General features: G+C 38.2%; 1 protein-coding gene, 2 long non-coding RNA genes and 1 pseudogene across 5 annotated transcripts; 1 reads left to right on the forward strand and 3 right to left on the reverse strand.

Moving 5' to 3' along the window:
* Positions 1–26,785: 26,785 nt before the first annotated feature.
* Positions 26,786–31,274, reverse strand: LOC108706987 (annotated as a pseudogene).
* Positions 31,275–105,023: 73,749 nt separating this feature from the next.
* ntrk2.S (neurotrophic receptor tyrosine kinase 2 S homeolog) lies at positions 105,024–239,820 on the forward strand. 3 transcript variants are annotated; one of them, XM_018239972.2, is made up of 18 exons: positions 105,024–105,419; positions 105,978–106,474; positions 116,662–116,736; positions 117,685–117,756; positions 118,889–118,957; positions 122,927–123,084; positions 138,394–138,530; positions 138,939–139,071; positions 141,027–141,332; positions 146,563–146,592; positions 150,036–150,139; positions 158,344–158,443; positions 206,569–206,754; positions 214,343–214,473; positions 216,623–216,795; positions 220,879–221,113; positions 238,300–238,458; positions 238,787–239,820. In XM_018239972.2, exons 2-18 carry the CDS (start codon positions 106,275–106,277, stop codon positions 238,970–238,972), a joined length of 2,454 nt encoding a protein of 817 aa, XP_018095461.1. In that variant the 5' UTR covers positions 105,024–105,419; positions 105,978–106,274; the 3' UTR covers positions 238,973–239,820.
* On the reverse strand, positions 125,117–126,734 carry LOC121399442. Its single transcript, XR_005965036.1, has 2 exons — positions 125,935–126,734; positions 125,117–125,818 (listed from the first exon to the last, which is right to left on the reverse strand). It is a non-coding gene; the product is annotated as an uncharacterized LOC121399442 (long non-coding RNA).
* Positions 130,719–132,223, reverse strand: LOC121399441. The gene is made up of 2 exons (XR_005965035.1): positions 131,537–132,223; positions 130,719–131,420 (listed from the first exon to the last, which is right to left on the reverse strand). It is a non-coding gene; the product is annotated as an uncharacterized LOC121399441 (long non-coding RNA).
* Positions 239,821–258,019: the final 18,199 nt, after the last annotated feature.

Consider the following 258,019-nt stretch of genomic DNA (forward strand, 5'->3'; position numbering starts at 1 on the left):
TCGAGGTAAAATCCTTCGGCTTTCGAATATCAAAGTCGAAGGCTTTACCACAAATCCTACGATCGAACGATCGAAGGAAAAATCGAACGATTCGAAGACTTTTAATCCATTGATCAAAGGATTTTCCTTCGATCAAAAAAACCTTAGCAAAGTAATGGGGAAAGTCCCCATAGGCTCACATTGTACCTCGGTAGGTTTAAACTACAGAAGTAGGTAGTCAAAGTTTTTTTTAAAGAGATAGTACTTCGACTATCGAATAGTCGAATGATTTTTAGTTTGAATCGTTCGAGTCGAAGGTCGTAGTAGCCTATTCGATGGTCAAAGTACATACCTCCCAACATTTTGGAAGTAAAAAGAGGGACAAAAAATTTTTTTCCGCACGTAGCGCAGCAATTTTTTGACCACACCCCTTTCTGTGGCCACACCCCCTAATTACCATGTTTGTTTTACAAAATTTGACAGGTTATGAAAGTTTGAAAATATTTCTCCTTATCTAAACTGTGTTTTTGTGTCTCAAAATTGTTACAAAGTATCTTATTTGCACCTGTTAGCTGTTCTGGGCTCTCTGCTAAAAGCCAATTAAGTGAGAAACTTTGTTTCTTTTTCTGGCTGTTCAGTGCAGAGAAAAGAGGGGCTTTCCAGTACAAATGAGGGACTGCGGGTTGAGCTGTCAAAAAGGGACTGTCCCTCCGAAAAAGGGACAGTTGGGAGGTATGAAAGTACCCAAAAAAAAACTTTGAAATTCGAAGGTTTTTTACTTCGAATCCTTCACTCGAGCTTAGTAAATGTGCCCCTTACTGTTTTCCAGTGCTCATTTGCAACTCACCACACTATGCTCTGCACCTTGCACCACATGCAAGGTGCACAAAATACAAAGGTGCAATTGTGCAGGGTGCACAGCACTGTTTTACTTCATTATGGGGGTATGCATGTATATACCTGTAGCAGGCTTATTGGAGAAATGTTGCATATGGTATTAGTAAATGAACCCTTTGATGTCTAAAATCCAGTGAATCATTTAAGTTTTATGTTATGCTAGTGTTTAATGTGTTTATAAACAGGACTACGTTTTGGAGATGTATTTTAAAGGCATTAAATTAACTTGGTTTCTGTTGAACAACATTCATTTCTCCTCTGTTCCTAAGAGGTAACATTATTGCTGTTTTCCAAGAAATAGTTCTTAATTGAATACCATTTAGCTTACAGCTGAGCCTTCCTAGAACTGTTATTATGGTGCTGTTAGAAGACTCCAAATTGAACTTCACATATGGATGCTCTTACATGGCAGCAAATGAAATCAAGGCACAATGGAGCTAAAAAGATGGATTTTGTTTAACATAATTTCTATATGTAATTTGTTGGCTTTCAATTTCAAGTGTACAGTTACTCAATATTGTTTTCAGTAGCCATACAGAAAAAGATGCCATCCAAATATTCATTCGTATTTCCGGCTGTATTTCCTTAACGTCATATGATCAAGATGTAAATGCTTTTTTCAAGCAGTGGTCAGATTTTACTTATCAACGGCTAAATCATTGGGATTATAAAACATTGCAATATTACAACTTGTGTTTTAAAATGGCTATAAACTTTGATGGGCATTTTCTAAATGACAGGTCCTAGGTCAAGAATTATTTTAAAATGAATAGATATTCAATAAAGAGGTTGATAACCCAAATAGTGCATGCCAGGCAGCACAGCAGGGAGGTATGGACACTTCCAGATTGCCTTGTCTTTCCATATTGATATCTTTTCAAACACAACCACATTTAAGATATTTTCAATCCTCAGTCGCTAAGCAACAGCCCAAATAAGGGCTTTTTGCCTCCTGTAGGAGCTGCCAAAAAGTAGTCAGGCCTTGAGAATACCTGTTCTATGAACACACTATTATAAAGTAATCATTTTTTTCTGGCTATGTAAACCCTCTGTAGCATCAAGTAATGATTGTATTGTAAATGACTGCAACTTGCTTTCAAAATTGCCCTTGTGTCTAAAGCATCTACTAAAGCTGGCGATAGACACAAAGATTCAATCATACGAATCCTCAATTCATACGTTTTTCGGACTGTGCGTCGAGAGTCCCGACATTTTTCGTCCCATGGAGATCGGTTGTTTGGTCGATTGGACAGGTTAAAAGATTTCTGTCGGCTGCCGATAAGATCTCTGCATGTATTGCCAATCGGATGATTTTCAGGGGCAGAACATCGGCTGATCTGTTCTTTTTCTACTTTATTTGATCTGAAAGGTTAGTGGCAGGTCTGGAGATGGGTAGGTAAGTCCGATCATTCGAGGATTGCACCTATGGCCAGCTTTAGACGTTTCTGAGTATCTTAAACAATATCTGAACACAGAAGATTTTCAGCAGGATTGCATTCGTTTTGTGAGTGTCAACGTACAAGTGCAGTTGTGCCCATGCATGCTATCATGTGCATCACCTTCTCTTGATCGCTACTATTCTGGAAATGTCAGGTGGTGGTTGTGCTACACACAATACAAATACTATTGCTAGGTACTCAGATTCCCATGTGCACATTAAGCACATTGTGACATTACCTGGTAGGGCTCCTTTTTGTAGATGGGTTTACAGTTCCTCTGGTTGAATAGAGCATATTTATTGCACGTCATATTCTTATTATTTAATGCGTTTGAATCGTACCAACACTGTTGCCAGTATGAAGAACTGTAAATGGGCTGTTAGCCCAAAATTATTTTTTGCATAATGGGAGAAAATATAATTCAAAACAACTTTCAAGAAATACATGAATTAAAATATGCAGTGACTCACAAAATATAATTTTATAGATATTTGTTCATAACATTATTATAGCTCTTATATTATAATTCTGCTAAGGCTATGTGTATGGATAAAAAAATGCTAATTATTTTTAAAAGCATGACACAATCACACAGCGTGGATGGCATCATGTGTTTTTTAGATATAAAGATAATTTTCTAATAATAATAAAGATAATTTTCTAAAAGAGAATCATTCCTTGAAACAGTAACAACAAGAAATTTTATTTTATAGCTCACCTTTCACCATGATTTGTATAGGTTGGTTTCTGCACCAGTGCTGTTTTGCATCCATGGTAGTAAATGAGACTCCTTTACAATTAGCTACCTTAGAATACAAGGGTGACCGGCAGGCAATTGGCAGACAGAGGTGGACACCTGCGTTCTGCACTTGTATGTGCCTCATTAACAATTAAGTCACTTTAAAAAAAGGGGCTGTATTTCAAGAAGCACATGAGAACATGGACAGCAACAACCACTGAGAGATTAAATCAGCTGTTTTGGGGGGTTTTATTAAAGGGGTTGTTCACCTTTAGCTTGATGTAGAGAATGATATTCTGAGACAGTTTGCAATTTTAGCAGTATGGTTGCTAGGATCCAAATTACCCTAGCAATTGTGCGTTGATTTTAATAAGGGACTGTAATATGAATAGAAGAGGGTCTGCATAGTAAGGTAAGTAATACAAAGTACCAATAACAATATATTTGCAGCCTCACAGAGCATTTGTTTTTTAGATGGGGTCAGTGACCCCCATTTGAAAGCTGGCAAGAGTCAGAACAAAAAGCAAATAATTCAAAAACTATAAAAAATAAAGGCCAATTGAAAAGTTGCTTAGAATTAGCTATGCTATAACATGCTAAAAGTTAATTTAAAGATGAACCATCTCTTTATGTCCATTTGATTAATTTCAGTGTGATTAATTTAATTTAAGTATTTTAGTATGTTATAGAATAGCCCAGTGCTGACCGACTTCTGTGGTACAGAAGGACTGAATTTTTATGGCCTATGTGGTGGAGGGCCAATAATGGAAGCCAGTGTTAACCACGCCCTATATTAACAACACTCACTTAAACCGCACCCATGTTATCTCAAGAACTTTTAAGACATTGTCCACGTTAATGGTGGCAATCACCAAAAAACCAAATGGTTGTTGCTCACTGCATAGATATCACTCATCACTCATATGTGAAAAATGTAAGTCATACCCTTAAATATACCATAAACATACCCTTAAATCCATATGCCGCCTCCTCCCCTGTGGATAACACAGCCACCCTCCCCCCAGCATATGATTGAACACATTAGGGGCCTCTAACAACAATTTAGAAATGCTAACATACCACCAGAACAAACCCTAACAGGCTCCCGTCCCACATGGTACAGAGTAGGGCAGGCAGAGTATGGCACACGGCATAGGGCAGGCAAGGTATGGCACTCACAGAGAGTATAGGGAAGTATGGCACACAAAGAGAGAATAGGTCAGGCAGATTATAGCACATGCAAGGAACGTAGGACAGGCAGAGTATGGCACACACAGGGAGCATAGGGAAGGCAGAGTATGGCACACACACACACAAGAGCATAGGGCAGGCACAGTATGGCACACACAGTGATTTTAGGGAAGGCAGAATAGAACAGGAGACCTATCTAAGGTGGAGAGTTCATACTATGCTACATACAGTTCAGTGTGAACAATGAGGGCGGTTTTAGTCTGGGTCTAAAAGGTGAACAGTACAGGGCTTTAGGGGTGTGAACAATAGAGGTGTTACAGGTGTGAACAATGCAGGAGGGATTACATTTGTGAACAATGCAGGAGTTTAATGTCTGAATTTGAGGTGTAAACAATGCAGGGGCCACTTAATCTCAGTATTGATACCTTTTAGAGTTTACACAAGGGAAGAAATCACAGCAGGCTGACTTTCATGTGGGGGGGGGGGCACAAAGGGAGGGGTCACATCCAGCCCTGGAATATCCTATTCTTAGGCAGGCAACAAACTACTTCTCTGTGAGGTTTGTTGTCATTTTTTAATTGTTATTTTCTTTCTATTTATCTTCCAGTCATCTTCCACTGCCTGGTTGCAAGGGTAAACTGGATCCTAGCAACCAGATAGATTCAGAAATCCCACACTGGAGCTGCTGTACAAAAATTTAATACTTAAAAATCCACAAAAAACCTATTGCAAATAGTCTTAGAAGATGAATGTCTATATAATACTAAAAGTTAATTCAAAGGTGCCCCCCTCCCTTTAAAGCACAAGTAGTAGATGCATTAGCAAAGTGTTTATACAAAAAGATAGAACGGGTTTAAAGAGTAAGCAGCAAAATCTGGTGAAAATGTGTTATACCCTAAATAAGATCTGTTCAACTGGAGGCCCATAGATTACATGTGGTCCACTAAAGGATATTTATGGCCCAAATTCTGCTCAAGGCTCTCAGACATGTGGTAATGAAATCATTATTTTTATCCCAGGATAAAAATCATTACACCAAATATTTATACCAAAAAAAAACCCTGAATACCACACATGAACTTTTTTTAATGCAACTCTTATATTAGATAACAGTTCTGATATTTCATAACTATTTTATGAATACAGCAGAATGTAATTAAAAGGCGTTGATTGATTTCTCTGTATAACCCAGTGGCATTCCTCTTAATTGCCTCTATATTGTAGGATACAGTATTTCTGATCCAGCAGGGGGTTGTTCCCAAAAGTGTATGTGATTTGGGGCATTTTGAGACATATCTAGTTGGAATAAGTTTTTACTGGGGGAATCAGGGGTGTGGCTTAAAACAGTGGTGAATAGTGATGGGCGAATTTATTCACCAGGTACGAATTTGCGGCGAATTTGCCTGTTTCGCCGCTGGCGAAAAAATTTGCTGGTGAAAATTCGCAGGCGTCTCGATTTCAGTGCCAACGCCGATTTAGACACTGGCGACAATAAACGGACGCCCATTGACTTTAATGGTTGCCGGCGTCAACTTTGACACCGGCAAATTGTTGCCGACGTCAACATCGATGTTTCGCAAATTTTTCGCCAGTTTCGTGAATTTCGCGGGAAATTTGCGAAATTCGTGGCGACTCGAAACGGGACAAATTTGCCCATCACTAATGGTGAATGTTGAGAGGTATGGTGTGGGGGCACAGTGCCATCAATCTAGGACTTCATCTCTCATCATAAAATCATGATAGGACTCAGAAGCCATAGCTAAGCTGAGTATGTAGCTAGGATACCTACACTTAGGGGCATATTAATCAATGGTTGAAATTGAAAAAACTTTGAAATTCAATACAAAAAGACCAACTGAAATTAAGATGAAGTTTTTTTTTGGTCGAATAGGGCAGTTTTTGATCGAATAGGTCCGTATTCAGCCAAATTCGAATCATACGAATCGAAGGAATAGCGCATTCGATCAAATTCAATTCAAAGTTTTTCCCCAAAAAAAAACAAGTCCACCAATTGACTCCAAATGTGTTCTAGGAGGTCCCCGATAGGCTAAAACAGCAATTCGACAGGTTTTAGATGGCGAATGGTCGAAGTCAAATTTTTGGAATGGGACAGTACATGATAAATTTCGATATTCTAATTTTCAAATTTTTTTCAAATTCGTATGAAATTTGGACTATTACCTAGTCGAAGTACACAAAAATAGCTCGAAATAGGTTGTTTTTTTTTTCAATCGAAAATTTACCTCGACCTTTGATAAATCGGTGGGGTTCTTTCATTTGTAGAGGGATAAGCAAGAAGGAATAACTCTTTTGGGAGTTGGTTGCTTTTATGAAAAGGAAGTAAGTTGAAAGTTCTCAGGTTGTTTTTATGTTAATTGAGTTACGAAGACCTGATGAATATGGTCTGCAACCTTTTGGCAGGCCTCATCCAAAGTACAAATTCTGCTGATATCTACTCAGCAGGGCAGAAGAACAGAAATGTTGACATATCTCTTTGTGCCACTTTAAGAGTATGCGGAAAACATTTACCACTGAAAAGACTCGAGGGCAGGCCCCAGAACCTATGATACAGAGGACTGTGACTATAAAGCTAATATACTGTATAACATACTGTATATATGTATATAGACCAGTTCAGGATTTTAAAACATTTTAGGACACCCTCCCTACCAATGCTCTATATATCATAATTATTTTACCAGTCCCACAAATCACAGTATTATATTACTTCTCATGTATAATTGGCCTATTAAGATAATTTTCCTAATGCTATACATTTTACGAGACACGGTTTACAATGCTTTATTCTTATTAAAATTAACATATTAAGAAAGGCACTTACACCCTTAATTTGTATTTAATATAGTTGTAGTAGACCCAATAACATCCACACTTGGAAGCATCACACATAATTACTCTTTTTATGAGCTCAATTTTCTGTTGAGTTTATCCCTGCCCCCTATGGTAAATATTCATTAAAATCCTAAATGATTGTTCTAAAGTAGCCTTTGTAATGTAGAGGCCATGTTTTCATCTGTCTGCTGCTAAATATTTATCTTAAATGTATTAAACAGACTTGAAAATATTCACGGCACGGAAACCTTTTTATCTTTGAATGGATTAGGTTTACAAGGCCAAATTAATGCCGTTTGCATAATTCTTTTTATTCCTGCAAACAAGAGTTTGTCTTGCTTGTGGAGCTGTTCTTAATATATGCATTTAAGAAAATAACACATCAGTGTATATTCTCAGAGGGAATCGTTGGTAAAACTTAATCTAGGAAAATAATATAAGTGAACACTATTCATACAAATTGACTTTTTAAATTATGTTAGTGCCTCATCTGATATTAAGTAAGAATTAGCGAATATGAAAACAGTTATGCATCAACACAACATTATCTCTATTTGGCTAGAGAGACTGTTAAAAGCAACTGAGAATCAAAGAAAGCAACTTGTTTGGAACGAAGGTGCATAAATATAGGGACAGCTGACCTGGTGATATTTAGGGGACTCAGTAGTTTAGGGGGTCACTATTAACTAAGTCATTGTTCCCAAGTTTTGGCAAGCCTTACACATATTAAGCTGATGCACCCAATAATTTTAATGGTGCGGATTTATCAAAAAATTGATTGACCTATACCAGTTTTGTTATTTATCATCTCAAATAACCAATCAGAATCGCATTAGCTCAGTCTACGAAGAAATGGTAAATTCAATAAATATCAGTCAACAGAGATTTATCTAATTAACAATGACAATTGAGCATTGCACTTAGCTTTCTAATGAATTTGACCTCCCAGACCAGTCTATTTTGACTGGTCTGAAATAATGGATTCTGAAGGCGTGGACAATGATAACTATCAATACATACTGAAATTTGATAAATCAGTCTCCATACGTTTAATGTATAATAATTTATACATTCTCTGGATCTCTCTCCAGTTTTTGCTGACTTCATGCTGACCACAACTATTCTTTCCAGTCTTGTTTTTATTTTATTTATTTTTACCCTGCTCTATTATTTTTATTTTGTATTTTAATTGAATTGCAAAATCTAGATTTTTCACAACACATTGATCATAAAAAGACATAATTTTTCATTTATTTTCATGGACCACACCATTGTAAATGCCTGGCAGCCCCTTGATTCCCTACATGATTCCCTACATGAGGATTTAGATACATTTACTTATTTCCTCTAACAGAGATAATTTGCTGTATTACTAAATATAGTTGCTTGGTGCACAGTATTTGCCTTTGAATGGTTAGTAGCACTTTAGACAAACTGCTTCTGCTGTTTTGTGTAAGATCACTTCATGAATAAATCATCAGCTTTATATTCCCCATTTTGCAGAATAAACAGAGCTCATTATCCTTGCCAATGTTGCCACCTGAGGCTTCTGAGGCCTATACATGCTTAAGCAGTCAACGTTCTTGGATAAAACAATCAGCTGGTGTTTAATGACTTGATGTTTCATAAAAATGTAGAAAAGTTGATCAAAGCAGAAATCTGTCAGATTTTGTTCCTTATAAATAAGGGATTTTTTAACATCTAGCTACACTTGCATTTACCAAGGCTTACAAGCCAGAAAGCTCGTTATTTTTGATAGATTATTGGTTGGGTATATTGCACAATTGTAACAATCTTGCATGTATATATTACTTTATGGACTACACTTGATTTTATTCTATTAAGTTCATTGTTATTTTATTTTTTTTAATATAGAGATATTCCTATCAAGTATGTCTAGAAAGCCTCTCATTAAATCTATCAAGACACCGCAGACTGTAAAAAATAATGATGTATTTGACCTTTTATTTTGTTTATTTTAATTTTCATTCTGAAAATGTGACATCTGGGGTTAGTTTATAAACTATCCAGTTGTCTACAGGTCAAACAGCCAATCAGGAGCTAGCAGTCACTGGTCACCTGTTTGAAACAAACGTGTTATTTTTTGCAATAGGAAACTGCACCTACATATCAGTCAAGGTTATATTTATCAAAGAGTGAAGTTAGAGATCACCACAATGCTCTAGAGTGAAACTCCTCCACTCTCCATTCATTTCTATGGGAGTATTTATCAATGGATGAAAGTGGAAGTTCATCCTTTGATAAAAACTCCTTTCAAAATCCCATAGAAATGAATGGAGAGTGGCGGAATTTCACTCTAGAGGACTGTGGCGATCTCTAACTTCACTCTTTGATAAATATTCTCCATTGTATCCTACAGTTCTGTCCCCCGCCAGCCTCTGGACCCTGTGCCTCCCCACTGTTACACCCCTGTGAACCACGCTGAATAAATATGCACTGAAGTCCAGTGTCTTCAGAAACACAATGAGTTGCATCTTACTGTAACAATTTTTTTTTGCTTATATCATATTGAAGGCAAAAATGTTAGGGACTGTAATGAGTAAAATAGCTGTTCAACTAAATAATAATAATATAATAATAATAATATAATTGGATAGAATCTGCACTCCACTTCTGACATCTGCTGTAACTTATGGAAAAACAGACAAGAATCAGACATTTCTGATGACTGAAATATTACGTGAGCCAGATTAAATCACAACCCACTGTATTTATGTTGCTTTCCATAAAAATGTGTAATTTCATACTTGCTTCACAAAATACCATGGCAACCTCTACTGCCTTATTCCACTTGACTGACTGCAGACTCATTTTTTTTTTTTTAAATTACAGAACAGTAACAAAGTAGTAGGTAGACTATGGTTAAATTAAATGTTGCAGCCATGTAAGGAGAATTGTCTTATTCAAGAATATGTATTTCCAAATCTTCGTGCCTCCATTCAGTATATTGTACAGTTTTTATATGATTCCTTTAGTAATTTTTGCGCTGCTTTTTAATAATCCCCTACAAAATATTGCAATATGAATTTGCTTCAGCGAAATACAAAGATAGATCAATGGCAGTGATATATGGGGTTGCTTGAGTAACATGTTTGATATCAGTGAGGCAGAAGGGTAACTTGTTAAAGATCAATAGAGAGTAAATTGAATGAGACATAGACCAAAATGGTGAGATACATGCAATTTGGCAAATATTCATCCATGTCTTGTACATCAAGCTGAAGAGAAGGTAAATGGAACAAGCAAGAAGAACCTTAGTAGAAGCAGAAAAATCAAGAGAAGGGACTCTTGATATTATATCAAATAGTATCAGATTTCATTTACACACATATATATAATAATAATAATAATTAATAATTACTCTCATGTGAGTCACATATTAATATGCTGTTAATTATACCTTTAACAATCCCTTGGCTAAATAAAGGCACTCATTGCTGCACCAATGTGGTCAAGCAATTTCAACCTTACTGCCAGTGGTGTATATATGGCCACCCCATGAGCAGTCAGGTTAGGCTATATTCGCTTTTATTATATCCCAGATATTATATTCAGGCAGGAAATCTGATCTGTTAATGACCATTGGCATATATATAAGCGATTAAGCAGCTTTTTTCTCATGGACTCCAACTGGGCCTGTTGAACCCCTACTGTCCCCTTTCTGCATGTCGTGGGGGGTCTGCTTCCATGGTAGGCATGTCACTATCTATGTTCATTATCCTCAAACATCCCTAGGTCCTTCTTCAACAAGGGTTTCCCTAACTTAGTGACATTAATGGTCAAAGTGGCATGCATATTTTTAAATCCTAAATAGACAATCTTACATTTATCAACTTTGAATCTCAGCTGTCACTTATATTCCCAGATTGCCAAATTGCCACAATCCCCCTAAAAGAATGAAACACGATGGATGGACCTTATTTGCTGGCTAACTGAACAGAAGTGGACCCAATACAGAACCCTACAACACCCTTCTAAGAACATTACTCCAAGTAGAGAATGTAACAGTAAAACCACCCTATCCCTTAACCAGTTTCCTGTACATGTTAAAAAGCATTTATAAAACTAACCCCACTGTCCAAGTTCCTACTTACATCATAAAAAACTAATTTGTCTGACATGATGTGTCCTTCATAAAGCCATGCTGATTCCTGCTTATAATGCCATTCTCTTGAACTTGTGCATGCAAAACTTACAAGGTTGTAATTCACAGATTGAGTTTGTAGCAATTTGTTACATATGTGTATAACTTAAATATAGGCAGAGCATTCAATGCATGTAATGCATGACAAAATACCTGTTTTAATATACACCTTTACTGGCTCAAAAATATATTTGTTTTTCAATAGGGAACAATCCAGATGCTGCACTTTCTGCCATCTATTTAGAACTGAAAAACAAAGCTTTCAGGGTCTTATCTGAAGGACTAGAAGATGTACAAATGCTTTCATGGCAGATAAAAACGCAGCCAATTTGTTCAATTTACAAAAATTGATACTTCCATCTGAGTCAAGAGTGCAATTATTGTTCTGCTATGGCTTTATTATAAGGAAGCTTATAATGTAGTAGATGATTTTTTTTTAAGACTCTCCAAGTTGCTTCTAGATAACAATTTTATCCACGTTCGAATTTATATATAGACTGATCTGAAAAGCCCGGATTTAGCTATAGTAATATATATATATATATATATAGACAAAAACAAGATTCCTCTGCACTCAACCCATTATCAATATATTTAAGACAGAGACATTTTGTGCATACTGCTACTGAAAAATGCCTTACCCTTTAAACAAAACAGGGATTGTTTGTCCATATATTGCAATATATTTAAGCTGGCCAACTACGTCAAAGTTATCCCATATCTGGCCAGTCCTATGCTCAATTTTCATTTGATTCATTAAGAATTCTATGGTTTCATTATACATTTTATAAAAGGGACAAATACGTTTTACCTGCAACTTACTAGCTGCTTTCAAAGTAAAACTCCCAAACTTGGCTGCCCTTTTATTAGACACCAGTGGGATCACCTGACTATAGTTGGAGGGGGTGGGAGCTACAACATGGAGCTGGTCACTGCTCCTGTAGAACTATAACACGTATTTGTAAAACGTATTTGTCCCTTTTATAAAATGTATAATGAAGCAATAGAATTCTTAATGAATCAGATGAAAATTGAGCATAGGACTGGCCAGATATGGGATGACTTTGACGTAGTTGGCCAGCTTAAATATATTGCAATATATGGACAAACAATCCCTGTTTTGTTTAAAGGGTAAGGCGTTTTTCAGTAGCAGTATGCACAAAATGTCTCTGTCTTAAATATATTGATAATGGGTTGAGTGCAGAGGAATCTTGTTTTTGTCTATATGTATTTTGTGGTCACACCCTCATTGCACCTCCGCCTAATGGTTTTAAAAACTAGTGGTGAGCACAACTTTCCCTTGTTTTATATATATATATATATATATATATATATATATATATATATATATATATATATATATATATATATATATATCTGTTATTAGACAGCTTGACCTGGCTTTCATAGTTTCTTTTATCTACCTTTTTTCTATCTTTTTTTTTAAGTTTTATTCCACTTCTGAAAAAAAATGTTTTTATTTAGACAAGGCATTGGTGGAATTTAAAATATATCAATAACAAAATTAAGAAAGCAAAACTAAAAAAGAAAGTAAATATCACCCATAAGACGGTTATTATTCTGCACATTTTAAATGAGCATGGTGTTTTTTCAAAGCTGGCTAGAAACTCTCTTTCACATTTTTACATTTGTGGGGGGTTGCAATATTGTGACTTTCCCAGTACAGAAGTTCTGACTGATGCCAGGAGACTTCAATTGGAGTAGACCCTCGCACACCCGTTGTGCAGCTATATAGATTAGCTCGGTGCTCAATGGATGGAGGATACGGTAACCTCCCGGTAACTGGAACAAAAGAACACACCGGCACACGAGACTTGTATCTGCAGGGCAAGCCCTTGCAAAAGTTTTTACTGCGGTGGTGCAACGTTTCGGGGCTCAAGCATGCTTGACAAAGGGGCGGAGCCCCGAAACGTTGCACCACCACAGTAAAAGCTTGCCCTGCAGATACAAGTCTCGTGTGCCGGTGTGTTCTTTTGATGCCAGGAGACACTTTTCCTGAAGGTTTCAAATGTACAAAAACTTCTAGCTTAGACAGTGTCTTGTCTACTCTACAGTGGCTCCTGTCCTTGGATTTTACTAGACTTCTGCTTTTTTTATACAAGGTCCTTCATTTTCAAGTAACTAAAGCCTGGTACTTGACAGCACCTGGTTAATGGCAGCAATTTGTTTTTGCTTTGAATGGGAAGAGAGGTATTTTCTACTGTTTTGTTCCTCTCCCACAGAGAATGCATACCACCCAGTACACATACTACAGACCATGACGACTGTACAGATGAGTGTTTGGAAAAGAGTCTGCTGCAATGAAACTGAAAATTACCATATGTATGAGCTCTAAAGTAAGTTAAAAGCAAAATGTAGCTATGTATATTTGGTTCAAGTAGAAAAGTGCAGATAGAAAGAGGTGAAGTCTATAATAGTATAAAAAAGGGTTCCCATGGCAACAGAAACACATGCTGTTCAGCAAAACTCTCAGGTTTGCGGTTCATTTCTTTTTCTTTTATAGACAGGTAAATTACCTTGGTATAACACTCTGTTAGAGTGCGCATTTCATATCTATGCTAAAGCACATCAGACATGAGGAATACAAGAATAATACATTTACATCATCCATCGCCATATTTACTCAGTGTTTTAAGTATGAAAATTAAAAAAAACAAACCAGATTGTTCCAGGAGATACAGGCACACCTGGTACTGGCAGACAATGCACTGCAATGCTGTAGGTGTATCAATGACCACCTTACACTGCAGCTGTTTATTTATAAATACTACAGAGCATTACTTGCATTACTACAAACACTAATACATGTCATATGCACAAATGCAGCTTGTTTGTAGCTATCAAACAGTAATATCCCAGAGTTGACAAGACATCAACATATCACATATGACTTCTCAGTAGAGGAATTGCACCCCTCTACCAATGCTGCCTGTCTGCAAAAGCTTGCATGGCTTCTATACATCTGATGAATACAAGCAAGACTGCCACAAATCTTATATCTTTGGTGCTATTGTACAGATCATGGCATGGCATGATCATGACAGCTTACACATACCTTAGCTTGTGTGCTTATGACTAATGAGTCGAAGTGGGATAGATAGATGATAGATAGATAGTGAAAACTTGTTTTGGGAGAAATAAAAAGGTAACTGTGGATGTAACAGAACATTTTAAGTATGTCCTTGGTAAACAAGCATATGGTCATTAAGGGCCTCATCTTAGGCTTTATAGTATCCTGCTGAGATATAATTCCATTGCACACACCAAACACTCCAGAATAGCCTGGCAAGTGTTGGTCTGCTCAACCAGGAGGATTGGGTCAAGGCCCTCAAGTCTCCTAGACATGCCTCCCCATATGCAAGGGAGCATTATCAAATTTTATATTTTGTATAGAGCTTACCTGACCCTTTTGACACTTGCCATTGATACTGCCTGTACCAGATGCCACACTATTTGCCCCACTCCTATATTTTTATCTGGACCTGCCCAGTCCTCATTAACCATTGGGAACAAACAACCAAATTCATACATAATTGGTTCCCCTGGACCCAAAAGTGTGCCTGCTTGCTATTATGGAGGATCTCTACCCAGACAAGTATGTGCAAACTGCAATGGCAGAGTTACTCTGTTGGATTTGAGATGTCTCTTTACACAGGGATCAGACTCTGGCATACAGATAAACTACTTAATATAAAAATAGAGGTTGCCCAGGCAACTATGATAAATTACAGAATATCTGACTTGCAAGTCCCTGAACTGCACTACACTAACAGAAGCCTTACCTTTAGCGCTTACTCAGGACAAGCCTTGCCCTTCTGAACAGCCATGGTGTTCTGCATTACCATAATACCATAATTACCATAATAGGAAATTATACTTTTGTACTATATTTTAATGCTTTATATGTTTCTTTACAGTGAAGTTTACCCTGATGTGCCTGCCAATTAATTCCATGCACTTTGTAGACCTATATAATTTAACAATCACTTTATTAAGTCATGTACTCAGCTCTCTATCTTTTTAACTAAATAAAGTGCTGAATTAAAGAACAATGACACCCGAGGGAGGATCAGTTAGATCCGAAACATGTAGTGCAATTGAATAAATGATCACTTGTTTGATGGCTATGGTTCTCTAGAGTGATGTATCCTCCTTTTTCTTTAAAAGTCCCTCAATTATCGCTTTCTGTAATTAAGGAGCTTCTTCAAGCTAAAGAAATCCTAATCATTAAAGGTATATCAACATGTGCTCTTTGCACTTTCTTTATGCTGTCCCATTGCTTTCCTCTTTCCAAATTTCAAGCAGTTGGACTTACAGGATTCCCACAGTGGCCTTCATCAATTGTCATGGGACAGTTGCGTCAAAAATATTGGGTGCACACATTACTCTCAAACCTTACGCTTGCAATTGTGCTGCATCTATAATGATGCACTGGCTGAAATTGTATCAGGCTCATCCACCCACCAGCAATCACAATCAGACTGAAAACCACTGCATTGGGATAAAAAAATATGTTGAATGTGCTTGAAATTTTCACTGAAATTTTGCTTGTGAATGACCCCTGTGATCTAGCAATTGTTAACAAAGCAATTGGCACTGTACACAATATGCCTTGGGTTAAAGAAGCAGTTAATTATCAGCACCCAAGGGGAATTTAAAGATGTGAGTAAAACATATTTAATGAGAACAATGGTTCATTATTCATTCTTTACATAGAATGCCCTCTAAAGCACTAGTTCAGAATATATAGAACACACTGGGAATTGAGATATAAATGTTAGGATGCCAAACAAAAGAAAAATGGAAAGTGCATTTTTTTTCTCCTCATTTTCCTCTCCTTTGGAATTAAATGCAAGAGTATTGAGTTCTTGCTTTAGTGATATTATAAAAAGTGATACACTGATGGTAAAAAGGTACACCTTTAGGGTACTGCCACACCAGGCTGAATCAACCTAAGCCTGTGAATGCACCTGGGTGCAGGCACACCGAGCAGATTTCATCACCAAAATGAAAACTTATCCTGATTCAAGCTTAGAGACTGCTTCTCGAATGAGTGTGGCATTAGCCTGTGACTGAATGATGGCTTTAGTTACTTTTTTAAATCCCACTGGTGCCTTCGGTTTTTCACTTCTATAGGAGCGTCAGTGCAGTTTACAGTCATGCAAAAATCTATGCTAAAGCCACTTCTACGAATAATTGTGCTGGTTGCCACTTTATCCATCTCACCTTTTGCTGTAAATTGTGCACAAGTATGCCTTTTGACACTGGGGAACCCTGGAGCTTACTATTATTTCATTAATACAGATGAGCATCTTTAAGGGGATTATTTATCAAAATCCGAAAAGTTCAATTTTTTTCTGAAAATTTCTTGTGTCGGAAAAAACTCAATAAATTTGTGAAAAAATCTGAATCGTACACATTTTTTGAATTTGTTACAGAAAACTTCGACTTTTTTCAGATTAGATGCCTGAAAACCACGAAATCTTCGGATTATTGAACGAAACCCAGAACAGATCAGGATATCAATGGGACATCTGCCATTGACTTCTACATGAACTCAGCAGGTCTGAGTTGGAGTACTTTTTTTTTGGACTTTTAACACCATCGTGGTGGTTTACCCTTTTAAAAATTCAACCAGAAAAAAATGGACTTTTATAAATAACCCCCTAATTGTTGGGTTAAACTCCCAACAATCATGAGTTGTATACAATAAATAATGTAATAAACTGCTCTTGATTAATGTAGTCGGTCCTGGTTCCAGAGCAATTTATAGCATTTGGTGGTTACCTAGACTGGTATTATACTGAATCAGAAATGCAAATAGGAACCCTCTCTCCAAAGGCTCTTCTTTTTGCTAATGATTCTACAATTCTACACTAAGGGGCCCATTTACTTAGCTCGAGTGAACGAATAGAATAAAAAAAACTTCGAATTTCGAATGATTTTTTTGGCTGCTTCGACCATCGAATTGGCTACTTCGAACTTCGACTACGACTTCGAATCGAACGATTCTAAATCGTTAGAATATTCGACCATTCGATAATTGAAGTACTGTCTCTTTAAAAAAAACTTTGACCCCCTACTATGCCACCTAAAACCTACCGAACTATTTGCGGTAAATCCTTCGACTTCGATATTCGAAGTCGAAGGATTTACATTCGGCAGTCGAATATCGAGGGTTAATTAACCCTCGATATTCGACCCTATGTAAATCTGCCCCTAAGTTGCCAGCTATCTCCAGCCATGGTACTGAGCCTTCTTCTGTTGGATTTGGGGACTGCTTGCTATTTGCTGGTTGCTGCGGAGCAGATCATTATTTGTTTCATAACATAAGCTGGCCATGACTGGTTAGAATATTCAAAGAACAATCTCCTGGAGTTTTTCATTTATTTTTATTGATTGTAGCCCAGTGAGCATCGGGAAGTAGTTCCCTAAGTGCCCCAAGAGTAGTCAATGTCTCTTGACCTGCTTTATCAAGCATACAAAGACATGTCCTACCCTCAGAGCGAGAGGACTGTCTATGTGTGTGTTTTAAAACAGGGTAGGATGTCGGGTAGCTAGAGAACAGCATGAGTGCCTGCAAGAGGTAGTCAATTTCTCTTGACTTGCTTTATCAAGTGTACAAAGACACTGTCCTACCTTCAGAGCGAGGGGACTGTCTGGTGTGTGTTTTAAAACAGGGTAGGATGTCGGGTAGCTGGAGAACAGCACTGGCAGCAGTAAGGGCCATATTGAATCCATAAACGCATCTGGAATTAACCAGAATCTACAGATTGCCAGTCTGGGCCTGCATAAGTTTTTTGCCTCCTGCCCCCAAACTATCGCATAAATTGCACACCCACTGCCCTCTGCACCTTGCACCGTAGAGTAGGACACTGGCCCTGCTGCAAGCCAAGTATGTATAAGTGCTGATGAACTTGTCTTGTTTATGAATAATAAAGACAAATGTAATTATAACATGAATTATTAATATATCGGGACAAATTGGATTTTATGAGAAAAGTTTATTTCCTTATTAAATTCTAGATTTTCCCAAATTTTCCCAAACTGTCAGACTGGTCCTCCTAGGCAGGCCCAAGGTAGTGGAAGGGAAGACAAGCTTAAGTTTGAATGTGTTTTTGCTTCAATAGATATTCTTCGAAAACCAAGTATACTGAGATTGTGGGTGTATATTTATTTGCTGTTCTAGACTTGAAATTACAGAAATGAGGAATTCTGTAAGCAAGAGAGAAGAAAACTTCATATGTAATGGAATGGAATATACATAATACCTAATAAAACAAAAAACTGGAGACTGGGATTGTTAAAACATTGCTCAGCCAACAAAGAACAATTCTAAAATATACTTGCTTTATAACATACAGCAGCTACTTTGCTTGCCTGTATAATTAACTGGGATGTTTACCACTTGTATGTTCCAATAGAAGATTTAAGAGCATGAGATTAACAACTGCCAAGCACTATATTGAACATATATTTCTGAAAGCATAGTATGTTTTCTACTTGACTCAATTATATAAATGCACTTACTCTTGAGGACACTGGGCAATTTTATACTAATGGCTGTATTATCTGATGGTAACAAATCCTACAATGCTGGCAGTAAAATTGCAACAGGCCTTAGAGATTTAAAGAGCTTAAATGTTGGCCTGTTATCACAAAGGGTCGAATCTAGTCTACTTCACTTCTCAAGTTGTGTAATAACATAAAGTGATCCTGTAATGTTACCCACCTACAGTGTACCACCGTTTGTCATTTTCATCCAGTTAATGGTGGTTAAATGCTGCATATTTTCGTTTCCTGTGCAGCCACAGTTCACCCCTACTAAATGGATACGCTGTTCTTGTGCAGGGCATTGACATTTGGCTCATAATTATATTCTGCATAGTAGCCAGAGAGAATAAGGGAGTGAAATTCTGCCATCTACTGACATATAAAGAAAGTTGGCCTAAAAATGTTGTTCAATGCTTTACAGCAGTGCTCACCAACAACGAAAGATTATATGTTTTTTTTTAATTTTAGTGAGAGCTGGGTTTGATTTTGATTTTGAACATCGGTCTGCATTCTTAAAATTAAAAATGATTACTGATTGTTTTTTACAAGACACAAAGTAAAAGTGAAATGTTCAAAAAATAAGAAAAGAGAAATGAAATAGGTTTTAGAATAAAAAGGGAACGTGAGTGTTTTGGGGCCAAAAAACAAGTGGTGGTTTGTATAAATGAAAGGAAACAAGCAAATGATGAAACGGCACACAGAGATGAATGCAAAAGGGGATAGACCCCTATGAGTTTATTGTGTCAAACAAGCACAACATTTCGGGGGCTGGCCCCTTTTGCATTCATCTCTGTGTGCCGGTTCCTCATTTGCTTGTTTCCTGTGGATCCAGGGGAGTGCCGTCTCCCTAGAGGACTGAGCACCAGATAATTGCATCACGGAAAGGCCAGGGAGTGCATACGAATTTCACTTTGACCTATAAATGAAAGGAGGCATGTAGAGCATCAGACACCATTTGCTGAAAATGATCCCTGTGTTGTAAGTCTACATTTGTATTATGATTATTATTTTATTTATATTTATATAAGACCAACATATACAGCGCATTATTGAGATTATATACATTGTTAGTGTCAGTCCCTGTACCAGTGGATCATACTCTCCAAGGTTCTTATCATATTAGCAAACAATATAGTCAGTTTCATCAGGAGCTGTTTAACCTTCCTGTATTTCTTTTTGGAGTGTTTGAGTAAACTAGAGTAAATGGAGGAAACCCATGCAAGCCTGGAAAAAACATTGCCCTGGCTGGAACATAGAATCTCAGCATTGTGAGGTAGCAGTGCTAACTACTGCGGCACTGTTATATACTAATATAAGTAGCATTTTATTGTTGTCACAATGCAGAAAACCTGGACGATGAAAAACATTGTGCTTGGATTGTCTGGTAATTAATAGCTCTGTTCTTAGGTCTTTACTAAGGTCTACAAACACTTGCTATATAAAATGCTTATTAAAAGGCCTGGTGTTGGCATATAAACAGAAATACTTGCATACAAACTGTGATGTTGTGCAAGTGCACACATGTACACAACAAATTATGCATAGCACAAAAGAAAAAATAATTCAATAATTGCTCAGCATACCCTTGAAGTATTTCAAGGGAATTATGCTCACAGAATCCAGAGAGTTTTTGTGTGTATGTGCCCAGCAGCAAAAAATATGTGAGTCTTGCCACAGAAAAGGTTCTCATGGAAAACAGAGGCAGAACAGCCTAATATATTACAGGGTAATTCATTGCCTTTGTTAATATTATTAGATGACAGCAAAGCAAGAAAAGGGGACCACAATTGCTGCTTTTCTTTGCATGTCTTCAGAATAAAGAATTTAGCATGTGACTATCAAACCCAAGACATTGCCATATGTCCATTGCATCCTAAAGGTTCATTTTGGAGAAAATGTGAAATATGGTATCCATTTATTTCTTCTGAAAAAAAAAGGAACTTTGTTATAATATATATTGTCTATATTCCCTTTCAGGAATTATTTCTGAATAATGACATTTGTAACTTACAGCCTGGGATATTTTACTCGGTGTGGAAAAAATTGTTTTGGGCTTTTTTTATGCCTTCATTGGAAAATGAATCTGATCTGTACACGTTGTTATGGGAAATCATCACATTCATTTTAATGACTGTTTTGTAAAGGTCAGCAGTGTTTATGGCAGTTGTTTTTCCACTACAATTACAAAAAAAAATACAAAAATGTACCAGCGTATCCTTCCAAAAACATTTTGAGATAGTTCCAGAAATGTAGACAGATTATTTTGTATTCACCTGGCAAAACTGTATGCATATTTATTATGCATATTTTAAGAGTTAATCAACTTGACTTAAGGTAGTCTTCTAATTTATGAAGGGCATGAGAATAAGGAGGGTATGGGTGACCCCTTGTGAAAACTCACATCTGTGGGAGGTTCCTGCAGACTGTGCAATGAACAGATCATATAATTGAGAAACAACAAAGAAATGCAACAATCGTGGTCCCCTTTTCTTGCTTTATATAAATAAAATACAATCAAGGTTAGTTCTACCTCTCACACAAAGAATGCACAGAAAGAACAATTAAGAAATGACTATAGGTGCGTTGGACAAAATTGAGATTGGACCCAAACTCTTTTATTACAGGTATGGGACCTGTTATTAAGAATGCTATTCGGAGGCCAGGGTTTTCTGCATAAGGGGTAATCCCATAATTGTGATCTACATACCAAACATCAATTAAACCCAAAGGATTATTTTGCCTTCAGTAAGGATTAGTTATATCTCAGGTGGGATCAAGCACAATATACGGTTTTATTACTACAGAGAAAAAGTTTTTTAAAAATAAATTTGAATTATTTGAATAATATAGACTCTATGGGGCAAATTCACTAAAGGGTGAACTTTCACCAGCAACTGAACGCTGGCAAATTTTCGCTAGCGTTACTTTGGCTGGGCGAGCATTTCACAAATTTTTGCTAGTGTTCATTTCTTCTTTTTTAAAACTTTTGCTAGCACTTTTATGCTTAGGTTAATTTGAATAGGGCTGGTACCTAAAAGTCATATAGACATCTTCATTAGTAATGATGGTGCAAATGCTTGAAATGGCCACTTTTTTTAAACACATGTCCAATGAGCCATAATAAAGACAGAAGAGATCCTCTAATGTCCTAGACATGAGCCCACCCTTATACAAATGTGGCATGCCCCTCAAATTAGTTTAAAAAAATTATTGTTCACACATAAATCTTTAATAATTCGGACCTTTGAAGGCAATCCCGCTTAAAAAAAGAAAAGTCGCCAGTGTTTCTTACAACTTTAATGCATTTCCGGCATATAGAATATGATGTCACTGACATAAGATTGAGGAAGATGTAGCTTTGTTTTAACAGTTTGCCTGGTCGGAGTTGGCGAAGTAAACTCTGGCAAACGAAATAACATTCAGTAAAATTCACATCTTAGTGAATTTGAAGAGTAACAACCGTTCGACACAGCGAAGTCACATGGCGATAGGGACGCAAGCAACGGTTTCAATCGCTAGCGAATTATCCTCTACGCCTGTTAGTGAATTGGCGATGTCCCTGCGGATTGGATTTCTGGCTAATTGTCGATATCATTGGCCACTTCACACTTTAGTGAATCTGCCCCAGTGAGAGATGGCTTTCTCCTAATTCAGAGATTTCTGGATAATGGGCTTTCAGTTAATGGATCCCAGACTGGACCCCACACCTGTACTATTATTATTCATTATAATAAAGATAACTTTGTCATTTTTAATCATTTTTAATGTCCAGGCAGCTAAAATAATGGTAAAGTGACAACCATATTGACTACCAAATAACATAACAATAAACATAAATGCCTTTAAAACATTTTTTTATGTTTTCTGATTTGTTCCATTGTAAATATTTTACACTGTTTTAATTTCTCTATATGCTTTAGTTATTACTGTAATTTGTTATGATATGTTTCTGATAAAATACCGAACTACAAGGAAATATGCAGAAAATGCAGTAGGTTTAAATCTGTGAACAGGGAGCAGATGGTAAAGTAGGTGTGTTTCCATCTGCTTCTCTTTGACATTCAGTCGTAGTGCATTCAGCCACAATACAAGAAATGAATGAGAACACACGACTTACAATGGATAGACAGACACATTGCAGTGAGCACTGATTGGTCTACGGCCACACAGAAGCTTCAGCAGGGCTCCTCTTTAGTCTGTGGAGCTTTCAGGATCTATATAGGTTTGATTTCAATGAGGGATTGAACTTCACAGAATCTTTTTTCAATAACCCCAATTATTATCTGTTACATATTTGAATATTCCAACATTTTTAAACATTTAACATTAACACATTTGCATGATTAGACAGACGTTTTAATATATAACTTAAGGGGTCATTTATCACTCTTAGGGCATCATGCAAAGTACAATTAAGTAGTTTTTTTTGCATCCTGCCTGAGTGTATGGTGATATAATAAAGTTTCATTAGCAGACATGAAGACGTGTCTGGTTTTCTGGTGGGTGAAGTTTAAAGGAGTAGAATAAAATAATTTATTTTATAATACAGTGATTATAATGTAGAGGGCTAGCGAGCATGGACAGCTTGTTGTCCCAACAAGGAGTAGTAGTTTGGGCTAGGGCCCTGAGGTGACTGTACACCAGAGAGGGAAGTAAGTGTTCAGGAATAGGTTAGAGGAGAGCCTATGTGAGAAGCTTGGGCATTGCATGTGAGGACACCGCAGAAATCAGGGTAATAGTCCCTTAGGTGAGGGAGACAAGGACAAGGCCCCTATAGGACAAGGCCCCTAGAGGCTTCAGAGTGGAGAACACTGTGGTATATGTGAGTAACTGATATTATATGAAGAATACCCTTGTAGGAAACCAGAGCCTCGTCTGCATTGTAAATTATGCCCTGCAGAATTCTGCAACATCAATAAAATAGTTTGAGTTCATCACAATTACAGTGGAGTGTCTCCTTCTGCAGCAAAGGCCTTATACTGATAAACATGTACATGTCGGGAGCCTACCAGCTACGATGGGCCCTGTTACATGTGGTTAAGTGCCTCCGGTCGTAGATCCTTACACTCTTGAGTAAAATGAAAACACCGTCACTTTCTGCGTGAATACAGTGCTGTCAGCCTTCAGCCACACACAGAGGCCTATTTCTAACATTCAAATTTAAATTTTTCTAATGAATTTTCTCTAAAGATTTATTTTTCTAAATCTCTAAAGATTTGACATTTATAGTGTTTAATAACCATGGCAAACTTTAACACAAAACTTCGGCAATTAAGCAATGTAGGTCATATAAAAGTCAACAGGAGCTGATGAACTGATCCTATTGGACATTTTTGTAGCCATTCAGACTTTTAGAGGTTTTAAGGTCTTTGTTTCATTAGTAATTGTCTGAAAAACTCAAAATTCTCTTTCACATTTTTCAGTGGTTTTTTTTGTTTGTACTTTTTATCGTACTAAAAACTGGGAATATAATTAAAAATCCCTAGCGTTATTTAAAATGGTGTTTTTGCGGATGTTTATTGCTGCTCACAATATAAAATTGTTTACTGGCAAATATTACTTTTCTCTTTATGGCTAAGCAAAGGTAAGCGTTAATGATTTTGTCTAATTTTTTTTTGATATTATGAAATGTTATTACATTGTCACGACCGGCACCCAATACCAGAACAAGTGCCAAGTACCCTGGTCTCGGCTTCACCAGTAGTGTGACCACCTTTGGGCTTCGGGAGGAGCCCTCAGCTTACTTGGGTGCCACCTGGACTTAACGAGGGGTGCAAGGCGAGATGTTCTGGCTGGCAAAGGGGCACAGCTGTTAGCAGAGTCTTTTGGGCTGAAGGTCACAGTACAAAAGGATTAGGCAAAAGGATGCTCAGACAGGCTGGGTCGAGGCAGGCGGATATCAGAATCGTCAGGCAGGCAAGGGTCAAAACCAGGTAGTCAATCAAGGGGTTAAGCTAGAAGAGTTGTCGTAGGCAGGCAAGTGTCAGGATACAGATTGTCGGATTGTCAGAAAGTAGGCTGGGTCAAACACGGATAATCAGATCAGAGTATAAGACAGACGCTCAAGGCTCAGGAAACCACAAGAACTAAGTTCTATCACGGGCAAAGGGCTGTACAATGAATGGCTCTTTAAGAGGCGCGCCATGCGCGCCCTAGAACGACATGGCGCCGGAGCTTTAAGGACCATGCAGCAGGCGACCCCACCGCACAGGTACTTTTATTACTTACATACATACATTGCACATGTTCACAAAAAGCTATTTATTCTCAAGAATCAAAGGATCTAAACATGGTTGCTAAAGTTTGCAAAGCTGTTTGTAAAAGTTTTTAGCACTACAAAACATATTACATTCCCACAATAGAGTTTAATCGTAGTTTTAAAACTCTAAAACCACTAAAATTTGAATGGTGATAAGTGGGCCTTAAATCTTACCCCCCCATATGCGATTCCTAACTTGTGTGTCATCAGAATTCTGTGCCAAGAATATCTGCCTTTCAATGTTTCCTTGACTTTGCTTGGTATGTTTTTTGGTGAACCTGGTTCCAAGTCCTTGCACACCAAGCCTCTACCATCCACAGATAAGCCAGTGCTTGACAAAGGGGCATGTTGTTGATCTCATGTTTCCAATTTACCTTCAGAATAAAATAATCCATTCTATTGGAGTGGAACAAACCAACTACAGGATGGAGAGTGCACCGATTGGCAACAACCAGTTAGTGAGCTCATGCTGTTATTTCCACCAATTGAAACATTTGAGGGTCCATCGGTGACCACCCTAGAAAAGAAGTTCAGAAGATCAAGACATTTCTCTGTGTAATAGCATTATACCTCAAGAATTAGGACTGAAATTATTGACAAAGCACCAACCAACTGATACATTAGGTAACAAGAGTCTACTTTTTTGTCCCATCTACATCAATCCAATATAGTTTTACAAATGTTCTCTGAGGTGTTAGTTGTCAAAGTTGAAATGTTATGGATATATTTGGATTCTGGCTTTATGATACAAGTTTGCAGTGCAACATTTGCATTATCTGCACACAAAAGTTCAAATGGAACACTAGTAAAACATTTTTTATCATGATACTCACTGACATATACTGCTTAATTCCTTTGATATATATGGGTCACTTTCCATTTATTTATCAATCCAGTATGGTATTCATAAGCCACAAACTTATTGAAAAATGTCTTGTATCCAATAAGCTTTCTAATTCTAAAGCTGTCTTCCCAGTCCACACCAACATGAAAGAAAATGGCATGAAGACATAGGAACATATTACCTGTGCAATTAATAAACCAGGTTAAGTGAACATGAAATCTTAATGCATCCTGATGTTAATCAAGCAGTTGTGTTATGTAGTGGCCAATGAAACTACAAATTGCATAATTTTGTTAAATGTAGACAGTCAATATTCACTAATATTACATAGACATAATTGCATTTGTTTTGTAGATAAATGTAGTAACACGTCTCATAATTAACATAAATCATTCAAAGAAAATAAAAGCATAATTTATATTCACATTTTAGAACATTATATTTGTTCTGCATTCATGGAACAACCTAATATGTTCTGCTTTATCTGCACTTAATGCATATGAAATTATTAGAGGCTATACACTATATCATTCACATCATATTTTTGGAGAGTGGCTGTAAACCAAAGAACCCAGAGGAAATCCACCAAGACATGGGGGTATATTTATCAAAAAGTGAAGTTAGAGATCTCAATAGTCCACTAGAGTGTAATTGCGCCACTCTCCATTCATTTCTACGGGATTTTTAGAAGAGTATTTATTAATGGATGAAATTGAAAGTTCATCCTTTGATTAATACGCCTTTCAACGTCTTATACAAATGAATGGAGAGTGGCGGAATTTCACTCTAAAGGACTGTGGCGATCTCTGATTTCACTTTTTGATAAATATACCCCCTGGAAAAAACATACAAGCTCTTTGTATGAAGTGCCCTGGCTGGACTTGAAACTGGGATCCCAGCACTGCAAGGCACCAGCACTAATGAGAATTTTCTCATTAACTGGTTTTACACATAAACTATTAACTATTGCAAAGCACATAAAACAGCAATGTATTCTGGTCAGTTATGAAACAGAAAAACAGGATACTTCACTTGTATCTGCCCCATAGATTAATAAGTACAAATAATAAATTGACTAGTTTAATTTCACTTAACCTTTCTCTAGTTTCATCCAATGTTTCATATTGACCTTTATAGGTTCTGTTTCTGGCTAAAAACGTTTGGCTACAGCCAGTGCAGCTGGGGCAGACATCACAGTAGTAGTTAGTAAATGTGAAGAAGAAACCTACAATTAGCCAGAAAATATAAATATAATATAACTATATTAATAGCTGATGTAAATCTATATTTAGAATGTATCCGTTTATGATTCTTGACCCATAAACACCTGCCATCATTCACAAATTTGGACAACTGAAAAGAACCATTATGATTATAAAATCTAAGCACATAATTCACTCAATGCTACACCTAGGGGGGGTTTTACTTAAACTCAACTTTTCTCATATTATATATATATATATTTTTTTTTTTTTTGTCCAAATGCCCAAAACCCAAATGCCCTAAATTTACCTGTAAATCCAAACAAAAAAAGCCTCAACAAAATCGTGCGTCAAAACAAATTGACATTTTTCATTTTGGATTTCGAAAACCAACCCCGAAACCCTTGAGGATCACAAAGGCAAGAAACATCTTCAAATTGAAGAGACTTGAAGAGATTGAATTGAGAGACTATCTGCCATTGACTTTAAATGAGTTTGACAGGTTTTAGCTAGAGTATGTTCTGATTCAGGATTTTTAGCAGCTTCTGAGCATAATAAATCTTGAAAAAAATCTAGTGTTTTTTTTTTCTTTTAAAAAACTCGACCAGAGAAAATAGAGTTTTCATAAATAGTCCACGTAATGTGTGGTTTACTTACTCCAAATGAGATATAGGCACCTAATTCACTTCCTGCAATTGTAGCAAAGCCTGCAGTCATAACTGCGTGGATTTCAGATCTTGTTAGATGTTCTAGTTATGGTCTGATCAAAAGAGGAGAATCTGTCTACAATAAAGAAAAAAAGAGACTTAATTTAATAATAATTAACATTTACATATTTTTTATTTTAAAGGTCCACTAAACTTATTCACTATCAATGGAAATATTAAGCGATAAAGGTATAATTATTGTTTCCTTCTTCAGGTAGTGCCCTTAGTTATGTTTTCCAAAGGCCATCCACTGGTATACTGTAAGATGATGATTATAATCCAGGTTGGCCTGCCTCCAGGAAGACAAAGTGCTGTTGTTTGAGAGGCCCTGGAAATATTCTGTGCTGAGGGCTTTGGTGATTAATTTGAGATGGGTCAAAAGTGACTGTGACTCAAGCTAGAGACTCATAGGGGGTTATTTATCAAAGTCCGAATTTATCTCAATATTTTCTGCTAAAAACTCTGATCAAATCAGCTCTGGTTTTTTACGCTTAGTTATTATTACATTTTCCTGAAAATTTGATTTGCTGTAAAAAAAATCAAATTTTCACGATTTTTTTCATCCGATCTTCACGATTCTCGCAATTTTTTTCTGAATTTTCACCTGAAAACTCTGAAAAGTTATGGATATTGCATAAAACCCAGCGCACATCAAAATATCATTGGGACTTCTCCCACTGACTTATATGCAACCTCGACAGGTCTGAGATGCTCAGATATTTCCATCTTCGGGGTTAAATAAAAAGTCTGATTTTATAAAAAAAAACACAAATTTTTTGTGATTTTTGCATTCAGAGTTTAGTAAATAGAGTATCTTCATCAAACTCTAAAAATATGAATATAAATGACTGTTCATACCTGTCCAACAAATACTGTATGTTTCCAGCTGCAACAAGAGAGTTGGAGTTGTCCTCATTGTTTTCTGCATCAACCATCCAACCTTGGAGAAAAAAGATCCACTCAAATAGCATTTAAAGAACATTTGAAATCATTTTGAAATCATTTTGCAGACTGCTTAAATCTGACTCAAGGTAGTCTACAAATTGTTGATGGTTGTCATGGATGTATATATGTATATCAATATATAACTATATGTATGTGTTCTTGTGAGGGAAAATGGGTGAATCTCCATGCAAAAAGATTCTATGGCAGCATCTGTCTATATGTCTGTCTGTCTTAGTAACTGCTACAAGTTGTTTTATATGTGCCCCTAGGAAACAGTAAAATGTTTTTCTTTCAGGATGTAACTGTATTACAGTGTCTTTGTAAGTAGAGCACTGCTACTAAGAATTAACTATTAGACCCAAATTCACTACGCGCCGAAGCGCCTAACGCTAGCGTCAATTCGCTAGCGTTGGGTATTTTCGTTACTTCGCAAATTCTCTAACGAACGCTGGAGTAAATTCGCTAGTGTTACTTCGCACCCTTACGCCTGGCGAATTTTCGCTACGGACGTAACTATGCAAATTCACTAACGCGCGCAGTGTACTGAACACTACCTTTTACGCTAGACTTCTTTCGCCACCTCAGACCAGGCGAAGCGCAATAGAGTAGATAGGGATTGTTTCAAAAAAAGTCAAAATTTTTCTAAGTCCCAAAAAACGCTGGCGTTTTTTCTTTATTATGGGTGATATGTTGAAAAAGATCAAAAAAAATTTTGGGGCTCCCCTCCTTCCCCCCTACATTTCCTAACTCATGGCAACTTAACTATACAGTGGGCACATGTGTAGGGCAAAAAAAAACATTTTATTTGATGTTTTGAAGGTTTCCCAGGCATTTGTAGTGATTCTACGTATTCCTCCATTGAAATTTGAATTTGGAGGCGTATGCAAATTAACCATCGCTAGCGTAACTTCGCTTCGCTTAGCGAATCAACGCTAGCGCAACTTCGCAATCTTACGCTACCCCTGTGCGCAACTTCGGATTTTAGTGAATTTGCGAAGCGCTAGCGAAACTACGGCTGGCGAAGTGCGGCGAAGTTGCGCCTGGCGCAACTACGTATCTTAGTGAATTTGCCCCATGGAGTCAGCAAAAAGTAAGTATGCACCATGTAAAGTTTTTAAATGTATCAATATTCATTTGATTGTGGTGGCAGGTCTTGACTTCAGCTGCACATGCACCTGAGCAGAGATCATTTTGGAAAAGGATATCCAGGGGCCCAAGATGAACTGCCCTGTGTTTCTTACAAGTACAGCAAGTGACCTTGCACTGAAATATTTAAGCCATACTGTACAAGGGACTTACAAAGAAACATAAACAGATAAATAACACACTATTTTTTTTTTTACAATAAAACTTATAATGTCTATTTAAACACAAACTGGATGTACAGTAAATACCTACCTTTTTAATGAGCCATTGCAGGAAGCCCATGTAATAAAGCATGGACTTGGCTGTGCTGAAGAAGATGACAACTGGTAATACCTAGATAATGTAAGGGGAAAAAAGTGTTATTTCAACAAACAAGGATTCCATTGATTTTTCACTGGTACAGTTTTATTAGATGTGTATTAACTATTAACAGACAGAAAGATGGCAAAATATGCATCTGTTTGTATTTTAAAACTCTTATGCCAGTGGAGAAGAGCGGATCTGCTCTTAAGTGCAAACCCCTGTAGCTCCATTGACATCAGCCTTTGAGGAGCTATACAGAGTGGAAATTCACCCAAAAATGAGAAATTTAGCATTTTCGTGTCAGTCTCCATGTCCACAGGCAGACACTGGGACTATCAATGGAGCTATAATGGTGTGCATTTAAAGGGATACTGTCATGGGAAAAAATATTTTTTTCAAAATGAATCAGTTAGCAGTGCTGCTCCAGCAGAATTCTGCACTGAAATCCATTCTCAAACAGATTTTTTTATATTCAATTTTGAAATCTGACATGGGGCTAGACATATTGTCAATTTCCCAGCTGCCCCAAGTCATGTGACTTGTGCTCTGATAAACTTCAATCACTCTTTACTGCTGTACTGCAAGTTGGAGTGATATCACCCCCTCCCTTTTCCCCCCCAGCAGCCAAACAAAAGAACAATGGGAAGGTAACCAGATAGCAGCTCCCTAACACAAGATAACAGCTGCCTGGTAGATCTAAGAACAACACTCAATAGTAAAAACCCATGTCCCACTGAGACACATTCAGTTACATTGAGAATGAAAAACAGCAGCCTGCCAAAAAGCATTTCTCTCCTAAAGTGCAGGCACAAGTCACATGACCAGGGGCAGCTGGGAAATTGACAAAATGTCTAGCCCCATGTCAGATTTCAAAATTGAATATAAAAAAATCTGTTTGCTCTTTTGACAAATGGATTTCAGTGCAGAATTCTGCTGGAGTAGCACTATTAACTGATGCGTTTTGAAAAAAATGTTTTCCGATGACAGGATCCCTTTAAGGTAAAACCATTACCGTTTCGTCCAAAACCATTGTTTCTTTGTATACATTCCAATAGGGGAGAACAATTCAACAATCTTGCCATCTTATCTGTCCACGAATAAATCCCATAATACAAAAAAATGCCCAGCAAAGTAAATACAAATAGTGCCAGAGCCCTTCTGAAGTTCAGAATACAAGCTGCAATCACCATTGCTAGGACATGTGTTGGAAATACAACAGGAACAGAAGCATTGATTGTGTTCTTCACATAGATAAGTAACAGAGCACAGAAGATAGGATGTTTTATTTTGCTGTCATAATACTGAAATTTCAGTGTCACAAGGGGGTGATGCACTTGGTGCAACCGAGCTGGGCCTATCGCATTTGCAGGGCTGGATTTACATAGTGTGCACCCCTAAGCCTGCTGACGTTCCTTTCCCTGTTCCCTCCCTTTTATTTGCTCAAATTTTCATAGTCTGGACTGGAGCAATGGGGACTGGCACACAGGAAATTTAAAAAACTTTTTTATCTTCCGATCATCCCCAGTGTTTCTGAATCAATGTGGGTGTGGTTGGGCAGCATTTTGGTGATGATATGTTTGCCATGCTTGACTGCTTGTTTTTAAATAAAGATTAAATCCACTTCTTTTGCTCAGGTTCGGTGGCATGAGCATCTGAGCCCTTTGTATGCTGATTTATAAGTGTATTTCTTTAAGATGCTGTTACATTTTAGTATAACGTATAAATTGTCTGAAATGCCTTACCAAATCTGGATATCTATAGACATTTGGAAACTTTAACAGTCCCTCCCTCCTAGCTGGTAGGAATGGTTTAGCCCTGCCCCTTCTAGGGCATTAGTCTAGGGCAGTGGTAAATGACCCCCCCGTCCCTGTAAGAAGATAACTAAAAACATCACAATTAAGATCCTAATTTCCATTATATTTCCTGGGTTAAAGTACCTTTAGCTTAGTTATTCACTAATCATTGACCTGTGAAATCAGTGATTTTATTCCCTGGAATGTGAAAACAGAAACAAGCAAAACAAACCACAAGTTCCCCCCAATTGAAAATCAAACTGCAAGCATTGTCTTGCATTTTGCACTCAGACCTGAAAGTTACATTTTTAAAGGAACCATAATGATTATAGTAATTGTGACTTGTGGACTGTGCCAGTATTTAAAAGGGGTGGTTCGCTTTTAAGTTAACTTTTAGTATGTTATAGAATGGCTAATTCTTAATGACTTTTCTTCTGGCTTCCATTTTTTTTTTTATAGTTTCTGAATTATTTGCCATCTTCTTCTTCTTCTTGCAGCTTTCAAATGAGGGGGGGGGGTCACTGACCCAATTTAAAAACAAATTCTCTGTAGGTTATAACTGCATTGTGATTGCTACTTTTTATTATTCATTGTTCTATTTAGGGCCTGTCCTATTTATATTACAGTCTCTTATTTAAATCAGTGCATGGTTGCTAGAGTAATTTGGACCCTAGAAACAGGATTGCTGAAATAGCAAACTGGAAAGCTGCTGAATAAAAAACTAAATACTGTACCTCAAAACCCACTAATAATAAAAAATAAAAATCGACTGCAAATTGTCTCAGAATATCACTCTGTACATCAGGGATCCCCAACCTTTTGAATCCATGAGCAACATTCAGAAGTAAACGGAGTTGGGGAGCAACACTAGCATGAAAAATGTTCTTGGGGTGCCAAATAAGTGCTGTGATTGGCCACTTGGTAGCCCCTATTTGGATTGTAAACCTACATTGAGGCACTGTTTGGCAGTAAACCTGGTTTTTATGCAACAAAAACTTGCCTCCAAGCCTGGAATTCAAAAATAAGCACCTGCTTTGAGGCCACTGGGAGCAACATCCAAGGGGTTGGAGAGCAACATGTTGCTCATGAGCTACTGGTTGGGGATCACTGCTGTACATCATACTAAAAGTTAAATTAAAGGTGAACAACATTAAAGATGTTTAGTTAATTAGCATCCAATGAAATTGAATATAAGGATAAGAAAAGTTATATTATAAATATGTATAAAAACAAAGGTTATCCCCGTACAGTACTACAGAAAGCAGAAAGGGAAGTGGAGAGATTACCAAGAGAAACATTGCTAACTACTAAAGATGAAAGAAAAAAGATTGAAAGAATACCGTTTGTGACAACATATGATATACATTCTAAGAAAGTGAGGAAGGTGATAAAGAAATACTGGCCAATAGTTATGAATGATCCCTCTACATGTAAAATTTTTAAAGAATATCCATTGTTTGCATATAAGAGAGGAAAGAATGTGGGAGATATTCTAGTGAGGTCAGATATTAAATCCCCAAAAGTTGAGAAACAACGGTTTCTAGGGAAGACTGTAATAGAGAATTACCCTTGTTTATCCTGCCAAAATTGCAATAGTATCATTAAAGGAGAAACAGTGTTACATCCCACACAAGGAAACCAAATTAAATTACAAGGTTACCACACATGTATGTCTAAAAATGTGGTGTAATATCTGAAATGCCCATGTGGCAAAGGGTATGTTGGAAAAACCAATAGGATGGTGCGGATAAGATTGAATGAGCACCGGAGTGCGATCCGCAACCCCCAATCAAAAGTGACATCTGTTAACCAGCATTCGGTAGATTGTAAGCATAGTGTATCCCAATTACAATGGCAGGTGCTTGAAGAGGTTAAATTGGGGTATGCTGATATTGATAGAAAACTCCTCCAGAGGGAAGCATATTGGATTTGGAAATTAGGTACATTATCCCCAAAGGGCCTAAATGAAAATTGGGGATTACACTGTTTTCTATAAGTGAGAGATGTGTCCTTAATATATTTATTCTACCTCCATAGCTGCAGAGAAGGATGAAGTCCTGCATTGCACAAGTGAGATAGAGATGTCCTTATCTGTATCATAGTCAGTGAGTAATTAATGGCTAAAAACATATGTATGTCTGTTGCAGTATTTGTGACAAATGTATTTTTGCATATGGGTTTTAGGTACAAAATCTTTTGATAAACCTTGTTACGAGTTTTCTACTTTTCTATTTTTCTAATATTGTATAAATTTATATAAATTATAATGCACAAAATGGAAGAACTCACTATGAACTTTTTATATGGATATTTATTGCAAACAAATGGACTTTTTATTGCTAGTTGATGTTGTTAGATACTTCTGGATCATTATAACTGTTCACCAATAGAGGTCACTGTTTTATTTCCTATAAAAGCTGCATAGCAGCGTAATTGCACTATCACTGAGGAAGGGACAGGTGTTCCCGAAACGTTTGATTGTAACTGCAGTGTCTGGTAGCACTATGGAATAAATTGGGATCACCCCTGTTGCAGCATACTAAGGTATTAGCATTTTTTTGCATATGGATTAATTGCTGGCTTTTGGCTAGGCCAGTGCCATAGCCTTTCACCCCTTAAACTGAACTTTTCAAGAAATCATCCAAGCCATTCTTGAAGGCATTAACTGAATCAGCCATCACAACATCACCCGGCAGTGCATTCCACAACCTCACTTTCTTCACTCTAAACAACCCCCTACGTTGCTTCAAATGAAAGTTCTTTTCTTCTAGTCTAAAGGGGTGGCCTCTGGTGCGGTGATCCACTTTATTATGTAAAAAGGTCCCCTGCTATTTGTCTATAATGTCCTCTAATGTATTTGTAAAGTGTAATCATGTCCCCTCGCAAGCGCCTTTTTTCCAGAGAAAACAACCCCAACCTTGACAGTCTACCCTCATAATTTAAGTCTTCTATCCCTCTAACCAATTTAGTTGCACGTCTCTGCACTCTCTCCAGCTCATTTATATCCCTCTTAAGGACTGGAGTCCAAAACTGCACTGCATACTCCAGATGAGGCCTTACCAGGGACCTATAAAGAGGCATAATTATGTTTTCATCCCTTGGGGCAAATTCACTAAAATCCGAAGTTGCTCTCAGGGGTAGCGTAAGGATGCGAAGTTGCGGTAGCGTTGATTCGCTAAGCGATGCGAAGTTACGCTAGCGATGGTTAATTTGCATACGGCGTCAAATTCAAATGTAGCAGCACTACAAATGCCTGGGAAACCTTCAAAACATCAAATAAAATGTTTATTTTGCCCTACACATGTGCCCACTGTATAGTTAAGTTGCCATGAGTTAGGAAATGTAGGGGGGAAGGAGGGGAGCCCCAAAAATTTTTTCGATCTTTTTCAGCCTATCACCCATAATATAGAAAAAACTCCAGCGTTTTTTTGGGACTTAGAAAAAATTTGAACTTTTTTTGAAGCAATCCCTATCTACTCTATTGCACTTTGCCTGGTCTGAGGTGGCGAAGGAAGTCTAGCATAAAAGGTAGCGTTCAGTACACTGCGCCAGGTGTAAGGGTGCGAAGTAACACTAGCGAATGTACGCCAGCGTTCGTTAGTGAATTTGCGAAGTAACGAAAATGACCAACGCTAGCGTTAGGCGCTTCGGCGCTTAGTGAATTTGCCCTCTTTTTATGCAAGACAGAACTATTTTTGCTTTAGTGGCCACAGAATGACATTGTCAGGGAACCGGGAGTTCCCTCTGGGGAGTAGTCCGGATTTAGGAGGAAGCCCCTCAGGAGGGATCAGGATCGTGGTATCCAGGGATTTAGCAGAAGGGGTAATAGAGTTCAGGCAACAGGTCAAAAGGCAGGCAGAATATAAGCAGAGTCCAAAGTCCAGGCAGGGGGTCAACAACAAGAGATCAATCAAGAATATACTCAGGGATAACAGGAACAGCAACAGGGAACCCAGGAATCTATTCAGGAACAAGATCCTATTTTCGGGCGCCATCTTGGCGCCTCAGGCGTCCTTTTAAAGGGGATTTTTGGCGCCCTTGCGTCGGCGTCAGCACGTCTGCGACCGACGCGCTGCGCCTGCGTCCGTCGCGTCGTTGTGATGTCTTCGCGCCTGCGCACTTGCGCGCAGGCGTCTCTGCGCCGGCGCCGCTACCCACGTGGCGGCCATGGGCGCCGCCATTTTGGGAGCGGCGTCGGAAGTGATAGCTGCGCCGCCCGGAGCTCCTGGTCCTGCTCCGGGCGGCGATCGTGACAGTACCCCCCCCCTCACGGGGGGCCTCAGGACCACCGGGACAAGGTTTCTGGGGAAACTTGGCGTGAAAATCCCTCACCAGACGGGGAGCGTGAACATCACGGTGTCCTTCCCAGGAGCATTCTTCAGGACCAAAGCCCCTCCACTGAATGAGGTACTGAAGGGACCCTCTGGAGATCCTGGAGTCTAGGATTTTCTCCACCTCGTACTCGAGTTGACCCTCCACAGAGATGGCAGGAGGAGGAGATTGACCACCAGAAAACCGGTTGGTGATGGCGGGTTTCACCAGAGACACGTGGAACACGTTGGGGATTCTCATCTCTGGTGGAAGCTGAAGTCTGACAGCCACAGGGTTGATTATCTCCAAGATGGGAAATGGACCCACGAATTTTGGACCCAACTTGGGAGATGGTATCTTCAACCGGATATTCCTGGAAGAGAGCCAGACATTATCACCCACCTTGTAGGGAGGAGAAGATCTTCGACGACGATCCGCGAAAGTCTTATGAACCAGAGCGCTCTTCTCTAGGTTCAACTTGGTAGCAGCCCAAATAGCAGACATATGGGCTGCGGAATCGTCAGCAGCCGGGACGTCAGAAAGTACAAAGTCTTGGGGAAAAGCTTGAGGATGCTGCCCATACACCGACATGAACGGAGACCTTCCTGTAGAGGAATGACAAGCATTATTATGAGCGAATTCCGCCCATGGGAGGAGATCAGACCAGTCATCCTGGCAGAGGGATACGTGGTTCCTCAGGAACTGTTCCAGGGCTTGGTTGACACGTTCAGCTGCCCCATTCGTCTGTGGATGGTATGCAGAAGAAAACTGAAGAACAATTCCCAGGTTTTTGCATAGGGAACGCCAGAATTTAGCAGTAAACTGGGTGCCTCTATCAGAGACGATCTCCACCGGGAAACCATGCAGGCGGAAGATGTACTGGATAAATAGCTGGGACAACTCCACCGCAGAGGGCAACTTCTTCAAAGGGATGAAATGGGCCATTTTGGAGAATCGATCAATGACAACCCAGATCACAGTGTTCCCACAAGAGGGAGGAAGTTCGACAATGAAGTCCATGGACAGGTGGGTCCAGGGACGGGAAGGAACCGGCAAAGGCTGTAGTAACCCACTGGGGCGGGAATGGCTTGACTTAGATGTGGCACAAACATTACAGGCAGCAACAAAGTCCTTCACATCTTTGCGGATATCAGGCCACCAGACCAGGCGTCGTAAGAGTTCAAGAGTCTTAGCTGGACCAGGGTGTCCGGCTTGCCGGGAGCAATGGGTCTGTTGCAGAATAGGCAGACGCAGCTCAGGAGGAACAAATGCCATTCCAATGGGAGTATCTGAAGGAGCAGAAGATTGACCAGCCAGGATTTGATCAGCAAACTGTGGATACAGGGAGGCAATAATCTTGACTGGAGGGATGATTGGCTCTTGTCTCTCAGGAGAGCGGTCCACCGGAGTGAAGCTACGAGACAAGGCGTCGGCCTTCTGATTCTTGGAACCTGGGCGAAAAGTCAAGATAAAATTAAACCGAGAGAAGAAGAGAGCCCACCTTGCTTGCCTGGGGTTTAGCCTCTTGAGGGACTGGATGAACTCGAGATTCTTATGATCGGTGTAAATCTGAACAGGAATCAGAGAACCCTCCAGGAGGTGACGCCACTCTTCAAGAGCAAGTTTAACAGCCAAGAGTTCTCGGTTCCCGACATCGTAGTTCTGCTCTGCGGACGAGAACTTCTTGGAGAAATAAGCACAGGGATGCAACTTCCCATCAGCGGGGTGTCTCTGAGACAGGATGGCTCCGGCTCCGACTTCAGAAGCATCTACTTCGATGCAAAAGGGTAGTTCAGGATTGGGGTGTCGGAGAACAGAAGCGGACATGAAGGCCTCTTTCAAAGACTGAAAAGCTTCAATGGCAGATGGGGGCCACAAGCTGGGTTTACCCCCTTTCCGGATGAGAGCTAGGATAGGTGCAATGCGGGAAGAGAACCCCCGGATGAACTGCCGATAGTAGTTAGCAAATCCGATAAATCTCTGGATTGCCTTGGTACTCAGCGGAATAGGCCACTCCTGGATGGCAGACACTTTCACGGGATCCATCTCAAATCCCTCAGGGGAGATAATGTATCCTAGGAAGGGGATCTTGGACACCTCGAAGACGCACTTCTCCAACTTGGCGAAGAGAGAGTTCTTCCTCAAACGAGAGAGTACCTCCTTCACCTGGGAGCGATGGCTTTCTAGGTCTTTAGAAAAGATCAGGATGTCGTCCAGGTATACGACTACGAACCTTCCTAGGAGATCCCGGAACACATCGTTAACAAACTCCTGGAAGACGGCAGGGGCGTTGCAAAGGCCGAAGGGCATAACGAGATATTCATAGTGCCCATCACGAGTGTTGAAAGCCGTCTTCCATTCATCACCCTCACGGATGCGAATGAGATTGTACGCCCCTCGGAGATCCAACTTAGAGAATATCTTCGCCCCCTTCAGCTGGTCGAAGAGCTCTACGATCAAGGGCAGAGGGTACCTGTTTTTTACAGTGATTTTATTCAGGCCCCGGTAGTCTATGCATGGCCGAAGGCCTCCGTCCTTCTTCTCCACGAAGAAGAAGCCAGCCCCTGCAGGAGAGGTAGAAGGGCGGATAAACCCCCGCTGGAGATTTTCTTGGATGTATTCCTTCATTGCAGTAGTCTCAGCAGGAGAGAGAGGGTAAGTGCGGCCTCTGGGGGGCATGGCTCCAGGCAGGAGTTCGACAGGACAGTCATAAGAGCGATGTGGAGGAAGGAATTCCGCAGACTTCTTACAGAACACATCGGAGAATTCCTTATAACAGGAGGGAAGAGACTTTAACTCGGTTGAGGAAATAGTTGAAATAGTTACCTTCTTGAGGGGTTTAGCAGGAAGGCAATGCTGTAGGCAGAATGGGCTCCAACGAGAGACCTGCCCTGTGGACCAGTCTATGGTGGGATTGTGCAGGCGCAGCCAGGGGAGACCCAAAACAACAGGAACATCGGGACAAGAGATGATAAGAAACGAAAGTCTCTCTTTATGCAGGGTCCCAACCTGCACAAATAGTTCACCAGTGGTCATCGTGAGTACAGACTCCAGGGGTTTATCATCTATGGCGACAATCCTCATGGGAGAAGGCAAAGGAAATAGGGGGATTCCCATGTTCTTAGCAAAGAGAGCGTCCATGAAGTTACCCCCGGCTCCGGAATCGAGGAAAGCATTCCCGAAGATGGTCTTATCGGTCAGACGAATCTGGAAGGGAAGGAGAAACCTGTGTGAGTTTTCTTGAGTCTTCCCCAGAGACCTATCTCGAGACTTTTGAGTAGTGCCCCCTACATGAGTTACCATAGACATACCTCGGGGTACAAAACTCTTAGCCTTTGCAGGACAGGCATTAGCGAAGTGGGAATGTCCGCCACAATACAGACACAGGCCTGACATCCGTCTGCGGAGTCTTTCTTGTTCAGTGAGGCGAGTTCTTCCCACTTGCATGGGTTCTTCCTGAAGAGAAATGGATGCTTGGGCAGGAGAGGTGACAGAAGCCTGCAGGAGAGGCCTCTCGAAGCGAGGTGCCAACATGGGTTGAAATTTCCTGACACGAACTCTCAGGGTTTGATGCTCTCTCAGAAGAGTGTCCACCTTGACAGCCAAGGCGATGAGGTCTTCAACTTGCGTGGGTAATTCACGAGAGACCAGGTCATCTTTGATGCGAAGGGAGAGACCATTATAAAATGCAGTATGGTATGCGTCGTTGTTCCAACGAGTCTCAGCAGCAAGTGTACGGAATTCAATAGCATACTCCGCTACACTGCGACTCCCTTGGCGGATTTGGAACAGACGGGAAGCAGCGGAAGTCACCCGGCCGGGAGCATCGAAGACGATCTTAAATTCTTTGAGAAATGCTTCTGCGTCATCCATCAGTGGGGACTGCTTCTCCCAGTGTGGAGATGCCCACTCGAGAGCTTTCCCTGCCAGACGAGTAATCACGAACCCCACCTTAGCACGTTCAGAGTCAAATTCAGTGGGGTGTAGGGCAAATCGAATCTGGCACTGATTCACGAATCCTCGACAGGCTTGAGGATCGCCATCGTAGAGAGGCGGAGCAGGAATATGAGGACCAGAAGTGGAGGGCTGGGTAGCCATGGCAGCAGCCGCTTGCGGAGGAGGTGCCGCCCGGGGGGTCGCTGGTGTCAACAAGGAGAGCTTTTCCAAGATCGCCTCCAGCGTGAGTCCCACGTAATTCTGCCGGGCTTCATACGCCTCCATGCGGGAATGCAGGCCCCGAAAGGCCCTGCCGAAATCTGGCTGAGCTTCTGGCTGAGCTTCCTCAGTGGAATCCATGGCCCGAAAATAATGTCAGGGAACCGGGAGTTCCCTCTGGGGAGTAGTCCGGATTTAGGAGGAAGCCCCTCAGGAGGGATCAGGATCGTGGTATCCAGGGATTTAGCAGAAGGGGTAATAGAGTTCAGGCAACAGGTCAAAAGGCAGGCAGAATATAAGCAGAGTCCAAAGTCCAGGCAGGGGGTCAACAACAAGAGATCAATCAAGAATATACTCAGGGATAACAGGAACAGCAACAGGGAACCCCAGGAATCTATTCAGGAACAAGATCCTATTTTCGGGGCGCCATCTTGGCGCCTCAGGCGTCCTTTTAAAGGGGATTTTTGGCGCCCTTGCGTCGGCGTCAGCACGTCTGCGACCGACGCGCTGCGCCTGCGTCCGTCGCGTCGTTGTGATGTCTTCGCGCCTGCGCACTTGCGCGCAGGCGTCTCTGCGCCGGCGCCGCTACCCACGTGGCGGCCATGGGCGCCGCCATTTTGGGAGCGGCGTCGGAAGTGATAGCTGCGCCGCCCGGAGCTCCTGGTCCTGCTCCGGGCGGCGATCGTGACAGACATTGCCCAGAATTAGACAATTTGTAATCTGCAAAAACTCCTAGGGGCAGTAAAGGGTGAAATTATTAACGCTAGTGAAAATTCGACAGCGGGACATCATTCAGGCACTTTGCCAATTTACTAACGGGTGCAGCCGTTACTTCGCTAGTGAAAGAGACAGACAATAGAGATTATTTGCACTCTATCGGCAGGCGAATTTTCTCTCTGGCGAATGGACGTAACTCCACAAATTCACTAAGATGCGTATTTTACTGAACGTTACCTCTTTCACCAGACTTGCCTTCGCTAACTCAGACCAGGCAAAGTGCAATGGAGTGCATAAGACTTCCTAAATTTTCTAAGTCCCAAAAAAACGCTGGCTTCTTTTCCTTTTTTCAGAGTGATAGCCTGCAAAGGACTATACATTTTTTTTGGGGGTAACCAGGTTCCCCTCTACATTTTCTAACATATGGAACATAAACTATACAGTGGGCTCATGTGTAGGACATTATAACAACTCTTTTTTCTTTATTAAAGTTCCCTGGACTTGTGTAATGTAATGTATTTGCTGCAACATATATGCCTATGTAACTTTATCATTTCCCAGCGTAAAATTCGCCAGTGTTTGGCGCCCTGGACGCAACTTTGCATTTCAGTGAATTAGCGTTGTCCCAGTGAATTTACACCTGGCTGCAGTGGCTGCGAAGCCATCGCTGGCGAATCTTTGCCGGTTAGGGAATTTGCCCCCTAGATCTGTACAGAGTTTATTATTCACATCAGTCCCCTATCCAAATCTTTAGTAATTGCTTAACAAGCAGAGGAGATAAGAACATTTAAAAGGTGCAGTGCAATGATTCTATGACTTTATGTTCCTAACACTCTGCTTCATATAAACAAATACACCACAGTTGCACTTGCCCACATAATCACTGTAGGCGCATGCATTAACACAAGCTTCTGTTGCACTAGGTGCCACTGCCTTTTTCCTGTTTTGAAGTGGGCACAGTTGCACCTATTGATGCAGGCCCTGTGGTAACTCGGGAATAACTGCCAATTCCGAAACAAGCATTAGGGCTTCCACAATGGCTGATTCAGTCACTGCAGGGCAGTTGCACCAAGAGGATCGGCACATCACAGGCAATTCAACCTGGCGACCACAATGAAACTGGATTTATTGTGTTGTGTTAATCTAAAATTCATTAAATTGATTTGTCTCTTAGAAGTGTTCACTATTCTCTTTACTAATGCACATTGTGTTCAGGCATAAAAAATGTATTAATTTCATTGCAGTGTCCCTTTAAAAAAAGATCATGCTAAATAGTTGTCCTTACCAGCCAACAACATGCCATAGATTATACGCTTGATTAACCTTCTGTGTTTCTGACAGAAAGAGCACACATTATCATATTTCCTTTCCATCCAGCTGTATGAAAACATACATAAAAGGTCATGGAACATTATGTATGGTTATTAACTTTGATAGTCCCTGTTAAGTGAAATAATTGGACTTTTAAAGCAGTAGTATACAGGAATTGCATCACATTTGCACAGATTGTATACAATCTCCAGCATTAAATAGACACATAAATAGAAATGGCTTTTAGGTCCTGTTTTGTAAATGTACAGTCCCTATATTTGGGTGTTACAAGAGGGCTTTATTGCATTGTGTGCTTACTTTTAAGTGATCTGAAATGCTGTACCTTTTCTTTTCCAGGTTTTCATCACCAGAGCTCCATTTAGGTAAGCTATTTTCGTATATATATCAAGCTGTTAAAGGGATTACAAACGTTAAAAAAAATTATATACATAATAGTTACTGTAATCAAAGTCTTTAAAAGTTAAGATAAGAGCAATATGTCCTCTATGCTGGAGACATTGCAAGTGATACTGTTACCAAGGTAATGCAGAGATTTGATGGACATGAATAGTCATTGAATAAAAAAACCACATTTTAGGCATTTCTACCAGTTACTTTCTCACCTTCTATTCCTGTCTTGTGGGAGACAGTTCTTGGCATTTTGTTACCTTAGCTAACTTTTTGGACAAACACAGTGACATCTTCATGTTACTGCCTAAAGGATACTTCTTATTAAAAATAGTAAAATAGGTTGTATACCTTAAAGGAGAACTAAACCCTAAAAATACATATAGTTAAAAATTACATACAGAACTTGTTGTGCCAGCCTTTTCAGCATCTCAATAGCAGCAATGACCCAGGACCAAATTTGTCACAGAGGGTCACCATCTTGGAAAGTGTCTGCGGCACTCACATCCTCAGTGGGCTCAGAGCAGCTGTTGAGAAGCTCAGCTTAGGGGTTGTCACATATTTTCAAGCAGAAAATAAAATTGGTCTGTAGTATAAGCTGATGCTAGAAGGCTGACTATTAAATTCTGATGCTAATTATACTGTACTCAACTGCCACCTTTCTATGTGGCTAAAGAGCCAACATTGCCCTTCACCCTTCAAAACAAATGCCATGACACCTTGCTCAGAAATTGTTAGCAACTCCCAATAAAGCTGGCCAGATGCAAAGATACAGTCATAGAAAAGCAAGATTTGTCCTTTTTTTGAATTGTCTATGGAGTGTCCCGATATTTTTTGTACCATAGCAATCGGTCGTTTAGTTGATTGGACAGGTTAAAATATTTATATTGGCTACCGATAAGATCTCTGCACTTGTCTGATGATCTGAATGGGCGACTGTCACTACTATTTGTCGGACATAATGTCTATACAATTGCTGTGTCAATTAATGGCGAAAACATTGTCTGATTTTAGTTTTTTTTTCACTTATTTTAATCTGAATGGTTAATTGTAGATTGTTAGACTGAAACGAACAAGTGTTTATTGCACAAAGTATAAAATCATGCTCTTTTAGTATAAGGGACATGAAGAAAGGCTGAATGGAACTTGTACCAATCCTGAAGACAATAAACTCTAGCTTCCATTTAAGTAGCCTTTAAGACAGGGATCCCCAACCTTTTGAACCCGTGAGCAACATTCAGAAGTAAAAGGAGTTGGGGAGCAACATTAACATTAAAAATGTTATTGGGGTCCCAAATAAGTGCTGTGATTGGCCATTTTGCAGCCCCTATGTGGATTGTCAACCTACATTGAGGCTCTTTTTGGCATTACACCTGGATTTTATGCAACCAGAACTTGCCTCCAAGTCAGCAATTTAAAAATAAGCACCTGCTCTGAGGCCACCGAGAGCAACATCCAAGGGGGTGGAGAGCAACATGTTGCTCACGAGCTACTGGTTGGGGATCACTGCTTTAAGAGATAATGACAGCATGACCTATAGGTAACTTTTAATGTAAATTCATATTTTAAAAAGTAGTTTTTTAGTGTCAATATCACTTTAATACAGCATTTATTATTAAATGACCAGAATACTCTGATCTTCATACTGCGTTAAAGGCTATGGGCACACAGGCTGTGGACTCTGGCTGATCAGATTCAAACCAGTGGAGCAGGGGCACTGAGCAGATCTACTTCTCTCAGCCTGAAAAATACACAACAGCCAGAACCAACTGCCTGTGTGCCCATAGCCGAATACCTATGAAGAGGAGCAGTAGTATTGTATTATGACCCCTACTAGATATATTTTTTTGTGGTTGGCTGTGGGACTATTGTGTTTGCCTCTGTTGAAACAAACAAGAAGGCAGCACTATGCCTCAATAAATAATTGTTTGGACAAAGGAAAACTAGTTTTAATTGCACATTTTTTCTCTAAACTTCCTCTTATCTTTTCATCTTTTCATATTTTTACCCTGTTTGAAGTAAATTTGTGAAGGGCTGTGGCACTGTCATTATATAGATTGTATTCTTTAATTAGCCTTGGAGTGCTCTCACAACATGAAACAATGTAATTTTATTGTACCTGATGAATAATAACAGCATCTCCAGTTTTATTACCTCCGTTCCTTAAGACCGTGCTGTTGGCAAATTCAGTATGAGCTGGTCCATCAATCTGCATAAAAAGAAAAATTTTACAGTAAGTTTCCATTTTTTTTTCTCGTAATAAATGAGCAATGGATCATAAAATCTCTACTGCACTTTGAAAAGCCATTGTGTGAAAAGAGAATTATGCTTCCATCCCTGCCTTCTTCTAAAATCAAAGGGCATTATGAATTCTTCCTTTAGCCCTGCTGAAGAGTCTTTTTAAAAATGCCCCCCCCCCCGTTTAAGTGCAAGATTCAATCACTCACCACTTGCGTTTAGAACATAGCTGCACTTACAGCAGGACTAAAAACCCAACTCAATGTACAGAGTGCATAGGCAGATTTTAAGGGGCCGATTCACTAACTTCGAGTGAAGGATTCGAAGTAAAAAAACTTCGAATTTCCTAGTGTTTTTTGGGCTACTTCGACCATCGAATGGGCTACTTCGACTACGACTTCGAATCGAAGGATTCAAGCTAAAAATCGTTCTAATATTCGACTATTCGATAGTCAAAGTACTGTCTCTTTAAGAAAAAACTTCGACCCCCTAGTTCGCCATCTAAAACCTACCGAACTCAATGTTAGCCTATGGCGAAGGTCCCCATAGGCTTGCCTAAGTTTTTTTGGTCGAAGGATTTAATCGTTCGATCGAAGGATTATTCCTTCGATCGAACTATTTGCGCTAAAATCCTTCGACTTTGATATTCGATGTTGAAGGATTTTAATTCCCAGTCGAATACCGAGGGTTAATTAACCCTCGATATTCGACCCTTGGTGAATCGGCCCCTAAGGATAGGGCTTCTTTGCATCCTGCACCCCCAACACTCCCTACTTTGCATGTCTTAATGTTTTCAAGTTAAGGGGCAGGGTGGGAAGTTATACACCCCCTCCAAGATGGCCCCTCTTAAATACAATGCTTTCAGGTGTGGATTTTCTGTGTTGTGTTGCTTTACACACATGTTCAAAAAACAGGTATTTTCAAGTTGCACAAAAAGTCACTAAAGGTTGCCATAGAGGCACCAATAATATCGTACAGAACATCATGTCTGTATGATATGTATGTCTTTGTGAACATTTTGCGAACCAGTTGCCCCTCATGAGACAGTAGGATAGCGATTGCTAATTTTATAGTTTGTGATAAGGTGCAGTGTATGTAATAAAACTTCTTAATGGAAAAGTTGTTACATTTGCTCCAAAAGTTTAAGTGTGTCTTAAAAGTTTGCAATGCACAATTAAGATTTACAATGCAATAAAAGTCCAATGAAGAATAGTACATTGTGGCATGCAAATTTGTATTCTTATTTGTGCGCATATTTATTCTTTGCAAATTGTATTACATTTCCCCCATAATTTATCAAAATGACAGTGTTATATTTTTTACCTTTTCTTTTTATAGTCATAAAAAATATGTACTGTATGTACAATATTCCTGATACCCTTTTATTATTTCTGTTTTCCAGTATTTGTTCAGTTTGCCCAATCTTTGTTTTCAGGTTTTTCCTGTTCTTTCAGGCTAAATATGGGAACATGGAACATAGGGACACAGATGGCATTTATTTTATGTAAATCACTGATTTTAATCTCCCTCTGGATTGCATCTTTACATCAGTGGTTGATTTAAAGCCTTTGTATTTATATGCTCTTCTGTGTGTACATAAAAAATTGTTACTGTAATATAAATTAAATGAACAGATATGAATAATTACATTACAGAGTCATGGGAAAGTCAACTTCTTTCAAGAGCTGTTGCTTAGCTATAGTTTCCAATATTCCCCAGTATTAACCTGCTTTCTGTAGTTTTTTTGGCTATGGTTTTTGTTAATATCCAAAGCATCATGTAAACATCCACACTGAAATCTCACCCTAACCGGTCTATAGACTGCACTTTCTCATTTGTGCTTTGGACCATTATGGGGGGGGGGGGTTGAGTTCAGTCCCTCAGTTTGGACTAGCTTTGAATGCTGTCCTAACCACAGAATGGCTCTTCCAATATAGAAAAAAAAAATGCTGGCTAGTATTTTCCCAAATTTTACTGGTAAGGTTTTTTTTTCCAATTTTTTTTTCAATTCAACACAATACTTGTATTGCTAATACAATTATTGATCGAACACAGGTAAGGTCTTGTGTTTTCTGGTGAAGAAGATTTCTTTAATCTTACATCATTATTTTTCATATTTTTCACACTAGATTTGAAATGGATAGGAATATGTAAAGTTAGGCCCCAGCTTGAATCAGGTCTTTATCATCTGCTGTTGGAAGACATTGATGTGTCCTTAATGAATGGGTTGCACTGGAGTTTGAACTACATGACTGGAAAAAGCAGTTCCCTCTGGAACCTAGTTAATTAGATTGTGGATTAAGAAGACCATTAAGAGTAGCACTACAGCTTTATACCCCTGGAAAAATATTTTATTCTTCCTTCAGTAATGGAGGGGGCGGGGGTCATGCACCCAAGAATGCATGACTTTATCTGCAACAGAACAAGAGGATCTCTTTCCAGTTTCCCAGTAGTTTACATTAAACTTGAAAAAGCCTTTGCCTACTGATTTCTAAGGCTGCAGGCACACGGAGCTAGGCTCTGGTGTTCTCAACCTTTTTTTTGCAGGCTGAGAGAAGTGGAAGTGATTCAGTTGTATGGACCTGGAGCGGATTTGCTTTTTGCAGGCTGAGAGCCGCAGAGCCAACACTCTGCGTGCTTCATGTACTTTATTCCTTGCTTTCACTTTTTCACTCTTTTTGTTGGTTTAAATTAAAAACAATGGTCCTTTCTCATATTTGAATGAGACCTGTGGAATTGACTTGTTTGTTTCCTTTGTTAGGATATTTATTTATTATGCTGTTGATTATACCAGGTTAATGCATCAATGAATCATTACTTAGTACAATGGCAGTTCTTACAATATTTAACGTTTACTGAAACCATTCTAAGTGCGATTAATTGTTTATGCTTTATAGCTCAAATTTTCTAATTATTATAAGAAAACATGTATATTCAAAGGAAATGTTGTATTTATGCATATAATTAAATTTTTAAAAAAGCAACTTGCTGAATATTTTGTTTTTTTTACCTGCTAAAAAACATTCCAACAAAGTAGCTAACTCATTTACTAAAACTTGTATATCTAATATGTTTTGAGGCACATATTATTTTTGGATTTTACATTGTTGTTGAAGTCTTATAGGACACAAGATAATTGCTTAAAATATGTTGTGTGTTTACATTTGTGTTTATTGTAATATTGACAAAAAGGTATAGCATTGGCCGGATGCCCTAGGCAACCCAGGTTACTCCACCACGTGCAAAACAGAAATATATATGATATAAAAAACTGTTCTGATTGTTTTATCTGAATTTGCTTTCTTTTTGCCTGAATCACTAACCATATCAAGTCAGTTTTAAATTCCAGGTTAGAGTAAGGCATTAAAGAGATAATTGAAAAGGCATGGAAAATATAAAATAAAGCATACGACATTTTAGTATTTAGTAAGTTGCACATCCATGGGGTTTTAAAGGCAGTATGGTTCATTTCTTCAGTTCAGTTTGTGTTCATATGGATACAGTATATGGGGAGAATGCAGGATTAAGAATAGGGCAACATTGCTGCAAGGAAACACATGCTCTGTATACAGGTAATTGTATTACCTATCCTGGAGCAGTCTACAGTGATTTTAACCAAGTCCCAGAATCGGGTGCTGGTAATGGTGATTCTCTTTGATCTCCTATATGAAAGTGAAATGTTCTGCTGCAATGATCAATATTAGTGATGGGCGAATTTATTCGGCAGGCGCGAATTCGCGGCGAATTTGCGCAATTCGCCGTCAGCGAATAAATTCACAAAACGCTAGTGAAAATTCGCCCGAAAAAAAATCGCCGGCGTCAAAGACGGGCGCCGGCGTAAAAAATGTGACGCCGGCGCCGTTTCGCGAATTTTACGCAAATTCGCCCATCACTAATCAATATAATGAAAAAAGGTAAATCATTCATTCTAAATTAACTCTTTGGGTCACAGAAAGAAGTCCCCTCAGAAATCATCTATAACAGGTGTCCCCAACATTTTTTTTTTTTTACCTGTGAGCCACATTCAGATGTAAAAAGAGTTGGGGACCAATGCAAGCAGAAATAATGTTACAGAATGGTGCAAAATAAATCCTGTGATTGCCTATTGGTAGCCCCTATGTGGACTGGCAGCCTACAGGAAGCTCTTTTTAGCAGTACACCTGTTTTTTATACAACCAAAACTTGCCACCAAAGCAGGGGTTAAAAAATAAGCACCTGTTTGAGGTCACTGGAAGCAACATACAAGGGCTGGTGAGCAACATGGTTTGGGATCACTGATCATTGGTCTTTTACAATGTGGCCTACTGAGTGCAACAGCTAGACACTTCCATCTGCTGAATAAAGATGGATTTCACCACATATTCTTTCTCCTATTTTAGCGGCTGCTGGATTTTCCTACATGGGGGAAAATCTTGCTCTCTTGCTCTTTTCAGAAACAGAAAAGATGGTACTGGCAATTTATTCAAACATCTTCTTACACATACCTGATTTATACCCATTTGGAGGTTACAGCTTAAAATATTCACATGAACTGATGTAATACATGGTATTACAAATTTGCACAGTGGGAAATGTTTTCTAATTTTCGATAGTATATGCAATGTGAGACTATATTTGTACCAAGTAAATGCACAAACTTCCACTTGGTTTTAAAAGCTTTGTGCTATTGAATGATATTTTACTGAGAAGTGCAAACTTTTGTGCTTCTTTATCTGATTTTCTTTTTTATTTATGCCTTTTTATGTCATTCCCCCTATATAGTGTTTTTTAATTTAGCAAATGAAGGGACACAGTAAATCAGCTGCAGCAGGGTGTGTTATGAATAAATACATGACAAAAGGAGTGTGTGAAGTAATTATGAACATCACATTATTATAATCATTATAGGGCAGCTTTCTGTTAGACCCAGATAGAGCCATAGAATGCAAATGAATATACAATAGCTAGTGTTGCCACCTTTTCTGGAAAGATTTCTGGCTTTCCTATATTTTTGTTTTCCTTCCCTGTTGATAACATTGGCACAAGCATCATTATTATCAGCCAGACCAGCAAAATACCAGGCAGGTGCCAAACCTAACAGTAACTGCATTTCCACAGACGTTTTTTCTGAATACATATTAGATGGGTTTCATTTTCACCTCCTGTATAAAAACCTATTGGAATTAATGTAAAACCATAAGCATTGTGCTCCCCACATCACTCCAACCTCTCTGTGTATAAATCTGCTTTTCTACAGATCTAGTTGCTGGGAAAACAAGAAAAGCTTTGGCACTGTATGAGCAACCTTTGTTTTAGCTTTTATTTGTCTTTGTGTTGCTGGCTTAGAGCAAAATGTCACGCCTGTACTAACCGTGCTGAAAAGTACCTTTAGGTTTGTAAAATACAACATTTATTTAAGCTTAAAGGTTATCCAAATTAACCATTTCTATCATTTATCTCTGTGCTTCCAAATGACTTCATCTACCTGATTTGGTAACAGTTTGGTTTGAAGTTCACTGTTTGCACATCACTGATTTATGTAAAAAAACATTCCATTGTTGTTGTAATATCTTTCTCAATAACTGTCTCTAGTAAAAACTCATGAACTTTGCAGGTATAAGGTGTAATGGCAGGAGTCCTACCTGAAAGGCAGCATTGGTGAATCCATCAGTTCCTCTTTGATTGTTCTCTTTTACCTCCATGTCACAAGGCCGATCTTCAGCATGAGTTTAATGTTCAAACTGTATGAGTGTCTGTCACCACTCCCAGTCTAGATTTTGTTTCCTTGCTCCACCCTTTTAAGCAACAAAGTTTCACTGCTCATTCTTACAGTGATTGCTAAATATAGTAGTCCTTACATTTACATATAAAGATGGTAAAGGAAATGGTGAAATTTATTGATGTTTGTTCTATTGCTTAAAGGGGATGTAAAGGTAAAAAAATAAAATCCCATGTTTACTTTCTTTAAAGGAGAAGGAAAGTCATTTCATGCTTGGGGATTTCAAATGTTAGGCATCCCCAAGTAAATGTATTTACTTACCTGAAACCCCGGGCCGGTGCTCCTATCAGCAGAAAACTGCACCGGTTTAATTCAGCGAGCACCACGGAGTGATCCTCTTCCGGCTTCTTCTTTCTTCAAATTTCCCGGGGCAGATGCATGTGCAATAGAATGAAAAAGCCAACTTTTTAGTTAAAGTTCAGCTTTTCACTCTAATGTGCATGCGCAGCCACGAGAAGAAAGGAGAAGCCAGAAGAGAAGCGCCCGTGGTGCTCACTGGAATAACCAGTTAAATATATTGTTAAATATAGCATTATACATTTTCCCATAAATCAGTATTTAAGTCATATTTTCCATGGAAAAGAATGCTAACAATGCTTTTATAGATGTAGATCATAATGGGACAACATCACTAAAAGTAGACCTCGCATTAGTAAAGTATGGGAACTCCTGATGTAGAAGGATTGCACAGTTTCATACAATCAACACACTGATTCCTAAAATTACATTAAGGTGTATGTAATTTGTTATTTAGAATAGTTGTACTAGTTGGACCAAGTAATGTATGATAAAGTGGTCCTGTGCACACCACGTATGTGACTCACCTAAAGGGATTTCATGATGGTTCTATTGGTGGCCCAAGCCTGTCCAAATATCTGTAAGAGAGAATACAGTTTTTGAGCAATACACAGCTATAAACTGCAGGTACTACAAGCCAATGTTGGCCCACTGTACACTTCTTAGGGTTGCAGCATGATGTATGAAAGAATCTATGGGGGGACAATTGCGAGAGAATTAGCTGCTGCATTTATAGGCTACAACATGGGTAAGTTCAACAGGTGGTTTATACCGTTCAAAAAGCACAACTTAAAGGGGCAGTATAACACTTTTTAACATGAGTTCAATGAATAGAAGGCTTGTGCACAAATAGGGTATACTGTCCCCTAGGCTCCTAATTTGGAAGAACTACTATTATCAGCCATTTCCACTCCAACCTAGCAGGGATGAGTATGATGGTTGCAATAATCTTAATAAACAGTTTGCCAGAAGTTGTCTGTTCTGTATGACTTCTACATTTTGTGGTTTTTTTTTTAAACAGTACACAAAGTCTTTACATACAGTACACTGTATATAGCACTTGAGTTAAAGGAAACACATCATTAGCTGCTTTTAATGCAAAACTTTAAAACAAAGGCATCTGTTCCCAGCCTGATTATGCATGATGGTGCATTGTAGTAGTTAAGGTGTTAAGTACACTTCATTTGAGAGTTCAATTACTGCTTGCCACTTACAGTGTGTGTGATCTTGAGAAAACCCATTCTTTCCCTATTTCACAGCTTGCCCAATTTGCCAATAGCTGCAAATAGATAATAATTACATAATTGCTGCTTTTCCCTTTGTATCCCGTTTTTCTAAACTGCAAATCTGAGGATCTGAAAGGGACTAGCTGGCTGGAAATAATGGCTGCATAGCTCAATGTCTTAGAAAATGCTGCATGGAAATGCTATTTTATTTAATAATATAATATGTATAATATAGTTTCATTACCTTTAAATACTGCTAGCCATTCACCCCATGGGCAGTAACATATGGCAACCAATCAAGTTGCTGCATTCATTGTTCTACTTGCAGCTGGCTTCAAACAGCTAATCACTGATTGGTTGCCATAGGTAACTGGCCATGGGCAAATTTTCCCAATGTTGATAAATGAGCCCCAGTATCTGTACACGAGCACACACATACTGTATGTGCAATGTAAAAATATAATATGCAAGAACCATGGAAAAGGTTTAAAATCTATTTTTATAAATTGTGTTTAGCAATTTCACTTGTGTCATATTACTCAGTGAAACTTGTTATAGGAACTGGACCTTGGAGGTAAGTTATAAATTATTTCCCATGTTTATAGAACTGCAAATGTCCAGTGTGACTATTTGCGGGATATTTTTTTTCAGGCAGAATAGTAATCTGTGCTTATTTTCCGTAAATGGTCTTATTATAGTAAAACTACAACAAGCTACAATTTTTCTTTCCTGATTATTTACAAATCTGTTTCAATGTCAACTGATGCTATTATAAGAGTTGTTTGACTTTTAACCTAACTTGTCCCTTAAAGTTGCTATCTGTATGCTCATTTCTGTAGTGCGGCCAGTAATATAAATTGGTGTAATAACATTTCATATTATAATTTTGTAGGTTTTAGAATACTGGGTACTAGCAAAAAATGCTTTGCATAGGGGTATAAGCTTGGGAACCCAGGCCCTTCCGCAAAAGAAAATTTTGGGGGCCCACTTAGCAGGAAATCATGGTTTAACGCATGCAAAATAATGGGTCACTCTTATGGGTCCTCTGTTGTGGGGTCTCCCCCCTCTGTACTTAATGCAACTGGTTTTACAGGAAGAAATTGACATTTTGTGCATCAAGCTGTTTTTTTTTAAACTTAGTGGAGAATGATTAAATGTGTGCTGAGACTGCCATCTTGTGATGATTTTAGTATTGAGCAAGCTAAGCCAGTCAAATCCTGTTTCTCAAAGTGCTACAAACATTTTAGAGTGGCATTCTTATTTGGTTTAAACTCAAATGTGAGGTTGAATGTACCATTGTATTTTGTATATTTTTACTGTTACAGTGATATGATCTGCCTAGAAATCCTAAATAAGTTGTTCAGAGTATTGTCAAAATGGGTGGTTCACCTTTCAGTTAATTGTTCACCTTTGCATTGACTTTTAGTATGATGATATTCTGAGACATTTTGCAATTGGTTTTAATTTTTTACTATTTGTGGTTTTTGAGTTATTTAGCTTTTTACTCAGCAGCTCTCCAGTTTGCAGTTTCAGCAGTCTGGTTGCTAGGGTCCCAACTTCCCTAGCAACCATGCACTGATATGAATATAAGGCTGGAATATGAATAGGAAAGGCCCTGAATAGAAAGATGAGTAATAAAAAGTAGCAATAACAACTAGAGAGGTACATTTCCTGAAGAAAATGTGAGTGGTGCTTGCCATGGCAAAACTCAGGCCCCCCATATATGTTGGGTGTCTTGCCCAGTCGCCCCTGGTGCCTAGAGAGTACACAAAGTCGGTAGAATCCGGATTAAACCGGTGAAATTTAAAGCCAACCAAATTTTACCATTGAAATCAATCCAAACAAACTGGCTATTTTTGGCTCCGCCCACTTTTAAAAATTTGCAACCCAGTCACCAAATGGACCAAGTTTGAGCACTCTTACATTAACAGTGTAAGAATGACAGGAATTTAAATATTCCCATTGATTAGCGTTAGGTAAAATTTGATTGGCTGTCTTAAGCTCCGCCCATTTTTCTGAATTTTAACCCCAGTTACCTAGTCATGGTCAGTGCCAAGTTTGGGGCCTCCGGTTTTAAAACTGTGAGAACGGCGGTAATCAAAAATTTTACATTGAAGTCAATAGGTGAAAACGGATTGGCTGTTTATGGCTCCACCCACTTTTCCTAAATTTTGACCGCAGTCACCCAGTGAGTAATTGAGCCAAGTTTGGTACACCTAGCATTTAAACCGTGATAATAGCAGCAGTTTATCATTTTTCATTAAGGTCAAAGGCTGAAATCTGATTGGCTGTTGTTGCCCCGCCCCTTTTTTTTCCTAATTGTGAACAACAGTCACTCAGTGACTAACATTCCAAAGTTTGGGAATGCTGTCATTTATTGTGTAAAAATGGCAGCATTTTTATTTTTTTCTATTGAAAATCAATGAATGAAATTTGATTGGTTGTTGGTGGCTCCGCCCACTTTCTAAACTTGAAGTGGAAACCCCCAGCGACCACATTTGTGATATTCAAGGTCCCTGACATCAATACTGAGAGAATGGCAGCCTTCTTAATTTTTCCCATTAAAACCAATCAAAGAAATCTGATTGGTTGGTTTTGGCTCCACCCACTTTTCTTAATTTTAATCCCAGTGACCAACTGTGCCAACTTTGAGGAGGCTGCCATTAACCGTCTAAGAGCGGCAGCAGTTTAAAATTTTCCTATTTAATTGAATGGCTGAAATTTGATTGGCTGTTGTAGACTCCGCCCACTTTTTGTAAATTTTGGCCGCAGTCACCCAGTGACCCACGGTGCCAAGTTTGGGAGCTCTGGCTTTATTACTGTGAGAATTACAGCTGTTTACATTTTCTCATTGAAGTCAATAGGGAAAATCTGATTGGTTGTTTGCGGCTCCGCTCACTTTTTTGGGTCCCCAAAATAGGACAGAAAAGTCACAACACCCCATTCCCGAATAAGCTGAACGGTTTGACACCTCATTCATGGGTCTGCGACAAACTAATTATTCGATAAATTCCCCATGATAAGTCAATGGGGCAAATTTGGGGACCTCTCCTGCCCCGGGGGTAAAACTTATACCCTCGTGTGGGGTATCATCTGACACAGGTCGCAAACCTCTTCAAATGTGGTAAATTTAACGTTTCTACAAGATTCCCTCTCTGCGCTAGAATCCGTCAAAAGTTGGCCTCAATGTTAATCTATGGGACTTTTCGGGGTGGTTAATTGCCCCCGCAAGGGGCAATTAACCACCCACCCCTTAGAAAAGTCATACCACCCCATTCCCGATTAAGCCGCACGATTTGACACCTCATTCATGGGTCTAGGACAAACGGTGCGGGACTAGTTACGCGCCAAACTTTCATACGGAAGAAGAATAAAAATAAGTTTGCAAGATAACAGTAGTGATGCTTTGCTTCGCAAGCACCACTAATAAAAATAAGTTTGCAAGATAACAGTAGTGATGCTTTGCTTCGCAAGCACCACTAATAAATGTGTAACCTTAGTTTAGAACTACACAATCAATTTTACCTGCGATAGCATCCGTTCCGACGCACCGAGATGAATCACAGGCGTCACGTTGGATGAGCCAAATCTAAGGTAAGTTAATAGGAATGTCGGACGTTGTTGCTACGTGCATCTGACACGACTGTCGGATGAAGACTCAACATGCAACGTTCGCATCCAACAGTCATATCGTGTCTTACTGCTAGGAAGCTGCTGTTTGTGTATCTTTTGCTTTTTATTCTCAATCCAGGTTTCCCAACCTCAATGTCATTGTGGCCATATTAGATGTGTCACAAGTTAGAGAAACTGTAGGAGGGGGGAAATGTGAGGGAAGCAGACGAGATGGGAGAGTTTGGGAGGGAGCAAGCATGAAGAAAGAAGAAGTAAAGAAGCCCAGGTAAGGACATGTTGGAGGAAGAGGTGCTGGAAAAGAGCAACAGCTGTAGAAACAATTGCTATCTATTTCAGTCAAAATTCACCATTTTTAATGATATAACTAATAGCTTGGACTTTTAAAAAATGACTGTATTGTATATTTTACACGTATATTATAAGCCACTGAGGAGCTCCATGACCATATAAAGGCATAATGGCCGACTGAGTCATGTGACACAAATTACATAACTGAGCACCAATTATAACTGATGAAAAACCTAAGCAATGTCTATAAGGATATAATTTACAGGGTATTCAAGGCTCTTGTGTATTATATAGTGAATAAAATACCCCCTATTGTAAAATATAAGGATATTATAAGTCATATTATATTATAAGTTAACTTCTAATATCCTTATATTTTCCAACAAGGGCTACTTTATTTATTATAATACACAAGTTTTAGTGAGTCATGTGACAGAAATTACATCACTACTCACCGTTAATAGCAGATTGCATCACTAGTCATTGTTTATAAGGATATAATTTACAGGATATTCATGGCTCTTGTGTATTATATTCATATCATATAGTAAATAAAGTACCTCCTATTGTAAAATACAAGTATATTATACAGTAAGTCTATGCGTTCCATGAAACGCTAAGGTTACTTCTAATATCCTCGTATTTTCCAACAAGGGGGTACTTTATTTATTATAATAAACAAGTTTTAGCGAGTCATGTGACAAAAATGACATCACTAATCTCTGTTTATGGATGACATCCATTTATGGATCCATTTAGGGCTCTGTTAACAGATGACACCACTAAGAGTCATTTATAAGGATATAATTTACAGGATAATCATGGCTTTTGTGTTGCAACAGAAACCATGCACATAACCTTCTCCACAGTAATCCAGTGAACCAATACAATTGCATTTTTGCACAATGTACACATGGTGGAGCTGTGTACCTTTTCATTTTTAAAGGCTAGCTCACTCATTTTTTTTTTTTATACAAACCTTGCTGTTTTATTCTGGATGCATGCAACGTTTGTGGCAGTTGAGAAGGCATAGGATCTACTGGGCATGTAGAAATGGTGGGTCTGATCATATGATGGCCTATGGTAGAGTCTGCTAGAAGTTAGTGATAAAGCCATGATCTGACTGAACAATGCCATGTGAAATACTATTTCCTTATAGAGTATATGTGTGAATGAGTGTCAAAACCTGCATATATTGTAATTGTGAACCAAGATCCAGCTTGTTAAAAAATGCTAATCCTTATAATAATCCTATGTCTAATATTACTTTAAGCAACTCCTATACCCACCACTGTGTTTGATCATTTCTCGTTATGTAAAAAATCCATGTGCCTCTGAACATGTTGCTTGGAATGACAAAACCCATTAGGCTGCTGGCAATGGCAAGAAGTCCCAAGTCCCTTTAGAGGGATCCCAATGCTGTATCTATTAACTGTGATCAATCACCACTGAGACATAGAGATACAGAACAGTCAGACAAGCCAAACATTGCTATAACAGCTACATACAATTTTATCCTTTCAGCAATGTTGGAGCATTTTCTTAATATTAAGTTATTCATTTGTAAAATGCTCTTTTTTTGTTTTGTTTTCACCTTGTGGACACCATACGTATGGCATTAACCTTAGTTCTAAACATAGTTAAAGATATCACACTAGTTATGTTTAGGCTTAAAGGATAACTATACCCCCAGAATGAATGCTTGAAGTGGTTGTTCAACTATGAGTTAACTTTAGTATGATGTAGAAAATGATATTCTGAGACAATTTATGATTGGGTTTCATTGTTTATTATTTGGTTTGGTTTTTACGTTATTTAACGTTTTATTCAGCATATCTCTAGTTTGCAATTTCAGCATTCTGCATGCTAGGGCCCTAATTACCCTAGCAACCAAACATTAATTTTACTAAGAGACTGGAATATAATTATGGGAGGGTCTGAATAGCAATGTGAGAAATAAAAAGTCACAATAACAATACATTTGCAGCCTTATAAAGCATTTCATGTTAGATGGGGGTCAGTGACCACCATATGCAAGCTGGAAAGAGTTAGAAGGAAAAAGTTTAAAAAAAAAACTATAAAAAATAATAAAGACCAACTGAAAAGTTACTTTGAATTGGCCATTCTATAAAATGCCAAAAGTTAACTTAAGGATGATCCACCCTTTAATTAACAGTTTATTTTGTTTACCACCATTTTATTATATTCTCTATGCTGCCTCAAAGATCACCTGACCAGAAAAACTGCAGCTCTAACTGAAAAAGGATTAAAGGGGACCTGTCACCCAAAGAAATAATTCCAAATTATTTTCTATTATGTTAGTTGTGCAAAATAAACTTTTCCTTCACTATATTTATTATTTAAATTTTGTTTCCTTCAGTCTTGGTATTACATAATCACAGCAAGCTGGCAGGAGCTATTTTGTAGACACTGTTATTAAGACAAATTGTGTAGCACCCCAAAATCTTGTGTTTGCACAAGAATGGGGGTCTAATGTCCATGCACAGTGCCCTACATAATTATAGAGCCTGAGGAGGGAAGGGGAAATGTTAGGAGGGCAGTGACATGTAGGGATTGCCTAATGGAAATTGAAAGTAATTGACTGCCCACCTCTATGCCTCAGGCATAGGGGTGGGGCAGATAATATTTGATTGACAGCTCAGATATTTAAACACCTTTATAACAGGTATGGATATTTTAATGAAAAAAACTATTTGTGTTCCATGTTTAATTTGCAAAGGACTTTCATTATGCAGATTTTTATGTGTATGTGCTTTAAGGGGCAGATTTACTAAGCTCGAGTGAATGGTTCGAATGTCAAAAAGTTCGAATTTCAAAGTAAATTTTTGGGTACTTCGACCATCGAATAGGCTATATTTGACCATGTGACTTCAATTCGAACGATTCAAAGTAAAAATCGTTCAACTATTCCACCATTTGATAATCGAAGTACTGTCTCTTTAAAAAAAACTTTGACTTCATACTTCGCCAAATTAAAGCTATCGAGTGCAATGTTAGCCTATGGGGACCTTCCACAGAACTTTTATAGTTTTTTTTTGGTCAAATAGAAATTTGACAATTTGAATTTTTATTCAACCGCAAATTTGTTGAAAAAGTTTTTTAATTCGATGGTCGAATTTCAAAGCTTTTTTTAAATCTGTAGATCAGCTCATGTGACCTAACATATATGGTTTGTTTCTGTGCACCATGAATCTTAGGATCCCAGGGGCTGCCCCTTAGTTCTTTAAATGGCAATTTTCTATTTAGGATTACCCAATGGCACATACTGCTAAAATAGTATTTTTTTTTAAAAAAATGTTTATTTACACAAAGCAGGGTTTTACATATGAGCTGTTTTATGCTACACATTTTTATAGAGACCTACATTATTCAAAGTATAGTTTTCCATTAGTCAAAATGTGTTTGATCTTGCACAGGGAAAGGATTATTTCTGCAAACGGTCTTTCATATCTTTTAATAATTGGGTTTACATGTGGGATTATTATGGATTTTTAAAGTGCACACTGCATTGTGCTTAGTGGCCAGTTCCCAAAGTGCAGGTCTTTCTGCTACACAATGGGGGCTGGGGTGACAGATAGGAGTTCTCTATTCTACTCTCTAATATGAAGGAACAAAGGTGAGTACAAGGTGAATATAGCAATATGGGCAAGGATATCTTGTTCCTGTCAGTGCTAAACTCTGCACTTTGGTCTTGATTATATTTTTATTTTTTTGCAATTTATAGAATGCAATAATGCTCTGGACAAAATTGTTGTGTAAATGAGAACTAAGGGTATGATTTTGCACCCTTAAAGAGACCCTATCACTAACTATAGGTCACTGGTATAACTAATGTTCACCACTTAAAGTACAGAAAACAGGTGCTAAAGGCCAAGTGCACTGCATTATTAATCTGTAGAGTAAAGCAATGCCCAGAGGGAAGTGCTGTGTCAATGAGCCCTAAGAGGTGTATTTGCTTTCCTTAGTTCTCATGCACTTATGTCCAGGCCATACGTATATGAACCTTACAAGGTAGATTGTGTTAGGTAGGACTCATTCTGTTTTGTGATCTTTCTTTCTCCTTCTCTTACCTGCTCTGGATTAGAAATCTTTTTGGGTTCTATAGCATTTTATCTTTAGCTATAGTGGGAAACTGTACAGAAAACTAAAGCCTATGAAGTCTGTTGCTAATGTCCCATAGTTGCTGAGACAGTTGAAACAACTCCACTGTGGAATTGCTCTATATTTGTTCTGTCCCCTGTTATAATGTGGAGAAACTGTTCAACAATACATAATGGCAATCAGTGTTCATGGCCTGACTTCACTGTTGTTACGCCACAGTTATGCTAATACTAAATTGTGTAAAACTTAATTATGTTATATAATAATGTAACTGATACCCTTTTTTATTTGGTTTACAATTGTGCACTGTTATACTCTATGGGGCAGATTAACTAAAGAGCGAAGTGGCTAATGCTAGCGACTTTTCGCCAGTGTTGCCACCCGCAGGGACATTGCCAATTTATTAACTGGCACAGGCACCAATTCGCTAGTGAAACAGACAGTCGTTAGTGGTCATTCGCACTCGCCCAGGACGAAACTCCACATATTAGTGAATTGGCGTAGTCTGAGCACATTTGCGTCTGGCAAAGTGTTGCGATGGGTGCGAAGCTGACGCTGGTGAAAATCTGCTGCTTAGTAAATCTTCCCCTATGTCTTGGGGAACTGTCACATAGGGGTATATTTATCAAAGAGTGAAGTTAGAGATCACCACATTCTGCTAGAGTGAAATACCGCCTCTCTGCATTAATTTCTATGGGATTTTTAAAGGCGTATTTATCAAAGTGTGAAAGTGAAAGTTCCCCCTTTGATAAATACACCTTTAAATATCCCATAGAAAAGAATGGAGTTAGGCGGTATTTCACGCTAGCGGACTGTGGTGATCTCTAACTTCAATCTTTGATAAATATACCCGTTTATGTGAACATAAACACAAATTATAGCAGATGTATTTTTTAATAGGCTTGTTTTCTTTTTTAATATATATAAAGTATATAGCAGTCTGAAACCTTGAAAAAGGTCCTAATGAGGACCGAAACATTGGATCATGTATATAATATGATGCACTAAAATAAAGAGGTGAAGATTTTACATGGGTGTGCCGGTTTTGAATTCTCGGATATATACATATATGCACAAGCACAGTTACATTTTTAGCTGTAGTTGTATGGCAGTTGGGTGAAATCTGTAAGCAGATAGTATGCACTGTAAAGCCAGAAAAAATATTGCTGCAAAATGGCATACCCATTAGCTTGTAAATGATTTACATACAGGTGCAAATTATAATGCATTATTAAATTGGGGTTTGGATGGCCATGCCCTGAACCTATGATAGTGAGTTTACTTATACAAATTAAAGATTTTGACCAGATTATAAAATGCAGCTTACCATATGTTAAATTATTAAATAGATTCTAATATTAACCAGAAGTGCTTTAAGTGGTTTAAGTATCTTTGTAATCTTTCTGCAGCCTGGGTTCCATTCTCAGCATCTGCATCTTTGCTTAAGTCTTTAGTGAACAGTTTCACAGCATTACCACTAATTCTGATCCACCACTTTGGTTACAATGCAGCCATTGCAAAGCCCAAGAGGCTGAAAGTGGAGAATCATCACTTTAATTATCTGGGTTTTTTTCCTGACATATTTATCCCACACTTGGCAAGAGAAAGTGTTAAGTGTTGGGAAATATGAGAAGAAGGAAGTAGCCAAGGAAGGAAGAAATTTTCAAAATGCAGAGATTTGTTTATAATATGGAATTAAGCTTTGTACTATCTGATTCCTCAAATGTACAGATCTTTTTTACATTAGTGTTGAAAAGTAATTTTTCATCAAAAATATTATGTGAAGGGGATGCTCACCTTTTGCAAAGTACAGATATGTTGCTAATGTCCCATAGTTGCTGAGATTGAGGAGGGCAGTTGAAATAACTCCACTGTGGAATTGCTCTATATTTGTTCTGCCCCCTGTTATACTGTGGAGAAGCTGTAATATATTGTATGATGTATAGAGGCCATATTTATAAATAGTTTCAATTAAATTATGTTAATTAAATATTAATTTTCAAAACGAATGCAAAAAAGCATTGATTGAGAAACCAGTTAGTTCATATGGGCTCCCATATACAGGATCCTGTCATCCAAAAAGCTCAGAATTAAAGAACTAAACAATTAAAATAAATATGGCTAGAAATGCCATATTTTATAAACTGAACTTATTGAACCAGCCTAAAGGTTGAGCCCCTCTATAGAAAAGATGAACCAGGCCTTCAAAATTGGAGTTTCCCATCAAGGGTTCTGTTAGAACTGTCTGTGGCATGCACATGCTCAGTGGGCTACGGGCAGCTAATCATCAAGCAGAAAAGGAGGTTTGTCTGTCATACTGTATAAACTGATGCTACAGGACTGATTATTAAATTCTGGTGCAAAGTGTGCTGGTTTCTGAGCTGCCGTGTACCAATAATTTGAATTATTTACCTTGTATTGTGACATTTTTGTTATGTATATTCAGTATCTTGTGCGTCTGTCCCTCAGCTCAGTCAGTGACAGCAGCACAGAGCATGTGCAGTGAATCAGCAGAAAAGAAGTTGGGGAGCTACTGGAGCATCTTTGATGCTAAAGGGCTGTGGTTGCCTTGGGCTAATATTGAAGCCAAAACATAGGGGGTTATTTACTAAGCTCCGAATACCCAAAATTCCCCAAAATCCAAAGAATTCTGGATTTTTTGTGTTATAATAGGCTTTAAAAAAAAATCACAAATTTTTCGGAATTTATTAAACCCCGAGGACTAAAAAACCCCGAATATAAAAACACGGCATCTCAAACCTGTCGAGGTTGCATAAAAGTCAATGGGAACAGTCCCGTTGATTTTTGGTTGTATCGGGGGTTTCGGGCAATTTCACTATGTTTTCGGAGCTTTTGGGTGAAAATTCACGGAAAAATCGTGAAAAATCGGAGCTTTTCCTGCAAAGGTAATTTTCGGGAAAATGTAATAATAAATAAGCGTTAAAAACCCGAGTAGGTTAGAACTGAGTTTGCAGCAGCCGATATTGAGATAAATTCGGACTTGATAAATAACCCCCATAATGTTCAATATTTCTGCCCTACTTCTATATTTAATCTTTCGTTTTCCTTTAAGGGAAGGCCGTCTCTAATAGAGTCCATTTAAAAACAAAACAACATCCAAGATAGGAAACTCCTGTGACAACTTTAAAGGCCTAGATCATTATTATTATAGAGATGATGAACATTAGGCCGGGTCTAAATTTCTAACACTATTGGTTAGGATTTGTTTCTCCTTTAAGGAATAAATCTAATTTTTTAAAAATGATTTTCCTTTTTCTCTGTACTAATAAAACAGTACCTTGTACTTGTTCCAAACTATGGTGCATGTATACATGATGTTGGCAAAACAGGTCTTTGTCTAGGGTCAGGAACGCGTGGGGCAACCGCATTCCCTTACTTCACCCAGTTTGTGTAGCTTGGTGCATGATGATAGAGGTTTCGGCAACCTCCAATGTAGCCAAGAATAAGAAATTCACCGGCACACAAGACTTATGTTTGCAGGGAAAGTCCTTGCCGCTTAATAATGCAGATGTCAATTAACTTTCCATTTTTTATTTTAATTACTAGACATTAAGCCCGTTAAATTAACGGGCGCTAGAATTCGCCAGAGACGGTCCGTGTGCCTTTGCTTCCTCCTCCTACTTCCAGTGTGCGGGAGCTGAGAAGTTACTGTCCTATCTCGCGACGCAAAGTAAGAGTTCGCTGTGCAAACGTCACGCTCCCTTGGTTTATTGTCGGTTTCCTTTACAGAAAATGGCACGGGAGCCATGCTTTAGCACTAAGCCCACTGCAGGGGCCACGGACCATTAAAAGAAGGCCCCGTCCTTAGTTAGACTGCGGCCGCCTCTGGTGAAAGATGGAATCGGCGGTGATCCGGTCGAGAGCGGATATCCTCCGCAAGAACCCGCAGCAGGACTTCGAGCTCGTCCAACGGGTTGGCAGCGGCACCTACGGGGATGTGTATCCTACAGATCCTGTCTCTGCGTCCAGTCCCTGTGTCGGTCCGTGGGGCACATGCGCAGTAGCGCAATTCCACGGACACAGGGACTGGACGCAGAGACACTTGAAGATTATTATATAGGATATATATAGTATATTTTTCAATTAAAAAAATGTCTTGAATGACTTGTTAATTAAGATACAGTAGGAGAAGCATCCCTATAAGCAGGTTTAGAAAGTGCAGCACATCAGATGTGGGTATGTTATGTATAATGAGTCATCACCATGACATGTTTAATCATACAAAGCCTTTAGTAAGTAAATATATGTATGATACACTGCGTCACCAACAACGCGTTTTGTGACATGTATGATGGGATGATGAATCAGCAGCAGCAGGGGCTGCCATACAGCAGAGCTTCTCTGCGACACCCTTTAATGGATCAGCCCCATGACTGCCCCGAGTGATCACTCTTTCTAAAAATAACAGTGACCAGATCTGCCCTTACCTGCCAAAGCCAGCCCCAGCCGGGAAGTCAGGAGGGTGAAAGTAACATTCAGGTCGGGCCACTGCCTGCACGGGAATGGTTTGTTCCCCTACTGCTCTTTGGAGTTCGGCGGTCCCAGGAAGATTAGTCGTTGAGCCTGTGAATGCAGATTACTCGAGCACGTGATTCCGCGGCTCCGCCAATGGGAAGAGAAGAGGAGGCAAAATCAGCTGTACTCTGGATACAGAACAGGGAGGGACACCGGTGGGAGGATTTGTTGTGTCTGTACAAACTGGGCAGCGCGTGTGTATAGAAAGTTACACAGCACATGATGCCTTATTGAGGTTCAGCAGATATGGCAACCGTATGTCTCTACAGGATGTTCCTGCCTCTCCTTATTCCTCAATATTCCTTGTCCACAATTGAAGTTTTTGTTTTAGCAGAATGACACAGAGCTGTGCTCTGATAGGCTGCTGTGCTCTGATAGGCTGCTGCCCATCCAGTCCCTGTGTCGGTCCGTGGGGCACATGCGCAGTAGCGCAATTCCACGGACACAGAGACACTTGAAGATTATTATATAGGATTAAATGGAAAGGGCTTGCCCTGCAAACAGAAATCTTATGTGCCAGTGATTTTTTTCTTCTTTGTCTAGGGTGACATGGACCCAAAATACAGCCCTGAAAAGCATACAATACTCACTGCATGCATATAGGGGTGTATTCATCACACTGTGTAAAATCATTTTTTCAGAAAAACAGTGGGGAAAAAAACCTGCGTTTAACTAAAATGGTGTGTATATTAAGGTGTTTCTTTTACTTTACACTGCTCGAACATTGGATTTGATGCTGTTATTTTACACCACTTCAGACCTTGCATAATCCATTAAGTCAATCAGAAAAATTCAAGCACAAAGTATGGTCTGGCGGAAAAAGAGTGCTAAAATAGCGATGGATAAATGCCATATTTTCCCATTGTATTGTCAAATGGTTGCTTCTGTTTACACAGAGATGTATTTTTACATAGCATGATAAATAGGCCCCATAATGAAACAGTCCATCTGATGCTATAAGTTGTACAGTAGTTGTAATGCAACTATTATCATCATTATCATCATTTATTTATGCAGTGGCAACAATTTATGCAGCACTTTCTAATAATATTACCAGCAAGAAATGTACTTCAATTAGTAAAGAGTTGCAGAAGAAGGCAAGGGATTGGCTAATCTGCTCACAGATTTAAACTCCAAATGCTACATCCATACATAATACAATAAATAACCACACCTTGTCAAATGTGTTCTATAAAGCATTTTTGCTAACCCGTATACCTAAGACTTCTTCTATAATGAAAATAAGTGAGAACCTAGCCTAAGACATCACTTTACCACTTTAACAAAAAGCCACATCTGTTAAACTTACTAGCCAAATTTCCATTTTTTTGTATAAAGAAAAGAAAGAAATTAAGAAAGAAAGAGGAGGGATGGAATGCAGGTTACTCTCTGCACTAGTGATCCTGCCTCCATTTGCCCTACAATATACTACAGGTGTGAGAACATTATTCTTATGACTTTTTGTATGCATGAAATGTATAAAAATGTAGAAATTATATTTCATTACATTATTACATTACTATATTACATTATTAGTGCTCTGCGGCACTTAGAATTGGGGCAGAGGATTATATTAGTATTGAGGCAGGTATTTCTGTGTAACAATTTAATCAGGTGCAGATGAATTTGTTCTGATTTGTGATGAAAGGTTTATGAGGAATTAACATTTGATACAAAAAGTGACTTCACTAACTTGATTTATTCTTCTGAAAATCACTCTTTGCCAATGGTCTGCCATTCACCAGATAAGCCCTGGATAAAATAACGTACACAACTGTGCTAAAAAATCAAAAGGCTTATATACCAGCAAAATAACATGTTCTATTGCTTTTGGTAGAGCTGCGTTCAACTGCTTGCTGTCTATTGAAACAGCAAGGATATGCCATTCTCATATGAACAGGCAGCATACATGAGCTGAAATGATATATGATTTTTAAGTGAAACTATAAACTACGGATTGATCTTCAGACATAAACTGCTTTAAGTGCAAATTTAGCAGCACCCCCTGTATGACTTGAAGCCATTTGAGGCAAGGTTTCAGCAGACCAAGGTTATCTCTTCTCAGCTGCTTTTAGGATCCTGGGAGATCCATTTCCAAATGGTTTGCATCTTTTAGCAAACTGAGTTATTCCTACTTTAGGGCTCCTTGTAATAAATTAATAATTTATGCCAAACAAAATAATTCTCCAAGGAGCAGAGAGGAGTGGTGATTGGATACAGCCTGCTGTGTTTGCTGAATTTATTGCACAGCATTCGACCCTGGTTGCTTTTAGTAGATGCTCTGCACATGGGGGACAGGAGAGAATGCTTTATCTTAACAGTAACTGCATATTTCTTGTTCCATTGTAAGCATGAGTGAAGGCCACACATGTCTCTATAGCATACAATTTGTATAGACCATTTTGCTGCCTTCCAGTTTCCTATGCCTCTGAGTGTTGAACATTGATCTGTAATGTCTTTTGGAAGCAGACTATTTAGCAAGCAGAAATCATTAAAATTTAAACTTCTACACAAAGGGAACAGAACCAAATTCTGTGTGCAAACAAATGGAACACATTTCAGCATTCTATCTGTGTAACCCTGCTTGACAAAACTTTTGAAAACTGATATAGGCATATTATAGCCCCATAATATACTTTGTCCAGCACAAACTAGATAAATAGATTGATAGTGAGAAACCTTCATTAAGTGAAAGTGCTGAAATAGAGAATAGGCAGGCAGGCATAGTATCTATCTATCTATCTATCTATCTATCTATCTATCTATCTATCTATCTATCTATCATCTATCTATCTATCTATCTATCTATCTCTCTCTCTCTCTCTCTCTCTCTCTCTCTCTCTCTCTCTCTCTCTCTCTGTCTATCTCTTATTCCTAGCTGCTGGAGGAATGGAGGGAACTTTTATAACATCAAGGGCTCTAAATGTTGTTTACCCTTTCTTACATCCCACTCCACTTACCTCACTTAAGTTTACAGTTTAGACACTGGTTCCCAAACTGTGAGACTGGGAGTATCTGTCCTGAATACAGTACCAGGTAGGGTGTGAAATTGGGGAGAATAGTAATTTTCTCTCCTAGTTAAACATAAAATCCCATCTATAGATCAGTTAGGGTGAGATGTGGGGTGCATATGTCTTCTCTTTGCTAGATATTCTTATTATCTATCTTTAGTATATTTGTATGACTGATAATGATATTTTTCTATATTTGTACCCATTTCATGACCTAAGGAGGGCCCTGAGCAAAGGCTGGACATGCAAAGTGGGAACGCAAACTAAAAAAGTTTGACAACCACTGAGTTAAGGGGTAGAAGCCCAATGCTCCAGATAAGGAATGAGCAATCAATTACTACATTCTGTAATGTATTATTGTAAATGCATGCAGTAACTATTTATCTGGCAATGTAATAATTTGTTTGATTTTATCTCATGAGTCTTTCAAAAATCTTCCTAACTAAAGGTATGAAGCTTAGTTATTTCACTTTCAACATAAGACAGTATGAAAAGTACATTTGAAAAGTACATCTGCTCTCCTCCAATCTATCTTCTATATGCCAAAGAAGAGTGTGTGAAGTGATTACAAGAAAATTAATGGTTTGAAACTGTAGACATGTGCTGTTTAGTAGGACAGAAAACAAAGCAAATTCTTCTCTTTGTACTCCTATCCATTTCTGTGTAGCACTACACGAGGTCTCTTCTGATCTCCTAAACAAGGAAATTGTAAAATAAAACAGGAAATTAATTGGGCATATAATAAACATTCCAGCCCGGTGTTCTCACACAAACAAAACAGCATGTGAAATATTATCATTCGATATGATTATCTTTCTATAGAGAGGCACAACACTTTAAATAACAATGAAGGAGGCTAAAATGCTTCCATACTTTAGGCCACTTTTTACAAGGCAACCAGAGCCCTTTAGCACCTTCTTTCCTCCATTTGTACAAAGTCTGTCTGACTGTTGATTGGTGGAGTCCATCCAAAGTCATTAGAGATAGTATTGTAAAATTTTGCTAATTTAAATTACTATTTTCGCACACAATGACCTCCCGCAGTAGAAGGACTCACGCAAACACCCATCTCGTTTGCGAATATTTGTGTGCAATGTGAATTTGCAAAAGCAGGAAATACGGCACAGCGGTGCAATATTTTGTTGTTCAGGAAAAAACGTGGCCAATACAACCATTTGCGAATAAATATGCACTGCAAGAACTTTATAAATGACCCCCCCATTGAGTATATTCATTTCCCTAAATTTACATTTTAATTACTTTTTTAGGGCTGATAGGCCTCTCTGCTGGTACAGTAAGTTCAGTATATAAAATCTACAGTTTCTAGCCATAGTCATTTTTAAGTATATCTGTCTCCTGGAAGTATTGGCAAGTAGGAGGCTACATAAAATTACCTTTGATGGGAATCATTGACAGCACGTTGTAAAGAGATGATTTTAACAAACTTCAGGTAATGTCACAATATGTGAGTAAATGTGCTGATAATTTGAAAATATTAGGGAATGATTTCTACAACTCCGTGATTTGTACAACTTAAAGGGATTCTGCCATGATTTTTATGGAGTAGTTTTTATTTCTAAATTACACTGTTTACACTGCAAATAATTCACTGTACCATGTCAAATTTTATTCCTAACCCAACAAATTTTTTTTTTAGTTGTTATGTTGTTTTGTAGGCAGCCATCTCAGGTCATTTTGCCTGGTCATGTGCTTTCAGAAAGAACCAGTGCTGCACTATGGAACTACTTTCTGACAGGCTGTTGTTTCAATGTAACTGAAGGAGTGGCAGTGGGAACTGGATTTTTACTTTTGAGTGCTGTGCTTCTATCTACCAGGGAGCTGTTATCGGGTTACCAACTTGCAGTGCAGCAGTAAAGAATAACTGAATTTTATCAGAGCAGAAGTGACATGACTGTAGGCACCTAGGAAACTGACAATATGTCTAGGCCCATGTCAGATTTCAGAATTAAATAAAGCTTTAAAAAAGTTTTCTCTTTCAAAAAATGGATTTCAGTGTAAAAGGAGCAGCACTACTAACTGCTGATTTTTTCCCAATGACAGTATCCCTTTAAAAACGAACAATTTGTTGTGAAATCTTAGCACTCACTCTGCCAGGAGCAAAATGTTCTATAAAAATTCCATTGTGCTTTCCAGTTCAAATTATTTTCTGCTATAATCTGATATTCAGATTCTCAAGCATTGTGCTACATTTTTATTCTACTTTCCAGTTTTAATCAGCTTTCAGATTTCCAAACAACAGATTTCCCTCTGGGTTTTGCTATACTTCCAGATGTTTTTCTTATTCCCCTTTCCCGTGTGTAGATAGCAATTCACACTTCCTTAACTCCACCACATGCTAGTGATTGATGGGTACTCACAATGTGTATAATTAATTCTGCACGTATCAATTATATCAATGCTGTCTTTTTCTGCATTGTTTTCTCACTGTTTAAACGATAGGGAGCACAGAGATGGTGTAGATCTTTTTATTAAGTAAAAAATTATTTAAAAATACACTCACAATAGTAAGTTTAAAATAAGCGTATCTAGTCCCCCTTTGTATTTGCCAGCATGAAGCTGTTCCAGGTTTGGTTATTTCTGATTACGTACAGCGTTGTCTTTGAACTGCATATACCCTGCTCGGCTCTTGGGGATGACGTTGGATGCCCTGCCTTACGCGTTTCGTCGGCTTCGACTTCCTCAGAGGCTTCAATGTCTTCAATTACCACCATTCCCTTATAGCTATTTCTATTAATATTGTTCAGGTTAGTAACAGAGATGATACAACGTCAATTCCCAGCATTTACGAAAGGCATTGTGGGAATTGAGGTCTAGACTGGAGGGCAGCTTACTATTACAACATTGTTTCAATGGTGTATGTAGTCAGAACCAGCAGTGCAGAAAATTATGAAACACAGAAACTGCTTACAAGAACAGATGTTTTGTAGGGTTTGCTTTGAGCTGTTTTTGTGTGGCCCTGATCTACCCATACCCCACTCCCCCCTGTTGTTTAGATTTGGTTGAAATACATTTTTTTTAATTTTATTGCCTGTTGCACAGTGCAAGTTTGGATTCTTGTATAGTACATTAGTTAGGTTGAAAAAAGACACACGTCCATCAAGTTCAACCTTTTTACTTTTTTTTAACCTGCCTATCTGCCAGTTGATATAGTATATTTAGAGAGCAAGCGCTCAGAGATACACAGTTTTGTTTTACCTAAAAATTTGATATTTTCATACCTTGCACTTAAAAATGGCTGATGGGGGACAGCAACCAGAACATTTTGTTTGTGACGAAAAATTAACTATGTACATTTTTTGCCAAAAAAATATCTTCCTTAAAAGTGAAAAATTTAATTCTACTGGCAAATGCTGACAGCATGTAATAAACAGTGTTAAAAATTATGATGGCATCATTTGCTTTTATTTCCAAACAGGATCTCAGTCTCTGGTTTATAATGTGTAGTTGGTTTCATCCAGATTTAATAACCTTTCATGGAGCAGTTTAGTATGTTCCATTTAGACAGATAATAACATTTGGCTGAATACATATACTGCATGTTAATGTACTGTCTAGCTTGAAGCCTCTCAGTACACACCAGTTCCATGCCCTCTCTCTGCTGACAGATAAAGACTGACATGAAGTGAACACTGAAATCAGAGCTTTAAAGACATGCAAAAAAGAATTGACACATTAAAGATTCACTGGTGGTGATGGTGAGTGTAGGTGTGCTGCCCCAAGCCAACATAGTTTAGGGATCAGATAATGAATGGAATGGCCTGGGAGTTGGGAAGACAAAATTGACAGTTTCTGAATAATCATTTTAGATGATAATTAATAAAAGGCACAAGATTTGCTCAGCAATAACCCATAGCAACCAATCAACAGGTACAATTAATTTACTGGTCACCTGTTAAAAAGCAAACACCTCATTATGGGTTAGTGCTTCTTATTACATACGGGGCGTACTGTGAAAGAATGTAACTGTAACATACTGTACATTCTGCCAAGACTAAGCCTATCAGAGCCACCGTAAACCATGAGAGATGTGCTCCCCCAAAGTACATAGTGATGGCATCTGTTACTATTGTATTTATAAGGAGCAGGAGAGGAGGCACATAGGTCCCCTAACTTGCACATCATTCAGATGGAGGCAGAGGATGCAGACTACAATGGAACCCTGTCCTTACCTCCTTCACTATTACACAGGTGATCCCCAAAGTTTACAGTTAAAGCTACATTTAAGTTCTATATAAAGTAAAAGATATTAGCAGTCAAATATGACAGCACCTACAAGTGAGGAATCTATAAATGGATGGCTTGCAAAGCACATATTCATGCAAAGTTACTTTCAACCAAATACTTTCACACGCTTCCACATGGTTGCCAATGTGTTCTTCCTGTCTCTTCCAATGAATGGAATGCAACTAGATCTATTCATCTTGTTACCCCTAGATTATATAGATGACTCCAGGTATTCAACAACAGGTTGCAAAAGGAGCACCAGACTTGCTCCCAGTGAATTGTGTGCAAATATTGATTTGAATGCAAGCTTCCCAAGAGATGAAACCCTTAAATATGCAGCTTGCACCTGATTTTTGGCAAAACGTAAGTACAATTGCACCCATTATGACATCAGGAATTATGGAGAAAATACTGCATTTTGGGGGAAAAAATCATGTTTTGCCTCCAAAATTGCTCCCTGCACATGTGTACTTTGCACGTTTCTAAATTACCCCCTTTGAATTTCCTTTCTACTATATTGAGATTTTTCAAATAGATATAGATACAAAATAAACAGTGGATTTTAACATCTTGATGATTTAAGACTGACCTTTTTAAGTTTTTAAGTTCAAATAAAGATAGAGGCATTTGTACATTTAAGTGAAACCCAGTTAATGACGTGTCTCGTATCTTACTGAATTAGTATATGAATAATGCCTTAATAAACATTAATTATTTAGGTATATACATCTTAATGATTTCATAGGCTTAGTAAGTTTAATAACAAACCTTTATTTGGGCAGTTTTATTCTTTTACATTCTGATATTAATTAATGCTATTTGGGTAAAAATTCTTTTGATATGTGGCCCATAGTCTCCTGGTCCTATGCCATTTAATCACAGATTGCTGAATATATGTATCTGCTTCAAAGGAATGTAAATTTGCACCTGACAACTGATATTTCTGCTTTATTGCAATCAAAATCAATAGAGTCTTTCCTCTAGATCCTAATTCAGTGTAAGTGCTGAACTAGGAAGATGCATTATCCAGATGAGAGATGAGAATGTGCTAGAAGGTTTAGATAACTTATTATTGGCACATTGGTAAAATGAGATTTACATTCACATATTTAAGCTTAAACAAGTCAAAGACAGGGGACTGTGCGTGTAAATTGATTTGCATGGGAATCTCTTAATGAAAGGAAGTTGTTAATGTTAATTCCAACCTTTAAATCATTCAGTCACATAAAACAACTACATTGATATCCTAAGAGAGATCTAGATAGTAATATAAATTATCAACATACAATTAACATTTATTAAGTTTGATTTAATGAGACCAAATGTAAATGAATGCATGTAGGGGCATTATTTCCAACAGACATGTTTTAATGCAAAGAACTGACATGCTAGAGACACTGTTTACATTGATATTGATACACTAGTATATCAGGTATTTGCACTGTGCCCATGTCTACCATCAATGCTGTGCACCAGCCAAGGGGGTGTGGTAGGCAATGAATGAACAGGTTATATGTTAAATAGTATATTGTAAACAACAGCATAGTGGAGTAGATTAACCTAGAAATTGAAATGCAGGCACTAGAAAATACTGGAGGTTTTTTATGCTTATATATTATATATTTTTTGTTTAGTTTTCACCTTTTACAGTAACATTTTTAGACTACAGTATAATATATATATATATATATATATATATATATATATATATATATATATCTATATATATATATATATATATATATATATATATATATATATATATATATATATATACATACACAGATATATATTACTCAGAACAGGTGCACTCAGGAAAAAGCTGCATGGAATATGATCACATAGAAGGCTGTAGAGCCAAAACATTGAATAAACAACATTTTGTCTGTTCTACAAAATACCTAAGAGTGCTGTACTCTGTTCATCAGAGTAGATGAACCCAGAAGAGGAGATAAAAACCCAGGAAATAGAAAATGACTGAAACTGATAAAGTTCATTTAAAGCTGTAAAAATTGTGGTTTTATGGTGAAAATGTACTAGAAGGCAAATAACTATTTGCTATGTCATAGACATCAGTGACATATCCTGTACTCCAAAAAAAGCATAAAAAAACAGACAAAACACTTGCATTTTTTCTAATATTACTGTGGGATTATGTTTACAAATAGTATCTGTTAAATATATGTTATTTACACTTGTTTTAGTGTAGGCTCATGCTTCCAACAATTTCACCAACATCACTAATAAATACATACACATGGCCTTTATGTAGCTTTCATATTTAAAGTGACGTAATCGTAAGTATGTTACTGAAGTTTCGCTAGGAAGAATGTTATGCTATAGAAAATACACTAAAAAGACGTTCGAGCTGACGAATTTGCTTGAACTATGTGAAAAAGAGATGCTTTATGGGTAAAATGGCAATTTGTGTTGCAAACTAATTCTACTTGGCATACTGTATTTGCATTTGTGAATGGCCAATTTGTTCTTTCCTACCTCTGGCTTTTAGGTCTTTCTCCATTTTATTGTTTATTAAGATAGTTACTACTTCAGGTTTACTACTGGTTTGTAAGGTAGATATAGCAGTTCTGCTGAGATGCCATACAACACATCACTGCAAAATCCAGTTTTGAATTATTAGCAAGAAGCTATATTAGAAGCTACACTTTTAACGTAAAAAAAAAAATAATTTTCCTCAAAAATGTTTGCATGTTAGGGTAGGTCCAGAGAATCTTATCTGGAGATTTTTCCTTTGGAAATGGCTGGAATTGAGACAACTTATGATTGTATTTCTGGATTCTTGCAGAAACAGGTGCACATTTAGCATGATAGAATTTTACTGAAATGAATCCTGAGCCAATAAGGAACATATACTCTATCTTCTTTCCTCCCTAATTATAAAATGATCTAAACAATCCAATTTTTTTAAAAATTATTTCCGTTTTCATTGTAATACTAAAACAGTACCTTGTACTTAATCCAAACTAAGATATAATTAATCCTTATTTGAAGAAAAAACAGCCTATTGGGTTTATTTATTTATGTTTATATGATTTTCTATCAGACTTAAGATACGAAGATCCAAATTATGGAAAGATCCATTCTGAATACAGGTTCCATACCCGTACTGAGCGTACTCTTTATAAATCTGTAAATAGTATACTACAGTGCATGCCTTTATATTTACCTATGATCAAGTATGAATTTTAATTCTTTATGGTTTTATATGTACTCTCTGAAAGGCAAAAAAATGCAGAAACCCATACATGGCTCAAAAAAGGGTTTAGTTTTCTATGGTGTTAATTGCATTTTGAATGATGTCTTTCTGTAAAACAGGATAACAGACATAATACCCCCATATGCAATAAAAGGCACTAAGTTTGCCCAGGAGCAATAACCCATAGCAACCAATCAGCTCTTTGCTTTTAAACAGGTGAGCAGTAAATTCTACCTGCTCATTGGTTGCTATGGGTTACTGCTCCTGGGCAAACTTAGTGCCTTTTATTACATAACCCCTATAGCTTTGTAATGTATTAATGTAATTTTTACATAGTTACCAACATCTGGGATTTTAAAAGGTTTCAACTTGACCCCTTTTCAAGACTACAACTGTAATCATTGTGGTAATTGTAACTGTTTTCTAATTATTTTGTTTGGACAGATACAACATGCATAGTCATTTATAAAGAATGACATGTTCGTAGTAATGGTGCAGGATTTCCCACAGAAATGTAGATGGGCGAAAAAAACACACTTATTCTCCAGTGAGCCAACAAGTCTTTGGCTGTTTGGTAGACCCTATGTGTACTGGCAGCCTACAGGAAGCTCTACTTGATAGTACACCTAGTTTTTATGCAAACAAAACTTGCCTCTAACCTGGAATAGGGATGTCGCGGACTGTTCTGCGGCGAACTTGTTCGCGCGAACATCGGCTGTTCGCGTCCGCCGCAAGTTCGCGAACGTCGCGCGACGTTCGCCAATAGGCGTTCGCGTCAAAATCGTTCGACCATTCGACCATTCGGTCGCTAAAATCGAACGATTTTCGTTCGATTCGAACGAAAATCGTTCGATCGAACGATTAAAATCCTTCGATCGTTCGAATCGAACGATTTTCGGATGTTCGAAGTTCGCGAACTGTTCGTGAACTGTTCGCATTTTTTGCCGGTGTTCGCGAACAGCGTTCGCGAACACATTATCGGCGGTTCGCTACATCCCTAACCTGGAATTCAAAAATAAGCATCTGCTCACGAGCCAATGGTTGGGTACCACTGGCTTAGAGAACGGGCCCGTTAAAGAGTTGAATTTCCACTGATTATCCAATAGGCAGTATTGCTGCCATCTAACAGCTTAGAGAATGAAGACTTTACTTCGTTTTTTGATTGCTGTTCATTTAATACCACTCCCTTGTAGTGATGGGCGAATTTATTCGCCAGGCGCGAATTCGCGGCGAATTTGCGCGATTCGCGGCAGGCGAATAAATTCGCAAAACGCCCGCGAAAATTCGTCGTCGTCAAAAAATTTTTTTCGGAAAAACGGACGCCGGTGTCAAAAACGGGCGCCGGGAAAACGGGCGCCGGCGTCAAAAACGAGACGCCGGTGCCGTTTCGCAAATTTTTCGCCGTTTCGCGAATTTCGCGCGAAATTCGCGAAATTCGCGAATTTTTCGGCGAAGCGAAACGCTGCAAATTCGCCCATCACTACTCCCTTGCCCAACTAATCAAGTTAAATGGTTTCCATTATTACCTCTATGCTGAAGATACTAAAATCTCTCTCTCTTCTGCTTGGGGCAGAGCAATTTGTGTTTTTTTGGTGAAAATTTGCCAAACTAACAATTCGCAGTGTCCTCTGCAATTTACTAAAAGACAAACAAGATACTTTGCTAGTGAAATACCTCAGAACTAGAGAACTTGCGTGCCATTTCGCCAGAATTTTTCTCAGACGAAGAAGCAAATCTGCTGATTTATCAACATACAAACAATTCTATTTATTATCCTTTTTGCCTACTTAGTCCATTTAACCAGTAGTGATAGTCGAATCTGTGCCGTTCGCGAAATGGTGAAAAATCTGCGAAACGCATTGAAGTCAATGGGAGTCAAAATATTTTTGATGTGTATCAATTTTGAAGCGAGCGACAATTTTTATACGCGCGACTATTAGGCCCAAATGCATTAGTCAATGGGCGTCTGAGTCATTTTGATGCGCAACAATCTTAATGTGCAAAAAAAAATTTGACAAACCAGATTTTTCGCCAGCAAATTGTCACTGCAGTTTCGCGAGTTATTGGCGAAAATTCACCTCAAACTCAACCCAGATCTCTCTCTCTCTTTCTCTCTTACTACTACCCTAGGTAGCCCCCCTCCCTGCTTCCCCCCATATATTTTGACCACACCCCTGTTTGTGTCCACACCCTAATTACCATGTTCATTTTACAAAATTTGGCAGGTTATGAAAGTTTGAAACAGTTGTAAATTCACAGATCCGCACACACACACACACACACTGTTCTCTGCAGTTGGGGCGTGGCCTCTCTTTTTATTATTATACCACCAGCAAGATCAACGTTTCAGGGGGGTTTAATCTCCCTTCATCATAACATATTACTATGAAAGTTTGAACACACTCCATTCCCCTCCGTTCTTGCTGCTCTTAGCTCTCCCTGTTCTCAGCCCTCCCTTCCGTATTGGTGCATGCAGCCTGTCCTCACTTCCCCTCTGTGCCTGCAGCCCGCCCGCCCACCCTCTCTCCCTTCCTTCATGCTGCTTTTGTCTCCCGGCCTTCCCTCCATGCTGTGCCTCCCTACCTTTCCGCTGTGCCTCCTTGCCTTCCCTCCGTGCTGCTTGTCTCCCTGCCTTCCCTCGATGCTACTTGTCTCCCTGCCTTCCCTCCGTGCTGTGCTGCTTGTCTCCCTGCCTTCCTACTGTGCTGCTTGTCTCCCTGCCTTCCCTCCATGCTGCTTGTCTCCCTGCATATCCCAGCATTCTCGTGCAGCTGTTTTAGCACATTATAGGGATGGACAAGATGGGTCTGAAACCCGGGGGTATTATGGAAAGGAACAATCATTGGTGAGCAGAAACACCATGGTGCGCAGAGGGGAGTTGGGGGGGGGGGTCAGGCAGCACTGGCAGCCTCTTCCACCTACCCCCGCCCACATACAACTCCTTCTGCCTTACAGACAGTGGCTTCAGGCTGCTTCTCGGTAGGAAGCATAAAGCAAGGTACAGCAGGCTCCTTCTGCACACTCCTTCCCCGTCTGTATCGTTCTTCCTCCTTCTTCCTTGAAATGCAACCACACAACAGAACACCCTTTCTTGCTGCTTCCACAGCATACTGCCAAACCCGATGAAAGGAATCTCTGATTGGCCAAAAGGAAGGGGCGGAACCTCAGCCATCTGTTCGTCACCCCTCAGGCAAGTCCCTCTTCTTCCTCTCCTTTACTCTACTGAATATATATCTTCGTGTCGGAAGTCTCTTGTGAGACTTTTGATGTAAAGACAGGAAGTGCAGTTTTTACTCCGGGCAGGTTGCGGTCTACCAGAAACAATCCCGCGATCTACTGGTAGACCACGATCTTCCTGGGCACCCCTGGTATAAAAGCTGGAGTGACTGGATGTGTAACATAATAGCCAGAACATTACTTCCTGTTTTGCAGTTCTCTTGGTTTCCATGCATTGGTTACCAGGTAGTAACTAGTAATAGTGATTAGTGACTTGAGGGGAGGGCACATGGGTCATATTTGTTTGCTTTTGAATCTGACCTGCATGCTAAGGATGAATTGCAAATGTCCTGTGTGCCCCCCTTTAAAGTAGCTGACTAGCTCAGAGTTTAATGAATGATGCTGCCAGGCTCATACACCTCAGCAACTGCATGTGCTAAGTATCGCTACCCTGCTAGTGTCTGCACTGGAATCTGTTACATGTCACAAATCCAGTAAATGAAACTACTTAAAAACTCATTCCAAGATAACTATAGGCAGAAATATAAAATTATAGGGCAGAGTTAAACGAAAGAACAGGGACAACATGTTTCCCCAGGACCTGAATAATCATGCACTCTGTGCTATGTGTCAGGACCGGTGGTGGTGGTGGGGTTGTACCAATAGGCTTGTATGCTGTAGTGAAGAGAAACACATCAATTACTAAACACAGTTTTATTGAGTCCAGAAAAATTTCAGGCAGGCCTGAATTGTAAATTGTAATAAAAATTACCAGGCTATAAAGCCAGATATGACAATTTTTGCCATTATACTGCCGTTCATAAAAATGTGCAAATAAAATAACGTTGCTATTTGCTTGCACTAAAATGTAAACAGTTCTTTAAAACTTAGCTCATATTTAGCCATCAGTTGCCTTGGCTTATAAATGTGTCTATGCAATTTGTTGGGTATATCTGTCCCCTGTGATTTTCCTTGGTTACCTACCCACTGCAGGATTCTGCTTTGGACTGTAAAATTACAAGAGCAAAGCCTTATTCCCACGTACTTCATTATTACTGTTTCAACAGTAATTCAGAAGCTACTTAAGCAAATAAAATTCTCTCTTGTATAAAAAGAGCATTGAAACATAATTTTGCCTCTTTATAGGCCCCTCCTGGAGTATACAGTGCAGTTTGGGCTCCAGTTCTTAAGAGGGATATAAATGAGCTGTTGAGAGTGCTGATATATGCAACTAAACTGGTTAGAGGGATGGAAGACTTTGTGGGCACACAAGGTTGAGGTTGTTTTCTTTCAAGAAAAGGGGGACAAGATTACTCAAGTACATACAGTATGTGTGTGCTTTGAAGGGGTTGAAATAGATGGACTGTTTTTCAACTCAACCTATCTATGTAAGAATATCACCTTGAGAGTACATAGGGGCTTTAACTTTATAGGCTGCTGCCTGTGGGAAGAGACACAGCAGCCCTATTTACAAATAACATTGAAATGAGACCTTCTATACTGGAGCTTCGGTTGTCCTTTAAAATAAAATAAGTTTCAGCTTCCAGTCATATGCGGCTCTCCCTATAAAAGAAGTAAATATATTAATTGTCAGGCTCTGCTGGGATGGCTTAACCACTGGGCCAAGTGAGCAGCTGTCAGGGTTGCTCAATATCTGTTACCTGGCCCTTTCAGCCCCTCCCCAGCAGTGGCCTGATTGGTGGGTTGGGGCCAGCCAGTCAGGGCTGACCCTGCCCTACATAAAGCTAGCCCTCCTCACCCTCAATGCCGGATCATTGGCCTACTCACCCTCAATGACTGGCTTGACTCTAGCTTGGGTTTTCCTGCTCCAGCCTTTAACCTGCCTTGTCTTGCCTTTTAGCTCTCCTTACCCTGCCTGAATATTGCTATCCAGTCCTCCTGCTATCCAGTCCTCCATTCTGCTATCCAGTCCTCCAAAGATCTTCAGATCTTTGCCCGCTCTGTCCTTTTCCGCTCTGCACCTGTTCCACCCTGGCCCTGCCTTTTCCCTGTCAGTCCCGTGGTCACAGCCAGTTCTTGCCTGAAAGACTCACCTTCCTCCTCTGCCTCCACAGTGCCCCCTACCTCACCTTTAAAATTAACATGGTGCATCTATTATTTAACAGCACAGTACTATTGATTTCTGGAGCCCTATATCTGCAATAATTGTATATAATCAGGATATAGTTTCATTACATTTGGCTTATATTATATGACTTTATAGAAGCAATAGTCTAGACACATTTTTTCTCTTCCTCCTTTCATGCTGGAAAGTGGTTCTTGGAACCTCAGTGTTTTATTTAGATCTTGTGGTTCAAACTGAAAGACTAGATTTGACCGATGAATGTATAAAAATGTAATTCAGGACCATGTAATTGTAGATGCTTTATACATTTCCTGTGGTTGAATTTTGTGGATATAAAAATAAACCGGGCGATACCATGTCCTTAATATACTTGGTATCAAGAGCACTTTTATCTGTGTTTACAACTACAGTTTAAGAATTAGCAGTCATTGGTCTCCCCTAAGTCTTTAGTCTTCAGACCTTGAGAAGAGTTAACTGCCTGCTCATTTCTGTCACCAATGAAGAGCCCAAGCAAATAAATCTACAGTTACTGGATTTATGGTTTAAGGGTTGGTCATTACAAGGTCAGCCTCAAAAGTGTTAGAAGGAAAATATTTTCAGCCAAAAGTACTTTTAAGTATCATGAGAAAATATGAAGTGTAGAGTGGGAAAGAACAGCAGACACAAAAATAGCAGTGGAAAAGTACCTGGGGAATGTGAAATACTGATGGAGGTTTGAGTTGAAAAATGCAAAACTCTTATTTACCAGTTGAAACCTTTTAACATTTAAATATTCCGTATTTCCTCATATGTTTCCTTTGTACTATTTATAAGAGTTTTATTTAAATTATTCCATCTTTTAATTTTGGTATATTTTTCTACTGCCCTTTTTTGTCTTCACCACTAACAAGCTCTATTACTCTTTCATACAATCCATCTTTATTCATCTGCCTGCATTGGATTGTACCTTTTTTCTTTGATTGTCTACAGTGAAGTGGTTATATATTTGCATTTAGCTTGGGATCAGAAAACAAAAGTTTGTGCTAAGCATTAATACTGCTGATATCTGACCTGCCAAAATCAATGTGTCTCTCCATAATGTATTCTGCTCACGTAATAATAATGTTCACTTGCTTAAAGGAAAACTAATGCACTTCTCAGAATTAGTCTAGGGTCATTTTCTTTCCTCAGATGCAGTGTGCAAAATGCACTTTTGGATACAAAGCATCATTTATCCCAGAGTTCTAGTGTTGTCATCTGACGCAGTCACGTCTGATGGAATTGTTCTTTAGTGCTCAAGGAAATATGTAAAATGGTGTGTTTAGCCTTTAATGTCTCACCAATAGAAGAGGAAAGCATCAAGGAAGATGTTACTAAACAGATAATGGTTTCTCTGTTTAAAGGATTTTGCTGTCTGGCCCTGGAAGTTATAGTATTCTGGATACTTTTTGTATTTATTTGTTTTTTTATTTGTTATTTTTTCTACTGGCTAACACGGTGTTCTGGTGTTGGAACAGATGAACCAGATAATACATTCCCGTGGACCAATTCACATGGTGGAGCTCACTTTCCACAGAAAGCTGTCCCGTGGAAAGGTATATTATGGTAGTGAGAGTGTGGGGAAGGTCAGGGCACATAACAGGAAGGTTACCTGTCTGTGTTAGGAACTCCAAGAGGGGCTGGGGTGCTGCCTACCACTGCAAGGAGCAGAGGGAGACGAGACGAGGTGACTGAGAGTCTAAAGAGATTGAGGAAAGCCAGTAGTGAGCCAGTCTAGAGGCTGGTGAATTTGTATCCCTAGAGGGGAAAGTAAGCAGGGCTTAGTTAGAAGCCCAGAATATTCCAGCGTGTGGAAGCCAACCTGTATGGTGAGAACCCCAGAGAGGGGATAAGTCGTGAATACGTGCTGTTGAAATGCTAATAACCTGTGCTCCTGTTACTTTTATGTTGGGAAGAGTTTGCCAAAATAAACATGTGTTCTTGCCTGAAGACCCAATGTCCCTGTCTTTATTCACCTTATCCTACACTTACTTGCCCACCATTGCTTATTTCTTCCAAAAAGTGCGTGTACATCAAAATAAAATTGCACTCACACTTCAACATGATTTGGATGCAATTGTACTGAATGTTTGTATCCGATAGATGTCATTTTAGCATGGAAGTGTGTGCCCGATTCTTTTGGTGTGTCTGTACTGCGCCTATTGAAGCAGGGTGCTGTGGAAATGCTGGAGCTACCACCTCCTAGGGTTCCACTGCATCAGTTGCTGCAGCAGTGCTCCTATTTCAAGTCAAGTCAAGTGAAGTGGATTTTATTGTCATTTCAGCCATATACAGTAAATACAGTACATAGTAGAAACAAAATGGCGTTCCTCCAGAACCCCCCGGTGCTATACAAGCAGTATTTACATGTGCTTAAAGGGGACATATTAATCAAAAAGCAAGAATGTGAAGCAAAGTGATTAGAAAAGTTTAATTTTTTACAGCTTTATTTAAAACTCCCCCCAAAATCCTACTAATCCTGTCCATCTGTTTGCCGTCCTACTGGGTGCTTTCCCAGTCTGTGCAGCGTAGCTGTTGACTTTTAGAACTTAGAAGCCCAACTTAATCAGCAACTAGACAGACCTAAATAGGAACTGTAGCCTATCTTTGCTGAGATGTGATTGGCTTTCAACTTTCTCCTATGCTCCTTGCAGAGACCATTAGGATACACTCATTTCACGGAACAGATGGAGAGCTCCAATAAAGGGACCATTTTTAAAGATAATAATATTTTTTGCCAAGATTGAAACTGCCACCAACTTGCATTCATTATCGCCAACAAAAATAGGAGGATTTTGATTATGCAAGGACAGACTTGCAATATACAATATATGTACAATATATATTATTCATGCTACAAGGCTATTTATTGACATCACAAAGAATGTAATAAGCAGCCCTCTAGCATTAGCTTCAGTTAAAGAAGAACCTCATTTTCTACAGGTATGTGACCTGTTTAATCAGAATGCCCGGGACCTGGGGCTTTCCAGATAACGGATCTTTCCGTAATTTGGATATTCTACGAGACAATCGTGTAAATATTAAATAAACCCAATTGGCTGATTTTGCTCCCAATAGGAATTCATTTTATCTTAGTTTGGATACAAGATTCTGTTTTATTATTACAAAGAAAAAGGAAATCATTTTAAAAATTTTGAAGTATTTGGATAAAATGGAGTCTAACGGAGACCGCCTTTCTATTATTTGAAGCTTTCTGGATAATGGGTTTCTGGATAATGGATCCCATACTTGATTATTTTTGTTAAAAGCTTTTCAATGGCCACCCAAAGGAGTGAAGGAATAGAATAAAAAAAACGTAGAATTTCGAATGTTTTTTTGGCTACTTCGGCCATCAAGTTGGCTACTTCGACCTTCGACTACGACTTTGAATCAAACGATTCGAACTAAAAATCGTTCGACTATTCGATAGTCGAAGTACTGTCTCTTTAAAAAAAAATTCGACCCCCTAGTTTGCCACCTAAAACCTACCAAAGTCAATGTTAGCCTATGGGGAAGGTCGCCATAGGATTTCTAAGTATTTTTTTGGTGGAAGAAAAATCGTTCGCTCGATGGATTAAAATCCATTCGATCGAACTATTTGCGGTAAATCCTTCGACTCCGATATTCGAAGGATTTCCATTCGGCAGTCGAATATCGAGGGTGTCACTGAAACTCAAAATATGGTGAGTCTCAGTGAGTTTGAAATCTTGTATCTCGAACCTCTCTGCTTACAGTAATTTCAGTATTTAAAATACAGTATTTGCACACATAAATATTTAGGCTTTAGTTATCTTTAAGTAGAGACAGTATATCTGCCCCCTTTCCCGCTAACATTAGCTTCTATTAACTGTGAATGTTAATTTTGATAACAGCTCTGTCTCTGTTTCCACTTTTTCTTCCTCTGACGAAGCTCAGTCGTTCCATGACAGTGTACTTAAAGGAACAGTTCAGTGTAAAAATAAAAGATGGGTAAATAGATGGGCTGTGCAAAATAAAAACATGTTTCTAATATAGTTAGGCAAAAATGTAATGTATAAAGGCTGGAGTGACTGGATGTCTAACATAATAGCCAGAACACTACTTCCTGCTTTTCCACTCGCTAACTCTGAGTTAGTCAGCGATTTTAAGGGGGGCCACATGGGATATAACTGTTCAGTGAGTTTGCAATTGATCCTTAGCATGCAGCTCAGATTCAAAAGCAAACAGTTATGAACCATGTGGCCCCCTCAAGTCACTAATTGGTAACTGCTTGGTAACCAATCAGTGGAGACCAAGAGAGCTGCAAAGCAGGAAGTAGTGTTCTGGCTATTATGTTACACATCCAGTCACTCCAGCCTTTATACATTACACTTTTGCCTAACTAACTATATTAGAAACATTTTTTATTTTGCACAGCCTATCTATTTACCCAGTTTTAATTTTTATACTGAACAATTCCTTTAAACTCCATGCAATATAAATCTATTTGCCTGCTGAATGCAGCAATGTCATTATCTTGTTCCTTTTGGCTTGAAAATCACAAGCAGACAGCAGCCTTTTTGTGAAATCTTGTTTCTAATCCAAAATGGGATATCCGATTCAGATGTCCATGTACTGGCTACAAAATTAGATGTTAAAGAAGGAGAGGGAATGTAGGGAGAGCAGTGACATCTATGAAGTGCAGAATAGAAAGTGAAAGTATTTGCATAGAGGATGGGCAAGTAATATATGATTGACAGCTTAGAATTTTAAACACGTTTATAACGGTATAGATGTTTTGATTAACAAAAGAATTCATGTTTAATTTTGAAAGGACTTATGTCTGAGTGCCAAGTCCCCTTTAATGATGAGAGTTGGCATCCCTTGCATATGCCTACATTCTGTCCCAGCTCCTCGTCACTAAATCTTACTAACAGTTACTTCTCTAAGAAGCAGCTGCTCCTTTACTCACAAATGTATATTAAGTAATATGTAGAGCTTTGGCACCCTATGAGTAGTATTTCTGAAGCAAGCGGGTCAGTTTTACCACCAGTGCAGTGCAACAATACATGATGCTTCAATTAATTTAAAAAACATTTATTTTTTTGGAGTTACTGTTCCTGTAATTGACTGAATGCATTTAATATGCTCGGTTTAACCATCAGTCAAATGATTAGAAAAATATTTTTTTCTTTTAAAAATGTTTGAAATGTTTGATATGTGAAATTTCATCACAGCTATGAAATAAAGACAAATGGTAGATTGATGTTACCCTTCAAAAGAGATGATGATTTTCTTGTAATATCATATACTAGGTCATATTCTTACCAGCATTACAATGACTCATATTTCATTACCTATAACATGGGATAGTCTCTTAACAAGAAACAAAACATAAAAGCTGGTTCAATGGAAATTTTGGTTTCAGTGTAATGCACATAAGGCTAAGCCTGTCATCAATGTACATGAAGTAAAATCACATCTCAAGGTTTCTATTTTGTGATTCTTATTCTTTGGTTTTTTTTTTGTTTTGCTTCATTGCTGAATCTGGACCTTGGCTTGTCAGAGTTGCTGAATATAGGTTTATTAATTAATTAATTATTAATTATTCTTTAATAATTTCATTTTGTTAACTATCACTAAGCTTAGTAAGTTTGCAAAATTCTTATTATAACTCTGTATTTGGAGCAACAACTGATTATGCCACTTCAGCATCATGGCCCCCTTTCCAAAAAAATAACTAAAATAACAAAAAAGGTCCTATTCCTTAATAAGCCAATATTTGGCCCAGACAGAAAGCCAAAAAAACAGAGGGATTCTTCTATACAAGATATGCTTTGCCAACTGACAATCTGTATATTTTTCAGAGGTCCGACTAGATGGATGGTACATGTTGTAATGTCACTAACCATATAATTATTTGTTTTACTTACAGCAGTTGAAAAATTGCACATGAAAGTAGAATTCATAACATTGCTTTCTCCTAAGACCAAAATGAATATGGCATTTTTCCCATGCTCTGTACTTTGACAAATGACTGGTAGAGATAAATATATCAATAAAAAATATCTTAATTTATTTCTGTCCCAAACAGTACTTTAAAGTTGTCAGCTCAATGAAGTAGTCTTTAGCTTAGCATAAAAATGTCTCTACTTATCTAAATGAATAAAAAGTTCTTCCATGTAACTACAATACTTTTGAATAGAGAGATTTCATACAATGTCAAGTTTTTTTACTCTGTAAGTTGCTTGTGTCTGATGATGCTTAGTGAGGGAACTACAAAACATTAAAGTAAAGAACTGAAAATACTATACTGAACTTATTGCATCAACCTAAAGTTTCATCTTCTTAGTGGCAGCAATGATCCAGGACTTCAAACTTCTCACAGGGGGTTGCCATCTGTCTGTGACACTCATATGCTCAGTGGGCTCTGAGCTGCTGTTGAGAAGCTAAGCTTAGGGGTCGTTGTATAATATCAAACAGAAAATGATGTTAGCCTGTAATATAAACTGATGCTACAAGGCTGTTTATTAAATTCTGATACCAATTGCACTGGTTTATGTGCTGCCATGTACTAATTATCTGTATTAACTACTAATCAACCTTATACAGGTATAGGATCCCTTATCTGGAAACCCAATATTCAGAAATCTCCCAAATAATCCATATTTTTAAAAATTATTTCCTTTTTCTCTGTAATAATAAAACAGTACCTTATACTTGATCCCAACTAAGATATAATTAATCCTTATTAGAAGCAAAACCAGCGTATTGGGTTTATTTAATGTTTAAATGAATTTCTAATAGACATAAGGCATGAAGACCCAAATTACGGAAAGATCCGTTATGCGGAAAACCCCAGGTCCCGAGCATTCTGGAGCATTCTGGATAACAGGTCCCATACCTGTATTGTGATATTTATATTCTATGTGTACTGTATATTTTGAGTCTGTCCCTAAGTTAAGTAAGTGACAGTAGCACAGAGCATGTGCAGTTAATCAGCAGAAAAGAAGATGGGGAGCTACTGGGGCATATTCAGAGACACATTTCTTCCCTGCTAAAGGGCTGTGGTTGCCTTGGGTAGGTGCAGAAGCCCAAAACATAATACACAACATTTCTAGCCTATTTTTTTTAGTTAAGCTTTAGTTCTCCTTTAATTGTTGTCAAGAAAATCCTATATTTTCTATTAGATGAAAATGCCTGTAAATAAAGATGAAGTACTTGACTTTGTTTTAAATTTGGTTTGCATGGAAAAGCCACTTCTAAACTGGAGTAGGAGTAGATATTTACTTTCCTCTCTATAATGAGCTCTTCCTGACCTATAAGACTGTGTCATTATCTCTGTTTAAATGATCTATGTTAAATCCATGGATAATAATGGTGCATAGTGATGGGTGAATTTATTCGCCAGATGCAAATTCACGGCGAATTTGCGCGATTCGCCGCCAGCGAATAAGTCCAGGAAATGCCTGCGAAAATTCGCCACCAAAAATTTTGACGGCGTCGGAAAAAAACAGACGCCGGCGTCAAAAAAAACGGGCGCAAATTCGCCCATCACTAATGGTGAAAAAGAAAAAAAGAGACCAGCAATATGGTTTTGATTAGGTTGTAAAGCAAAAGGCAAACCCCATTATTAGCATAAAAGTAGTGGATACTGCTTTTACATTTATAGCCTAATGGGATCAGTAGATAAAGTATATTAGATCTGGAGCAGAGGAAATCTAAAAGACTCCACATAACCAAACCACCATATTCTTGAGTTTAAGCAACATTATACATTTATGCTTCTGGCTCCATAACTGTAGTCAACAGATGGAAAATCATCAAGTCAGAGTTAAAAAAATGTTGCTGTATTCCCACAACTGGGTAGCAAGTTTAGCTTCATTGAGAGAATAACATGTTTTGCATTGAAGACTACTCACATCAAAGTACAGACAATTCACCTAACACGAGACCAGAAAAAGCAAAATTAATTGTGAAGTGAATAACATATGGCTTTCATGTATTTGAAAGAGTTGTAATTATTCATCCATCAACTGGTACATACAAAACGAATAACTCCCAGCCTTATTCAGAAGTATTCATTTCATTCAGTAACTCAAAAGGAATTGAACTTACCTAAGAGTGTATTGACATGACCAACTATTATGTGCTCAGTAACAGAACAGATAGCAGATGTCCATATTAACCCTTGTTTAAACGATTGTAACGATTTGATTGTAACGATTGTTTAAACGATTGCTAACATTTGTGAGAGTTTACTTGGATTTGTTGCACAGCCTATTGACATAATGTGAAGCTTAACAATGATAGTGTGCCTGTGAGTTTACCACCCTCTTACAGTATCTGAAGGATGTTTAATTTTATAAAATGGATGTGTCATTTTAAATGCAATTCTAGCCTTATGATTATGTGGGTAGGTATGGAAGTTATGAAGTCACACCATATCTATATTTAAGGTTGAGAATCAAAAAGACCTTATGACATTGTATGTGAAAAAATAAAGTTTTTTTTTGCCAAACTACTAATTACAGTGTATGTTACAGCTGCCCTATCAGCACCTCATACAGAACAGAGCTTAGCTAAAAGTTATTCGCACTGTTGTATATTTGATTGAAACCATGGTAGTCGCTATGTTGGGTTTGAATGCACTCAACATGGTCCTTATTGGTATTTCCTTTTAGTCGTAAGGCCACAAGTATGTAAATGTGGACAGAATCTTGGATTGTAGTATACTGAGGCAGGGACAAATCTGAATGATGGATGATCATTTTAAAGCTCTGTTTTATATGCCAGTCCTATATATAAGTAAAAAAATACCAACATAATTATAGAGGATGGGACAAAGTATTGGATGGGGGACATTGCTAATCCATATTTAAATAAACCCAGTTATTTTTATTTTATATCTCCATTATTATGTTTCTTAGATTCTTGCACTTTGATTTTACAATCTGTCTTTCTCTTCTTCATGTTGGTTCTCATTTCCTTTTTATGTCTTTTCCCCCCCTCTTTAACAGCTCTCCTTTTTTTGTCCTCCTTTTACACAATTTTTGCATATGTCTGAAATATCTATATATTTTATTTCTACTTTGCCCAGTGCTATCTATACTCCTCTACTTTCTTTCCTAAATGTGTTCTGTCATAACTTTATTTTGTCCTCACTCCTTTTCTTCTTTTTCCCATTTGTTTTTTGAGCCACCTAATTCCCACTCATGCGTCACACTTCTTTGCCCCATCTCTGCTTCTCTCTATATTTACTTTTTCTCTTTTGCCCTCCCTTATTCCCCCTGCTATCTTTTATCCCTTTCTCTAATGCTCTCGGCTTCTTCGCAACCTTCCTCCTCCCTTGAGTACTGTTTCTTACCATCCTTTTGTGTTCACTTTCTGAAAAATTTTTCTCTATTTCGTTGTTGCTTTTATTTTGTCCACTCTTTGCAAATTAACAGTTTAGATCTATATTCAAAAATCGATCAATTCAAAAACACATTAATTTCATATTTAAACAGTTTGCTGGGTTTTTAGGGAAAATGAAAGGCAAACAGACAGTATACTTGTCACAATAATTAATTTAATCTAATCCCGTCAATCCAAGCTATTCATTGTATACAAAATAAATGTATTGAGTGCAGAAACCCTTTGCAAGCAAACAGTATAATATGCGGTATGAACCCAGCCAAACAGGATGTGGAACTGAGGTATATTAAAATGCACATTAAAGCTGCAGTTGAACTTTATATGTCTGCAAATGGGTCAAACCCTGACACCAGATCAGGTATTTTACCAACTATACACTTGACACCATGCTGGAGTGAATATGGCCAAAGTTTTATTAAATTATAATATTATAACCATAAAGTTACACATTATTCCAACTGCTGAACAAGTTAGAAGAAAGTGGAAACACGAAAACACAGGAGTCTCCTGACGCAACTCGGGGCATGCAGTAGGCTACAGCCCACAGCAGATTAAGTTTCCTAACGTTCAATCAAATGAATACCACTGGTAAAAAGACCATCCATCAAAATATGCAGTAAACTAGTTAGCTGGACTTGAGCCCCAGCTCTACCAAACTATGCTGTTTTGTAATCATATATTGAGAACATACAAACCAAGCCTATATTGAGAACATCCAAACCAATGAGCATAATTGGGTTTTTCTCCCTCTAGTTCACTATGGCGTAAGGCCACTCTGCCAATCCTACATATAAAAGCAGAGACGGAGAAACTAAGCTTTTTGCAACACTAATTAACTACCTTTCTATCCCTGGCTCTACTATATACCTTGCAGGAAACTATCTCTGAAGCAACTACTACCAAGCCAGGTGAGAGGAAATTAAACTTTGCCAAATCCTGCTTTATGTCAAAAATCAAGTTTACAAATTTGATATGTCCAAGGTTATTTCCACCTGTATGTAAAATTATGACCCCAGGTCTGGAGACCATCGCTTGCAGTTGGCAAAATTTGGGCAGGATCTGCCTGTATTGAGTGCAGAACCCTTTTGATAGCACATGCAGGTATGATATGTGCTAGCCAAGCAGGTTGTGGAACTGAGGTATATTGAAATGTACAGTGAAGCAGCGGTTGAACTATACATTATCACTGTGCAGAAAAAAACGTTGCAACTTCAGAAGAGGCAGAGGTTTATAGCAGAACACTGGATACTCTGTTCTAAATCTGTCAAAAGATGTCATGAAGTATCCTCCACTTGTGCTGCCACTTAAAGGCCACACGATTTCATAATCCCTTCAAAGATTGACAAAACCCATATGTGCTTACTAACACTTCTAAACTCCAGGGCATAACTTATTTTATTAGGTCAGATTCCTGTTTATTAAGCGATAGTTCTAATCCACTTGCACTTCAAAAATTGAAAATGTATTTACAGGATTATCTTGCCAAACCTAAGGAAGCCAATGAGTTTACATTGCTGAAGCCATAGTGTCTGTATGCAAAAAAGAAAATTAAAACGGGGGAAAAGCTGCTCTGTGAATTATTGAAGCTTTGATCAAACACAGCCTTATTATAATACTTGTGCAAGATAATTTATAATGCAATTTAGACTAAAGAATATTATGCCAGTAACTGGAACTTCTGAGCTAGATTTGATCTGGTTCCCACATTATATCATATTCAGATGTATTCACTACTTGCCAGCACTTTCTTTTTTGCTAGAATGTTTCCTGAAACACAACTCATACAAACAAGATGGGAGAATATGACACCGTTTTCAACCTCATTTGTTTGTGTTTCTTATGTCTAATTTCTGTCATCATGCTGAGAACAAAAATGAAAATAAAAAAAAAAATAACAACTGTTAAAATATGCAGCAGGTGTCTGTTTGCATCTAATGTGTGCTATATCTTTTATTCAAATACGTGCCCTAACAGCCTTGATAGTGATGAGTGAATTTGTCCCATTGTATTAATCATATAATATCCTATAGTTCTTGTACAAATGTATGCAGAATTCTTGTTTCGTTGACAGAAAAAAAATCAAGATATGCTCCGACAAAGATTTTAAACAAGTTTAACTGCATAAAAGGATTAAGCAATTGCTACACATAGAGGCACGACCTTTAGATAAACTGGCATATGAATCTGATTAAAGGAATGTTAAATAGCCAAAATATAATTGCATCAGGTGATAAAATCACAAAGCAAAACTATCTTTTATACAGCTTTTTGCATTTTGCCAAAATGCATCAAAATATATTTTGAACCTGTTTAAACATTCCTTCACGAATACTGAATTAGCTTCTCAGGCAAACAAGGCACAACATGTTGTTTAATAATCTAGACAACACTCCAAGATAGTCTAGAATGATAGCATGTGTCTGCACAAACAGAAACTGAAGTTTAGTGTGAGCTGCTCAATTTGAAGACCATCTTGATCTGAATATTGTTATTTGCATCGATGCATAAATAAATATATGCAACTTGTTTTAAGTTATGGGAGTAGGATTGAGATTGGTGGTCTATAAAAAAAAGAATATAGACATCACACTAATGTTATATATCTCTTCTTAGCTGGGTCTGTGAAAATTGTCAGGTCTGAATGCAAATCTCAGGGGGAAAATTCCTTTCATAAATAATGACTAAAAGCATGGGACTTCCCTGATGCATATTCTAATGAAGAAAATCAATGTTCTCCAGAGAATATCAAAGTCCTTGTTGTAATCGATGAGTAAATATGTGGATAGTTTTTAATATTGTTGTCCATCAATAATACCCACTCAGCTGACAGACCTTGAGACACATTTACAAATGAGCAAAAGATGACCAGCCGTAGACTCACTGCTGTACCAGCTGCCACACAGACTGGGCTCTTTCTTTTGGTCTCTAGATCAGGGAAACCAACATTTTCATTACAGATTTTAGACTCTGGGCAAGGCACTTTATTTCCCTGTGGATGGGTATTTATATAAAAATGTGTTCTCATGTCCTTCTGTAGAACATGAATTTTGATTATTCAAGTTTTTTTTAAAAATTTCAACATATACATTCCCTGAAATATAATGTATGATTATAATGTTCAATTTGGAGCTTTTTGTCATACCCAGCAATTTAAAGCTCAGTGGGTGGGAAAATTGCTTGAACTCTCCTTCCATTTGCTTTAAATTGAAATTCTGACTGCTGCTTTTCCAAGAGATAATTGCCTGCACCTGGCTCTTTCAATTTGTTGATCAAGTGGCACTTGCTAGCATTTTGTGCCCCATACACAGAGCTATAAAATGCAGGGGCAACAAATTCTCCAAATGACCCTTTGTACAATCCTACTAATTCATCTTAAAATAATTACTTTATGAATATTGCCTTGGGTAATTAAATAATCTGATATATTCATATTATGTGCATATGGATGTTTTTGGGGAAAAATACTGTATGTGATTAATTTTATTATCTGACCTTTACATTTGGTGATTTGGGCAATGTGTTACATTATTTCCCTGTTTTGTGCCCACACTATGGGGCAGATTTATCAAGGGTCAAATTTCGAAGTTAAATCGAATTGAAATACTTTGACTTCGAATATCGAAATCAGAGTTTTTTTCATCGAATTTGGGTATCCTGCGGTCGAAGTAAAATCGTTCAGCGATCGAACAAACGATTTTACTTCGACTTCTAAAAACTAACATAGCACTTCGGCAGGTTTAATTTGGCGAAGTATTGAAGTCGAAGTTTTTTTAAAGAGACAGTACTTCGATTATCGAATGGTCGAATATTCCAACAATTTTACTTCGAATCGAATTCGAAGTCGAAGTCGTAGTATCCTATTCGATGGTCAAAGTATCCAAAAAAATTCCTTCGAATTCACTTCGACCCTTGATAAATCTGCCCCTATATATCTAGAAACAATTACTTCATATTAAGCATTATTCAGTCTTCTTAAGCTTCAACTATGTGTAAAATCCGAATTGAATTTGCGGAGTTACGTCCGCTTGCCAGAGCGAAAATTCGCCTGCCGTTACAGTGCGAATCAATGCTATCGTCTGTCTCCTTCGGTAGCGAAGTAATGCCTGTGCCCGTTAGGGAATTGGCGAAGTTCCGAAATAACGTCACTCTGGCGAATTTTCACTAGCGTTAGTCACTTCGCCCTTTAGGGTATCTGCCCTTTTATGTTTTAGAAATTTCAGGTACATACATCTAATACCAACCAATTTTTGCAGATTCCAGATATCTATAGAATCAAAAATTACACATCAAAATGCAAAGATCATGAAACATTTTAAGTATTACTGTGGAATATCCTTTTCTTTCCTTTCCTTTAAACTGAAACATTTCCATAGACCTACAGTATACTTTATATAGTTCAGTGCCAATTTTAATCTGGTACAGAGGATGCTACTTTCCTGATGGATATTATTGTGTTTTATTACATCAATATTCTGGCAACAAACCATGCTTTAAAAGGACCATTTCCTGTAATAGAATAATCATTACACTGAAGAGTAAGCTCATTTTAATATAGTTTTATGAGAGCCAAATGCTGTGCATCCACGTGGTCAGAAACTTTGCGTGCAGTCAAATTCTATTTTCCTTTGTCCAGCTTTGCATAGATCTAGTTTAAGATTTATTTGCAAGGGGTTTAAACAAGTGATTGTGATCAGCTTAAAAAAGGAACTAAAATGTTCTGTAAGCTTGCTAGGATTATCTTAGTCAGTAAAGGTATCACCTTTATACCACTTTGTTATTTTTATTTTAAAAGGGTTGCCCTGTAAAAGTGATACACAAACTCCTTTCAGACCTCTAGATTGTCCTAAGGAACCCCATTTAACAGGATGTGATTAGGTCTATTTTTGTTGCCATTCTGCTTAAAGGGATACTGTCATGGGAAAAAAAAATGTTTTTCAAAATGAATCAGTTAATAGTGTTGCTCCAGCAGAATTCTGCAGTGAAATCCATTTCTCAAAAGAGCAAACAGATTTTTTTATATTCAATTTTGAAATCTGACATGGGGCTAGACATATTGTCAATTTCCTAGCTGCCCAAAGTCATGTGACTTGTGCTCTGATAAACTTCAATCACTCTTTACTGCTGTACTGCAAGTAGGAGTGATATCACCCCCTCCCTCCCCCCCCCCAGTAGCCAAACAAAAGAACAATGGGAAGGTAACCAGATAACAGCTCCCTAACACAAGATAACAACTGCCTGGTAGATCTAAGAACAGCACTCAATAGTAAAAATCCATGTCCCACTGAGACACATTCAGTTACATTGAGAAGGAAAAACAGCAGCCTGCCAGAAAGCATTTCTCTCCTAAAGTGCAGGCACAAGTCACATGACCAGGGGCAGCTGGGAAATTGACAAAATGTCTAGCCCTATGTCAGATTTCAAAATTGAATATAAAAAAATCTGTTTGCTCTTTTGAGAAATGGATTTCAGTGCAAAATTCTGCTGGAGCAGCACTATTAACTAATTCATTTTGAAAAAAAATTTTTTCCCATGACAGTATCCCTTAAGAGAAGGGATAACCGGTATCTCAATCTCACGTGAGCCTGCAGCTTTCTTTAGACAGAAGAGAAACTGCACACAGACACCATGCTTCTTTTGCTTCAAGAAGACACAACTTTATTAACACTTCTGCATTTGCAGACAAAGATCATGTTACATGACACTGTGTCAGTATCAGATTACTATGGGATCTGTATGAGAGCACACACATTAATACATAGCTTAACAATTTTATTATATATTTTTTGTTATAACATGATGTGAAGTCATCTAGTCATTCACCGATGATAAATCATATGTACCGCTTGACCTTGCCGTGCGAGACAACTTTGGACAACTATGTGAAGCAGAAGTAATGCATATGTTTTATGCAGTTCCGGGCCAAGTCAGCCGGGTGCCCAAGGCAACTCGACTGACTACATTGCCCCCTTCTGAGCGCACGCGTTCAGGAAGTGGGGATTGTTTTCACGGGTGGGGAAAGAAGCGTCTGAACTAGAGGTAAGGTGCCAAAAGAGGTATGGTGCCTCTTCTGCCTACCCCTAGTTTCAGCCGTGGTTTTATGGATGACTGAACCCTTCTACTCGGACTGGAGCATACTGAGCATGTGTACGCTTAAAAGATGGCCTAACAAAATGAGAAAATAAAAACTTATGTGGACTTTAAAAGCATATCAAACTTCAAGCAACTCTGGATTCCCGAATAGACCTTATTTATGAAGAAAAAAGCCCAAAAAAAACTTCTGAGTTTTCTGAGTTTTTTGCGCAGAAACCACATAATCATTGGATTTGCACACACTGGAACCTTCCCCTTTGACTTATACAGGACCTAAACAGCTTTTCAGATTCGGGATTTTAAGACCATCGGAATCTTGGTTTTTTTTTTTTGCTCCAAAAACTGCGAATTATTCAAGGTTCGGATATTTGGAAGCTTGATAAATAACCCTCTTAAAGAATAAGTGAATAACTGTAAAGTTGATGAGAGAACTATTCTCAGCACTTTTGCAATCTGCATTCATTATTTTTTACTTTTTAATGCCAAGATATTGAAGGACTGCACTGTTAGCATGAATGAATTTTGTTACAACAGCGCCACCTGCTGGTCATTTTCTAACCTGTCCTTGTTCTTGTTTTCATTTCTTTGCTCAAACCCTTTCTTTGTCTCTGTTTCTCACTATAACTACAAATCATTTTGACCCTTGAGCTGCTTTCCTTATAACTTGCTTTATAAATAAAGCTCAAAACATGGCAGGTTGCAAGATTTTTTGTAGTTTGCACAATGCCCTGCACTTTGTAAATAACCAATCTGGTCGGGCAAAATACAGTGGGTTACTTCATGCTACTTAATGTATTGTGCTTTCCTTTGAATTGAATGTAAAGTGACCCAAGACAATAAACATATTTTTGATCTCCGCTATTCAGCAGTAATCAAAATGCTATGTCTTTCTGAACCTTGTTTTTGACATCTTCAGAGCACTTTACTGAAGACTTTAAACATTTTTCAGTCCACTGTTTGTTTTTGTTTAAAACCATGAAAACTGAAGCAATCTGCCACATTATTTTGCTCAACTTTCTAACTTTATTTCTACCTTTCTGTTTTGCTTTTAAGGGTCTCTTTACCAAATCTGTGTTTTCTATTCAGTGCAACCACACCCGCTTAATTTTAATTTGAAAAAATGTGGACATATCCGATTTAGAGAGATGATCCAATTTACAGTATGATTTTGTAATTTAAATAGATATTTTTGCCAACCGGGGGGGGGGGCACATTTACTAAGCTCGAGTGAAGGATTAGAAGGAAAATTTTTTCGAATTTCGAAGTATTTTTTTGGCTACTTCGACCATCGAATTGGCAACTTCGACCTTCGACTTCGAATCGTTTCGAACTAAAAATCTTTCGACTATTTGACCATTCGATTTGGCTTGCCAATTTAGCTGTCATAAGGTGCAAAAGGGGTCAGCTTTTACCTTATCTGCACCTGCAATATTATTTAAAATTTCCCCCAGACATGCGAAAATGCAAGTAAAATTTAGCTGATCTGTTTGTTGGAGTCTCAAGCAATGGCTTGGCACAAGCAGAAGGGGTGTCCAAACTGTTTGCAACAAAGGCCAGATTTGGTGAGGTGAAAATGTGTAGGGGCCATTCATTCAGCCTGACATTCTTTGCGTAGTGATGCACTGCTGAAGGTGTTAGCAATAGGTGTTATCGGCGTGGCACATAGTGACAAGCCGCTCTTGCATACTTCTTTAGGGCTGAAGGTGCTAAAGACGTGCTGACGTGTAGGGATGTAGCGAACCGCCAATTTGATGTTCGCGAACGCCGTTCGCGAACACCGGCAAAAAATGCGAACAGTTCGCGAACTTCGAACATCCGAAAATCGTTCGATTCGAACGATCGAAGGATTTTAATCGTTCGATCGAAGGATTTTCGTTCGAATCGAACGATCGAAGCCATTCGATCGAATGATTTCATTCAATCCAATGGCTTCGATCGTTCGATTCGAACGAAAATCCTTCGATTTTAGCGATCGAAGGAATAGAATGGTCGAATGGTCGAACGATTTTTGACGCGAACGCCTATTGGCGAACGTCGCGCGACGTTCGCGAACATTCGGCGGACGCGAACAGTCGAAGTTCGCGCGAACTAGTTCGCCGGCGAACAGTTCGCTACATCCCTACTGACGTGCCAGTACAGTAAATTAAAGAAGTATGCAAGAGCGCTGCATCACTATGTACCAGTATGTGTCTATTGCTAACAAATTCAGCACACAGGCAGCAGTATAGACCAAGTGGCAGATCATTTAATGTGTGCAAATATTACTGCTATGGCTACACGATTCCTGATCGCACAGTACTGGCGGCCCACATTATTATTAATTTCATGCCGGAGGCTGCAGGCCAGTGTTAATTTGAAAATGGCCCGCAATTGGCCTGCGGACCAGACTTTGGACATGCCTGCTTTACTGCATAAATGTACACTTAACCCTCACTAGAACTATGGGTTATACATGGGCATGCATGGACATTCAACAGCAGGACAATGATGTACTAGAAGGGTAAGTGAAGTAGGGGAGGTACAGGCAAGGACATAGAATCAACAGTGGACATTTAAAACTGCATCAGGATACAAGGAAGCATTCTAGAGCATTGTGCAGGGCAGGATTGTAGGCAATTCTGTCCCTTTCAATAGTAACAAATTGCATCATGGTGATACAGAACAGCAGTCTGCTATGTCAGTACATTATCAAAAACCCTGTTGGTGTGCTTGTGATGAAAATATTCAACTCGGTTCTGGTACAAGGTACTGCATCTGTTGCTTGAAGATTACAAGATTGAAGATAACATTATATTATTATATTAATATTGTATTATTATATACAATAGTGTAGAGTAAGCCTGTACTCCTTTCTCCAAACCTTTAGCAGGTGCAAATCAGACAAGGAATCACAGCTTTGCCTCCAGCAGTAACAATCCAAAAACAAAACTCTACTGCACTCTGGATTTCCAAAAAAATATTTCTTTATTGTGCCATGTCAACATTTCAATGCCACAGAGGGATGTCTCCCTCGGGACAATTACTCGGAACAAATAAATATTGGTTAAAATATTTGTTCTGTGTAATTGTCCTGAGGAAGACACCCACCCGTCTATGGTGTCGAGACATTGACATGACCCCATAAATAAATATTTTTTGTATTTTTGGAAATCCAGAGTTCAGTGGAGTTTTGTTTTTGTATTATTATATTAATACCCATCATCCTGAGAGATCTGTATAGAATCCAAATGATTAAACACTATGCTGCTGAATCTATTCTGTAAGATTCTGTGTCTTGTATGTAGGAGTTCTATATCATACTCTTTTACTGGCATTTCGACATATCAAAAGGAGCATTTATAAATTAGCAGCTTAATGAATATTTCTGCTGAATCATCAAATAAATAATGGTACTGTTAAAAAAAGCTAATTACTATCCTCTTTAAACTGCGACACATAACGAAACGTCATTTCTGTAATCACAAAGAGGCTGCTCTTGGGTTGTCATGGAAACAGCAGGAGAACCACACTTTGATAGTGGGATGTACTATGTTCCTTCTCACTGCAGCAAATGATGATTCTATACACTGAACTCCATAATGGTGTATACATAAAAAAAAATACATTTGCATAAATAATGTACAGCATCCGATGTATATAATTGAACTCCATATTTAGAAGCGAGTTAAAGGAGAGGCTTAAGATCCACAGGAGATTCTCAAGAATCAGTCACCAGTAAACTCCATTTATTACATGCACTCGGATGATGTTTCCTTTAGCTGTCAGCAATTCTGAAATCATTGCATGATGCTCCTTCTATGATAGATCCAATGAGTCAGTAAATACCCACAGACCATCTTATCTTAAGCTTATCACTTCCAGTCTCTCACTGCTTGCTCTGCTGAATCACTCAACTGCCTACTGGCCTCTTGCCTTCCATTCCACACCTTTCTGCCAATAGTTCTATGCTCGCTTCTGTCTATCAAATCAGCTTTCCAGCATCTTTATTATAGCCCCTTGTTGAGCCTGAATGTCTTACTGGGCCTTGCAGGTGGTGGAATGAGATATCAACTCATCTGCCTTAATATTGCTTGTGTAGAAAGACTAAAGATTTACAACCATAAAGGTGGCCATACACAGGGAGATCACCAAACGAGTGGATCTCTCCCTAATGTGCCCACATTGAGGTGAGCGATATCAGGCTGATCTGATCTTGGACCCTTGGGCCCAACGTTTGGATCAGAATGGACCCGATACGGGTGGTCGGATCACGGGACCGCTTCAAAGAACAGATCATCATCATCATTTATTTAAATAGCGCCGACGAGATACGCAGATGCGGGCGCTATCCAACAGGATTTTTTACCCTGCCTGGTCGGCATCTGGCTGACTTTCAGCCAGATATCGATCTAGGACGCCTGTTGGATAGCCCCACACATGGGTCAATAAGCTGCTGACTCGGTCTGTCTGCATGGGGTCCTTTAGTTCTAAACTGTACAAGTGCAGTTGCCAGTAGCAACCAATACATATTCTGTTTGGAATAGTCTACTACAAGCATGCAGATGAAGAAGGCTTGAGGTGTACTTTCCCACATCCCATCTAAGGCACCTCTGTTCTAGGCAGAAAAATCTCAGCTTTAATGTAAGTTGAAACATCCATTCCTTTAACTAATGATATGATACATTCAATTAAAACGATTAGTAAACATCCAGTGTGCGGAGTCTTCCCTAGGGGCAACAATTAACAATTTTCAATACATTATTTATTTTAATGATGAGAATGATGTTTATGTTCAATTTTGTGACTGCTCCGTGTAGAGCAATGTAGCAGGTTCAGCTTGTAGTTATAGCTGCCAAAAGAGGTCAGGTTCATTGCATTTGAAATGAATGGGGACAGTAGTCTGCGCACTTATCCCCCTTTTTCTTAACAGATATAGGTTGCCACGTTCACTACATGGATTACATTGCCAATGGAGTAGGTTTTAGGTGGTAGTTGGATCCAATACCCAGTTTAGTGGCTGATTTCTATGTACTTAAACAGGTGGTTCACCTTTAGTTAGCTTTTAGTATGTTATAGAATGGCCAGTACTATGCAACTTTTCAATTGGTCTTCTTTTTTTTAATATACTTTCTTAATTATTTTCCTTTTTCTTCTGACTCTTTCCAGCTTTCAAATGGGGTTCACTGACCCTATCTAAAAACTAGTTTTCTGTAAAACCACGTAGCGATCCTCTTCCATCTTCCTCTTTCCTTCACATGGCTGCGCATGCGCAGTAGAACGAAGAGCCAAACTTTAACTAAAAAGTCAGCACATGCATTTGCCCCGAGAAATTTTAAGAAAGAAGAAGCTGGAAGAGGATCGCTCGGTGGTGCTCACTGGTATAACCCCGGCCGGTGCAGTTTTCTGCTGATAGGAGCACAAGCCCAGGGTTTCAGGTAAGTCAATACAATCACTAGGGGGTGCCTAACATTTGGCACCTCCAAGTGCACAAAGCCTTTCCTTCTCCTTTAATTGTTTGCCCTTTTCTTCTGACTCTTTCCAGCTTCCAAATGTGGGTCACAAACCCCATCTAAAAAGCAAATGTGCTGTAAAGCTACACATTTATTGTTCTTGCTTTTGTAACTCGTATTTCTTTTCAGGTCTCTCCTATTCAAATTCCAGTCCCTTATTCAAAGCAATGGATGGTTTTTAGGGTAATTTGGACCCTAGCAACCACATTGCTGAAATTGCAAACTCGGGAGCTGCAGAATAAAAAGCTAAATAACTAAAAAATCACCAATAATAAAAATGGAAACCAATGGCAAATTGTTTATGATTTCTTTCTCTACATCATACTAAAAGTTAACTCAAAGGTGAACAATCTCATTAAAAACAGGTTGCAGGGTGGCTTGGCAGCACCAAACCTCCGATCTGCCACCCTCCAGCTGTTGGGGAGTTGCAAATCCCAGGAATCTCTGACACTCTGTCTGCTGGCAGAAGTCTATATGTCCTTATTCTTGAGATAAATAAGTACTTACTTTACAAGTGTTTCAATTTAAATGGTACGAGTACATTTACAAATAAAAATCCCAGCTCCAACTAACTAACAGTCATTAGCATAAACAAATTGGTAGATCTGTGAATCAGTGCATATGGGACATACAGCAGATACAGCCATAAGTGATGCACAGGAAGTCTACCTGTTGCAACAGTCATTGTCACAGAAACCTCAAGGGGGCGTGCAAAATCATTTTTACTGACATTTTAATGAACAAATGTAACTACAGGTATAGGACCTGTTATCCAGAATGCTCTGGACCTGTGGCTTTTGGTTAAGGGATCTTTCTGAAATTTAGATCTTCATACCTTAAGTACTAGAAAATCATGTAAACATTAAATAAATCCAACAGGATCATGTACAAGGTACTGTTTTATTATTAAAGAGAAAAATGGACATCATTTTGGATTATTTGGATAAAATGGAGTGTATGGGAGATGTCCTTTCCATGATTCCAGGGTCGGACTGGACATGGGGGGGCCCAACGGGTTACTATACTCTGCCCCCCCCATGTGCATCTTGGTGCATGCCAGCGCGCATGCAGAAACGCTTGGGCGCACACCAGCATCTGTTAATTTTTAAATGGGGGCCGGAGATCAGGGGGGGGCTGTACCGGCGGGGGCCCATGAGGGCCGGGGCCCATCGGGTTTTTTCCCGGCCCAGTCCGACGCTGCATGATTCTGAGCTTTCTGTGAAATGGTTTCTGGATAACAGATCCCATACCTGTACTGCTTAACCAATTGATCTTGGTATGCTGCAAATCAGGTCCGGACTGAGAATTAAAATAGATCCTGGCAGTCAGAGGCCCAAACAGACCCCACCAGCCCACTAAATACTGACTTTCTATGGCACCTTATAGCAGCCCCTCTGGCATTTGCCAGAACCCACAGATTGCCAGTCCGGGCCTGCTGCCAATTATCCAATGACGGTGGAGAACATATTGTTGACCAAGGATCTCTGTGCATGTGAAGTATTCAGCGGACCTGACACTGGGTGCTGGAAGTTAATAGGGAGGAAAAAGATGAATTCCTATCCACGTGTTTGGCCATACTGAATAAAGATTGACAAGCAAATGAATAGCACTATAACTGGCCCTTATGTACAGGCATTGTGAAATACTTTATATAGTATCTGTTCCACTTTTATTTCAGTTGTCGGAATCTGGACAATAACCCACGGGTCCTATTTTCACTTAAGTGACAGTGTGACTTTTTCATCACATACTGTCGTGTATTTCTTCCATCGCTTCCTTCTTTCTTATTGCATTGCCATATGTAGTTATTATTTTAGTTTAACTATGAAAAGTACCCCAGAGAATATTGGAAACAACCATATGACCACATAATGTGGCAAGCAGAGGCAAACATGCAAAAAAAAAAGTACAAAAATGAATGAACATTTAAAGGGATATTATACCAATTATGGAATATGACACTATAAAGATGGAATTTCATGCTGAGTTAAAGAAGAAAATACACTGTAGGGGTATGGACTGTCATAATTAGTTGGATTATAACAATTTAAACTTTTTATTTTACCTTAAATCCTTATTAGACTAGGTAATCTTTATGAAAGAAAATAGGGGGTATTATTACACAGTGTGGGGTGGAAGCAGTTACTTTGGGTTTAGGCTTCTCTGGGCTGGTGGCAACGTGATGGAAATAAAAGAAAGGAATAAGGGTCTTGGGAAAGGACCCACTCTCATTGTTTAAGTTCTAATGAAATTACCAATATATCGATACCACTTTTCATAGCGCTCTCTCTCTCTCTACAGAAATGGTAGGCTATCAATGCAGTAAATTTTCTAAACTCCTTTTAAATTACTGCGGAAAAAAACCTCAGAAACCACAAATGAAAAGCCATTTCCCCATTCATACATGACTTAGTATGCAAGGATGCTACAGCTAATATGCTGCTGCTGCTCCACTGGGTGTCAGCCAGGCACTAGCAGAACTAGGAGGGGGCTCGATAGCTGCTGTGTGTGGGCAAATCTGGAAGGAGGAGGAGTGAGTAAATAGTAGGGTAGCCGAGCTAAAGTACCTGATTTCTTTTTACTGAGCTTGTGGCTGCATTATAACGCCTCTTCCTCACCAGCCACCTGCCCATAATCAGTGTTGGACTGGCACACCGGGATACCAGGAAAACTCTGGGTGGGCCCAGGTGTCAGTTGGTCCTTATGATTCTAACCATTTAGCTTATTTCATGGTCATTCCCTATTTCTTTATGGGGAAAAATGCTATATAATGGAAGAATATAGTAAGTAGACATAAAAGACTAGGAGAATAAAGAGATTGAGTGAGGAGAAGAGGAATAATAGTTTGGAAAGTGGGCTCACAGTCTAGGGTTTTCTGGTGGGCCCCTGACATCCCAGTGCAACACTCCCCATAAAAATGTACATTTTAAATTGAACTACAACACCCTGTTAACCTTAGGCTCCCATCGGCTGTGTAACTCAAAAAAATGATTGATGTTTCCCTGCTGCACCCCCCAACTCCCGACCCATTTGGAAATCAGAAAACGCGAATAAACCAGCGTGCGCCTGCGATTCCATTGCTAGAAGCAGTCAGAATGAAGGCTCTGTATTCTGCTCCATTGCTGGCCATTATAATAGTCGATACTAGTGTGAGGGAATAATAAACAGGAGGCGGGTTGGCATTCCAGTCACGTCTCCGTTGGCTGTCCAGTGTCGGTGTCGCGTTCAGCAAGCCCTACTGCAGCAGATCGCAGCTGAAGGGGATGCTCAGTGTGTGTGTGTGTATATATATATGTGTGTGTCTGCAGTAGGACAGCAGCTTCTACACCGGCACTAACAACCACCCACCCAGCCAGCACTGACCCCCTCCTGTGTGTCCTGCTCCTTTGGGCTCTAGGAGAATTGACTTGGAGTTTCTGCCCCTGTCCTGCGTCATTGCTCGCGTCACCGCTCCTTGGCCAGCTATTGGCATGGCGATGGGAGGGAGAAGCCTGCACTTATTATTAGCACAGGAGACAGTGTGTAAAAAAGCCAATAACGAAGACTGAATCCCTCCGGCGGCCAGTGCACAGCCATCTCTCCATCTCTTGTTTGTGTCTGTCGGGCAGCAGCTGAAAGCCCTGAATCCCTCCCAGGTAGGAGCAGCCATAGTGATGTGCTTGGATCACTGGGGCCACCAACTCACCTGGCGTAGCTGAGATCACTGCCCATTTACCCGCATTTTCACTCTCATCATATATGATGCCCAAGAGAATCGCTAAGACTAAGAGGGAGCGATTTTGTCTGCCAGCTGGTACATCTGATCGTTACTGGAGCTGCATTATATATTCCAGGTTTATCAGGGGCAGCTCTATAGGAAAATGATTAGATCAGATCCCTATGAATAACAGAGGCTTCCAGTAACCCCCAATCCCCCCTCCCTCCAGCCCTAGTGTTGTGTCATTTAGCGAGTGATGCCGCTAAGTTGTTGGGAAATGTGGGGAGTGCAGGAATATTGCAGCAGAGCTCTGATGTGAATAATAATGCTGCACGTGAGTCAGTGGGATATTTTCTACCTGATGAATATGGATATTAGCGGCGGTGCATTGGGTTCGCTCCTATCGGCAGCTTCTGGGTCTGCCCCGGGGACCAGCTGATTGGGCTGTAAATGCCACCGATTTTTATTAGCGTGTGTTTTGTTTCTCCCCTAACAGAAGCTGCAGCTGGGACTGGGAAGCAGCACCCTTGTATGAGCCGGACCTCCTGGGGTCCCGTCATCAATAAACCTGAGACGCTACCAGTGAATGAGCCCTGTTGTCTATCTTGTGCTTACTCGCCGGAGCTGAGCTATGGTGTGTATCACTTAGCGCATTTGGATTATGACTCTACCGACGCTTCGTCGTTGACTTCCACCGATTCCCCCGGACCTATTGCTTTTCTGGATCAAACGCCTGGTGTTTAGGAGGATCCCCTCTCCATTCTAGGGGGGTCCACTGGATCTGACAACCACCATGCGCCTCTGGAAAGGACCTGATTTAGCTCAGGTGTGCGGCGCTCTATGGATCCTAATGGCCTTGGTTTGGAGGGGCCTGGCTTGCCCCCAGTACTGCAGCTGTAACTCCACCAGGATTTGGTGCAATTTAGTGGACAAGGGGATAGTTGCTTTCCCGGTGCTGGAGGACAGCTCACTGGCGGAGAACATCACTGATATGTAAGTAGCAGCTGCACCAGATTTGCACCGCTTTTTTTCTAACTGCCACCTCTGCTGGGTGCTGATCACTAGTGTGGTGCGCTGTGCCCAGGAGGGAAATCAATCTAGCAACTGCCACATAGGCTTAAATATATCTCTACATAGATTTGCAATGGCTCTGATCCTTCCCAAGCAAGTATGCTATTATAGCCAATTCTAACTGCAGCTCTCCAAATGATCAGAGAGTAGCCAGCAGCTTAGATACACTGGGAGAGAGAGAGAGAGAAAGTGGAGGTGTGAGCTGGAAGACTAAAAGCCTTGCTTTGATTTAATTTGCCTTGACTTTTCACTGATATGGGTTTAAGAGCATTTAGATAATAAATCTTAATTGGCTGATAGTACAATTCTCCAGGCAGGGATCAGATTGCACTACAGTGAGACAGAAAGCAGTGGTATGTGTTAGTGCCTGTACAGTAAATGCGTCCTTGTAGCAGAAGGTATTCACTTGCCTTATGCTATACAAATATTGAATATCACTCAAGGAATCATGGGAGAAAGAATGCAAACGACTCCTATTATGTCCCTGTTGTCAACTGTGCACCCAGAACCAGTTGGTTTAATAGCAAAGATATAGCTGTATCGTTTAGAACTATAAACCTGAACGTGCAGACAGTCTGTATCTCTCTTGTTAGATCCCATTGGTGCAAAATATTGGAACATGTCTATTGAGGGGTAGGACTTGGAATGGAATAACTATAGAGGTAAGGATGAGGAGCCAGAAAGAATGGTGCATAGTGATGCATAAACCCTTAATCAGCAACCCTTCCATAAGCCATCAACATTATAGATCAATGAGTATTAGGGTTTGCTTATACCTCTGATTATTAATCCACAAAAGTATAATCTGTTTCCCCAAGATAAACCAGATCCACAGTACCATACCACTCATCCCATTCCTGGGGTCTACATATCCTGGCGCTGACAGAACCATGAGTAGGTGGTAAGGCTCTTATCTCCCAGACACATCCATCTGCAGTTATCTTATTAGAGCCAGCAAACATCCCATTGATAGACCAATTATTGCTGATTCTTCTCTATCCCGACTTCCAATCTGTAAGGGCAATGACACACAGGAAGATTTGTTGCCTGCGTTAACAAAATCAAAACTGCGGACGACAAATCTCCCTGAAAATTCCTGGGCCTTTGCTAATATTGTAATTGCCGCAAGTAAATAACATTACTCCTGGCGATACGGCTTAATTGCAGGAAATGGCGAGAGCAGCTTAGTGAGTGGCAAAGCATTTTCAAGGAGAATCGTCACTCGCAGTAATGATTTTTTTAACACAGACAAAAAATTTCCCTGTACATCAATGTCCTAAATAATGGCAATAGTATTATCATGTTGGATTTTCTGAATTCTTCTGGACTAGGGTCAGGGCCGAATTAAAATAGCAGGCGCCCCTAGTCCCACTGCTGTTCATCGCTCCTGTCCCCTTCCCTTTATTCGTGCAAATTTTCATCATTGGGACCGGATTTGGCACACAGGAAATATAAAAAACTATAGTATCTCCTGCGTATCCCCAGTGTTTCAGAACCAATGTGGGTGTGGTTGGGCAGAATGCCGCCCCTTCAAATCCTGTGCCCTAGGCCCGGGCCTTGGTGGCTTTTTGGAAATCAGGGCCTGACTAGGGTGACAGTGAGAAGCTGAAAAAGAAAAAGTTCCTACACATATACATACATTTGTTTGTGAGTGTGTATTTATAAAGTAGCAGTTTCACTATAGTGGCCAGTTTGAACCTGCTGGAAGAGGAATATCCAATCCCTTAGTAATAAAAGCTTAGAAAGGAAGGTAAAATCTTACACTGCACTAGATTCAGTTAATGGTGACCCTGCTGGAGTTTACACGAGTGCTGTTCAACATCTAGTAGGCCGATTATTTTCATATAGCCTGTTGGAGGGCCATATTAATCACAATGTTTATGTCATACATGGAAGTCTATGGAGCATAATATTCCTTTCGAAGGGCCACCTCCGGCCCACATGCCTCCAGTTGGACAGCATTGGTTTATACAATTCATGGCAGTGGCCCTCCACATCTTGTTGAACAACAACTCCAAGTTCCTGGCTGGGGTTGTTGCAGTTGCCATTCACTAATAACACCACCGGTTGGAGCCTAATGCAATTGACTAAAATGATTATTGCTTGTCAGTGATTATGTTGGTTGGATTTCAGCCCACAAAGCCCTCATGTGCATTTTCCAACCAAAATGCATCCTGTGTGACAAGCGCCAAGGATATAGGCCATTTAGGTGAAGCTGGTTAGGGTGCAATATGGAGCAACTCATGAGTACACACATATAACAATATGTATAACAATACATAGTACAGGTATGGGATCTGTTATCTGGAAACCTGTTATCCAGAAAGCTCCGAATCAAGGAAAGGCCGTCTCCCATAGACTCCATTATAATCAAATAATCCAAATTTTTTTTAGATTATTTCCTTTTTCTCTGTACTAATAAAACAGTAGCTTGTACTTGATCCAAACTAAGATATCATTAGTCCTTATTGGAAGCAAAACCAGCCTGTTGGGTTTATTTCATGTTTACACGATTTTCTAGTAGACTTAAACTATGATGATCCAAATTATGGAAAGATCCCTTATCCGGAAAACCCCAGGAGCATTCTAGATAATAGGTCCCATACCTGTACTGACGATATTACATCAGCAGGTTGGGGCTCTCAACAAATTTTTCAAGACAACAGGGGGCTCCGTATCCTAGAAAACATGGGGTACACTAAAATTGCTTTCTGTTTATATTATTGGGATAAAATTGTCATGAGAAAGTAAAAGTATTATTGACAAAATAGGTTGCTCTGTATTTATCAATGAGAAATATGTATATTACAGGGCTATGCTACTTATTTCATTTGTCACAAAAGGCCAATTTGCAGTTCTGCGCGCCCTTTGCAATGGTTCCTTGAGCTGATCTTGAGGTAGAAGATTATTTTCCCCACAGAGCACCACTGATTGGATCTTTCCATGATTTGGATCCTTATACCTTAAGTCTACTAGAAAATCATGTAAACATTAAATAAACCCAATAGGCTGGTTTTGCTTCCAATGATCCATTGTACTTTCCATAATTCAGAGCTCTCCAGATAATGGATCCCATTTGCAAAGTAGTTCAATTCTGACATTCATATGCAGGCTTTGTATATTAGAAATAAATTACAATTAAAACATTCTTTTCACTTCCTCTTTTGGCGATGCTCTATCAGTAGGGTTACTGCCTGCCTGGTATTTTTCCAGCCTGTCTAGTACAAATAATGCTTGATGCCAATGTTATTAATAGGGAAGAAAAATAAAATAATGATATAATATTTTCCAGAAATTTGTAAACCCTGTGTGACATCCATAATCTGTCTGACATGCTGCATTAGCAGGTTTCATTTTTAAACCATTAATATCAAAAGATATCTGTCACCTATGTCATATATGTCACCTAGGAGACACCTAAGTGCCGGAGGTACGAAACGCGTAGGGTGGGCCATGCGGGGTCAGTATGTATCCAATTTTTAATGTGAATTTAAATAAATAATTTATTTTTACTATTGAAAATCCTTGGCATATATCTTTTGATATTAATGGTTTTGCATATAGACTGCCAATGAACTGGGGCAAGTCCCTTTGGCTTGGTTATTGATTTACAGAAATCAGAAGTGGACTCCCGATTGAATAAGAAAGATTACATTTTTAAACCCACCGGATTTTCGAACCAATAGACGGCTGATCATACATATACCTATAATCATACAAAATTGAATTTCAAATGATATTATAGTTATGTGTATGGCCAACGTTAGACTATCACACCCATTCAGTAACATGGGGAGAATGGATTTACTGCTGTTGGCTAAAGACAGATATAAAAAAAAATAAAAACATGTGCATCTGTACACACACTTAGGGGCCGATTCACTAAGCTCGAGTGAAGGATTCGAATGAAAAATACTTCGAATTTCGAAGTATTTTTTGGGTACTTCGACCATCGAATGGGCTACTTCGACCTTCGACTACGACCTTCGACTTCGATTCGAACGATTCGAACGAAAAATCGTTCGACTATTCGACCATTCGATAGTCGAAGTACTTTCCCTTTAAAAAAAACTTCGACCCCCTACTTCGGCAGATAAAACCTACCGAAGTCAATGTTAGCCTATGGGGAAGGTCCCCATAGGCTTGCTAAACTTTTTTTGATCGAAGGATTTTCCTTCGATCGTTGGATTAAAATCCTTCGAATCGTTTGAAAAATCCTTCGATCGATCGAATGAACGTTTAGCACTAAATCCTTCGACTTCGATATTCGAAGTCGAAGGATTTCAATTCGAGGGTCGAATTTCGAAGTATTTTTTACTTCGAAATTCGACCCTTAGTGAATCTGCCCCTTACGTATGACTTATCTCAACATTTCTACATGTCACTTATCCAAACAGTGCTCCACCAGGCTCCACTAGAACAGCAAAAGACAGATAAAAAGATGGGGAAGTGGATAAGGATTTTGTTGGTTATGTGTTTATGTTTGTGTGTGAGGGTTAAGAGTGAGAGAGGCAGAAATTAAAGAGTTACATGTGGGAACTCATAGCATAAATATGATATCACACTATTTACATATTTTACTTGGGGAAATTTGTATTACACCATAAACCATGTTTATATTTCTTCCTGAGACAGGTGCTTTATTTTGGGGCATATGGATTTATGGTTGAAAATGTTTTCATCTTTAAAGTAAAGGTCAAGGAAAAATAAAACTAGACATGCTACAACTTATGATTCAAGGCAACCACAGCCCTTAGTAGCTCTTCAAATTCTTTTCTGCTGATCCACAACGAATTGCTCTGTGCTGCTACCAGTTACCTGAGTTTAGTGTGTATATATATATATATATATATATATATATATATATACACACAATATAACATTTAGGGGGTTATTTATCAAAGTCTGTTTTTTTCTGGTCGGACTAATAAAGGGGGAAAACCATTTTTTCGTAGAAAAAAAACCCTCAAATTTTTTGCGATTTATTAAAAGTACTCCATCTCAGACCTGCTCAGTTCATGTAGAAGTCAATGCCAAATGTCCCGTTGAAATCCTGATCTGCTCTGGGTTTTGTTCAATAATCCGAAGTTTTTGTGGTTTTCGGGTGTCAGATCCGAAAAAGTCATAGGTTTGGGTCATCAAATCAGAAAAAAATCTCAGTTTTCATTGACAAATCCGAAGAATTTGTACGATTCAGTTTTTTTCAAGCACAAGAAGTTTTCAGAAAATGTATTGATAAATAGCGGGGGAAAGTCAGTGCGAATTTGGTTGGAGTGGTTTTCAGAAAATAGTGAGAACCTCCCTGAAAGTACAGTACTTACAGTTATAGGACCTGTTATGCAGAATGCTCAAGACTTTTGGTTTTCTGGAAAAGCGATCTTTTTTATAATTTGGATCTCCAAGTTTGCTAAAAAAAATATTTCAAACATTAATTAAACCCAATAGGATTGTTTTGCCCCCAATAAGGATTCATTATATCTTAGCAGGGATCAAGTTCAAAGTACAGGTATGGGATCCAATATCAGGAAACCCTTTATCTGGATCCAAATTACAGAAAAGCTATCACCCATAGACTCCATTGTATCCAAATTATCAACATTTTAAAAACGATTCCCCTTTTTCTCTGTCATAATAAAACAGTAGCTTGTGCTTGATCCCAACTAAGATATAATTAATCCTTATTGGAAGCAGAACCAGCCTATTGGGTTTATTTAATATTTACATGATTTTCTAGTAGACTTAAGGTATGAAGATCTAAATTAAGAAAGTCACAGGTCCCAAACATTCTGGATAACAGGTCCCATACTGTACTGTTTTATTATTACACAGAAAAAGGGAAAACTTTTTAAATAGTTAAATTATTTAATTAAATGGAGTCTATGGTAATGGCCTTCCTGTAATATATAATTCTGCATCCAAATAGATTAATCAGCCCTGTAGCATCAGATTCTAGGTCAGATGTAACTTCTCAGCAAATGTTTTAAATATTTCTGACATCCCTTAAGTTTAACTTAAAACTTTAAAGGCATAGATCTTTTCTTACTGATTATTGGGCTGTCGAACCTCTTGGCTGCTGCAACAAATTCAGCATATAAAATACCGCCACTGTATTGTTCATGTAAAGGTGATTTAAGAAATTTGTTTTGCTATTACTGGTGTTATTTACCCACTCATTTCAGCTAAGTTTAGCTTTGTTTATTTCAGGGAGCGTGTTCTTTTGCAACATGTAGGTCAACTACTTAATCTGCCTTAAATCTTGTGGATAATTTTGGCACCACCGCAAATGAACAACAGTATTGTTTATATAAATAGTAATTAATTGACAATTTATAAGCGTATTATTAAGGGGCATATTTTCAAGAGTCGGATTTCGAACTGAATTTTTGAATTTCATAGTTGAATACGTCCGTTTTCGATCGAATAGGTCCGAATTCGAATCGTATGAATCAAAGGAATAGTGCATTCGATCTAATTTGATTTGAAGTTTTCCCCCAAAAAAACAGATTTTTTCAAAGTCCACCAATTGACTCCAAATGGGTTCTAGGAGGTCCCTTATAGGCTTAAACAGCAATTCGGCAGGTTTTAGATGGCAAATGGTTGAAGTTGAATTTTTTTTCAAATTCGAATCGAATTTTGACTATTCCCTAGTCGAAGTACACAAAAAATAGCTCGAAATTCGAATTTTATTCATTCGAAAATCCACCTCGACCTTTGATAAATCTGCCCCTAAATGTATTAATTGCCAGTGAATTCACATCAGTAATCAATTATTTTCACATCATATTCATTTACAGTGCAGATATTTGTGTGGTTAAGGTATCATTTTGATAAAGTTATTCCCATTCTTCTACAAGTAAAGCAACCTACTTGCTGCCCATCTGCAACTGTCTCTTCTTGGAATATTTAAAACAGTATCCCATAGGTTATATTCCAATTCAATACTTTTTCTATTGGTGTGGCCTGGAAGAACATGATATTTACATTCCCTTTTCAGTGTTAAGTTTCTAAATGATCACTTTTTACAAGAGCAGTAACAGTAATTTATTCCTAACAGTAATTTATTCCAAAGTGCATTCAAATCAGAATAAGCCAATGGATAGATGCCTTCCCAATAAATGTATGAATGTTCAGTCGAGACCTTGTAACGATAATCTGTTTATACATTAGGAGTAAGCACTGACCACCATTACTAAGGTGTCTGCATGTTTTAGTACATTGATTGATGTTCTCTCATGTTTTTTCTCACCTAGTTTGGAAGGCAGAGGGTGTTATAAGAACAAAGGAGATTTCCAGCTGAGGTATATACTTTGCAGGAGAGCTAAGGTCAAATGATAGAGGCACAGTGGAGGAAGCAAGCTGCTTGCATTGGCTTGAGACTGAAAAGCAGAATTAAAAGGCAGACCCTGTGCTCTACTGTATAAAACACAGCACACTAATATACTGCTAATAATACTTTTCTGTACTTATCCAGCATGCCTTGCTTCTAACATTTAGAACAACACCGGGGAAAAAAACAGAAGGTTTTTCTCCTTGGCCTAATTGGTGGACACTATATCACTTTACAAAGGATTGCTGCCTAGCTTGACATACAAAGACTCATAAAACTGAGATATCCATTGGGAGGCCCTTTTGTTATTACAGCTGATAAATGTTCTCTATAATGCATGAAGTATGTTTTTACACTTACTTTACTACTCTTTAAAGAGGACTTTTTTATTTGAGATCTCATATAAAATGCTCTCATTTCAGGAGGTACACTTGAACCAATACACAAGGGACTGTAAATATTTTGGTTTCATTTCCCTAGATGAGGTTTGAAGCGACTGTAAATCTTGTGATGTTTGTACAAACCCACATTAGCCGCTTGACTGAAAGACCATCAGAGCTTTTCTGTCCATGTTCCATCAGATTAGATCATGAGCACAGGAAAATGCACTTAACATAGTAACATAGATGACAGTGGATAAAGGGCAATCGATCTTTTGATTTTCTGGAGAATTTAAAAAATATGGTTACTTTTACTATTATGTTCTGTTTCCTTTCTGATGCTTACAATTCTGCACTTGAGTAGTGATGGACGAATGAATTCGGCATACCATACTTCTCCGCCTGCAAATAAATACGCAAAATTCACAGACGTCAAACGAGCGGCGGAAAAGTCGATCGTGTCAAACCAGCGCACGTAAACATTATTCGGACTCCCATTGACTTTAACGAGTTTAGAAATTTTTCCGCCATTTTGCGAATTTCACTGGAAATTCTTGAATTTGTCGTTGAAGCAAAACGGAAGAAATTCGCCCATCACTATCATGAGTTGTTACTTCTAATTAGGTTTTATGCTAGACATACATCTATTAGTTTGGACCCCCCATTGTTTGGCAACCTCTGTTCCCTTAGCCTCATATTCTTTTCTTATCTCTACTTTTTCTTTTACTTTAAACTGTATATATGCTCTTTATTGCTTTTTTTTATGTAACTACCATTTCACCAACAGATCAGTCATAAACCTATAGATGGTGGTCATTGGCTAATCTAGTTTTGTACCTAGTTGCAGTCAACTGTGATCATTTAAAACCATGAGCCATTTGATGGCCTCGCATGGTCAGTGTCAAGACAAAACATACTTTGTCATGTTTTGGTGGACATGTTTTGTACAGAGGTGAAGGATTGTAATTATTTGTGTACAGTATTACTTTTTGTGAGAAACTGGCAGCTTGCACACATAACTTTTGGGGGATTAGTCAATGGTGGGCAGGCGGCATAGGGCAAAGAGGAGCAATTAGACAGTGACACACAGCTCTTCAAGGAAAACACCGGTTTCTTTTCTCACTTCTAAACAAAGTCAATTTTGCACAGGGGTGAACATTGTAGCAAACAAACATAAATCATAAAATAAAAACCTTGCCCATTGGGCACTAACTTCACACTTTGAAGCAGTCCCTGATTAGACTGGGCCCCTTGTAGCCAGACTCACCAGCTTGACCCACTCACGGTTCTGGTCACTTTCTGCTTCAGGCAGTCACAGGCAGCACTCCCAGCTCCTCTGGGAGTTCTTTACACAGCCAGGTCTCCTACCTGCTGGGCCCTGCTGAGAGACACACTCTCCCATTCCAATTAACTTTAAATAGCCTTTCTACAGGACAGCTTTCCTGTGTCAGATGAACTCCAATGTCTGGACTGGATCTGCGGAATGGAGTCCCTGGCTACTAAAGTCTTTAAACAGAGAACTGATACTCTGTTTAATAACTCCCTTCCTGGAGCCTATCTCAGTCCCTGGGGAGTACCTGGGGAGAAGCTAAAGTCTAGAGTGACCTTTTTCCTCCTTTTCCTTGTCACTCTACCACACTTTGCTATGTTCATTTGTCCCTGTCTAGAAAATTGCTGTAGTGGGAAGCCTTAAAACTTAGGGGTATTATTATCAAAGACTGAAGTTAGAGATAACCACAGTCAGCTAGAGTGAAATACCACCTCTCTCCATTTTTAAAGGGATTTTTAAAGGCATGTTTATCAAAAGGTGAACGTGAAAGTCCACCCTTTCATAAAAAACACCTTTAAAAATCCCATAGAAATGAATGGAGAGAGGTGGTATTTCACTCTAGTGGACTGTGGTGATCTCTAACTTCACTTTTTGATAAATATACCCCTAATCTCTACCCTTTTGGTTGATCCAATTTAATTTCCACTCTAATACAATCCAGTCAGTGGTTGATATCTTGTATTGATCATGTAGGTACAACCCCCATACAGTTTAGTTGTATAAGAGCTGATTAGCCAACCATATCATCAAGAATAATATACTGATTGTCTAGAGTCTATATTAATGTAATTATATTTATTTGATACTGAGGGCTGCAAAGACAAAACATATATTTGGTGCCAATGATAAATATATTATTTAGTATTTTACTTATTAAGAGATCTTTTAGGTCCTGTGCTTCTATAGCTGAAAAAATAGCAAATCAGCAAACAGTTAGCGCCATTTCTTTAACAGCCTAGAAATGCATTTGTTCCTTTGGCTGATATAATATAAAATATTTAAACAGAGTGTCATTTAGCCACTATAAGCCTAGCATTTTTTATTGACAATGTGTTTTTGGGTTTCCTTTTAGTTATATTGCAAACCAGCGATCATTGGCAAGTATTAATGATGATGACATAAAGATTTACACTGGACTGAGAAATCTGTAAGTACAACGTTGGTGAACATTTTATAATATGTTTTTAAGAGTTGTTGTTATCACTGAACTTTTGTCTCCTATGCTCTCCTTTTTTGTGAAGTTACAGCCTTAACTGTAGGGTTCTACCACCTATTGTAGCAATCGTTTTTATACATGTAGTCCCACTCCACTGCATTACTGTCTTTAACCTTGTCTCTATCCCTTTTGTATTCATCCTTTCCTCTACTTTTTGCTGCTCTCTAATTCTCCTACAGCTCCTCCATGTATATGACATATGCAATATGTTTTAATGATATGCAGTAGTCACAAATAACCTATTAAATATAAACAAATCATGTCTGGTGATTTCATCAGCATAGTAATGTCCCTTGTGGCATAACTCCATGAGTTCCATGACCTGTATAAAAATACTAGGCTTATGACTTCATGCCTTTATAGAGCCATGAAACTCATCAATTGCTTCCAGCATCTTTTAATATCACTGTGTGCATTATTCCCTATATATATATTTTTTAGACCAATCTGCACATCGCAAAAGTATACGTTTAGCAAAGGAAAGAAATTGAAGGTAGTAATTTGTGCCTTAAAATTAAATGTATATATTGCAGAACATTTGTAATAAATGTTATAATGATTACACTGTGAACAGTTTAAAGAAGAATATATAAAAAACTGTAATTCATTGGTACCTACGAAAAAAGGGTCAATGACTGTATACATCTGCTCCAGTATATTCCACCTATAATCCATTTGATTGTGCCCACACACTTTTACCATTGTTTATAACATGTTAAGAATTGATTTTTTATTTTATTTTCATGCTATCCCAAGTGCAGTTTTCTCCTGATTTTTAAATACAAATTTTATGATCCAGAGTTTCACATGGCAAAAAAAAAAAAAAAGATAACGCAAAGACATTTGTGAACACTGGTAAACAGAATGTTTCCTTTGCAGAACTGTTGTGGACTCAGGTTTACAGATTGTATCACGGCAAGCATTCCGAAAGAACCTTAAACTTACATACATGTGAGTAACCTTTGGGGGAGGGGGGTTATTTTTAATATATACCCTACTAGCAGTTGTCTATAGCAACACTACACTATGACATTTAAAAAGTAGAATCTGCTAAATGCTGAATGTCTTTTTAAATTGCTTACTCTAAATTAACTACACATTGCAGAATGTCACAATGTAATCAATGTGGAAAATCAAATAGTAATTCCACATATAGGGGTATATTTATCAAAGAGTGAAGTTAATAGTGAAATTCCGCCACTCTCCATTCATTTCTATGGGATTTTTATAGGCGTATTTATCAAAGGGTGAACTTTCACTTTCACCCATTGATAAATACGCCTTTCAAAATCCCATAGAAATGAATTGAGAGCTGCGGAATTTCACTCTAGTGGCGGAACTTCACTCTTTGATAAATTTACCCCTCTGTCTTTCCAACTTTTCACTAATAAAGTATAATGTAATCTCTCAATCTTATTCCCTAAAGATGGCCACACCACGATTATTCTCATGTGATCAGGTTGGCCCATGGATTACATAAACCTGTTGTTATGGAAACAGTAAACCATGCTCGCCATTTAGTTCATGCACAACTGCTCTGCTATCTGAATATATTTAGTAGCCATGCAGATATGTTATACAGAAGTACATATTTTTTAGGACAATTGAAATGCTTCTGCCCATGTGTCTGTGTTGCTTAAGCTTAAAATTTACAAAACTGTTTCTGGAAATTAGGCATTTGCCTACCAAATCCATCACCTGGAATGCCCACACAAAATCTTTTCTTTCTCCCGTGAAACGGGCAAAAAATTCCAACGCCAGCGACTTTTGACGCACAATGGGCGTCTGTTTAATTGTCGCCAGCGTCCAAATTGACGAATTTTCATGGCAAATTCGCGGATTTATTCACCGGCATCGAAAAGCGTAAATACGCGCCTGGTGAATAAATTCGCCCGTCACTAGAGTCAAACGCTGCAGAACACATTCAAATACAATTTCCCAGCAAACTCAGGTAAACAGTAAGTGGTAGTATTTCCTGTTTATATTTAAAAACAATCTATTGAATTTGGAATGTAGTTATTTGGTTGCAGCACTGAAAATATCTTAAACTATAATAACATATATATTTTTTGTGACATTGCAGAAACTTCTCTAGAAATAAGTTAACATCTTTGACCAAGAAGATTTTTCGCAATCTGACCTTATCTCAGCTGTAAGTTATGATTATTACCTCCTTTTAATGTAATCCCATTTATTGCACACCATCATCCTTACTTATGATATATTCATCTGCACTTGTTGTTATATAAAGTGTTTTCTCTAGCTAAACAATTTCTCGTCTTTCAAGATTAAAAGATTTTTTTTGTGAAGATAAAGATAGATATTTGGATTAAACAACGCTCCACAGGAGGTTGAGATCTATAAAGAAACTCAGCTGCAAAGTTAAATTCCATCTGCGTTAAGTTTTATAGTCTAATTCTTTTGGAGAGATTTCTCAGGCTGATGAGATTTCTCTAGTTGCACCATCTTGGTTTTATTCAATATTGTTTGTGCTTAACTTTAAGGGAATAGAAATCATTTTGGGACTTTAAATAGATGCTATGATAGCTGGTTGAACATTAACATTTGAGTTCCCCATGGCTCTCTTTTGGGTTGCTTACTTTTTGAATAGCCTGGAATTGTATATAGTAAATATATAAATATTTATGTTTACCAGCTGATGCTATATGATGGTAATCATAATAGACCTCCTGACTCTTTTCACGGTGACTGAGACAAAACAAATGAATACACTAGAAATTTTACACAGTCCGTCAATCAGACACTTATTTATTATTGCCATCTAAAGTTAACTTAAGCTGGCCACATATGGGTTGAATAGTAGGGTGGCCACCTGAATATCTACTCATTTTGGTGAGGTCACAAAATGAAAGGAACTTTCCCTGATGTGGCCACCTTGAGCTAGGCAACTAGCCAACTATTAGATGAGTGCAGGTCCCTATGCAGCCCCCTTAAAGCAGTAACGTAACTAGAGGGGGGCATAAGGCGGGCCCCCCACCCGGGGGTCCACCCCCTAACCCACCACCCTCCTCCGTACATAATTTTCGGCCCGGAATAAGCGATACGCAAGCTGCCAGGGGGCCCTGAGGGGGTGCGGGCCCTGGCCCAATCGCACCCCCTGCTCCCCCGGTAGTTCCGCCACTGGCATAAATGTAGTCTAGGGTTAGCTCTATAGGATCACGGAGCTTCAGATTCTCTTTGGATAAGTGCACTAGACTTGGATAACAAAAATTATGTAGAACTTGCCCTTCATACAGTTTATTATTGCTCCATATCTTTTCTTTTCTGTTCTGTCAGTTAAGAGGAAGTTTTATATAAAAACACGCAACAGAGAATTTTACGGGACCATGGTGATTGTATTTCGATATTCGAAGTCGATGGATTTTCATTCCCCAGTCGAATATCGAGGGTTAATTCATTAACCCTCGATATTCGACCCTTGATGAATTTGCCCCTAGAATATGTTTGTGTCCTGAAGGAGTAATGTTACAAATTGCTTAGGAAAAAGCCAAATAGACAGTGCCTACAATGTAAAACAGGTGAAAGACATTTATGATCCCTGAGATGTTTTTTTTCAGGAATAGAATAAATATACACAACAACCATCAGTTTTTTTTAAACTTTGTCTTAAGAAAACATTGAAACTCAGGAAGAAACATCTGCATGCTGGTCTTCTGTTTTTAGCCATCCTCCTCACTGCTTGATATTCTTAAGCAATAATGTAGTGCTTTAACTCAGCGCAATGGGTATTGGATGTCCTAAAGAAAAATAAACCATAAGATATGCCAATTTCCATTTAGTATTATATTTCTTTTCTGTGGCTGAACTTGCTGAACTGATTACAGTGTTTGGGACACATTAAGCGATATATTTCCTGAATTCCCATTCCGTCATGACATAATCTGTGTATTGTACATGATGCTAGAACTGGATTGAGTATGTTAGCAGAAATACCTTATTAATAAAACTAAATATGCATGTCACAAATAACAAATCATTCCAAAAGATGAGATAATCCTTAATGACTTAATGCATAGTACTTCAGTTCCATAGTTCTGTGTTGTACAATAGTAATATTCATCATTGCAGCGGTTAAAGAACATCTAGAGAAAGCCTTTTGATATTTAAAATTCATTATGTTGAGATTCATTATGCTGCGAAGTACAAGTATTTTATTAACAAAATGTGATATTGCCCTTTACAAAGACAATGAAACATGTAGTAATATTTTGCACAAATTTTTCCATTTTTGCCAGTGGCCATGACACAGCAATATTAAGCATTAAGCATTATTTCTTTTAGGGATGCACCGAATCCAGGATTCGGCCAGGATTCTGCCTTTTTCAGCAGGATTCGGATTTGGCCGAATCCTTCTGCCCGGCCGAACCGAATTTGCATATGCAAATTAAGGGTGGGGAGGGAAATCACATGCCTTTTTGTCACAAAACAAGGAAGTAAAAAAAAATTTCTCTTTATTATTCGGCCGAATATTTTGCAAAGGATTCGGGGGTTCAGCCAAATCCAAAATAGTGGATTCGGTGCATCCCTAAAAAAGCACAATTCTTTCCTCCACTTTTTTCTTTACTGTTCTCACTAATGTCTCTTATACAGTGGAGAAGTATATTTGGAAGTTAGAACAGCATAACCTTTGTGATATATACTTGGCTGGTAAGCATCATAAGCATGGTCAGGGAAAAAAATCTTATAGCACACCCACCCTCTCCATCTCCACTATCCTCTTGGTTATGGCTAATCTGACTCTTTCCATGCATCAGCAAAGAAGATTAGCCAAACAACACAGGCTGGTGTAGCGGGGATCTCCCCTGCACGTTTATTTCGTCAAGTGATGTAACGTTTCGGGGGCGTGCCCCTTCATCAGACATGTCTGATGAAGGGGCACGCCCCCGAAACGTTACATCACTTGACGAAATAAACGTGCAGGGGAGATCCCCGCTACACCAGCCTGTGTTGTTTGGCTAATCTTCTTTGCTGATATTTCTGGGAGAGGCGCCGACCCCTCCAGCCAGCACCGGGCAACTATCACCAGGAGAGACCTAGGGGAAATTAGGTAAATTGTTTTTCTTTCCATGCATCACACAGGTTTCATCGATATAAGTTGTTTATGTTAACATTGATGGTGAGGTCATCATTGTATTAAAGTCATGGAATCCAGAATTCAAACAAATGCAATTTCTTGATTTTGTTTTTTTTATGTGACTAAGCAGGGCACCTAAAGATAACTATAGGTGCTCTTAGATAAACTTGAATTATTTAGAACTATCTTGATGACTTCATTTAACTTTGAATTACAAACTGGGTTTTGGATCAACTGTTTGGCTGATGGTAGAGGATGTGCTGGTATTCAGCGCAGCCACCAAATTTAACATTCTACATTGCCTAATATTTTAGATGTACCTCTATTCAAAAAGGAACATATGTATATCAAGCTAACTGATTTCAAAACCAATTTAAAAATCAATAGACATGACACAAACAGTTGGGATGTCACCTGTTTAGGAACTAGTTTAGAATCTTGTGCTGAATACAATGTTCAAGTTTATTTCCTGATGTTTTCTAAGACATTGTCAAAGTGTTTTGTTTTGTAATATTAGGATTTTTAAAATTAGGAAAAGGCAATTTATTATTTTAATGCCAGCGGATATTTCAGCATTCTGCATGCACACAAATAAACAGTGCTATAAACATCTGTTTAATTATCAAAGAACAACACCACAGCACTGGAATAATAGTTTTCCTTAATATTTCATTTTCAATGATGCTGCCCTTCTATCGCAAACAAGAGAGTTAGTTGGAACAGATTCATGAAGCACACTTCTCTTACTGACCAGAATCTGGAATTTTTTCAAGCTATTTTGTTTAAGGACAGAGATTGTTTTAGGGGAATTAAAGCAACTATCAATTATTCAAAATGAATTACTGGTGTGCTGAGGGACTCAAAAATGTGTAATTCCCCATCTGGCAATTTGGCAAAAATAATGTTATTTTCTGAATTCATGAAGCAAGCGTCTAAACAATAGGGGGCAGATTTGCACAATTTACAGTTAAATGTAAAATATGTACCTCAAATATGTTCAACTTAAGTTTTCATGTCTTCTTATAGACTTCTTGGTGGCAATCCATTCCAGTGCTCGTGTGATTTAATGTGGGTTAAAGTATTACTGGAGACTAATTCCCTGAACATGGAGAACCAAAACATATACTGCTTCAATGACAACAAAAAGAAGATTCCTCTCTTCAATATGCACATCCCCAACTGTGGTAAGCATTTTCTTGTGTTATATACTATATACTATATACTGTGTTATATTTTTTAGTTTGGGGATTTGGCTGAATTATATTTTTTTCAATGAATTCTTTTAGTTTGGTTAATATATACTTAAGAAAAATGTCAGTATCGTTTCACTGCAAGTCTTTTAGAAGATGGCATTATTATGATATTTTATATACTTTGTATTGTTTTATTTTATTTTTTATATTGCGACATGCTGGGAAGGGTGTGAAACACTGGCCAATGACTATTCTCTGTGGACTTTCTCTTGTTGGTAAATGTTGGTATAGAATCAGTGCAGTCTACTATATGGAGACCTAAGATATTCTAGAAATAGAGGTCACAATGTATTTCTTTGTTGTTGGAGTTGGCAAATTATACCTTTCAATATCATGTAATTATTACGTCTGGGATATGTAAAATGTTTGTGGTTTGTATAGGCATGATCACAAAGTAGGCCTGGTAAATCTTTTTTTTGTAACTTATAGTTTTATTAAGTTTTAAAGACAAAATCAAGAAAAAAACATATTAAATATACAAATACCTGGTAAATCTTTTTGTTCTTCTTTCTCTTTTCTCAAATGTTGGAAGGTACAGTATGGTAAATAAACACTACAAAAAGAATTTTGTATAACAGTTTGACTTGTACATTAAACATACAAATCCCCTCCACCACACAAAAAGGTTTTACCTTTTTACCTTCTCACTTTAAAAATTGTGTGTAAGTGTGCATGTGTGAAAATGGCTGCCTTATTCTCAGAACCCTGCTAAATGATTCCTTCAGCCAAAAGCTCATAGTCCCAATTGTTTAGGGCTAGTCCACACGGGGAGATAGCCACGCATTTGCGGTCGCGGCGACAAAGCGCCGCGCCAGTCGCCGCGACCGGCGCAGGCGACAGTTTTGTATGGGCGCCTATGTAAAAACGCCTGTGCTAACCACACGAGGCGATGCGCTTTTCAACAGTCGCCTGAAAAAGCCTGGCGAGGCATTTTCAGGCGACTGTTGAAAAGCGCATCGCCTCGTGTGGTTAGCACAGGCGTTTTTACATAGGCGCCCATACAAAACTGTCGCCTGCGCCGGTCGCGGCGACTGGCGCGGCGCTTTGACGCCGCGACCGCAAACGCGTGGCTATCTCCCCGTGTGGAATAGCCCTTAAAGTAGAAGTCTGGCTGATGTCCAATTCCTGGAAAAGGACACAGTGATAGATTTTGATCTTGCAGGTGAACAAATAAAAAAGACACTTTCCAATAGGGCCTAATGGGAAATTTATGGTTATCTCCTGTTGAAACACCATACAAGTTATCATTCACTAAATGACTATACTGCTCATCTTCTCCTGTCCGCATTGTTCCTTAATAATGACTTCTAAAATTAATATTAGACCTGTTTGGCACTACAGATTAGAGACTGTTTGTATGCTAAATATAAGGATTTGAAAACAGGGTCATACTTGAATAGAGAGATGCATCATTATGTTTTTCTTTTATTTCATTATTTAGGTTTGTTATTCACACTATTACAAACAGAAATGGGTTAAATTGACTATGTACTAAAAAAGTAAAAACAATATGCAACAAATAGGTATTTTAGAAATGGCACCTATCTTAGGATAATAAAGTAATATTTTTTTATAGAGATAATGCATGTGTTCAGTTGAATACCAGTGGCGGAACAACCGGGGCAGCAGGGGGTGCGAGCGGACCAGGGCCCGCACCCCCTCAGGGCCCCCCGGCAGTTCGCACGCCGCTTATTCCCGGCCAGTTCCGGGTGTACGGAGGGGGGCGGGGGGCCCGGCTGCGTGTCCTGTGCCAGGGCACTCCCCCCTCTAGTTACGTTTCTGCTTGTAAGGACTATGTCACCACCAAATATGCTTTACTTCTTTGTCAAATGTATTAGCCTTATATTGTCTTTTATATGTTGCTTCTCCTTATAGCAAATATGGAGTTGGAAGAATCCCTGTTAGGTTCACAGTTGCTGATTTACCAAATGATTGGTGATACCAAAAATAAAGAACAACACTGGAAGCTTAACTGCAGTTTACTGGTTTTACAAAAAAAATAATTACCATTTTACTTATGTAGCCAACAGACATAACCTCCACTGTTAACATTCACAGCAGTGTCTGAACAGTGTGCATATAATATTACTTGATATAGCCATATACTATATAGACACAATACATAACATGCTTAATAACTCACGGAATAGCAGTTAGCTTCTATTTCTTATTTCACTTAGGAAGAATTATAGATAACCCCTTTTCTTTCATTAACATATAACAATGTTCAACATTTTAATAATACAAAGTAATCCTAAAATATCTTAACAGAACCTGTGCCTACAACTTTAATATAAGAGGACAAACTGCATTAAATACTGGATTATATATTTGCATCATCACCCAGGAGCCCACTTAGTACAGTCACTTGGGTTGCGGGACCTGAATCGAATGGTTGTAAGAGGTTCCGGTTATGAGATGAGAACAGCAGGGGTTTGTGGCAGTCTTTGTGACAGAAGGAGGCACTTAATAAGTGTGGTGTCCACAATGAGTTCTTAAACCTAGTGCCTAGCAAACTTTAGTGTCCATTGAAGACTTTGGCAAAAGAATTGCTAAACTTGTCTCTGGGTAATTGGCACATTAACTGGTTCCAAGATGGGGCCATCTGAGAAGAAAAGGAAAGGATGCTGCTGGGAGGACAGTTCAAAGTTCTGGCCAGAACTGACTAAAATGCATGCATGCAAAAGAGATTAGAAGAAACCTTTACCTCATTGGACAACAAGGGTTAATGATTCCTTGATAATGTGAAGACTTGGGGTACAAGCTGGTACAGTTGCTCACCTATTATCTGGACCCATCAGGATTAGTATTCCACAGCTGCCTGAAATAATCCTCTGTCCATTGCCTGCTTCTGGTGCTGGAGGCCTCTCAGCTCTTTTACCAATGCAGTTCAATTCTGCTGCTCAGCTATTCCGGCTCTGCTCCTTTCCCTGCACAGAAACTTGTTTGCTTGTCTTTGCACTGCTGCAGTCCTGCTACCTGGTCCAGACAGTCCCTCTCTCAGGTACCTGTAACTCCTTTTATACCCTCTCAGGTCTCCAGTCACTGCTGTATCACTTCCTTTGCATGTGCTGGTCCTCAGTCTGTCCATGTGCCTCTCATCTGCTGATCACATGCAGCCTCCACAGCACTAATACTGCTCTTCCCAATGTTCAGTTTGCATTTTATAGGATGGCATGTTATACAGTACATTATTCAGTACATTTCCTGGATTAAGGCTCTGAAATATATCTGCCATTACCCACTGCTGTTCTTTACTAGGCATTAGAAAATGAAAATATGTCACAAATAACTTATAATGTCTGCTTAACATTGCATGTTAAAATATACACCATTTCTGACTACAATACTGACATTTTCCTTATGTACAGTAGCTTTATCAAACAGATTTAAAAGGTAAATATACAATGGTTACATACAGATACATACTATTTGCTTTATGTTTGGCATGAGTAACACAACCTACCCCTTACATTCCTCCCTTGTTTTCCTTTGTAGTCCTCTACAAGGAACAAACAGCTCAATCCTGGTATCTGAGAGGCAATTGACCTCTGGTGCTTCTTTCAGGGTATCGGTTTTCATTTTCATTCTACACAGCGACCCAGATTGGGATAGTAATAGTATCTGGCTGCCTGCTCTGTAATCTTTTCAGTTCCTAGATGCCCATGTATATTATGCAGAAGAGTCAATATACTGGTTACCTCTTGCTTAGGTAGAACAAGTTGCCAAACTTCTTGCTGATTCCTGATGTCATAGTACTTCCTATACAAGATACCATGATGTTCATAGAGTCTATCCCATTGTCTAAGTAAGGCCTGACCTTCATGCGAAAGCTTAATTCTCTCTCTTCTGGAAGGTTTTTTTCTATTTTGAAGGAATGCTCTTATCTTGCATATATTTTCATCCTGAAATTGTAGTTTCCTCCATTCTGCTTGGGTATGCATCTCAGACGTAGAATGGGTATTTTGTATAAAACATGTGGTACCAAGGTAATATGCGGGAGCATTGACTGGGGGTAACTCAATACATTCTCTTTCAACATCAAGTTCTCCAACAGGTGTATCACACGGGTGTCGAGACAAAGCATCTGCATTGGTATTGCTCTTTCCTGGACGATATTTTATTACAAAATTGAATCTAGCTAAACGAGCTACCCAGCGTTGTTCTAAAGCCCCTAGCTTGGCAGTTTGCAAATAAGCTAATGGGTTATTGTCTGTCAAAACCTCAAATGTGCTGTTAATTAAGTATTCAGAAAATTTCTCCGTTACAGCCCATACTACCGCTAATAGTTCAAGCTTAAAAGAACTGTAGTTTTCAGCATTGCGCTCTGATGGCCTTAAACTGCGACTGGCATAGGCAATAACCCTTTCTTGTCCATCCTGTTTTTGAGATAGTACTGCACCCAATCCCTGAAGACTTCCATCTGTATACACCAAGAATGGTAAGTGATAGTTGGCATATGCTAGAACTGGAGCTGAAACTAATTCTTGTTTCAGAGCAAGGAAGGATTTTTGTTGTGTCTCCTTCCATTCAGCAGAAATATCTACTACCTTTTGGTTCTTCTTATTAGTTCCAGGATATCCACATAATAATTGGTGCAAAGGGGCAGCAATCTGGGCAAAATGCTTTATAAAACGTCGATAATATCCCACCAATCCTAGAAATGACCTCAATTCAGTCACAGTCTTGGGTATCATCCACTCTTGAACTGCTCGTACTTTTTCTGGATCTGGGGTAACCCCTTGAGCACTGACTACATGACCCAGATAGGCTATCTTGGTTTGAAACAGGTGACATTTCCGTGGTTTTAATTTTAGACCATATTGGTGAAGCCTATGGAAAACCTTTTTTAGGTGCTCCAAATGTTCATCAAAGCTTTTTGAAAAGATGATAATATCATCCAAATAGATTAAAACAGATTCAAAATTCTGATCCCCAAGGCATCGTTCCATGAGCCTCTGGAATGTGCCTGGAGCATTTGTTAATCCAAAAGGCATTCTATTGAATTCATAAAGCCCCATGGGGGTCACAAAGGCTGTCTTTTCTTTATCATCCTCTTTTACTGCTACCTGCCAGTAACCACTGGCCAAATCAAGTGTGGAAAAGCACTGAGCTTGAGAGAGGGCCATCAGAGATTCGTCCACTCTAGGAAGGGGGTATGCATCCCTATGAGTACATGAATTTAATTTCCGATAGTCGACACAGAAGCGCAAACTCCCATCTTTCTTTCTCACTAAAACAATTGGTGCCGCCCATGGACTTTTACTTTCTCGGATTACATGGGTGTCCAACATTTTCTTAATAAGAACTTTTACTTCTTGATATAGAGGAGGGGGAATGTGTCGATATCGCTCCCGAATAGGGGCAGCCTCAGAAGTATGAATAGGATGAGTTATGGCTGTTGTAAATCCGTAATCATCATCATGTCTGGAGAAAATAGAGATATTCTGCCGCAGTAGTTCATTTACTGCCTGTAGCTTATTAGGTTCCAAGATGTTCTCTTGAATTTTAACATCCTTAATTATGTGCTCTATTTCTTGTTCAGTCAGATTACTGCTGGAATCAAAACCAACATTATCAGCAGTTGCTAATAGTTGCTGAAGAGTCCATGCTTCCAAGGTTGGTCCTTCCTCTATCACAATTTGGTGGGGTATAATTGGATGTACTTCAGCAATTATGATGTTACGTGGTAAACGAACAGTTCCTTCACCCAAATTTGTCAAACGGACAAACACCTTTCCATCTTTTACTGTATTAAGCGAACGAGCTACTACCACTTCCCCTTTTATTGCTGATAGATTTGATGGTTCCACCATAACCACTGCCTGGCGCAATACTCTATAACTTCCTACCTGCAGTGGAATAACCAATTCATGTCTTGAAGGAATTTCTATGATTTTTCTGAAGGGGGTTCGCACTACTCCAATTTTACCTGTAGAGTTCTGTAGGCACTGCTGCTGGCTGCAAGATTTTTTAAGTCGATGTAATAACTGTTGTTCTGGAACATGTTTGGTCACCAGCTGCCAGTACTGATGGCCATGATTTTTGAAGAGGATACTATCTATATCTTGCAGAATATTCATACCCAAGACAACTGGCACATCAGATGGAGTTGCATCCTGCACTAGAATAATACCTTTGTTCTGCAATTGTTGCCCAAAAATTGTTACATCGCACCAGATAAGCCCTGCCACTGGAATTGGTAGATTATTAGCAGCTCTTAGTTTAATATTTGGCAAAAGGCTGGTAGCTGTCCCTGGTAAGTGTTCAGAGAAATAGTCTAGTGTCATTGTAGAAACTTGTGAGCCAGTATCAATTAAACAGTTAACTTTTTGTCCTCCTATTATTGCCATAACATAGGGGCATTCCCCAGCTACTTTCCCAAATCTGTTCATGGGACCTTTTTCAATAACCCCCACTGTTTGGCCCTCAACAGCAGGATCAGTCAGTTTAAAGATGAGTTCCCTGATTCAGGTAATGCCTTGGGGCATGTTCGGGCCAGATGCCCTAAATCTCCACACTCCCAACAATGTCGGGGGTTGTTCCCAGATTGGAATTTGTATCTATTTGCAGGCTTTGCCCCATATCGGACTGGGACATTCACTTCCCTTCTTAGGTCAGCAACTTCTCTCTTCAGTGCCAAAACACTTTCTTGTAATCCTTTCACAAGTCCTTCTAAAGCATTACTGGGAGGTGCTGTAATAGATGCCTGAGATGGCTGCATTGTCATTTGTTGCATAACTGTATAGGCCCCAATATCATCTTCCTGCACCCTCTCTATGGCCTCTTTTTGCATTTTAAGGAATGTGAGGTCAGGCTGAGCCCTGACTCTCTCTTTTAAGGCTTGTTTTAAGGGAACACTGCGTAGCCCAGCTACAAATTGGTCTCGTAGCAATCTATCCTCTTCCCCTAGGCCACGGTTTTCCTTCCTTCTTAATTTCTCCCAAATTTCTTGTAATGCTAGAGCAAATTGTTGCAGTGACTCCCCTTCCCTTTGAGCCCGAGTAAAAAGTTTTTTTCTCAAAGCAGTTGCTGATGTTGTATCACCATACAATGTTTCAAGATGCCCTATAATCTCTCCAAGAGTACCCCGATCCTCTTCTGGAATAAGAAGCACTGTTTTCCTTGCATCTCCTTCAAGTGAATTCAGTGCTAAATCTGCATGAAACTCAGTTGGTAGCCGGTATAAACGGGCTGTACTTTTCAATTGTTCTGCCCATTCACTGATATCCATATTAGTACCGCTGAACTTTGTCACTCCAATCATAGGCATAGGTAACATTGTCATGGTGGTTCCACTAGCTGGTTCAGCTTGTGAACTGCTGGATCTTTCCATCTTTTCCTAAAGGGCAAAGCAAGCAATATCCTGTTCACAGCGCCAAATTATGTAAGGACTATGTCACCACCAAATATGCTTTACTTCTTTGTCAAATGTATTAGCCTTATATTGTCTTTTATATGTTGCTTCTCCTTATAGCAAATATGGAGTTGGAAGAATCCCTGTTAGGTTCACAGTTGCTGATTTACCAAATGATTGGTGATACCAAAAATAAAGAACAACACTGGAAGCTTAACTGCAGTTTACTGGTTTTACAAAAAAAATAATTACCATTTTACTTATGTAGCCAACAGACATAACCTCCACTGTTAACATTCACAGCAGTGTCTGAACAGTGTGCATATAATATTACTTGATATAGCCATATACTATATAGACACAATACATAACATGCTTAATAACTCACGGAATAGCAGTTAGCTTCTATTTCTTATTTCACTTAGGAAGAATTATAGATAACCCCTTTTCTTTCATTAACATATAACAATGTTCAACATTTTAATAATACAAAGTAATCCTAAAATATCTTAACAGAACCTGTGCCTACAACTTTAATATAAGAGGACAAACTGCATTAAATACTGGATTATATATTTGCATCATCACCCAGGAGCCCACTTAGTACAGTCACTTGGGTTGCGGGACCTGAATCGAATGGTTGTAAGAGGTTCCGGTTATGAGATGAGAACAGCAGGGGTTTGTGGCAGTCTTTGTGACAGAAGGAGGCACTTAATAAGTGTGGTGTCCACAATGAGTTCTTAAACCTAGTGCCTAGCAAACTTTAGTGTCCATTGAAGACTTTGGCAAAAGAATTGCTAAACTTGTCTCTGGGTAATTGGCACATTAACTGGTTCCAAGATGGGGCCATCTGAGAAGAAAAGGAAAGGATGCTGCTGGGAGGACAGTTCAAAGTTCTGGCCAGAACTGACTAAAATGCATGCATGCAAAAGAGATTAGAAGAAACCTTTACCTCATTGGACAACAAGGGTTAATGATTCCTTGATAATGTGAAGACTTGGGGTACAAGCTGGTACAGTTGCTCACCTATTATCTGGACCCATCAGGATTAGTATTCCACAGCTGCCTGAAATAATCCTCTGTCCATTGCCTGCTTCTGGTGCTGGAGGCCTCTCAGCTCTTTTACCAATGCAGTTCAATTCTGCTGCTCAGCTATTCCGGCTCTGCTCCTTTCCCTGCACAGAAACTTGTTTGCTTGTCTTTGCACTGCTGCAGTCCTGCTACCTGGTCCAGACAGTCCCTCTCTCAGGTACCTGTAACTCCTTTTATACCCTCTCAGGTCTCCAGTCACTGCTGTATCACTTCCTTTGCATGTGCTGGTCCTCAGTCTGTCCATGTGCCTCTCATCTGCTGATCACATGCAGCCTCCACAGCACTAATACTGCTCTTCCCAATGTTCAGTTTGCATTTTATAGGATGGCATGTTATACAGTACATTATTCAGTACATTTCCTGGATTAAGGCTCTGAAATATATCTGCCATTACCCACTGCTGTTCTTTACTAGGCATTAGAAAATGAAAATATGTCACAAATAACTTATAATGTCTGCTTAACATTGCATGTTAAAATATACACCATTTCTGACTACAATACTGACATTTTCCTTATGTACAGTAGCTTTATCAAACAGATTTAAAAGGTAAATATACAATGGTTACATACAGATACATACTATTTGCTTTATGTTTGGCATGAGTAACACAACCTACCCCTTACATGCTGAATACACTTACATGGAAAAGGAATGGTTCTGTGCCTCTGCCACTGTGTTGAGAGAAAAGCTTTACTTTATCAAGGGTGGAGGGCAGGTGGTCCAGTAGTTTTTGACTGCTCTGTTAGCATATTGTTCTGTTGCCGTTTTATGAACATCTTCCCTTGTTGTTGGTTGAATACTAGAGAGTGTTTGCTTTACATGCAAAGTGGAGGCCATTTTGATGTAGTGTTCCTGTGACAGACTCAACCTTCTTAATTAAATTCTTTTTCTACTCCCTAATCGCTAATCTTTGTCTCTAAGCTCCTCTGATACATACTAGACTGAATATTTTCTCTAGGCTCTCCTACCACTAATCCCTTTCATTAATCTTGCCTATACTATGTATTGTCTTACTAGTTCTACTGGAAGGCAGGCCCAGCACACCCTTAATTATGTCCCAGCAGAATTTATAATCTTTTGTCAAACCTTGTCAAGGGGAGGGGTGACTTGACATAATGACTGATTAGAAAATCTTAGACGGTACATCAGGATAGAAATATAATAAGAATGGGAAGAGCATGTTACCAGTACAAAAAGCTATAAAATATTGTTCCTATATTGTAATGCCACTAATTCAGCCTTCTGAGCTTAAATATCCAAAGTATTAATGCCCATGTCTCCATGAATTGCCAAAGAAGCTCGCTCCAATATAGAAGCATAGTACAGAAGCTCCGATCAGAAGCCCAGAGGCACCATGGTTGTTTAAGACTCTTAAGCTGAAATCCATATTTTTCAGTATTATTAGTAAGCAATTTTTATAATAAATATGAGAATATATCTGTAGATGCAATTATAGTATAAGAAAAGTAGTTATTATACTATATTCCACTAAAAATAATGAAAGTTTATCTCAGTAATAGCTTACCCTATCGTTACACTGGTTTTAAAAACTCACTATTTTACCAGTCCCCAAAATATCAGTAAAATAATGGTTCTCAAAAACATTAGTTGAAGTGTACGTGCCCAGAATTTTCTTGCACTAATACATATGGGCTAACAAAGCTTTGGGTAATTCCAAAAGACTGTCATGTTGTATGTGTAACATAGGGAAAGCAAAATAACAAATATTGTGCTCATGCTAGTACAGTGCTACCTAACTTTTTTCATCGTATTGGGTAATAATCTATGATGTATATAATAAACTGGGACTATAAGGCTGTGGACTATAAAGAAAAACCACATCCAGCCTCCTAGCCCAGTTAGTTGGTGATAATCTTCCACTTTTTTATGTTCCATTTTATATTTAAGTTACTGTGAGCTAAATCTGATGTATATGTATATATATCAAAGAGGAACACTTGTTTAGAACTGAACCTAAATGCTACCAAGATTTTTAAAGAATGGTATAATTAGATGTTACAGGCCCAACAACAACATGAAAGGGATTCTGTCATGATTTTTATTATGTACTTTTATTTCTAAATTACACTGTTTACACTGCAAATAATTCACTCTACAATATAAAATTTAATTTCTGAACTAGGAATTCTATTTTTTTTTAAGTTGTAGTATTGGTGTATCTCAGGTCATTTTGCCTGGTCATGTGATTTCAGAAAGAGCCAGCACTTTAGGATGGAACTTCTTTCTGGCAGGCTGCTGTTCCTCCTACTCAATGTAACTGAATGTGTCTTGAATATTGAGTGCTGTTCTTAGATCTACCAGACAGCTACTATCTTGTGTTAGGGAGCTGCTAACTGGTTACCTTCCCATTGTTCTCTTAGGCTGCCGGGGGGGCGGGCGATATCACTCTAACTTGCAGTACAGCAGTAAAGAGTGACTGAAGTTTATGAGCACAAGTCACATGACTGGGGGCAGCTGGGAAACTCACAATATGTCTAGCCCCATGTCAGATTTTTAAAATCTGCTGGAGCAGCACTATTAACTGATATGTTTTGAAAAAATACCATATTACCTTAAAGGAGAACTAAAGCTTAACTAAAGATAGGCTAGAAAAGTCATTTGTTTTGTGCTTCTGTACCAGACCAAGGCAACCACATCCTTTTAGCAGTAAAGACCTGTGTCTCCAAAGATGCCCCAGTAGCTCCCCATCTTCTTTTCTGCTGATTTATTGCGCATGCTCTGTGTTCCTGTCACTTACTGAGCGTAGGGACCCACTCATAATATACAGTACGCATAGCGTATAAATGTCATAATATAAGGCTGATTAGTAATTACATTACTACTTCTCAACAGCTGGTCAGAGCCCACTAAGCATGTGAGTGTCGCAGACACTTTCCAAGATGGTGACCTCCTGTGACAAGTTTTAAGTCCTGGATCATTGTTGCTATTGAGAAGCTTAAATGTTATTGATTATTGATCTTGCCTGAAAATGGCAACTCAGTTGGAAGCTTTTTCATAAAATATGACTGTGATAGAGTCATACACTTTTCCAGCCAGAGGTAGATATATTTCTTATAAAGAATGATTATTTTCAATAAATCCAATCTTTGCATCTTTGTGCTCCAATTTCCAGTGCTGTATAACATATATTCCCTATCGGTGTTGCATCAGTAGATCTAAATGCACAGCAAATGATTCTGTTGACAGCCCTCTCCCCCATGTATTCCATCCGTGATAACCCAGTCCACCCATTGCTAAGCTGCTAATACATATTAAAATGAATAGTGATGGGCGAATTTATTCGACAGGCGCGATTTTGCGGCGAATTCCGGTGATTCGCTGACAGTGAATAAATTTGCGAAACCACTGCGAAAATTCGCCAAGCGAAAATTCACCGGTGTCCAAAAAAATTGCACAATTTCGCCAAAAAAATGGACGCCGGCATCAAAAACGAGACACCAACGCCGTTTCACAAATTTTTCACAGTTTCGCAAATTTCTCAGGAAATTCAGGAATTTTTCGGCGAAGTGAAACACCCCAAATTCGCCCATCACTAAAAATTGACATAAAACATTATTACAGTAATGGATGGAACAACATTACACCATCCTTTATCTTGTGTTTTGCTTTCTCTCTGCTACCTCCCTCCATTCTCTCTACTTGTCACTGCAGAGATGGAAAGGCAGTTAAAATGTAATTCTAGTTCTTGCTTGTTTCTATGGAAACAGGATACAGAAATGAATAAACTAGTCATGTGGGGAAGTGTTCTCGATCATTTCCTTGTTCTTTTCTGCCACCCCTAGCATTCAGTCTAATGATGTTCGTGTTTCGATGTAATTAAAATACACTGCCTTTAAAAATCAAGGTTAAAGCTGTAGGTGTAGTAGAAACAGAAATGTACTACTTGGACGGTAATGCTGTGAAATGCCACTTTTCTGGATAGTTAGAAAGTGAGGGAAATTTAGAAGAGCTTTTCCCTTGCCCCTTACCTTCCATTTTATACAACACTCTCACTCTCTCTCTTTTATATAAAGATAAAATGGCTGCTGTGAGTTCCACAATCCCTCCACCCACACAGTGACTGCAGTATTAGCTATTGTACAACAAATGTACAATTACAGATGATTGATTCAAGGACAGAATAGCATTATATGCTGCTGCATTTAATTGCACGCATGCACTGTTTTCCTAATTTACCAGCACAACTCCCAATCTTCTGTATGCTCTGAAGAGTCATATAGTAACAATGCATGATGTGTCCAGGGCCGGATTTATATAGTGGGCGCCCCTAAGCCCACTACCGTTCGTTGACCCTGTCCCCTCCAGGGGAACAGGAGCAATGGGGATTGGCGCATGGGAAATTTAAAAATTCATTGTATCTCCAGCACATCCCCAGTGTTTTTAAACCACCAATGTGGGTGTGGTTGGGCAGCATGCCGCCCCCCTAAAGGCCTAGGTGGCCTTTCCACAAATCCTGGCCTGTATGTGACTCCTCCCCAAAATGTCCTACCAAACAAACTACTGGTAAATAAAAATCTAAGTATTAGGCTCTCTAGAATTTCACATTCAATATTTTCAACTACAGACTAATGAAGAATTATTTGTGCTATAAAGGCAGCTGTCACATTAGTATTATGAGAACAAACAGTAATGCAGCCATGAAACATTACAGTGTGCGCTCTTCATTACCTGTTACACACTGCAATCTGCATAGCATTAATGCACCTGTATATTTCATGTCATGGTGTTCTGAATATTCAGATGTGAACAAATATTAGGGTTTAGGGGAATATTCTTCTCCTTAGTTATCAGTCTCCGTTCCTATGTTATGAATTTAAGGTAGAGTGATGCTGGGAAGCAACATGGCTTTAAAACAAATGCAAAATTCTGTTTCAAATGGTCATCCCTTTGAATGAAAGAGTACACGGAGAAACATGTTCTTTGTGATTTCCTGGCCCATATTTTTAAACTATGAACCAAGCTAGGGTGTGGGGGGGTGTCTATGGTGGCAATGAGCACATTGGTCTATGAAGAGTTTCTTTCAGGTCATAATATACAATATGTAGTAGAGTTAAGTCTAATACTTTTGGGTTTTCTTGAAAATGTTTCACCGATGATCCAATCGTCTTCTTCAGTTCAATTGAAGTGGTGGGGAATTCCCCCGGCAGTACTACTTGGCTTGGCTCAACTAAAAAATTCTCATTACAGTATTTTGCTGCATTTCTAATTTTAGTCAATGGGAGCAATTGAATGAAAAGTTTTTGTTTTAAATTTTTATGCAAAAATTTGAGAGGACCTGCAAGATTCAGCAATGCTAGGAATTGCAGCACTATGAATACTATGTATTAATGAGGATGAATACCATTCAGTAGATCTCTCTCTCTGTTCATCCTTCTCATAGTGTTTCATTTTGTGGTTGCACATTGATCTTATTTTCACATGAGACCTAAAGACAGGAATTTCCACAGCCGGAATGTGTGAACAAAGCATGGGTCTGTTGGTGATTTTTTATAATTCAAATTGATCCTAACCTCACACAACCTTACCTATTCTTGTTGTTTCTGATTTTGTATTTCTATATAAACATATGTTAATGTTAATAATATTACTATAATTACAATTACTAATTATGTTAGTATGTGTGGGATCCAGAAACTGTGGTTTGTGTTTTTTAAGGTGGCCATACACAGGGAGATCAGGTATTTTGGCAATGTTGCCAATGTTGCCAAATGAGTGAATCTCTCCTGAAATTCCCACATTGAGGTGGGTGATATCAGCCTGATCCGATCGTGGGCCCTAGGTCCCAACAATGGGATCAGAATGGAGGCGATACAGGGGGGTCAGATCGCAGGACCGCATCAATGAACAGATGCGGCCACAATGTGACAGGGTTTTTTACAATGCATCTGGCCAACTTTTGGGCAGATATCGATCGGGGACACCCATCAGATGGCCCCACACATGGGCCAATAACCTGTTGACTCCATCTGTTGGCTGCTTTTATTGGCCTGTGTATGGGGGCCTTAACAGATAAAGGATCTTTCCAAAATGTCTCTGTCTACAAAAAGCATTAAAATTGCCCATATGATTGTGTAGTCATGAGCATAAATGTATTGCAGCATAGTCCATAAAGTCTAAGAGGCGCATTTGCTAAAATTCTAATTTATTTTTAACATTTTCTTTTCTAAAAATTTGAGTTTTTTAATTTCTCTGAAATACTAAAAATTCAATTTTAAAAATTCGTATAAAAACTATGAAAAACTCTGGAAATTTGGAAAGTAAAAACTGTCGAGGTCCTATAGAAGTCAATGAGAGCTGCGCTGATCCTACTGGGCCTTTTTTTTAGCCATTCAGACTTTTAAAGGTTTTTTTCCTGTTCATTCTTTATACTGTATATCCTGATCTTTTAATAAATTACATGGCATTTGTGAAAATGAGTTTATTTGTGGTTTCTAAAACCACTAAATGTTGATAAATGGGCCTCCCAAGGTACTCTCTAATAATTAAATGCAATAATAGTGATGTCTTGGGGGGCCATTTAGTGGGTGGGCTTGTGATGTGAGGGGGCAGAGCTATGATGCGGCAATCAATGATTCGCTGTGTCATTCAAGGAGAGTCCTGTTGTGTCCTAATTTGGAAAACCAAACGGGCAGTTTTGACCTGGACATCTGAAAAACCAGGTGGCAATCCTAATGCTCAGCCATAGCATAACATATTATGTATCTTTTGCCAGATGTCCTTAGCAAATGTTAAGCAAAAATTCATATATTTTTGTATGTCTTCTGCAGGGTTGCCTATAGTAAATGTGAGTACAGTAAATATCACAGTTCTTGAAGGTAATGAGACAACCATGTACTGTGATGCCAATGGACTCCCAGACCCAAATATCTCTTGGGACATCTCACAGATCCTTTCAAAAAGCTTGGTAAGCATCCATACTATGCACTACTACTTTTATTTTTATATATTCTATATTATTATATAGGTATAGGACCTGTTATCCAAAATGCTCAGGACCTGGAGGTTTCTGGATAACAGATCCTTCTGGAATTTGGATCTATAGACCTCAAGTCTACTAGAAAACCATGTAATAATTAAACAATCCCCAAAAAAGTGGTTGTGCTTCCAATAACGACTAATTATATCTTAGTTTCAATCAGGTACAATGTACTGTGTTATTATTACAGGGGAAAAAAGGAAATCACTTTTAAAAATTAGGGTTATTTCATTATAATGAAGTATATGGGAGACAGCTTTTCCATAATTTGGAGCTTTCTGGATAATGGATTTCATAACTGTACAGCATAAAATATTTTTTTCATGTTAACTACAGGTAGAAACTGCAAAGCACCCAGCCTTGCTTACTCTGAAAAATATAACATCGCTGGACAACAAAAGAGTCATTTTATGTGTGGCAGAAAACAGCGTGGGTGAAGATCAAGTCTCTGTGGAACTCAATGTACACTGTAAGTGAAATTCAAATGTAAACTGATGTCATGTAAAGAACAAAGCTAACAAAATGCTACTTACACATTAATGCAGGGCTTCAATACCTACCACTGCATTGGGAGACATTGTAAAAGACGATATTACTTTCTATAACAAATTAGCACACCTCATCTCAATTTGATTCAAAGTATTTTCAAAAAAAAATTAGATTTTTCATAGTCCACCAATTCACTCCAAAAAGGTTTTAGGAGGTCCCCCATAGGCTAAAACAGCAATTTGACATGTTTTAGATGGTGAATGGTCACAGTGGAAGTTTTAAAGAGACAGTTCATGATAAATTGCAATATTCGATTTATTTTATTTTCAAATTCGAATTGAATTTGAACTATTCCCTAGTCAAAGTACACAAAAAAAGCTCAAAATTCAAATTTTTTTACTTCGAATTTTCACTTCAAGCCTTGATAAATCTGCCCCTTAGAGTCTTAATTTGAGCTCTTGCAGCAAGTAAGGGTTACCATGGGAAGCTCATGTGGACACCTATAGGCTGCTCACATGCAATGAGAGCTGCATTGTGGGTACAAAAGACCACAGCTTTTTGTCTTTGCATTCAACTCCTTGCCCTTACTTAGCAAATGAATTTTATGGGTTATTTTATGGTTCATCGCATAAAAACATGAAAGTGAGGTTTGAACTTGAAAAGAAAAACTTTTCTCCTTATTCAGTTCTATTTTTCCCATAGACTTCAATACACTTTTCATGTGATAAATAGTGAGATAAGTTTTTCTGGATTTAATTGCATTTAGCTCTATAGGAAAATCTAGAGATTACAATTATACAATGGGGTTCCTGCCTAACACTGACCTTCCCACTGCTGTAGACCATAATCCCTGTTTCAGACCACCTGTGGCATCCCTAGTGTCCCTTGTTCCTGGGGGCCTGCTGGTCATGAGGGGGCACCATATTAGTGTGTGTGGATGCACAGATATGTTTACTGAAATATCTGTCTAATAAATTTACAAACAATTTACCTTAACCTTGCTGGTGGGGTAATTCAATTGTTATAGAAACCTTGATAAGAGGCAGTCTCATGACTCATGATGAAAATTAGAATTTCAAGTTCACTTTCCTAACGTAAGATAAAGCAAGGCTGCTGGTACAGATTTCAAAATGCTCTTGAGATTATTCTATTAATTATATACTTTTATTTTCAAATGAACTGTTGTAATTACTACATATTTCCATGATCTAATTAGCTAAATACTTTATGGAATAGTTACCTGGAATTACACATTTTTTTTTATAAACCAGTGTTATAGAAGTGTATTTTTTCAAACATATTCTACTCTCGCTATCAAATACTGTGTAGTAAACTTAACACTTTTTTAACATAGTCATAAAATACAAAAGATTAATGAACAAATCATTCCTAGTCTACTAAAGATTGTCTAAAATATTAGAAAAAGTCTAACAAAGATTAGTGATGGGCGGATTTATTCGACAGGCGCAAATTCACGTCAAATTTGCACATTTTGGCGCTGGCGAATAAATTTGCGAATTTGCTGGTTCCGACGCGGGCGTCAAAGGTTTTTCGATGCCGGCAACAGTTCTGCCACCAATTTTAACGCCCATTTGGATGCCAGCAAATTGTCGCCAGCTTCAAAATCGATGTTTCGTGAATTTTTCGCCAGCCTCGCGGGAAATTTGCAAAAATCGTGGCGAAGTGAAACGGGACAAATTTCCCCATCATTTTGCTTGTAAACTCATCATTTTAGCTCAGTAATTATTACTGATGAAATCAGTAAGCACATTTTATAAGGATATAATTTACAGGATATTCATGGATCTTGTGTATTACACTATATATATATATATATATATATATATATATATATATATATATATATATATATATATATATATATATATATATATATATATTTATATAAAATAAATGTATTTGCTGTTATTTCAGTTCCCCCAGTGATCACTTTTATTGACTTGCCAACCCTGGACCATCATTGGTGCATACCTTTCAGTGTGAGGGGCAATCCGAAGCCTACACTGCAGTGGTTCCACGAAGGGAATGTTCTTAGCGAGACGGATTTCATTTGGAGCAAGATTCATGAAACAAGTAACAATACAATTGAGCACCATGGCTGTTTGCAACTGGATAGCCCAACACATTTGAACAATGGATTTTATACATTAAGGGCTGAGAACAAATATGGACGGGATGAAAGATCCATAAGTGCTCTTTTCATGAAAGGTCCAGATGATGGTAAGTGTCATTTTAACTATCATTCCAAACCTGGTTCATTACGCATTGTTCTTTAGGGCAAAATAACTGGTTGATAATGTGGAACATTCTATAAAATTACAAATGATAAGGGGCTATGAGGTTACACTGAAATATAATGGAAATTCAAAATTGGATTAATTCATATTGCCTGGTCCATAATTTTATCTGATGTCAACTGAACACCATTCCATATGGCATATAGAGCATTTTTTCCAGTTTATTAACTGAGTCCACGATTTTTTGAAAATTAATATTTTAATGATTTTGCTGATTTATCAAAGTATGTCCCTTCCTCTCACACTGGCTTTTTTGTTGGAACGAGTTTACAAGGATAAAGCAGTAAAAACATTGTGTTAATTTTAACCATTAAAAGACGTCAAGTAAATCTTCCACATTATTCCTATCGCTAAATAATGCTGCCAAAGAATTGCATACAACTTTAAATTTACACTTGTGTTCGGTTAGGGATGCACCGAATCCCAGATTCAGTTTGGGATTTGGCTGAATCTGAACTATTTTTAGCAAAATTTGGCCAAATCCAAGGGACTGACTAAACATAATCCAAACCCTTCGCTCACATATCAGGTTTTTCAGCTGGAACCTCTGCATTTTCAGCAATGTGGAAGGGTCCAGCTTTGGTTCAGTATTGACCAAATCTGTAACCCTTGATTCGGGGATTCGTCTGAACCCAAAATGCAAAGTTCAGTAGATCCATATTTCGTATCATTTTAGTCAAGTTTGTTTTCTTTATCAAGTTGTATGTCAAATTTTCTGATGTATTGCAAAAGAAAATATTTTTGGATAATATCCAGTGATAGAACAGAAAATAATCTAGTTGCTTTTAATTGTCCCTTGGCTATAAGTCAAACAGATGTGGCTCTTGACCAAACAAGCCTAGTTTTAGTGATTTATGAGCAAATGAAACAGCACATATATTACAGCAAAATAAAATTATGTCACCAGCAGCTTAAAACATTTTATTGTGTAATGGTATGTGTAAATAACCATGACAGTTGGTGGGTTACGGTAATAAAGCCATCAAGTAATTAAACGAATAACATTTGCATCACAGTAGGATTGCTCCGGTAACACAAGGTCAGTGAGGTGAGCCAGGTCACATAAAATGCTTTAAGTGAAAAAAAGTATTAGGTCCACGTTAGGGGGGTGAATGTATAGAACCGTAGGCATTATTAGAAACTATACCCCTTTAAAATAGCTCTTATAAGTGTAGTTGAATGTATTATGTGATGCAGCTCCAACTCAGTTGTAAATTCCACACCAATATTCAGCCTCTGCTTCCATATTCCCTTAAATTTATTTTTGGTTGTGTGCACAAAACTGGTGTTTTTTTTTGTACACTTTTAAAAAAACAGGGTACAGGGACTGTATAAGTAGTATATTATCATATTTACTTAAAGATGTTAAAACAGCAAATTTTGTAGTGCCCATAAAAAATAAAGCCCCAACATTTTTAAAGACCTCTTTTGCCTTGAGTTAGGTGGTTATTTACTCAAACATAGGAGCTAACATCATTGTCAATTTTAGCTAGGCGCTTTTTCTTTTCTTTGTGTGATTGTTTAGGTGATTTTTTTAGGTTATACTGTAAATACTGCAAATTTTGCATTATTGCAAGATGCAATATTAATGTTAGTATATAAGAATCTTCAAACATTTTTATTAACTTATCATTACAGTTAAATAAGCCGTGTCAGGTAATTTTCTTTCCGGTGTTATTTCTAGCACAAGTCATTATTGTTAACTACAGTACTCGTAGTAAATAGTCAATATGTATTTTATCACTACACTCTATGGGAGTACCAGCCATATAAAAAAAAGTGTACGTTGGTAGAGATAGTGACATAACTATATATGCCGGTAAAGACAGAAGGTTGGAATTACAATTTACATAGCTGTTTAAATGGTGCACACTTTTATGTAAGCATAGTTTATATTTTGGTTAATGCTTTATATCTCCTAAGGAGTTCTTAGTAGTTAAATTCATAGAATAATTTGCAGAATACTGTATATTTAGGGAACAGGAAAGCCAATTTACCAAGTAAAAATGTAAATTTATTCATATAATAAATTACAAACAGGCCACTAGATTAAATTGAATTAGATTATTTAGATTGAATTGGAGCTCCCCACCCTAGAAATGTCCCCTTTGCTATTCAATTGCAGCAGGTTTGCCTCGGTGGTATGTCAGTTTAATTTTAAAGAGTAATGTTATCTTGGTTTTCTATAACATTTGACAAGTGACAAGCTCATCCATGAGGCAAACAGACCCCAAGATACAAATATATTTTCAAATTCCCAAGTGTAGTAGCTTACTTGTTATGATAAATTTCTTACACTGAGTTCCAAAATTAGGCATTGTTTACAGGAGTGACAAAAGACATGCAAGTAATTGCACATGGTTTATTTCTTAGTTTAGATACTGTTGTTTTTAAAGGCCTGCATTATATGTACTATTGCACTTATGGCTATTAGTGTGACAGGGTTAATCCAAACTCACACACCCTGGTCTTCAAAGGATTGAGAGCCCGCTGCTCAATAATGGAGGGATTGGCACCCTCCCAGTCAGCGAGAATTCACTGGCACATGTGGCAAATGCAAGAAGGGTAATATGGCTATTACTCATAGTTTGCACCTTTGCCATTGCATAAATATAATTTTCTGTTATAGTAATATCTGACATGAAATGTACATGGAGGGGCCTATTTACTAACATTCGCATTTCTATTTTTTTTCACAAATCTCTAAACATTTCTATAAAACTCTAAAAGACATTATTTAAGTGTAAAAAAAACACAAAAAATCTAATTAAAAAAGGTCTATTGGACTTTTTTATTTTTTTATTTTGTTTTTGTTTGTAATTGTCGGGAAAACTCATTTTTAGTGGTTTCTAGAGATATTCCTATTTGAGGTTCTTTTTGGATCGTTCAGTACTTTTCTCATGTATACTTTTTATACTCGATCGAATCTTTTATTAATTTTCATTGAATTTGTGGATTTAGAGAAACAGAGTTTATCGTTTTATCAAAAATCTATAATACTACTAAAAAACAGCCTTTAATAAATGGGCCTCTGAAAGTAGATGATATATTGGGTCTTGTTTTTTTTTAAATTTAATATACAAATTCAGTTATATTTTTATTAATTCAAAGAGGAATTTCTACAGTTGTTTTTTAGTGACATACAAATAATCACAAGTGTAAACCAAGCTGTATATGAGGCAGATTTAATGATGCCTATGAAACAGACATTAAGGGGGACACTTACTAAGGGTCGAAGCAATTTTTGGATACTTTGACCGTCGAATAGGCCAAATTCGACTTTGACTTCAAAGTGAAAAACTTCGACTTCGAAAATCGAAGGAGTCTCTTTAAAAAAGTTTGACTTCGACACTTCGCCATCTTAAACCTGCCGAATTGCTGTTTAGCCTATGGGGGACCTCCTATAACCTATCTTGAGTGTTTGGGCAAATTTTGAGAAATTGAAGGATTTTTTGTAAAATTGTATGATCGTTCAATTAGAAGGATTTCATTGTACAATCATACGATTTTAAAACTCGAAAAAAACTCCAAATCCACACGTGTTTTTTCTGCTCATTTAATAATAAACTTTCCCAAAAATTTTGCAGGAAAAAATCTGAAAAAAATAGTGAAAAATACTAATTTTACAAATTTTTCGGAATTTCCACCCGATTTTTGCCCGAAAACCCAGAAAATGTCAGATTATTGCATGAAACCCAGTGCAGATCAAAAAATCTTTGTGACTTCTCCCATTGACTTATATGCAACCTCGACGGGTCTGAGATGCTGGCTTTTCACATTCTGACTTTTTCCATCCTCGGGGTATAATAAATCCCGACAAATTTGAGGGTTTTTTGTTTCACCACAAATATCGGATTTTTTGGGTTTTTGTCATTTGGAGTTTAAGGTGGACATACACTTAGAGATCCACTAGTTTGGCAATGTAGCCAAACAAGCGGATCTCTCCCCGATATGCCCATCTTGATGTGGGCAATATCGGGCTGATCCGATAGTGGGCCCTAGGGCCCATGATCAGATCCTAACGATGGCTAACGGGCGGTCAGATCACGGGACCACATCAATGAACACATGCGGCCGCCATCCGACGGGATTTTTAGTCCCGTCCGATCGACATCTGGCCGACATTCGGCCAGATATGGATCAGGGAAGCCCGTTGGAGGGTCCCATACACGGGCCAAAAAGCTGCTGACTCGGGTTGTCGGCAGCTTTTATCGGCCCATGTATGGCCACCATTAGTAAATTACACCCAAAGACAATAACAGCTGTCAGAAAGGTCATCCTTGCTAGAAGACCTTCAGCAAGTACAAAGCTAAACTGGCCTAGAGGGTAGAGGATTATCATTAATGACTAAAATCTTGGTTGGCTAAAAGAATATTAAGAGGGGTCTCTCAATACCTGCTGTTCCAATCTTCTGGTTGGCCTGAACAAACACTGCAAAGGTGACAACCTGTAGGACCCCTTGTATGGTATCTATTAATTTGGCCCTCAACCAATCAAAGCTTACAAATTATTTTAGTGCTTGTTCAGAAGGTTGTTATATAAATATATATTACACTACATATGAATAAATGTATACTTAATAATAATACAGCACAATAAAACAGCACAACTGCAGAGCAGGGAATAGCCTAGGGCCAGAGAGATACTTTGTCTTTACTAGAAATTACATTTACAAATAACTTGAACATTTAAAATAATGTGTTTTGGAAAAGTGTTTAGAATTAATTTTGATCTCCTAGTGACCTTTCCCAATGCCTACATCTCCAAATTGTTAAAAAAAGCCATTGCCTGTGGGGAGGTTTAGTCATGGCATGGTTTGGACAATAATACAAAGCATCTTTTAGGGCAATTGATTCAATTTATTTTCATTATGAATAATGAAACATTAATTTTGGTACCTATGTGATACAGTATGTGACTGAAAACTTACTTGAAGAAAATCCTTTGGGTTTTGCATTAAGCATCTTCCAGTGGTTTTATTTAAAGGGTTCAAAAGTTCTTATATGTAGTTTGTACATCCATTTAAGACTACAAATTACAAAACCATAGCTTCTTTTGATACTTTATTAAACCATAAAGTAGCACATATTAAACTAGATGATACTTTAGTGGTTATACTTACATTATTTTTCTTTTTTGTTTTAATGTTTTAGGTAATCCGATTACTGACCCCGGATTTTATGGTATATAATACATTTTCTCTTCTTGTGTTGGGTGGGTGACTGGTAAGGGACAGAAGAGGGACAGAAAACAGAATCACATTGATTTGTATTAGTGGTAACAAATGGCCTTACTTCAGTATCTTGGCAACATCAAGTCTCTAAAGGAGAGGTACGTCTCTATAACCCCCTGTAACTTAAAGCAGATTTGGAGGGGATTCTGAAAAAACACTTTTTAGTCACAGGTGAATTATTTATGCCTGTCAACTGAATCGAGGCAGTTAAACAATATTAAAATAATAATGTTAGCATTTAACATATTTCCTGCTTATGTATTGAGCAGTTATTATTAACATGTATTTTTAGAGCGCCAACATATTTTGCAGTTATGTATATTTATATATTTATTTTTCCCTGTTTGGCAGTCAAGTAGGAACGTTTTGCCACAAAAGAAATTATTGCTGCTTTAACATTGTCCTCCTTCAGTCATTTCCTGCTGTAACTGGCTGTCTTTATTGATATGCAACCAACAAAAAACAGTAGAGAAAATTATTCCTTACAAGATAAAAAAAAATATTCAAAATATTAGTACTCTGAGGGGGTGGGTAACTGGGAAGAGTACTCTTGGCAGTTGTTTTCTGCAAAAGAAGTAGTTGAGAGATGATAATATCAAAAACTGACAGAAAGGGAGCCTGGAAAGCTTGTTAGATAAACTTTATATTATTGCATGGCCTTACTACTAATTAAAGTTTTAATTCAAAGAAATTACTCACTTAAAAATAAATCAGTGGTGTTGGACAAATTTGCACTTGAGCCCCAGTGTGATTCATTAATGCTGAGAAACCCCAGTGCAGTTACCCATAACAACCAATTAGCAATTTATTGATCACAGTGTTGCAGGTACAATTCTGAAAGTAAATAACGTTACTTGTTGTTATGGGCTAAACATTCTGTGTAAATTTGAAGCTACTTGTTTTCCATTATTCTGAGATGGGATGGGGTGACCCAATGAACAATGAGTTGGTACAATCAAAGATTGATAATAAATAGGAGTATGGGTTTCTTCACCTCTCCTTAACTATTCAGGCCATAAAAATAAAGTTAATTTATGGATTATTGGATATTTTATTTACTCTTCTCGAGTAATACACCTACAAATAATATGATTAACTGGCAGTATAACATTCCATCTCATCTCTAACATGTTAATTAAATAAACACATGTGTAGATTAACAACAAAAGCATAGCTTTCTTCCAAAAGCAACATCATCATTCCCAAACAAAAATACTTAAAAAAAATAAAGCCAAATAATTTATTCAAAAACTTGTACAACTTGTACAAACCACAACAGTAGATGAACCTTAGAAGAGCCATTATTGCATCAGTACACTGAATCAGGAACAGTGCACAGGATAAAATGCACTACATATTTTCTATGATCATCTTCTTTTCAATAAGCGGAGCAAGAATCCTAAATTTTATTTGTAACATCTGAAACGGTAGCTTTTTTTTATCTACTTAGGAGGACAAATGTTTTTAAATGCAAATTTCTAGATCATTTTATCACTGGTTATTGTTCAAGAATCCTTATTTGAATTTTTAAAGTCTGAAACTCTAATTTTTCTATCGACTTAGGAAATAATTTTACTGCAGAGGTTTTTTAAAGGTAGATGTTTACGACTACCACTGGTTGCTGATGAATTTCTTAAGTATAGCAGTTTTGTAACAGTAGGCAGGTACTATCAACCCAAAAGTTTAACATTTGTATGATGAAACTAAAAGACCTCTGTACAGTCAATAGGCCACAGTTATCATAGCTATCTAACCATGTTTGTAATTTTCAGTAAAAATAATCGTCAAAATATTTTTTTCTTCTAGACTGAAAACTAGATAGTCATGGATTTTGTGGTTAAGTACCGTATATAAACAATGTCTGGTTCATATTATAGATTGGGCCAGATTCAATTCCATGAGAAAATGTTATTTTTTATCACATGAAAACTTATGGGTGAGATTCAATTTGACTCAGTTCCAGTTTTTCCCATTGAGTTTTCATGGGATTAAAAAGTGAGATAAGTGAGATTAGGGGGCACATTTACTAAGGGTCGAAGTGAATTTTCAAACTTAAAAACTTTGAATTTCAAACTAATTTCTGGGTACTTCTACCATAGGCCTAAATTCGACTTCGATTCAAAGTAAAAAAAGGTCGAAGTACTGTCTCTTTTAAAAAGTTCGACTTCGACACTTCGCCACCTTAAACCTGCCGAATTGCTATGTTAGGACCTCATAGAACCTATAGCCAATATTTGGCTAAGTTTTTAGAAGTCTAAGTCAAATCGTTCGATCGATCTATTAAATCGTTCAAATCGTTTGATCCGGAGGATTTCATCGTACGATCGAACGATTTGACTTCGACCGAATATGGCCAAACTTGATTAAAAAAACCTTTGACTTTGAATATCGAAGTAATGCAAATCAAGTTTTTTGCACTTTGAAATTCGACCCTTGATAAATCTGCCCCTAAGTGATTTAAATGCATCTGGCTCTATGAAAAAATCTGGAATTAAATTAGGAGATACACTATTCTCATCAAACTGAATCTGGTCCATTGTATTTCTTAGTACTAATTTTAATAAATTAATTATTGTTCACAGTAATGTTTCAGATTTTAATAATAAAAATGTTTAAAATTTGAACAAAAAGTTTAATTGGTAAATTTTGCCTATTTACCAGATATCTTTGTGGCATTGGATGGAAAATTCAGAGAAGTTAAATATAGTGTTCTAGTTTTGCCCATTTCTGTTTAGTTAATATAATAATTATGTAAAAATATTGTATGATATGTTAGATCAGCTGGTGTAGACTACAAGGCTGATATTATGCCGTGTATTAATAAGATACGTTTTGAACAATGAGTTCTTATATTGGTTCTGGAAACAGTGTCAATATCAATATTAAGAATTAACAGGAAAAACAAAAACATTCCTCTTGAATAATTATTTGTACAATTAGTTACAATGAATCCAACAAGATTTCACTCATCCCAGGAACTGTTATCAGTGTCAGTATCAATATTACAAATTGAAAGGAGAACTAGATTGAATCAAGTCAACCAGTTGATTCAATTAAAGACAATTCTTGACTATAATGAATGTCTGAGATTTAAAATAGTATGCAGCCCCTATAATGAAAAATGTACAATTTATAGAGAAGAATTTAAACAAGTGAATGGAGTCCTGGGTTTGTCTTGTAAGATGTTGGAGCTATAAAATGATCTGCAGTATTAATAAAATGCTTTATACAGCTGAACTTATTGTAAACATCTCAACATTTCAATATTTATTCAAAATATAGGAATTTGCATCTGTTTCAACATGAAATGAGTTTAGACTAGTAAGTGTATAAGGTAAAATGTAATACTATATGAACATCATTTTTAAAAATGTAACTATCTTATTTTTTAAGATTATGAAACCACTTCAAATGATATTGGGGGAACTAGTACAGATATTGGAACCGGAGTCACTTCCACAGATGTTTCCAATGGAGGAAATGAAGATAGTATCACTGTAAGTAAATCCTAAACGTTTTAACCCTGTCTAACTTATGCAGTAATATGTTACATATTTGCTTCAGTGGAATAAACTTGTGCAGCCAACATTTGTACCTGCTTTCTGACTATTGTACACTGATAAAATTCTAATAGATAATTGGGTGCATTGGGTTACGCCACTATGGTAAATCTGCATCATAATATATAATAAACCTGATTTGCCTTTTTTTAAAGCTGGGTTATTTTGAATAGAATCTTCAGTGCAATATACAAAATGTAACCAACTTTAGCATCAGAATGTTTTTCATATAGTGACAGGCATAATAAATATTGCTTTGTGCTGGCAGTTGGTACTGTTATCTCTGAACATACTATGGCTACAGGTCGGTTCGAATGCCCTACATCTGAAAACTGGTTGCACATGGACACACAAAGTGGAAATTTTATCAAAATTTGAAATTTCGAGGATTTTTTAATTAAACAAATCAAAAACGTGACAAACTCAGATCTGCACTTGATTGCATAAAAATAACTTCAATGCAGCAAAATCACATTCTGCCCTTTTTGAATTTGCCTTTAACGTAATGTAAAAAACTTGAATTGCCAGCCTTGAGATGACACATTTTTCTAATGAATTAATTAATTGTTTGTGCTAAATTACTCTTTAAAATTTCAGTTGAAAACTTGAATTCGAATTTGGGATTCTGCCACAAAAAAAAAAAACAAATTGTGGGGGAAAATAACAAAAACTCAGATGTTGAAAAATCTGCCCCAGATTATTACACAAGGTGCACCAACTAGACTGGATTGATCTTAAATGAACTGTTCAGTGTAAAAATAAAAACTAGCTAAATAGATAGCTAGGCTATGCAAAATAATATCAATATAGTTAGTTAGCAAAAAATTTAATCTGTTAAATCTGGAGTAACTGGGTGTCTTTTATTGGATACTAGTCAGTAACTAATCAGTGACTTGGGGGAACACAAGGGTCATAACTGTTTGATTTGAATCTGTCCTGCATGCTAAGGATCACTTGCAAACTCACTGAACTTTTATGTCCCATGTGGCCCCCCTTAGAGGCAATAACTAACTAAGATCTGCAAAGCAGGAAGATGGGTTCTGGATATTATGTTAGACATACAGTAATTCCAGCCTTTATAGATTATAGATAATTATATTAGAAACATTTTTATTTTGCACAGACTTTATTTTTATACTGAACTGTTCCTTTAAAAGCTTTCAGCAGCCAAATAGATACCGGTGCTTCCTTGTTTATTTATGGACATGAGCACGATAATGCATAAATAAGCACACACATCACAATTTAAAATTCCTCATTAGACAGTTACAACATTTCAGTTAATTGGTGCAGATCCTATGGTTTTCTTGCACTGGGGCAAAGTATAATATTCTCGAAGGGTCATTTATAAACTCAGATGCAAGTGCAATCATGCTAAAATCAACTCAGATGTTGCGCTTATTGATATGATTATTACATCATTGGTTTAGGGCACTAACAAACATTATCATTGTGCACTCATTGACACTGGTGGAACACTGGAGCTGCAGTCACCCTGAATGTGGTGGTAATTACAGGGTTCCCATAGCGGATTGTGTCAGGCCCGGATTTGTCGAGAGGCCACCAAGGCCTGGGGTGGCTGGATTTTAGGGTGCGGCATGCTGCCCAACCACACCCACATTGGTTCAGAAACACTGGGGATGAGCAAGAGATACAATAGATTTTTAAATCTCCCATGTACCAATCCCCATTGCTCCAGTCCCAATGAATCCTAATGATGAAAATTTTCGCGAAGAAAAGGGAGGGACGGGGGTGACGAACGACTGCAGGCCTAGGGGTGCCCGTTGTGTAAATCCGGCCCTGGATTTTGCTAACAGATTTATAATAATATAATAATAAATAACAGATTTATGGCAAAAGAATCATGTGTTAATGTTATGGGAAACATCACCAATTATATTTATCTCCAGTGTTAGTAAACATGCCCCTTAGTGTTCTGACACCATAAGAAATCCTGGCAACTTGCTCTTCCTGCATAATGTTTACCCACTGTTAAAAAAATAATAATCATAATCAGATGTATACAGTATTGTGGGTTACATGGTGTCTCAGTAGTTAGCATTGTTGCCTTGCATTGCTGGTGTTCTGAGTTTGATTTTGAAAGAAAGTGCAGCATCTATAAAGCAATTGTAACGTTTGGTATCCCACAACCCAGAGTAAACCCCAATGTCCCGGGCTCGGCTCACGCTTCAGCCTATAACCGCCGCCTTTCACGTCGGGTGGAGCCCTCCGCTACTCGGATGCCGCCAGGACTTAATAGTGAGGAGACTGAGGGAAGAACTCTGGGCGAGCAAGGGAACTAAACGTAGAGTTAACAAAGTCCAGGAACGGGCCGAGTCAAAACCAATCGGAATGCGGTACAAAATCGGTAAACAGCAGAGTGGTCGAGGTCACAGGCCGGGTCAGCAACTAACAGGGTCGAAGTACAGAAACGGAATCCAAAGAGTAGTCGGGAACAAGCCAAAGGGTCAGGGCAGGCGGAAGTCAAACAGTAATCAGGAATAGCCAAAGGTCACAACAAGAAACACAGAATAATCACACCCAGGAACGATAAACAGAACCTACGTTGGGCAAGGCAAAAAGGACTGCTGGCCATTTAAAGATTTGAATTTGGCGCCACAGGACGCTGGCGAATCAGCGCCAGCGCCTGCGCCTTTAATTACTGCGCATGCGCGCCGCGCGCTCCATAGGAGCCGGCGCCTGAGGCCTAGCCGCATCGGCGGCGGCGGAGAGGAACGGGCGTCCCCGTCGAGGGGGCGACAGGCGTCCCTGTCGTCCCCTCGGTAAGTTTATAACATTACCCCCCCCTCCAGAGGGGGCCACTGGACCCTTAGGTTTGTTGGGAAATTTAGAATGAAATTGTCTCACCAACCTATCCGCCTTAACATCAGAGGCGAAAACCCAGGATCTCTCCTCAGGACCATAGCCCTTCCAATGAACCAGATATTGGAGTTTGCCCCTAGAGATACGAGAGTCAATCAACCTGTGAACCAAAAATTCGGATTGACCCTCAACAGAAATAGGAGGGGGAGGAGAATTCTGACGTACCACTCTAGCAGGTCTCAACAGAGATACATGGAAGGAATTAAAAATCTTGAGTTCGGGGGGAAGATTTAACCTGACAGTACATGGGTTGATAACATCAGATATAGAGAACGGACCAATAAACTTGGGACCCAGTTTGGCTGAAGGGACTTTCAAAGAAATGTTTTTGGAGGACAGCCAAACCTTGTCACCAACCTGATACACAGGAGAATCCCTCCGATGTTTGTCTGAAGCCCTCTTCTGAGCAGCTACTGCAGAAGATAAGGACTTCTGAACCTCCTGCCAAGTCTTGGAAAAATCCTCCACAAAGGAATTAACAGCAGGAAGATCACAAGAACCTGAAAATGAAAAAACTCTGGGATGAAGACCAAACACTGTGAAAAAAGGAGATTTGCCAGTGGAGGAATGAATGGCATTGTTATAGGCAAATTCAGCCCACGGAAGAAAATTAACCCAAAGTGCCTGATTGCAGGACACATAACATCTAAGATATTGTTCCAGAGTCTGATTTGTCCTCTCAGTCTGACCATTGGTCTGGGGATGATATGCGGAAGAGAAAGACAGATCAGTACCCATTAATGAACAAAAAGCCCGCCAGAATTTGGACACGAATTGAACCCCCCTATCCGACACAATATTGAGAGGAGCCCCGTGAAACTTAAATATATGGACAATGAAAAGTTCAGCTAGAGTCTTGGCAGAGGGAAGGGCAGAAAGAGGAATAAAATGAGACATTTTACTAAAACGGTCCACCACTACCCAGATAACAGTATGCCCCTTCGATGGAGGTAATTCTACAATGAAATCCATGGATATATGAGTCCAAGGTCTCTCAGGAATAGGAAGTGACTGCAGCAACCCTTGAGGTAAAGATCTAGATGGCTTAGATCGTTGGCAGACTGGGCATGACTCAATATATTTGGCAACGTCTTGTCTTAAAGTCGGCCACCAGAGAGTACGAGACAACAAATCGCAAGTCTTCGCACAACCCGGATGACCAGCCACTTTAGAATCATGAGTCTCGTGAAAGACTGCTTCACGTAAATCGCTAGGAACAAACAACTTGCCCACAGGAATATCAGGAGGGGAATCTACCTGGGCATTCGACAAGGAGGTAGAGAGATCCGGACTCAAGGCTGCCACAATCACCTCCTTAGGAACAATAGAAACTGGTTCCAAATCCTCCCTAGGCTTGGAGACAAAACTTCTAGAAAGGGCATCTGCTTTCAAATTCCTTTCTGCAGGTCTGTAGGTGATGAGAAAATTAAAACGTGAGAAAAACAATGACCACCTGGCTTGACGAGGGTTTAACCGTTTAGCAGATTCAATGTACAACAAATTTTTATGATCTGTGAACACAGAAACTGTATGCTTGGCACCCTCAAGGAGATGTCTCCATTCCTCAAATGCCAATTTAATAATAATAATTCCCTATTGCCAATATCGTAATTGACCTCAGCAGAGGAGAATTTTTTTGAGAAAAAGGCACATGGGTGAATTTTACCAGAGACAGGATGTCGTTGAGATAATACTGCTCCGGCACCGATCTCAGACGCATCCACCTCAACAATAAAAGGCAAAGATGAGTCTGGATGCCGGAGAACTGGAGCAGAAATGAAGGCCTCTTTTAAGAGGCTAAAGGCCTCAACAGCCTCAGCAGACCAAATACTAGGGTCAACCCCTTTCTTAGTTAAAGCAGTAATTGGGGCCACCAATTTGGAAAAATTCAGAATAAATTGCCTATAGTAATTAGCGAACCCTAAAAATCTCTGGATCGCTTTCAAAGAAAGGGGTTGTGCCCACTGCTGAATTGCTTGGACTTTAGTGGGCTCCATCTCAAGACCAGTTTGGGAAATAATATATCCAAGGAAGGGTACAGCAGAGACTTCGAAGAGACATTTCTCAAGCTTAGCATACAGATGATTCTGCCTTAACCTGGATAGAACCTCCCGAACATGAGCACGATGGGAAAACAAATTTGAAGAAAAAATTAGAATGTCGTCTAAGTAGACAACGACAAACCGACCCAAAAGATCACGGAAGATATCGTTAACCAGTTCTTGAAAAACAGCGGGGGCGTTACACAGACCAAATGGCATTACCAAGTATTCATAATGCCCATCTCTGGTATTAAAAGCGGTCTTCCACTCATCCCCCTCCTTTATCCTGATTAGATTATAGGCACCCCTTAAATCCAATTTGGAAAAAATAACAGCCCCCTTCACTCTATCAAAGAGTTCAGAGATTAAAGGGAGGGGGTAACGATTCTTGACCGTGATCTTATTTAACCCTCTATAATCGATACAGGGTCTAAGAGTCCCATCCTTCTTTTTGACAAAAAAAAACCCAGCCCCCGCAGGGGAAGAAGAAGGTCTAATGAACCCCCGCTCCAAATTCTCTTTAATATATTCCTCCATGGCTAAAGACTCGGGGAGGGAAAGAGGATATGTCCTTCCCTTGGGAGGAGAAGACCCAGACAATAATTCAATAGCACAGTCATAGGGTCTATGGGGGGGTAAGGATTCAGCTGCTTTTTTACAGAAAACATCAGAAAAAGCGGCATAACAAGGAGGAAGACTCTTTAAAGAAGTAGCGGCCAGGGTCTGGACAGGCTTAACACAAGAATACATACATGCAGAACTCCATTTTAAAATTTTACCAGAGGGCCAATCAACCTGGGGATTATGAGCTTGTAACCAGGGAAGACCTAAAATGACTGGAGTCTGTGGGCACTCAGTAATGAAAAATGAAAGAGATTCAAAATGATCAGAAATGGACATGTGAATAACCTTAGATCGAGTAGATACTAGTCCGGAACCCAAAGATCTACCATCAATGGCGGATAGTCTGAAAGATGGAACCTGTGGTTCCCAAGGAATACCATGTTTTTGAATAAACCCAAAATCCAAAAAATTACCCGCTGCCCCAGAATCCAAAAAAGCAGAGCTCTGCACACAACCACTGTCCCAACTCAAAAGAACCGGAATTAAAATTTGAGAAGATTGGGGAGTAGAAACGACATCACCCAAGCAAGACTCCCCAGACCTGCTTAGGTTCTGTCGTTTCCCGGCCTTTTGGGACAGGTGTTGCGAAAGTGCCCCTTATCCCCACAATACAGACATAACCCATTATTCCTCCTACGAACCCTCTCCTCGGAAGAGAGACGAGTAGAACCAATCTGCATAGGTTCTTCTAAAGATCTAGGAAAGACTTGAGGGGTGTTAAAGACATTTACGGGAGGAGGTGTAACATAGGAAACCTGCTCTTCCTGGAGTCTCTCTCTATGCCTTCGATCAATCTGGATAGCCAGATGCATGAGAGAATCCAGAGAAGACTGTGCGGGAAAATTTACAAGACTATCTTTAATAGTCGGAGCCAAACCAACCCTGAATTGACTCATAAGAGCCGTATCATTCCAGCCCGTCTCTACCGCCCAACGGCGGAATTCAGTACAATAATCCTCTGCCCGCCGTTTGCCTTGTTTAAGGGCACGTATGGCAGCGTCAGCAGAGGCGGCACGATCAGGATCATCGTAAATAATAGCCATGGCTTTAAAGAAAGCCTCTAAGGAGAGACGGGCTGGATCCCTTTGAGACAAACTAAATGCCCAGAGCTGGGCATCACCCTGTAACAGCGTAACTACAAAATTCACCCTAGACTCCTCAGTAGGGAAGGAATAGGGTAAAAAACTGAAATGCAGTTTACAGGCCTCTTGGAAAGTAAAAAACTTACTTCGATCCCCAGCAAACTTCTCGGGGAAAGGAACCTTGGGCTCATGGAAGGTACTACCAGCAAGTGGAGAAGTACTTGCCTGAGGAGTAGTATTACTCGGACCAGGAACAGGCTGTTGCTGCATCATGTCAAGTCTGGAAGAAAGACCGTGAAGACATTGCACAATGTAGTCTTGCTTGTCCTCCTGTTCACCAAGTCTCTGTAGAAGATTTGCCAGAATCGCTTCCGAAGGAGTGGTGGAAGCAGTAGCTTCAGCTGGCTCCATCTTCTTAGTTATTGGCCCAACGTAATGTAACGTTCGGTATCCCACAACCCAGAGTAAACCCCAATGTCCCGGGCTCGGCTCACGCTTCGGCCTATAACCGCCGCCTTTCACGTCGGGTGGAGCCCTCCGCTACTCGGATGCCGCCAGGACTTAATAGTGAGGAGACTGAGGGAAGAACTCTGGGCGAGCAAGGGAACTAAACGTAGAGTTAACAAAGTCCAGGAACGGGCCGAGTCAAAACCAATCGGAATGCGGTACAAAATCGGTAAACAGCAGAGTGGTCGAGGTCACAGGCCGGGTCAGCAACTAACAGGGTCGAAGTACAGAAACGGAATCCAAAGAGTAGTCGGGAACAAGCCAAAGGGTCAGGGCAGGCGGAAGTCAAACAGTAATCAGGAATAGCCAAAGGTCACAACAAGAAACACAGAATAATCACACCCAGGAACGATAAACAGAACCTACGTTGGGCAAGGCAAAAAGGACTGCTGGCCATTTAAAGATTTGAATTTGGCGCCACAGGACGCTGGCGAATCAGCGCCAGCGCCTGCGCCTTTAATTACTGCGCATGCGCGCCGCGCGCTCCATAGGAGCCGGCGCCTGAGGCCTAGCCGCATCGGCGGCGGCGGAGAGGAACGGGCGTCCCCGTCGAGGGGGCGACAGGCGTCCCTGTCGTCCCCTCGGTAAGTTTATAACAGCAATCAGTTATGATTATAAACAAGCCCTGGTGACTTTGATAGTATTGCAATTTGACTCTATAACAATAATAACTCTATATAATAACAAACTGCTCAATGACTGAAGTGTGAACTTGATACAGAAAAAGTACAAGAGAAAAGTAATGAACTTTGCAAAACTTTGGAGACTGATTTGCCAACTTACATGCTAAATTGCACAAGTACGTTTGCCTTTAGCAGCGAATCAGTAATTAGGTTGATAGCAAATAGCAAAGATCTGATTGGATATTATGAGTTTCTGAATTATTAGTACTCATTAGTACTCATTTATTAGTTTATTAGTAATCATTTTTTTGTGTGGACTCTAAAGGCCACAAAGTATTAGTCCCCAGACATAGTACTAAGCTCTGTTGTTTTTTCCGCAGGTTTACGTTGTAGTGGGCATCGCAGCATTAGTTTGTACCGGCCTGGTAATAATGCTGATCATCCTAAAATTTGGAAGACACTCCAAGTTTGGTCTGAAGGGTAAGTTTGGGTTGGCCCACTTTGCTTGCTCTTTGTTTTTCTTTCTCTCTGATTCTTTACAAGGTTACGCTCATTTAAAAATAATAATTCGATTACTTTCACTATACAGAAGCTACATGTTATCAATCTTTGTTTTATCTATATGAATGCATGACTATATGATATATTCTACATTGTATTTTAAACATGTATGGCCTTAACACTCGGGTTTATATAATGCTGTGTAACTGTACAAGACACCCTGAAAACATTTACTCTTCTTCTCTGTTATCCTATTATATGAGGCATGAAATTACATTTTGTTTTAAAAGTTCTGCTTATCATTCATACGTAATTAATTAGATGACATACATGCAAAGTATTAAACATTTTTGGACAAATTCATATGTATATATATATATGTAGTGTGGAGTGAGTAATATTATTATTCACTGAGAATATATGTGTAAAATTATGCTTGAACTTCAGGAGTTTCATAATTTTAGGGTTACTAGCCAACTTGTTACAATCAAGCAGAATAGAGCTGTGTAACTGAATAGCAGAGAACTTTATTTCCATTCTTTCAGTAGGTTATTCTCAGAGCTAAATGTGGAATTTGATAAATGAAATTAGAATAATGTATGTCTGAAATAGTCACTTAACAACTCTCTCAGAGGAAGCCTCAATCTTATTATAATATTGTGTTCTCTTCGTTATGTTATTGTAATTGCACAGTAATGCACATGAAAACAGAGTGGGAGATTTCAGAATGGGCAGTTTATAATTGCGTCTGTGGAGCAGTGCAATGTAATGGAAATCATAACCAGCTTGTTATTGAGTTCAATGACTGCAGAGTTTGCACTTGAACTGACAGAGCAGAAAAAGCAACAAAAATAGAAAATATGATCCTATAGTCAGGCTTTCTATACAGCCCCAGCCCACTATGAAATATGAGCCTAGAGGCAACCTCATTTTCTTTCCTCTCTTTCCTCTGTCATCATTTCATCACTTCTCTATGAACTTATTTGCTTTTTTTCTAACTTTCTTTTCCTATCTGTTTTAAGTATCTCCTGCTATTTGCATACAGTGCATGACATGGTTTATTTTACCCAAGTTTATAAAGACAACATCCAGCCATGTACAGTTTTGTACCTACACATTGCAATATACAGTGCCAAATAAAAGTATTCAGACCCTTGACTGAATAGAAAATCCTACATTTTCCCCACCTTTTAACATGATGTCCAACACCTGTTGGTGAAAAGCAGTCCTATAAGAGGGTGCCACAAAAGTCATTACTCAAAGAGAACCATGGCTCAGTAGCACTGCCTTGCAACAATGGGGTCCTAATTTGATTCAAGGTCAGGAATTTGCCATTGAAAAATCAATGCAACAAAAAAGTTGCCGAGCCTAAAAAAATTTAAAAAAAAACCCATTGACTTTAATGCATTTGGACAGAAAAGTTGCATTGAGAAATAAACACCCATTGACTTGCATTTGGAGCGAAAATAATATTTGTTGCGCTCGTCTAAAAATTGTTGCACAGAACTTTTTGCGCTACAGTGCGTTTCACAAATTTTTTGCCATTTCACTTGTTTTTTCTCAGATTCTGGAATTTTTCAGCAAAACAGGACAATTCACTCTATCACTTAAAAGTGATATTACTAAAAGTGACACACCATAAATCATAAATAAGTAGTGGTAACATTATGCTGTGAGCTGCTTTTAATTGATTGGTACAAATACAGGGAATTGTTAGAAGAGAGCTTGCTTTTCTGCTTAAATCAAAGCTTGGGAGAAATTTCATTTTTCAGCAGGACAATTATCCCAAAGTTTAATTAACACAGAAGTGGTTAAGTAACAAAAGTGCAAGGCCCAAATTCACCATCAAATCATTCTTGTATAAGGGCAATGACACTTGAGGTGTTTTGTCATTGTTGCTGCTACAAAATGCCAGAAAATGCCTTGCCATAGGTGATACTGAAAATTGAAAACTGAAAAAAACTCAAATCAGTTGATCAAAAATGCCTTTGTATGGATTTTTAAATGATTAGGCAATTTTAATGTTCTGCTAGATAGCAGGTCACCTCTGGAAAAAATCCTTTGTATGATTTGATTGAGTGATTATGCAATTTGAGTGTCTTAGCTGAAATTATTCTGAGTATACCCTATGACAAGATATTACAGTAGCAACGTTTTTTCGGGAAAATTCAATGCTCCTTCCGTCCTTCCCAGAAGGTGCAGTTCGGATTTGTGCAAGCCCTGCCGACCTCACCCTACTACTGTTTTCCTGCACAGAGTCAGCTCCTGGTTCTTTACTTGGCCCAGCTGGTAGCCCCCCAGGCCTTCATTTCAAATCTGCCTGCTAAGAAACACCACAATGCTTAGAAAACAACTGTGGAGAAATCGCCCGACAGCGTAGACATTTTACCTATAGTGTACTGTATACATGGCTACATTATGGTGGCAGCTCTTTTTTTTCCTGCTATGACTTACCAACTGTATGTTACTCCTGCAAGAGGGAATGTGATTGGAATACAATAACATTTTTAAATTCTTTCATCTTTAAGGATAATTTTTATTTTGTACATGGCTTAGACAGGCCAGCTTATCACTTATCTTCACGTTAATGAAAGCAAGGCAGAAGAGAAAATCTGAAAAACATGTGAAAAGAACAAGAGTACTTTGTCTAAGGTTTGAATAAATATCATATTCACATCACCAGATGTACAATGAAACATATTGTAAATGAGGAAAGGAGAATGCTACTCGCTGTAGGAGGTATGCAGAGGAAGGTCAAGTGTGACAGAGTAACAGGAGAAATCTTTTGCAAAATGCAGATGGTTTGATGACTGCCACTTTCTTGCAGTGGGAAATAGATGTCCAAGCTGTTGCTTCAACTCAATAGATCATGCAAACTTCTAGTTCTGAGATTGGGGTTATCCAATTTATTATGGAAAATTAAGAACATATTCACCTATTCAGTAACACAAGTTGACAAATTAAATGGTAGTAACAGTAACAATAACAGCCTCAAGAAGGAATGTGTCAAAAAAACTAATTGTGATTTTGCAGTTGAGGAGGGAGCAATCTATCAAGTGTTGAGGCAGAGAAAAAAAAATTGACTAAATATGGGGGGTTTGGGGAGGGGTTCCAGAATGTCAGTTAGTTATGTGTAGGTCAGCCTACAGAAATTGGGGGTTGGGGAGGTTTTGATCAGGGCCCTTTAAAGGCCTTGGTGGGCCCTGGGCAAATAGCCAAATGGTGGGCCCACAGTACTGCGCCATGTAGCAAAAGATTTTTTGAAACCTTGCCCACTTTTTGCCCACATCCCCTAAATATAACACCCATTTTACTACAACACAACGCAGATATGCCAGTATAATTACTATGCAGAAAAAGTAAAACGGATAACAGGCATATTAACCTAGACATGCCAGTATAATACTATAGAAAATGAATAATTAGCATAGTAACCCCAGGAATGCCAGTATCATCATTATCATCATTTATTTATATAGCACCAACAGGTTACGCAGTGCTTTACATTAGTTTATGACGAACAGGGAACAAAGGGTGAACAATTTACAAGAGTTTACAAACTAAAGTTTAGGGTACAATTGAGACATACAGATTCCAGTTACAAATTTGTGAGATATGATACAGCTATGACTGAGTCGAGTAGGCAGCTTATTGGCGCATGTGTGGGGCCATCCGACGGGCTTCCCCCGGTCGATATATCTGCCTGAAAGTCGGGCAGATCTCGATCGGGCAGGTTAAAAATCCCGTCGGATCTATGCGTGTATGCAGTCCTGCGATCTGACTGCCCATCATTAGGACCTAGGGCCCACGATCGGATCAGCCCAATATCGCCCACTTCAATGTGGCATATCGGGGAGAGATCCACTCGTTTGGCGACATCGCAAATCTCTGCGGATCTCTGCGTCTATGGACACCTTAAGTAATGATAGAAGAGAGGTGAAGGTCAACAGAGCGAAGGTTGCGGGAAGAAGTGTATTTTGAGATCAGATATTAGATATAGGGAGGGGCTTCATTGTTGAATGTAAGAGAGAATAGTTTGAATTTGATTGTAAATACTACTAAATACTACAGCAAATAATTACCCCAGATGTGCTAGTACATTTACTACAGAAAATGACTAAGCAGCATATTAACCCTAGCTGTGCCAGTATAATCGCTGTATAAATGACCAATAAGCAATCCATCAATTCCAGACAGCCATTAAGATCATTAAAAATGTCCAATGAGCACTCCATTAACTCCACACATGCCAGTAAGATCACTGAGAAATGGCCAATGAGCACTCCATTAACTCCATAAATGCCCGTAATTTCACCGGATAAAAAGATTACCTTTACTTGCACAAGCAGAATATCAGTAGCAAAGTTTTCTTCTCTCCTTGTGCTCCCATAGCTGTTTGGCATGCTCTGTGTCTGCCTTCATAGTACACTGCAGGAAAATCCAAGATGGAGATGCATTCCACCGTGGAACTCACTGGGAGTGGAGGGGGTAAGGAGCTCAGTGGGAGGCAAATAAATTCGATTTAAAAAAAAACCTCTGGCACAGTGGGCCCTTTCAAATCTGTGGGCCCTGGACAGATGCCCAGTTGGCCCTTTGGTTAAAGCAGCCTGGTCTGGATTGCAAAATTGAAATACCGATGTGGGTACTGTGGGCTCTGTGTAGGTGGAGAATACAAACCCCTGGCAATGTATGCTATGGCTGCATCCAGGCTTCAATATATCTATCCTATAGAATGCCCTACACCAAAACTCAGATGATGGAAACCTTACTGATGAGAATGCTGCTTAGCAGCACAATGCCATTCGTGTTTCTGTCGTTTCAAAAAAGACTGATGTGTAATTTTGGCTATTCCACCAAAATCAAAGATTAGGAGGGGTGTACACTGCTGGTAAAGTTAATATAGGATACAAAAACTGTGCTCCAGTTGCTGGAACAAAGGCAGATTAACACAGATCAGGTGAGATCCTCACTGTTTTTCTGATTAGAAATACAACTCTGATGTTGCTGACTTTCATGCTCCCAGCATATTAGCTTTTAGATCCTCTTTAAATACTGTAGATCATTTGAATTTATGAACATAAACTGTATATAGGAATCTTAAGAAAGACTTGAAATTATACATGTGTGATATGTAATATTTACAGCGCTTTTTTAAAAATAATCAATATTAAGAATATATAATAAACACAAATGTACATTATACAACATGTTATTATTGTATGGTTTAATAGAGAAAACCTTATCTTAGTAATATATTTATTAATACATACAGGTATGCATTACTTTGCAGGAAAATTAGTTTAAGTTGCTATTTAAGGGGAAAAATGGTCTTTGTGGCTAAGGAGAAGCTTATTTAATTAGACATGATTGCTTCTTCCTACTAAAAATATCATCCTGGCTCATGCAATACTGCACTGTTGCATCTCCAGCTTTATAACCACTTAAGCTGCTCCACAATAAACTAAATTGAATTTGTAATACACCCAGGCTCAATTGATGGTTAATGTTTAATTAACGGTACATTTTGAAAATGAGATGCAGTTAACAGCATTTTTTTTTTTGCTTCCCCTGTGATCAATTGTCTGAAACATAACACAGGCAAACACGTGGTACATAAATGGACCTGAAGTATAGCGTATATGCCATGATTTTAAATGCAGCATTAATGCTTCCTGTGTATGAAGGTTTCTGAGTTAAAACCAATTTTTTAACTCAGGAACATTTTGTTAGGTACGATCACACTAACAAAACGAATCTTTCTCTGTCTATGAGAAAAAGAAGTTACAATAACTAACTAATGATCTTTGTCACATGACTCATGATGGTGGTGGGGGGGCAAGAGATCAGTGCCTTGTGACCTTGGGCCTGTTATTTAATCTGCCATGCCTTAGACACCAGAAGTTTAATGAAAATCTCAATGGGGCATGAAAACACAGGGCCTAGACTTTTCTGTTACAGCACTGAATAAATGTAGTAAAATAAAGAAAAATTGCAAAGTATACTCAACACTGAACCACTGCAGAGTAGTGATGGGCGAATTTATTCGGCAGGTGTAAATTTCGCTGTGAATTTGCACGATTCTCCGCCAGTGAAAATTCGCCATTTCGCAAATTTTCCGCTAAACGTCGCAAATTCGCCCATCGCTACTGCAGAGCACTTGTTAACCATCATAAGGAAATAATTTGCCAGGACATAGTCTAAGGATCATTATCATTTTTAGCTTTCACTACAGCAAAGAGTAGAATATGAATTGGATCTTTCTTTGAATTCCTTTCAGGACTGAAGTTGAATGTGTAGTCTAAGTCATAACAGGGAACCCATATGATTTCTAGGAGGGTAACCTGAAAGTCCGGCTTGGATTGGATATTGAGTTTAGTGCTCCAGTGTCAGAGCCACCAGTACAGGAAACTCAAGTATACAAGGTTGGGAGTAATATAGATATAAAAATGCATGTGCACTTAATTATACTTCCCTACATTAAAAATAAATCTGTATTCAAAACTGTTTAATATTGAAGAACTATGGGGTTAAAAACGACTGCATCTGAAAATACCTATGTTCCATGACTTAGTACTGCATAGCCTAATATCCTACAGTGGAATCCATATGGGTGCTAGGAGTCTGTATGTTACTTATAACCTATCCATAGTGGAGTATGAGCTAGCTGAATTGAATTGAAGATCAGCTGTTTGTAATTTTGTAATTGAATCTAGTGGACATAGACAGAAATAGATGTTTCCTCTAAATGTACTTACAAGCAACTTTATCACAGAGTTTTTATTTGCTCAAAAATGCTGCTTCTGCATAAAGGATTCTTGAACATGTTGAAATAGCAATTTTTAATAAAAAACAATTATCTGGCATAAGATACTTACATACATCCTATGCCCACCTTATTCTCTTGTTCTCTAATTGTGATGTAATAGTCATTTAGCTGGTGCAAAGAAATATTTAACCTTTTTACATCTGTTCTTGTCTGTGTACCCTGGGTGGAAATGGTCATTATCCCCCTTACTCTTAAGGGCTAGTCCACACGGGGAGATAGCCACGCGTTTGCGGTCGCGGCGGCAAGGCGCCGCGCCAGTCGCCGCGACCGGCGCAGGCGACAGTTTTGTATGGGCGCCTATGTAAAAACGCCTGTGCTAACCACACGAGGCGATGCGCTTTTCAACAATCGCCTGAAAATGCCTCGCCAGGCTTTTTCAGGCGACTGTTGAAAAGCGCATCGCCTCGTGTGGTTAGCACAGGCGTTTTTACATAGGCGCCCATACAAAACTGTCGCCTGCGCCGGTCGCGGCGACTGGTGCGGCGCTTTGTCGCCGCGACCGCAAACGCGTGGCTATCTCCCCGTGTGGAATAGCCCTAAAAGCCTTCAAGGCAGATGTCCTCTCATTGCACCAGGTATCAGATTTCTTTCCTTATTAAACTCAGAATCAGAATCAATAAACAAAACCAACTTGGTTTATTTGTTCTTAATTATAAATTAAAGCAAAGATGCCTGTCTTGAGGCTCTCCAGCTGTTGTACGACCACAGGATGGCATCCCTGCTAGCAATCACTGGCATATTGAATTGCATGTTATACATAGGAAGCATTGATATATTAATGCCAACAAAAATAAATGTTTGCTATAGTGTAAGAAAACAAAGGGTTACTAAACTTGAAACAGACTTTAGCGAATTAGATCTACAATCAGTAATTAATAATAGCCCCCTTCGTGGAAGAACAATCTGTGTAGTTTCACTTGTAATAAAACAGAGTTAAGCACAGTAATTCTGTTCATTTGGTCAGTCAGATGAGTGGAAGTTATCGGGATGAAAATAAACTTATCACTGACTGATATAAATCCAGTTTGGAACACATGAAAGTAGAGTCAGCCAACATACAGTCGTTACATAGTTAATGTGTGTTTAAAAAGAGACAATAGTTCATCAAGTTTGGCCCCTCCAAATGACCCCCAGCATGCTTTGCTACAAGTCCTTCTGTTGTCCCTGCTGCAGGGCTTATTCTTACAATAATTTCAAATACTAAATGTGCATAGTGTGTTATAGATGGACCTGTTTAAAGCAACCTTTTATTAAATTAATAAATAGAGTTATATTTCTCAAAGGGTGAAGCTAGAGATCACCACAGTCCACTAGCGTGAAATACCGCTTCTCTCCATTCATTTTTAATGCGATTTCTAAAGGCGTATTTATCAAAGGATGAACTTTCACTTTCGCCCTTTGATAAATACACCTTTAAAAATCCCATAGAAATAAACGGAGAGAGGCGGAATTTCACTCTAACTTCACTCTTTGATAAACATACCCCTTAGTCTTCATATTCTGCTTAGTTCAAACCTACAACTAAAAATGTAATTGTTGTAGTCATTGACCCCTGCAACAAAAATAATTTATTGTCTTACAATACTGCTGTCAACTTGGAGTTAATTTTAAGTTAAACTAATGCTTCACCTGGAAAATAGATTGTGGGCATGGTGAGCCATTTTTCAACCATTATGGATGGTGAATCAGTGGACTATGTTATGTACTTTTTGGGAGCTGTGGATGTAGGACACTTACATCTACAGTATGTAAATTATTATTATTATTATTATTAACATGTATTTATATAGAGCCAACATATTGCTTAGCACTGAAAAGTAAATGTGATTATACAACTAAATCACATGAATTATATACATAGAACATATGGAGTAACATACATCACAATCAATACTTGTACAAAAGGTGAGGAAGGCTTTATGCAAAAGAGCATACACTCTAAAGGGAAGGGAGTAATACAAAAGGTGTGGGCAAGATTGAATTAAGTGGGTGAGAAATGTGGTACTGTATGAGGTGTTGCATTTGGTAGTTAAGGAGAGTGAGGGTAGGCTTCTCGAAAGAAGTGCGTTTTAAGAGATTTCTTGAAAGCAGAAAAGTTGGGATTCGGACAGACCGTGGGAGAGAGTTCCAGAGGAGGGGTGCAGCCCTTGCAAAGTCTTGAATGCAAGCATGTGAGGAGGTAATGAGAGAAGAGTTGAGTAGTAGGTCAGTAGAGGAGCATAGTAAGCGATTGGGTGAGTATATAGAGATGAGTTCAGAGATGTAGGGTGGGGCAGAGTTATGAAGTGCTTTGAATGTCAGGGTCATTAATTTGAATTTGATTCTGAAAGGTAGCAGAAGCCAGTGCAGGGATTGACAGAATGGCGAGGCAGAGGAGGAGCGGTTGCTGAGGTGTATGAGCCTCGCAGCAGTGTTCATTATGGACTGGAGAGGTGACAGTCTCTGGAGGGGAAGGCCAATTAAAAGAGAGTTACAGTAGTCTAGACATGATATGATGAGAGAGTGAATAAGAATTTTGGCAGCATCTTGGGTGATAAATGATCGTATTTTGGATATGTTCCTCAGGTGAAAGTGACATGATTTAATAAGTGACTGGATATGAGGAGTGAATGACAGGGCAGAATCTAGGATAACCCCAAGGCACCGGGCCTGGGGAGAGGGGGTGATAGTGGAATTGTTAGCTATGATGGATACTTCCGGGATGTTACTGGTGTTAGTTGGAGGAAAGAGAACCATTTCAGTTTTAGAGAGGTTTAATTTAATGTAGTGTTGCGACATCCAGGTAGAGATAGCGGACCGGCAGGAGGAGATGCTAGTTAGGAGTTCTGGTTTGAGATCAGGAGATGAGAGATAGATCTGAGTATCGTCAGCATAGAGGTGGTAGTGGAAACCGTACAAGTTGATTAATTTTCCGAGGGAGGAAGTATAGAGGGAAAATAGTAATGTTCCCAGGACAGAGCCTTGAGGAACCCCAACAAAAAGAGGTTGGGGAGAAGATGCTACTCCGTTGTAGGAGACACTGAAGGAACGATTGGTGATGTAAAAAGAGAACCAAGACAGGGCTGTTTCACGAAGGCCAAGCGAATGGAGAGAATGGAGGAGGAGAGGGTGATCTACAGTGTCAAATGCAGCCGAGAGAGATCAAGTAGTATTAGTAGTGCGAAATGATTGTTGGCTTTAGCGGTTAAAAGGTCATTAGTTAGTCGAGTCAGGGCAGCTTCAGTGGAGTGTTGTGGCTTAAAACCAGATTGTAGGGGGTCCAGCAGGTTATTGTTAGAGAGGAATGAGGTTAGTCGGTTGTAGACTAGGCGCTCAAGTAGCTTAGAGATGAAAGGTAGCAGAGAGATAGGTCGGAGGTTGTCAAGATTGGAGGGATCAAGAGAGGAGTTTTTTCAGAATGGGGGTGACAAGAGCATGTTTTAGTTGAGAAGGAAACAGTCCAGTTGAGAGCGAAAGATTAAATAGGTGAGTAAAGGCTTTGATTAGACAAGGATTGGTATTGTGGAGAAGTTTTGAGGGAAATGGATCAAGCTGGCAGGTGGTAAGGTAAGAAGAGGCCAAAAGCTTTGAGACTTCCTCATCAGTGACAGGGCTGAAGGAGCACAGGAGTGAATGGGGAGTGTGGAGGGAGGGTGGTGGAAGTCTAAGGGGGTTGAGTAGTGTAATGTCCCTTCTGATAGTGTCAATTTTGTTTTTGAAGTGCTCAGCAATATCATGAGCGGAGACAGATGTGCATGGAGGGGGTGGAGAAGGGGAAAGGAGAGTGTTAAAGGTGGAGAAACGTTGTGCTATTTTTTTAGAAAGGGAGTTAATGAGTGAAGTAAAGTGTTTGTTTGGCTTGGAAGAGGCTGGTGTTATAGGAGCGCAGGGCAGATTTGTAGCTCCAAAAGTCTGATTCTGAACGGGATTTGCGCCAGCGACGCTCAAGTGCAAGTGAGTGTCTTTGGAGCGCTTTTGTATGAGCAGTATGCCAAGGTTGAAGTGGTTTGGGTCTAGAACATTTAGTTTTTATAGGAGCAAGCTCATTGAGGGCAGTGGTGAGAATACTATAGTAGACAGATGTAACCACATTAGGACAAGAGATGGCTGAGATATTAGAGTGAAGAGAGTCAAAGGAAGAGATGTGACACGTCTACAGCTTGCAAGTCACGGTAAGTAGGTGTTTGGGGAATAGCAGGGGGTGAGGAGGGAGTTAGTGAGAGTTGAAATGTAAGCATACTGTGATCAGAGAGGGGAAATGGCAAGTTAGTAAAATTGGTGGTTGAACAGAGCCTGGTAAATATGAGATCCAGAGTGTTACCATTGGAATGAGAGGGGGAGTCTGAGCACAAAGATAAGCCTAGGGAGGAGGTTAGTGAAAGAAGTTTAGAGACAGAAGGGTTGTTAATGTTGTTAACGGGTATATTTAAGTCACCTAATATGATGGATGGGATGTTAGATGAAAGAAAATAGGGAAGCCAGGCAGCAAAGTTGTCCAGAAATTGTGCAGTTGGTCCTGGTGGTCGATATATAACAGCAATGCAGAGTGAAACAGGAGAAAAAAGCCTAATGCAGTGAGCCTCAAATGAGGAGAATGATAGGGAGGGAACAAGTGGAAGAACTTTAAAAGTACAGCGGGGAGAGAGAAGCAAACCTACCCCACCTCCAGGCCTGTTACCAGGTCTGGGAGTATGAGTAAGGTGTAGGCCCCCATAGGACAGGGCAGCAGGTGAGGCAGTGTCAGTAGGAGAAAGCCAGGTTTCAGTAAGTGCGAGTATGTTGAAGGAATTTGCAATGAAATGGTCGTGTATAGCGGTGAGTTTGTTGCAAACAGATCTGGCATTCCAGAGAGCACAGGAAAGAGTAACTGCGTTTGTGGGTATAGGAGTAAGAGTTCTGTACTGTTGGAATTTGCACCGAAAAGAAGGAGCTCTTGGCTGTGATATAACTGGGATGGGGTAAGGGCCATCAGTCATAAATCAGTTTAAAATGCTACTGTGACTTTTGTAATATGTTTATACACTCCAAGGGTTTGTCTTTTATTAAACTAAGCTGTATTTGTTAGAAAAGAGTAATGACATTCAGAAACCTTTCTGTTTCTACTATAAATGCTTAATTTAATCCCACGGTTTTATTCTAAATCTGCCTTAATTCTGTTTTCTTTCTTGAATGCCTACAAAGAATGGGTCTGATATGGGATCTACACCTCTTGTTAGTTTTGAACATTTTTTTGAATATATATATATATATATATATATATATATATATATATATATATATATATATATATATATATATATATATATATATATATATCATGTAAAGCAAGACACTCACAGGTCTTCATATACGGTAAAAAAGAGATAAAGTTTATTTGTTTTTCCAACGTTCCGGCCTTCCTTGAGAAACTTTTATCTCTTTTTCACCATATTTGAAGACCTGTGAGTGCCTTGCTTTACATGGTATTATATTGTTAGAAAAATCTGCCAATGACCATTCAGGGTTCAGAGGAATGTGATAAGTTTTATACTCGCTGCGAGGGGACAAGCAATACAGAAGTAAGCTGCAGGTTGACCAGCTAATACAGAAAGTAGCTGGCTTTTATAGATACTGTAAAATGTTACAATCTTTCTGCAGCTGATCTGGCCCCACGTTCATGTCATTTATTCAGGGGACAGTTAGCTGTGTACAAATGCACTGTTTCAAATTATCACAAAGACTTGTTATTGTTAAAGAAGCTACAATTATCACAAGGACATGTTATTGGTAAAAGAAGCTACATTTCACATATCATGCGTTTCAAGTATTAACTCAAGAATTTCCTTACATTTCCACCCTTTTTATACTTGTAAATGCATTATGTGTGACAGAAAAACATCAGTGATCAGGACTAGCATAGCTTTTCATCCTTCGTGTCATATATCTGTGTTATAATTATCCACATAGTCATAAGAGCAGAGTGAAGCTGCAGTATACATGGTTTTAGTAAAAGTAGTATCGATAAGATGTTGCAATAAGCCACGAATACAAGGGATGCAACAGCACCCACAGGTTACCAAAATAGCTGCAAGTATAGCAGTTGAAATTATCACGCTGGATACAAGTCCGCTCCATTTCCTGAACCAAGTCTTAAGAAAGTCGGTGAAATTGTTGGATATCCCAGAGTTTTCCGCCAGTTCATTAGATAACATAGCCAGTCCTTCCAAGGCCTTAGTGATACTCCCATCAGGAGCCGTGTTATTTGGGATGAAGGTGCAACACATATCACCGAAGATTTTGCACATGCCACCTCTCTCGGCAAGAAGCATGTCCAAGGCTAAACGATCTTGCCAGGCAACCGAGGTGGCTTCCAGTTGACTTGCTAAACCTTTGAATCCATCATGGGTAAAGTTGACAAATCTGTGTTGGTTGTAGTAGATGTAGTTGATCCAATCGACGTTCTTGTTTATAGTTGCCCACCAGGCGAGGAAGGATTCAAAACCAGCGGTGATTTGATTTCTGGCCTTATATTCATCTGGGACTCCTCAGGGTACTCCTATATCATCAATGTATACATGATTGTTGAAAGACCCTTTAAGTCGGACTTCTCATTTGGAGCGGTGAATCATTTCCAATCTTGGTACCTGCGGAATAGAGGTTATGGGAAAAGCATAGAAAGGCAATATCAGTTGTACTAAACAGCAGCTCCCACTCCAGAGACTTGGAAGTAAGGGGCGCAATTTTGTGTCTCCACATAACCACCATATATCTGCCCCACACACTACGGTGGTCCTGGAACCATTGTTTTTAAATGTGGTGTCATTCTGTGTCAGAACTTTATTTCGGGCACAAAAGGAGGCTGGCAGTGCCAGTAATTTCTGACCACGCCCTTGACTATGGAAACAGGTGTGGTTACCTGCATATACTGTAATGGAAGGTGGCAAATCTAGCAGGGCAGAGAAAGGACAGGGTGGTTTGCGGGTTGCTTTTGAGTATATAACTTAAGCACACACTACAACCCTTCTAAGTCATTATCAGGGTTTAGCGGGAATGGCACCGTACCAATGGCTGGCCGTGCTTTTGCGCAAGCGAATCAGTTATCTTTCCCTGAGCGGGGGGACATGTTTGGGACATATTTTAACCATTTGTTCCCCTCGGGGACACCTGTCTCTATTCCAAAAGCTTTTTCAAGGGTGAGATTGGGTAAGTAAGTAAGTCACCCTCCCTTCAGAGCCTGGGCTCAGAAAACCAGAGATAGAGATCTTTTCTTTGAGGAATGGGGTTGTGGAATCTCTCTTTATGGCCTTTGCCCTATCTATGGTTACATTAATTAATCCCATAGGGTCTTTTCCTGTGATGGTAATCCCGAGACCAAAAAGTTTTTGGTCTCTGGGATGTGGATTTTTAATGGTTAGGAGCAGTGGGTTACATGACTTGATCGTGCAGTAAGCAGACGGGGCTTTCTTTATTATGGAAATCTGCTGCTGCATGAATTTCTTTAAGTCTCCTACCCATGGTGCTATCTCCTACCCTTGTGGATCTGTACTCCACCAGACTGTGGACCAATCTGGGCAGGGCTTTGGTCCGGGGTTGGGGGGTACAATGATGCACATATACTTATTTTCCCAGGCAAAGGACCTAGCAGTCTCTAAGGAATCACTCTGAATTCACTGGCATCAAATTCAACTGTGGTAGTGATTCTTTCGATAATGGTAATGTCTAGAGGTTTGCTCCACGGTGGATATGAATAATCCTTGGGAGGTAGTCCCCAATCCTGTCTGCCTGTTGTACCTACACTCTGGGGAGTCCTATTTCTTGGGAATGAGGGATGCTCCCCAACAGGTGTATTATTCTGGTTGGTGGCATTATGATATAAGGGGAAGAAAAGACAAGGGAATAAGATGAAAAACATTATTAGTGCTAACATGCCTGCACAACCCCACCTTGAGAATGGTGTCCAGGTATCATATTGTTCTACTCTTTCCCTACTTCTGCTGCTGCTCCCAAATAGTCCCATGGTTCTTCACTGACGTTGAGACGACCCCCTCCCTAGTGGAGAGAACCCCCTTTGTAGTCAGACTGTATCCAAAGGACTATTTGGTTTCCCTAGCCACTTGCCCTAGTTCTTTTACTAGTTTACAATGACTGGAGTGTACCCAGGACACTCTTTCTGCGATTTCACCTGATAAGGCCCTTCCCACAATGGAGTCGACCAATTCTTCATTTTTATTACCTTTACCCACATGTAGCCTCCAGGCTTCACAAGTTCTATTGGGATGGGCTCTCCGGTATCTGGAAGAGAATTTGGAGTAAGCTCTTGTTTATTTAACATTCTGCACGTGTTCCGCCAAACTTTGGTCTGCCTCTTCCTCAATGATCTGTAATCTGCATCTATAATTGCAAGGCAACATTTCTTGTTCTCCCATCTATTGAGTTTGATAAAATCCATGCAGATCTAAAATCTAAAATGAGTATATTATTTACCATCCCTCCTGTTGAGACATGGCTTTGCCCATGACTCAAAATTGCAGCATAGTGAAATAGTGTAGTAGGAAGGATTGGTTTTCCTTTTGGGGCAATAATATATGCCCTGTTTAAGTTGGGCCCCTTTAGAAACCCATTTGTGGCATTCTGCTTCACTGACATTATTTTGCATGTCTTTGAGTAACCCTTGATCTAAAAAGTTTGTGTCTGGTGATGCAGTTAAAGCTTGAATGGGAATGTGCTTTAGCAGCCGCATCAGCTTTGGCATTTTCTAATGAGACTGGGTCAGTCTTGGAAAACGGCCTGATTTACTGCCTGTAGGTCCTAAACCATGCAACAACTCCCATCAGGTTTTCCTCATCTGTTAGGGCAGCAGGTCCACCACAGGCAATGACCCTCTCTTTAAATCTGGTTGCATACTGGACAACAGACTCTTGAGCATCTTGGTTAAATTTGAAAACTGTTTCCCAATAAACTTCTGGAAAAATGGTGCCTTTGGTACTTTCCAGAGCATGTAAGCGGACCCCTACTTGGGCTGGGTCAGCAGGATTAGTGTCCCAATTCATTTTGACCAACAAATGTTGGTAAGCCCCTGGACCACACACATGTTTGTGTACAACTAACATCAGTTCAATTAGGGTTGGACAAACATGAGTTCCTGTACAAATTTGAACGTCTTGAAAAATCCTTCTAAGATCTGATGCTGCCCATGGAATGTACTCTGTGTGTGTAATGTGACGTGTTGAAGCAGCAGCCCCCGCTTCTACCCCTCTTCTCTAGTTTGTATTTACAGGCGGGGTAGAACTTGGCTGGGGGGCTGGGAACTGCTTGTTCCTCAGTATCAGAGCTGCTATTTTCAGCACTGAAAGATAAATTGTCTCTAAGGTGTTTTTCCTTTTGGTGTTGTTTCTCACTGTTCACTATTTTCTGACTTAACTCCTTTGCTAGCAGCTTTATCTCTCCCTCTAGCTTTCTAGCTTCCTCATCTTTTGTGATTGTGTAAGAGGTTTGATTGGTATTTGATTCGGGTTGGCTGCTATTCTATTAAGCGGATGGTCGCCAAAGGCAATTAACCATCCGGGTGGTTATAAGGCACTTTCCTGATCTCCCCAACATGTCCCTTCCCAGTAAGTTGAATGGACAATGGGAAGAGAGAATGAACTGATTAAGAATAGTCTGTTGAATGTCAGGGTCAGTTACGGCTAATAGTGGGGACAAGTATACTTTATCTAATTGTCCCCCTGCTATTCTTAGAAAAGTAAATTCCTCAGTTCTTTGGATAGTTGGCACATCAGGGGGGTGTATAAGGAATCTACATGCCCCAGTGTCACATAGGAAGGTAATGGATTTTCCCCCAACTTCAAGTGTGAGTTGGGGTTTCGACTTACATAAGAGACTACATTCTATGTCTTCTATATTAAGAATTATCCTCAGTTATTTATAGGGGAATGTATACTCTCAGATAGTCATGCCTCCCCAAGGGGGCTCCTGTCATCCCCATTGCTCAATTCTGCTCGGCATTCTCTAGGAAAATGCCCCGGTTTCTCACAATAAAAAAACCTAATTTCTCCTACGTCTTTTACTTACAGTATTTCCCTTTCTCGCTTGTCATCTCAATGGGGTCTGAACCCCCCCTTCTCTCTGCCTATCTCGTCCTCTATCCTGCTTTACCACATACACATCTTCCTCTACTAAAACACATAGTTTAACCCTCGGTTTTTTTTTTTGTTTTGTTTTTTGGAGATGTCTTTCAGCATGTCTGGCATACTCAAGGACTGCTTGCAAACTGGCTACCCAGTGGTCTACCATATGTTGACTCACAAAACTGCAAAGACATCCTCATAGGAATGCATTTTTTAGTTGTAGCTCATAAGGACTATCATTTACCATGCCCTGATCTGGTATAGGCACACCACTATATGTGTCAAAGACTTCCTTCAGTTTACAATAATATCAATCCACAATCCCTTAATTATCTTATTACCTGACATATAGTTGATCTTGTACCTTGCCTTTCTTGGCATTCCTTTCTTTATTTTCCCTCCTATTACATTCCTCATAATATTGCATTGGAAAGAAACTTATAACTTCACAATAACGTATTTGCATAATGCTTTTACATTACATGTCTGATGCCCAATGCTCCTGTATGAGGAGGCTGCCATATTTGTGCAGCAGGAGGCCGTTAGCATTAGAGTCTCTAACTGACAGGCTGACAAAACAGTCAGGTTGGCAAAACAGTCAGGTTTAGAAACTTCATCTAATAATTACTTACAAAAACAAACCTCCCAGCAAAGAGAAAAAAAAAAAAAAAAAAAAAAAAAAACATGACCTATAGGTAACTTTTAATGTACATTTTTTATCGTCAGTACCTCTCCAACAAGCAATCTATACTGTTCCTTGTCTAATATAGGGTTAAAATTAGAATCCTCTTTCTACCTTTTAAGAACCTGATATTATTTGGATTCTGATCACGCATGAACTGAGCGTCCTCAGTTAGATCATTGATACTTTTACAGCATTTATTTCCCATGGTTAGTAGGTATAGATGACAAACAATTGACAAACAATTTTGTGGAGTCAAAAGCCTGGTGAAGCAGTACTCACGGATATGGCCTCACAGCTTGGAGCTCGGCCAAGTAAAACCTGAGGAGCAAGGTAGTCCGTTTGCCGAAAACGTTCACCGGTCAGTGTATCGCCCTTTATGGCCTGTCTGAGGGGTTGACCATTCCCTCTTTGACTCCCAAACACTCTCTTTCACACACTTTCAAACAACAAATTCAGCGGTCCCCGGAGTACTCTTTATCTTTAACGTGCACACGGAGTTAGTTATTCCTGTAGTCTTCTCACACAGACTATGGACTTGTCCGCTTGTCACTCTGTTTCTTTATCAAAGGCGGGCGATTATGCCACTTAACACCTTAATATCAACAGTCTAGGTGACCGGACCCACTATCACTCCCTGTCTCTTTATCGAAGGCGGGCGATTATGCCACTTAACACCTTAATATCAACAGTCTAGTGACGGGACCTTTACGTAGCAACAGTCTAGGTGACTGGACCCACTATCACTCCCTGTCTCTTTATCAAAGGCGGGCGATTACGCCACTTAACACCTTAATATCAACAGTCTAGTGATGGGACCTCTACGTAGACAACTAGTAACAACGACAACAAAAAGAAAACATATACGTTACCAGATTCCAGTGACCCTGGTCGCTGTGTTCTTTGGAAACCGTCACTGTTCCCCCAAACGAGTGCAACTGGCCTCTCTTTACGACAGCTGTCGGAGGTCTTTCGGTTCAGTCCACAGAGAGAATAGGATTAACCCTCTGCAGTGACCACAGTCACGTTTCCCGTTTGAGAAGACAGATGTTGGTTTCCGGCTCGAAGGACCAAGTTGTTAGAAAAATCTGCCAATGACCATTCAGGGTTCAGAGGAATGTGATAAGTTTTATACTCGCTGCGAGGGGTCAACCTGCAGCTTACTTCTGTATTGCTTGTCCCCTCGCAGCGAGTATAAAACTTATCACATTCCTCTGAACCCTGAATGGTCATTGGCAGATTTTTCTAACATATATATATATATAACAAACAAGGGAAAGTTGTGCTCACCACTATTTTTTAAAACCATTAGGCGGGGGTGCAATGAGGCTGTGACCACAAAATACATATAGTCAAATACAAGAGGTCCTCTGCACTCAACCCATTATCAATATATTTAAGACAGAGACATTTTGTGCATACTGCTACTGAAAAATGCCTTACCCTTTAAACAAAACAGGGATTGTTTGTCCATATATTGCAATATATTTGAGCTGGCCAACTACGTCAAAGTCATCCCATATCTGGCCAGTCCTACGCTTAATTTTCATCTGATTCATTAAGAATTCTATTGCTTAATTATACATTTTACAAAGGGACTAAGTTTTACCTGCAACTTACTTGCTGCTTTCAAAGTAAAACTCCCAAACTTGGCTGCCCTTTTATTAGACACCAGTGGGATCACCTGACTATAGCTGGGAGGGGTGGGAGCTACAACATGGAGCTGGTCACTGCTCCTGTATAACTTTAACAAACAAGGGAAAGTTGTGGTCACCACTATTTTTTAAAACCATTAGGCGGGGGTGCAATGAGGCTGTGACCACAAAATACATATAGACAAATACAAGAGGTCCTCTGCACTCAACCCATTATCAATATATTTAAGACAGAGACATTTTGTGCATACTGCTATATATATATATATATATATATATATATATATATATATATATATATATATATATATATATATATATATATATATATATATATATTATATATATCTTGCATTAAAAAATAAAGTGTTTGTGATATGAGAGTTATAAGAGGTTATGAAAGGTGCGCATCATCATAAGGCTTGAAGCATGTCCTCATTAATGATTTAGAGAAGCTGGTGTCACTTACTAGTTTTTGGTCCTGCAGCATACAGGTTGATCAATATTTCAATCTCAAGGTCACCATAAATGGCTGCCGTGCCAGCTTGTCGCATTTTCTTTTAAAGAGCCGTGTTCTTTTAGCTGTGCTCTACACTGCAATTGGATCCCTACTGTCTGATAGAACTATATAAGGGATTGTCTGTTCATAGATTTTTGGGTAACCATTGTGACCAGGATATTAAAGGTATCAGTCAGTTCTTTCTCCTTAACCTAATTTGAATGGTACAGTAATGTATCCTGGATTTTAACCTTGCTCAAATAGCTTTCATTATTGCCATTCCCTCGGTATTGTACCAATGTGTAATTTGATTTGACTTGTGATGGTATTGAGGGATTTATATTTAATATGACTAAATACTAATAATAAAAAAGCTAATACTATAGTTATGGGACCTGTTATACAGAATACTCGGAACCTGGGGGTTTCCAGATGATGGATCTTTCTGTTATATGTATCTTTATACCATAATCTGGTAGAAAATAATGCAAACAATAAATAAACCCAATAGGCTGGTTTTGCTTCTATTAAGGATTAATTATATATATTTTAGTACAAGGTACTGTTTTATTATTATTATTATTACAGAAAAAAAGGAAATAATTTTTAAAAATTTGGATTATTTGGATAAAATGGAGTCTATGGGAGATGGACTTTCTGTAATTTAGAGCTTTCTGGATAACTGTTTTTTGGATAACATATCCCATACCTGTATTCCAATCCTTAAGAATAAAGTATTACTATGGGAAAACATCAGAAAAAAATCATATTATCTGTATGGTTGTATCAATAGCCACCCCCCCATTAATACCAGAACCATACAAATGGATATTTTAAGGAACTCATTTATAACCAAGATAATCCATTCCTATAAGGATAACTGATTTGAAGTCTGCCTTTTAATATTATTAACATTCTTCTCTGCCTGACCTTTCCAGTGGTCACTCCTGGGTCTTATGTTGAAGCGAGAAATGTAGAATTTACATCACATAGGGAGAAATGTAATAAAATTCACAAAGAGCAAAACTTTGCAAAAACATTTTGCCTGTAGCAAGGTAATTTTCATCATTAGGCTTTTATTGCATTGTGAATCTTAATTGCGCACCGGCTCTGCAAAAATTGACTTGCAATTGCGAAATTGTATTACATACACTGTAAACGTTCACAAAAGCAATTTGGTTGCAAACCTTGTGAGGAATTTGTTGAGGTTTTTAATTAGTAAAAAATGGCACCAACATGGTTGCTAATGTTCGCAAGCGTCTTTAAAAATGTTTTTTTGCGCTAGGAAACATATTACATTCCCTTTTAAAGGAGAAGGAAGGTCTTTGTGTACTTGGGGTGCCAAATGTTATGCAGCCACAAGTGATTGTATTTACTTACCTGAAAACCCGGGGTTCTTTCAGTGAGCACCACATCTTACTCTTTCTGTGCACGGCTGCGCATGTGCAGTAGAATGAAAAGCTGAACTTTAACTAAAAAGTCAGCTATTTTGTTCAACTGCGCATGTGTCTGCCCTGGGAAATTTGAAGAAAGAAGAAGAGGATCACTCTTTGGTGCTCGCTGGAATAACCCCAGGCCGGTGCAGTTTTCTGCTGATAGGAGTATCGGCCCGGGGTTTCAGGTAAGTAAATACAATCACTTGGGTGTGCCTAACATTTGGCACCCGCAGGTGAAAGGTGACTTTCCGTCTACATTAAGCTCTGTTGTTGAACTTTTTGAGAATTAGTCTTACCAACAATTTTTACAGAGATATTTACCGCCAGAACATCTCTGCCATAATGAAAATATCAGGGAAAAATGGCTATAGGTTAATCTGGCTTAAGTCTGTATAGAGAACTTTTTTGGCACCCTGTGCATACAACATTTCTTAAATTTGGTGGCATTATGAAAAATTATTAAAACTACAATTGATATAATTTGTCATTTTTACAGTTTGAAGACCAGCACTTTGAGAACTGTATATTTGCCAACACTTGTGAATCACCCCCTATAACTTTGCAGCCAGTTATGTACTATAGATTTTTAAGGTGCTCATCTGCAAATCAACATTAGTGGCTGTCTAACAGCATTGGGATTTTGCAGAATGTGTAGCAGACTATAACAGTCCTTCCACTGTACATGTAAAGAGCAGCCATTTTTTGTTTCTGTAACATTAGAACTGCTTAGAGATGGTGATATCTAAACTAAACAGTAGATGTTTGTCAGCAGCTTCTTCTTTTTTATTTGATGAACAAAATGCTGCTCAGTGGTAAAGGGAAAGAAAATGAATGCATAATCTGTTTTGGAAGGAATGTGCTGACAGCATTAATTTGATAAGGTGTGTATTGTACTATATGATACTTTGTTCCATTCTCATAAATAGGATTTTCCCAAAATATTGATACCAAAGGCCCCATCACTTTAAGCAGAGTTTCCTCCAACCAACAACAGTGATTTCAGCTTCTCCTTTATATAAAAAAAACTATGGAACACCGGATGGCCAATAAAATCCAATTTGCCATCACTGTTGCTACATCCCAGGGAAGCACAGTGCAAGGTTGATACTTCCCAGTGTTATAATTACCATGAGAGCACTGATGTATGAAAAATCTGCTTACATACCTATATAAAAAACTATATATACTCATATAATAATCCATAGTCCTTTGCTATTGTAGAATAAGCAGATGGAGAGGAGCTGATGGAAACAGATTAATGTTGCAGTGTAATGTGCGTTGCATATTAATATGCCGTATCCATCATACATGTGCACTGAATGCTAATGTTAGAAACGTTTTTGTTGAATTAATATTTTCTTACTGGTTTTAAGAATACATTTTATTCTGTGCATTTTTCTTAGGATTGTTGTGGATATATACCCAATACTTACCTTTTTTATTTTTTAATATTATGTAGTTTATAGCCAAATATCTGTGTTATGTTCCTTGCAGTCTGTGGAAGATGGTTCTCCTGAGAATAGCAATGTGCTGCTCTCATCTCAGTGGTTTGCAATAGCAAGTCAATTTGGATTCTGCACATTGGTGGGGTTTGATCTACCAATTGTGTTTTTTGTACTGTTTAACTCAAGTAATTAGCCAGAACTTATCCCTATGGCTAGGGAGAATTAAACAGTTTTGCTCTAACTGTGTCCAGACTTTTCTAGGTAAATGCAACCCAAATTGATGTCCAGAGTTGGACTGGGGGGTCTGGAACCCAACAGGGCTACTAATTCAGGGCCCTCCACCCCCACAGCCAACGACCAAGATATCTCAGACCCATTCCCCAGCCCAAGCATCAACCCCACCTCCCTCATGTACCTTTTTTCATGCTCATGGCCACGACTAGGGGGAGGCTGCTATAACGTGACTGAGCCGGGGGCCCACCGGGTTTTTTTCCGGAGTCCCGTCGGCCGAGTCCGTCCCTATAATTGTAAGGAGGATGTCTAATCACAGTACTTCACTTTCTCTCAGTCTCTCTTTGGTTCTCATTCACCAATGTTTAAAAAAGTGAAAGGCACAACAAATTGTTGCAGTTTATGTATTTTCAATATTGCATTGCATTTTTACAGTGTAAATGTGCTACATTTTGTGTGATGCTAGAAGCAAACTGTGTGGATGTTTTTGACATTGAGACAGGGTGTGTGTTTTACACCAGTGAGAATACCAGCAAAAAAAAAAAAATCATTATATATATTATATATGTGTGTGTGCTGCTGCAACATTGTTTGTATTTTTATTGACAAAAGCCTTGTGTAGCTAAGGTCGAGTCCTTAGAATGATGCTGCATTTCTAGTGAATCACTGCATTTTTGGTGTGTAATGTGATACTTATTTTCTGATGCATATTGAACTGTGCAAACACAGCCAGAAACCCTGAATGTGGAGAGCAGGATGCTATTTCAGCTGCAGTGTTTTCAGTGTCCTTGGTTTGTGCTGATCAATAGAGAATAGAACAAGAACACCAACGGAAGCATTAGCCTCAGTAGAAGCATTTCCCTATGAAAAGAAATGGTAGGGTTGCTAATACATGTTTAAAGAACCGTTGGGATATCATCTCTAGGACCAATTTCTAAGGTAATTTTCATGTCCAATTTTTGGTATCATTATCACCCAAGATTTCATGCCTGGGTCAGTAGAGGTAAGCATATAACATTACTGCACACTTCCAGTGGGGGATGATCAAATTTTCTTTTGTATAAGCATTTTATCGGCCCTTATTATCTAACAACATGTTAGGGACACATAAAACAGCCAAACAATTCACCCAAACATCCACCCATGAGACTGGGAGCCCCAACCACTGATTTAGTCATTTAACAAAGCCAGACCCAGAAAATCTCTCGGATCCTTTTCACATAAAACACATTATGTTTTTTCTGACAGATGAATGGGTATGTTAACATTGTGCCATTACTGGAGGTGTAGAGCCAAAGTTGCAGTAGGCAGGAATAAGGGATGCCTAGGGTAAACGATGCACTGTGTAAGAACGTACATTAAAGGTGGATAAGCCATCAAAACTAAAATATTCCCTTTGAGTGCATACTCATATAATTCTATAAATAGAAGGAATATGTTCAATCTTACTCAAGTTTGCTTAAAAAAAGCTAGCCCAGTATGAATATTTGGTAGGAATAGCAGATATTTCTAGAAAGAACTAAATAAGTATATTTGTTCCAGCATAAATAACAAGGGACTGAGGCAAATCCTTTGCATCAAATGGATACACTACATATTTTGCTTCCAAATGCTTTCTGTGATAAAGCACTGGGAGAGTTAAAGGCAGTATAGTGCGGAGTGACAGTTCTGTTTCAGTTATATTCATTTCATCGTCTGCTGCATAAAATGCTGACTTGACAAGTTAGGCTTTAATACATGATCCTGATTAATTGTATGTCATGATCTTTCTTTATGGGGTGTTTGGAACAAGGAATAAGTAATTTGCCTGACCTCTTCCTGTTTTTATGAACTTCCATCTCAATTAGTGATCCCACTGTCTAATTGACTGAATAACCATTAGTGTTTTTTGTAGACAAGGGGTTGAAGAGTAATGGAATGCATAGTCATAATGACATTGTGGGAAGGCATTTTCTTTCTTATAAACCGTTACGTTTCCCTGCCATCATCACCAAAAAAACTCAATGGTCAGAACAGGTAAACTAAAAACTTTTACCAAGCCATTAAAGTGTCTTTATGCCTTGGGGAGTTGGATAGCTCAGCCCACATAACTGGCATTTCATGTTGCCTGGCAGCAAGGGAGTATCCACATAATGAATGTCAGGCATTGCACTTAATGCACCAGTTTCAGCTCAGTCTTTCTCTGTCTGACACATGGTAGTTCTCTAGTATCAAACTAGTTCTCTAGTATCAAACTGTTCCCAGTAATTTTACTAATGGTACCAATGGGTCTACATTGAAAAATACTCTGTTAAAAATATGTACACACAGGCAGTTATGTGCATAATTATCACCTGTCCAGATTTCCGCAGTACTAACCCTTATAAACTGTGTCTATTCTTTTACCAATATATCAAAACAATGTTTCTATATGTATCAAAATAAGCAAGGTTTGAAAATCCCATCAGATAGGGACCATATCAAGCTGCAACCTGTTATGTTTTGGACAACCCCCCTTCAGCCCCCCTGATCCCTGCCATGCACACCTGATTTTTTTGCCACGAGAGGGAGGTCGGGGACTGGAACACTGGAATGCAGCCCAGTCCAACCCTGATCCTGTCTTTGGTGCCAATCTAGCAGAGATCTGTTCTTTTGCCACCTCTCCAAACAACTAGAGCAGAGTGTAACAATACACAGGCCACTCCAGATTGTGTCAGTAACTTGTTGTCCTTTGGATGTGGGATACCCAATAGTTCAGAAAAATCATCCAAATATGTACATGGCAATTTTGGATGGCTGACAGTGTGTGGCCAGCTTTACTTCATATAAAGAATAAAATCCAATGATTAACAGAATTTTAAAGGTATACAAAAGCGTGTGTGTAACTAAAGTTCATTACAAATCATTATCCATTAAAGATGATAATTTTATCTCAGCAAAATTAATGCAACACCCATGTTTGCTAAAATTTGATGCGCCAACCTATCTCTGCAACCGCTGGCATTACTATTAGACAGAACAGTGAATTTTACACTTGTGAGCATATTACTGAACTGTTATTTTCAGGAAGGGCCAGACTTCAATATATAATTAGCAGACACATGGCCATGATAATGAATAATCTAATTACTATCTACACTCTCTGTAGTTAAATATTAAAGGCATTTTAATTGTATAACATTGCCGTTGGCCTGCTAGGTGAAATAGCTGACAACTCTGTTGTCACTTGCTTAATCCAGGAATATGATTGAAGGCGCCGCAGACCCTGCCCAGAGTCTAAAATAAAAGTTGTCAAGGCCCTTTGGGCATTTTCTTAAGCTCAAACACATTGAATCCATTGATTCATAGAATACTGTATCGAAACTACCAACCACAGCACACATCTGCAAAATATTTCATAAAACCTGACTTATTTAACTTTTTACTAATGCATCATCATCTCTGAAATCCTTACCATCATCATCTCTAAGATCCAGAGAACAATAATAGGGGCACAGAGATACAATGTAACAAAAGTGTGCTAAACTGAGCTCACTCAAGATCTTTCATCAGACAAACAGTGGAAAATCCCTGATACCATGTTAGCTATAATTATTATTGACGGAAATCCAACACACTCTCTAAAGCCCTGATAATGTATCTTAAGTGTCGCAATCAGCTTTAAATCTTCTCTCTTTTCAGTGATTAAGTGCATGGGTGTGTGGCAATTCTGAACTTGCAACATAAACCGTGGAATGTGATTTCTATCAATTTTGATTAGTTAAAACCTCTGTTATTTTTATTGGCTTACCTTTGTAAGCTATAGTTTTTGTTTAGGAGTGAAAGAATTTTCCTCCACCCATTAAAGATTTTGTACCTAAAACATGTGTAAGTTGTTTAAGCTTCACAGGTGCAACTTTGCCTCAGGGTAATAGGAAGAAGCAAGTTTTAGAAGAACTGTCATGTAAACAAATAATATCCCTGATCATTGATAGCAGCTAGAAAAAAAAATTGGTGTGGCTTGGCTTTTTTTTATTTATTCTTAATTAATTCTAATTATATTCCACAAAGGATGAGCATATAACATTATAATTGTTTGTTCTCTGTATGTCTACATGTGAGCTGTAATATTACTTACTCCATCAGACCACTTGAAGTTCTCCACATACTTATTCATCCCTCTGTAAGGGTAATTCAGGAAGAAGAACGCAGTATTCAAAGTGCAAACAAATGCTGTAACTTGCCACTTTTTTGCACTTTGAACATTATATAGGGGCCCATTTACTTAGCTCGAGTGAAGGAATAGAATAAAAAAAACTTCGAATTTTTTTTTGGCTACTTCAACCATCGAATTGGCTACTTCGACCTTCGACTTCGAATTGAACGATTCGAACTAAAAATCGTTCGACTATTCAACCATTCGATAGTCAAAGTACTGTCTCTTTAAAAAAAACTTTGACCCCCTACTTCGCTACCTAAAACCTACTGAAGTTAATGTTAGCCTATGGGGAAGGTCCCCATAGGCTTTGCAATCTTTTTTTGGTAGAAGAAAAATCGTTAGATCGATGGATTAAAATCATTCAAATCTAAGGATTTAATCGTTTGTTCGAACAATATTTTGTTTGACCGTTCGATCAAACTAATTGCGGTAAATCCTTCGACTTCGAAGGATTAACATTCAACAGTCGAATATTGAGGGTTAATTAATCCTCAGTATTCGACCATAAGTAAATTTGCCCCTTAAAGTGATATACAATATATACTATAAACATACCTATCTACATGAGCAGTCAGTGATGAAAGTGGAATAGCATTACCTAATGTTATTTTTGGTTTAGCGCATGTAACATTAAATTCAATTTTCTATGCAATTCAATACTAAACCCTTAAAGGGAGAGAGCTACATTCGTAGGCAATTTGCCGTTGGTTTTCATTTTTTATTACTTGTGGTTTTTGAGTTATTTGGCTTTTTATTCAACAGCTCTCCGGTTTGCTAGGGTCTAAAATACCCTAGTAACAATGCACTGATTTGAATAAGACATTAGAATATGAATAGGAGAGGCTTGAATGGAAAGATAAGGAATAAAAAGTAGCGATAACAATAAATGTGTAGTCTTCCAGAGCATATGTTTTTTAGATGAAGTCAGTGACCCCCATTTGAAAGTTGGAAAGAGTCCGGAGATAAAGGCAAGTAATTCAAAAACTATAAAAAATAAACAATGAAGACCAATTGAAATGTTGCTAAGATTTGGCCATTGTATAATATACTAAAATGTAACCCAAGGATGAACCACCCCTTTAACAAACATCACAATACAAGTGCACAATTTACTTTTTGAATGTTGAAAGCAATGATGTAAAATGAAAAAAATAAAACACTAGCCCAGTTCCTATTTGAGAACAGAGACATAAGAGTATGTTACTACAGTGTGTGACTGAATAAATTATATATAATATCACAATATTACAAAATGAAAAAACACCTTTTTTGGAGTAGTATCAGACCAAGTATGTTATATCTGAAAGGCTGCTTTGAGTGTTTGCAAATGTGTTGGAAAGGAGACATCAGATTATAAATGTGATTATATATAGAGCCAGCAGTCTTATTTTATTATTCGTTGTTGTGTGTCCACAATAAATGACAGAAAGGTCTTATACATTAGGATGTTTATTCTCTAGTTTATTCTGGGATCAATTGTGGTCGCATTTATAATGATAAGAAGAAGCTGTCACGGGTCAAACATAGTTACCTGCATTAGGCATATCTCTATAAGGTTTTTAGTCTATGTATGTGTCAGGATTCTGGTTACTATTAGGGGTAACCCATGAGAGTACTATTAGCATTTTGTTGTTTCTTAAATGGGTTATGTGTGTGTCTCTCTGAGTGCTCTAATGATTATTTGAAAGACTCCTGAAGAGTTTGAATGAGGTCACTTGAATTTTTAAACTTCCAAGACCTTTTTTTGCATTCCCCCAAATGGTTTTACCCACAGCAAATCCTTGCTAGTAAACTGTGTTGTGTGACCTCACCCTAGACCAGTTGTGCTGAAAACATCTCTCTAGCACATGCAGCAAACTGTAAGATCGCTATCTGAAAACAGTATCTAACCAAAGAGGATTCGTAGGTGTCCTACTATCAGTGCCTCATGATCAGATACACAACTGGTAAAGGAATTACTAGTTAATCTTTTTACTCTCCTTCAGTGTAATGCCCATCACAGTTTTTTTGATTTAGTCCTCATCCACTGCCTCTACAAATGTGCATGATGCTTGCAGGTCAACATTCTCATTTACATACATAATGCATTTTGAAGGCCCCCTTTTTTAGCAAGTATTATTTAGCTTTTATTGAAATGGATTGTCCTTGTGTTTCCAATTCTGTGTCCCAGTGCTCCTCTACAGGTTGTAGCCCCCATGTCAGGATGCCAAAATTCCAAGTAGCAATACAGTATTAACCAGGAGCATCAGGTGCACCTGATGAAGGTGAATGTGCCGAAACATGTTGGGCATGTTTTTCCTGCAATAAATACAGAATGACCATTTGAACATATAATGTGCTCTCTGGATAATACTTTATTGTTATTCAGCTTTTAGATCTCCATACAAGTTTATACAAGTATATTCTACAGAAAGGGCACCATAAGATGGAGTACACATTTGTATTGTATTATTAAAGTGCACCACTTGAATTGCATGCAAGTGTATATACATGTCCAGCTGGTGTGCCCCCACCCAGACCCGGACTGGCAAGCTGTGGGTTCTGGCAAATGCCAGAGGGGCTGCTTTAAGGTCCCATAGAAAGTCAGTATTTAGTGGGCTGGTGGGGGCTGTTTGGGCCTCTATGTGGGTTGAATGGGCCTCTGTGTACCTGAAATGCCAGGGCCTATTTTAATTCTCAGTCAGGACCTGCCCCCACCCCCTTCCCATACCAGGCGCAAGTTTTGTACAGAATTTACTTACCATATGTGTATCCTGCATACAATTCTGCACTTGATTGTGGTGGGCACTGTTATAATGAAATTCATTCCAAACTAGGTCAATGTTCCCCAATCCACAAATTTGCATTACTGTAAACTGGTAACATCTGATGAAAAAACAGATAAAAGGCAGGTAGAATTGCAACTGTAGTTTCACAATGATCTCAGATAAAATTTAATTTCTATGTTCGCATGTGAAGCATTACACTGTATGTCCACGTGTGTAACATTAAAGTTGTTATCCAAAATGACTTTATAAAGTTCAATGCAACATAACAAAGGTTTTGATAGAAATAGACATGTGATAGTCTTGCTAATCATTAATTGACAAATTAAAAATTGTTACTGGAAAATACCCTTTGGGGGCCTGGTGCTGAGCTCTGGTGTATTATGTTCCTAATGTGGAGCATTCACAATCGTATCCATTAAATAAATACGTGTACAGGCGTGGAACCTGTTATCTAGAAATCTCGGGACCTGGGGCTTTCTGGATAATGAATCTTTCCATAATTTGGATCTTCATATCATTAGTCCACTAGAAAACCATGCAAATATTAAATAAACTCAATAGGCTGGTTTTGCTTCTAATAAGCATTAATTCAATCTTAGTTTGGATCAAGTGCAACGTTCTATTTTATTACTACAGAGAAAAAGGAAATCTTTAAAAAAAAAGGAAATTTTAAAAAATTTGAATTATTTGGATAATGGGAGTCTATGGGAGACAGCCTTTCCATAATTCTGAGATTTTTTTTCAGATAACAGGTTTGCGAATAACTGATCCCATACCTGTATATAAAGATGACAGATAAAAACATATGAAACAAATTACGGACCTTAGATATTTTGTCAAAATATGGCTGTTGATGGCAGTTGTTTGCAACCATTATCAACAAAAAAGTATAATATGCTATAATTATTATACCATTCCTAACTTTTTGGTAAACTAAAATCTAAAAAATAAAGTCTAATTGGATATATATTGGTTATGTTATAGTAATAAAGTTGCAAACAGAATCGTATTTTTTTTTTGCACTGCAAATGTCCATAAAATGGACAATAATTACAAAAATCACACATTGCAAATATATGTGCACACTCTGTGTTTGGTTTGGTTTGTTGGTGGATAAAATATTCGCAAAACAGTTTTGCAAATTGCTAATTGAAATTACTGTCATTGCTATTTTCGCTCACAGCAACCTCGCACATTGGCCACACTCACACAAACAACCATCTCATTTGTAAGCCATTTGTGGAAACTTGTGTTTGCGCTGTGCAAACTTCTGTGACCACACAGAGGGGCAGATTTATCAAGGGTCAAATTTCGAGGGTTTATCCCTCGAATTCGACCCTCGAAGTAAAATCCTTTGAATTTGAATATCGAATTCGAAGGATTTTAGCGCAAAAGGTTTGATCAAATCGATCGAATAAAAATCGAACGATCCGAACGATTTTAAGCGATCGATCGAATGATTTTTATTCGATATAAAAACCTACATCTACAATGTCCCCATAGGCTAACATTCAATTCGGTAGCTTTTATTTGGCGAAGGATTGAGTCAAAGGATTTTTTAAAGATACAGTACTTTGATTATCTAATGGTCTAATGGTTGAATGGTCGAAGGATTTTTACTTAGAATCGTTCGAATCATTCGATTTGATCAAATTCGATCGAATTTGACCAATTCGATGGTCGAAGTACCCAAAAAATTACTTCGAAATTCGAATATTTTTGGATTCAAACTATTCACTGGAGCTTAGTAAATCTGCCCCAGAGTTTTTTTTTGCTGTGTATTATGCACATCTTATTTTTACACACACATTATGCACATCTTATTTTTACACACATTTATAGCACATTCTCGAAAAAATCTGCTGATGGTATTTTTCTCATTACTACTGACCAATGTTGACTTATTGTAATAATTGACTTATTGTAATAGTCTGTGAATTTCCATCTGTATTAGAAGAGGCACTGTTGATCATTTGTATAAATGTTAAGAAACTTATAACATAATTGCAATGAGAAAATACAGTATGTTACTTTGTTACCTTTTTTACTCAATTTCAATTTGCAGAACATTTTATAAAAGATAAAGCTGAGTGCGCTCTGAAAACAGTCACATTTCTGAGATGCACACTAGTTAGTCCAGTGCTGGCTTTTGATTTGCTTGAATAAAGACTCATTAGCAGCCAAATGACTGGTATTAATATTCTGCTGCACTCGTTTTGTTCATTTTTATGTTCCACTTACCATTTACGTTTATTTCATGTGCTTTGATTTGTTTGTAAATATTTTGGAACTGTACAAGGTATCTGCAACCAGCGTCCCTCCAAGTTCTTGATGAACTAGAGCTTCCTCCGCACCTCACTCATCCAAAAGTACTTGAGAACTTAGGTTGGACATACCTTGTCTATGTTCTAATCCATTCTGAAAAATTGCATCCTACATTTTTTTTCCAATCTCGCTTGCCAATCCACTTAATTGTTCTTTTCTTTAGTTTTTAATTGCATTTATGCATCCATTTAATTTGTGTTGTTTTAAGCATGCATTCTCATCTGTTATTTTGTTTCTTTTAGGTTTTGTTTTGTTTCATTCGGTTTCTCTGGATGCGTAGGTGACATAAGCCCAGAGGCAGAAAGAGGCTCTGACATGGAGCAGTAGCTTTCTGAACTAGTGCATCCTGGGAGTGGAATACAGTATCTATGTCTATGACCTTATTTTTGTCGAATATAAGCTTCCTGGGACAACCTGTTATTGACCTATATTTGGTACATATTAATGTACAGTTCATGGACATAACAGACTCATTTTAAAAACTAACTCCCACTTTGTGCCTTAATCCAATCCTGAAGTGTCAAAAAGTAAAATAAAACTTGAAAACATTTTGCAGGATATTACAGTACTACCAAACTTAACAAAACTAAACCATGCAATAGCATTTTATTTTAATGAGTTCCTATGTTTTGTGGTTCTAGTAAAGTTATTTATTGTTGTATTGTGCTTTAATAAATGCTATTTTACTTACAGTATTTTATCTGGTGTAATTAAGATACTGGTCAACTCAGCCCGTATCCAATGCTAACTGTACATTCATTTTCAGAAGATTTTTTATTATTTATTTTTTTTACGCTTCCTGAAAGTGCTTCATATTTAACCATGGATAAGTTCTAATGGGTCATTTGCATCCAAAATATTGACAGAGTCTGTAATGATTTGTTTCTGTTTTTTATAAGTAGGACGAACAATTATAGACATTTCCCAAACAATCTCCAATGTCCAAAATGTATTAAAATTAATTTGAATTTTGGAGAGAATTTGGGAGAATTGCCTTCTTTCATAGAAGAAGATACAGCAGAGGGATGCATTAGTATGTTCTTAACACAGTATTATTATTTGCAAAATTTATTTTTTAAATGCTACTGCTACTACTGAAGCTTTGCCTAAAATTGCAAAATCTGTTAATTTGAGCCTCCTTTAATATAGCAAGATTATTGGTTGCACTTATGCAAACATAATGACAGCTTTGATTTCAATATTATTTACCATATAGTGTTTTTTTCAAGCAATGTAGCAAACATATAAATGTAGTCAAAGTTAAACTAAAATTATGGGAAAATATCATAGGTTACAAATCAAAATCTATACCTTTCTGGTATACAGATATACAGATGTATTATCAGATGTATTATCTTAGTGCCATAGTGGTAACATGAACAGTAAACCTTAAAAAATCTTCTTAGGTAACTGGTGAGTGGAAGTCTGTATACATGTATAATAGTGATGTGCGGGCTGACCCGATACCCACAGGACCCGCGGGTCGTACGGAGTCGGGTCGACCTCGCAATGCTCCTCGCGGGTGGCTGGCGCGTGACGGTTGTGCTCTTCTCCTGCTCTCCCCGTCCACCACCTTCAAATGCCGGCATTCGGGTTACGGTTTTATAGTCTCGCCCCGCCCCTTTTGTGACGTTATCGGCGGGGTGGCAGGGGTCTATAAAAGGACCATGTAAGCGCGGGTGGGGGCATCTACTGAATATCACATTCACACACAGGGACATTCACACACAGTAGGGACAACTTTATTAAGAGTCTCTGCAGCTGTCTAATGGTATGAAAACACCTGTTTATGTCCTAACATGCTCTGTAATCTTTGCAGTGACTATACAGTGTTAGTAGCCTTTTAACACCTTAAGGTGTATATAGTCATCATCGTTCCAGACGCTTCACAGATGTCTTCTAATCCACCAAAGAAGAAGCTTAGAGGTGGCCAGTTCCAGTCTTAAATAGGAATGAACAAGTCTATTTGTAAGGATACCTCTACTAATTACCAGTTGGATTAGTGACTTAAGCCAGGATATTATTACAGACCTACATGCCAATATAGATGGCTGACCTCCCCAACACTGAAATCTACCCCAGGTCTATTTGCGTTAATTATTTACTCTCAGTGATATCTCATCACTGACTAAACCTCCCAAGGCTGGCATAAACAATCCTACAAAAACAATGGAGCATCAGTTTCTGTAAATGTTAAATGAATTACAGATTCCAGGCAAAGCCAAAAATGTTGCTATATACAATGAGATTGTGCCCATTGCTTGATACATATTCTTATTTAGGATTACAGCAACACTTTGGGGGCAAAACTCACATTTTTTTTTTTTTTAAACTCAATTTTTTTTAGATTTATTTAAGCCGATGCAGCAAGAAGCCAGAATCCGAAAATAGACAATCTCAGACCTGAAAATACACAATCTCAGACCTGCTGAGGTTGTGTATAAGTCAATGGCAGAGGTCTCTATCCTATTTTGAAGTTTCTGTGGTCAGCACTGGAATTACCTGGAAAATCTGACCTTTTTGGGCAAAAATCCAAAAATTTGAGCTTTTTGGGAAAAAGTCCCAAAAAAATTGAGTGATTTGGGAAAAATTTTGAAAAAATCATACAATTTCGGTTGTCACACGATTTTATCGAGTTTTAACCCGAACTGATTAAATTGAGCTTTTTTGATAATAAATAAGGTCAAATTGGGGATTCTAGTTGGGTCAGACTTTTTTTATTTTAATAAAAAATGTCACATGCATGCCTACAGCAGGATGAAATGTCTCAAAACCAAGGATTGCTTCATCATTATATGTGTATTAACAGGTCAAAGATCAACCACCAAGTTCCCATGTGCCCATGTTGAACAGCTCTGTGGGATATTTTGTCAATGGTCATGGCCTTAATGTAAATACATGGCATTGCTCTATGTGAATACATAAAAGCCTGCATTGTTGGTGGTGTGCTAGGGTTAGACTTCAGATATACAACCAAACAAAGGATTTGTATGTGCACAAACTGAAACCCCGCTGGGACTGGAATGCCACAGAGCATTATTCACTAACTGTAGCAATAATATGCTAAACGTACAAGGCTTCACACATACCACATGGGAATACATATACTTTCATTGATGAATCGCATATGTAATTAAAACATGAGATTTTGGAGACCTATTACAAAGGTATACATGATTTTTCTGTGACCCTGTACCTGATGTAATGTGAAGAACAATCCTAGTCACCTATGTATTTGGTGGGATACATTTTTAATACAGGACCAAAGTAGCATCAATTCCAAAAAGGAGCTATGAATTGAACAAAGCACGATTTTGTATTTAACTCAATTCCTGTCATAAAAACATATTCCATGCCTTAATGCAATGAAATATTTAATTGCCTATTTTTTAGATTACACATGAATGGTTTTAGCCTTTTTTAAGTCACATACTACTCAGTATTCATTTATTACACAGGGGTTAAGCCTTGCAGGTAAGTTATTCACGCTAACTTTTAATTGATTGATTGCCTTGCCGTTACATTAGTTTAACCTGATATTGAAATAGCCCATACTGTTTTAGACCTCACATCCTTGTCTCCTTATAACAAATGTATTGGTACAATAAGACTACAGCATTTAGACTGGAACTCTTTGTACTAAACATAAGGAAGGTCATATGACCTATTAACCTTTAGCCTAAAGGTCACACATCACTCAGTGCTCCAGTTGTAAAATGGATACATTTCTCTCTCTCTTTGTCCATTATGCACACGCCCCACGTGAGAATTTAAAAATGATAGACAGGCCTTTAACTAGCTGCCTTAAAATCTGAACTTGTATGTCAAGGAGATTCTTAAAAATGAATATGGTGGGCACACTTAAGAGCATACCTCTGAGATAACCTAACAGTTTAAATGCCTAAACATAATGAATCTCTAATCTTTACACACACCAGCAGCACACTTACTGAAACACCAGAAATACCTTATTAATAGCTGTAGAAAGAGGCAATGATCCAATAGATTTTCAATTAATAATGTGTGAAAGCATATTTGCCACTATGCACAGGGCAGCAAAGTGAATGCCAGCAATTACCTTTTTGGCAGCGTTATCGAAAAGGGAGAATTTAGATCCATTTACTTTCAGTCATTTACCTACAAAAGAGCCTTTGTAATGCTGATGTTTTATGTTCCACAATGAATGCCGAATTAAGTGTTTTTTGAATTAATTGTATTTATTGTGTCTATATATATAGAATAAATCTTAAAATCATTTGTTTCACACTGCTCCAAAAATACTTAAACAATGAATGAACCCAGCAAATAATAATATATAAATACAGGTACTTTCCCTCTCCTTTGGTGCCTTCCTTAATAATGCCATTATGCTGGGTAATAGAACATTACAGTCCATCTTTAAAAGGGTGGTTCACCTTAAAGGGATTATGTCATGATTTTCATGGTGTAGTTTAGTTTTTAATTTCAAATATACACTGTTTACACTGCAAATAATTCACTCTACCTTGCAAAATTTAATTCCAAACCCAACAATTGTATTTTTTAGAATTGTAATTAGGGGTGATTTTGGGGCTGCTGCCTCCTAAGGCAGCAGCCCAGATGCCGCCCTCCTCTCCCGCTCTGCGCTTAAATAGCAGTGTTGGAGCCAGTCAAAGGGGGGCATCATCGCTAGCGTATTGAGCGCAATAACGCTATCTGCACTAGCGGAGCCAGATTTGTAGAATACGGAACACCAGTAGAAGCCAAGAAAGGTTCGTTAAAACAATTGAAGTTTATTCAGCATGTTTAAATCCAGATACAGCGTGCCCAAACACAGTAGGGGCCATGCACTCAACGCGTTTTGCGGCTTCACGCCACTTCCTCAGGAGCTACTGGCCACCATCCCCCATCTTCCTTAAATCAGATTTTTTTTAATTTTTTATGTGTGCACTATTTTTATAGGTGTGCACTATTTTTTCCTGACGTCAAGACCAAGAAGTGATTCGTTTAGGATAAACCTGAGAGTCTCATGAGATAATAATAATAATATTTATATTTAAATATATATATATATTTAAATATAAATATTATTATTATTTTATATATATATATATATATATATATATATATATATATATATATATATATATATGTCCCCCCATTTAATCATGTTTATTGCGATTGTTGTAACTACCCCTTATGGGTTGATAATGTTTTTAGGGGTGGGTTCAGCACTGCGGGTGATTTAAGGAAGATGGGGGGATGGTGGCCAGTAGCTCCTGAGGAAGTGGTGTGAAGCCACGAAACGCGTTGAGCGTATGGCCCCTACTGTGTTTGGGCACGCTGTATCTGGATTTTAACATTCTGAATAAACTTCAATTGTTTTAACGAACCTTTCTTGGCTTCTACTGGTGCTCCGTATTCTACAAATCCTGCTCCTACTGTTGGCTGTGGGGGATCGCGGCCCACGTGTAGCACATTGGAATGCAACTCAGTCGGTAAGTCCCACTATAACTTTCTGTTTCTTGCACTAGTGGAGCCGAATTTCTTGCTTTTTTGCCGCCCCTCGTAACTGCCCACTCGCTGCCGCCTGAGGCAAGGCTCTCACCTTGTCTCATGGCAAGAGAGGCCCTGATTGTCATATTGGTATAGGCAGACATCTCAGGTTATTTTGCCTGGTCATGTGTTTTCAGAAAAAGCCAGTGCTGCACTACGGAACGGTTTTCTGACAGGCTATTATTTCTCCTGCTCAGTGTGACTGAAGGAGTCACCGTGGGACATGGATATTTACTACTGAGTGCTCTTTTTATCAACTAGCTGTTATATGTTTACCTTCCCATTGTTCTGCTGATGGGCTGATAGGGGGATGATGGGATTCCAACTCTCAGTGCAGCAGTAAAGAGTGACCGAGGTTTATCAGAGCACAAGTCACATGTCAGGTTTCAAAATTAAATTTTAAAAGAAATCAGTTCTTCTTATTCTTCTGAGGACAGCTTTCAGGTGGGGGTTACTGACTCTGTAAGACTACTGTTTAATTGCTATCACTACTTTTTGTTACTCATCTTTATATTCAAGCCCTCTCCTATTCATATTCCAGTCTCATATTCAAATCAGTTGCATGGTTGCTATGGTAATTTGGACCCTAGCAACCAGATTGCTGAAATTACAAACTGGAGAGCTGCTGAATAAAAAGCTAAATAACTCAAAAACCACAAATAATGAAAGGAATGAAAACCAATTATAAACTTTTCCAAATATCAGTCTCTACGTCATACTAAAAGTTAACTGAAAGGTAAGCAACACCTTTAAGGTTGCTCTGTGCATTTTATCACTATCATATTTATTCCAGGGTTCCCTAGATTCGGTGCATGCTCCTGCGATACGTTCATAAGAGGAGGCTGGGCTAGCGTATTGAGCCTTATAGTGTCTTAATAATACCATGACACTAGCAAAAGGATTATTGCTTGTCAGAATGTTTTTTGAGGAGCATTAAAAATGGTTCTGTATCTGCACCACTAGTACCAGATTCACATCAACCTGTTGGCTGTTTTTTTAAATCCCAGTGGCCCATCTGTAGTAGTAAAAATAAAAAAAAATACACTTGAAAAATAATGAATGTTATGAAGCCAGTCTACTATGGGTCATTAACAGTGTCAAAGTGCTATTGTTTTCACTATCAACCACTTAATCAGTAAAACGGCAAAGCATAACAATTACACTGAATGTCTTTTCACCATCCATTACTCAAGTCTGCTAATAATGTTTCCTGCATCCTCGTTTGTGTGAGCACATTCCTGTTTTTGGCCTTGAGGTAAAGAAGTAGAAGCCTCTGCTGCCAGGTCACACTGCCTGCACTACTTTGGAGTATCGCGAATAAGACAGGTACAGGGAAGAGCTACTGTAAAACTGTGAGGTTACATGTGATGACATCCTGATAAGATCTGTAAAGAGGATGACAAAATTATGAATTTTATGACTATGAAGATTATGAAGAAATATTTACTTTTGAATATTTGAACCAAATTTTAAATTTATAGATTATGAAGATATATATAATGTTATTTACCATAATTATGAAGGTTTCTGTATAACTACAGGAATGAGATCTGTTATCCAGAAACATATTATGCAGAAAGGTCCAAATTACGGAAAGGCCATCTCCCATAGACTCCATTTTTTCCAACTAATCCAAATTTTTACAAATGATTTCCTTTTTCTCTGTAATAGTACAATAGAACCTGGTACATGATCCAAACTAAGATATAATTAATCCTTATTGGAAGCAAACCCAGCCAATAGGATTTATTTCATGTTTACATGATTTTCTAGTATAAGGTATGAAGATCCAAATTATGAAAAGATCAATTATACAGAAAACCCCATGTCCAGAGCAGTATGGATAACAGGTCCTATAACCGTATAAGGGCTACAGAGATTTTACCTGTTTCTAGATGCCCAGGACATGTGATCAGAAATAACCAAAAGGTAAAAAATGTGTGACAAAGACACCAAAGAATGGGACCTTGGCTCAGAATTTATGCTTGTATTGAATTGGTCCCTAATGATAATGTTAATAATGCTAGTGGTATTATAGAAAGCTGAATATGTATCAAAAGCTTAGAAAAGGCTGGCAGGGTTTTGTTTATATAGAGATCCTTATCTCCAGGGAAAAACAAAAGAAAATGATCTGAATATAAAAAGTGTGAACGGAAAAAAAAGCTGAATGATGTGCTAAAAAATACGAATACCTTGAAAAATCTGATTTCATTAAAAGCAGTCCAATAAGATAAGCACAGCTTCCTTTTTTTATTTGCTTGGTATTAAAGGTTTTCGTAGTTTTAATACTTACAATAACAATTCGATTGCTAGTAAATGGACCCCATGATGTTTATAGTCTATTCTAATAAAAAATAAATCATTAATTCTAAGTTTAACATCTGTGGGTTGTTATGTTAAGCATTTTAAATATATATATATATACAGTAGATGTCTCTATTATTCCTGAATAGTTCCATAATTCCAAATGCTGTTTGGGTCAGCTACCACTAATAACAGTCTCCTTTATTGCACTAATAAACTTAATCCTGTAAGGGATTCCTGGGCCCACCATTGCTTCCACCTCTGGGGCCCCCACCTCAACCTTGAGCTCATCCACTGATGTCACAACACCCCCTCCCTCCCTTACGTGTAACTATTCTTCTTTGCAGCTGCGATTAGTAGGGGAGGTCGAGGGAAATCCATGGTTTCAGGTGGGTCTAGGTCAATGATTCCCACCAGGGTCAGGGCCCACTGGGGTTTTTTTGCCGGTGCCCCACCAGCCTGGTCTGACCCTGGCCACAGCAATAATTCCCTTGTATACCCTCCTAGCATGTTTATTGCCAATTACAGGATTAAAGGAATTGTTCAGTGTAAAAATAAAAACTGGGTAAATAGATAGGCTGTGCAATATAAAAAATGTTTCTAATATAGTCAGTTAGCCAAAAATGTAATGTATAAAGGCTGGAGTGATTTGATGTATAACAAGTCAGTCAGAGCACTACTTCCTGCTTTTCAGCTCTCTTGGTTTACACTGACTGGTTGCCCTGGCTACCAGACAGTAACCAATCAGAGACTTGAGGGGGGGCCACATGGGTCATTTCTGTTGCTTTTGAATCTGAGCTGAATGCTGAATATCAATTACAAACTCACTGAACAGAAATGTACTATGTGGCCCCCCTTCAAGTCGCTGACTAACTCAGAGTTATAGAGCTGAAAAGCAGGAAGTTGGATTCTGGCTGTTTTATTAGACATCTGTTCACTCCAGCCTGTATACATTACATTTTTGGCTAACTAACTATATTAGAAACATTTTTTATTTTGCACAGCTTATCTATTTACCCAGTTTTTATTTTCACACTGAACTATTCCTTTAAGGCAACCTTCAAAGCATAACTTTTTTTAAAAAAAACACAGCTATTTTACAAGCTTGCTTGTCTTTAAAGCTGAGAAAATATTTGGCAGAAAAATTCTTTTCATGGACAGAGATAAAGTTCTGTCCATCAGGAAAAAATCTTCAACTACTATTTGACAGTGTTTTGACAAAAGCTTTCACTGTGTGTCTTCCGGACATGAATACAATTAACTTCTGTTTAGTCATGTGCTGACTAAATACATAAACATCTCTACATGGCTTGTGCAAGTGAAGAAGGGTTTATGTATGAGCATTTCCTGTTGTTCTGTCATTAAACTTTCAACACCATTTAATAACAGGACTTGGGAAATGCAAGGAATTCACTGTGCTCTGTCCAATGTGCTGAAAAGTGAATGCTGCTCCAACTCTCATTCAAACCTTCTGCAAGACAGTAGGAATCACTTACAGGCACCAGTATAGTGTGCAAAGTACAATTTTAGATGCAAGTTGACATGATTTTTTTTCCCCGCAATTCCAGTGTAATTTCGACCCATGCACTAAAATGTGCTCAATTGCATGTGCACTTTGATGTGGATTGGAAACAATTGAGATGAAAATAACTTCTTGTAACTATAGCTGGTTAAATATACATGTGTTCAGCTGTGGCACAGGCTATATTTCAAATATGGTAACTATGACAAAACTAATAAATGTACTTCCCTGCATGTAGTGTACTATTTGTGATACTTATAGTATATTTGCATGTAGTTTTAACTGACAATCCTGACTCCGATAAGTATACTGATTTATAAAGGAACACCCTGATTCCACCCACTAACCTTACTTACTAAACACATATTTTAGGTAAATGAAATACATCCTGGATTCAGATTATCTGAATATATCTGTATGCAGAAAACTACAATGGTCTTTCCATTTATGCGATAGTGATAGTCAAAGCCTCAGAAGTTTTATACATTAATATTCATAAATCATAATGCAACATGATGTTTCTTTTAAAGGAATTTACAAGCCCCGGATTTGTGGAAAGGCCACCTAGGCCCGGCCTAGGGCGGCAGGATTTTAGGGGGACGGCATGCTGCCCAACCACACCCACATTGGAAAATACAATCATTTTTTAAATTTCCAGTTCGCCAATCCCCATTGCTCCAGTCCAGATGATTTGCATGAATAAAGGGGGGGGGACAGGGGCTACGAACGGCAGTGGGCCTAGGGGCGCCCACTATGTAAATCCAGCCCTGGGAATTACTGTTTTCTCACCAATGAAAACTCATTTTGGTGATTAGCTTTATAGTCTTTTTTTTTTTTAAATAGTTTCCGTCTCTTCATGTCCCGATTAAACAGTTTTGATTTTGAGTTTATAATGTGCAATTGACAAAATCTCTTTTTTGTCAGCTCAGCAACTGAAACAGGAGGTTAGTGATCATGAAAGTATAAATTTCACTTGTACATTTTTATAACACTAGTTATACTAAAAGTAAAAATGCTCAAAAAAAACATTGCACAAAATGAACCCTTATATGTGATTATTACATAATGATCAACTCTCACCCAAATGATATCTATCAGATACAGATCAGAGGGACGAGAAAAATAATTTTAATGAAAGGCATGTAAAGTGAAAAAAAACCTCAAGTCACCATTTTTAACCACAAGTCTTTCCCAGCATTCCAGAAGATACCAGATACAACATGTAAAGGAAGCCCGGTCCCTACTGTCTCTTCAAGCAAGTTTTTATGTACTAGGCTTCCTTGCTCTGTATTGGGCTGTGTCATGCACCTAATGCTCATCACAGTAGGCAACTGACAAATTGGCACTGGTATAGATAAATTCAAGGTTCGGTTTTGATTATTTGACACTGACGTTATCTCTACATCTGTTCTATTAAACCAGTGGTTCTGCATGTATAGTTTGACATTGAAGTATCAATTAGCAGGGACCATCATAATTCATATCTACAAACAAGGATATGTATATGCACAAAGCATTGTCTTTAAAAGGAAGGAACCCTTTGGAGAAGGTAACAAACATAACTAAGCAATCCTAAGTTTCCCAGTATGTATGTTATGTGTGACATTCAGCTAGCTAAGACCATGGATTTTAGATTCAATTGCAGGTTGGCACAAAAAACTGGACGTCTCTCCAAAAATATGATGCAAATAAAAAATATTTTATTCCGCAAAAAGGAACATCTCAGGGCCAGAATAAAATACTGGATATATTTTCCCTCATTCCCCTTTTTCCTGTTACCCTTCTTTATTATATTAGCTCAGACCACAGGCCACAGCACAGAGTAAGCACTAAATCAGAGTCTGACACCACCTTTCACGTTTTAAATGCAGTTTATCTGGCTTTATTAGGAACAAAATCCACTTCTCAGCACACTTGCTTTACATAGGATTAGCATTCCCAGTTCAACACCCACATTGGTAAAACATTAAACTTTAACACAAATTTCCAGCACTTATAGTCATGCATGTACACAAGTCACAGAATCCTCTGTTAGACTCACACAGTCTCTTGCAAGGGTTCTCCATTTATCTTCCCAGTCACTTGGAGCTCTCTCCAACACTTCAGGTCAGTGGGGAAACACAGTCTCCTTTCCAGCTATTCTCACACACATCTCCTTCCTGCTCATGGAGGCATCCTTAGGCCACTCACCTTCTCTAGCACAAGAAGGTCTCCAGGGGGAGCACTGAGGTGTAGTCCCACACCTCTTTTTATCTGCAGCTCACTTGCAGCTTAATTACCTAGCTACCTCTAATTGGGCAGATGAAAACACTCAATGGAGCAAGGAATGGAAGGCCCACCCTGCTCTCCTCCATTCACTCCAGGGACCCATTCATCCGACGTTCCCTGAGCTGGTACACAAAAACAGGCACTCTTGCTGAAACACTATACAAATTTCCCTGGAGTTCTCCATTCACCAGTCTAATACTGGCGAAATATACACATAATCAGTATCTTTTCATAGGCCCCTCTTACATCTGGTACAACTACTATGCATGAGTGACAGGGGTTGGATCTTGTAGAAAATAAATATGGGTTACCTCACGCTAGCAAAGAATATAATAATGAATGAAAATAAACTCCAGGTGTAGAGTACCCCACATATTGCCCTCTTGAGAGGCAGAAGGGGAGAGCTCTTGAGGCAGAACTATAAACTGAAATGAATTGAGGTCCACTGGGATATATCCATGTAGAAAAGCATGCCATTAGGAATACTTGGCATTGAGGCTATGTGGATAAATTTGCTGAGAATGAATATATCTTTCACAGATGGAGATTTTAATACTTTAAGCGAAATCACTGCCTCTGTCATTGCGTCAAGTGATGATTAAATGCGTCTGCCTTATTTTACAAAAAAACATTTCTTATTTATATCATATTTAAAGGAGCTCCGATTCTTGTAAAAGGATATATTTTCAATATAGGCTACTAGATACAGGAATGAAATATGATACTGCCAACATATTAAAACAATAAATCATTTCTTATTCCATTCTTCATTTTTTTCACATTCCCAGAACAACTGTCATTGATCTCTGAGGAATAATGATATTTGCTCTTACACATTAATATCTAATTTGATTCTTCCATCTGCCAATACTGATAGCCCATAAATGTATCACTTATCATCTGAAGCCAAGTCATCTGTGTTGCTACCGATATAAACAGTTCCATCAAGAAGAACTAACTGCCTTACTTTATGACTGTCATTAGATCTTTACGTAGATGGCCATAATGGCTATTGCTGACATCGTTATGAATTTGTTTTATAACCCTAACATAAGTGCAGTAGCTAAAAGCATTCAATTCATTATGATAAAAATAATGTTGTTGTTCCTTTTTTTAATTTGTAACCCTTACCTAAAGTTTGTTAAGAGGCCTATTTGAATGTGTCAGGCCATAGTGATTCTACTGAAAAACCAGGTATCTGTGACTCTTCTCTAAATTCAGTTGCACCACTAGACGTGGATTCCCGCCCCTTTCCCAAGCCCAATACCTTCTACTCAGTAACATTTCAATGTCTAAAATATCATAATAAAATAAGTGAAGTACACAAAGATTGTTTTTCATAAAAGTCGAATAGGAGCATCAATGTCCCTGAGGGATAGGGCTTCATTTACTGATTTGGGAGCAACCCTAGGTACAAAACACACACGCCTAGGTTTTCTTTGCCTCAATACCTGTTGCACCTATTACTTGTAACTGAGGCGTATGGTGTCATTGACTAGGGGGCCGATTCACTAACTTCGAGTGAAGGATTCGAAGTAAATAAACTTCTAATTTCGAAGTGTTTTTTGGGCTACTTTGACCATCGAATGGGCTACTACGACCTTCGACTACGACTTCGAATCGAAGGTTTCGAACTAAAAATCATTCGACTAATCGATAGTCGAAGTACTGTCTCTTTAAGAAAAAACTTCGATCCCCTAGTTTGCCATCTAAAAGCTACCGAAGTCAATGTTAGCCTATGGGGAAGGTCCCCATAGGCTTTCCTAAGTTTTTTTGATTGAAGGATATTCCTTCGATCGTCGGATTTAAATCCTTCGAATTGTTTGATTCGAAGGATTTTATCGTTCGATCGAAGGAATAATCCTTCGATCGTTTGATCGCACTGTTTGCGCTAAAATCCTTCGACTTCGATATTCGAAGACAAAGGATTTTAATTCCCAGTCGAATATCGAGGGTTAATTTACCCTCGATATTCGACCCTTTGTGAATTGGCCCCTAGGTGTATGGTGCTAGATGTACTTTTTGTGTACAGCATTTACTTATACTATATGCCCACATCAGTCAGTAAAATTGTAAAGCTGTCATTTGCATTAGTCTTCATATGACAAAAATGTGTTTGTGCTCGTTTACCAAACTCAACGAAGGCCAGCATCATGTTAACACCTTAATAAATGCTATAATAGCTGCCAAAAGAAAATGGGATGCAAAGAAATGCAGATTTTTTTTATCCCAAACCGATATTATAGACACACTTTTAAAGCATCTGACATTAAAAGGCTTGCTGCATATTCAAAAACAGCAGTGCAATGCTCCGGAAAGAAAAGTCAATAATAGGTGTCAAAAATGGCTTCTCCGATCATTGTGATAAGTAATTAGGTGACCCCATTTAATCAGGATAAAGCAAGTCTTGGGCAGTCTTTACAATATTAACCTGTGATTTGTGTGCTGCCTAAATGATTCATGAGAGGGCAAGCCACTGTTTCTTGTCAGCAAAAAGCTGATTTCTTTTTTCAAATTGCATTTCAGAAGATTGTTTTCACATTTGTATTCCTGTGTATTTTCCAAGTGTGATCTGTATGTCTATGGCTGTAATGTGATTTAGGGAATAGAATTTAGGCAGTTTTATGTAAAACAACTCGTTTGTCAAAATGAAACAATTTAGCAGTGTGTGCCATCAAGTGCCACATTCATCAGTTTGTTGTAAGCGGATGTAGTTATGGCTGCTACTGAGCTGAGCGGTAGAGGTGAAATTGCAAAGGCAGCTGGTTACAGTGCAGCATCTGTCCATCATTCTCTTTATCTGCCAATAGTCTCATTGCATTGCAGAACAGCTGATTATTAAATATAGCTTGTAGGTAAGTATTTAGACATTTAGGCGGGAATGTAATTAAAATCGCAAGGTTTACTTAAAATGGTGAATTTGCAAATGTTCAGTGCTGCTCGCAATGAATAAACATTTGCTGGCAAATATTACATTGTGCATTATTGCTAAGCAAAGGTTAGTGTAAACACCAGCTCTGGAGTCTTGTTCAATTTTTTGTCGTAAAAAATGTTTTGTGATAGCGAAATTTTATTCCATACACAGCGAATGTTCACAAAAGCCATTTGGTTACAAACTTTGCGAGGAAGTTGTTGAGGTCTGTAATAGGTCAAAAAGGATGCAAACATGGTAGCTAACGTTCACAAAGGTATCTGCGAATGTTTTTTGCGCTAATGACACATTTTTCCAATCCCCCTTAGAGTTTATGTGTAGCTAATGATTTGGTTGGTTCATTTTAACAATGAAATATTTAAATGTATACGTGGTACATGTATATGTTTATAATTAGGGATGCACCGAATCCAGGATTCGGTGAGGGATTCTGACTTTTTCAGCAGGATTTGGATTCGGCCGAATCCTTCTGCCCGGCCGAACCGAATCCTAATTTGTATATGCAAATTAGGGGCGGAGATGGAAATTGCAAGGAAGTAAAAAATTTTCCCCAACCCTAATTTGCATATGCAAATTAGGATTCGGATTCGGTTCGGCCGACTCTTTTGCAAAGGATTCGGGGTTCGGCCGAATCCAAAATAGTGGATTCGTTGCATCCCTATTTATGATATATAATACCCATGTGAAATACAGACTTATAAATTGTGCTTTCCTAAAGTCTCTGAAGTTGTGCAACAACTACTGCTGTCAGTTTGTCTATTTAGAGCCTTAGCGGAACAGCATTCAAACATTTCTGGGTCTGCTGTCCTCTTCCTTAGTGCACAACCCATTTTTACTTTGAGCATTTTTCTCTTCCTGAGTGTGCACCACTCTGAATTGTTTGTTACACATCAACTAAGTCATTGGTTACAATCAATGAATAGTGATGTCACTTGTATAAATAAATATACATTTATTATATAACATAAATAATTTCCTGTAAAATATATCCTTACACAAGAGCCATAATTATACTGTAAATTACTGTATCTTCTTATAAATGATTCTCAGTTATAATTGGAGTTTCATGAACTGTATAATATCACTAGGTCTTATGCCTTCATATGTTCCTGGAACTCCTCAGTGACTTATAATATCCGTATACTTTACAATAGCGGTTACTTTATTCACTATATACTGTGCTCTGGGAAGTCATCATTAGTGATTTTACCATATAGTCATCCGAGGGGCACCCCTTTAAAACTGACACCCTAGGCACAGGCCCTCAAGTGCCTATATGGTAAATATGGCCCTGCCTGAAGCCTCGTTCCATTATATTTTATTTGACTGCTTAGTGATTTCTAATATCCTTATGTTTCCTTATATGTTTTTTATCATACAATATACCACTATAAAAACACTTGTTTTTTTTTAGGTCCGTCTTCGGTGATAAGCAATGATGACGATTCAGCCAGTCCCCTCCATCACATTTCCAATGGGAGCAATACCCCGTCTTCATCAGAAGGTGGTCCTGATACAGTAATCATTGGCATGACTAAAATCCCTGTCATTGAAAACCCACAGTACTTTGGAATAACAAACAGCCATCTTAAGGACACCTGTGAGTACACCATTTTTAATTTTCTATTTTCTAATAGTTTTGTGCCCGGACTCGTGCAGAGATGATCAAAATACGGTACTCAGATTGGGATCTCTCATCCAGAAAGTTTGGAATTACAGGGTGACAATTAACCATAGAGTTCATTTTAAGCTATCTATTTTTATTTCATTTTTATAACTTTATTCATCTCCAATCCTAACTAAACACAAATAAAGGCACTGTGTTAGCCTTTATGTACGGTGATCCAGATTAGAAAAAAGATCCTTATTTTAAAACCAAGGTCCCAAGAATTCTAGATAATTGATTCCATATAGCAGTAAGATAAATTTACTGGTAAAATTGGCTCTGAAGTGACAGCATTGGGAAATGCATGAGTAAATAGAGGTATTTGGCCAGAACAGAATACAAATAACAAATGTGCCTTCACCTTTCTCTGTGCTTTTATACCACCATGTGTGCAGGTGAAAGGGGCAACAGGATATCAGTTAATAATGTAACTTTGGAAACTTTGTGCAGCTCTGCAATTTATACTTCAAATGGTTTGTTATATTGTTGTTACCTTATAAAGCATTTTGAACGGCAGACTGGAAGATAAATAAGAGATAAAGTGAATAGAAATATATGTCACAGCTTGTTCTGGTTGCCAGGGTGAGTGAACCTGTTAACCCTATAACATTTTACATTTGCAGTGAGAGACGCAGAGTAGTTCCACAAAGTAAAAGAAATTGAAAACCAATTAGAATGTGACTGTTTATATTACCCACATTTTTATTTTATGGTTGGCTGATTGCTCCTTGAAACACTGATACATCTCATAAGTAATACATTTACAAGGTATAAAAACAAAAATAAAACTACAAAGAAAAATAGAGTTGGCTTATAGGTCTATTTAGTCTGTTTATAGTTAAGTTATTAAATGCATAAGAGTTAATAATCTGCTATAATAAAGGTCCAATTTTGCCTTTTTTGGAAGCTATTCATTTTAGTAATATTACTAAGCACTTTGGAATCCTCATGTTTCTAGTTACAGCAGAAGCTTATGATTAAAGGTATTCTAAATTGCTTTTCACCAAGACAATTTGCTCTTTTCAGTCTCGCCTTCACTGGATTTAATCCTGACAGCCATATGACTGAGTGTTCTGGTTTGTGCTCTGAATGGGGATTGTAACCACAACTCTACTGAGAATGATTTCTGGCCACAATTAAGGGAGCTGTAGGTCAGAGACCCAGTGTACTGAGTGCACTTCTTTTGATTCCAGGCTGAACCTATTGCAGTGTGTTTAAAATCATGATTATTGCCTAGAGACCATAAAAGTGGAAATAGGAGGTCCTCTTGAACTTTTGACAGAATGCAATTGCGGTGAAGACAATAAAATAGATCTGGGCCATGAAGGCAGGTGCAATAAAACGATAAACAAAGGCAGAATACCACAAGTCAAGAACTAGTAGGTCAATAACCATGTACTCCAACTAAAATGGGAACCATATACAGATGTGCGCAGTATTTCATGTGCTCTGTTTCAATAAATGGCATGCAGGGGTCTGCAGCTGAGTGAGATTAGCTGAGAACTTGTGCAAATATATCGTTTTAATAGTTAACACCAAGCAATTAATAATGCAAAAATGTGAGAGCATCCCAATCTTCAATAATTGTTGCAGTATTCCCCATTCTACTATTTCATAGCAATAATTTTAAAATAATTACCTCTTCCAGATGATAGATGGAAAGTTGTTCCATAGTTCATTATCACGGTTTGAATACAGGCTTCTTTTAATTTAAAGCTATATGAAAAGTGAATAGAAGTAAAATGTAAAATAATGATTAGATGAGACTTACAAAATTCATTTTGATGTAATAATTACTTGTAATATTTCCTTTTGTGTATACACTGAAGATTTCTTTAGAAACTGGGCATCTGCTTTAATGCCCGTGGTACAAACCTGCATTCATATTGAGGCCATAATGTTAAGAATTCATCTTTACATTATCATTTCTTTGATTTCAGATCATTTCAGATATTAGGCTGAAATGATTCAGATATTAGGCTGTACAAAAAAATAGCAGTGTCTGCTTTCTTATATACAAACGCAAACATTCACTGTATAAACTGAAACATTTTTCAAGATTTTTTTTTTCTTTTGAATCACTGCACTAATATTTAGTTGTATAACCAGTGTTTCTGAGAACTGTTTCTAAAAACTGCTTCTGAGAAATGCTGCACATCAGTGTTACATGGAGTCCACCAACTTCGTTGAAAGATCCGTTATCCGGAAATCCCCAGGTCCCGAGCATTCTGGATAACAGGTCCCATACCTGTACTCTACTACACCTACTTATTACTTAATAAAATTTCTACCAGAAACAGTGATTGATCAGGTTAGTGATATTGGACTGCTATCATTCTGAACACAACTGTATATACACACACAATAAAGTTGGTCCACAGGTCAATATTTGTGTTATATATATATATATATGTATATATAAAACACTGCTTGTTCCCTTCATCTGAACAATTTTTGTAATCTTTTGAGATTTTCCTGCTTACAATGTTAAAATTTTATATTTTAGCATTTAACACACTGCAATAATAAGTGTGTTAAGTAAGTGTTACCACAGATAATGCCATATGGGCTAAAAGGGCTAAGTGTAAGTGCTGTCAAAACCTGAGTTTAAATGAAAGTTGTTCATTATCTGCAGAACTTTGTATCCTACTGCTAGTCCCAAACTAAGATTGGTAGGTAAGGAAGGACTATAATCAATCCAAACCAGTTGATAGCAGTCAATATTAGCACTTAGAGACGTGAGGGTAGAGGTCACCAAAATTACAAAATCCAGCAGGAAAACTGCTGAAAATTGAAATTCAGTTTATTGGTGTCTCTTTGAGTGCAGTCATTAAGAGCTACAATATAGTCCCTGTAAAGATTAACACTTAGCTCCAGTCACTGGATAATCATTATTATGCTTTATTTGTAGTCCAACACTTTGCAGAGTATATTTAATCATTTACATCCATCCTGACTACTGTTGCTTATAGTCTAAGGTTTCTATAATAGGCACATGAACACTAAGGTCAGTTTTATAGGAGGAAATGGGAACACATGGACAAAACTAACAAAGACATGGGGGCATGCTGCATGCCATCTCCTTGATCTGAATCAAATCCCAGCAAATCCAGATATCCACCATGGTCATAGTCTATCTTGGTCATGGTGATTACTTAATGCACCAGTCATTCAGCCATTGTCAAGGTGCTGTTGCCTTCCTATACACAGGTCACTAACTCCTAATCTCTTAAATCCTAATCTGTGCCAAAGGCCTTTACTCTCACAGTTTTTTTTTATGGGCCTTTTGCCTCTTGTTACTCTTTACACAAAGAGGTTTCTTCAAATGACCTGCAACTGCCGAGTTTCAAGCCTTTTTTATTGGCGTTTATCTACAGAGGGCATTCTGGTGTGCACAACTGCCAACAGCAGATTTACTATGCAGATGATAAGAAAGATGTTGCTGCCCACGCCAGATTCTATAGAAAAGCAAAGGTGAAGAATCAACTGTTTTAGAGAATACAACCTTTGGAAGGACCAAGATGGATATGTTTGTAGTTTGAAATGTTTCAGTGATGATTACATTTATTTATGTGCATTTATTTATGTGCATCAAAACTTGAAAACCAATTCAAATCATTTATAGATCTAACCATCTAAAAAATGCATCTGCCCAAAATTTCTAAGTATTAGAATTAATTGACAAGTCAATATGGCTTATTTACATAGGCAAACAAAGTGGGCAACTTGTGCTTATCCCCGAAAGTGAGTAATGTCTAAAACCCTTTTCATTAAAGGTAATACTTGAATTCAAATGCTCTCTGTATAGTCCCGTAAAGTTGCACTCAGTGGTGATCAGTCCTTCCTGCCTTTATGCCAAATCGAGCACTGCAATTCCTTTTAACGATCAGCTATATATGAATCCTAGAACTACCATCACTTCCTAACCAGAGGGTAGCTCCAGGGTTCCCTTAGTGACCTGTGTCAATCCCAGCAGTGCAGTTGCACCTAAAGAATCCAGTGCAGATATCACTTGTATGCCAAACAGCTGCTTCTGATTCAATGCTTGCATTGTACACCCACAATGATGTATGAATTCTGGGAAAAACTGCACATTGTGGAGGAAACAACCTGGCAATTGTGTCTGAAATTGCACTTTGCTTACGGCATTGGGGTAAGCGAATGAACCCTAATATTTGTATTAGAACTACTACTTCTATAGAGATCCACATTTTAGGGATTTTATTAAATCGTACACTCTGGGTTGATAGCTCCACAGTTCTTTTCTTGAGTAAAGTATGTACTGTAAGTAACTGAGGTTAGTGTGATTTACTGTGACATCTATTATGCTTTTATAGAACATAATATGTATGTTCGCCCCACTTGCCATAAAATTAATTGTTATCAATTAGTCAACTGTGCCAAGCTTCTATTTTCAGAAGTAACTATCTGTCAGCTGTGTTTGATCAAGCTTTGCTCTAAAAGGGATTTAGTAGTTATATTAATTGAAATAATTGGTCTGGCACTGAAAAAGGCTAAAGTAGTGGCTCTTAAAGGGAGCTAAAGTAATTATGGTTGCTATGGTATGAAAATAATTACCTGTACATACTGTATGTAGTGCTTTGATATTATAATAGAGCATGGGAATGGGATAAGGGATTTTTTTCCTGCTTTGTAGAGAAATTTATATCACTTCTAAGGCAGAAGTGACTGGAGATGAATGATGCAAGAATGTCATATCTGCTTAAAGTAAGCACATAAATACTTTCTACCTGTTTGGCACAAGGCACAGAGCACAGTAACACTATCTATGGGAAGGGGCAGTAGCATTTGTGCTGTAGGCGTTCAGTAATTGAGTCCTTTAATATTAAATATGCAAATGGCAGCCTGTATGTATTGCAGTAACAGCATGCCATGCATACAGAATACTTTATTATAGCTGAGAGTAAACATGCACAAATACTTTCACAGGGATAGATTTAGCAAAAATCCCCAAAATTATTTTCATGTTTTCTTAAAAAGGAGAATAAATTAACTTTTGGGTATTTACTTTTTGGGCTATTTATTACAAAGTGCTTATTTTTACAAAAAATAAAGCTTCAAGCTTCACTGTGGGTGCCTGACAACCAGAGACTCTTAGAAGAAGTCTTGAGATGAATGACACAATGTACAGCATAGATATGAACCTACAGCTCTTCTATATTTGAACTCCTGACTACTCATAATAACTTTATTTTGGGAAAATGAATCAAACTAGACTACAAAAAATAACTTGCCAAAGCCCATTTTAGTATAATAGTTCAGCTCAGGACCTGCTAGATAAAAATGAGGCTATTTAACATATGTTTACCAGATGACCCCATTAAAGGTATGATTATCTAAAAACAGAGGAAGAACAGAAAGTATTGGAACTGTAGGGATGTCCCCAATATAGAGATGAGCTCTTTATTTATCCCTTACAGTCTGTGAACTAAAAGGACCGTGACATCTGTCTTACTACAGTATGTTTTAGAGGCCACTATGATGTGTGTGTGCTCAAGTGGTGAAAACCACATTTTTTAAACTAGAGATGTCAGCCGTTTTGTTAAATATATTGGGAGTTCACAGCATCTGGAGGAAACCCTGTGTTCTTACTGGTTGGTTACAACACTGTAAGCTTTAGACCTTGATATATTGTTAGTCCACTCAGTCTGCTCCTGTGCTCCATCCTCTGCACACAGAGTCAATCATAAGGCAACAAAGGAGGCCAGACCCAGGACAGCACTGGGTGCCCTCTGGCCTCCATTCCTTGTCTTCTACATATCTGAATGAATATGACTCAAAATGCTCAAAGAGCATAGATTGGACATTTCTACTCCAAATTCTTATATACTTGTGCTCAAATAAAAACTTAAATTCAGTTTACAGCTATATTTCCTCTTTTTTTTGATTCTGCACTAGCTCTAATAATCTTGCATGCTTGTCAGAATCTGAGCCCCATGAAAACTGAACCAAATAAGTTCTGTAAAAAAGAAATCTATGTTTCCTAAACACAATAAAGAATTCTGCTTGATTAGAACTTTAGATGAGCCTGGTATTGTTAGAAACAATTTGCTGTGATTGATACGTTTATTAAATTGCTGTCTTGGACATTCTTTTAATAACACTAAACAATGATCCTTAATATACATTTAGTGTAATTCATCATCTTACTTCTAAATCGGGCTCTCTGTAAACAGAACAGGCGCACAACTTTCCACTGCACTCCGATTAGTTTATTTATAAATCTGGTTAAGTTGAAGAGTGAAAGTTGTTCCCTTGTTTTATAAAAAGCATGGGTACAAATCCTTGGCTGCATGTACTTGGCATAACAAACTATTATTAACTCTATATTAGATAAACAGTAATGGATAATGAAAACTCCCTGCATCCTCAGCCACATACCAGTTGCTTTTTAAAAAGACAGATTAGTAGTTCAGCAAAGGCATGATAACGATAAACTAGATATTCCTAATCTTGTTTTTTTTAAACTGGCCACTGTAAACCATTGAAAAATATTCTCTTTTCATGCAATACACTTCTGACTTTGAGAATCACTTTGATGGTTTGTCAGATTCAATGTTGAAACAAACATAATCTGAAAATAACAGAAGGATATTTAATTGACCTACTTTTCCTCCATTAAATGACGAGCATATCCTGTGCCCTTGTAGATTCCACCCATTAGTGGTTTGCAATCTTGCTGATCATTGACAGCGATACTCTAAATGATTATGCTTTTCTCCTATTATTTTTAATAATAAGTATTATTAATTATTAATATTTGATTCATTTGGTTTTTAAAATCTACCAGAGAAAATTTTAACCGACAAACAGGCATATCTGATCAAGATCCAATGGTTATGGAATCATTTTGGGCCCAAGTATGGGCTAAATGTGCCTAAAATAGCACCTAACAACAAACGATAGACAACAAGTTGACCTACCTTGTCCACAGGGATCCATCAGTTCTTTTCTTTCATTTTCCAACTAGTTGTAATGTGAAAAAAACGAATTGCTGATTGATTGCTAAATGAGCCCCATGGTCAGTTCATTTGTTAAAGTTGTTAAAGTTACTGTTATTGAGACAATTCAATTAAATGCAATTTACAGATATAAAGGAAGTGAGTAACACCCTACACATTGAGTCTCTTTAATTCTCTTAAGGTCATGCACACATGCCAAGTGCTGCAGCTAAATGGCTGGAGATTTAAAGGCGAAACTTCCTTTGCTTTCCAGATTACATCTATTACAGGATTAAAAATTTTCAAAGCACAAAGTTTAGAAGAAATAATTTTTCCCTCTGATGACAACATGAAGCTCAAACTATATAACTTAGTTTGATATTTGAGGGAAATGTATCTACTTGTATTCCATGGGTACGGATATGGAATCAGAAAACTTAATGGTCTATGGTTTGTTTTTTTGCTTTCTCTAATCATGTTATATGTCAGTCTGGAAATCATTTTCTCTTACAATAGTTTCCTGTGTTTATGTAATGACTTTCACTTGTAATTTTTCACAGTTGTCCAGCACATAAAGAGACACAACATAGTGCTGAAGAGAGAGCTGGGAGAAGGAGCCTTTGGCAAAGTTTTTCTTGCAGAGTGCTACAACCTCTACCTCGAGCAAGACAAAATACTGGTTGCAGTAAAGGTAAATCTCCACACTATAGAGAGGCTATAGAAATAAAAGAATGCCCTAAGCAGAGTTTGAAGAACAGTATGAAATTTGACCCCATGCTCCAACTCCAACTTAAGTCAACATAGTGAACATAATATTTTCATGCATCCAGTTTGTGCTTTTATCACTTTTGATAGCTAAAACATGAATGTACTGTATTCTAAATTTAATTAGGATTATAAATTGTGTGGCTTTTTATTACATATGTTTGCACCTTAAAGCTCATGGGGCAACTTTGTCTAATTTTGCTCGACCTTCAATAAAGGTATTAGGAGCATTTTTACAACGTTGCATCTGCAGTTTTGACACCTGTCCCATGACTGTCAACAAAAGGACAGAGAGACATATCATAGTCTAATACTATGCTCAGAGTATGTTCTGAGGCAGTATGAAGAAGGCCCAATCATTGAATGTTGAACATTGAATGTTGAATGTTGAACAAAAGGACCCTAAAGAAAATATAGAGATAGAAATGGTGAAAGATGGGATTTTAGTCATATTATATAAAATTATACAGATATAAGCCCCAACCTGAAATAGAATTATTTAGTGAGGAGTTCCTAAAGCTCTTACCCATGCAGTCCTGCCTTGTTTGGTGTCGGCAGCCATGTGTTTTCATGCTGTTCCCTTTAAAGGAAAAGTAACACAAAAAAATTAAGCCGTTTCACTATATTGTACTGTTGTGCTGCACTGGTACTACTGATGTGTTTGCTTCAGAAACACAATTATAGTGTGTATAAACAAGCTGCTGTGTAGCCATGGGGCAGCCATTCAAGCTGGAAAAAAAGGAGAAAAGGCAAAGGATACACAGCAGATAACAGATAAGCTCTGTAGTATAAAGATTCTTTAGAACTTATCCAGGGTTGGACTTTAGAGCCCACTGGGTTCCAAACTTCTGGTGGCCCCTGCGCGCATGCTGGCTCGCATGGGGGTTTTTTTGGGGGGGGAGGCAGATCAGGGAGGGGACCCACCGGGTTTTTTCCCGGTCCAGTCTGAACCTGATATCTACTGTGTACTATGTGCTTGAATTGCTGCCCCATGGCTACACAGCAGCTTGTTTATATAAACTATAGCAGAGTTTCTGAAGCAAACACACCAGTTTTATCAGTGCAGCACAATAGTACCTTACTGTCATTTATTTACAATACTTTGGTTTGGTTTTGGTGTTGCTGGTCCTTTAAAACATTAATCGTTTTACCATTTCTTTGTCCATAATACTTCTTCATTTCAATCAACTTTGAAATGCAGGTTTTTGTTATGTATTTATGTTATATGTCTCTGATCTTCCATTAGAAAAAATATTTAAACAGGTAGACAGTTACACATAACATAAAATATCACATTATCCATCCATTTAATTGAAAGCAGCATAGGAAAAAAATTTGCTGAGTGGGAGGTATCATGTTATTTTCTACATGCAATTATCCCCACAGCCTCTATTCTCTGGCTATGCTACGTACAGTTTCTGGTTGCCAAGCAACACCAGCAACTTCTTGGGCCTACTTAATAACCAGAAATCGCATTTGTTTTTTTAAAAGACTGATAGATCGATGCAGGAATGGATGGTTAGATGATAGATAAATATTTATTTTTTATTATATATTTTATACAGTATGTAAAGCTGTATTAAAGGGGTTGTTCACAATGTGCAATTGATTTTCAATTCTTTATTTATCATTATCATTATTTATCATTATCAGTTTTTTATTTATTTTTTATTTTTTAGCTTGTTATTCAGCAGTGGTTTGCAGTTTTAGCAATCTGGTTGCTAGGGTCCAAATTACTCTAGCAACCATGCATTGATTCGAATAAGAGTCTGCAACATGAATAGGAGAGGCCTGAATAGAATAAAAAGTAGCAATAACAATACATTTTTAGCCTTACAGAGGATTTTTTTTTTGTATGAAAAGAAGCTGTAAAGAGTCAGAAGAAAAAGGCAAATAATTTAAAAAATATAAAAAATAAATAATGAAGACCTATTGAAAAGTTGCTTAGAATTTATAACATACTAAAAGTTAACTTAAAGGTGAACCACCCCTTTAAAATAGAAGTTTACACTGCGGTTCAATTTCACATGAACCTTATGTAAGATGTATTATGTATCCATAACTCTTTTTTGCAGACATTAAAAGATGCCAGTGACAATGCCCGAAAAGACTTTCATCGGGAAGCAGAGTTACTCACGAATTTGCAACATGAGAATATTGTAAAGTTTTATGGTGTTTGTGTGGAAGGTGACCCACTCATCATGGTCTTTGAATATATGAAGCATGGGGATCTTAACAAATTCCTTAGGTAAGCTATTTATTACCTTAATATAATATAGTGGGCTTTTTACAGAGATTTTTCAAAATTGTTCCCTTCCTTCCCCAGAGGAATTTCTGCTGGCAAAACTCATCAATAACTACCAATAACTATTTTATAAATCATAATTATATAAGCCCTTTTCTACAAATGAGAACTTTAACTGAGTGCCTTGAATTGCATAGCAAATTATTTCTTCAGTGTACAAAAAAATCTGTACATGTATTGCAAGTCTTATTGAATACACAGATCTAGTGCCTGTGGTGCCCTAAAGCTTGTGTAATCCAGACAGATGTTAAGATCTTGTGCATGTGACATGCTGGGTAGACTATGGTGTAATCTCTCCTCTCAGTTCAATCACCTCTGGCCGTGGCTTGCTGTTGGTGCACTTCTGTACATTCTGTGTATATTAAATTCTTCATAGGTCAGTTCTGTAGCAGTGATTTCTCCTAACCAATAGAAGGTTGGCGTTCTTATCCCTTTCCTTGAGTAGCCAAACTATTAGTGGTCTGGAGTTGGGGGGCACCCATGGGTGGGGGCTTGCAAGGGTTTTATATGCCTGCTCAACTGCTAGGACACTGTGAAATATGCCCTATACCCTATACAATTATAGATGAGTGAATCCTCCACTTACAGTAACAGTGTCAGACTGGCCCACTAGGATACCATTAGGCTTAATAATGGAAGAATAGAGTATAGTAAGTAGATATAAAAGACTAAGAGAATAAAGAGGTTAAGTGAGGAGAAATAATAGTTTAGGAAAGTGGGCCCATGGTCTAAGGTTTTCTGGTGGGCCCACGGTCTGAGGTTTTCTGGTGGGCCTCTGGCATCCCAGTCCTACACTGGACAATAATAACAGCACACTTATGGTGTATGATGCAATAAAATACACTCATGCTTGTGTGCAGTAACCTATAATAACCAATCTGCAGGTAGCATTTACTTTTCATCTGTTTAAAAGCAAGCATCCTTTTTGTTGCCATGGGTTACTGCACTGGGCAATTATTACCTTTTATTCAGAGGCGGGTCATTCCGGCTGGGCGCCCTAGGCAACCCAGCCGGCCAGCTCGCCCCCCTCCTTCAACGTGCGCATTGACGTTGTGTGCGTACGCGCTTGGTAGGGAGCGCACAAGCTGGATGGCCAGTCTAGGAATAAGCAAAAGAGGGAGCTGGGGAGCGCGCAAGCTGGATGGGGTAAATAGACAAACACAGATTGTGAGAAAATGCTGAGGCAAATATTATAAATAATGTACACTTTATGAACACATTAACCAGTAATTTTATGCACTGAAGATTTAGCACTTTATTCAGATTTATCTGAATAGGTTATTCTTAACCAAAATGTTGTCCTATGTATTAATTAAGTATCCATTTATTCATTATCCATGATATCAGATTACCGGTTCAGGCATTTCCTCTCTGAAGAACTTTGCACCCATTTAGAAATTCCATCAGAGTAGTTAAACATGGCTTTGCTCATGCTATGTATAGTAAGACGTGCTAAATTAGATTACATACTGTTGGTACAGAGTACATACCAGTTAGTCATTGTCATTTCTATATCTGCTCAGTGTGCATGCTGCATAAAGGGCGGCAGAATGCTTCTTTGTGGAAAACATCACAGTAAATAGCTTTATCTAGCAAAACACATATTGAGGTACAGTTGCTAAGGATTCTTTGGATGGCTGACGCAATGCTGAAGATTGAGATTTTGTCAAAATAAGAACACAAGTGTTTATAACGTTTTAAGCATATTGAATTGAGTGGTAGTAGCATCATACTGTAGGGCTGCTGATCATCATCTGCTAGGGCTTAGAAATTCAAACAATTTGAGTTTCTGTGATTGAAATAAAAATATCACAGATAACAAGATTCTAGTGTAGCATTTATTATTCAGGGGTCTTAATAAGTTGCAATGATGCATTGTATATGAACACAGACTGATCATCTGCTCTTATAAGGTTGCCTTTTGCTGTACAATCTGTAATATTTCTTTAATTAAACTGTGATATATTTACATACAGTTATTACTGATCCCCACCCTTATGCTGTTCAGTGACAAGATGATTGCTGATCCCTGAAGTATTAAGAGTCTTCAAGCCCTTAACAATATTTTAGACCTTGAGAGCTGTTCAGCCCCTTATTTAAGATACAGTTTATCTGTCACCTGTTTATCTATATCTGTTTAAAGCAGTACTTCAATACATTGCTCCTCAAACCTGACACCATACCTTGCCAGCACAGCATATTTTGTGAATTACTGTACACCAAGACAAGTGGATCTGTAAAAAGAATTGATTCTGAGGCTTTCACCAATGCTATTGATTGATCTATATGCCCTAATGAAAAGAAGTACAGACAAAATGCACAATTCTTGAGGTCCTAGTACGTTTTTGAGGGCAAAGAGACATTTGTGGTAAATGTGATTGCACTTTAGACCATGCAGGTATTGTTACTGTGATGGGACATAAATCTAATAAGATATAAAGGGAAGATAAAGAGAACTATATCTTAAAGCAGAGCTGTCTAGATGGAGACCCACGGGCCAGATATGGTGTTCAGTATGGAGTAAGACAGGTGTTCAGTATGGGGCTCATTTGCGTGGAACTGGGCAGGATTTTGTGTTGTAATTTCCTTCACTGTATTTTAGCAGAAAGAACATTTTAGAAACTCTTCCACCTATGCAGGTGCTTTATTCTAATTCATGATAATATTAGTATACTAAATGTGGACAAATACACACACACACACATATTGAAGATAATTTGGAAGCTAATCACTCAATTCTAAACAGGAAAGTATTTTGCAACAGTAAAGCTGACTTTATAAATAACCTTTGTATACTATTCCTTACCCTGCACTGCCCCTACAGGCTATTAAAGCAAAATATGCTGAAGACAAATTACAATGCTAAAAAGTAAAATGGGTGGGTTTACTGCAGCCCAGCTTGATGGTGTTGCTAAAATCAGAGCACATGTTGAAGATCATATGCAATGTCAGTACAGAGCACAGAGTTCACCCTAGGGAGAATATTTTAGAGGAGTCCACAAATGGGATTGAAAATTCTTGTGGCTTACTTACAGCTGTACGCTTTGGGAAACACAGATTTTGTGACGCCACATGAAAAGTGCAGGGAAAAAAAATCTGGATGGCTCATTGGAAAGTGAAATGGGAGCTTCAATTATCAAGGAATAATCTACCATGGAGTATAGTTATAGCATAAACAGCGGTCTATATCAGAGGAGATTATTGAACAATAGAACCCTTTGAAAATCAATGTCATGTTTGTAAGACACATCTAAACCATATAATTCCTCTTTCCGTGTGTGTTTTGGTTTGAGGGTGCATTCATTTAGCAATCAGTAATTTTACTACTAAGCCTGTCTGGAACTAGAATTATTTTGATACACCCCAGTACAGTAATAAGAAAGTTCACAAACTGCAACTTACTAAAAATGTGTTGTTTAAATAATCACGTTCACAAAAATCATAACGAGCCTATATTTAAGTGCCTTAACCTGCAAAACACATAAGGCTTTTTGTGGACATGATCATTTCAACATTTACAGTTTTTCCTTGGGTTGTATGCAGGAGTTTTGGGGAAAATCAGGCCTGAGCTTTATGTTTTCTCTGATATTCTTCTGCTTAGTTATGGTTTTTGTCATGCAGATGTATGACATTAATTTTATATGCATTCAAGGAAAAACATACAGTAAAATGTATGCCTTTAAGTAATTACTGATGTTATTGAGAAGTAGAGTGTAGAAAGAACTGCTAGCATTTTGCAAATTTTTAATAAATTGTTTGGTGTTGTCACTGTCACATGATGCAGGAGGCCCAATAGGAATGTTTCTTTCCAAGACCCACACAGAATAGCCACAATACAATGTATCAGCCACATGTGGAGCTATGATGTGAGTGCACAGCTGATGGATGCACTAGTTACAGTAAATTTACAGTCACACAGGATCATATAAATGCAGCTCCTCACCCACAATAGTGCAACACACACAACTACCTACTTAAAGAGCACATGCCAATATATGCAATAAGTATTTTCTGTGTTGTGCACAGGGCCCATGGACCAGACGCAGTCCTCATGGCAGAAGGAAACCTTCTTGCAGAACTAACTCAGTCCCAGATGATTCATATATCGCAACAGATTGCTGCAGGAATGGTGTACCTTGCTTCCCAACACTTTGTACATCGAGACCTCGCAACGCGGAATTGTCTGGTTGGAGAAAACCTCTTGGTGAAGATTGGAGATTTTGGCATGTCGAGAGATGTGTACAGCACCGATTACTACAGGGTAAGTTAACTACTATTATTATGATTATTTAATTTGCTTACATATAGCAAAGTTATTGCAATTCAGAAGGTAATGTTGATATATATTTGATCTTTTTGATCTTTACAATTTGACATTGCAGACAAGCAAAAAAAAAAAAACAGATAAGCCAGACTAATGCTACAAGAAAAAGTACTATGAATACAACCCTAACTTACAGGTCAATGTAAATTGCAATAGTTAGTCAATACAGGAATTACATTTTGGAATTTTGTGTTTCCTAGTTGTCAACACAGAGAGAATCTTTGGGATAATGTAATAAAAAGCACCAGTTCCTGTAACCCTCAGTAACCAATTAGATGTTTGCTTTGAGACTGGTGCCAGGTACCTGCAGAATGGTTGTGTTGTGTTACTAGACCTTTTGCAAGCTTTGTTTTTATTACATTAACTTGCTCTTCTAGCCTTGGATATTAACACGGTAGTTCTCCCCAAGGCTAACATGTGATTTGTAAGTTGCAGTTATTTTTGGTGTTGGTATTTGTTTACTAGTTGAGTTGATTTTTTCCAGTTATGGGTCATGAGAAAATGAACTTTTTGTGATCAAGCCTATAATTACTTTGCTCTACTCTGGGGCATTGCAAATTAACAAAGACATGTACAGGTATGTGATACATTATCAGGAAACACGTTATTCAGAAAGCTCCCATAGACTCCATTTTATTCAAAGATTCCACATTTTAAAAAGATATTTTCCTTTTTCTCTGTAATAATAAAACAGTACTTTGTACTTGATTCAAACAAAGATATAATTTATCCTTACCGGAAGCAGCAAAATGGTTTTCTTATATGTTTACATAACTTCTTAGTAGACATTTATTATGCTGTGTAAAACGAAATTCACCAAAAAAATGGTGTAAAAAGTTGAATAAAATAAATGGCGATTTTATCAAGGTGTGTGTGTAATTTTACACCATGCGAACGTCAGATTTGACTGAATCAGATGCCTACAAAGACTGATTCAGTATGTCCCCGTATAATCACTACATATTCACGAGACAGTCCCCGTCTACAAAGAATAATAAAAAGACACTGAAGTGTTCTGAGACAGGATTCTGTTCTGAGAACATTACTACCAACCCGACCAGGCTTTATATTTAAGATGGGCAAGGCTTGGGTTCGCAATTGTTCCCTAGTTTATTCTTGGATCGTAAAAAAACTGGGAATTTGAACATGCTGGAAGTAAAAGGCTGCCATAGATGTGGTAGGCTACATTGTCATGCTTGTAAACTTATGGAACTTTCTAAAGAATTTGGCTCTAGAAATGGTTCCCGTACATACAAGATTTTATGCTAATTGTAGTACGAAATGGGTGGTTATTTAATCACTTGTGTGTGTGGTATTCAGTACATCGGGAAAACAAATAGACCAGTAAGGAAACGCATGACAAGGGGACCCCTGAATTTGACCCTTCGCCTTGAGCTATCCCACTGGACCCCATTATTACATACCTGAATGAAACCAGGAGACAGAGATGGGTGTAAAATGGCCACAGCATTTATTCACATTTTATTAAATAAATAGGACCTTGCCAGCTTAACCCAAGGTAATATTCTAAAGCCAGAATTTAATAAGAGATCGCTACTATGCTCTGCCGCCAACATGAGAGAAGTTCAACAGACCTGCTGCCGGACCTGCATCTGCAGTGTGTCGATGATAGGAAATCCAAGCAGGCTGCCCCCAACACAAAAAATAGTAGCGTCTGTATCAATCAATCCACCGTGCAGTCACCTCCTTTCTCCCTCTTCTAAACTTACCTGTGCAGTACTCTGGCAAGGTCCTACCGCTGCTGTGACAAATAAAACTTAAAATATAGTATCATATGTGCACTGTTTTGATCCAAAGGAAGGCAAATAACCCAGCCCGAAGCCAGTGCCAATTATACTTCAAGAGGGAAAAAACTCCTTCCTGACCCCAATGTCGATCAGAAACATTCCCTGGATCAAGCGATTCACATTAATTTAACATAAATAAATTCAATTATATTGTGTAAAGATACAGAAACCACAATATAACAGCACTTTCATGAAAACATCCATATTCAGTTATTAATAGAAAATATGAGAACATAAAGTAGAAAACTCCTGACATTTCATAAAATTTGCAAAATGGGGGAGGGTGGGTGGGATGTTTCTACCTGCTCAGAAGATAAGGAAGTAAACTGCTTCTTCCCCTGACATCACATCCCTCTCTTACTCCACCCCTGGGCCTGGCCATGTCCTGCTTTAACTCATTCCTTCTCACCTAAACACAGCTACATGTGATTCCGCACATCTCTGACCTAGAGCAGTATCATTTGGCTGCTGGTCATTCGGATCCCTTGTCATACAGCCCCTGCGCTTATAGCTCCAGGGCTTTGCTTTTCTGAACATATGAATTGTGTCTCTAGAGGGGACAAGAGTTCAGCAGTGGCCAAGCACTTATTAGAAATACATGATGGCAAACAATGTGTTTCCTTTCAAGTGATAGATAGAGTAATACTTGGAGTGAGGAAGGGAGATCTTGAAAAATCCCTCCTGAAAAGGGAAGCATTTTGGATCTATATGCTGGGTACTGTTACCCCAGGGGGGCGGTGTTAAATAGAGAGTGGGAAATAAATTGTTTTGTGGATTAATTTGATAGGACTTTATTTGTACTTAGTTTGTATATATTACTCTATTAATGAATTTATTGATGAATCTATCTTCTTCAGGTGGGATTATATGAAAGCTGTCGTCATTTTACCTTTTTAAAGTGAACTTTCTGATTGACTAATACATGTAGAAATATATTGATTGTGATTGTGACATTCGTACGTATGTTCTATGTATGAATTAACTTAACACCTTTTTGATATAATTTTGTTCCCCCCTTTTCCGGTTTACCCCTTCTTCTTTGTCTTTCATTGATGAAGTGGATAAATTATTATCTCTTTTTTGTGCTACTTGTCTGTGTTCCATATATTCATTGATATGTTTATGCAGTAATTATATGTCCATACCTCATGTACATATAACGAGTTAATTATATATCCCATATGTATAATTGTATTTGTATTTATTTTATTATACTTATGCTTGATTACTCTCAATACTGTTGACTGCCGTATAACTATAGCTGCGACATCACACGTAACCATGATACCGTGTAATAATTTTATCAACTCCAAGGGGCACATTTACTAAGGGTCGAATTTTGAAGTGGTAAAACTTTGAAATTCGACCATCGAATTTTAGAAATTCGATAGTCCAAATTTTTATTTTGAGTGGATTTAGCCGTTTTCGATCAAATTCAAATCATTCGATCGAACATAGAAATCGTTTGAGACGATTTTCAAAAAAAACCCTTTGACTTCTAAAAACACACAAATACTGTCTATGGGTTCTAGGAGGTCCCCATAGGCTAACATAGCAATTCAGCAGGTTTAAGGTGGTCGAAGTGTCAAAGTCGAAATTATTTAAAGCAACAGTACTTCGATTTTTGAATGGTCGAATATTTTTCAATTCAAATCAAATTTTGGCCTGTTCGATGGTCGAAGTACCCAAAAATTACTTCGAAATTCGAAGTTATTGAATTTGAAAATTCATTTTGAATTCACTTCGACCCTTAGTAAATGGGCCCCCAATTGTATCCATTACTTGTTACATTTCGTGTGACTGTGTTTATTAGCCTTTAGACCAGGGGTCCCCAACCTTTTTTTACCCGTGAGCCACATTCAAATATAAAAGGTGTTGGGGCGCAACACAAGCATGACAAAAATCCCTTGTGGTGCCAAATAAGGGCTGTGATTGGCCATTTGGTAGCCCCTATGTGGAATGGCAGCCTACAGGAGACTCTACTTGGCAGTATTCTCAGTTTTTATGCAATTAAAACTTGCTTCCAAGCCCGGAATTCAAAAATAAACACCTGCTTTGAGGCCACTGAGAGCAACATCCAAGGGGTTGGTGAACAACATGTTGCTCACGAGCTACTGGTCGGGGATCACTGCTTTAGACCAATGATTTATACATGGGGCTATATAAATGTATTTTAGGCATAGGGCGCACTGGCTTCTGAGGAAGTGACTAGCACAGTCACGAAACGCGTCAAGCCATACTCTCCCTTGTCTGCTTTATCTATTTGTACTAGCGCAATGATTTTAGTGGAAAACTCAATAATTTATTAAAACACTCGTACATATAAAATCTGAATCACGGTGGGCTGTAAGTGTGCCTTGTTCTGCATTATACCAGTTAATATTACAACAGTGCATATCCCACTGAATACTGGTGTCACTTTGCAGAACTATCAGTTTTTTTCTACAGACTGATTTTTAAAGATCAGCAAATCAGACGGCAGACAAGGTTCTGATAAACCAAAGAATATATAGAAGGCAAAGCCGGAAACTGCTTTATGCAAATAATATGCCTCCAAATTGCAGCGAATTCAGTTATAATTGAGCAGCAGGCACAACGGAGCGGAAAACAAGTTGTCCCTAAATTTGTATAATTACCACCATGTGTTAGATTGGTACTTGGCACAATGAAGTACCCAAGCCTTGCCTGGCAGTAAAGGCGGGAAAAGAACAGAAGCACAAATGAGCTACACATGTGGGGGTGCTTGACACTGAACAATACATGGAAAATGTATAGTTCTTGGTGAAAGTGCAGAGCTGTTCTAAAATAGATGCAAGGAAAGGGTCTGTGTTAACCGCAGAATGACATTTTGGGTTGGTTTCAGATCTAACTGCCCCTTAAAACAAATTCCTACTGAGGCATTTAAAATGGTGCCACCTCCACTCCACCACAGCCGTGATAATTACATGTTCAGAATAAAAGCATCATTTCTGGAGAGATAATTTGCATGCAGAGCAGCAGGAACCAGTGAGTGAAAATCACTGCAGCATTTCACTTGTGCCTTCTGTAATGACAAGCTCAGAGGAACAATCAGTTATATAATTACTACTAACACATTGGTACATACTGTATGTAACCCTTTGTGCAGTGGAAAGTGTGGATATGTGCATACATGTATATACAGTTGTGGGACCTGGTATCCAGAATGCTCAGGACCTGGGGTTTTCTGGATAATGGATCTTTCAGTAATTTGGATCTTCATACCTTAAGTCCACTAGAAAATCATGTAAACATTAAATAAACCCAACAGGCTGGTTTTGCTTCCAATAAGGATTAATTATATCTTAGTTTGTGGATCAAGTACAAGGTACTGTTTTATTATTACAAAGAAAAAAGGAAATTATTTTTAAAAATCTAATTATTTGGATAAAATGGAGTCTATGGGAGATGGCCATTCTGTAATTCGGAGCTTTCTGGATAATGGGTTTCCGGATAACGAATCCCATACCTGTGTGTATATATATATATATATATATATATATATTTACCGTATATACTCGAGTATAAGCCGATCCGAGTATAAGCCGAGGTACCTAATTTTACCTACGAAAACTGGGAAAACTTATTGACTCTAGTATAAGCCTAGACACAACTACAGCCCTGTCTCCCAGCAGCGCACCTTCCGCCAAAGAGACTCCCCCAGCGTTCAACCGGACTTCTTTGCAAAGTTGATGGTGACAGAGAAATGTGCAGAGAGTGCTGTGTGATATTGCCATCATTGTTAATCTTTCGTATAACCAACAGAGGGTGCTGTGTGATATTGCCATCACTGTTAATCCTTTATACAACCAACAGAGGGCGCTATGTGATATTGCAGTTACTGTTATTCTTTGATACAACCAACAGATGGCGCTGTGTGATATTGCAGTTACTCTTATTCTTTGATATAACCAACAGATGGCGCTGTGTGATATTGCAGTCACTGTTATTCTTTGATACAACCAACAGATGGCGCTGTGTGATATTGCAGTCACTGTTATTCTTTGATACAACCAACAGATGGCGCTGTGTGATATTGCAGTTACTGTTATTCTTTGATATAACCAACAGAGGGCGCTGTGTGATATTGCAGTCACTGTTATTCTTTGATACAACCAACAGATGGCGCTGTGTGATATTGCAGTTACTGTTATTCTTTGATATAACCAACAGATGGCGCTGTGTGATATTGCAGTCACTGTTATTCTTTGATACAACCAACAGAGGGCGCACTGTTATTCTTTCATAAAACCAACAGAGGGCATTGTGGGATATTGCAGTCTCTCCCCAAGTGAACTGTTGGTATAGGAATGATTAAAAGTGACTGCAATCTCTGCTACTGCCCGCTGACCCGAGTATAAGCTGAGGTAGACTTTTTCAGCACATTTTGGATGCTGAAAAACTCGGCTTATAGCGAGTATATATTTATTTTTTTGGGATTAATGCAAGATTTCAGTTGAATTTAATCCTCATCAGTAGATATTTAGAAAAATTATCTGCAGAAGACAGTTCCCACATGGCATATTGCATGGTGTTCAAATACAGAGATGTGAACACAGAGGGGCTGCATAAGATGCTATTAAGGGTCTTGTGGGGAACTGTTTGGGCTCCTGTGTATACCTGAATCTCAGTCCTGATCATAATGGTCATTCTTATCTAATTTCTTATTGTTATTCTAATTGTATTCTACAATGTGCTACTGTTGGTGTAACCAATTTGCTACAAAATTGGAACTGGTGCAGGGTCCCACTGAGAGCAGAAAGGGGATATATCAATGTTTTAAATCAGAGACATAGCAGTCCCAGTGCCATTAATGAGCACCCTTAAGCACACAGACACACAATAAGTAGTCCCCAGTGATCCAACCATATCCCATTGCATCATTTACTGTCTACATATGTGGAGTAATGCATCAGTCATTATTTGTTCAATGGCATCCCATCTGCTTGCAGATAAAAACTGGTCTCATTTTCCTCACCTTCACATCAGTTTCATTTTGATGTAACAAGCACACACACGTACATAGCCTATTACTGTAAGGCTAGAAGGATGTTAAAGTTCTATTGACTCTAACTGTAGTAGAACCCCCATTTTACATTTTTCAGGGGACAAAAAAATATCAGTCTCACTAAACTAGAAAGTGTTTATTGTGAAAAGAAGGAGGTATAAGCTAGGGAAATAATTTGGGAAACATTACATAGACATGGAGCAAACAAAAAAGAAAGAAGAGAACTTGCAACTGGAGAAATAACAACAGGAGGCTGCATAAAACCTACCAAATGATCCATAGCCTAAATTTAATCAAACTCAATAATGGAAGAGAATGGGGCATATCTCCAGGTCTAATACTGGTTTTTCTGTTCAAAAGGTGAGCTCAGTTTTTTGATACATATTTGAATAAATAAATTAGCCGATTTGAAACTTACAAAAATTATTCAATAAAATTTTGTAATGTAATAATGTTTATTAAACGGTTTCATTGCATTGCAAATTTTAATTGTGCATTGTGAATTGTAATTTTGCTCAAAATAACTGGGATTTCAGTGAGACATACAATGAACACCATAAATCCAGCCCTTTTATGCTGGCAACAAAACCTTACCTATGCACAACAGCGAAAATGATTTGGGCACAGAAATAACATTTGTTGTGTGTATAGTTTTCCTCTTATATCCAGTACCTGGGTTTGTGTTCTGGTGAAGATTTTAAAAAAATTTTTTCTTTTCATGAACAACCCAAATCATTCAAACTATTTAGCAAATATTTTAAGTCTGCACTATTATTTTATTAAAATGAAGGCATATATCCAGTTACGTTTACTAACAATAATCATTCTTATTGCATAAAGTGTTTTTAGTGTTACCTTGGTAACTTTTATACAAAATTCCTGGATGTCATAGAAGTGGCTGAAAAAGCAGAGTACCGTAGTTCATTAAAATAGTTTTCTTAAACCTGTGACTTTTGGCATTGCCACATAAATCAAGAGTGTTAGAAGGAATAAAAAAGGGTTATAGGCTCTTAATCCCAGAGGTAGAGAGTTGAGATATTTTGTGTTTGGTGTGGATGACATGTCTCTGTGTGTTTTACAAGATGAAATACAACATAGCTTAAACAAGGAATTTTCTTTTTTTTTTTTTTTTTGTAATGTTTGCAACAGACTTTATTTAGTGTTAGTAAGGAAATGGTGTTGCAATATATGCATAATTAGAATCATCACTATCAGTGCTTTGAGGGGCGTGTTATGCAGTTTAGCAAGTTCAACCTTTTAATAAGCTAAATTTGAAAAAGAAATATGGTGGGTTCTTGGGCTGCAAATAAACCCTGGCCAAAAAATCAGCCCTATGAATCTATTGGCTTTCTGATGTGCCTGTATCCGGGGCCATAGCGTCACACCAGTCAGATTTTATGGCTGCGTTTATCCACAGCCAGATAATCCAACTGATGCAACAGTAGACTAAATTCACTACATTCCCACTCTCATTAACAAAAGTAGTGCATATTTGCAAGCATACTTTTCTGACACAAATCACTATTTTTTACCCACAATGCAGCATTTACTTCCAGAATTCCAGTGTAAACGCGACTGCATGCTTGCTTGTGATAATCACAATTTGTGCATGATAAAGGAAGCATCTTAACAGGAGCTTGGCAAATCACTCACAACTTGTAATTTCCATAAGATTTGTGTTAGAATGCTGTCATTTCCATCTGGCTGCATTGGCATACAATTCACAAGTTATTTGCTCTACTGACACAACTCACTACTGCAACTATGGAACCCCTAACTGGCACTAATTCCTAAGTTCTTTTGCATGAAATACATGGTCATGCTTGTTTTGTAATACACTGTATTTCATCAGAACCTGCTGAAGAAGACACTTGCGCTGCTTTAAGTTGTTAAGAGCACGTATGGATGCAAGAACCCATTTTAATTGCATCAATGTATGCTCAATTCTGTGCCCATTTATGTATGATGTTTTAGTATGTCTAACCACCTTTCTCTTATTAATAATGTTTTGTATGTATAAAATCCACAGTTTATTAGTTTAAATGTAGGGATACTGTATATTCATGCTTTATTATGTAACTCTTTTCTAGGAGTTTTCTTCTCTGTCTCATTCCAATGATAGAATTGTACATACGTTGAAATTCATAAATGCTAAAATAAAAAAAAAAGAAAAGCATATCTCTCTACAGAACATCCTTAAGCATCATTCATCAATACTTAATATAGAAAATATAGAAGCCCTCATTAAATATTCTAGCTCCAAATTTTCATTGCATACGGGCATAATATACCTTTAATGATTTTCTTTTGTGTCTTTTGTAGGAAGAATATTTGTTCTTTTGTCTAAACATACCCCATAATGAGGTTACTTAAAGGGGTTGTTCATAACTTTTAGTATGATATAGAGAGGCAATTTGTAACTGGTTTTCATTTGTATTTATTTGTGGTTTTTGAGTTATTTAGCTTTTTATTCAGCAGCTTTCCACTTTGTAGTTTCAGTAATCTGGTTGCTAGGGTGCAAATTACCCTAGCAACCATGCATTGATATAAATAAGAGACTGTAATATGAATAGGAGAGGGTCTGAATTGAAACATGAGTAATAAAAAGTAGCAATAACAATAAATTTGTAGCCTTACAGAACATTTGTTTTTTTAGATGCAGTCAGTGACCCCCATTTGAAAGCTGGAAAGAATTAAAAGGCAAATCATTTGAAAACTATAAAAAATAAATAATGAAGATTAATGGAAAAGTTACTTAGAATTGCCCATTCTATAATATACTAAAAGGTAACCACCCCTTTAATAATTGTTGACAACTTGAAGGGATAAAGATAACGGAACGACTTCAATCATAAAACAGTAATAGTAACAAAGACTTAAAGCACTTATATACTGTACAATTTAATGCTTAACATTTTATCCTTCCTTCAAGTTTAGGAGGGGGTTGGATCTAATGGGAGCAACTGATTGCCAGGCTCCTACTCAAACATCAAACATTCTACTGGACATTGGACAGCACTGTAGCAAAGGGGCAGACTGTTTTGCTATTTTTTGAAGAATTTACTTTAGGACAATTCTTTTAAACAGGGTCACCTACAATTTCTGTATCTCAAGAACATGTCCCTTTCTTGTGTATTATCCCATAATAAAACTTATGTCTGATATTCTACACCGGGAATTATTAGCCTGTAGAATAAGACCAAACATGGGTCGCTGTGTTGTTAAGGGTAGGTATCCACAGTTCAATATTTAGGCACATGATTTCTGTGTGACTGCTATATTCTTATAATGTTAGGGAGGGATACAATATTCCAGTGTGGGGGTGTGAAAATATTGGCAATGCAACAAGCCATCTGGGAAACCCAGGGAGTTTTGTGCAGATTGAAATATATGGATACTGATAACGATGATTTCAACTTGGGAGGGGGTTAGAAGGGCCCTAAAACTAGTAAACTAGTTTAGTTTTATGTATAAAAGCGAATCAGCGCCTATGGCAACAATGAAAACAGACAACAGAACAAAATAATATGGTATAGTATATTCAACAACTTTTTTGGTTGCACCGTGTGTTGGAAATCGAGAAAAATAGTTACGTGTTAGTTCCCCTTTAAAAATCCTTTTTCCTTCTCCAAAGCATGCAAGTAAGCTTAATGCAGAAACCTTCACCAACTCTGGACAAAGTGCCTACTTACAAGATGGTCATTCTCTTTTTGTATGTAATACTCAGTCGTGATTTTTCCTCCTATTCACCTATTCTATTTTTTCTATGTTACTGTGGGACCATGCTTTTAGGTATATGTTATTTATTTTTTTAAATAATGTGGGAGATAAAATACAGTGTAATATGTGTCTGTAGCCCATCCATTCTCTGTGCCAATTGTACATTTACTTGTCAAGGTTTCTTCATCAATGGCCTTAGAAAATACATTGTCTTAACTTAATAGAAATGCACCTGGGTCCCCCAAGAGTGAATAATTAATGTAATAATTTAGTAGGTAAAGTGATGCTTAAGTTCCAGACAGAACCCCCACCATTTACCATTACTGCTGATGCATTATTAAAGATGCAGGCTTTTTTTTTTTTGTTGGCATGGCTATCTCACTGCATTATGCATATATAATATTGCCCTATTTTGTAAAGAAAATTCCTCCGTTTGTCTCTAAATGCTTTATAATAATGATATATATGTTCTATTAGGGATATCAGTTGAGCGAATCTATTAGCTGCCGAAAAAGGGTTAATGTCAACTCTGACATCTCGTAGCAGTTGTTGACATTACTGGTCCTGCGCATTCTCGGGCTCGGTTGCCATGACAGCCGGCTCGTTCTGCAAGAAATAGGCAATTCAGAACAGGGAAGATGTAGGCTAGCAATAGTTATTAGCGGTTCAGTTAGTATGCATTGCCATTATTTCATTCAGCTTTAACATTCAATATAAATTATATATTTTTATATCAGCAGGTGAAAGTCTATAGAATATATGCATATGTATGTGCACACGAGCTCAAGCATACAGACAGGCATACATACATTATTTACACATTATATATAATGATACAGGTTGTGTGTACTTAAATACAACATACTAGAAAAATGACCCATTTTTGTAGGTTTCTTTTGCAGACAAAATGATCGAACTATAGTATAGAAGCAGGGATCACCTTTATTATGGCTGCACCATCTGTCATGTCGCATAATATTCGCTATGCGTGGGTCCTAGCATTTTTGGTATGTTGTGACAATACAAAAACAATAGAGGCTGTACTTCATATGTTACGTGACCCTCTTTCACAGCTGAGCCCTTGCTAAAGTTTTGGACAAAAGGGTAATGCATTTCGACTGTAACGGTCTGTACTGTGCCAATAATAAAAATGGACACCAGCGGCTCCTAAATATGCACTGTATATTTGTTGCACGTGTAAAAAATTTGTTGCCTATTGACTTCAATGTGTTTCATAAATTTTTGGCCAGATTCGCTCATCTCTATGAGATAATAAGAGACTTGCCAATAAATTAGGACCTAAATCATTAGAAACTGGTGGATTTTGACATGTTGACATCTGTATTTTCTTTTTCAATTTTCAATGAAGTAGAATCAGTAGGATAATAAAATGTTATCCCCCCCTTGTGGTCACATATGAGAACTAGATAAAAAAAAAAAGTGTTACATACAGTACATAGTAAAAAAAAAAGTACAGTCTAAATATAAATCCCCTATTTTTCAGCTTACTTTATGAGCAGTACCAATGGGAACAATTCCATTCAGCATGGACAATGATTGTCCAAATCGTTAGTCATCACGTGGTTTGTGTTTGTGATTTCAGTCTGGTTGGGTGATAGTGCTCAATGCTGCTGCTGCTGAGCTATGCTGAACCTTATACCCCATATGAAATTAATCCTTTTATCAGCTTTGCTAAATGCTTCAATTAATTTAGAAATATACTGACTAAAAGAAAAGGTCTAATTTGTCTTAAAAATAACAGAAACTGCTATGAGTCGTTCTGATTTGCCATTTGTTTAAAACACAACTATTTTCAGATGAAATGAAGCATGTTTGGTATGCCTGTAATCCTTGATCGTACTTTTTACCAAATTTTGGATGATTATTAGTGCTCATGGCTGTGCTGTATTAGTGCTCAGGGCTGAGCATTAAAGGTCTGGACTGGGGTTAAAAATAGGCCCTGGAATTCAAGTACACAGAGGCCCTAACAGTCCCCCATCAGCCCAATAAATAGTGACTGTCTATGGCATCTTACAGCAGCCCCTCTGGCATTTGCCAAAATCCATAGACTGCTTGTCTGGGCCTAATAAGTATTGCTGTATAACCCCTAAAATGCTTTTTGTTCTTTCACGCACCCCTTTCTTTGTTTGCTTCTTTTAACCACATACAAGTACATAACAGTAATTTATTTAAATTAGTGTGTTTGTTATAAACCCCTTTTGGTAGGATTTAGATTATTTAGTGACTGGACATTTCATTCCAACAAATATCACCACATAAAACCACAAATATAATATTAAAAGAATCACTTATTTATGGAATGATTTTCTCAGTTGTGGTTAGGTTGGTGGTGTAGAAGGGTCTTGTGCATGTGGTTTTCTGTAAATTGGCTTGTCACCATAATGCATTAGAGTGAGTTAAGCTTTATTGAACAGAATATGTTAACATGTCAGGAAGCAGTATTGATAAGCATAACTTATATAGATAGACAAGTGTGTGACAGGCTTTTAAGTAAAACTGTTAAGGTTTTTCTGCATGTCATCCTTAAACTTCCTTTTAAATGGGTTACAGTCAAAAAAAGATTGCTTTTATGTGTCCTTAATAATGCATATGTGAAATGAAATAAAGACATGATTAGAAGCGTACTACCTTTGGAGCTCACTTAAGGTTACTTAAGGTTAATCAGCCTTCTCTTTTCTCATCGAATCTGTTTCACTGTGTAAAACCAATGTATTCATTTGCAAGATCTGTTATTTTTTGGATCTAATGACAGGGCAGGTTTATTTTTCTAGCCATTAATCAACAGGTTAAACAAGGTAACACTGATAACTTAAATTACATGCAACTTATAAATTGCATGGTAAGTGAAAAACTGCTCAGCCTCATCACCATGACTTACTATCATGTTTCTGCAGAGAAATGCTGCATTGTGGGGAAAAAGGACAAACTAAATACATTTGCGATTTAATAAAGAAGACTTGAAATCTGGTATAATAGGGTATATAGGTATATTATTAGGTATAGTACACATTCAGTATTTTTGAGTCTGCTCCTTAATGTTAAGTATTGGCATGTACCAATGTGGTTCTGTTATTACCTGGCTTGTTAAGAGCAGTTAACTAAGGTGTGATCACAGTAAATGTTTTATTTTTTCAAGGGATAATAACCAGTATAATTTAGATGGGTGGGGTTGGACCTTTACCTTTTAAATATCCTGTGACATGTTTATTACAGCTCTTGTCTTTCCCAGAAAATGAGTGGCCGCACTGCAGCATAAATGCATTCAGTTAAACATTACTTAAATAATAAGAGACCTGCCACAACTGAGTAATAATGATACACCATATCACTTTATCTGGAATGTGTTTGCAAGGTTGTTTGGTGTATTTATACTTTGATTTTTCCAGGGATAAGTAAACCTAGTCCACAGTGTGCTGATGATCCAGATGTGATGGTTAGCATGACAACAGCCATATCTGCCGGCAGTTCACTTTTATTGTTGTTACAGTCTGAGCAGATATAATTGGTGGTGGGCAGCTAGAACAAGGCAAAGGGATTTTGTGATGCAGAACAAAGATTGTTATATATTTTATAGATATATATACTGTACAGTGTATATGTGTGTATGTTTGTTTTCAAATCACAGATTATAGCTATGAAATTGGATGTTAATAAGATTTTTGCTTGTTTTTATTATTTTATATGTTTTCAGCATGTAAACTTGAAAATTACATATGTATAATATTACATATAATATTTCAGAAACGCAATACCTAGTCTAGAGCTCAATACAAGATCTATATAAAATATGTACCAAGTACCATTGTTAAATTTCATACTTCTATTTGATGACACCCAGGGGCACATTTACTTAGGGTCGAATATCGAGGGTTATTTGACCGTCAAAGTAAAATCCTTCGACTTCGAATATCGAAGTCGAAGGATTTACCGCATTTCCTGCAATCGAACGATTCAAAGGATTTTAATCCATCGATCGAACGATTTTCCTTTGATTCCAAATTTGCTAGAAAGCCTATGCGGACCTTCCCCATAGGCTAACATTGATGCTCGGTAAGTTTTAGATGGCGAAGTAGGTGGTCGAAGTTTTTTTTAAAGAGACAGTACTTCGACTATCTAATGGTCGAATAGTCGAACGATAGTCGTTCGATTGGAAGTCGTAGTCGAAGGTCGAAGTAGCCAATACGATGGTCGAAGTAGCCAAAAAAATACTTCGAAATTCGAAGTATTTTTTATTCTATTCCTTCACTCGAGTTAAGAAAATGTGCCCCCCAATCTCCTTTTCAGCCTCTCACATCATTGTAACTTGACAGCGACCTGATCCTGGGCTATGTATTCATTCACAATTTTCCCACCCATGAATTTCTTTTTTTCTAAATGAAATAGCAACTTTTTCAACTAAAAATAAATGATGCAAAATAGACCAAGCAATTACTCTTCTCAGATTAATAAGCATAACATCCCTTTTTCATATTTTATGAACTGTAAACACAAAAATAATTAAGCGTCACTTGATGGTTCCCGTTTTGGATATGTTAGCTGTATGTTTTGGCTGCTGTTGAAGTTGACACTTTTAATATATACATGAATAAAAAAATAAAAGTAGACTTGTATTATTTCACAAATGGTTTGTAGTCCTGGTTGGCAGAAATTGAAACAATTTGTTTGTAATGTAATGTATCTAATATTACATGCTGTGGTCAGATATCTCTAGAGTATAATATCACTTAAATGCACTTATATTTCTTGAGCAACATGATAGGTACAGTAATGTGATTGGCTCATTATTATTGATCATAGGGTTTATTGAGTTGCTGCTGTCATATGTGCCTTTTTCAGCCTGTCACTTAACATATTGATATTTGCTGAACATCTATCATGTTGAACATACTCTTTACTAAACATTCAGAGATCTGTATAAAATGTCCTGCCTATAGCTTGTACCATTGTCAATTGTCCAATAGATATTTACTCCTTGTAACAGATTTGAGCTCTTGTAGAAAGCAAAATATTGTTTACTATTGACTTACTGCATATAATTAGAAGCAGTGGATTTTGGAATCAAGACCATGTTGACATTAACCAAGAGTCATGGCTTTTACTTAATGGAGCTTTAGTTATTCTAACATTTACAAAACATTAAGGGGCCGATTCATCAAGAGTCGAATATCGAGGGTTAATTAACCCTCGATATTCGACTGGGAACTAAAATCGCTCAACTTCGAACGATTTTGCGCAAATCTTGCGATCGATCAATTTTAATCCAACGATCGAAGGAAAATCCTTTGATCAAAAAATCACAGGCAAGCCTATGGGGACCTTCCCCATAGGCTAACATTGACTTCGGTAGGTTTTATCTACCGAAGTAGGTGGTCGAAGTATTTTTTAAAGAGACAGTACTTCGATTATCGAATGGTCGAATAGTCGAACGATTTTTACTTCGAATCGTTCGAATTCGATCGAATTCGATCAAATTCGATTGAATTTAACCAATTCGATGGTCGAAGTACCCAAAAAATACTTCGAAATTCGAAGTTTTTTTAATTCGAATCCTTCACTCGAGCTTCATGAATCGGCCCCCAAATATAGTAAGGAGAAAGTGCGCCTTAATGTTAAAGAAATGTTACTGTCAATTTATTGGGGGAATGTAATATGTTTCATCAGAGGAAAAAACATTTTTGAAAACCTTTGCGACCAAGATTTCATTGTTTGCATCCTTTCCTGACCAATTTGAGATCTTCCTTGCAAAGTTTGCAAACAAATGGCTTTTGAGAACATGTGCGGTACATGTAATAAAAGTTCTTAATCGCAAAGGGTTTTTTTGCGATAAAATGACATTTTTAACAAACAAGGGCAATTTTAATTACATTCTCCCTTATGTTTCTTTAAATTCTGTAGGGGCATGTAATCCTCTGAAAAAAAGAGCCTTTTTCATCTGGTTATTTGTATATATCAGTATCAAAAGACCAAAATAGCTTCTTCAGTGCATTTACTGAGCAAAAACACAATAACATCTGCTCTGAGACATTGGATTTTTTGTACCCTGGAAGAGTCATTTTCAAAAAAACAATTTGTCCAATACTAAAGCCTCATCTTCCCTATTCCTAATATGCTGGCAATCATTGGGGCATTTTTAGCAATAAAATACCCCCACATTTGTCTTTATATACTTTAGAATGGCCCATTCAGGGGAGGAACATTCAGGGCCGGATTTACATAGTGGGCGCCCCTAGGCCCACTACCGTTCGTCGCCCTTGTCCCCTCCCCTTTATTCGTGCATATTTTCATCATCTGGACCGGAGCAATGGGGATTGGCGCATGGGAAATTTAAAAAATTATTGTATCTCCAGCGCATCACCAGTGTTTTTGAACCAATGTGGGTGTGGTTGGGCAGCATGCCGCCCCCCTAAAATCCTGCTGCCCTAGGCCCGGGCCTAGGTGGCCTTTCCACAAATCCGGGCCTGGGAACAGTACCACGCCTCATTTACTAACTGTTGCTTTTAATTGTCCTAAAATATAGATTCATTATGCCAACTGTTTCTTCATTTTAGGTTGGTGGTCACACAATGCTGCCAATCCGCTGGATGCCCCCTGAGAGTATCATGTACAGGAGATTCACAACAGAAAGCGATGTTTGGAGTTTGGGAGTTGTATTATGGGAAATTTTCACTTATGGAAAACAGCCTTGGTATCAGCTTTCAAACAATGAGGTTTGTATATACTACACCCCCTTGCCTTAATATAAAACAAATGCTAATACTTCTTTAATTCGTTAAGAATAGTTCATTATTTCAGTATACTGCCTTCTGCATTAATCTAAACAGTGGGAAGATGTAGAAGTTTTGGTATATGTTTGTTTTCTATACTTTAAGAGAGCTGTTTGTAGACTCACCTATTATTGAATTGAAAAATGACATTTTGATGTTACCTTACTTTATTTGTCACAAGGCATGGGAGACTTCTGAAGTGTTAGCATTAGGGAGAACATTTTACATTATTTCATTATTTTATTAACATAGTATGTTTATCCTCTTTTAGGTAATAGAGTGCATAACCCAAGGGAGAGTTCTCCAGCGTCCTCGCACGTGCCCAAAGGAAATCTATGACCTCATGCTGGGTTGCTGGCAAAGGGAGCCCCATATGAGGCTTAATATCAAGGAAATACACAGCCTCCTTCAGAACTTGTCAAAAGCATCTCCTGTATACCTTGATATCCTTGGCTAAGAGATCAACATGTTAGTTGTTCATGCTTGATAAATGAATGTGGTGAACTACTGCAGAACTCCATGAAATGTGTTATAACCTCTGACAGTATTATTGACAAAGATTCTGAGAAGCTATCAAAGGGCAATCTACATAAACTACTCCATCTCTACAATGCACAGTATTGACTATTTGCCATGACTCTCTTGTATCTTTTTTCTCCCAAGCTTATGTCTTCTTTAGCATTGTTCCTACTCTCCTTCCGTTTTTCTTTGGTTTTTCTCTTATATTACCTACCACTGTAAACTTCTGCCCTTATGTAATGCAGAATAATTAGACAAAGGCCTTAAAACCTTTTCTGTTAATCAGCAGGCAAGCATGTCTGTTTACCACATCTAACAATGCCTTGTATTTACTGCCTTCGATGTGGATAAAAAAGGGAAAAAAAGTGACACAAACTTTACCAGTGATGTACATTGTGTATATTTAGAGTTTCCATTGACTCTTAGTAACCTCTGCGTTTGGTTTTTGTGCACTTATGGCAATTGATGGACAAGATGTGTACTTGGTTGCAGGAAAAATAGAAACCAGAAGCGATTCTCCTTTAGTGAGAGGATATGTCCATGGAGTCACATTTAACAGCCTACCTACAATAACCTGAAGAAACACATTCAATGCATTTTACTCAGAAAACTAGAAGCCTCCCTTATTTGTGCTTGGCTATTCCTTTATCATCATGTAACACAGTACATGGTAAAAAGATATATGTTGCCTGTTTGCCATGCCTTGTCATATGTATGATCACCTCTTTCCTCCATGCAGTAAAACTAGTACTATAATAATGCATTAAACAAAACGATTTATTTTAAGAGACTAAGATCATCACAATGTGATGCTGTGTAATACTGCGCCCAAAAGACAATCTCTATTGACCATTTCAGTCTCCTTATGTATAGCTCAAGCAAGTCGTGGTCAATTCTTTCTGAGCTGAAAGATGTTGGTTTTGTTTGAATGGAGTATGGAACGGTTGGAAAAGATGTATTTTTACTTTTGAAAAAGTAATGGTCTGATCCAACATTTGAGCTTGCTTTCTCTTCTGGTAAATAAACATATACACATATTCCCAGGCAAGACAAGTCTTAAATGCACAATTAAATGGCTGGGTTTTGATCATTTATCTCTGTTGGATCTGGCCTGATGTTTATTTGAGCGTATATAAGATTGTTTAAAAAAAAAAAACAGATACTTTCTAAACTGTGTGTGATGTTAAGCTCAGAGGCAGCGCATGCAAATATATGTTACTGGCATGATGTGTCCAAATCAAAGTTATTAAAAAATGCCCCAATACATACTTAAAACATGAATATGACAGTTGCTTTCCACATTGGTAAAAAGGATCATAGTTCACCCTTCAGATAACCCAGCAGCATGTAATACATTGCAATTTATTTTTTACTCATTAGGAACAAGGAGGCTTTATTTAACCTTGTCAAAATCTAGGCCCATATCAAAGAAATGACTTGGTGCCATCAGCTCCAGTAATAACTTGCCTTGGAAACTGACCTTTGCAACCGATATTAAATAAGTGCTGATATTTTTCTGAAATCATAACATCATTGATAGGATAAAAACTTTTTTGTGGGGGTAAACGGATTGCTTTTTATGGTTATTAGTGATGGGTGAATAAATTTGTACCGAAATGTAAAAGATTTTGGACGCACACTCCAGAAAAGTTGTTTGCATCAAAACTATCACGCATCAACATTATTCGGACACCCATTGACTTTAACACCGACGTCAAAATTGACGCGAGTGCCAGAAATGTGAATTTTGCTGCAAAACGTGACATTCGCCCATCGCTAATGGTTATATATAAACAGTGACTTCTATGAAACAGTTTCTATTGTTAAACAAATAATAATCAGACTCCCCCCAAAAATGCAACACTGGTTTAGTGGCTCCTTATTGCCCCACTTCTTCCCTATAGCATCATGTGTAAGATTTTGTTTTAATCATTACATGTTCATTACTGTATTGGTATCCCCATATTTTCTCCTCTCTTTAATCTGCTCGTCGGAGCACTAAAATTGTAAGCAAATAACTGCACTGTACTTCAATGTTAAAAGCCACAAACAGACTTGTAATGCTGTCAGAAAGTCAAATAGGTGTCCTGACTTTTACTGAACAGCTTGGGGACTTGTAACATAAACTGAAATTCCTCTGTGAATTACTGCTGTGAAGTTTTTCATCATAATGTCTCATTGACATCACAATTCTGGTAGGTAAATGTAAATAAGTAAATAAGTGTATGAAAGCGACTATCACAACATGCACTTGCTTTCATGAAACAAGAAATTTCTAAATTTGCCTCAGTGGAAACGGGAAACTGCCTCATTCTGGACATGATACATACTGTATTGTTGTCAATCTATGGAAGGTGCAAGTTATACACGCGCAGATATTTGTGTGTTGTTAAGTTGTCTGACTTGGTAGAAACTCTGCAAGACTTTTATTTCAATCTCACTATTTTAATGTCTTTCATGCCCCAGCTTGCAGAAAAAAAGCCCAACCTTTGTCTATTCTAATTAAGTAGTTTAGTAATATATACGTGTTGCTGAAATTAACAGACACTGTTAGAATATCTGGAATGTTGTCTATGTGGAACTCTGACTAAACATTATTTTGATGGTGCCTAATGGCAATAGTTATCTCTTGCTTTCTTCACTCACCAAAAAGAGTATATTTTTGCCTTGCTGGATTCTGATTGTACAGCAGTGAGGGCCAACAGATGTTGCAGTAGTAGAACTCTCAGTATTTTGCTCTTCAGGGTGGTTTTAGATGAGCAGCCAGTGGAGAACAATACAATGGACTTCTTTGCTAGACTAAGCTGTCAAATGATCACTTTAACAAGGGTAGACAGTGTTGGGTTATTCAGCTGTGGGCGTATAAGGGGCATTGTCAGGCAGGAGTTTGTAGTTATAGTTTAACAACAGCTGAAAAAAACAAGCATTTCGACTCTGAACTAAAAAGTGTAAGAATCCATCTGTTGAAAACAATTAAGTATCTGACCAAAATATAACATGTTTGTGCAGCATACACACACATATATATATATATCAGTTCTTAATTATATTATACAAAGAATTACAATTACAGAGACATGGTAATGTTCTGGTTTATGGCCTTTTCCATGCAAAGAATTCATACATTCTGTACATAGGATTTTACTAGAATTCTGAGGGAGGTTCACTTGGCACACTATGCTTGTGATGCCCATGCTAAATATGTATATGTGACACAATTTATCTTTTGCTGTATCTTTTGCTTTGTCAACTGTTTTTTATTTTCTGTTTTTATCCCCCCTTCTGTTACTGTATTTCTCTTCATAATTTCCAATAATGCAACACTCAAGGTCAAGATATAATTCATAAACAGTGCATCAACCCATAGAAAATTTACTTAAATACGAATAACATTTGCATTTGGAAATGTATTGCAATTATTTTTCTGTTAAAGGAGAACTAAACCCCTTTTTTAATAAAAACCCCTACCCTCCATAGTCCCCCCTCCCTGCTCCTCCCCCGCACAGGTGTTCACACAAGTAAATGCCCTATAGCTGGTAATTACCCCTCATTGCAGAGTCAGTGTAGCGGAGCTCACCGGTGCCATCCTGCGGTGCTTCGTAATCTTCGCGTCCCTTCAGCAATTTTTGATTTCGGTGCATGCACAGTTGTTAGGGACATTTACTTGTGTGAACACCTGTGCTGGGGGGAGCAGGGAGGGGGGACTATGGAGGGTAGGGTTTTTATTAGAAAGGGGGTTTACTTGTCCTTTAAACACTTTTATTACTCTCCCCTCCTAATAGAACATTCATAGTTAAGTGTGTTGGCTTTGACCCTGGTGCCATATTTCCCTGACAATAATTTATTACCACCCACCCTTTGCCCTTTGAGCCTGCCCTCTGAACCCACCATCTGTACATCTATATAGTTACTGAACCCCATGTGCTGCTGAGTGCATATCAATATAAAAAGCAGCAAGAATAACTAAAGTACAGGGAATGACCCATTATTTGACTATGGCAGTGAATCATGACACTATAATATTGTGCTGCTCGTTCTAAATATTTGAATCAAGGCACTAGATGTGGCCCATATCAATTACCTATACATGTAACATGGGCACAGGCTGATAACTGGTTACATTCTGCATATAATATTCAGATATGCAGATTTTCATTACATTATCAGGCATTTGTTCATATTGTCTATGTCTCCATCTTTCCCAACCTGTACTTTTACTGAAGAGCCATCCTAACCCAGTTTTTTATTAAAACAAGAAGACATATTTTATTGATTAAAGTTGCACTAATATGATTTCATATTTATATTTTAGAAATGATGTTTCTTTATTTGCTTTCTTTGTTTATGGGAATCACAATTCCATTATTTATGGTAATGACCACCACTAGGTTTGCATTGGTTAAAGCAAAACCAGTTAGCCCCGTGTGGCTCTATCAACCACAACTAAATAGAGATTATGAGAAAATGGCTATTAAAGAATGTATTTTTATTTTTAAACATTGAAACAGTCATTAAAATACTAAATTAAAAGTGAATGGATTCAGTGAATATTTTTTCTTTATGTGTATTTCATGTGTTTTCGTATTGATTTTTATGTTAAAACAAAGTGGTCGTACTTTTATTTTCCAAATGTGGAACAAGAGGATTGATACATTTACAGTCATACGATTTTAATTTAATTGAATTATATTCCATTATTTATTGGTCTGATTTCACTTCTGCACTGTGTCAGTTTGATGGGAATTACTTGTTAAAGAAACAGTAACACAAAAAAATTAAAATGTAAAATGAAAATATAATGTACTTTTGCCCTGCACTGGTAAAACTGGTGTGTTTGCTACAGAAACTCTACTATTGTTTATAAAATCAAGCTGCTGTGTAGCCATGGGGGCAGCCATTTAAGCACAGGAAACACAGTAGATAACAGATAAGTTCTGAGGCATCCTATTATATACTACAGAGCTTATCTGTTATCTGCTGTGTATCCTGTTTTGTCATTTTTGAGCATTGAATGGCTGCCCCCCATGGCTACACAGCAGCTTGTTTATATACTGTAAACTATAGTACAATTTCTGTAGCAAACATAGCAGTTTTACCAGCGCGAGGCAATTGCACATTGTATTTTTATTACTTTAAAACGTTTTCATCTTTTGGTGTTACTGTTCCTTTAGATTGGGTCACATTAAAATTAGATTTTTAATTTTAGATTTTTAATTTTTATAGTTGTTAAAAGTATTGTAAATATAATAATGTAGATACAAAAAAACAGTAATAAAAATGAATGGAGGGGAAGAAAGTATTGACATATAGTATATATGTAGCTTAATATTACATCTAAAACCTTACGGTGAACAGCTATAGCAACAGAAAGGAAGAGCAGGAAAGATATCTTGGTGGAGGAATTGAGAACAAGATGCAGTGGACTGGAGCATATTTGTGTGTGTTATTGCAAGGAACTCTTGTGCTGGGTCAGCAAATCTTATACAGGGAGATGTTTTGCTCTGTCTGTCCCTGTCATTCTCAAAATCCTCCCCCAGACCAAACCCTGCATCATACGTGGCATCCACACCCACATCCAGAATGTTGATGTCTGACTCCACACCAGCAGCCTGCTGCCCTGCCATTAGGGGACTCTGCCTAAAATCCCTTATTGATATGCTGGACTGTGCCACAGCCTCCTCCTCCTCATCAGACAGGAATACACCCCCATACCTGTCTGCTCCTCAAAAAGATCCTAGGTTTCTGGGCTCCAGTCAATCTCAGGATCAGACAATAAGGGGTATGGGGTGTCCTCCAGCACTGATCTGGCAGGTGATGCCACCTCCTGTTGCTCACTGGTGCCTGCTGCCAATGAGGTAGCCTGTGGCAGCAAAAAAATCTGGCACAGTCCTGCGGGTGCCAGTTCCTGCACTGCTACACAATGTTGCTGCTGTTGTACATTGCCCAAACTGGGCATAGCACGTGGGCTGGGCTCTTGAGGTGTAGCAAACACAGCATGCCCCCGGCCAGCACCACGGCCTCTCCTACCTTCACCACCCATCCCATCGCTCTCCCATGGCCCTTCATACTGGACCACACCTAAACTAGAAAAGAAAAAGAAAAGGTTTTTTTTTTGGATATTTGGAGGAAGGAAAGAATAAATAAATAAAAGACTAAACTAAACCCCTCAGCAGTAGTGTGCTCTCACAAGGGATACACACAAGCAGACAAAGACAAATAAAGGTGGCCCTAACAAGGGTTCTTGTGTCTCATGGGGGAGCAGGCAAGCAGAAGAAGAAAGCAGTAAACGGAAATCCACAACTTCCACTGCTAACTCCACAAACATCTACTCTAGCTAAATAACACAAAATACACTCCTAGCTCCTACTCTACTCTATCCACAACCAACAATTCCTCTGCCCCTCTTTATATAGACTTCTGGAGGGTTCAGATTCAAATGGCTGTTTTTTGTGTTTGTTGCATGTGTTTTTGTTGCACTGTTCCACATTTTTTTATGTGCTTGGCAAAACTGCACTGCAAATTTTTGATGCAGATGCAGTGAAATTTTTGACCTGCGTCGAGACTAAAACTTCACCACAAATATAACTGTGAGCCATAACAACCGATGGTTCTTGCCTTGCACAAAAAACACCTACACAATTGTTAAACTAAGACTGATGGCTCTACTTGAGTCTTCAGTATATATGAGATGTCTGAGCTGGCTGAGCAATAATTTTGTGTATTAACTGTGGTGAAGCCCTATTCAGGGCCTGTCAGTAAATGTAAATATCCAATCTCTTATTAGTTTATTTACAAGTAATTAGAAGATGGAACATGAGGCCTCTGACTATATTGTAGTAGCTGACAGTGTATTTCTGTAGTCAGGGAAGAACTTTACTCTTAGCAAATACATTTTTGAGGTGAGGTAAGAATGAATGTCTTCACTAATGCATCTACGCCCAGAGCCAGAACTAAGGGTAAGTACAGGTAAGCAGCAGCACTGGTAGTAATACCTGCAACTGCTTTAAGTAGTTTATTGTTCTTTTATTATGCAAATCCAACTATCAATAGAAGTCACGTGCCATTCCCTTAGTAACTGGTCTGCACCTGCCACTAACATTGAAGAAGGGGGTAATGTTACATACGCACACATATAAACTTTATATATACCAGTAACTATATTAATTAATCTTAAAAAGAAAAGAGAGTCCACAAGGGAAAACTCCCATAGTGCATCACCAAGCAATAAGATAAAGGATTCCAAATAAACAGTTGGCAATGAGCAGGCGAGTAAAATGTTGTACGTAAGGGTCCACTGATGTGCTCCCCTTTTCACCTATATACTTACAGTAACAATGTTACAAATCAATCATCAAAAGCCAGCTTGTTTCCACAGCGTTTCCACAATTAAATTCACTCAAGTGGTGCAAAGAGTAGCATAAAAGTTGTACATTGTAAATGTATCATTTTAATGTTGCATATATAGTTAAAAACAGATGTCTACTCGCAAATATAGAGACAATGCAAGGGGTGAGAACATCAGTCATAAAGTTGGTGACTACTCCTGGCTTCCAATGTGTTTCATGAGGCTCCACCCTATGCTGGTTCAAGAAATTTAAAGGCATTAACAGAATCAGCCATCACAACATCATCCAGAAGGGAATTCTACAACTTCACTGTCCTCGTTACGAAGAACCAGCTACTCTGCTTTTAAATTAAATTTCTGTTCCATCTAAAGGCATGCGCTCTGGTGCATTGATCATTTTTATGGGAAAAAAGATCCACTGATATCTGTCTAGAATTCTCTCTTATATAAAGTGTAATCATGTCCCTTCTCAGGGGTCTTTTTTTCCAGAGAAAACAACCCCAAACCTTGAGAGTCTACCCTCATAATTTAAGTCTTCCATCCCTCTAACCAATTTAGTTGCACGTCTCTGCACTCCCTCCAGCACATTTATATCCCGTTTAAAGGAGAATTCAACCCCTTCGGCACTAAAATCCCTCCCCCTTTCCCTGTGTTGCCAAAACAGGGGGGCCTGGACTGTGGGGTCTGCTTCCTCTATAGCTAAAAAGAAAACCCCCTCATCCTCAGCCACTGGGAATGTAAAAGGCATGTAGGGTAAGATCAATACACACCTACCTTGCATAAGAGGTAAGACTGGCACACACAGTTCTTACCACACTGGTGTACTGGCACTTCTGACATTGGGATATACCATGAAACCATTCACTAACAGTCCATCTGTACTGCTATACCTCATATAGAATTAAATAACATTTTATTCTGGGGGTCAGGTAGGTCTATGGCAGATCTGACCCACCTAGGGACCCATAAGCAATAAACTTGCACCAGGTTTTAAGTCATACAACATACACAACAATATGTAGTCAAGAATAGGATTATTAGTACTAAGACTCTTAAGGGCAGATTTATTAAGGGGCGAAGTGAAAATTTGAATTTTCTAAAATTCAAATATTCACCTTAAACCTGCCAAATTGCTGTATAAGTCAATGGGAGAGGTCCAGAAATCGATTTGGTAATGTTTTAAGCCTTCCTGAGTTTTTCTAATTTGAATCGAGTACTGCTAATTCAAATTGACTTTTTCCAATTCAAATCAAATTCCATTCAAGTTTTTGGATCGATTCAATTCATCCAAGCTGAGAAAATTCAATTTTATTAATAAATTTTGTTTGTTCGAATTTCGAATTGATGGGAGTTTATGGGAATTTTAAAAAAACGTGCATAAATTCGAAATTCTACCCTTGATAAATGTGCCTTTGAGTATTAAGTCAGCCATGATAATGTAATATATGATTTTAGGATTTTCAGCCACTAACTATAATCTCACATCAATGGCATTCAAGTAATGAGAGAATTGCCTTGAAATACTAGTATTTGGCTATATGAAAAAATCCAATGGACAGTAGGATGACAATTTCAGTGGCAATTTAGGTGTTACAAATGCTACAAATGCTGATAGAGCAGGTGAAGAGTAGGTGCAGTATTAGTACAATTCCCTACTGTACACAAAGTATTATATAGGCAGGTCTGCCATAAATTATCCCAAAGAAAATTAGCAAATGCAACAAAAAAAACCTGATTCACTTTTTTTTTTTACTAAGCAGTAAGACAGATTAATAAGAACAAGACGTCTCCCGTTTGGGTTTGACTTGTTTCTAATAATTTACATATAAAAAACACAAATGCTGTTCTTTAAAACTAGAAAATGTTTATTTTGCTTGCCATGCTTAAAGCAACAATTCAGTCAAGTATGTGAGAAGACAAACAAAGGCTTTTTTCCTATCATATTAAGTTGCAAATTCAACAAACAGCTGAACAGACTGCAAAAACATGACCTTGACATTCTTTTGAAATTTTCAGAGAAACATACGCAGGCTCTGGATTTTATATTATTATTTTGTGAAAAGTCTTTCATAAATTACATAATCCTCATTTCACTATATTATAACAAAGAACCTTACGGCACAACATTACACTGTCACTGAATATATATTGACCCCAATATGCAATAATAGGGTAAAGTTTCCCAGATGTTGAAATCTATAGCATCCAATATGAGTGTTAAAACGGGTGGTCAGTAAATAAAATTCAGTAAAAAGTTGCTATGGTTCGACACACTGCAGGGATCTGGTCTTGGTGTTAATTTTATTCTTCCATAAACAGTGAATAAATTAACTAATAAATGTTTAAACTAAACATCTCAAAAATGGCACTATATTTTGTTGAGGCAATATATATGACAGTGCCATTTTTGTATAAAACAGCAAATGTTTTATGTGTATAATTCGTGCACTGAAAATTGTCCACTGACGCCCTCCTGCCTTGAGCCTGGGCAAGCCTTAATCTGAACAGATATCTTGAAACATTGCTAATGTAATTAATCAAATGCCAGTTTAGTGAACATTGATAATTGTTTTGGTGTTATTTTACAAGGCCTGCACAAATAAAACCTTAATAAGTACAGTTTTCCATAATTTTCATTATCAGAAGGTATGAAGAACAGACAAAATTAGGTCTACCCTATACCATGTACATTTAAGGATGCCCATCTATTTGTGCTATCCACCATCGTCCAATTTACCATCCACCCCAGTTGGAAGTGAGAGAAAGAGGAAAAGGAGGTGGCCCCAGAAACAGTAGGTTAATTTTTAGCCTGGCACTCCAATTTGCAGGAAATATGTTTCTGAAAATGATTGCGTAAGAGACCCATACCTTTATCACAAGAAGAGGAATTAATTACTATTAATTTCATCTATTGTAGTAGTATTGAAAGTAAATCTTTTTGACTGTGTTTTAATAAATCAAGTTACGCACTGTGAAAGTGCTTTGATATTTTGTAGTCCTGTGTAAAAGCATTTCCTTTAAATTGAAAAGGCAATACAATTTACAAGTAAGATCATAGCTTTTATTGATATTGGCAAATCAGCTTGTATTGTTGTCATGTTATAATTTTCAACATGACATGGATAGTTAATAGTGTTGCTGTCCCAGAGGGTTGGGACTGGTAGGCACAAATAATCATAATCTGGCTGTTTCTTTTCTATTTTTGTTAAGCTCTAACATCAGAGCTTTGTCAAGTGGCCGGTTGCCATGGTGCTGCCTCTAAAATAGCACAAATTCAATACACATCAATACCTGTACAATAAATAGAATAAATTGCTACTTATAGTACATTATTTTGCATACGTTGGATAGTAATTTGTGCAGAGAGCACCAGCTAAGTCTTTCTTACTTAATTAAAGTTAAGCCATTTCTCAATTCAGAACTACCATTTGTACTAACATTCACAGTGTCCAATCTTTTAGCTAATCAATCAATACATTTTAGAATCTGTAATTAATCAAGAATGAAAAGACAGAAAGCATGACTGTTTGTATATGAAAATGCTTTACTTGTGAAAAGTAAGTGAAAAGCAATTCTTGGTGTAAAATCTGGTGCTTAAGGGATCCTGTCATCAGAAAACATGTTTTTTCAAAACGCATCAGTTAATAGTGCTACTCCAGCAGAATTCTGCACTGAAATCCATTTCTCAAAAGAGCAAACAGATTTTTTATATTCAATTTTGAAATTTGACATGGGGCTAGACATTTTGTCAATTTCCCAGCTGCCCCTGGTCATGTGACTTGTGCCTGCACTTTAGGAGAGAAATGCTTTCTGGCAGGCTGCTGTTTTTCCTTCTCAATGTAACTGAATGTGTCTCAGTGAGATATGGCTTTTTACTATTGAGTGCTGTTTTTAGATCTACCAGGCATCTGTTATCTTGTGTTAGGGAGCTGTTATCTGGTTACCTTCCCATTGTTCTTTTGTTTGGCTGCTGGGGGGGAGGGAGGGGGGTGATATCACTCCAACTTGCAGTACAGCAGTAAAGAGTGATTGAAGTTTATCAGAGCACAAGTCACATGACTTGGGGCAGCTGGGAAATTGACAATATGTCCAGCCCCATGTCAGATTTCAAAATTGAATATAAAAAAATCTGTTTGCTCTTTTGAGAAATGGATTTCAGTGCAGAATTCTGCTGGAGCAGCACTAATAACTGATTCATTTTGAAAATTCCCATGACAGTATCCCTTTAGTTTTAGGGGGCACATTTACTAAAAGGCGAGTTGGGTTTTTTTGGCAATATTTCTCCAAAATGACAATTCGCAGAACATTTGCCAATTCACTAAAAGGTGAAGAAGACAATTAGTTTGCGACAAAGTTCAGCACTAGAGAACTTTCGCACCGTTTGGCCAGGTGAATTTTCGCTCAGGCAAATGATTATTAATTCACAAATTTATCAAAGTGTAAACTTTGCAATACATTATTACCCTTTTCACCAAAGTTTACTTTGATTGGTTCTACCTGGTAAATTCTAAAGATGAAGCTGCATGCTCAACATTACTATGTCAGTGACATCATATCCTGTATTCAAAAAAAAGTAATAAAAAAAGAAAAAATATATTTTAATGTGGGATTATGTTTAAAATTTGCACATACTCAAGGTGCAATGGTGGGTGGGAGCCAGGCATTTATTTGTTCTGTTGCTTACCCCTTGTTTCCCCCCACCACACTCTTGTTTACTATCTCTCTCAATTGTCAAACATGTCTGTAGGCTACCGGTCCTGTACATGTGTGCGTACACGCCTGTTGGATGGGGTCAGGTACAAGTTGCAGAAATTCCCCATTAGTAACAATTTTGTGAACTCCATACCATGGCCAAAATGTGACGGTTATTTTGTTGCATTGTGTACATCCCCATTTTGTAAATAAGCCATATAGTGTAATGTGCTAGACAAAGGCATCAAAAATCATTATATTATTATTATAACAAATAGATCAGATGGTCACCCAAAGAAAAAATCACCCTTTAAATAGCCAACAGTATAGTTGTGTTTTAATGACCAATAGACTAGGGCAGCTAAAGAATTAAGCCCCACATTCTTGCTACAGTGTTTTGTGTTCAGCCGGATTTCGGTGGTTAACTACGGTCGCCTGCTGGTCTGTGGAAGTGCACGCTACATTGGATATCCGTTGTCTGTGAGTCTCCCTAAACTGCGGGTTCGGGCTGTTGCACCCGGGCCAGGGATTCCCGGCGGTGAGTAACCTGTGAATGCTTCCTATGTTAACAATTGTTTAAGCGAAAGGTCCAGGGCATATGCACCTGGACCCACCTAGTAACGGGGTGAGCAGTTATTTGAACAAGTTAATTTTTATTGCTCAACTGTGTTTTTTAGAAAAAAGCAGGCGAGGAGTTTGAGCACATCCAATTTATTCATTACAAGTATATATATTTTTTAAACTCCCTACAATTCGAATGAATTCCAAATTTGACTCAAACTTATTAATAAAATAGAATTTTCAAAACTCGGACGAATTTAAACGACCCGAAAATTCGAATTGAGTTCGAATTTGATCAAACTCGAGTCAAGTTTTTTCTCTGAAAACTACTTGAATGTCAGGAAGGCTGCAAACATATTGAAAATTGATCCCTGGGCCTCAACCATTGACTTAAACAGTAATTCGGCAGGTTTTTAGATTCAGGGGAGTAGATAGTCTTCTGAGTTCCACCTAAGGTAATCCTTAGGAAATACCTGCTCACAAGCTGTCTAACTCTCTACCGTGTACTCTCTACTTTGCAGAGAGTCATTCTATGTTTGGTACATCGAGTATATCTTGTTATATTGGTTGATCTATGTGTTATTCTTTGTTCCATACTCCATTGTGAACTCTGGTTTTGGTTAATAAACTCAGTTTATGGTTTAAGCAAAATAAAAGTACTGGTGCCCAATCTCTTGTGCATTGCAAACTATTACAGTTGCACTACAACCTGCCTCCACCCCGCTGCGAGGGTTTACCCCTGAGAAAACAGAGAAAAGAGTCTTATGGGTGGTGTTAACCCACACAGAAAGTAGCTAAAACAGACTTCTATAAAGTCAGTTTATTTTAGCGCTACACTAGAATGATGGGATATGTAGTTTAGCAACAGCTGATGCATGAGCAATTGAGTGACCTTCTATTCTGCCTCTTTCGTACAGTCTGAACAATGCTTTAGACACTATTATATTTTCATTCATTACTAAATGAGCACCCTTACAGACTTCTTTGCTTTTATACATTTATTTATTCACAGCATCACACTGAAATCTGAACTGTAAATCCAGGCCTTTTTAAACCACATTTAATGCAGTAAAGATCATGTTTTCTGTATAAAACAAAATGCATTAGACTGCCAGCAGTGTCCCAAGATTCCCTGAAAAGCTACCACTCTAAGATACTCTACTGCAAAAGTATTTCAAATGTTACCAAGGGAAGCATTATTCTGCTGTCTGATGATGCCCTTCGGCTCCAGTCCCAAAATCATTAGGTATTTTTCTACTATAAATTTATCTGCGAGTTCCTCATGTCTAACAAATACAAGTTAAACTTCACTGGGTGATTAAATTTGAATGAAAGGAGAAGGCTAATTCCTGACAAACTTGATGAATGTACATTTTATTGCAGTACAGAGTGTAACGGAACACCTTTTGGTGAGTGCCAGCTCCTTTTGTGGATGGCTTAGTAGAACAAGCATTACAATACACTCTTTCATATCCTTAAATATATGTGTGTGTGTTGATTGTTCTCGAGTTCTTTGACTTGATCGAGTTCTTTAACATACCGAAAAGAGGAGATTGATCAATTCACATTACTTGGTCTCCTGTTTCATTAGTTATTTAGTCAGTGTAAGTGCATATACTTTCAAAAAAAGGGGGATTTTAGTTAAAAAATGATGATTATAAAATTGGTAAACCACCATGCCACATCAAGGTAAACCTCATATGGTGGTCCTTATTTACCACTATTTACCTCTGGTCATATTTTTCATAGAATGGCACCTCCCTGTATAGTAGAATTTCTCGGTAAAATATCTCTTGACTGGTGCATTGGTCAACATTTAAAAGAGACCTTTTTTTTTTTAAAAAAAAAAGAGAGTGATTGCCAAACCAACACCCATTTTTAAAGGCACAAACCCACAATTAAAGGAGAACTAAAGCTTAACTAAAGAATTAGGCTAGAAATGTTGTACATTGTTTTGGCTTTTGTACCAGCCCAAGGCAATCAAAACCCTTTAACAGAGAGAATCTGTGCCTCTGAAAATGCCCCGGTAGCTCCCATCTTCTTTTCTGCTGATTTACTGCTCATGTTCTATGCTGCTGTCACTTACTGACTTAATGATCTTAGCATCAGTTTATATTAAAGGCAAACCTTATTTTCTGCTTGATAATTTGTGACGACAGCTGAGGATGTGAGTGTCGCAGACACTTTCCAAGATGGTGACCCTCTTTAACAAGTTTGACGTTCTGGATCATTGCTGCTATTGAGAAGCTGAAACTTTAGGTTGGTGCAATAAGTTCAGTATATAAAATATGGCATTTTTAACCACATTCATTTTTAGAGTTTAGTTCTCCTTTAAATGGACGGTGTGGGGGTGTTACAACCACATGGAAATAGCCATTCTTCTTGTTATGGTGGTATAGTGGCTTTCTAATTTCATTATCATAACTTTGTTACTAAAAACCCCTGGAAGAATATGCACTTGCTTAGAAACTAAATTACTGGTGCACAGGGGAAAAGGGAATGTGGATTGATCAATCTCTTCTCTTTGTATATTTGTAGCTAATTTGGCCAGATCAGTTGCTTTTCCATTGTAGTCAATAGAATCCAATATTGTGCGCACTCTCACAGATCAGCAGACAGCGGTGGTTTTAAAAGGCTTTATTTCCCCAACAGATCACGTAACGTGTTTTGTGTGTCATCACACGTACTCATAGGCCTGATGTTCGCTGATTCGTGAAAGTGCGTGCAATATTGGATTCTATTGAATGTTGCGTCTCCCAAAGCTGCGCGTTTGGGGCGCTGCACCTGGGCCAGGGACTTCAAGCGGTGAGTGACCTGCATATATTGAATGCCTGCGAACATAAATTGAATAAGCGAAAGGTCCGGAGCATCTGCACCTGGGCCCACCCAGTTACAGGGTGAGCAGTGGCAACAATTAGCCCAATTAACTTCACAGAAGGGGGGAATAGTTTGAGCGCAACCAATTTTTTTATTAGTGTAAAAAACCAAATTTACCAATTTTTCCCTTCCGCCAGGTGCTCTGTCATCAGTGTCCCCACTGTACGTACATCAAAAACTCCACAGGCACTTCTGGACAATATTTATTTGGGTAAGCTGCTACAAATGGCCTAACGCGTTTCGGGATTGGATCCCTTAATCATAGGCTAACAATTTTTTTGTTGTATGGCTTTTCCATTGTACTCATTTTATATATTGTACTTGCCTTGGAGTGTTCCTTTAAAGGGATCCTGTCATCTGAAAACATGTTTTTTTCAAAACGCATCAGTTAATAGTGTTACTCCAGCAGAATTCTGCACTGAAATCCATTTCTCAAAAGAGCAAACAGATTTTTTATATTCAATTTTGAAATCTGACATGGGGCTAGACATTTTGTCAATTTCCCAGCTGCCCCTGGTCATGTGACTTGTGCCTGTACTTTAGGAGAGAAATGCTTTCTGGCAGGCTGCTGTTTTTCCTTCTCAATGTAACTGAATGTGTCTCAGTGGGACATGGGTTTTTACTATTGAGTGCTGTTCTTAGATCTACCAGGCAGCTGTTATCTTGTGTTAGGGAGCTGTTATCTGGTCACCTTCCCATTGTTCTTTTGTTTGGCTGTTGGGGGGGGAAGGGAGGTGATTGATATCACTCCAACTTGCAGTACAGCAGTAAAGAGTGATTGAAGTTTATCAGAGCACAAGTCACATGACTTGGGGCAGCTGGGAAATTGACAATATGTCTTGCCCCATGTCAGATTTCAAAATTGAATATAAAAAAATCTGTTTGCTCTTTTGAGAAATGGATTTCAGTGCAGAATTCTGCTGGAGCAGCACTATTAACTGATTTGAAAAAATGGCTTTTGTAGCTGGCCTTTTCGTAAGTGTGGGACTGCAAATGTGTCCCTAATATCATCCTCTTTGTCCAAGGTATAGAAACCTTTTGAAATGTGGCAATTTACAACATGGACTTTCTACTTTTTCCTGTGTGTTGACCCCAGCCAGACTTTCAAATCTGAATCCTAGCTGTCCGTACTGATCATTTGTCTGTGTGAGATCATGTTCCTGCTTGCTGATTCTTCTGCCAATAGTTTATTTCTAGCAGCCCTGTTTCACCCTTCAGTGGCTACATACCTGTGAGAGGTGTAGGAGAGGCTAAAATGCATGTGACTTCCTCCAAGACATGTCTGCTCTCCTTGAGATACGTGATATACCTAGGCTAGGGAATAATCATCAAAGGAAAAAAATACAGTTTTAATAATTTTGCAGGTCCGGTTAATGTTAAATTGTGCATTGCAATACAGAGTTTACTTAGATATACTATGATAAATGTTTCTTTTTTGTAGACATCCAAAAGGCACCTTACCCCTTAGGGCATTAAGGGTGCAAAATCTACAGTTCGATCATTGTACCTTGTGCTGGTTTCACATTTTGCTTTGAACCTTACATTAGATTTTTAATCTGACGCAAGGGTGGAATGCAAGGGCAGCTGAGAACGGTTAGGCACATGAGCTCACAGCATGGGACTCTGATTTTGTGGCCCTTCATAAACGGGCTCTTAACTTTTTGACACATCCTATATTAATTTTTATCACTCTGGTCTAAAGAACGATTTGCTGTAAACACACGATCAAATCAAATCTAGAGACGCTTCTACATCAACAAAACAAAGTAAGGGTATTTAGGGTTAATTCATGTTACATTTCCAGACAGACAGCAGCTCACAGAATGCTTTCATCTACTTTTTTACCAATATAATTGACTTAAAACAAAGAATAATGGTGCATTAGTTTAATGGGTATTTCTTAATGTATCATATACTTTGTAGTTAGCATATTTCCTGAATAAACATTCTTGCACAATACAGTAACTTGATGATTATACCTTTAATAGACAGCAAGATACATGAACAGATAATGAAAAATACCTGAAGACTGATCCTTGTTAAGCTGTGTGCAGCCTGACATTTTGTGGGTTCATCAAAAGATTTTGATTACGCATATAATCCTTTCTTCTCTTTCCATTAACGTTTGAAGAATAGAATGTAACCACTGCAAAGAAAGACAGGGAATTTACTACAGTGCACATTAGGTATATCAGTAAATAAGGTTCTGACTTGCCTTAAAGGAACAGTAACACCAAAAAGGAAAGTGTTTTAAAGAAAATACAGTATACTGTACTGGTGCCCTGCACAGCCAAAAGTGTTTGCTTCAGAAAAACAGCTACAGCTTCTATAAACAAGCTGTATAGCCATGGAGACAGCCATTCAAGCATGGGATACACAGTAGATAACAGATACGTTCTGAAGAATCCTATAGGTTATTAGACCTGTGCCCATTTTAATTCATAACCTCATATGTTCATATATCAGCCCCCAAACCATAAACTGCTTTCCAACCTTACTGCTACATATAGAGAATCTGCCTGTGCGATATTGATATTGGCTACATATTTCAATCAATTACAAAAATAGGCAGCCCACATGATTTCCAACTGCCAATAATTTACCAGTGCAATTGCTGTTTAGGGTTTGGTTACTAATATAGGTGCAAAATTGCACAAGGGCAGTTGCCTATAGTAACCAGAAAGCAGCTGGGAATAGTGTACTTTGACTTATGCCCCTCCCCCAATTGTACTGTTTGCCCAGGTGAGGTAACTCAAAACAACTAATCAGTTTTTGCTGTCAAGGTGACAAGTTAATGGTTCCAACTGATTGGTAGCTATAGGCGGCTAGACCTGTACCAAAGTTGCCTCTTTTATTGTAAAACCCTATCATATACTCTTACAGTGACTGTTTCAGCATGTAATGAGACCCTCAATATAAGGTAATGTATTTTTGGCCCCTGACATGTAATAGTCTAGTGGCCCCTAAAATACAAGGGCACCCCAACAGCATTATCATTTAACTTTAAGTATTTTTATTCCACTCTCCTTCCTTAGTAACGCTATTGTTTACGTATAGTTTCATATCATTGGGGTGCTGTTATCATATATATAAGCCACAGGCCATAGTTTGCCATGTGTTTTGACCTTGTGGTGCTTCGAAGCTCATCTTTTGGGGTCCTTTGGGGTTTGATCTGTACAAGTCAGAAATCTATACATGTTGTATCATTATGCACTAGGAACACTAGATGCTGTCAAAGTATATAATGCTGTAAGGCATATTAAGAAAGCATATTTTGTCTTTAGATCAATATATAGTTTTCCTAGGTAAATTAAACATTTCTTCCAGAAAATGTCCTATATTGAAAAGCTCAAAATATTAAAATGTACATAGATTCGAAAAATCAGCTGGTGCTAAAAGGGTTAGGTAGAACAGACGGGTCTGCACTGCCATGGAAATGCCTTCTATAATGCTAAGGTTCCTCTATTCTATTAGGAAAAGGAACATACGCATTTCTTGGTGTATTAAAGG

The sequence above is a fragment of the Xenopus laevis genome, chromosome 1S (genome assembly GCF_017654675.1).
Source record: "Xenopus laevis strain J_2021 chromosome 1S, Xenopus_laevis_v10.1, whole genome shotgun sequence".
In the NCBI taxonomy this organism is placed as follows: Eukaryota; Metazoa; Chordata; class Amphibia; order Anura; family Pipidae; genus Xenopus; species Xenopus laevis.

What these genes read in the sequence shown, in the direction of transcription:
- ntrk2.S (XM_018239972.2), top strand. Translation starts at nt 106,275, where the DNA reads ATGCGCCTCTGGAAAGGACCTGATTTAGCTCAGGTGTGCGGCGCTCTA. An exon ending in TACTGACCCCGGATTTTATG is followed by an intron (nt 146,593 to 150,035) that starts GTATATAATACA and finishes TTATTTTTTAAG; the next exon opens with ATTATGAAACCACTTCAAAT. An exon ending in CTCCAAGTTTGGTCTGAAGG is followed by an intron (nt 158,444 to 206,568) that starts GTAAGTTTGGGT and finishes GTTTTTTTTTAG; the next exon opens with GTCCGTCTTCGGTGATAAGC.